General features: G+C 40.1%; 1 protein-coding gene, 1 non-coding gene and 1 pseudogene across 7 annotated transcripts; 2 read left to right on the forward strand and 1 right to left on the reverse strand.

Moving 5' to 3' along the window:
- Window positions 1-52533: 52533 nt before the first annotated feature.
- Tpd52 (tumor protein D52) lies at window positions 52534-240906 on the reverse strand. 6 transcript variants are annotated; one of them, XM_069990966.1, is made up of 8 exons: window positions 188266-188603; window positions 177306-177421; window positions 171789-171937; window positions 168598-168699; window positions 167232-167258; window positions 162513-162554; window positions 160070-160118; window positions 154970-157680 (listed from the first exon to the last, which is right to left on the reverse strand). In XM_069990966.1, exons 1-8 carry the CDS (start codon window positions 188399-188401, stop codon window positions 157561-157563), a joined length of 741 nt encoding a protein of 246 aa, XP_069847067.1. In that variant the 5' UTR covers window positions 188402-188603; the 3' UTR covers window positions 154970-157560. The 6 variants fall into 6 exon arrangements, with proteins under 6 accessions (XP_069847073.1, XP_069847071.1, XP_069847067.1 ...); XM_069990968.1 differs by lacking the exon at window positions 188266-188603 and adding an exon at window positions 240824-240906 and having other exon boundaries at window positions 154971-157680; XM_069990972.1 differs by lacking the exons at window positions 154970-157680; window positions 162513-162554; window positions 167232-167258 and adding exons at window positions 52534-52793; window positions 130990-131171 and having other exon boundaries at window positions 188266-188600.
- A 7694-nt stretch (window positions 240907-248600) lies between these two features.
- Window positions 248601-248732, forward strand: LOC138806382 (small nucleolar RNA SNORA63). Its single transcript, XR_011365831.1, has one exon. It is a non-coding gene; the product is annotated as a small nucleolar RNA SNORA63 (small nucleolar RNA).
- Window positions 248733-262536: 13804 nt separating this feature from the next.
- On the forward strand, window positions 262537-263849 carry LOC138806270 (tubulin alpha-1B chain pseudogene; annotated as a pseudogene).
- The last annotated feature ends 16985 nt before the right edge of the window (window positions 263850-280834 follow it).

Raw genomic sequence — 280834 nt, forward strand, 5'->3', positions numbered from 1 at the left:
GACAAACGTTGTAGGTACATGTTCTCTCTTCTTTGCTGCTAGAAAGCTGCAGCAGGAAAATTTGGAAAACACTACCATATCCCACAGATGACTATGGAGCATCTTTTCCTATTCTTGCTAAGAGGAATTCCTGAATTAATTTTTAAAGAGATATTCGAGATTTCTTACCGTGGCCTGACATTTTACAAATGAGGAAACAGGCTAGCATCTCTACATTGTGTTCACCAACCCAAGCACAAACACCTAATCACAGGTGCATCTCACCTCCCCTGCTCTGGGGGACTCAAGTTACTGAGAGAAAGCAGAGGGACCCTGAATTCTCCAACTCGCATGCAGAAAATGAGGTTTTGTTTTCTCCTGCCTTTGATTTGATTTGGCACCATTGGCTAGGAAATAAGAAAGCAGGAATGAAATCACTGTCTGACTTCCAGCTAGTGCAATGCATTTGAGCAGGCCCTGGAAATGATGCCCGGTTCCCTTCATGATACTTCTCCTCCCTCTGTTGTTACTGGGTTTTTTTGTTTTTTGGTTTTTTTCCCCAGAAGGGTGACTGGGTGCGGGGAGGGGCCCAGCGACCTTGGGTGGCTTGTGCCTCAGCCCTGAGACTGGCCTGCTGTTGTCTGGACCAGCTGCAGAGCGGCTGCTCGGGACCCACCTGGGAATCGTTGGCTCTGGCACTTCCTGGGCACTAAGCTGGTGTCTGTCGCGACATCCGCAGCCACCATGGCAGCGGCCCTCCCTGCACTCCAGGCCTCCCCTTGGCTTTTCTTGGCACTGACGGGGCTATTTCGGTCCCAGCCTCGTCTGGTCTCCCAGCCTTACACAGTCCTTGCTGTTGAGCAGCTACCATGGGCCCTTGGTCAGTCAGGGACTCGGAACATGCATGTCATGAGTAAGTCAAGGGCAGCTCCAAGATGCTCCGTCCCCCCCCCCATATAAAACCTCCTAAATCCACTCCCCACTCCCCTGCCTGAACTAATGACCATGTTGAGCCCCGTAGCTAAGTAATTCCCAGAGGAGGAGCAAGAGAAGGGACCAAGCTCTTGATAGTCCCCAATTTTATCTAGCCCATTTGTCTTTCCCTGGACTGAAATGTACAGAGGAGAGATAGGAATTATTAGCCTCTCTATTTCCTCCCCCTCCCCTTGTCCTCTCCAAATTCACTGTCTCAACAGAAACAACCAGTAGGACAAAGGCTGGGTCAAGTGGTAGAGCACCTGCATAGCAGGGGTAAAGCCTTGGGGTCAAACCTCATTACTGCAAATCCAAAGAGAGAGGGACAGACAGACAGACAGGGAGAGAGAGAGACAGAGAGACAGAGACAGACAGAGAGACAGAGAGACACAGAGAGAGAGACAGGAGAGAGAGATGCCAGGCACCTCCTACGACTGAGCACCTGACAGAACAGAGGGAGAGGACAGTTTTGCAATGTGATCAAAGCTGAGAGCGCCCGCAGGACAGGACATCAGCTCAGAAGAGCAGCCCTTAGCGCAGCCATCCAACTCTGGTTTATAAAGTGTTCTGCCAATAAAACAATGGAATAAATTGGGTGAATGTTCCGAAGGTGGAATGTAAATTAATGAAGCACATTACAGAACGGGTGTATCTCAATTTACATGAGATTTCCATGCTGAAAGTGAGGCAGAATGATTTGACAGTAGCCCTTAAAAGACAATTACTATAGACGTATTTTCAATCATGAATCTCATTGGAGATTCAAGATTCCATAGAAGCCAACCAACACATTGCACAGAGATTTTAGTCGCAGATCTCCATTTTTAGAAGGATTAAACGTGGTCACAGGTGTAGTTTTAAGTTACCCCTTCCAGCCCCTTTGCTCAGAACAGGTGGGAAGGGCCCTGGTCTGAAGCTACCTCCTATTCTCCCATCTCCAGCTTTCCTTTGGGCTCAGGTAGAGGACTGCTAGTGACAAGGAAAAGGGAAGTTCTCTCCCAGTAACTCTTCACTGACAAGGGAAGTTATGGCTGGGTGGATCTCAGACTTTGCTCAATCCTACTGTTATAAGACCTTTCTATAAGACCTTTTAGGTCAGCCAGGCGCTGGTGGCTTATGCCTGTAATCCTAGCTACTCAGGAGGCTGAGATCTGAGGATCGCGGTTCAAAGCCAGCCCGGGCAGGAGAGACCGTGAGACTCCTATCTCCAATAAACTACCACAAAACCGGAAGTGGCGCTGTAGCTCAAGTGGTAGAGTGCTCACTTTGAGCTGAAGAGCTGAGGGACAGCGCCTAGGCCCAGAGTTCAAGCCCCACGACCGACAAAAAAAAAAAAACAAAGACCTTTTAGGTCAGTATCTGAAAAGTTTTACTCAAAGATATGGACCTATTTTACTACAATACCCCACTTTTTACTCTATTTACTCATTTATTTATTTAGAGACACTGGGGTTGGAAATCAGGGCCTTGTGTGCTTGCTAGGTAAGCACTCTACTAATTGAGCCATGCCTTCTACCCCCTTTCCTCTTTAGCTTTAGTTATATTTGAGGTACCTCCTGCTTTTTGCCCAGGCCAATCTCTGTTTCCTGCATAACTAGGATTATGTGTACCATGATTTCCAATTTGTTTGTTGATAAAATGATCTCACAAACTTTTTTTTTTTTTTTTTTTTGCCCAGGCTAACCTTAATCTTCAATCCTCCCAATTTCCGCCTCTATCATAGTTGGTAATATAGGCCTGAACTACTATGCCCTGGTCTCTACTTTCTTACATTCCAGACTTATGTTTATTTGCCTATTTGATTTATAGAGCTGAACATTTATAATCCCAGAATATTTCAATTATAAAGCTAAACTCCCGGGCTGGGAAGGTAGCTCAGGGGTAGAGTGCTTGTTTTGCACGCATGAGTCCCTGGGTTTGATTCCTCAGCACCACATAAGCAGAAAAAGCCAGAAGTGGCTCTGTGGCTCAAGTGGTAGAACGCTAGCCTTGAGCTGATGAGCTGAGGGACAGCGCCCAGGCCCAGAGTTCAGGCCCCATGACCAACCAAAAAAAAAAAAAAAAAAAAGCTAAACTCCCTCAAAGATCCATAGAAATTTTATATACAATAAAAGAAAAGAATCAAGGTGGCTCTTGCTTGTAATACTATCTACTCAGGAGGCTGAGATTCTGAGGATCACAAGTCAATGGCAGCGAGAGCAGAAAAGTTCATGAGAGTCCAAAATAAAGAGCAAAAAGCTCTTTGGAGGCATGGTTCAAATAATAGAGTACGATTCTTGAATAAGCAAGTGAGGCAAACTTAAGACCTTGAGTTCAAATCCTGTTTCTGGAAGAGGGGGAAGGAAGGGTATAGTGGAGAGAAAAGAGAAAGAGAGAAGAGAAAGGGAGAGATCAGCTTTAATGTTAGTCTCCTAAAAGAAAAAAAAAAGTGAGAGAAAGACTAAGAAGTTTTTAAGAATATATTTTCCTACATAAATATTTTAACTTTTTATAACGTGCAATAGTCTTTATATTACTTTCTCAATATACCTGTTGTGGTTTAATACCTTCATAATGAACAGCTGAATAGCTACATACAGCATTGGAATATTAAAATGTCTCAGAAGTGCTTATTCATTGGTGAATGGATTTTGATACATTATATAATATGAACTCTTTGCTTTTTTTTTTTTTTCCTTTTTTTTTTCCAGGGCTGAGTACCGAACCCAGGGCCTTGCGCACACCGGGTGGGCGCCCTTCCGCTGGGCTAAAGCCCCAGCCCTGAACTCTTTTAATTAAGCTTGTGATAGTGTTAAGACAATGTGGAGTTATTTGTTTGTATTAATCTAAATGGTAATTTAAAAAGCAAAGGCAAAGGAAAAATGGCAAAATATAGTTTGCTTTCATTTCAATTGTTATTCCTGCTCAAAATATCAGCTAAAGGCACCATGGTGAATAAGTAGCACAAACCTTCCTTATGGAGATTTTCTTATTACTGCTAAGCTGAACACTTGAGTGTAGGGCTTTCCAAATGCAGCCAACCACAAATGAATCCTACATTGCCCAACACCGGAAATGTTTTGCAATTTGGAAATGACCCTAAACTCTTGATGGCACCAGCGTAAGTCTATCGTGAATTACCTGTGGTGTGACCTCAGCGGGGCCAAAATGACACAAAGCACAACCTTACTCGTGAATACATAAATGCATTAAAAATAGAAAAACTGTGCAAATAGCTTATTTCCTAACATTTCTGTTAGCCCGTGGTGATCTGATGATGCTTTCTCTCTGTTTCCTCCTGAATCAACCCATCAACAAGCTGCACTTGGACTTCTGCCTCCTTTTCTTTAGTTAGTAGGATGCTGGGATAAAGCACAGGCGTCACAGGCATGAAACCCTGAGAGCAGAGGAGAAGCACTTGCCAGACCCTGTCAATAATGGATGGCCATCCGCGGTCTAATGCAAAGCCCACTCTCCCTGCCCCAGGCTCTCTTCCCAGTGGACAGTCAGACCAGCTGTCTGGGCAGCAGGAGTAGCCCTCCTTCCCCCAGCCTAGACCTGTGGGAAAGTCTTCACTGGCCAGTAATTGATTCCACCCTGCCACCTCCATTACTTTAGGCTGCAGTGAAACCAGCAGCAGGCTGGGGCTGGGAGGTGAAATTCTGGGATAACACACTAAGGGCAAGCAATGGGCTGGGGTGAGCAGCAGGCTGGAGAGGGCAGCAGACTAGGGAAGGTAGCAGGCTGGGGGGGCAGCAGGGCTAGGAAGGAGGGGCAACAGAGCTGGGGTGGGTAGTAGGGCTGGGTAGGGCAGCAGTCTAGAAGGGCAGCCTACAGAAGGAGCTTGGGAGGGCTGGGAGCAGCGGCCTTTAGGGGGCCCCTGCAATTAACACTAATCTGAAAATTGGCCTCTGACAGCAAAGCCCAGCACCTGACAGCTAATTACTTGTGTCAGACTGATGTGCACTTCATATGGAAAGGTTATTTATCAGAGACCAGGGTTTTCTCCCCATCTCTGCTTTTTTCTTCCTTTCTTTCTTTCTTTTTTTTTCTTTTGGTTTGTCTTGGTTGAAAACAGTGGAGAATTGTTCCTGGTTGCTTAGCTCCCAGAACTGTTAAAAGTTCTCATACTTCACTTAGCTGAAAGGTTCCCAAATAACTTTTCTAGGGCCTTGAGTATGGGAGCTGTGCCATTCACCTGTGCTGGGACCAGAGAAAAAAGCCAGATACCCTGGCCTGTGGCCTCAGTTCCCTCTCATAAATAGAGCTAAACTGAAGCAATCTTGAACCCCAAAATAATCAATGTAGAATCCATAGGGGCTTCGGTGGAGTAGAAACAAATTCAGTCATCTCATTTACAAAAAGTCAATCACAATGGGGAAGATGAGTGACTTCTTTTGCAAACATGATAAAAGTCTGCTGTATAATTCCACAATATTTCTGCTAGCTATGTAGTTAGTCCTGTGAGTGATTTGACCTGCCCTGTTAGTAAAAAAAAAAAGTATTTTCCTTCCTTCCTTCCTTCCTTCCTTCCTTCCTTCCTTCCTTCCTTCCTTCTTTCCCTTTCTTTTGTCAGTCATAGGGCTTGAACTCAGGGCCTGGGTGACCTTCCTGAGTTTTTCACTCTACAGTTTTGAGCTCAGTACTACTTCTGGTTTTCTGATGCTTAATTGGAGAGAAGAATCTCATGGACTTTTCTGCCTGGGCTGGCTTTGAACTGTCATCCTCAGATCTCAGCCTCCTGAGTAGAGAGGATTTCAGGCATGAGCCACACCAGTCCCCACCATAAAACTGGTATTCACAAAGGAGTTTCTATCTTAAACTTCCAGGCACTGTACTAGTTCTGGGTATCATATGAGATGAACATATGTTTTGTTCTTTAGAAACTTCAAGTTTGGAGGGAGATACAGCCCATAAAGAAGTTACAGTGTAGTATGATATCCTTTATGAATGGGCAAAAGGCGGTTCAAAAGCACCTATACTTACAAGGAACAGAAAGTGGCCTCTAGGTTGAAATCTGAAGAATAAACCTGAGTTGTGCAGCAAAGAGAGAATGTAACAGTACAAGACAGGAAAGATAAAGGAAATGTCACGGACATAAACCTGACATGATAGAGAATTTTCCCAGTGAAAGCCTAGTAGATAGTGACCCAGAACAGGCTGATAATAAAGGGACAGAGTTCAATTGTCCGAAGGTTTTCCAAGTTTTTCAAGTTACTAGTGTCTTGAACTCTTTAATTCATTCACTCTACCTCAGGAATCACAGTTCTGCCCAAGGCCATGCCAGGAGAAAGCCGGCTCCACTGAGCAGCAGCAAGGCTGAGTGTCCCAGTAAAAAGCATGAGATCTGGGATAGTGGGTAGCTCAGGTTCTGGTCCATAAAGCATCTGTCTTTCCATTGGGATTTCCTCTCCTTCATCCCATATGAGTCAGATTGACTTATTTATCCAATACATGTTTTTCAGAATGAAAAGAATGCTGAGTGAAAGTATCACCAGAAACACTGAAATAAGCAAGATAGATGCACCTCCTGCCAGCGCCCTCCCCCCCAGATTTATTATATTAAGGAGAAGACAGACAAAAAAAACAGATCATTAGACAAAACATGAATTTGGTGGAATTTATGGTGTTAGAAAAATAAAAGTACATTTCAAAACGCATCATCCATATGAACTATTAAGAATGATGCATATAATAACTAAAAGAAGAGATGTCTTCGTGACATCATGACACCCACCGTGTAAAGTCACAGGAACAAGACGGGCACCTGAAATGAGTTCTAACCACATACCCGGGGCTGTGGATAGTACTGTTGCTTTCTCATAACAAGCCTGTGTTGTTGCTTCACCTGCTTTGCAAACCAAGTTACTAAGATGCTGAAGACCTAAGCAACTTGCTCAAGATCACTCATCTTGTAAAGAAAGGATTAGCAAGGTTAGGACCAAGCTTAACAGCTTTCTTCCATCCTGCCCTATTATAAAGGCCACTGGTCAACCAGTGAACAAGGAAACTAGTCTATCCCCACTTTAAGTGGTCCTTAAGGGGGACCTTACTGGACTGATCTGCAGCTTCAGTTAGTAAACATGATTGGTTTGTGTCATCACGAGATGGATGATATAAACTAACATAAGTTATATCACCTTTCCTAGGTGCTGTGTTTCATGAGACCTGGTGAACACTCCCACACAAATGTAATTTCTATCCCAGTCATGCACTCGAGCCCTTGCAGAAGTGTGATGTCAAATGCAGAAGAGGTCATCAATATGATGGTTCTGAAAGGGAGAGAAGTTGCTAACAGAGCAGAAGGATGGGGCTCGTTACTGTTTATGAAGACAGAATGCCAGAATAAACTCAAAGGAAAGCTCACTCTACAAATCTATGTGCCATTGTAAGAGTATTCCCCTCATGCCACATGCTATCGGCTTCAGATGGCCCCAAAGAACCCTGATGCAGTCATTACACCTGCTTGTTATTGAGAAAGTCTTGCTGTTTCAACAGTCACAGGTGCTGTGTGCTCCAGGAAGAAAATAAACTACTGTAAGTGATAAGTAAGAACATTGTAATCCAGCTCAGTCACCAAACTCTCATGAAAGAAAGCAGCCTCACCCTCTGTGCCATGCCCATAGTCCCCAATCCTAAAGTTTTCTCAGGACAACAAGCCCACAGTACACTTGAGTGATCTCTGAGCTGGAGCTCTTGTCAAGACAATGTCAGCAGCAGCTTCTGGAAACCACAGACACTGTGATCTCTGTCCGTAACAGATCATTATACTTTGGATTCCTAATCACCCACTTGGAGGACAGAAAGAGAACACTAACCAGACTGACCAGGCTGAGGCCTGCACTTGGCCTCCTGCTCCTGCCCAGAGGCCAATACCCTATACAAGCTTTTTTTAGGCACTCTGATGGAAACAGTCAGATAGTCTGTTGGCCCTGATTGAGGGCTCCGTGTCATAGTTCCGGCTGTGTGTTTAGCACAAAACCAGCTCTTTGACATATTTACATCCACTTGTAGTTCTCAAATTCTTCTTCCAGCATGATCAGAAATGTTTAAATCTCACCAAAGTCCTATTTTTCCTTCATCTATCTATTATTCAGCATTTTGTATCAAATTATACTGATATTAAGAGTGAATATCATTTTATTAAAATATTTCATGTATTTTATGAGGTCATTTCATTACAATTCTCTATATATGGTGAGATGGTATGACTTACATAAGAGTCCATACAGCCTGTTTCATAAATAAAGATTTCCTATTCTGGTCTTCTCATAAGTGCTTAGTTTTCTTGAAGGCCTAATACAAGCTGCTTGCTAAGTGTGAAGGTTTTGTGTGTGTGTGTGTGTGTATGTGTGTGTGTGTTTGTTTTGTTGTTGTTTTTCTTAACAAGACAGCCCATGCAATGGCCAAGAATATGCAATGCCAATATGCCAACCTGGCTCCCACCAGTTTCCACACCCCTTCATTCTGCATGTATCACAAAGCCATATGTATGCCCACAACCCCAAAATATTTCTGCATGAAGGCTTCCCCACACAGCCCTCTGGATTGCTGGAAACCGGCCACCAAGCTCAGAGCTTCTGCAATCCCTGGACACCATCAGAAAGTACCTCTGAGCCGCATGACACCTGCTCCCTGCCTTTCTGCATGCGTAGAACCCTGCTGTGACATCATTGGCATGGCCCAAGACCCCTGGAGACTCCCTTAACCAAATGCTAAGCAGGTGGGCCCCGTGGCTACAGTTCCTGACACCTGTTTGGAGAACTAGACTCCAAATTAGGATCATCTATCCCCACCAAAAAAGCATTTTGGCAACGCTAAACATAGCCTCTCATCAAGTTGAATAGAGAAGTATTGTTGAGACAGGTCTAATTTTTATTCTTTTATTTTTATTTTTTGGTCACTTGTGGGTCTTGAACTCTGGACCTGGACACTGCCCCTCAGCTCTTCAGCCAAGGCTAGCGCTCTACCACTTGAGCTACAGCGCCACTTCCGGTTTTCTGGTTTTCTGGTAGTTTATTGGAGATAAGAGAGTAGCTAGGATTACAGGTGTGAGCCACCGGCACCCGGCTCCCAATTTTTATTTTTATTCAACCAAACTCTGATCTCTCTGTGGCTGATTTAGTTCCCATTAACAACACGCATATTTTTTCACCTGGAATCATCTTCCATAAGCTAGTGTTGTGGGCTTAGTGGTAGAGTGCTTGCCTAGCATGCTTGAAGCCCTAGGTTCAATTCCTCAGTACCACATGAACAGAAAAAGCACGAAGTGGTGCTGTGGCTCAAGTGGTATGTGCTAGCCTTGAGTAAAAAGAAGCTCAAGGACAGTTCCCAGGCCCAGGACAGGCAAAAAAAAAAAAAAAAAGCTGGAGTTGTGGCATCAAGAAGCTAATTTGCAGACCAACATTTTTCCTTTCTTCCTCCCCTCCTTTCTTTTTTTTTTTTTGTCGGTTGTGGGGCTTGAACTCTGCGCCTGGGCACTGTCCCTCAGCTCTTCAGCTCAAGGTGAGCGCTCTACCACTTGAGCTACAGCATCACTTCCGGTTTTCTGGTGGTTTATTGGAGATAGGAGTCTCACGGTCTCTCCTGCCCGGGCTGGCTTTGAATCGTGATCCTCAGATCTCAGCCTCCTGAGTAGCTAGGATTAGGTGTGAGCCACCAGCGCCCGGCTTCCTTCCCTCCTTCTTCCTTTCCTTTATTTGTTCTTTCTTTCTTTATGTTCTGGTAGTAGAGCTTGAACTCAGGGCCTGGGCATTGTCCCTTAGCTCAAGCTCAAGGTTCTAGCTCAAGGCTAGAACTCTTACCACTCTGGCTTTTTGCTGATTAATTGGAAATAAGAGTCTCATGAACCTCACATCTTAGCCTCCTAGGTAGCTAGGATTAAAGGCATGAGCCACTGGTGCCTGGCTCAGATCATATTAAGCATGAGGATGAGCTTATAGGGTGCTTATTCCAACAAAGAGAAATACACATCTTTCATAATCTCTCCGGGCACTATCTGGTATGCAAATCCCCCCTCCCACCCAGAAGAGTACATAAATAAAGTTGTAGGCTGCACAGCTGGGAGTCATCAGACATTAATGTAGATTTAATTTGAACTGGTGCTGAAGATAGTGAATAACACTCAAATTAGACATGTGGTGAGCGTTTAAGCACCATATTACCAATTCCCATTCTGACATCTGACCACCTTTAATAATTAACTTCATGTAAATGGTCAAGACTTTGCTCCCTGTTGGACCAGTCTCCAGCTATACCAGTCTCTGTGTTATAATTGCTGGTTGGGGCTGTCAATCGCACTGGAGACAAATCATAGGCAAAAGATCAGACAGCTTCAGGAGCTTGCATCCTCTGATCTATCTGCCTTTAATTGGACTGGAAAGCCTTAGCAGCAGCTTCCATATGCTACCTCCTCAAGAAGACAGACTATTCTCTTGGATAAGAGGGAAATTGGTTGTGCTTTGTGGCTTAATTGGAGGCTTTGTGATGGGACAGGCAGTGTTCTGCAGAACACACCAGCAGCCATGTTGCCCTAAATCCATGCTTTACTTCCTTCCCCTCTTCTGAACCCTCCTCCCATATGCCTTCTCTTTCTTCTTATTCAGACTTGAGCTCCAGAGGCCTGGGCTGACTCTCATTTGAGTTCTTCATTGAATAATGATCACAGTGCTATGAAAATTAAAGGGAAAGGTCACATGACAGAAGTGACCAAATCCAGAACTGTAAACCTATTATTTCTTAAGGGGGAAAAATGGTACCATTTTCAAACTTGGAAGCTTACGAGCAAAGCACTCATCTGTTTCTGCTCAACTAAGCTATAAAGTCCTAGAGCTGATTTTTATCCAAAAGGCAGATTTAATTGGTTATTCAGGAGAGTGTGATTGTCCAAGAAAATAATTATACCTATGAATAAAGGAAAACAGAAGTGGGGGTGATGTAGACCATACACAACAGCTCATATCCCACACCAGGATGAGTGGCCCAGTTATATTGGAAATAAAATGTCATATGATGTGGATACAAATAAAAATAGCATTTACTTTTGTATTGTGGATGCCCCAAAAGCATTTTCTGAGCAAATAACCATTGTCAAACTGATTGTGGAAGTTGTAAAATAATTAGAAGCATCAAATTTTCAATGTGAAGCTCTCATATGTACTATATAAGTACAGTTCATATGAATTACAAATATTGTTTTTTTAAGTAAACTGAATCCCCTAAAATGCATATGAAACAGTATTTTATTACTCTTCAAAACATTTAAATTATTACTTTTTTTTTCAGATTCTAAAATCCAAGCTGGATTTATCTAAGTCAGGCTGCAGTTTTCAAGTTTGCAGCTGCTAGGAAGCATGGTAATGGGCCTGATGCTACTTGTTAAGGAGGAAGTAAGTAAACAATTAAAGAGGGCTGTCTGGCTAAGCCTGTGTGCTTGGTCCTGCATGCATGTATTTCTCCCCCCTCCCCTGCCCAGCAACCACCATGGATGTCTCAGGCTAGCTCTAATAGCATAAAAATGAGCCAAGAGGAGTAAGAAACAAAAATGCATTAGACTGATAGAATAAAAGAAATGGTCTGTAAACATTACTGTGTATTTTTGTACACAGAATTCATGAACAGACAGATGTAAGGGCTCTTGGAACTTAAAATATGGCTGTGTCCTGGTCATTTTTCTGTCACAGAAAAAGAATAAGCCCTTTTCAAAGCCCGAGTCTGAAGGAAGAGCTAACATCAAACAGCCTCCGAATAACCAGGAGATTAAAGCCCCAAGCCATTCAACTTCCTGCCTTGTAACTCACTAATCTCCTTAGAATTGGGGAAGATGAGGGGCCACTGTTGTACCAGAAAAGCTTTCCAGATGAGAAACAGCAGTCATCTGACACAGGGAAAGGCAGAAGTGAGAGGACTTGCGCTGCTGCCATTGGCCCTTGACATGCAGCAGGTCTACACATGTCTTCTCCCCACTGTCTAAGCAACTCTCCACCGGGAGCACCAGGCCAGCACACCTAAGAGCAGCCTTGGCCACAAAGTAAAGCCTAGAAAAGGCTTCCCAGCAGAGAAATACAAACTCTATCTCCAAGCTTCTTGTAGCCACCTCCTGACTGACCATTCTGACCACTGGCATGGCCCAGACATGCGCAGTTCTCTGACTCTTATTCTCTGGCTCCGTCTTTAACTGCTAGTTTCTAAGCACTCTTAGGGCCTGCCAGCTTCTGGGTCTGGCCCTCTCTTTGTTCCTTTCCCAGCTAGCTTTGGCAGTCTCTGCTCCTGGCTTCAGATATTTGCCATAATTCAGGGCCCTGGCATGACAACAGTTCTTTAGCTGGAAACCTAAAAGTATTTTGGAAAATGTCTGTGAGGCGATAGAAATGAAGCAATTTCCACAAACCAGTGACCCTGACCATCAGACCCACCGTGCTGTTATTTGATGAAACTTAGGAAAAGCTGGCAAAACACTTTAATACTACTTTTGCCACTCCACCCTTCCCCCCAAAAGCTAAGTACGTTTATCAGTTAGTCTTACTTTCATATACATAATCAACTGGCTTATGAAACTGGAAATATTATTAATATTAAACTAACACATGAAGTGTCTACAAATACTTTCCAGTACCCTCAAATATTCATCCTATCTCAAAAATTAAATTATCGCAATGTCCTAAAATTCACCTAAGATCAAGCAGGAATATTGGCATGCACACACACAGAGTAAATATACTACCAGAATTTAAATAACGCTATTCTAAGATATCTTAATGTTGAAGCAGAACCTTAAGAATAATAATTCTGCTTTCTCCATATATTTTACAGTTATTCTTACCTCTCTGCATCTCCTCTTTCCCATCTGAGCTCCATCAAGTTCATAATAATTTCTATCTCATACTTCTTTAAGAGCAGGGAATAAATAACTTGGACAAAGATACAGAGAATACAAATGTCAATCAAGCAGCATTTAGCATAGGACTAACTGCCTGTTGAATGATTAATGGATGGATGAATAGACAAATGGATGAGTGGACAAAAAAATGAATGAAAATTCAACTCATGGTTTCTTCTAAAAAGTTTCTAGCCTAGAACCTGGTATATTTTTTTCACATGTAGTAACTCAGAGGACTTTCCATGGTCTAAGGTAGCATTTAAGTGACAGTCCAGAAATAGTCTCAAAATGAAACAACAACAACAACAACATGATTCTGCTCTTTTTAAAAGTCAGAGCAGTTTGATCAGGTTGCATTCTTTTCCCTTTGTGCACTTGACTCCTGTGCACCGTGGCTGTTGGAACTGATTAAGAGGTGTGAGACCCAAGTCCCAGAGAACTGTGGTATGGTCACAGCTAGGCGACCAGACTCAGAGAACTCAAGAAGGCAAATTCTTGATTATACAGGTTTGAGCATCTTTAACTTGAGCATCTGAAATCTAAAATGTTGAGCACTGACAGGATAGCACAAGAAGAAAATTCTGACCTTGACCTCTTGTGACAGGTCACAGTCAAAAGGCAGCCACACTATGGCCTACATATAGAAGTCTATATAAAACATAAATAGGTTCCCACTCTTCACTCATCTCCATTTGATATTCTGTTCATTCCTTCTATGTGATAAGTAGTTCTCTGTAATACTTTTGCCAGCCAAGCCAAAGATGTACTAGTAGAACATAATAGCACAAACATTGGCTGAGTAAGTAAATACAGGGTCAGGATGTTACCTTAAGACAATACACTTTCTAAGTGATCTGTAAGGAGCACATTTTGGTTTAAATAGATTACATTACCTCACTATTCTGCTATAAGAGGGAAAAATGAACCATCAGATTGGTTTGGAATCTCAGCTCTAGCATTGACTAATTGTGTGGTCTTACAGAAGTAATTTAGCAACTCTATGCCTTAATCTCTTCCTCAATAAAATGAAGACAGTATATATGTAAGAATTTACAAAGATTATAGGAAAACCATATACCAATATCAACTCAAAGTAGATTAAAGGCCTCACAATCAAACCTGAAACCCTATAACTACTGCAAGGGGGAGTAGGAGAAACCTTAGAACTTATAGGCATCATCAGGAACTTTTTGAAAGGAGTCTCAGGGGCACAGAAACTAGGAAAGAGACTTGACAAATGGGATTACATCAAAATACAAAGCTTCTGCCCAGCAAAAGACAATTACAAAACTCAAAAGACAGCCAACAGACTGGGAGAAGCTCTTTACCAGCTATATATCTGATAGGCCTAATACCCAAAATATATAAGGAGCTCAAGACACTAATCCTACCAAAATGAATAAAACAATCAATGAATGGACAAAGGAACTAAATAGAGCCTTCTCAGAAGAAGAAGTAAGAATGGCCAATAAACACATGAGGAATGCTCAGCATCCCTGGCTATAAAGGAAATGCAAATCAAAACAATGTTGAGATTCCATCTCACTCCAGTAAGATTGGCCACTATCAAGAATGCAGGAATGGGGGGAAAAGGAAACCATCACACTGTTGGTGGGAAGGCAAATTAGTACAACCACTCTGGATAATGGTTTGAAGATTCCTATAGAACCTACCCTATGAGCCGGGCGCTGGTGGCTCACGCCTGTAATCCTAGCTACTCAGGAGGCTGAGATCTGAGGATCACGGTTCAAAGCCAGCCCGGGCAGGAGAGACCGTGAGACTCCTATCTCCAATAAACCACCAGAAAACCGGAAGTGGCGCTGTAGCTCAAGTGGTAGAGCGCTCGCCTTGAGCTGAAGAGCTGAGGGACAGCACTCAGGCCCAGAGTTCAAGCCCCATGACCGACAAAAAAAAAAAAAAAAAGAACCTACCCTATGAAGCAGCCATACCACTCTTAGGCATCTACCCAGAATGTAACACATTAGGATATGCTAAAGACACTTGCACATCCAGGCTCACTGCTGCACTATTCACAAAGGACAAGTTATGGAAACAACTCAGGTGCCCTACAATAGATGAATGGATCAAGAAAATGGGTACTTACATACAACAGGATTTTACTCATCTATTAGGAAGAAAAATATTATGCCATATACAGGAAAATGGATGGACCCAGAACCAATTATGTTAAGTGAAGTAAGCCAAGCTCAGAGAAACAAACAGCACATGTTCTCTCATATGTGGAAGCTAGATGTAAAATACAGTAAGACATGATAACTTATACAGGGCTTTATGTATTTGCACACAAACTGACTAAATATGAAAGGGAGGAATCCAAATGTGTAACTCCTCTATCAAAACTCCTCTTTGTTTTAATTTATTTGTTTTTTCTTCCTCTGGGGGGAGATGGGCAAGGTGGGGGGCACTGGAATGGAAGATAGAAGGGGAAGTGAATGAAGTCATTGTACGCTATATACGCTATGGTAAAAAATGTACTATGTAACTTGTGGGTAGGGATTGGAGGGGAAAATATGGTAGTGAATGAAGAGGTAGAAATACCCAAGAAGCATTGTACTCATAATCTGAGTTATAAAACCTGTAACCTCTTTGTACAACTCCTTAAAATAACAATTAAAATCCAGGTGCTAGTGGCTCAAGCCTGTAATCCTAGCTACTCAGGAGGCTGAGATCTGAGGATCACTGTTCAAAGCCAGCTTGGGCAGGAACCTCCATGAGACTCTTTTTTTTTTTTTTCTATGAGACTCTTATCTCCAATAAGCGACCAGGAAACTGGAAGTGGCGCTGTGGCTCAAGTAATAGAGCGCTAGCCTTCCGCTTAAGAGCTGAGGGACAGTGCCCAGGCCCAGAGTTCATGCCCTACGACCGACCAAAAAAAAAAAAAAGCCAGAAATGGTGTTGTGACTCAAGTGTCCCTGAGCACTTGAGGGGCTCAGGGACAGAGACCAGACCCTGAGTTCAAGCCTCAGGACCGGTAAAATAATTAATTATATAAATAAATAAAGTTTAAAAATTCAAAAAAAATATTAAAAAAGATTACAGGAGCAGAGAGAACACTGGAACGTAGTAGGCAATTAATTAGGACTATTAACATACTAATATAATAACATACTACAGATTTGATGAGTATTAAGTCCTAAATAGATGGACAATACTACTGGTGACCATATGCTTGAGTTTGTAGGGCAGCATGTGTGCATGGATTGAAGGTTTGAATTCAAACACAAACACATAGTAGTAAAACAGGTATAGACAAACATCAATGAAAAAGAAACCTCTGGAAATAGAGTCACACATATATAGAAAATTGATTTCCAAAACAAGGTACCAGGTCAGTTCAAGTACAGAAAAGTATGTTTAATAAATGTTTGGACCAACTAAAAATCAATGTGGAGAAAAATGTATGCTTTGATCCATATTTCATTTCATACATAAAATTAATTTGAGATGGATCATACTCCTAAACATAAAACTAAGAACCATAAAGCATCTAGACAGGACTTTTCTTTTTTGTACAGAATATCTTTACCATCTTGAAGAAGGCAAGTGTTTCTTGGACTAGGTGCAAAAATCACCACCACCAAATATTACAAATTAGACTACTTCTGTTTGCTAAAAGTCACTATTAAGGAAATGAACAAGCAAGTCACAGAATGGGAAAAGTAATTGCAAATATACAGCTGATAAAAGGATTATTGTACAATATATAGTGAACTACAGATTACAAATAAAAAGGCAAATATTACTTTTAACATATATGAAAGACTTGAATAAGCAATTTACAAAATAAACATAAGCACATCTAAAAATGGAAGGTATTAGCCAGGCATGGTGGCATACGTCTATAATTCCAGCACAGAGGAAGCTAAAGACAGGGAATTACAAGTTGGAGGCCAGCCTGAACTACATAGCGAAAACCCTGTCTCACAAAAAGCAAAACCCAAACAAAACCAAAAGTGGTAAACATAAAGAGCTACTAGAGAAACACAAGTTCAAACCACAGTAAGATAACATTTCACATGTCTAGAATGGCTAGAATACTCCCATGTATATTACATGTTGTTGAGGATGTAAAAATACATAGAACTCACATACATTTCAGGCAAGAAAACAATGTCACAACTACTTTGAAGATCTGTTTGGAAGTTCCTCCTGATGTTAAATTTACGTATACCCTATGAACTAGAGATTTCATTGTAGGTACTAGACCAAGAGAAATGAAAACATATGTTCACAGAAAGAGCCTTATGCATAGTTGGCAAATGTCAATGAACCCCAATGTCTATTAGCAGAGAACCAACAGGAAAATTGACAAGTGTATACAATCGTTAAGCTCCATCATTCTGAGATCTATATACATTAATTTATATAATTATTCTAACATACAATCTAGTTTCTGACCTTACAAATGGAGAGCAAAATGTATTGGGTGCTTCGGTTATTAGAGAGACTAAGTTAGAGTTATAGAGTATTTGTGAAATCTAATTCATTCAGATATCATGGGGTATGACACATGCCAAAATGCTAACTTCCCTTGAAGCCAGAAAACTGAACGCTCTAGGCCAGGCATTGATGCATAAAGAGCCTCTTTGACCTTCCTTCAGTCGTCCTTCAGTGGCCGAGCCGAAGTTGGCAGGTGGCTGTGAAGGGGGTTATTCTCCACTGGCAAAAGAGCCCTGGATTATTAAATTCTTCCTCCTGTGGCCTTGTTCACCTTCACTGTTTATTGTTTTGTCGTGTTTATCTGCGCCTGCCTGCCGGCCTAAGGCAGGCCCTTGTCCTCTTTGTACTCCCCGCAGGGATTAGGCCTCCCTCAGCACTGTGTAATGTTTTCATTACTGATCCCAGAGCCAGGGCAGCCACAATATGACTAATAAAAATAGCATTCACATGCCTGATTCTAGAAGCAGAAAAACAAAAGTGCAAATGATTTCTCCCCTCTCTGCTTTATTCTGATGTGTGCTTTCATTTTTCCTATCCTAGGGCAATCCCGCTTACTAATTTATGATGTCCTGATTGATGGTAGCATTGGCTGAAACTGAAAAATGAACCACTCAACAGAAGCCAGTCCTGTCTTCCTAGACAATGGTGTGGTCAGAGTGTCCTGAGAGTTCAGAACAACTTAGTGGGGGAGCTGAGAATTTTCAGCCAATTATAAGTCCTTTTTTGCGGGGGGAGGGAGCTATTGTTTCTGTTTCTAAACCTTTCTATCTGTGCCCTTTCATTCACAAATGAAATATTGTCCCCTTTTCCTCTGCCAACAGAACCGAGTAGGAAGGTTAAGAATTGGGGCAGGGAAAAGGTCTACAATATCATTCATCGTCAGAGCTGAATACCTAGAAACCAGAGAGAGGCAAAGACGTCTCTACAGTTTCATGATCCTCTCTCCTTGAGGGCAAGTTAGGGTGCCTAGAGCAGATGAAGAGCTCATACTCATGTGGTGCCCCCAACCCTGTATATACCCCATTTCACTAAGAATATTTTGTACTTGTGATTAAAGGAAGGAAATACCATTCGGTATCTGCACAGGTATGGTTCCAATTCCTTGAAAATACTTAAAACTCAGGGGGCTTCCCCCCCTACTCTCCTTCCCTCTCCCCGCCCCCTCCGCCCAGCCGATGAAATTTTCTTCTGCCTTCCATGTTGTAGTGTTTTAGAAATGAAAGCCTTTGAGCTTTTTAGCCATCTGACTTCCAAAACATCCACATCCAGCCCGTGTCTCAGGGTCCAGATTAAGCACCATCTTGTTCCAGAATCCCATAAACACTCACTTGTCCACAATCCTAGGAAGTCTGCTCTCCTCAGTCATTGTACCTGTGCACTCTGTTCTCTGTAGTACAGAGTTCTAACCCTGTCCATCTCCGCTTCTTCCTGCAACTCTCGGCTGAATGACTGGCATTCTGCTCAAGTGCTAGTCACTTCCTCTAGGTAGCTCCCGTGTGATATCACTTCCATACAGCACTTACTTCATGTACCTTACTCACTTATGAGCTTCTCTTACCCTGAGCTCTAGGCGAGAAGGAATGATGCTTCTGTTTCATTGCATCCCCAATAGAATCCTTCATGCATGGCATAAAACTCACATGCTCATTGAACTTAGCTGTTCGGTGGTCACTCTGGATTTTCTGTTTACATCATTAGTAAAGTGTAGAGGTCACAAATAATACTGCCATGAGAGCAAGTGTGAGAAGTTGTTTTTTTTTAAAAAGCTAAGAGTGGGAATTAACTATTACTAACAGCACTAGTTACTACTAACAGTAGTAAACGTAAATTAATTTTTCAAGCAATTAGATAATAATAAAAAGAGAAATAGAAGCCAAGGGCCAGTGGCTCATGCCTGTAATCCTAGCTACTCAGGAGGCTGAGATCTGAGGATCCCAATTCAAAGCCAGTCCAGGGAGAAAAGTCCCCCTGAAACTCTTCAGTTAACCACTCAAAAACCGGAATTGGCACTGTGGTTCAAGTGGATCAAGGCACTAGCCTTGATCACAAAGAGGCTCAAGGATAGTGCCTAGGCCCTGAGTTCAAGCCCCACAACCAACAGACAGACAGACAGAAATGAAGGATAAATGGAAAGCCAGGCACTGGTGGCTAATGCCAGTAATTCTAGCTACTCAGGAGGCTAAGATATGGGAACCACACCTGGAAGCCAACCCAGGCAGGAAAGTCTGTGAGACTCTTATCTCCAATGAACTACTCAAAAAGTCAGAAGTGGTGCTGTGGAGCACAAAGAGGTTCAGGGAAGTGTCTAGGCCCTGAGTTCAAGCTCTAGGACCAGCAAAATACAAAAATAAATGGAGGTGAGAAAAGAAATTTGGGGGAAAAAATTGTGAATTTTTCAAGACTGAATACTTGCATGAGCAGTGTGGAGAATCCCATCCGGGAGAGAAACTAAAGCTGAAAGAGAAAAGTCACAATGGAAAGACCAAAGATATGAGGAAGATAGGAATTGAGAGTATGGAAGGAAAAAGGAAAAAGATGCGGATTCTGAAATACTAGGATGAAGAAGAGAAGGAAGAGGAAGAAAGAAGAGAGCATTAATGAAAATACATCTGGGTAGAAGGAAGAAAGAGTTCCACCTTGATGTACCTTTCTAATAGGTTGTTTCTGTTAAGAACAAGGTCAGAGGAAGTCTTGGAGGACTTGAAGGGGACAGAAGGGATGGACGAGACCATGAGCAGGAGAATTATATGGGAACTAGCACAGTGGATCCCAGCTACTTAGAAAGCTGAGGCAGGAACATTGTTAAAACCCAGGAGTTCAACCCCACCTGGGCAAGATCCTGTCTCAAAGCAAAATACATACATACATACATACATACATACATACATACATACATACATACTTGTGAAAAAAACTAGATTTTTTTTATAAAGCTTTGCCTCTGTCCCCTGCTAAACTATCCTCACCTGAAATCTTCCCTCAGATCATTATAAGTTGATATAAACTCAAAGAGCCCAACTAGAAAAACAGACAAATAAGCCCTCAACAAATAGTTCTTATAAACTGATCTCAATAGGTGTGAGTTAAGCCAATAATTGAGTAAAATTCACTGTGAAGTCTTGCTTATATGGATGTTATAAGAGATAACAGCTTTCTGGGATAAGCCCTTAGAAATTGTTACTTCCAAATTGGTTACCAGGTGATTTGAACTCAACTGAAGAAATTTTATTTAGCCCTTCTGCTACATTAGGACCTATACCAGCGCTGGGATGCTGGGGTAGGTGACGGCTCCCTAACAAAGGGAACAGCAAAACAAGTTGAAGAAGGAGACTGGAAGAATGAACCACAGGAAGCTTTCAGTAAATTCAAGTGAAGGAGTTTCGGTTTTGTTCTAAGAGAAACAAAAAGCCACTGATTGTTTAAATAGATTAGATTGCCCTTTGAAAAGATATCCTGCTTGCTGAGTGGAGAAAGGACTGGGGCGGGGTATCAAGATCGGCTGCAGAGAGACTAGTTAGGATACTACTGAAGGCCTGCAGGAGGAGACCTGGATGTGGCTTGGACCCAGGGCATGCCACTAGGGATGAAGAGAAGCAGGTGGATATGGGAGGGTTAGGAGGGAGCACCGAGGGACACAGATGATGGGCAAGAGGAAGAGGAGAAGAAGCAGAGCCGCCAATAGACAAATGAGCAGACAAGATGCCATTGACTGAAGCAGAAACATAGAGGAAGGGTCCTCATTTTCCAGGACCAGGACCAATGTGGAAGTCCCATGCCAAGTCTCACCTCCAGCCCTGCTCAGCCCGGTGGGCCCTGACCCCCTTACACACACACACACACACACACACACACACACACACACACACACACACACACACACACACATGCTCTCAGAAGCTTATTCTGTGGTCATTAGAAGATCAAACAGTTTGGCTTGTACATGAGCATCCGTGTGCTACCTGACAGGTCTTTAAATCTTTTCCTTCCTTCTTCCCTGCTTCATATCTCACTGTGACAACAGAAACAAACGGAACTGTGTGATTTTGATGGTTTATCAGTTCCCAATGAGCCAAGTTACATAACCTTCAACAATAACTGGCCTTTGAGTATCTGGGCCCAGGCTGTGCGTCAGGCTTATAGACACTTATCTTCCGTGCTTAGAGGAAAAGATAAACGTATTCAATCTACAGAAAGGGCATTGGATGAGGGATACATCATTGGCAGCATGCTGTTCCTTCTGCTGTTCTCTTGGCCAGCAAATGTGCTGGGCCTGCAGGTTAGCCTGGGCTGTCTTAATCCCACTCACTTACTGTAGCTGTTTACTCTGCCAGGAGGGGGGTGGGTACAGCCATACCTAACAGTACGGAACAGGCACACAGCTGGCTTCTGCTCTCTTCATGTCTAAGAAGAAAAGGCAGGCAGGGATTCAACAGCCAAAAGAAGCAGCAGGCCAGATTCTAGTTTTAGGAGGAAATCCTCCTGCTGCATGAAGAAGTCAGAACAATGGCAGACCTTTAGCCAGCTACAAATAAGCACAACCTCAACCTCAGGCCCAGGACTGCTGGATGGAGGTTAGTTTTGGACTATTCTGGTGCCCTAAGCCAACATTTGGTCATAGAACTCCAAAAGGAGATTTGCCAAAACAGAGTCTAACACCAAGACTCTAGTCCTAGTTCTTTTTATTATTATTTTATTTTATTTTTTGCTGGTTGTGGGGTCTGAACTCTGGGCCTGGGCGCTGTCCCTCAGCTCTTCAGCTCAAGGCTAGCACTCTACCACTTGAGCCACAGCACCACTTCTGGCTTTTTCTGCTTATGTGGTGCTGAGGAATCGAACCCAGGGCCTCATGCATGCAAGGCAAGCACTCTACCACTGAGCCACCTTCCCAGCTCCTAGTTCTTTACTAATTAGCCAAGAGGCTTTGAGCGAGATATCATCTATCCAAAAATGGGACATAAGTATAAAATATCTTCCGGGTGCTGGTGGCTCATGCCTGTAATCCTAGCTACTCAGGAGGCTGAGATCTGAGGATCACGGTTCAAAGCCAGCCTAGGCAGCAAAGTCCACTAAACTTATCTAATTCATTATTAGAAAACTGGAAATGATGCCGTGGCTCAAAGTGGTAGAGTGTTAACCATGAGCAAAATTGCTCAGGGACATTGCCTGGGCACAGAGTTCAAGCCCTACAACCAATCATAGGCAGACATACAGACAGACATACATACATACATACAGACAGACAGACAGATAGATACGATTTTAAAAAGTATCTCTCACCTCAAAGTTAAACCCAGTTTTCACTGTCTTGATAGGGTCAAGACTATCCAGATCAGATCAGTCTGTTGCTTTTTATGAATCATCTCTTTGTTTCTCTTTTTATTGTTATTATAAAGTTGCTGTACAGAGGAGTTATAGTTGCATAACTCAGGTAAAGAGTACATTTGTTTTTGGACAAAGAAAACAGGAGAGCAATTGAATTATTTAGAGGATGACAATCTTTCCTCAGCTGTCACTAAACTAGCTATCCCTAGTAGTCTAAGGTATAAATAGAAACCACCCATTAGAATAATACATAAAACTAAGGACTATTAGCTTTTTCTATTAAAATGCTTCATTAAGCTAATATCCTTTATTTGGTTGTTTCTTTTGCCAGTCCTGGGGTTTGAACTTGGGGCCTGGGTGCTGTCTCTGAGCTTCTTTACATTCAAGGCTAGTGCTCTACTACTTGGGCCACAGCACTACTTCTGGCTTTTTCTGAATAGTTTATTGGAGATAAGAGTCTCAGATCTTTGAGACTGGCTTTGAACCTCGAGTCTCAGATCTCAGCCTCTTGAGTAGCTAAGATTACAGGCATGAGCCACCAGGGCCTGGCTTATGCTAACATTCTTGAGCAAGGAGGAATTTTACTTTCATATTTCACAATCAACAAAAGCCTGCTTCCGTTCATTTCTATCTTAGGTAGAAATCTGTATTGAAATTATTCTATCAATGCCTCTCTAAATGGTGTGCAATGACCAAAATAGTTACATTGTCTTAGTGATTAAAGTTTGTAATTGTCATTTATACTGTGATATATTGATGGCCTCCACTTCTTTCGTGCTTCAAGGAAAGTTGACTCAGGTAAAATCTTCCTATGATGATTATTGTTTAAATTTCTTATCACTTCTATTTTGAATTCTTAAACATTTTTTTTAAAATTCTTTTGCCACTGTCCCTTAGCTTTCTTTTGCACACCGCTAGCACTCTACCACAGTACCACTTCTGGCTTTTTCTGTTTATGTGGTACTGAGGAATCAAACACAGGACTTCATGCATGCTAGGGAAGCATTCTACCACTTAGCCACATTCCCAGCCCTCTTAAACTTTCTTTCACATGATCAGTTGTAGTCTGTCTTATTGCAATTGTTTAGTGAAGAATGAAATAGTAGTGAATCTTCTGTCTAGGCAATTTAGCTGGAAAGCAAGAGAGATTTATGAAAAGCAACACACTGGTCTGGATGTAGTCTTGATGGTCAAAGCTAAGCTTAACTTTAAGATGAGATATTTTATTCTTACATCCCATTTTTGGAAAAATGAAACTCAATACTGTATGATTTGTTCCTAAAAAAATGACCTTCAATACACAGCTAAGGCTTTTAAGTTTGGGTTGGTGGTTTTTTGTTTTGTTTTGTTTTGAAATGCTTTTTTACTTGATAGCTGTATGTGGGCAGTAAGGTTAGAGCCATTGTTGGAGTAGGTGTTACTTCACCAGGCAATTTCCTTACAAGAGAATTAAGAACATAAAGTATTTAGCCCTCTTACCTCACAGGCAGTTTTATGGCAGTCCTGCCTTCCTGCATTTATTAACTTTTTCCTGCACTTATTACTTGGAAGGACAAATGAAATGACTTAGCTATGGTCAGTACAAAAGGTAGAGTGAGACTGAGAAATTTAATCTTTTAACTTGTCTGTTAGTCAGCTTTCCATTACTGTAACAAAATACCTGAGATAATCAACTTATAATGAAGGAATGTTTGTTTTGGCTTACAGTTTTGGAGGTTTTAGTCCACAATCAATTGGTTCTGTTGCTTTGAGTTTATGGTAGTACAGTTCATCATGGCAGAAGCCCTTGGTGGAGGAATCTTATTCATTACACAGTTGAGAAGCAAAAAGAGGAAAAAGTGGGGCCAATCCTCAGTGCCCATAAGACCTGCCACTAGGTTTTACATCTTAACATTTCTACCACCTCCCCATAGAGCCAAGCTGAAGACTAAGACTTTATTTTATATTTGTTTATTTATTTTTGGTTGATCATGGGGCTTGAACTCTGGGCCCGGCGCTGTCCCTGAGCATTTCAGCTCAAGGCTAGCCCTCTACCACTTGAGCCACAGCTCCACTTCCAGGACTAAGACTTTAATACATGGGCCTCTGGAAAATAGTTAAGATCCAAACTGGTTCAGTGAGTTCATAATGGCATATAAGGGCCTATAGGCTATTATTTCATTTTTTACTTATTTTTTATTACTGGAGAGTAAGCTCAGGGCCTTGTACTTGCTAGGTAAGTGCTCTACCACTTAAGCCATGTCTAAACTACGGTCATGCTTTAGTGAGTCTTTCAAATATGTCTTTTTCTTTAAACTTCAATCTTTTCACTTTGCCCTTCCAAGTATCTAGGATCATATATGTGTGTCATCACACTCAACTTGTTTTAGAGATAGCATACTGCTAACTTTTCCTTTGCCCACTTAAAATCTCATCCTCCTTGTCTCTATCTCTTACATAGTTGGCATTATAAATGTATGCCACCATCCTTGGCCTTTGTTGTTTTTTTTTTTAGTAAATCATATGCTATCGAAAATGTGATACCTGCTTGTAACAATACTTAATGATTCCTCTAAATATTTAGTTTCTGGAAATTGAAAAACTAATGAGCATCTTAAAGAAAGATGGCTACCACTTGATCATTTCTCTTAGTGCACTGGGTGCCTCATGGTGGCTTTCTCCATCCCCTGGGATTTGATGTTGCTGCCAATCTTGTGGCCCTTGAAGCACATGTGACAAAGAGCAAGGAGATGGATGCTTTGCACATTGTCTGTAATTCCACCTGCTATAAAGGACTAGGCTGATTTATTTGATTTTAAAAATTTTTTATTATAATATTGCAAAGGGTCACAATTTCCTAAGTCAGATAATGAATACATTTCTTTTCTTTTCTTCCTTTTTTTTGCCAGTCCTGGGGCTTAAACTCAGGGCCTGGGCACTATCCCTGAGCGTCTTTTGCTCAAGGATAGTACCCTACTACTTGAACCACAGCTTCTGGCCTTTTCTGTTTATGTGGTACTAAGGAATCAAACCCAGAGCTTTGTGCATACTAGGCAAGCCTTCTACCACTAAGCCACATTCCCAGCCCATAAGTACATTTCTTTGGGGGCAATGTCACCTCTTCCTTCCTTTTCCTTCTCTTCCAGTTGATTTTCTAAAATTTAATTTGATTTTTAAGAGAGTAACATTTTGCCTACAAATCAACTGCCCTTTTAGAACACATTTTGTTTTGTTTTGTTTTAAATTGGAAGAGGTGTCTGTGATGATCAGAATTCTCAGGAGGCTAGTTTTCAAATGTAAGCAGGAACCACAAAAGCCACTGTCGAGGATATACATTACTGACATTAGATATATGCCCAGAAGTTTCTATCTGGCCCCACGGTACCCTGGTAGGGGAGCTTGGACTGTGGGTGACAGGACACCAGGCCACCGCAGAGCTGGGTCCCCGGCTCCACTCATCCATCATTGGACAGAGAGCACTGCCTAGGCCACCTCTTGTCCACAGGAATATGGCAGTGTCCTGGAAAATACTAGAAGCTGTGTGCTATTAGTTATCTCTTGCTCAAATTACTTAATTTTTTTTTAAGATAAACGTTTGTGTATTGGCAGGCAAGGCAAATAAGAGAACACTTTAAATTTATTTTTGGCCCTGACCCATTGAGTGCCATCTGAAAGTTAACATAGCAGTCAGAGGAGAGAAGGGGAAGTTGAGCAAAAATGAAGATATGGCTTTATGTGTCAAGCTTAGGGGGTCTGCTGTTTGCAGTTCTCCAGTAGTTTAAGTGGTTGACTTTTATTCAGAATTCAAATCACACACATACACACACACACACACACACACACACACACACACACACACATCTGTACACATTAGGTTATATAACAATGCCAAAGGCTTGGAAGCGAAGGCCGGATTAATCGCACGGAGAAGTGATTTCAGCCCGTCGTATTTGCTCTGCATTTCCCTCCCAGCTCGCTGATGCTATCTCGCTAATCCTCAATGGGGCTTTCTCAAAGCGCCTTTCTCGCGGCTCTCAATGGAGAAAGTGGGGCTGGGCCCGCCGAGGTGGTTAAGACCTCCTTAGAGGTGGAAACATAACCCCAGGCTCCTGACGCACAGGCCATTGTCCTTTCCACTCAACCGAGCCACCTTCCTGTCAGGTGCCGGGTAAACAGGTTAAGTGATCTGCCGATTAGGGGAGTCTCCTGCCTACGTGCGGGGCCCGGCGAAGTGGAGCTCTGGGAGGTTGTGCTTCACTGTGTGTGTGAGTGCGTGTGCGCGCGCGCGTGTGTGTGTGTGTGTGTGCGCGGGACCCCGGTGAAGAGCCGCAGGCCGTGTCCAGGCCCCGCGGGCTCGTGTGAGGCGGGGGCTGGGGTGGAGGGGTAGGGGCCAGCCCGCAGAGAAAACAAGGTCGTCGGTTCCGTTTTCGAATTCTCAAACGCCACTGGCCCATTCCCAAAGAAACAAGAGAGAGAGGAAGAGGGAGGGGAGAGGGAGGAGAGAGGGAGGGAGAGAAGATAGAAGAGGGGAGGGAAAAAAGAAGAGGAGAGAGGGGAAAGACGGAGGAAGAGGAGAGAGGAGAGGGGCAGAGGAAGAGAGGGAGGGAGGGGGAAGAGGAGAGGGGGAGGAGAGAAAAAGTGGAAGGGAGAAGAAGGGAGAGGGGAAGAGAGGAGGGAAAGGAGAAGGGGAAAAGAGAGAGGAGAGAGGGAGGGAGGGAGGTGGGGGGAACTGGGAGGAAGGGGGCGAGGCCGCCGCGGCAGGAAAAGGTCCTGGGAAATCCGGGGCTCTTGAACTTGGGGCCCGGGGAGGACACGGGCCGTGCGCCGCGGGGCGAGGAGGGCGCCCCGCTTTCCCACGGCGTCAGGGGTGACGGGTGACGCCTCGGGCCACGGTGACGGCGGTTCGGTTCCGAGTCCCAGCGGCCGCCTTGAAAGCGTCCGGGGCCCCGGGCGGCGCGCGCGGTAATGGGCGCAGGGCGGTTTTCCGCGTCGCTCGGTGCGTTAGTGAAGCGCGGGCTCCCGGGGACCCCGCGGCGGGGCGGGCGGCCGCGGCGCTTTCCCAGCCGGGGCCCGCGCCCTCCTCCATCTTCCCTCCCTCCCTCTCCTCTCCTCCTCCTCCTCCCCCCTCCCTGCCTCCCCCCTCCTTCCCTCCTCCTCCCCCCTCCCCCCGCAGTGCCATCCCGCGCCCTCACCGCAGTCCCTGGCGCAACTCGTCCAAACCCAGGGGTCACCAGGAAATCACGAAGGCTTCCACATCCCATCTCAAGAGACAGCTGCTCCCAATGCATCTTCCTGGCTCGGTTCTACTTGGTGTGTGCAACTTAGAAGAACCTTCGCCCAATTCGGTTGCACGCGAACCCCTCCGGGGCCATTTCCTCGGAGTCAGAGCACCCAGGTCCACCCGGCCTGCTGTGGGCCTAGCCTGCCTCTCCCGCTCAGGGCTGTGGCCTCCAGCCACTTCCCTGTAGATCCCTGCGGGAGTGATTCCTCTGTCTTCAGAGAGGGAGCTGAGTTTTGCGGGGAGTGGGGTGGGACACCCAGGTCCTTTTGTCCCTCTCAGCATCACTCATTCTTCTGGCTAATGCTGGACTTGCCCCCTGGGTTGACCTCAGGGAAAGGGCTGCTGGCACGCCTGGGTGATTTGCAGCTGAGCACTCAAGTTGACCTTTGCAGACCCCCTGTACCAGGACCAAGTTGGGGTGCTAGCGTTTGTTAGGTACTTACTCTGTGCCTTTGCAATTACTCGGTTTCCTCCTCACAGAAGTCTGCTTTTCAGGTGATCAAACAAGTTTACCAAGTTTGCAATTGTAATGGCAGGCCCCGGGCTCCCTGCTCTCCCATTCCTCACTCCTGGGCTAGAGGATCAAAACAGCACCAGACAGGGGGCATGGGGCCATCCAGAAGACATTTTTCCTTTTATTAGAAGCTACTTTAGACACCCAGTGAACAGAAGCAGCAGCGCGGCTCTCCCTCCAGGAGCCCTGCCTTGACTTTTGCCTCTGAGGAATTCTCTCCTGGGCTCAAGATTTCAAATGCTCACCAAGGCCAGATCCCAACTTTCACTCCTCACCTCTAGATTCAGGCTACTGGAACTCAGGACCTGTGGACTATCCCTGAGCTTTTTGGCTCAAAGCTAACACTCTACAGTGGAGCTACAGTTCCACTTCCAACTTTTTAGTGGCTAATTGGTGAGAAGAGTCTCGTGTATTTTCCTGCCTGGGCTGGCTTTGAACCATGATTCTCAGGACTCAGAGTAGCTAGGATTACAGGCGTGAGCCACTGGTACCTGGCAGAAGTTTACACTTCGAATTCTTGATTTGATAGTCTCCAGTGTCATGAGACCACCGTTAAGTACTGAATTGATTGAAATGCCTTCCAACGTTGAAAAACATCAAAAAGCCCAGTATTTTACTTCTTTTTCTGAAGAATTACTTTATAATTTTATTTGAGTCTCTTGTAACTAGAAGCAACGTACACAAATATTTTCACAAGATCACAATCATTCACTTAATAAAGTAACCTTCGTTCAAGCTACTATGTCAAATGTAATGCTATTTTGGTATAGCTTTTCATTTATTTCAAAAACAAGTCCAGGGAAGCCAGGCAAAACAGGAGCCTGATTGTGTGTCTCCCTATTTGAAAGAATGCTACTACTGAGAATGCTTATCTTGGTCAAGCAGATGGCTAACAAAAGCAATGTCATTTTCTAGTGGCATTTGTGCAGGGTCGGTTGTTTGTGGAAAAGAGCTAGGCACAGGGGCCTGCCAGGTTCTAATACAACTCCTCTCTGACCTTGATCTTGCAGAAGAAAAATTATGACTTGGGCCCAGAGTAACCAAATTCAGTAAGAAGTGAGAGGTAAACTATTAGACTAAGGAATGACCTCCCTCTGCTAGTCACTATTTTAGCCATTTATATTGTATGAATTTATTTTTTTGTTTGATGATTGGCAGTACTAGGGTTTGAACTAAGGGCCTCATGCTTGCAGGGAAGGCATTGTGCTGCTGAGCCATGGTTCTAGCCTTTTTTTTTTTTTTTTTTTTTTCCTGAGGGTTGAACTTTCAGCTTGGGCACTGTCCCTGAGTTCTTTTTGCTCAAGGGTAGCACTCTTCCACTGGAGCCCCAACACCACTTCAGCTTTTTCTGTGATTTAATTGGAGATAAGAGTCTCACAGACTTTCTTGCCCAGGCTGGCTTCAAACCACAATCCTCAGATCTCAGCCTCCTTAGTATCTAGGATTACAGGTGTGAGCCACTGGTGGTGGCTTCCAGTCATGTATGTGTGTATGTATGTATGTATGTATGTATGTATGTATGTATGTATGTATTTAACGTTTTAGAAGTGGTCCTGCTTCCTGCCCAGACTTCAACCTCAACCAAGATCTTTCTAGTTTTTGCTTCTCTTTGTAGCTAGGATGAGAGGAAGAGTCACTACTGTTCCCTTGCCCCTGGCCTAGCTTCTTCCATTGAGATAGAATAGAACATCAGAGACTTTTCTGCCTAGGCTGGCCTAGAACCTTTAGCCACCTGACCTCAGTCTTCTATAGAGCTAGAATGATATATGCTGCTTTGCCCAGCTATGAGCTGAGAAAGGTTGTGAACTTTTTGCTGGGGCTGGCTTCAAACCAGTGTTTCTGAGCTCTACATCTCAGGTAGCTAGGATTACAGACATGAATCACCAGTGCCTGGCCAAATTTGTTTTCTTAAATAATAAGCAAAATCAAAACATGTTTTCTCAACTTATTCTTTTATAAATCCTATGTTTTACAATAGACAGTGGTTCTTTCCATGACGTACAGTACTCTGAAGGCTTGATAGGTAGCATGGAGCACAAGTGCAAGTAGGGACAGCTCTGGTTATTTGTGTCAGGTCTGGATTGGGATGGAGAACTAAAGGCAAGAGGATTAGGGCCTCAAAATGTCAGCTCTGAAATCTCTTGGTGCACTGTGGGAAGAGGAAACAAGATTGCAACTGATGGAGAAGGAGACAAGAAGGGAATCGAGAACCAGACTTAATTTGCTTTATGATTTAATTAGATTTGGTCCTGGGCAGGGACCGAGTGCTGGACAGAGAATTTGCTGACCCCAGCCCACACTTCGTTAGAAAGGCCACTGTGGACCATAACAGCATTATTGAGGCTGCTGAACTGGAAAGAATTAAGGCATTGCATCCTAAATTTAACTATTCAACCTCCATTCTGTCCTGAGTTCTCTATACATCTGGGTTTATACACGTGTCTTTTATTTCAATAGGCAGGCTGTATTAAACCATATGTACTGGAAAACTTAGATTATTCCTTTCTAACAATGTCTTACTGTATAGACAAGTTTGGTCTCCACTTACCTGAGCCTCCCAAGTGCTAGGATTGCAGGTAGAAGAGAAGCTACTGTTCCTACCTGGCTGGGTGGCTTCCTTCCTTTCTTCCTTTTCTTCCTTCCTTCCTTCCCTCCTTCCTTCCTTCCTTTCTTCCTTCCTTCCTTTCCTTCATTCCAACTTTTCTTTCTCCCTTCCTTCTTTCCTTCCTTCCATCTTTTCTTTCTCCCTTCCTTCCTTTCTCCTTTCCTTCTTTTCTTCCTTCCTTCCATCTTTTCTTTCTCCCTTCCTTTTCTCCTTCCCTTCTTTTTTTCCTTTCTTTCTCCCTTCTTTTCTTTCTGTCTCTTCACTCTCTTTCTTTCTTGGCTTTTTTCCCCACTCAAGGCTAATGCTGTACTTCTTGGGCGACATCTCCACTTCTGGCATTTTGCTTGTTAACTGGAGATGAGAATCTCACGGACTTTCTTGCTTGAGCTAGCTTTGAATTATGGTCCTCCTGTGTAATTAGGATTAAAAGTGTGAGCCACTGGCTCTTGGCATGGCTTCTATTTCTTGACCAGTCACTATGTATAACACTTAAGAATTTCAAAGTTAGGGTTGAATATACATAAATAACATTTACAGTTTTAAAAGCACTTAAGAGTATAATTCAGTGGCATGAAATATTTACACTGTTTTGCAAGCGCCATTGCTATCCATCATCAGAACTTCCTTGTCCTTCCATATAGAAAGCATCATTATTTTAACTCCCCACTTTTCCTCCCTATGCCTCTGATATCCACTATTCTGCTTTCTTTCTGTATGCACTTGACTATTCCATGTACTTTACCGCAGTGGGACAAGGCTTCTTTCACTTGGCATTATGTCCTCTAGGTTCAGCCACATAGTAGTATGTATCCAAATTTCAATTCTTTTAAAGGCTGAATCATATTCCATTGCATGTAGATACCACATTTTGTTTATTCATTTATCCACTGATGGAAATAATTACTTTTTAATGAACACATCAGTATTTGCAAGGGAAAATGACATCAGCCCTCAGAAGGGAACACATAGGAAATTCAGTGAATATGGTACCCTGAGGTGACTTGTGTTTCTCCAAAATTCCTATTTGAATTCTTAACTCCTGTAGCTGGAGATTTGTGCCTGCAAAGAGGTGGTTATAACAAAACAAGGCCAATCTGACTGATGTCTGTCTATATGAAAAGGTTTGGACACACAGAGGGGCTCAGGAGTACACAGAGCAAAGGCGGTAGGAGGACATGAGAAGCCTCAGGAGAAAGAAACCTGGCGGCCCTTGAGAAAATAGATTTCTGAAGTTTGAGCACAGATCGTCTATGCTATTTTGTTATGGCAGCTATAGCAAACTAATGCTACTTGTCACAAAAATACTTTTAGTGCTTTTATGAAATTTCCTTAGAAAGTTTGAGCTCATGTATCTATAATCTCATTACTTTACATCTTCATTATGTTACAATCACAATTCAGGTTGGTCATTAGCCTTCTCTCAACTTATTTGGCTCTGAATGCCTTTTGACTCTAACCAAAATAAGTAAATAATTTCTTAAAGGATAAATGCCTTTTACTGTGGATACTCAAAAGAAAACACTGCCAACTTTGTTTTGAGCAATAGAGACAGAGTTGAAAGAATTTTGTCTATGTGATAATTCACACTGAAGGAGACAACATTCATTAAGAAAAATATTGCTCTATTTTATTTGTTAAAAAAAAAATCTGTCCCTTACTTCATCCCTTGGACTCTGCTTTATAGATACTATCTGTGTGCATTTGGAACTTGCTTCCCTTTTTTTTTTCTTTCCAGAGCTCAAGTCCTTCAAAGATTTCTATGACCTGAGTCTTAAACCAAAGCTGCAGAGCCCTCTGTTTCTCGAATCCACAGCTGGCTTGCTTTGATACTTTGCTCAAAAGATCAGCTCTCAATGGAGCTCAGTTCACAGACAAGCTCCAGGGCAGTGCCCTCTCCTCTGCCCCAGATGGAGCAAGGAAAGGTGGGGGTTGTAATGAAAAGGCGGGTACTAGGAAAGTCAGCTTTTTGTCTTAAGAGCATAAGGCCACAAGTTGGAATTTAGGGTCTTGAGCTTGGTAAAGACATCCCTAAAAGTTTTCAATTATCTTGTAAAGTTACTTTAGAAGAAGAGGCTAGATCACTGACATGGTTTGCATCATCTTTGTCTCCAAATTTCTCTTGGAAAAGTTTCAAAAAATGACACCAAGAGTCTTAACTCACTGGGATGAACTCATTTTGGAAAGGGTTGGTGCCTTCAGCCTCATTACAAGTGCAGCCACACTACTGAGCACCTCTTGCTACTCTGCTGAATGAGAGACCTTGGCCTTCCACTTGCTCTGTTTCTGTGATCTAAGTGTCCACTGTACTGATGTAGTCCTTATTTTTCCCTATTCCCACTTGATCCCCTCTCCTTTGATAATGCTCATGTTGAACACCAGATTTAGAGGATAACTCTGTACAGATTAAAGTCACTTTTATCTTCACAGCAACTCTGAATTTGAACTTGTAAGGTAGACTGGAGGCTACAACAGTAAGTGTATGCTGTTATAGGCCTGGATTTGAGTCTGTTACAGATGGATTTTGGACTCTCTCTCTCTCTCTCTCTCTCTCTCTCTCTCTCTCTCTCTCAGTTCTTCGGTTGTGGGGCTTAAACTCTGAGCCTGGGCACTGTCCCTGAGCTCTTTAGCTCTACCACTTTGAACCACAGCACCACTTCTGGTTTTCTGATGTTTTATTGGAGATAAGAGTCTCACAAATTTTCCCGCCTGGGCTGGCTTTGAACCACAATCCTCAGATCTCAGCCTCCTGAGTAGCTAGGATTACAGACATTAGCCACCAGTGCCCAGCTGACTTTGTCTCTTTATCTGCCTCATAGGAAGGTAAAGAATAGTGTTGTAACCAAAGGTACTCTGCAACTTTAGTTGCCTTAATTTCTGCCTTTAAAGTATCCCTCCAGACTTCAGATGATTAATGCGTGAAAACTCTGTGTTAAGACAAAAAAGCCAGCCGGGCGCTGGTGGCTCACGCCTGTAATCCTAGCTACTCAGGAGGCTGAGATCTGAGGATCGCGGTTCAAAGCCAGCCCGGGCAGGAGAGACCGTGAGACTCCTATCTCCAATAAAACCACCAGAAAACCGGAAGTGGCGCAGTAGCTCAAGTGGTAGAGCGCTCGCCTTGAGCTGAAGAGCTAAGGGACAACGCCCAGGCCCAGAGTTCAAGCCCCACGACCGACAAAAAAAAAAAAAAAAAAAAAAAAAAAAAAGACAAAAAAGCCAGACACTGGTTGCTTATATCTGGAATCGTAGCTACTCAGGAGGCTGATATCTGAGGACTGCAGTTCAAAGCTAGCTTGGGCAGAAACATCTGGGAGACTCTTATCTATGTAAACCAACAAAAGACTGGAAGTGAAGCTGTGGCTCAAATGGTAGGGCACTAACCTTGAGCAAAAAAGCCTGGGGTAGCACCCGCGCACTAACCTTGAGCAAAAAAGCCTGGGGTAGCACCCGGGCACTAAATTCAAGCACCAGTATGGACACCCAAAGGAGAAAAAAAAAAAGACAAAACCTAGTGCCACAGTGACAATTGCTTAATTAAAAAAAAGACAAATGAGCTAAATACCTGTTGAAAGACCTGCTTTTGTCTCCCAGTGTCCTGGAGCTCCTGGCTGTTATGAATCCAAACAGCATATTCCATTGTTTCCCACAAAACATACTATATACAAAACCATTGTTTGTGGGCAAAGACAGCCACAAAGTAAAAGAAGTTTGAATTCCTCATCCTTAGGAAAATACTTTCCCAATGAGCCCTGGCTAATCTAGTGGGCCACAGTGCCAGCAGGCAGGTCGGAGTGCCCCCTCTGCGCCCACCAAAGCCCTTAGGAAGTTCTTAACTATGCCCGCACTTGGCAATGAGACCTATTGAGAATTAACTTTCTCCTTTTCTTAGGATGGAGGAATGCAATATGCAGAATTTACCTTTTGTGTCTCCTTCTGGAGCTATTTTATTCTTGATTAATGCCAAGAGAAAAGGCTTACAAGTGCCCTTCACGTATAAATGCCTGATTAGGAAACTTTCAAAGCTAATACCATGGATAAATGCACACATTTTCCCTAAAAGAATAGAAAAAGAAAATGGAATTGATCATTATACTGCTAAAGAAGTTCTCCAATAAAATAAACTTCCTATTTGTACATTCCACGTAAGCCAGGCTAAGCCTCTGCTCTCATTCAGCAAATGAATCGCTGGAATTCTCATTTAAAAACAAAAGATACCCCCAGCTTACCTGCCGCTGCTGGCACAGGCCTTTGCTAACTCCTCCAATTTAACCAAGTGACCCCACTCTATGCCTTGCCCCCACCAAACACAGGCTGGTACATTTCAGTGTTGGAGGTGGAGTATAGTGGGAGGTGTTTGGGTCACAGAACAGAGCTCTTGGTTGATTAATGCCCTCCCTCAGCTCTCCTAGAACTAATGATTTGCTCGTAAGAGCCAGTTATTGGAAAGCAGGGCTGTGTTTTGTCTCTTTCACACATGCCCACTCACTGCTTTTCACACCCTCCTGCAAGTGCAGGGTATTACTTTGTTAGCTTGGGTTTCCCTGATGGAAGAGCCTGGCAGCTGGCTAACTGGCAAGGAGATTATTTAGGAGGTGATCCAAGGAAGAAAGAGAGAGATCAGGAGAGTAAGGTAGTTAAGGGGAAAACAGCCACTGTAAGAAACAGAAGGACCACCTGAGAAGCCCACTTAACAAGTATCCATCAGCCTCTTCCCATTAATCAAAAGGCTTCCCTCATTAGAGTTCACTTCTTGATTTCTGCAGAGGCTTGGGTCCACCCAACTCTCCTATTATTCCTTATCTGTGACTGTAAAATAAGCTGCCCCAAAACTTCATGCCTTATACTCACAAACAAATCGTTCCCATAGTTTTGGTGGGTCAGAAATGTAAGTGCAGCTGGGACACTGGCTCAGGATTATCTACAATATTGCTGCCACGCTGTTGTCCCCAACTTCTAATATCTAGTGCTTAGCTTGTGCTTGAGACTCTGTTCTCAAGGTGGTGCACATACGTAGCTGATGGTAGGTAACCTTGGTTCCTCACTGGCCGTAGGCAGTGGGACTTATTTGTTATCATATTGTCACTTCCATACTAAAGATGCTTGATGTCTTTACTTCACTTTTTAGAAGCTAGCTTTTGGGAAGGACCAGAGGGAAGGAGAGAGAGAGAGACATGGGGGGGGGGAGGAAGACACAGACACAAAGAGACAGAGAGACACAGACACAGAAAGACAGAGATAGACCAACCAACAGCTAGAGAGAGAGAGAGAGAGAGAGAGAGAGAGAGAGAGAGAGAGAGAGAGAGAGAGAGAGAGAGAGAGAGGTACAGAAACTAGTCTTTTATGACCTACTCATTAGTATTTGTGCTATTGGTCACACAAGCCCATCCAAAGCTTTGTAGAAACTATACACGATTAAGATTGGTAGAAATGGAAAGAAATGGGGAATGCTATGTAGTTGGACTACTATATAGGTAAACGTGTACTTAGGGAGCAGAGACAGCACAAAGTGAACCATAAAACCACACAGAACCATGTGTACCACCAGGCTGAAATAACACACGAGGCCACGAGGGTCATGGAACCCCAGACGCTTACTCAGGCAAGGCTTCCTTCATGCCTTCTAACACCAACACCAATTGTTCCTTTGGTTCTTCAAGCTGAATCCAGAAAGATGTCCAATTAAACAAAGACCTCAGAACATACCAACGTGCAAGGCTGATCTAGAATTTTGTAATTACAGGTACCATAGATAATCTGAAAGTGACACACGTCTTGGGTAGATTACATAATTTAGAAAGCTTATTTCTTGGTTTTCTTTCACCCCCAAGGTACAACACAGAGAAGCCAGCTACTAGAAGCCAGCAACAGTAGTTGCTATTATGTAAACCATAATGTTTTTGAAACTCATGTAACCAAGTCATTTGGGTGGGTATAGATTTTTTTAAAAAAAGGCATTTCTACTCATGGAATGTGTTAAAGAATCCTCAATCTTAAAGGCACTTAACTGCTGGATGCCATTGGCTCAAACCTGTGATCACCCCCCCGACCCCCGGCAACTAACACCTGTTCTCATTCTTTTCCTTATTAACAAAAAATTGGATATATAGCAAAAACCACTTAGAATGACAATGTAATACATTTCTGACCAAGGAATTTTATGTGAAGCCTGCAGGACAGCTCAGGGTTTCAGTGTTTCTGATACACCCACAGAGCCTACCTTTTGTTTCCTACCCTTGCTAGAAAGGCATGAGAGTGATTGGAGCTGGAGCCAAAGAAACCACCATGTTATCCTGGAAGAAAGGCCAAGAGAAATCAAAGCGCTTTTGAATCACCAAAACCCAGGCACTGGTTAGCTCTATATTTGTGTAGATGTGGTTTCTCTCACTGCTGCTCAGTTTTCTGTTATATATAGTTGAACTGAGTTCTTAATAAACACAGACCACAAAGATATTTTTAGATAAACCATAATAATGTGATTAATTTGGATACATCAATTGTTAAATACGCTTTATTATCTTCAAAGAAGCAGTTTCAAAGTTTCAAATTTGCATAAGCCATCATTTTTGATCGTCTAAAAAACAATTCAGTCTAATGATGATCCTGATACTTCTGCACATGGGTTTTTGTGGTGTTTTTTTCCAGTCCTTTCAACAAACAAACCCTCCCACCCAGCTACAGGACTGGTTCTTATCGAAAGAATGGGCCTTCACAGATGACCAGTACTCTGTCGATGTCATTCCCTCCCTACCCATCACCTACCTTGTCTAAACCAGATAACCTGGTGCTACGGTTTGGATACAGTTTGTCTTCTCCAAAATGTACACTGAGACATCAGTGCTCAATGTAGCCCTGTTGAAAGCTCTCTAAGTCACAAAGCAGAGCCCTCACAAATACATTAATGTCCTCTTCTCAGGGTAGAGTGACTTCTTGCGCTCACAGGTCTGGGTTATTTAGAGCGGATTGCTACAAAATAGAATTACTTCCATTTTTTTCCTCTTTCACACATGCCACCCCTGCTATTCTCTAACATTCTCCTACTATGGCATGCCATCTGGCTCTTGCTAGATATGCCCTCCCAATTTTGAACTTTCCTACCTCCAGAACCATAGTTTAGTTTAAGCCATAGTTTAGTTTAAAAATGACTCATTTTAGGTAGTCTGTTATAGTCACAGAAAAAGGATTAGGACATTCATTTATACTCCCTTTAAACAGAACTTTTTCTTCTGGAACCTACATATATATATATATATATATATATATATATCTTTTTCAGAGTATGTACATAATATGTGTTTCCTCGTGTGAACTACAAGCTCTGTGGGAGTCAGTTGTATTTGTGGGTATTTGTGTCTGTGTCTTGGTCCTCATAGAAAAAACAATGTAAGGGAAAATGTTATGTCCACGCTGTCTTTCAGGGAAGCCCCTGAGAAGCTCAAGTGAGAGCTCTTGGTCCAAGGACTTACAGAATTTAGAGACCATTAGAGATGGAGCCCATATAGTACCCAGGCCCAAACTGAAGCCCTGGTACTAGTGTGCCCCCCTGTACACACACGCATTAACATGCTAAATTTCAGAGATAAAGGGCTGGGAAGGTGGCTCAGTGGTAGAGTGCTTGCCTTGCATGCATGAGGCCCTGGGTTCAATTCCTCAGCACCACATATGCTGAAAAAAGCTGGGAGTAGCGCTGAGGGACAGCATCCAGCCTGGAGTTCAGGCCTGGACCAAAAAAAAAAAAAATCAGAGATAAAGTGAAAATTCAAGATTTGTTGAGAAGGAGCATGTCTTTAGTGAAAGTTGAGCAATGTTATGGAAAAAAATGAATCAAGCTCCTGCCGTGTATCCAGGGCTTGAGTCAGTCTTCCTCATCAGTGGGCTCCTTAGAACAATGTACCCAAAGACACCAAGGGTTTACTATATTTGCTTTTTTTGTTGGTCATGAGGCTTGAATTCAGGGCCTAGGTGCTGTCCCCGAGCTTTATCTGTTCAAGGCTCTACCACTTTGAGCCATACCTCCACTTCTGAGGGCTCTTTTAGGTGGTTAATTGGAGATAAGAGTCTCATGGCTTTTCCTGCCTGGGTAGCTTCGAACCGCAATCCCTAGGGTTCAGCTTCCTGAGTAGCTAAGATTGATTACAGCCATGAGTCACCAGTGCCTGGCTTGCTTGTTACTTATCACTTACTTTCTCATCGCAAGTCTCTGGGAAGAAGGGTATGTCCAGAGATGGCATCATCCCCACTGGAGTCTGAGCCACTTAAGATAATGTTTAGGGGCAACAGGCTAGTTTCAATATCTTTTAGTTACCTTAAGCAGGAGAAAAATACTGTCATACATAGTTAAAAGTGAGCCTCTTCAAATGCTTTCCTTGTAACTTTTTTCGTGCCAGTCCTGTGGCTTTAACTCAGGACCTGGGCATGGTCCCTGGGCTTTTGTGCTCAAAGTTTGAAATCTATCACTTGAGCCACAGCTCTACTTTTTTTTGTTTGTTTTCTGGTAGTTAACTGGAGTTAAGAGTCCCATAGACTTTTCTGCCTGGGCTGGCTTCAAACTTTAATCCTTAGATCTCAGTCTCCTGAGTAGCTAGAATTACAGGCATGAACTATTGGCACTGGGCTCAAGGCCCATATTTTGAAGAAGTAAATACACTGGCAACCAAGTATACACTTGGAGAACATTTAGCTGTGGTGATACATCACTTCCAGATAAAGGTTCTGTTTGTTGGAATATAATACAGAACCATTTGGCTTTTCCAAGAAGTGCTATTCCCCTTCTAAGTTCTATACAAATATGAAGGTGATAATTCAAAATAAATCATTTTTGGGACATTAAAACCCAATTAAGAAGATGAAGAAGACTGGAAAGAAATTTTATAATTCTTATGGAAAACCTAAAATTAAGCTAGATGTGGTAGTACATGCTTGTAATCCTACCACTTGGAAGGCTGAGCAGGAGGATTCCAAGTTCAAGCCAGCTGATACTTCACAGTGAGACTCTGCCTCAACAAACAAAACAAGAAAACTTGAAAATGCAATACCTGATGGAAAATATATTGCCATTTGCTGCTTATTCTACCCCATTCCTCTAAGCACCTACTATAATGAGAACAGCAGTGAAAAACTGCTGTCTATCTGCAAGTCTTGTTAACCCCCACCTCTGAACTTGAGAGGTGTAAAGGTAGGAAGTGGGGTAAGACAGAAGTGGAGTCAGGAATCAGCTGGAAGCTGCCCCTCCAGAGGCTACATACTGTGGACAGTGGAGCCGAATGGTCTTGGTAATCATAGGTCATCTAAGGACGAAGATTCTGGAATATTTGGATGCTTATATATCCTGCTTATTTGGCTTTCTAGTGGATAAATAAAAGTCTTACTCAAGAGACTTAATTCTAAGGAGTAATTTTATAAGTTGCTTCATTTCCTACTGGAATTAGGATGTTCATAATAAATAAATTAATAGTATTTTAAATTATTCAATAAAATTAATTGAAAGGAGCCAGGCGCTGGTGGTTCATACCTTTAATCCTAGCTACTCTGGGTGCTAAGATCTGAGGATTGAGGTTCCAAACCAGCCCAGGCAGAAAAGTCTGTGAGACTCCTATCTCCAATGAACTGCTCAGAAAAAGCCAGAAGTGACACTGTGGTTCAAGTGGTAGAGCACTACTGGCCTTGAGCAGAAAGAGGATCAGGGTCAGCACCAGGCCCTGAATTCAAGCCCCAGGACTGGCTAATATTAATTGAAAGGATATGAAAGATAAAATTATCCATCACTTGATATCTATTTTTTAAATGCATAGATATAGGCATATCTTAATTTTTAAAATGATTTTAGTGTATTTAAGAATACCCTAAAACTATGAAGAAAAATACTATTTTCTTCATAGTACTTCTCAGTGCTTTTAGAGACTTACTTTTTTTGTACCAGGTTTTGAACTTAGGGTCTGGCCCTCTGTCACTTCTGCCATTCCTCCTGCTTGGTTTTTTGCAGTTTATGTTGGAAATAGACTCTCATAGACTTTTCTGGCTAGGCTGACTTTAAACTATGATCTTCTGGCTCTCATCCTCCTGAGGAGTGAGGATTTGTAGATGTGAGATTCCAGCATCCATCTAGAGAAAAGACTTTGAAAAGCTACTGATAACGTTATCCACCACGGAAATTGCCCATCGTGAATATTGATCAGAAAATTTTAAGACACAGAATTAACAAATCTGAAGTAGAGAATTGTACACTCTTAGATTTTTCAGAATCACTTACAACAAAGGCAATAAATGTAGATCCAGAAGGATCTACATTTTTTGCCAGAGACAAAATTACTTTAAAATATTACTTGAAAAAAATTAAAAACCTGATAGGCTAGTATACTTGTCAAGAACTTGTGACCTTATAGTTATTTACTTCTGTGTGTGGGTGGGGGGAGCTCTCATGCTTGAACTACACTCCAACCCTTTTTTGCTCTGGCTTTGAGATAAGAGTGTCCCTGTTGTATTGTATATCACTTATAATGATATACACTCGAGTAACACTTTTGTCTATAGATGCAGAAAAGTTTAACAAGCAATCATTCATTTACTAGGACAGTTGGGGCACAGCTTTCAAAGCAAGAAGCAGAGATTATGTCTTTGTGAGCACACATTTGATTAAGAGGCACTCCAGGTGCACATTGGCGGGACTGAGCAGGGAGCCAAATGCTTAACTTCACTATAACCATTTTTGCAGCACCCTTGAGGAAATAGCAGCCTGCCGCCACTTGGGTAAACAATATCTGAGAGTGATGGAGAGTAAAGTGCTAAGAGCAGGAAAGCAACGGGCCCTAGACGTGTGTAAGACATGCATGCAATTCATGGAAGGATCAGATGTGAAAAAAATGAACAGAATTATGTACCTGCTCAGACCCAGGAAACTTCTCACAGCCTTAGACTCAAGGAATTCACAATGAATACAGTGGATAATGTTTGTGTTAACTTAGAAGTGAAAGAGGGATTGGGAAGGTGGCTCAGTGGTAGAGCGCTTGCCTTGCATGCATGAGGCCCTCATTCCTCAGCACCACATAAGCAAAAAGAAAAAGCCAGAAGTGGTGCTGTGGCTCAAGTGGTGGAGCGCTAGCCTTGAGCTGAAGAGCTGAGGGACAGTGCCCAGGCCCAGAGTTCAGGCCCCACAATGGGACACACACACACGCACACACACACAAAAGAAGAAGTAAAAGAATATGAGCTGGGTGCCAGTGGCTCATGCCTTCGTTATTCAGGAGGCTAAGATCTGAGGATCATGGTTCAAAGCCAGGCCAGGCAGGAAAGTCTGTGAGAGTCTTATTGTCAATAAACTACAAAAAAGCCGTAAGTAGAACTGTGGCTCAAGTGGTAGAACACTAGTCTTTAGCAAAAAAGCCCAGGGACCATGCCTAGGCCCTGAGTTCAAGCCCCAGAACTAGTACAAAGGAAAAAAAAAAGTAACACAAAATAAGCCATCCTTTACAATTATACATGCTCATCTGTCCCAGGGCCAGCAAAATGCTAGTCATGAAGACATAGGCTCAGCAACCAGCAAGAACATTACCACAACATATAAGCCAGATTCAGATCAATACTTGAACTCTGGATCCATAAAATCTGTTCTAAAATAATATGTAATGAGACATCATTTATTGAGAGAGCATGGGGTGTGTGGCAGACACAAAGACAAGGTGGTAGTGGCTGTGGAAGAGAAGAGAGACATGAAGGTAATTCAGATTATTTGGCCCCACTTAATTGCTACAAATAACTACTTCCTGCACTGGAATTATATTTGACAGAGTATTTTGTCTTTTTCTGTTGGCAGAGAATCTTATAGCATGATGGCCACCTAGACAGTAAAATCACACTCAACAAATATTGATGAGAATTCTGTTTTTTCACACTGTGCTGGCACAATAGAAGATATAAAAATAGCTAAGCCCAAAGCCAGGTGCCAATGGCTCCCACCTGTAATCCTAGCTACTCAGAAGGCTGAGATCTGAGGATCCCGGTTCAAAGCTAGCCCAGGCAAGAAAGTCTGTGAGACTCTTGTCTCCAAAAGACCAATAGAAAACTGGAAGTGGTACTGTGGCTCAAGTGGCAGAGCACTAGCCTTGAGCTGAAGAGCTGAGGGACAGCACCCAGGCCCAGAGTTCAAGCCCCATGACCGACAAAAACCCCTAAAAATTAAAAAAAAAAGAAATAGCTAAGCCTAGTTGAGCACAAATGGCACAGGACTGTATTTCCAGGAAATCAGAGGGCTGAGATCTGAGAATCTTGGTTAAAAGCTTTTCCTGGCAGAAAAATCTGAGACTCTTACTCCAATTAACCAGCAAAAAGCTTGAGGCATGACTCAAGAGGTGGAGATAGAGAGAAAAAAACAGAGTTAGAATGAGACTCTGAGTTCAGATAGAGAGAAAAAACAGTTAGAATGAGACTCTGAGTTCAACTCTGGTACAAAAAGATTAAACCCAATCTTCATTTTTGATGGTTCTAAGTACTGTTGGTTTAAAGCAGAGGAAATCTTTAAAAAATACTCAACTAACCATCCACTCATTTATTTAGAAACTTAAAATCTGGGCCCTTCTATCAGAACATTGTCATGAGAACAAGATTTTTAGATTTTTAATTATCTTTAAGTAGTTTAACAAAGGAGTTGTTGTTTAACGACGCAGTGTATGAATATAATGCATTTTGAGCAGTGTCACCCTTTTCAACATTCTCACCCACCCCTCCCAACCCACCTCTTGCCTTTTCTTAATTTTGTAGCATATACATTGAATTCTGACTGCATTCTTCCCCTCCTTCTCCTCTTCATTTGTCTACTTCTCTCCCCTTTGCCCCACCCTACCTCTTGCAAGAAGCCATTTCCTGGCACTTATTTTCTTGGGCTTTGACTCTGCCTTTGTAAGGAATTATACTATTTTAGTTCTTCCTTGAATCTGCCATGTTTCAGTTAATACATTTGTATACACTTGCATACCACCCACTGTGTTTATTTATAAGTTTATAGGCTAATTCCAACTTCCACATATGAGGGAAACCATGCAACCTTTGTTTCTCTGAGCCTGGCTTTACTTCACTTAATCTAACTTTTTCTAAGTCTTCCCATTTCTTTACAAATGGCACAACAATACCATTCTTTTTTTAATGGATGAGTAAAATTATATCAGAACATTCTTAAGGTTGCTACTTAAAATATTAAAATTGTTTTCTTTTAAATTTACTCCTTCCTAAGCCTAACATCAAAACATGTTCTATAACCAGTCTATCATTGAAATGAAATAAACAACTTTTAACATTTGAAACACAACCTGTTGTCCTGCAAATTAGAGACAAAGGACTTTCACGCAGAAAATACAGATCTTAACATTCATGCACAGCTTTACAATTCTACAAAATGACCTCAGACGCTCTTCTGGATTACCATAAAACATGTTTATAAATTAGAAACAGAAAAGCACGTTAATATCAACAAAAGCAACAGGCAACAGCAGAATTTAGAGATACTACGAGTCATTTGGTACTCTGCGTATAGGTGAAAGACCTTCCAATCAGACTGACAGGGCAACCAGTTAGCCATGCATAGCAGCAGGCATGTTGATGTAAGTGTAAGGCTGGGCTGACAGAGAGGGAGGTTAGTGGTAACAAGGAAAGCTTCAAAGACTACAATGGCCTGGACACTCGGTAGGAGCCAGTGCTGTGCCTACCTTAATAATCCCCCGGAAATCACATCATTATGAAATTGTTTTCTATAATGGTGGCCTGAGTCATCAAGGAAGACTTTAAATCCTGTTTAGTATTCTCTATTTTCAAAAGCAGGAAATGTGTTGGGGTCAGGAGACTGAATAATGCATTTTAGAGTTTTATAGACAAGATTCAGTTGTATACACATTTTATATATTCCTATGTACTAAAATCTAAGTAACCGGTGGCTTAATCTTGGCCAATAAAATGCTTTTCTAATAATTATCAAATGTTAATGCCATTAATAATGGCTAAAAAAAGAAAAAGCTGGTGCTGGTGGCTCATGCCTATAATCTTAGCTGCTCAGGAGCTGAGGTCTGAGGACTGAAGTTGGAAGCTAGCCATGGCAGGAAAGTCTGTGAGACTCTTATCTTCAATAACTACTCAGAAAAAAGCCTGAAGTGCAGGTGTGGCTCAAGTGGTAGAGTGCCAGCCTTAAGCAAAAGAAGCTCAGGGACAGTGCCCAGGCTGAGCTCAAGCCCCAGGACCAGCACACGCACATGCACGCACATGCACGCACACACACACACACACACACACACACGGCAGATTTTTCAGTTACCCTCACAACTATTTTAAAACATTGGGAGGAAAGCATTCTGAGTGGCATCAATACAGATGGCGAGAAGATGACAAGGACAAAGCCATCAGTAGAATGTAGCATGATATATGGTACGTGGTAACCAGAGATTTTATTGTGGCAGGAAGAGGCAGACCCAGTAGACAAGGTCATGGGGCTGAGAGAATATGAGAAAATGGAAATGACTCCATGTCCTTTCACAACTGATGTATTACAGGTCCATAAGCATATTCAGGATCCAGGGAGGGGTTGTACTTCTAGCTTTGGTCCCTATGTCTTTCACAAAGATGACATTGGAATAACCTCCAATAGGTGCAAGAGGTATTATCTAATAATCTTTGGGTCTTAATTGGGCTTTGGCCTGATATGTTGAGGGTGATGTTTAAAGGGTAACTTGATGAAACACAATCTGGTTTTATGTTAAGCAGGAGGGAAGGAACAGTGAAAACACACCCTATATCCTCTGGGAAGTATGACAGGTAGGGTGGGCAAGCTCATCAGCTAGATGTCTTAGCTGCAGGTAAGTTCTGTGGTAACTATGGGATGAACCTCTGCAGAGTCCTCTTGCACATTACACACATCTCTCTAAGGCCATTCAGTCCACATGATTTGCTTTCCTATTTTCCCCATAGTCTTAAGAGTATTATTTAGAAATTAATCACAGAGGGGCACTGGTGGCAGATACTTATAGCTATGAAGCAGGCTGAGATGTGAGAATCAAGATTAAAGTAGCCCAGACAGACAAATCTAAGAGATAAGCCAGCAAAAAGCCAGAAAAAGATAACCATAGTAAAGTTAATTTACCTCACATAAACTAAGTCTTCAAATCCTCATGTTTCCAGTGGGCCCACCATTATAGCTCCTTTCTTTTTGTTGTTATGAAATAATGTCTTCTTCTCTGTTTTTTCTGGTTCATATTCCTAATGATAATATCCACTGTGTAGGTTTTGCAGGATTTTTTCTGGTCCATTAACCATTTCAATTTCTGGTAACACCTGCACCAGAAGATGAGTGAAAAAATGAGATGTATTAACAAGGACTGAAATGACTGATGGAGAAGAAAAAAAATATTTTAACAAAATTATAGACATGGACTGACCTTAAATTCTATCCATTTTCTGGTCCTCTTTTGGAAGTGTACTAGAATACTGTGCATCACTAAATATATCTAAAAAACATAACTCAGACATTCCATTATTTCTGACCAATAGAATTTATAGCATTTTCCTACTACCCTTGTCCCAGATGCCTGCCTGAATGGAATTCTCACCCTTTGGTATGGTTTTGGGAGAAAAGACATCATCTTTATCTATTGGCTTCTGTGGTATTTACTGTGTCTAAAATGAAAGATTCTGCCTTTAAGTGTTGCTTGGAAAAAAACACAGTATCTTGCTTTCTTTTATTCATTCATTTGAACTAATTATTGCTATCATGGTCTCATGTGTATTTTTCCCAAACCATAATGATGTGAGACTTATAGAGTATGGTAAAAACAGTTGGGAGTTTTTTTAGGCAGGCAATTTTGTGAAGCAAATGCTAGTAATCTGAGCCTTTTTTTTTCTTTTTTTGGTTTCTAAAGATTTCATCTCTTCACAGGATGATTTCAGGCCTCATACAATTTTCTACCTGGAGCCTAACATCCTACCATTCTAAAATCCTATTTTCCATCTCCCATGTGCAGAATATGGGTTGCAGAAATTTAAAAAAAAGACACTTTTTAAAGTTTACTTTTCCTACCTTCGTTGAGTCAGAGAATCTTTACTTTCTTTATAATTATTTTAAAGAAACATAGAGAAAAGTCATTTCAAGTAAACTACATGTTTCCCTTAGGAATTTATACTAAGATGTGTATTTATTTTCAAAAACCCAATAATATGAATATATGAAATGCAATACTTGCTCAACCCAATGGCCTAACCAGTCTGTGGTTTCCAAGTTTCACAGTCCTCCATTACTGTTGGCCTCAGACGTTTGGGGATGCATTTCAAGCTCCCCGGTTTCCTTTAATACTCAAATCTGGATTTACCATTCACAGATTCATCTTAATCTTTTCTGAATGTAATTATGTTATTAGCTTATATCAAGTACAGAAACAAGAAGACCCACAGTAGCAAGGTTACTCTACCATGAAACTAGCAAGGGGAATGAACAATTGGGACAATTTCATCTACTGTAGTTGTTTTCTTGGTCACAAGTATTATCATTCCTCCCATACATACAACTTACTTAACCTCTACCCTGTGACTTGCTGACCCAAAGCTTCATCCAACCAGGATCATGCAATTTACATTAGATCCACAGCAAGATTTATGAACTGAACAGGAAGTCGTCTGCTTCCTACATACCTGTGGTCTTCAGTTCTAAGATGCCCGTCTCCCGCCCCAGGGGTTTTGCCTCCTGGTACTGGTGGCTTTATGTTATCTTTTCCCCTTGAATAATTTGCTTTGACCATCAGAACATGGCAACACCAAAAGGAGTCATTTCAGTGACTAGGTAACATAAGAAAGACTTTGTTCTTTCTGTCTCTCTCTTAATCTGATTTTGATGAAGTTCCCACATTGAGGAGGATCGCATGGCAAGGAACTGAGTTGACTTCCAGCTAACCACCAGTGGGAACTGAAGCCTACAGCTTCATAGTCCTTAAGGAATAGAATCCCGAGGATTCTAGACATTTGCACAAAATAATACACCTTTAAATATAAAGAACTATATGAATTATATGCAATTAATAAATAGAAATACTTGCCTTTAAATATTTTTCAGAAATAGCTCTTCCCTTTATTAATATGCTGATTATATGATGAATGTTATATTAAAGGCCAACAAGCAATAAATATAAATAAAATTTTACACATACATCATCAAAGAGGATTCACTCTCATAATCACATGACACTATTTCCTTCCTTTGTAAATAGTTAATGATGCTTCATGTGTATTGATACACTAACAGTATCTTTACTTTTTTTTTTAAAGTCAGTCATGGGGCTTGAACTCTGGGCCTGGGTGCTGTCTCTCAGCTCTTCAGCTCAAGGCTAGCACTCTACCACTTGAGCCACAGTGCCACTTCTGGTTTTCTGGTAGTTTATTGGAGATAAGAGTCTCATGGGCTTTCCTGCCCTGGCTGGCTCTGAACCGTGATCTTCAGATTTCAGCCTCCTGAGTGGTGGGCCACCAACACCCAGCTATCTTTACATTTTTAAAGGCTGTTAAGGTAACCTCTAATAGAAAATAGCCCTATCGCCAAAAAAAAAAGGGGGGGGGCTCATGTACAAAAGACTTGATCCCCAGTGTACTAGTGTTCAGAGCTGGGTCTTCAGGAACCAATTGCCTCATGAGGCTTCTGACTTTATCAATAGACCAATCCACTGAGGGCTTCATAAGATCATAGCCTTAGTAGAAAGTGGGGAAAACATTAGACAGTGGGCCTCAGTGAAGAAAGGAAAAATAAATAAACAACCCAAAAGCCTTATTGAGGCAGCTTCAGAAATGCCATGAAAAAATTCTACTGTTTAAATGCTAATACTGAGGTCTATGAGTGATGGTAGCTGGCCAGGGGCTGCTGTACTTAAAAAAAAAAATCCTGCCAACCACAAAGGTGAGCTTAGGTGCCCATCTTTCCATAGCCAAACATTCAGACATCTAAGTCTGGGCTCACAACTTTGATAAATCCTTGGGGCAAATCTTTCAGAACGATGGGACAACGTATTTAGAACTATGCTCAATCCATCATGACTTCCCTTAACTTGAATATATCAGCAAAAACACAGCCATTCTAAAGAGGATCATATTCAGATTCCACTGGATTAGATTGCAGAAGAGACTATTCAGAACTTGAGTTAAGATTAATAACTAACTGACCTTTGTTGATTTGTGTCCTAGGAGGTTAGAAAGAGTATTCTGGTGGTGAGTCTTTGAAAATAGGAATGAGATCTTGTTACAGGATCTGAAACTTCAGAGAGCACAGATTCTGTCTTCCTTCCTGATCATACTCCTTTACAATTACTTAATTCATACCCTGAAAAATGACATGTCTCCTTTAGTGCATTTGTGTATATGCAACTGTTCTTCCTTTATTTTTACTGTTTTTCTCACGGAAGAATGCAGACAGCCCAAGACCAGCAACCAAATACTGAATTGTTAAATTTAGCTTAGGGTCAGAAAGAACAGACACTATAGGTTGATGAGAACAATCAGACAGACTCTTGAAGTAGAGTGAGTGAGCTTTGATACGATTGTTTTTGTGTGTGTGTATGCCAATCCTAGGGCTTGAATTTAGGACCTGGGAGCTGTCCCTGAGCTTTTGTGAGAAAGACTAGCACTCTACTACTTGAGCTACAACTCTCCTTCTGGCTTTTTTGGTAGTTAATTGAAGCCTCATGGTCTTTCCTGCCGGGGCTGGCTTCAAATCCTCAGATCTTAGCTTCCTAGTTAACTTACAAGCACAAGCTACTGCCCCAATCTTCATTTTGAACTCTCTTACCCTCATTTCACTCCAAGGTGCAAGAGAGTGTAGTATTGCTATTCCTGAGAATTCTGTAATAAAACAGGTTGGTTCTGTTTTCTCCAAAGCATGTTTTGTTTTGTTTTGTTTTGTTTTTTGGGTCTGGTCGTGGGGCCTGAACTCTGGGCCTGAGCGCTGTCCCTCAGCTCTTCAGCTCAAGGCTAGCGCTCTACCACTTGAGCCACAGCACCACTTCTGGCTTTTTTTCCTGCTTATATGGTGCTGAGGAATCGAACCCAGGGCCTCATGCATACAAGGCAAGTACTCTACCACTGAGCCACCTTCCCAGCCCCCCTAAAGCAAGTTTTGACTGACTCTACCTCTGTTCTGCTATGTCAAGTTCTGTTCACCTATCTACATTCTACACTGCTAAATTGTTTTTTCTTTTGCTGATTTTTTTCTCCCCTAATACTTGATTTCTGTTGATGTGGGTATTCATCATGCATCTCCATTTACTGTGGTTTCAGAGAAGCATTAGAGTGATGTTAGGTGAATATATTAATTTGATGTCTCAACCTGGAGCTCCAAGTTTAGAATGAAAGCAATAAATAGGACTGTGAGGATTGTTTTTTCTTTTCCCTGTAATGAGCTGCTGAGGTATAGGCATGAAATAGGCAGATAGATTAAAATGGGGTTTACATTATGCCAAGTCAGAAACAGAAGGGGTGAAAGGGGAGGGTATTTTATTTGCAAGCTAGTTTTTTTTGTTTTTGGTAATGCTAGAGTTCAAACTCAGGGCCTTGTGCTTGTCAGGCAGGTGTTCTACTGCTTGAGCCATGCTGCTAGCCCTTTTTACTTCAACTATTATTGAGGCAGAGACTCAAAATTATGGACAGGCAGGCTGGTTTGGACTGTGATCTTTCTATTCATGCTTCCTGTATAACTGGGTTGATAGATGCATGTCATGCTCAGCATTTTATTGGTTGAGATGGGGCTCAACATTTTCCTAATCATGAACAATCTTCCTGATCTTTTCCTTTGAGTAGCTAGAATTATAAGTGTGAGCCTCTGAGCTGGCTGTAACAAAGTAATTAAACGATGCATCTGACTCAAGCTGGGTGAGGAGGGCAGTGAGAACAGGAATAAGATAAACTAAACCAAAGGCAATCAGTGGATTAGAGATTAAAAAACTGTTATAATAGAGTTCAGTTGGGTCCATGAAATTAAGGTTATAGGAATAATAGTGACTGAAAGACTAGGAATTTAGGTATGAGATGCTATATAGATGAGTAGCTATAGTGTGACCTAGGGAAGGGGTGGTATAGCCGCCTAGTTTCCAAAGATGGTCATAGTATCTCTCATCCCATTCAGCTCTGGACAATATGCCACACCTCCATGAAGAGTTGGAATATTATTCCCCTTCCCTGACATTGAAAGGTCTGGCCTTTCAATTTGTTTACTACCAGCTAATCAAAGTGAAGCTTTGTGATTCCTAGCCTAGGTTTCCCCTGGGACTATTGGAAGAAGCTAGCCATAATATAGGCTTTTAGTTGTTCTACGACTACCATGCTACAGAGATGTGATGTACTCTGGCTGATAGGAAGTCCACATTAGAATCCCTGCCAAGATGCTGGGCGTGTGAAACTCTCTTGGACATGATTAACCAAACAGATAGCTTCTTCCGTTGATACCATGAGAAACAAAATTACCAAGTTGAACCATGCCTCAATTCTTGACCTAAATAATTTGTAACATATGATAAAATGTCTGTGATTTACAAGTTTCTATCATTCAGTTGGATCTCTCCCATGAACTCCCAGCCTATACTACCTACTTTCAAAACAGGTCCATCTAGAACTTAACATGTCCGAATTGGAGTTCTAGAAAGTCCTCTCAAACATGTTGTTTCCTAGATCAATTAAAGGCAATTCGATTCTTCCAATTACTTTGGTGTTGCTGGTTTTTCTTCTCTTCTCTTCTACCTAGTATGTAGCATTTGGGAAATCCCACTGGCATTATCTTCAAAACAGATTTAGCTTTCCATCATTTCTTTCCATCTTCACTGCTATAAACTGGGTCCAAATTATTGCCTTCTCTCACTTGGATTAAGTGATAGTCTCCTTTCAGGTCTCACTCAGCTGCTTTAGTTTGTCGTCAGTCTACTCAGCCAAGCTGCTCAAGATATCCTGTTAAAATGCAAATCAAACGGTGTCCCTCCTCTGCTCAGATTCCTCCAGCGACATTCCATCTCAGTTACAGTAACCAAATGTCAAAGGGTCTCCGTGGCCCTCTCCCTCACTGTTTGTCTCCTATTCCTCTTTCACTAAGCCATGGTGGCTCTTCCTGCTCCTTAAAGTCTACAGAGCACAGACTCTGTCTGCTAGCCACTGCCTCTGTTGAAATGATCTTTCCCAAGGATCTCTCTGGCTAGCTTCTCTCTCAGATATTATTCCAACATGATTTTCTCTAAAAGATGACACTACACTAAATTTCAACCATCCAGATACCTTGTAACCTATCCCTGGCTTTATTTTCCTTCTTGGCACGTATCACTGTCTAAATACACTCCATTTACTTATTTATTGTCCAGTATTGTCCAGTTTCTTTGGTTGAATGTTAAGTACTACAAGACAAGCCCTTTTGTTTAATTTGTTCATTGATGGTTAGACGAGTGTTGTGTACCCAGAGATCCTCAAGCTGTACTTACTGATTACACAGGATCTCAGTACTCGATCCCAATCAAAGAAAAAATATGGCAAGAAAAGGGGAGGAGCAGCTAAAGCAAATTCAAACAAATAAGAGGCCTGATTAGTTTTCATGTAGTTTATCTTTCAATCATTTATTCACAATTTTCTCCTTGCATTAATGATGATTAAGGAGTGAATTCACTACTTAAAGTTCATCTACTTCTTAGGATGTTCTTCCTTTGATTTCAAGTCTCTATTGTCCTGGAGTCCTAAGAGAATGGCATCAGCCTCCAGGATAGTTGTATCTGTGGTTGCTCCCAGGAACCTAGATGTGAGCTCAAGATCTAAGAGCCGTAGCCGGACCTTGGTGTCCTTCTGGTATTTCCTAAATAATAAGAAAAAAAAATCCATTAATTCTTTATATCATAACATGAACAAGTATTTAAATTAACAGTGTATCTGAGAAATTCATATTTCAACATTCATATTTTAAGCCTTTGACTTAAAAGCAAATTAGCTATATCAGAATTCTTGCCTTAAAGTTGCCTTTAAATATTTATAATGGTTAAATCTTTTTTTTTTTTGGTCAGTTGTGGGGCTTGAACTTTGGGCCTGGGTGCTGTCCTTGAGTTCTTTAGCTCTTCAAGAGCTTTCTTGAAGAGCTCCCTAGCTTTTCAAGGCTAGCGTTCTACCACTTGAGCTACAGCACCACTTCCGATTTTCTGGTGGTTTATTGGAGATAAGAGTTTCATGGACCTTCCTGGCTTTGAACCACGATCCTCAGATCTCAACCTCCTGAGTAGCTAGGATTACAGGTGTGAGCCACCAGCTCCTGGCTTGTTTAAATCTTTTAATTCTTTGTGTTTCAAACAGGTTAGTTCTGAAAATTGCCTTTTTGTTTGTGTGTGGTAATAATGAGGTTTGAATCCAGGCCTCATGATTGTTAGACAGGTGCTTTACCACTTGAGCCAAACCCACTGCTTTTTTGGCTTAATTTTCTTCATAGGATCTCATATTGTTACTCAGGCTAACCTGGACCACATATTACCTATGCCTTCTGTGTAGAAGGGATTACAGAAGGATACCACTAACTCTGGTCCTCCATTTTAAAAATGTCATTCATGTATAAAAGAAAAAAAATTCAGGTACATATTTTCTCTTACAACTAAAACTGCCTTTTGAAGTAAAGTAAAATATTATAAAAACAACATAAATCAAAGACTTGACTGAAGACATGGCTCAAATGGTAGAGCTCCAGCTATGAACAAAAATGCTAAGCAAGAACATAAGGCTCTGGGTTCAAATCCCAGCATAAACATATAGCTAAAAGATTTAAAGCATTCTCACCACAAAAAGATAAATATATGAGGTACTGTACATGCTAATTAGTCCACAAAAATAATTTTTCAAATTACTATGTTGTATACAGTAAACATATATAATTCAGATGTCAATTAAAATACATACATAAATTGTGGGGGGGAATGTAATATCAGCCTAACATATATATGATTACTCAATTTAGGCAATAAAAGATTCAAGTATTTTATGCTACTAAGTAAAAAACTGATATTCACTTTCTTTTTTGCCTTGATTATTTTAAAAGTTTAATATCAACAACATAGAAATTCAAGAGAATGAAAATATTACTTCTGGTCAAAAACTACAAATCTTTAAAGAACTAAATATATACCTAAAATACTGTAAGTTGGTCTACTTGTTTATGCACACATGCTTACCTATGGTTCAAGATATCCAACTCCAAACCTCAAGAACACCAGACAAGCTCTCTGACTGTCCATTAATTAATTTTAAAGTTAAAATAATTTTACATATATAGAAAACAAAAAAGTAAAGTTTTGAGTAAAGTCACTAGAAAATAATCATAGGAGACAATATAAATTGTCTATAGAATTTTGGAAGAATTAGTAAATAGTCCTTCAAAAAAAAAACCTACGCTTGACTGGGAAGGTGGCTTAGTGGTAGAGTACTTGCCTAGCATGCATGAAGCCCTAGGTTCAATTCCTCAGCACCACATAAACAGAAAAAGCCAGAAGTGGTGCTGTGGCTCAAGTGGTACAGGGCTAGCCTTGAGCAAAAAGAAGCTCAGTGACAGTGCTCAGGCCTTGAGTTCAAGCCCAGGACTGGCCAAAACAACAACAACAAAAAAATCTAGGCTACCTAAACCTTTAAAAACTTATTTCTCTCTCTAAAAGTAAATGTCCTTCGATAACAATCTGGAAAATAATGACGTTAGCCACATCTTCTACATGTGATTCTGTGTTTGACAAAATAAATCCTATTTTCTGTCATTGTTTTACATTAAAGAGATATTCAGAATAATGAGGCATCGGTTCATATTATCAGAAAGTACTTATAGGACATATTCTATATGAATTAGTCCTGCAAAAAATAAGGTGAGTTCACAGGCAAGGAAAAGCTGAACACTGCTTATCTACATTGCATGGAATTGTAACCTGTATTCTAATGAACTTTTTTATTTGTCCTCACAGCATGACCCAGTGATTTGTTCAACCAATTCTCCTTCCCTCTCCCTGCAGCATCCAATCAGTTTCCCAATTTTGTTCATTTTAAAGACAGATATTTCTTGAATTCAGTCCTTCAGGGTCTTATCACCTCTAGCTAAAGCTTGAGTGCATGACATCTTCTTGGAGCACATGTGTCATGGTGGGTTACAAACTTTTCATGCCCTAGCAGAAGTTACTCCATCTCCACTTGTCTTTCTCTGTACCTTTGCATCTATTGTCAGTATGTATGGACTTGTGTCTTTCTAAATTCTATTGATTCTTATGTATCTATGCAGAACGTATTGGATTTCTATGAACAAGACAGTTTATAAAACTTATTATCAGACCTACGTACAGTGGCTGTAATCCCAGTAATTCCTGAGGTGAAGATTGGAATTAAGGTTTACCTTGGGGACAAAAAGTTAGTAAGACCCCATTTCAACAAGTACCAGGGAGTGGTAGTGCATATTTATTATCCCAGCTATGCAGAAAATATAACTAGGAGGATTGTGGTTTAGAATGGCCCAGGCAAAAATGTGAGATTCCACCCCACAAATAACTAAAAAGTAAAAAGGGGCATTGCTCAAGTGGTAGAGCACTTGCCTAGCAAGCACAAGACTGTGAGTTTAACAAACAGTACCACCTAAAAAGAAAAAAAAATATTATTATTGTTTCCTTTATATTACACAGTTATTTCTAAGAAAATGTTATTGTCCATGTTAGACAATCCTTAAGAGCAAGGATGTAATCCTGCCTGTGCCTTGATGACTGCATTTCATTCAAGGAGGTTTCATCAACTGTGTTTTCACACTTTCCAGTATATTAGAAGTACATAAGGGTGCTTGTTAAACACACAAATAGACAGAAGCAGGTAAGCAGGCAAATTTGAGATGGGACTTGTGAATATACCTTTTCAAAAAACTTCTATAATGAATTTGATGCAGTCTCCCCAGGCCTAATCTCTGGGCCTGGGCGCTGTCCCTAAACTCTTCAGTTCAAGGCTAGCGTTCTACCACTTGAGCCACAGCACAACTTCTGGTTTTTACTGCGCTGAGGAATTGAATCCAGGGCCTCATGCATGCAAGGCAAGTACTCTACCACCAAGCCACCTTCCCATCCCTGAATAGTTTTTTCTGATGACCACTTGAGAAAACCTAGCCTAGAGTTGCTTTAATTGTACATAATCAGGTGCAGGAAGGTAGGATATTCTACAGGAACCTAAAGGGCCACAACATTGTAGCCACCAGTAACAACATTCAAGAGTGATGGTGCCTCCCACAAGTGATTCCACAAGTGAATAAAGCCCACTCTCAGTGAGGTGGCCTCTTCCTCTGCACACAGTCCATTCTAGAACACAGGCACATGGAAACATCTGCATGCTCCAACAAGAACCAAAGCCATAAGCTGGGTGCTGTGGGCTAATCCTAGCTGCTCAGGAGGCTGAGACCTGAGGATTGCAGTTCAAAGGTGGCCCTGGCAGAAAAGTTCATGTGGGACTCTTATCTCCATTTAACTACTCAAAAACAGGAAGTAGAATTGTGGCTCAAAGTGGTAGAGCACCTCTAGCATTGAGCAAAAGAGCTTAAGGACAGCGCCCAGGCCCTAAGTTCAAGCCCCAAGACTGACAGAAAAAAAAAGGAATAAGGAAGTTCATTCTTGTTTCAACTTTGGAACACTTTACTAAAGGGAAAGAAAAAAGTCAACCAATAATGTATTTCTCAGAACTCCACTTGTGCCAACGTTAATCTGAGGTGACCTTTAGTGTTGTGGTTTTTGATAGTCACTTATACTACTTACTCTTTATATTTGGCCCTCCATCGTTCTATGTAACAAGATTTAAAATGAATATGCCCGTAAACTTCTCCCCAGATTGTTTGTGCATACTGTAAATGATCACTTTAGTCAATGATTTTGGCCAACGAATCAAATCCACTAGAGGCAATGGAGTCAGTCACTGGCCTTTCAGGCCAGCTGACTAGACATGGGGTCCAGCTCTATTGCTTCTTATTATGCAACTCTGATCAGATGCTTTATCTAGTGCAATTTCCTCATTTGTAAAATGAGAATAACTGTATCTACATGCTAAGATCTTGTGAGCATAATATGAACCAACATATGCTAACCCCTCATACAGGTTCAATAAATGTTGGACTCATCAACCATCATCATCAAAAAGAAAGTTGGAGATATTTAGTTCCTTGTTGTAGGACTGACAGAGCTTTCCTAATTTGTAAGTAAACCAATATAGACTTTGTACAGGTCCTTTGGTTGAGTTTTAATTGAATATTGGTGTGACTCAAATCCTATTCATTTTAATGTTATAAACTTTTCTCTCTTAAAACATGTAACACGAATGATGTACAAAAATAAAAATTTCAGAGATTAGTGTGTTATACCAACTTATTTATTTAGGAAATTACATCATTATAGAGAGGAAAACAACTAGTATCATTAACAAAGTTTGAAAGTTTGTGTATCTTAAAATTCTTAATTCTCTTTCCTGTGAGTGGTAAATATGGAAATAACAATGTTCTCTGAAATAAAATCAGGAAAAGAATAAAGAAAGAAAATTTCCTTTAAAATGTTTGCTGCATTTCTTTTGAGGGTGTGAGGCAAAGTAAATGTGAACAAAAACAAGTATGCATCAGAGGACTACAAATTTAGCAGTCACAATTCCCAGCATCATATACTGTCAGCCACCAATGGGACAGAGTGATTAATCTACTCAGAGCTCTTTTCAACAGTGGCCCAAAGATGAAAGGGCTGTTTGGGCACATTTACCTTCCTCACATAATTTCTGGGAAGGGTAGGATAATAATTCCTACAGGTTTCTTACTGATTTTCCAATAAACTTTTTTTTTTTTTTTTTACTAGTTCAATAGTAGATTTAACCTCTGATAATCAACTATATTCTTTATGATTTTTCAGACTAAAATCTCTTTTGTCTTCTTTCTAGAAGTGTTTTGTTATTCTTTTATTTAGCCATTTTCCTATCCCTTTGATTATCTAGTAGGCTACTATTCTGTAAAATATGCCCACAAATGCTGGGCGCTGGTGGCTCACGCCTGTAATCCTAGCTACTCAGGAGGCTGAGATCTGAGGATCTCGGTTCAAAGCCAGCCCGGGCAGGAGAGACCGTGAGACTCCTATCTCCAATAAACCACCAGAAAACCGGAAGTGGCGCTGTAGCTCAAGTGGTAGAGCGCTCGCCTTGAGCTGAAGAGCTGAGGGACAGTGCCCAGACCCAGAGTTCAAGCCCCACGACCGACCAAAAAAAAAAAAAATGCCCACAAATATAATTTAGCTACAATTTCAGGGATCCACAGATTATAAAAAATTTACCCATGGACCTCAAAAATTATTAAGTTCCTTTCTAGACTTTCAGTGAGTTTGTTTTTCTTAAGAGAAATGGGTTCTCATTTCATCTACAGAACAACATGGCCTTGTGTTTTTAATGATTTATATGAATGTGCTTCTTAAGGTACTAATGACTATGGCTATGGCTCAGTAATAGAGCCCTTGCCTAGCATGCACAAAACCTTAGGTTTGATCTCCTGCTTTTGGGTTGCAGGAGGAGGGAGACTCTAAGGAAATGTAGATTTTCACTGAAGAATTTTATTGGACCAATTAACAATGTTAGTACATGGCAGCCTCTATTTACAATGTTGGTACATAGCAGTCCTATTTACTAATGGAAACAAGACAAAAGTATTTATATGTTCATATATACAAGAAATTTTTCTTACCCTGAGTATTTAAAAAAGCCTAACCTAGTTAAAAGTGGATAAAGAAGTGCTAAAAAAAATTAGGCACCATTTGCCAGCGGCTCACATTGTAATTGTAGCTACTTATAAGGCTGAGGTCTGAGGATCACAAATCAAAGCCAGAAGAAAAATTTATGAGACTGTTTTTATTTATTTTGGGGGGTTGGTTGTGGGGCTTGAATTCAGGGCATGGGCATTGTCCCTGAGCAAAGTTTTTGCTCAAGGTTAGCACTTTAGTACTTGGAGCCACAGTACCACTTCTGCTGGTTTTCTGGTGGTTAATTAGAGATAAGAGTCTTACAGACTTTCCTGCCAGAGCTGGATTTGAACTGAGATCCTCAGATCTCAGTCTCCCAAGTAGCTAGGATTACTGGCATAAGCCACCAGTGACCAGCTGTGTAAGACTTTTATCTTCAATGAACTTCCAAGAAGTCAGAAGTGGAGCTGTAGCTTAAGTGGTAGAGCGCTAGCCTTGAGAAAAAATGCTCAAGGCTCCTGTCCCAGGCTTTGAGTTCAAGTCTCAGGGCCAACTCCCCAAAATTTAAAAACAAAGTCTCATAAACTTTTTCTTCTGGATTTGATTTGTGATCCTCAGATCTCAGCCTCGTAAGTAGCTATGATTTTACACACACACATACACAGACAAACAGCTCTATAGCAGCATTGTGTTTTAAAATTATATACATATGATAAATTAATCAATAAAATGAATAAAAATAGGTTTTCAATATCTTATTTTTGGATCTGTGGTTTTAAGTATTTATGGCATGGAGCTCAGATCTTCTTTTTTTTCATTGAATAGTTTATTGGAGGTAAATCTCACGGGCTTTTCTGCCTGGACTGGCTTTGATCTCAGCCTCCTAGGTAGCGAGGATTACAGGTGTGTGGAGCTCAGATCTTCTTTAAATTGGTTGGAAATTTTTTAGAATTTTGTTGTTGCTTTTTGGTGGGCTGAATGATAGGGTTAACATTAACTGGGTCTGGTGGTGCATAGAGCCCATATGGTAGAGAGAACTGCTCTCCGGTGTGCTATGCATTGATGTAGGTGAAGAACCCACTTTTAACAACCAATGTCCAGAACCTAGATTTGGCAATAAAAATATATAATAAGTATAAGCTGCCAGGACTTTTGTGATTACTATGCAAAATGGAAAAATTATCTGTTTAGAATGTTGTCAAAAACTGTTTGCTACTTCAGAAAAAAAAATCACAGCATTATAAGCAGCACCACCACTTCCTTTTTATTTTTTGTGACCTGTGTCAAATGTACTTGTGTGTGTGTTTTATATTGTGTGTGTGTGTGTATAGGCTGGCACTGGGGCTTGAATTCAAGGCCTGAGTTCTTTCTGCCCCCCACCCCCCGCCCCCACACAAACCCTGCTCAAGGCTGGTGTTCTACACTTGAACCACGTCTCCACTTCCAACTTTTTTATTTTTGAGACAGTGTCTTGCTATGTAGTCCAGCCTGATCTGGAACCCATGATCCTCCTGCCTCTGCTTTCCAAGTACTGAGATTACAGGCTTGACCTGACATACTCAGTTTACATATACCTTCTTTACAGTGTGGCATCTGTCTTAATCTTTCTATCACTAGATTAATCTCCTTTAGCACTTGCCATCCCAAATCCAGGAGTTGTTTTTTTTTTCCTTTCAATGAAATACACTGCTAAAAACTTAACTACAACATTAACATTCAAACACCACTGCCTCAGAAAACCCCTTAATATAACTATTTAAAGATGATAAAAATTAACTTTATAAGAGAATGGAAACATTCCATATAATTTGATCACTGAGCACTTTAAAATATGGTTAATGTAACCAAAGAAGTAACATTTAAAATTGTATTTAAAAGCACAATGTAGACAGCCACATCACAGCTCCAGAAAATTTCAAACTGAAGGCCAAGAATGGTGTTTCAAGGCTGTAATCCCAGCACCTGGAGGATGAAGCTGGTAGACTGTGAGTTTAGATAGATCGTGAGTTCATCTATGCCAGCTTGGGTTAAGCAGTATCTCAAAAACAAATTAACAACAACAAACCTACACATTCACACACGTGCACGCACATACACAATTTCAAATTTACAATAAAGTAAAATATACTTTATGCCACAATACTTATAAATACAGTAGAAAGAATTGCTTTACAGGCAAAAAATAGCATTATGAAATAATTTATAAAAAATGTTTGCTAGTTACTTATATCTAGCAAGAAGAAACTAAAACACTCTGAAGCTATTATTGGCACCTCTATTCTTCCTTTTCTGTTATGCATTCTGGACACCTCTTTGCTATACTAGTCATAAAGCAACTGAACAGTCACATATATCAGGGTTAAATTTAAATTGTTCATATAGAGTGGTTCTTCCATGTTACAGATGTAAAATTATGTATATATAAATAAAGCTACTGGCCTAATCCTACACAGTAGAACAAGAGAATTCACAAGATTTTGGAGCTGTTTTTTTTTTTTAAGTTCTTAGTTACCTGTGACCTCTTGCAAGAAAAGTAAACTTAATTCCTCTAGAAGTAGCAAGAACTTACTACTTCATATAGACGTATAATTCATTGTATAATGTCTTTCCTTAGGAATAAACTGTAAGCTATGTGACTGCTATCCTAGTTATCATTTCAATTATTTTCCATGAAAAACAATTATTTTCAAGGCTAATAAGTTATGACTTAGAAAAAAGTCTATATAAGCTTCATGCAATGCTGTGTTTTTACAGTTTTTTAAAGAGGGGGGATAGTACTAAGGATTCAACCCAGTGTCTCCTGCACTTGAGCCACACCTCCAGCCTACATATTTTTACATTTTCTTTTAAATTAGAAAAATGTGATACAGATACAATTTTTTTGAAATTCTTATATTTCATTCTCAATATATAGAACACCACTGTCTTGAAAGATAAACAGGCTGGCTTTAATGAACACATTCACAATAAAAATGGGCTGTGTTTTTCCTGCTTGGGGTTTCTTTTAACTTCAGATGCTTCTTCTGTCTGATCTTGGTGAACTCCAGCCTAAATGGATCTGATCTCAGCTTTTACCATAACGACTGCTCTCTTGCATTGTGCATTTTTCTTAAACTATATGCTGCTGAACACGAGCCTGCATGTCTAAGCCATGTAGGAAAAAGGCAATTAAAACTGGTTTTGCATTTCTGCATTAAGGACCAGTTTGGTTTAAACAACTGCCTTTGGAGAGGTTTTTTGACATTCTTGCTGCAGATATTCTTTAACATCTGTCAGTGCCTACTGCTGATGGTTTTCATAGCCTTAAAATAGAGAGAATCTTTCTGACTAGATCTTTGATATAAGTATGTTAAATAATACAAAGCTGACAAACAGTAGGCTTGGATTGAACCTCAGAAATTAAAGGGAGTATTGTGAAGAATTCTGACTGCTAGTGAAATTTGCTGTGTCTGTAATCATAATTCTCAGAGGTTTTTAAAAATAGTTCTTTTGAAATCATTAACCATGTAAGCTTTCAGCTCAGTAAGTCAAATTTGTTCAGAATTTTCTGACTTTCTCATATTTCTTTAAAGTCTTTAGGCGATGTAAGTATTTTTACCTACTTACAGAGGTATTTTTCAGGAGAAAAAAATTAAAAACTTTCTATTAGCCCAATTAACACTAATCTGTTTTTATTCTTCTAATTTTCAGTCAGGCTGATCTATATGTAAAGCCAGCAGCCAGGCCTGCATGTGTATGTGTGTGGACATGTGAGAATAGGCATGCTTTGTTCTTTAATTTCTGGTCCTCAATTTCTTCATCATTATAAAGCAGTTTGCAATGACCCATGGGTACGCAGCTTATGATTATATTCTAAGATCCATGCAGCTGTTATTCTACTTTTACACACACACACACACACAATTTTTTTTTGTGCCAGTCCTGGGGCTTTAATTTAGGGCTTGGGCAATGTCCCTGTGCTTCTTTTGCTCAAGGCTAGCACTCTATCACTAGAGCCACAGCGCCACTTCTGGCTATTTCTGTGTATGTGGTGCTGAGGAATCCAACCCAGGGATTCATGCATGCTAGGCAAGTACTCTACCACTGAGCCACATTCCCACCCTGTTATAAAATTTTAAGTGTTTGAAACAGATATAATATAAAGTGACATTAAGTGCAAAACTGATAAAATAGAGACACAAGATGCAAGTATTTCAGCCTTTCTCTTGGCTATATGAAATACTGTTGACTATACAATTATCAAGTACATCTTTATTGCAGACTACTTGTATTTCTGATTTGTCCTACTTTTTGAAAGCACTATACTTTGCTCTACTCTATTGCTTTTATTGGTTCAAACTGTAAGATTCCTATAAAGACTGTTATTTATTTTTATTTTCTTCCGTAGTCATGGCATACAACATATACCTTAACTAGTTTCTGTATAGTTTGACTATACATCTTTGTTTGTTTGTTTGTGCTAGTCCTGGGGTGTAAACTTAGGGCCTGGGCATTATCCCTGAGCTTTATTTGCTCAAGGCTAATAATGCTCTATTACTTGAGACACAGCTCTACTTCCAACTTTTTGGTAATTAATTATAGATAAGAGTCCCATAAACTTTCCACCTGGGCTGGCTTTGAAGTACAATCCTCAGATTTCAGCCTCCCTAGCAGCTAGGATTACAGGCATTAGCTGCTGGCTTCTAACTATAGATTTTTTTTTTTTGTATTCCTCATCAGTGCTATCTATATTGTACTCTCAAGCACATGGTTTACAAAACAAAGGTAAGAGTGTTCATTACATTTTCCTTTTTACTAATATTTCCATCCATCATTAAACTTCAATATATATATATATATATATATATATATACACATCTTAAGCCTTAGTTTATTATTTCAGGTGATTAAAAAGATGTAACTAGAAAATAAAAATTACTATGCTAATAATTTCTACTACATGAATTATTACCAAAGTGCACTAAAAAAAAAAAACCTTACAAATATCCCTTCAAAAATACTGTATAGGAGAGGTACTCAAGGTTCATGCTTATAATCTGACTAAGGGACAGACATTGGGAAGATGGTTTGCAGCCAGCCCAGGCAAAAAAGTTTGTGAAACCCTCATTTTACAAAAAAAGCTGGGTGTGGTAGCATGTACCTGTTATCATAGCCACAGTGGGAAGTATAAATAGGAAGATCACAATCCAGGCCAGCCAGGGCAAAAAGCAATACTTAATCTCAAACCAACAAACCAACCACAAAAGCAAAAAGAGCTGAGGGCATAGCTAAAGTGGCAGAGTGCCTGCCTACTAAATGTGAAGCCTTGAGTTCAAATCATTGTACTGCCAAAGAAACAAACAAAAAATATGCATGGTGTGTCCATTGATTAGGTCAAAATAAACCAAATGACCCTATGCATCCTTAAGATAATGAACAAAGGATATTGTTCATGAAAGCAAAATATATTTCCTCTAACTGTAATCATCTTATATTCTTTAGAATATCTTTTTGTTTTTCCCTAAAATCAAGTTCTTTTTAATCTTTGCGGCTAATATTTTGGGCCATCACAGTTTTATCTCTTATTCAAGCACTTGAACAAGATGAAATGTGACCAGTTTTATGAAATGTGAGAATGGAACATTTAAAAATATCCAGTTGGGCTGGGATGGTGGCTCAGTAGTAGAGTACTTGCCTTGCATGTCTGAGGCCCTGGATTCAATTCCTCAGCACCACATAAGCAGAAAAAATGGGAAGTGGCGCTGTGGCTCAAGTGGTAGGGCACCATCCTTGAGCTGAAGAGCTGAGGGACAGCACCCTGGCCCAGAGTTCAAGCCCCACAACCAATAATAATAATAATAATAATAATAATAATAATAATAATAATCGAGTAAATAACTTCACATTTTTTAAGCAATGTATCATATACATTTACATGAAATAATAAATACACATATATGTTGAATTGAAGCCTCATTGTAAATGTACTTAAGATAATAAATAAAAACCAAGTAAAAAATATATGTATATATCAGCAAAGGCATCAATCATCATAGAATCTTTTGTACAGTTATGAAACATGTCAAGAAATAAGGGAAGGACATTTCAACAATGAGATGTACAAGTCATTATGTTGAAAACGAACTTTACAATTTTGGTGCCGGGGGGGAGGGGGAGGATTCGGTGGGTGGAGGGTGAGGATGGGAAGGGATGGGAAGGGGAAACAAAGGAGGAGGCAACAACGCTTGATAAGAAATGTACTCATTACCTTGCTCATGTAATTGTAACCCCTCTGTACAGTATTTTCACAATAAAAAAAAAAAAAGAATGACTTGGCCAGTTGGTACAAACAAAAAAAAGAAATAAGGGAAGGAAATTCCTTTAAACCAAAAACAACATCAGGCCTATCTTTATTAAAACAAACAAACCCCTACAACATTGTTGCTGGGCAGAATATGAATATACACCTATGAAGAGGGAAAAATGAATATGAAAGTAATAGAGAGCAGTCATGGTTTCTGAAATATGCAGATAACTAAAACTGGGATCAAATCTGACTTCTAAGCAAATAGGATTTTTTCTTTTGGGGAGAAGTCCTGGGGCATGAAGTCAGGATCTGGGTATTCCTTGAGCTATTTTGCTCAAGACTAGCTCCTCTTCTGGCTTTTTAGTGATTAAGAGTCTCATAGACTTTCCTGCCTGGGCTGGCTTCAAACAGCAGTCCTCAGATCCCAGCCTTATGAATAGCTATGATTACAGGTGTGAGCCACCAGTACCTGAAAATAGGACATCTTTTAGCATACAATTTCAGGAGAAGGAAATAAAGGAGAAGGAAAGACAATACAGGAGAAGGAAAGACATAACACTTTTAAAGGTTGATATGAGGTTTAAAACTCTATGAAGTATGAAAAGTGTATGCTACATAGTAAATAATAGAGTTAACTTTTATTAAATTCATTGAATTCATGAGTGTATAAATACAAGACAACTGAGAAAACAACTTCAAATGTAGTTTTACAAAGATACTAGAATATTCTTCCAGTGGTTGGTACTAATCTTTAACATATAAAAAGAAAATGACAGGCAAGACTGTTTGGGAAAAGGGGAACATGCCTAACTACTTGGGAGGTGGATATTAGGTAGATCAAGGTCTGAGGCCAATCTTCACAGTCAGGTGTGATAACATATACTCAGCTACTAGAGATGACAGGACGACCAGACTCATGAAAGGCCACTCTTTGATTTTGAAATCTGGAGCTGGGGGACTGGGGGTTTAGCCCAGCAGAAGGGCGCCTGCCTGGCGTGCACAAGGCCCTGGGTTCGGTCCTTAGCCCTGGGGGAAAAAAAAGCTACAAAAGAAATCTGGAGCTGAGTTAAAAGATTATCAATTAATTATAATTTTCAGGGACTTAGTGACTCTATAGGAAGTAAGACCTAGGAGGTAAAATGAATAAAGAACAGCTTGTAGAAGCTTTAAAAGTTTTGTCATATTAAAAAACACTACCTGGGTGTGGTTAGTAGTGTACATCTGTAATCCCAGCATTTGGGAGGCAGAGGCAGGAGGACTACCAGTTTGAGGCCAGTGTAGGCTACACAGTAATACTCTCAAAACAAAACAAAACAAAAATTACAGACACCTCCAAAGGAAACCAGAAACATAAATACCTGGGGTCCAACCCAGATCTGCTCTCTTAAAATAAACACGTCAGAACTGCAATTCAAGCTTGGGCTCAAAGCTCCCCAAATGATGTTTTAAAAAAAAAAAATCATTAGTTTATCTTCTCTAAGTGTTTGTTGCAATTAAATTTCTAGTGCTTTGTGGGAGTTTGGCATATCAAGTTGAATCTTGCTCAGTTCAGGCTTTAATTTCCCCAATAAGTATATGCAGTCTAAATATTTGTAGAAAGGTCAAAGTTTGAACTACATGTTTTAGATATAAAGTATGAAAAGGAGCAAAATTATTTTCAATTATAATAACTGAAGACATTAATGTTTATGTTAATCTACACCAAAGGATGAATCAGTTTAGCTGAGATTTACTGCACATAATTGTATTTTTATGACCATAAGATGTGTTTTTTTTAAACTTTGAAAACCAAATACTTGCTAGTAGACACAAGCAGTGAATTTTAGCTGGACAACTGTTTTCTGGACACATTATTCCCTGTCCATAGTGACATCTTTGTCTCCACATTTCTAAGTTTCTGCATGTTACATTAAAAATAAGTTCTTGTTGTATTAACCTACTGTTAGTTACTTTTCTTCTAATCTTGTTCCTGTCTCTCTAAATTAGTTACTTATTAAACAGGTATTGCCAAATTTTACCTATATGAGGTGAGGAGATGTTGACAAGAAACAGAAGGTTGGAAAAGTCCGAAAGGGAAAAAGAGGCATGGGTTCCTCTTCCATGTTGACCAGGCCTATATTTAGGTTTAGTTTAAGAAAGACTGTTGAGCTTGGAAGGAAGCTTGTTTTTTGACTCTCCTCACCTTATCTGACATTTGCCCCTGTGCCCAACTCTAGGGACATTAAACATTCCAACTCATGCTTTTTATTAAAAACAGAGGGCATAAGGCTGGAGGTGTGGCTCAGTGGTAAAATGATTGTGTCAGGTATGTGAGAGCCTGGGTCTGATCCCAGTACAACATACAAACAAACAGCAGAGGGCACTGAATCAAGTTGCATGAAATTAAAAGTAAAACGAAGTCAGTCACACAAGTACAGAAAGCAAGAAGTTTAAAAATACATTATGTGAGAGGAAGTGGAGTTGTAGTTCAAGTGGTAGAGTGCTAGCCTTGAACAAAAGAGCTCACTGATTGCATCCCGTCTTTGCCCAGGCACCAGTGGCTGATATCTGTAATTCTAGCTACTAAGGAGGCTGATATCTGAGGATCACCCTTTGAAGCCAGACTGTGCAGTAAAGTGCATGAGAGTCCACTCTTGTCTCCAATTAACCACCAAAAAAGCTGGAAGTGGAGCTGTGGCTCAAGTGGCAGAAGGCTAGCCTTGAGAAAAAAGCTCAGGGACAATGTCCAGGCCCAGGTTCTGGGACTTGAACACATACACACACAGACACACACACACCCCTCACACACCACACACGACATATCACATGTTTTTAATATCATTGAAAACCAGTAAGAATTATGGTGGCTTTGTTCTCAGAGAAAGGCTAATAGCACATATTCCATGTTACAATGTACATTCCACAACACAGTCCCAATTTATTTTCATTTTCCAAGCCATAACTATAATACTGTGTTCTGTTCTAGACAATTACAGTCACTGATAATTGGAATCCATCCAGAGTGGACAATGAAATAATTTTGTATTACACTCAATGAATAACTCCAGGGGGAAAAAGGTATTTATTTGGTTGGCATCATATTGAGTGAGCTAAACTAGGCCCAGAAAAACAAGTACTGCATGATCTTACTCTTATCTGGTATATAAAACAGTTGATCTATTGCCAGGTGCCAGTGGCTCACATATATAATCCTTGCTACTCAAGAGACCCAAATCTAAAGATCTGTGTTCGAAGCCAGCCTAGGCAGAGAAGTCCATGAAACTCTTATCTCTAATTAACTACTACCAAAAAGCTGGTAGTAAAGAAACCTAGCCTTGAGCTAGGGACAGTGCCCAAGTCCTGAGTTCAAGCCCCATGGTTGGCACACACATGCGCGTGCGCGTGTGCGCACGCGCGCACACACACACACACACACACACACACACAAGAAAAGAAAAGAAAGGAAGGAAAGGAAAGGAAAGGAAAGGAAAGGAAAGGAAAGGAAAAAGAAGAGTTGATCTCATATAAGTTCAGAGTAGACTGATAGTTACCAGTAGCTAGGAAGAGGGAGGAATGAGGAAAGATTGGTCTATGGGGACTAAGTTACAATTTTAAAGCGTAAGGAGTTTTAATGTTGTATTGCACAGTAGGATAACTATAAATAATGATAAGCACCATTTTTTCAGTGAAGCAGGATAGAGAGAGACCTTTGAAAGTTTTATTGTACGGAACTGGATATGGTGGCTCAAGCTTGTAAGGTAGGGATAGAAAGACTGAAATCCAAAGCAAACCTGGTTTTAAAATAAATCCATTGTGAACCCAATCAATGCCTGACAAGAGATGTGAGATGGGCAAATATATCTACCTTTCCTGTTACCTATGCTACTCCGGTGCAATACCTTCAAACTTCCACTTCTACATGGCACTAGACTTCAGTTGGTATTAATGTTTGCAGACAACTTCAGTAAACAATATATACTCTCAAATGCTACTCAAAACATCTATAATTAGTTCTACAAAGTGGAGGTCTGAGGTCTTTGGGCAAGTCTGCATTCCATCACCTATCTTACGAGCTCTTCAACCTGGTTTCAAAGCTGCATTCACTGCTGAAATTCTGAGAAGCAGCTGTTAACCATGTGAGGCTCAGCATTGTGCCAGCTCTCCCTGATCTCTGGGTTTCTCCTGTCAAGACAGGTATGACTACACAGTGACCAGGTGCTTACACTCAACAACTAGAAGATATTCTTGCTCCTGATCTAAAAAAAGAAATCATTTCTGAGCAGACTTGTATCTCTAGCATGCAAAATAGTGTTAAAGCAACTATTTGTGAAACAAAATTCTGCAAAGAAAACATGTATCTCAGAATCTCTGATTAAAAAAAAAATCACAGCATGTATTTATGATTTAAAATCATACACAAAAGCTTTTTGATTATGTTTTTATTTTGATGGAAGTAAAAGGCTGTGGCAACTGTTTTAGAACTAGATTTTATCACCCAGAAAACATTCAAATAAAATCCAAAGTGAATGGTGTCAGAATATACTTATTCTGACTATTATCTCTGAGTAAATTCTTAGGTTCTTTAAGTAAAGTCAAAACAAAACTTAAAATTTTTTCTTTACTACCAAGAAGGAATCGGTACTTCCTAGTGACAAATTCTAATTTTAGGGGCACTCATTTGCCCTTATCATATTCTCTTTTATAGAGGCTTTCGTTTTTCCCCTTGCAAATATACTTTTTACTTCAGTGCCTACAAAGTGGAATAATATTTTGAGATTTTTGAGCATTCTAATTTCTAAGCAAATATAAATGAGAGAATAGCACAATTCTGTCCAGAAAGCATATATTATATAATATTAATAGGCCAAGAAAGCCAGTGAACTGGTTTACTGGTCAGAAACAACGAATACAGATTGCTCACAATAAAAATGTCAATAATGATGTTCTTCAATCATTATCATAAAGTGGGAAACTTGGAATTCTTACCTCATAGGATTGCTGGGATGACTATGAGGGACAGCCTGTACCATGAAAGTCCAGTTGGGATGGGAATGCATTTAACAAAGAACTATTACAGGGATAACACTATCTATTTCCTGTCAGATTTAAAGTCAGCCTGGCTGTTAGGTTTCCTGGGGGGTGGCAAATTAACTTCTACTGGGAATAGAAAATAGTTGAAAAAGAAGTTTTCATATTCCAAGACATTGAACTTTCCTTTTGCTCTTCCTTTCCTTTGAGATGAGCTCTTGCTACCTTGCACACACTGGCCTGAAATCCTTGGGCAAGCTTAAGTTTTGATAGCTACCAATCAGCTAAAGGCTTCTAATCTGGTGGATAAGCAATAGCAGCTGGACTTTTGATAGGCCTTAAGGACCTTTGTTGACAGCAGGATCCAGGTGGCTAAGATATGGGAATAATATGAGCCCTGAAGCAGAGAGCTCTTTCATGTCTCCACTTCCTTTTATAAAGAAACAAATACCATGAAATTAGGGTCCCACCCTTATGACCTCACTTAACCTTTATATCCTCCTTGAAGGTTGTACCTCCAAATGCAGTCACATTGGGGGTTAGGAATTCAACATATGAACATATAGGGAGAGGGGAAGACAGCTCAGTCCACACAAAATATTATTGTTATATGAAATCTTGTTAGTGTGAGTACATACCAATCAACTTATTTGAAATGCATGATTTGAAATACTGATTAAGTGCCAAGCAAGTATTCAGGGCATAGGGGATAACTACATTCCTTAAGGAGTTCAGGGTGTAGCAGGGGAGAAAAGTAACTGTAATGGTTTGTGGTATATTATAGAGGTGGATGAAGTGTCATGAATTCTATTAGGAAAAAAATTTCAGGGAATTCTAGGAAGATGAGCTGAAATATGTTCAAGTATTTTCTATAAACTTTATAGGAATTCACCAGTACAACAGATAAGAAAACCTAGACTTATAATCAAACCTCTATGAAAATTTCCTTCCACTGACAATCCCTGCTCTAAGACAGTGGTCCTACTAATGTCTTAAACTATTACTTAAATCTCTTGACAATAACTTTTAAGAAGTGTTTTCCTTGGTCAATAACTACAATGTAGGTTGCTCCAAAGTAATTATCAGTGAATTCTTTTTTTCCTCTCTCTCCTTTGTGGGGGTTCTGAGGCTTGAACTCAGGGCCTGAGGGCTGTCCGTGAGCTTTTTTGCTCAAGGCTAATGCTCTACCACTTTGCTCACTGTGCTGGCTTCCAACAGTGATCTTCAGATTTCAGCCTCCAGAGTAATAGGATTACAGGCATGAGCCCAATCACAATATACAGCTTGCTTGCTTGCTTTCTTCCTCTCTTTCCGTCTCTCTGTCTCTGTCTCTCTGTCTCTCTCTTTCTTTCTTTCTTGTCTGGTCATGGGGCCTGAACTCTGAGCCTGGGCGCTGTCCCTCAACTCTTCAGGCTCAAGACTAGTGCTCTACCACTTGAGCCACAGCACCACTGCTGGCTTTTTTTCTTTTTGCTTATGTGGTGCTGAGGAATCGAACTCAGGGCCTCATGCATGCAAGGCAAGCGCTCCACCACTGAGCTACCTTCCCAGCCCACTGTTTCTATTTAAACCTAAAACACTTCACATAAACAAAAGAAACTGTCAAATATAAAACACGTAAATCATGCATTTTCTACTCTGTAAAAAACTTAATTTTCATGAACATGTTAGTGTAAAATTTAATCTAACTATGGATAATTTGGAACTTTATAGTCCCTACTATTTTTTATACTATTCATGTTTAAAAGCAATTTAAAGGCCATAAAATTAATTCAATATTATGTACATATATTCTTTTATATAAATATTACATGAAAAATCAAGAAAGATAAAGAGACAATTAAAAACTATCAATTATCAGTTCTTAAAGTTAAATACAGCTAACAAGCAGGTTAACATCAGATAAGTGCCCTACTTCAAGTAAAAAATATGAAAGATCAATTAATACACATATGTTTAAAACATTTCACAATATACTATGGGTTTTGTTGTTTTGTTTTGTGTGTGTGTGTGTGTGTGTGTGTGTGTGTATGTTTCATTTTGTGCCAATGTTGGGGCTTGAATTTAAGGGTCTGGGTGCTATCCCTTAGCTTTTTTATTCAAGGCAGTGCTTTACCACTTGAGCCACAGCTCCACTTCTGGATTTTGGCGATTAAATTTGAAATAATAGTCTCATAGATTTTCCTGGTTAGGCTGGCTTTGAACCATGATCCTCAAATCTCAGCCTCCCAAGTAGCTAGGATTACAGGCATGAGCTCAGATACAATATACTGTTAGGTTTAAACCTAAAACATTCCACCTATACACAAACTGCCAGAATGTAAAACATATAAATTATGAATTTTCTACTTTGTAACTAAATCTTACCTTCAAACAAGTGGGTTAAAAACAACTAGAAAAGATAAAAACAACTCTGAAAAACTCTAGAAATTATCAAAAAAGCAATAGTTCAATTTAAAAAGTAGTTACAGTTCTAACTTTATAGTCACAAACTCTTCTGTTGAATTACATGAAATAAATTGGTTGTTAAAAAAACTCATGCTATTTATAACAGTAATTCTGATGTCCAAGTATGGGATAGGTTCCATGACTATCAAGCTGTGCCAGCTCCACCTTTTAAAGAGAGTTCACCAAGATGAGTGTATTAGCCAAGCTTGGCTGAGACAATCCTTGGGCCACAAAGCTACTTTAATGTACTGTCTCTATTAAGAATCACAGCAATCCAACAATACATTACGATACTTTCCCATCCCTGCAGCAATTCCCACCACAGGCAACACTTTGTCTCCAACAAAGAAGCCTCACATACTATGTAGGCAAAACCCCCAGTCCTGACTAGTACTGTGTGGCTGCCAAGAGGAACATCTGTGTGCTCGACAGCACACAAACTGCCTCTTTTCTTTTTCTTTCTTTCTTCCTTTCTTTCTTATTTCCTAGGCAATAAACTGTGTGACTCCTTGGTAAGAAAATAATCTTTCATTCCCTTCTTCTGCCCTTTCGTTTGTTTGTTCAATACCACGGTCAAACAATTACATGTGCTGTCCTCTATTTCTTTCAGTCCAAATCCTGAAAACAACAAAGCATATTTTCTGATTTCATATGAACTTAAACTTGTGATCAGCTAAAGACTGGAAAATGAAGACCTTAAAGGTGTAGTAACAGAAGAGAAGCTATCAAAATTCTAACAATTGCTAGAACTTTATCTCTATCTGTTGAGTCATAAATCTACACAAAACACTACAATACAGTAATATACTCTTCAAGAGTAAAGACATTCCCTGTACAATATCTACAACGAAACCCAGTAAAATATCCAATTTTTGGTATTTATACCAAGACAGTCTTTCCTCTTATGTTTACTTAAACCTTGAGTAATAATATGGTTTATAGAAGCAAAAGAAAAATTGAGACATACAAAAAAAAAAAAAAAGGACAGATGTGACCAGAGGAATTCATCAGAGAAAAAAAAAAATCACACATTACAAGTCTAAAACTTTGATCTGTTCCCGTCAGTGAGAAAAAGTGTCTGTTCTATCAAACTATATTGTTTAAGTTTCTGTTTTGGCCTGGTGGCTAGATTCTTGTTAAAGGCAAGAGAAACTGCTTTGGGATAAGGAACGATTTTTGAATGTAAGGTTTTTTTCCCCCCAAGATAGAATTAAGACTCACCTCAGACGATTCAAAAATAGCACTGGATGTGAACATGTTTTGAGATTACTTGTGTACAGTTAATCTTATGTCAGTCTTTTAATGGTCGCCTTATAAATACATTTTACCTTATAAAAAACTAGCCAATTGTGAGCAGATTGTCAACCTGAGCTCAACCAATCTGAGCAGAGGGGTGTGGCCTGCTATGTTAGGCATAAATAGGGGTGCAGCCTGCCTGTCTATATACTTGCTTGTGAACCCTTCTGCAGAAATCAATTTTGCCTTGCTGAGACAATTCCTTATTTTATGTCTATTGTTGTGACTCTAGTGGTTATGAAGAGCATATTTTTTACACGCAGAAAAAAAACTTCTTCAAGTTGTGATTAAGTAAATACAAGTTAAATCTAAATACTTCTGCTTGATACACTGAGTATTTTCTTGAAAAATACACATCTGCAAAGGAATGGACTAGGAGAACTAGGAAATATGAATGCTTACACTAATTACTCTAGTAATTCTACTCATCAACAAAAGTGAGAAGAACTTAGGGATGACCTCAATAGGGAGGGAGGGTTGGCTATCATAGAAGGAATATTGAGCTAACAAAACTACTCTAAGGTAAGGTTTAAGAGAATGGGGAATACTGGCACCGGCACAAGGGTCTCTTCACTAAAGCATCAGTTGACAATTTCTGCAGGGGTGGTTTCAGACCCATAGATGCCTCCAGTCCAAGTTAAAGAAGTAAAACAGTATCTGCCTAGCAAGAACAAAGCTCTGAGTTCAAACCCCAGTACTGACATAAAAAAAGGAGTGAGTAATAAAAAGAAAATGTTTGCAGCTGGATGCCAGTGGCTCGTACCTGTAGTCCTAGCTACTCAGGAGGCTGAGATCTGTTCAAAGCCAGACTGGGCAGGAAAGTCTGTGAGACTCTAATATCCAATTAACCACCACAAAACCAAGAATAAACCCAATAGATCTCCAATTAACCACTGGAAAAACTGGAAGTGGCACTGTGGCTCAAGTGGTAGAGCGCTCGCCTTGAGCTGAAGAGCTGAGGGACACAGCGCCCAAGCCGAGAGTTCAAGCCCCACGATGAGAGAGAGAGAGAGAGAGAGAGAGAGAGAGAGAGAGAGAGAGAGAGAGAGAGAGAGAGAGAGGAAGAAAATGTTTGCTAGAGCAATACATGATGATAACTCATTTTAAAAAAATAATCTGTACTTACTCTGAAAACAAGAAATAAGGCACTAGTATTATCACATGGTAGCATGACAATATATATTTTTTTATAATAAATGTGCTTTTAGTTTTATAACGAAGAAGAAAATAGTCCCTGCATTATTTATTGCCTGTTAGAATAGAGGGCAAAATTTAATCAATTATTGTTAAAGAAATAAAGATAGGGGCTGGGAAGGTGGCTCAGTGGTAGAGCACTTGCCTTGCATGCCTGAGGCCCTGGGTTCGATTCCTCAGCACCACATAAGCAAAAAGAAAAAAGCTGGAAGTGGTGCTGTGGCTCAAGTGGTAGAGCGCTAGCCTTGAGCTGAAGAGCTGAGGGACAGTGCCCAGGCCCAGAGTTCAGGCCCCATGACCAGACCCCCCCCTCACCCCCCAAAAAAATAAATAAAGATAACTCATTTCTTCTCAAATACATTAAAATTTTCCTGGATTTTTGAAAATTGTTCCCTTGAAAATCATGTGAAATTTCACTTGAAAGCTATAATGAAACAAAGGGAAGAGGGAGTCAGTATAATAATTTAAGGGACTGGAGTAAAAAAAAAAAAAAAACCCTTAACTTTACCTCTTTAAGCAGTAGAAGATGTGTGAGTTACCTATAATATAGGCAATTATAGCTTAAAAAGTACAATGAAAGTGTAGTTATAGCTGACTGTTGCTAATTTCCATAGTCTAAAAAAAAACATACAATGTGAAATGTATTTCTAATTTTTAGTAGACTGAAAGAATATTAACAAGTAACTATAATTTCTATAATTGTGTTTTTGTATGAAACAAATGGGAAATGAATAAAAGTTCAATTCCTCTAAGATAGTGTAGGTTATTTATTTTTACTTTTCATTAACATTCCCTTCTATCACTGACAATTACAAAGAAGCAACGGAAAAGTGCTAACAAGGATATTAGTTTGTCACTGGGATTCCTCAAAGTACGGAGTTCGTGTTGTTTTTAAATAAGTTCCTTTCTAGAAATCAACTCCTCTGGGGTGTGTGTGTGTTCTCTGATTTATAACCAAATAATGCTCACAAATAAAATTAAAAAGTGCAAGAATAAACTCAATAGATGAAGATCTAAGGATGAAATCCTGTCATGTATGACAAACAAATGAACCTGGAGGCCATAATGTTAAATGAAAGAAGCCAGACACAGACTAACAGTATCACATGATCTCATGCATATATATAATATACAAACACTGATGGCATACAAATTAAGAACAGAATAGCAGCTCAGAGATTGAGGAGATAGATGGGAAAGGATAGGGGAGAGTTTGGTCAATAAGCATAAGGTTATTGATAGATGGGAGGAATGCATTCTGATGTTCTATTAAAAAGTAGAGTGATAGTTGGGCGCTGGTAGCTCATGCCTGTAATCTTAGCTACTCAGGAGGCTGAGATATGAGAATTGTGGTTCAAAGCCTACCCAGGCAGAAAAGTCCCCATGAGACTCCTACCTTCAAATAACCACTCAAAAAAAACAGGAAGTAGCTCAACTGGTAGAATGCTAGCCTTGAGCACAAAAAGGCTCAGGACAGTGCCCAGACCCTGAGTTCAAGCTCCACAACCGACCCCCCCCCCCAAACAAACAAACAAACAAAAAACACCAAAAAAGTAGAGCAATTATACTTAGCAACAACTCATTCTACATTTCAAAATATCTAAAAGAAGATTTTGAATGTCCTCACCAAAATTAAATAGTAAAGTTAGCCTAAGTTGCTCATTATACATGTATACAAGAATTGAAGCATTATGTTACATACCATAAATGTGTGCAAATATTATGTGTCAATTAAAGCAAAAGAAAATCTATTATTCCAATATGGAAGTTTTACTAAAGAGCTTACTGTTTAGTTTTCTGTGTCTCATTCCACATGTTACTATTCTTCTGGTACTCACAGCAACTTCTTATATGGTTTTTAGAAGTAAAGCACCTCTAATCTCTCTTCTGAGAAACCAGACAGACTTACTAGGAAATTTCTATCAGTGAGAATTAATGAAGCTCTTTATGTTGGTTAAAACCAAGCTTCTTCATTTTTAGTGAGCATTTGAACTACTGTTGAAGGGTGAATTGTGGGCCTCATGCCCAGCAATTCTGATTCTTTGGGCAAGATGATTATTAAGCAAAACTCTGTGGTAAGAAAATCTCCTTTGTCCTGGAGAGCTGTCAAGTGTTAAGAGTTTAATTCTAGGTAACTGAAGCATTATTTCAGCTATCTGGTTTGAAATTTTGGTTTAAAATTCATTGAATCCTTTTATCATGCATTAGCTAACAAAATGTTTACTCCAGGAAATAAAAATACAGTGATGACTGGTAAGAAATTATTTTTTAATTTCCTTTTCTAAATCTTCCTCTTGACATCTATCTTACAGGATGGATATACATTTAGAAAGAATGAGAGACAAGTTATTAAGAAGACCTGCCTATATGGTTCAGGCAAAGAAGTTCAGCAGCAGACTTATTCTTTTTCACCAATTTCAACAGTGCTGTGGCTTTCCCACAGTATCCGGTTGCTGGTTTAGGTACACACACAACCTAGGTGATAATTCACTTAGATTTAAACTACATTTTTTCAAAGCCAACTTTTCCAAACAATGCATGGTTTCCATTTTAAATGGTGGGTGAAATTCTACCATCACTCTCAAAAAAAAGGGACAAGGAGGTGTATTGTACTAAACAAAAGAAATAGAGAAAGTATTGACAGTAGGAGCAATCTATAGTACCCTTGGGGTAGAAAGAATTGTTGAGAGAGTTTTCTCACACATGAAAAAGCAATGAAGCGTACAACATTGATTTTCATTTCATTATTTTTTGGACCTTGGTATTGAAATACCTAAAAGGAAGCTATAATTTTTAATATATATAATTCCCTTTTCTCACCAATAGACAAGTCAGTAATCTCATCCTATGCTGAAAATAAAATTGAAATTTCAAATCAGATTAGAGGGACCCAAGTCTTAACTCTAGAAAGGATTTGTCTTTATGAAAAAATTAGACATATAATCTTTGGTAAATACTTTATACATTTAATTATTTGGAAAAATAAATGAAAATCCTCAAATCCTTCAGTTCTTCACTGATTCTAAATGTTGCATAATGTCTTCATCTACTCACTGGTCAGTCTCCCTCCATTCTTCCACATTAGCAACTGAAGATGTTCCAAATAATACAAAGATCTAACAATTGTTCTCCATATCCTCTATTATTCTTGAATGTAACATTTTGTTTGTGCAGTCTCAAAACCAGATGGAGATCTTTAGCTCATTTCCCCTGCTTAAGCAATTATTGATAACAAAGGCATTTGCAGAACAAAAGACAGAATAAAAACTTACTGAGGGGTCTCTTAGAAGCTATCTATACAAATCTGCCCCTATTGCTTCTAAACCACTATGATGCTTATACAAAAACAGTTCTTTCAATATTTCAGACTTAATAATAATTATTAGTTTATTCAAATTACCTGGCATGAATTAATGAGTTGCAAATGAACTCAAGTTAGGTTTTAAATGTTCAAAAACACCCTGCCAGTTTTTATGAAGTGGAAAATGGTTTCAATAACTTATTCATATCTAATGAGAAGGTAGGTATGTATGTATATCTTCCATTATAGAGGTGTGGTTGAAAACTTGTAAATAAGGGAGAAAAAGATAAAGATAAAACGTATTTTTCATCTTTATGCTACCAATGTGACCAGCTGCTGTGAGAGAAAGTAAATCATAACACATGCATTTAAGTTATCTCAGGTAGCAAAGATTATGTCCAGGAAGTTAAAGAAGCTAAATCAAATACTGCACCTGAAGATCTGGGCCTCAATTCAGACCTCCCTGTGGCAATGCAAAACCTACTAAGAGAAAAAGACATCTGAACATAGTGAACTTAAGAGTGCAATGAGAAATAAGAACACTATTGATTTGCTCAAGGAGATTCCTGGACAGTATTTTGGCCAGGAGAAAAGTGGATTAAAAGATAGTATCAGAGATTGTACAGACTTTACTGTGGACCAGGGCTGTATTCAAAGGAGTTGTCAGTAAAAATAAAGTCACAATTTTGGGAGATTCACAACTTGTCACCAGTGCTGCTTTATAGCTAATTACCTTACAACAACTCAGTTTCTTTTCTTTTTGATATTGGTATTGGTATTTGAACTCAGGGACTAGCTTACTAGGCAGTCTCTCTAGGACTCCAAACTATGGCCTCTAGCCTTTTTGTTTTGTTTTGTTCTTTTAAACACCACTTGTTTTTGAGACAGTTTTGTTTCTTACCTGGACTACAATTTGCCTATTTTAAGCTTCCCATGGTAGCTAGGATAGCAAGCATGTGCCACTGTGTCCAGCTGTTGATTGAGACAGAGTCTCAAACCTTCCAATCTCAGCCAACCAATTAGTGAGGATTATAGGCATGTGGTAGGGATGCCCAGTGAGGTAACTCAGTTTCATAAGTGATTGCTCAAAATAAACGGGTAGAATCTCTGGGACTTAAAAATCTTAGAATTATCCCCAAATTTCTAGTTAAACAAACTAAATTAAGGCAATGTTTGTATCTACCTGGTTCCATAACACTAGTTTCTTTCCATAAGTAAAGCTGAGACCAGTTTGAGAATCTGGAGTCACTTGTTATGAGGTCAATGGGAACCAAGAAGTCTTAGGAATGTGAGTGTTTTCTGTGACTTGTTCAAAATTGGTATCTGGGGGAACACTAGACTAATATTTTTTAACTTTTAGCATTTAAAGTTAATTAAGCTAGTCTATAGATTGCTTTAAAAAATCCCATTCCCCTAAGAAAAATAATCTATCAGCCCATTTGAAATTTGGTGAATTCAATAAATAAAAGCCTCACACTCTCTAGAGATAACATGAAATTTGAAAACGTGGTTCACTTTTGAATAAATCAAACTATCCAGTTGTATGTCCTTCTAAATCTGTCAGAAAGGGAAGATACTAAAGGATTCTTTAAAAATCAAGAAGAAAAAAAAACAACAGAAAAGCCAGCAGCAAGTTTAAAAGTATCTGAATGTTCTTCTATGAATTATCTATATTCAAGTGGCCCAAATTAAGGAGCCCTTGTTGTCTGTTTCATTTGAAATTTCATTGATACCAGTGCAATTCTCCCAGCTGTGAAGTCAGTCTAGCAGCTGCCCTAGCAATCCATGCCAACCCTACACCAATACACAACAGCTGCCTTTGCCTGTCCTAACAGATGAAAGAAAAGTGCTAAAAGGCTAAAAAATCTTCAGTACCAGCAACGGCTGTGAAGGCAGCTGCTTGTCTTCATACTGCTATGGAGTGTACTATGTAACTATAGCTATAAAAGTTGAAGCAAAGAATAAATATAGTGGATTTCTACTAACAACACATGAAACTTCTAAATTGCTTTTATCACAGGATACTGAATTGTTTTTGATACATTCAATGTATGGAAGTAACATCTTATCATTATATAAGTAGTTCTTTTTTATTTAAGAACTAATAAGGAATCCTGAAAATATGTGTATAAGAATTAAAGATTTTGTCCATCTTTTTATAATAGAAACTTACTAGAAGGAAACATGGCTGCTTTTCCCTTGCTCTTAAGTTTTCCCTTAATATGAATATTACCACATCCAGCTATGAAATGTGGAAAATTCTCTCTGCCTGTTCTTGGCTATGAAGGAAGCAGGTTGTTCTTAAGTGAGTCCTTTTCTAACAGGTGTGATCTGAGCATCTAAGGAATGGTAAGATGTGGTTTCTCAGGTTCCAAGAACAGCCTTGCCTGCCTGTTAATATTTAACTAGTAAACTGTATGTGCAACACAAAATGTATTGTCTGAGATTTGCTTTCATTAGAATTTAATAAAGAGATTATAAGAAGTAGTCTTCACCTACTTCAAATTTTAGAATACTCTGAACAGAACACACAACTTTATACCAAAACAAATGGAACATAGAATGTTTCAATACAGCCAGTATATAATTTTGTAAAGTCTCAGCAATGTAGTCACATAGAAGGCCACTCATATCTGTTACAGTTTACTATAGAAAAAACCCATACATATATAACTTTGGACAGACTAACTTAAGAGATGCCTAAATATATATGAATATAAATTTACTTTATAAACCTGAGGATAAAAACATTGAGAAAGTATACTACCCTGAAACAAACCTAAGTATATAGCTGGAGAATTTGGTAAGTAGCATTGTAAATTTGTGGAAATAAAAAAATAACAATAAATCATAGTTTTTAAAAACTTTTTTTTCTGGGGAAGAAAGGATATTAGATCATTGTTACCAAAGAGTAATTAAAAATAAGATGTAAAATGGACAAAAGATTTCCTTGACTGCACAGTGGTGATGGTTGTGAAATATTGGGACTGTATTAAATGACACTTAGATGTATACTTGTAAACACTGAAAATGTTAAATCTTATACTTCATGTATTTTACCAAAATAAAAACAATAAGTATAGCAAATATATTACAGAAACTTAAAAAAAAACCAACCTCTGAGTAGATTATGCATAGTGAAAAATTCTTTTGCCCCTATCACTATTCCAGCTATATAATAAGCCATTTAACCAACCAAAATCATTAATTTTTCTCACAAATTTGAAGTTTGGACAGGTCTTGGGAAAATCTCTATTCATCTTTTGTCTGCTGGAGTGGGTTAATGTCTCTCCCAAACACAGTGGACCAGTCCACACTTGCTGTTGGTTGCTGCTCACATGGAGAACTTTTTGTAAAGGCATGGAACCCTGGGCTTCCTCTCAGAAAGATTCCAACAGAGGGAAAGAGGTGGTTGCCTGTTTTTAAAAGCCTGGGTCTTAAAACAAATTTTATTTTTCTGAATTTATAAAAAAAATGACACACAAAAATATTTTTGGGTTTTAATGATTTCTTACATATAATGACAGTTTTATATTGTAACAATGTATTATATAAGTTCAAAACATGTATATACTTCAAATATTTAGAATTTGTTATAAAAGCCTTAAAATCCTTTTTTCTACTATTTTGAAAATATAGTACATAACTGCCTTCTGTAGTCATACACTGTGCAACATTACCCTAACCTTCTTTCTCCTATCTAACTGTATCTTAGAAACAGTTGATTAATCCTATCTAACGCTCTCCTTCCCCCTACCATTCCTAGCCACTCTTAACTCCTGCTCTACTCAACTTTGTAGATCCCATGTACAGGATTGTTTAGTACTTAGTTTTCTATGCCTGACTTATTTTAGTTAACATAATGATCTCTAACTTGTGCTGTAAATATCAGTATTTCATTTTTTTTTCTTTTTCTTTTCAGCTGAATTGGCCAATAGATCAGTAAAAAGATGTTTGACATCACTGATAGTAACTTGAAAAAGGGAAATTGTAATATCTTTTTAGACTATCAAAATAAGGCAAACTCTATAAAAAAAAAAAAACCCAAAGTTTTAGGAGTTCCAAGACTGGAACTGCCATTAAAATTTAGTGTAAAATAGAATAACTTAGAAGAGTAATTTGGTAGAGTCTAATAAAATAGAAACGGTGTCTATGTATATGGTCAAAGACTAATCAGGAGTTAAAAGTAAATTAAATAGATTTTAGTGTAGATACAATTTAAAAAATAATGTTGAGTTAAAATGTTACAAAATAATATAAAATGAAATGTTTAAAAGTAAATGCTTTAAACAAAACATGTGGGAAGTTCCTATTTTATAGATATATACATAATAATAAAAATAAATTCTTAAAGTAACTACACAGAAAGAACTTGTTCACCAAAATTCTATATATCTTCTTTAGAGATGTTGTGGGGAGTCTGAGTAATTTACTTCCCCCATGGGGTGGTCATGTGACATTATTATTATTATTTTTAATCAATGAAATACAGGTAGAAATAAGGCATGGCTCAAGAAAACCAAAGTAATTAACCTATAGAGTGCTTCCTGTAACTTCTTTTTCCTTTTCCATCAACTTGGTACAGGTAAGTACAGTGACCCTGGCATAAAACAGGAGTCTGAGTCACTGTATTGTCATATTGCACAGCATAGGATAATTTTAGCTAGTTTATCCAGCTATATGAGAATGTTTTGATTAAAAAGAAAACTGTTCATTTCTATTCCTTTAGCTTTAAAAATGTGAAATTAAAGTTTATTGATTTTAGGTGATGGACACCTCAGTAGTGTTATTCTACTTCCTGTAGTTTTTACAGTTCAAAGGGAATTTTATTAAGAGAAACACTTAACAAATCTGACCAGTCACTTAACATTTTACAGGAACACTACCTTTTCTACTGCACTTTATACTTCCTTTGTGGCATGTTCCTAGAAGTTGTTTTCTACTACTGTGCTCTCCAGATGTTGCTTTCATGTTAAAGATTCAACTCAGGATACAATGGCAGCTTCAGACCATTTCTCTTACTTCCATGTTTGTTTTGATAAATTTAAAAATCTTACTAATTGTTAAAGCTGTAAGTGATTTCAAAAATTTTAAAACCATATAGAAAGAGACTGACAGATTACTGTAATCCCAGCATTCAGGAGGCTAAAGCAGGAAGATCATTAGTTCCAGGACAGGCTGGGCTATGAGATTCTCTCCCATGCAAAACAAAAAAGTGAAAAAAAATGACAATGACAACACAAACAACTACACAGGAAGAAAATGCATAGTCTAAAAAGATGTGAAAAATAAAAGGGTGAATCCATACAAGTAATCCTATGCAAATCAGAAAACATTTACTGAGCACTGACTATAAATATTAAAAGCCAATATTCTAAATTTCAAGTCATTTAGACCTAATGAAAACCATATAAAATACATGTTTATAAGGATACATTCCACATACAATCACTGCTGAGAAATCAAAACTACCAAATTTGTACTAGAGCCTAATTTAAAAAAAAAAAACTAACACAATTTCAAGACCAAAGTTTGCTTGTGCAAAGTTCCTAAGATGAAAACCATCCTTGATCCTAATGTTCCATTTAAAACAGCAATTCACCTGGGCACCAGTGGCTCACACTTGTAATCCTAGTTTATCCAGGAGATTGATATCTGGAGGATAGCAATTCAAAGCTAACCAAGAAAAGTCTACAAGATTCCACCTCCAACTAACCAGCAAAGATCAAACTGGACACCTCGTTCAAGTGGTACAGTGTCAGCTGTGGAGAGGAAAGATGAGTAGTGTGCCAGACACTAAGTTCAAGCTCAGGTGCTAGTCAACTCCATTGTTCATTGTTTTCTAAGTATAGAATAAGCCTACATTTTCCTTTACATTCCTAAGGCCACTGCCCAAAGTACCATAATCAAAACATAACACCTCACCTATGGCAATAGTCTATTACATTGCCACTGTGTTTTTCCACCCCTTTCCAAAAACGATCCACCAAAAGTCATCAACAGAAAAGCAATGTGCATAAATGTTCATTACTTCTCAATTAAATCTATATAAAGCATGTAGCAGAGTACCTAGCATAGTGCATAAACAGAAATTATCTTTGAAAAGCAAGATTTATCAAGCCCATTTTATAGTAGAGCTAAGAAGCAATCTCAAAAAAGTCAAATCATTTAATTAAAACAATTACATTTTCTTTTTTTTTTTTTTTTTTTTTTTGGGTCTGGTCGTGGGGCCTGAACTCTGGGCATGAGCGCTGTCCCTCAGCTCTTCAGCTCAAGGCTAATGCTCTACCACTTGAGCCACAGCGCCACTTCCGGCTTTTTTCTTTTTGCTTATGTGGTGCTGAGAAATCGAACCCAGGGCCTCAGGCATGCAAGGCAAGTGCTCTACCACTGAGCCAACTTCCCAGCCCAACAATTACATTTTCACTGGGTGCCAGTGGCTGCTATGGCTCAAAATGGCAGAGCACTAGCTTTGAGCTTAAGGGCTCAGGGTCAGTGTCCAGGCCCAGAATTCAAGCCCTACAACCAACCCAAACCAACAACAAAACATATTTTTCCAAATATAATGCCAAAAATAATTTTCACTATGATAAAAGTTAACATAATGGAAAACACACTATTGTATTTTTAAATTTAGTGATAGTATGGGTCTTTTGAATAGTAAACTCTAATAAAAGGTAAATGGCTTAAAAATACATGGTAATACAGTTCTGAGGTGTTAGCTCTGTAAACTGAAGAATGTTTTCCAAAAGCCAGGGGCTGGTGGGTCATTCCTATAATCCTAGCTACTCAGGAGGCTGAGATTTGAGGATTATGCTACAAAGCCAGTTCAGGGAGAAAAGTCTGTGACATTCGTATTGCCAATTAACCAGTAAATAGCTGGAAAATGAGCTGTGGCTCAAGTGGTAGAAAACAAACCTTGAGTGAAAATGCTAAGGGACAGCACCCTGGTCTTGAGTTCAAGTCCTAGTATTGGTACCCCCAGAAGGGAATATTTTTCATTATGAGTTAATTCCTTTAACATATGTTTCACCACAGGTGAAAACTTAAGATAGTAATACAAGGTAAAAAAGGGAAACACCAGTAATGTTAAAAAAAATCCCATTAATGACAGCTTATAATTTATATGCTACATTGTAGCATTCTTGAACCACTACTTTAATATTTGTATGTATTAAGTAGATATTGCAATATAAGCTATTTCCTTGTTTGTACTAATTTATTGTACTGGTAAAAATATTGTCATATTTAACTGAAATCTAACTTAATGTTCACAAAATCTTACACAAAGGAATCAATTTGCCAAAATTAGAGGTAGCTTCTAAAAAAAGGTCACCTAGCCAGTAATGCTGGCATGTATTTGTAATTCCAGCACTTGGGAGGATGAAGCAAATTCAAAGCTAGCCAGTGCTACATAGTGCAACCCTGTCCAAAAAAAAACCAACCCACCCATTATGAACTGAAAAATTAATCTTGTCAAGATACACTATTTAGAAAATATATCTACAATGTAACATTCCCACTTACCTACCATGCAACTGAGTGGCAGGATTTTCTATTTACCTTGTGTAATTTAAATATTTTTCTACAAAGGTCTTTTAAGCAAAGGTAGGGATCTTTTGTCTGCCAAGAGCCATGTGGATATTTATAACATCATTCTCAGGCCATACAATGGACAGCTGTGGGCAGTGGATGAGAAACACACAAGAAAAATGTGTGTTTGTCCATTCATGTATCAAATGATTTCTTTTTTCTATCCATTAAAGTTTCAATTTTTTTATTGTAAAGATGATGTTCAGAGGGGTTACAGTTACATAAGTATGGAAATGAGTACAATTCTTGTCAAACATTGTTACCCCCTCCTTTGTAACGTTGTTACCCCCTCCTTTGTTTTCTCCTGCTCTCCCCTCCCCCTTCAATCTCCCCCAAGTTGTAAAGCTCATAGTGTCTTAAGGGCCTGACAGGGTCTGAAGGCTGGATGTTCTCCACCTCTGCTTGAGGAAAGCAAAAATACTTATCTGCCAATCACTGACTATAGCTCTGCAAAATGATTATTTTTCTAATTAAAATAACAAGCTTCTTTTTTTCTCTCTCTCTCTCTCCATCGGTCATGGGGCTTGAACTCTGGGCCTGGGCGCTGTCCCTCCGCTCTTCAGCTCAAGGCTAGCGCTCTACCACTTGAGCCACAGCGCCACTTCAAGTTTTTTGATGCTTTATTGGAGATAAGAGTCTCACAGACTGCTGGCTTTTTGAACCGCGATCCTCAGATCTCAGCCTCCTGAGCAGCTAGGATTACAGGTATGAGCCACGGGCGCCTGGAGCTTTTTTTTTTTTTTTTTTTTTTAAACGGGTGTGTGTGTGTGTGGGGGGGGGTAATGCTGAGAACTGAGCACAGGGCCTTCCATATGTGAAGCACATAGTTCTGTCACCAAGCAACACCACCAGCCACAAGTTGTTTTTATAAAGGCATTATTTTACTTAAAAAATAATCATTAAGCATTTTTCAAAATCAGCTTAAATAAATAAAAAAGAAAAGCTCCTTTTGTATTTTAATAAATGCCGCTGTAATCAATATATTTAGAAAACTTAAGAAGGATAAACAGGGACTGGGAAGGTGGCTCAGTGGTAGAGTGCTTGCCTTGGATGCATGAGGCTTTGGGTTCAATTCCTAAGCACCATATAAGCAGAAAAAGCCAGAAGTGGTGTTGTGGCTTAAATGGTAGCACTAGCCTTGAGCTGAAGAGCTGAGGGACAGTGCCCAGGCCCAAAAGCTCAGGCCCCCAAGACTGGCCAAAAAAAAAAAAAAAAAAGAAAAGAAAAGAAAAGAAAGATAAACATTAGACAGGTATGTTTTCCTCTGTTTACAGACGATGATTGCTTCCTTACAAAATCCCAAATAATAAAGATGGACAATATAACAACCCATAAGTTTAATAAGGTAACTGATATAAAATTAATACACAATCCAGCAGTGCACATATACAGACAACAAGTTAGTTTGAAGACACAGAAGAAAATATATTATTGCAATAGCAACAATAACAAAATGATAAAACACCTTGGAATAAACATAAAATGTTAGATCTTCATGAAAATCAATGCATGCACACACATGTATATGATGTCTCAGATACATAACTGGAAATAAAAATGATCACACAAAAATCTTAAAACATCTCACCAGTATAACAGTACTCATTAAGATAATGATGAATAAATGCCAATTGTTATTGAAAGTAAAATTTTGAATTTAGGGGCTTCATTTTGTATTTGAGGCTCAGTACTCAGGTTAACTAAGCAATATCAAATGCATGAATCTCTTTTCCTTGTTATCCCAGAGTAAGTAATGTGAAGCCACTGCACACCCCTTGTGACTCATATTCCAAATCACTGTTATCTCCGGTCAGTGTCTATAACATACATTGTTGATTCTCCTCTTCTCTCCCACTTCCATCTCTTCCCTTTACATTTTATGACCTAGTTTGATCAAGAAGCCACTCACATTTTTCAGGGGAAGTTATTTGTAGTCCTATTTTAATGGATTAACAGGGAACACTAGAAATAATTTGTTTCTATAAAGCCTACTTTCTCCTGGTATTCTAAACTTCCAAAATTACATTATCATTGATCTATTTATCATAACAAATAGAGGGCAAGGAAGAATATATTTATACTGGAAAGAAAATATCAACACACTTGGAGAAGAATGACAATATATATTTCTCATGTAATAGTAAAAATGTTCTTCCTATGAGAATATTTATGTCACCCAAATGAGCTAGAATGCACTCTAATGGCAAATATCCATCACACCAAAAAGCCCAAAATACCTCAAAGCCCACCAGCAAATGTATCCTTCCCACCTCTTCGCATCAGGGTCCTTCCTTACCACATAGGAGTCTTACATCTTTTACAGAGCTCCTCCTTTTTCCCATGGATAAGTTCTCTGCTACAGCGTACTAGCTGTTCAATATACCAACTAGGCCTCTCTTGAGAGCTACTTAGTTCTACAGAGAAAATTATCTATTGTTGGATAATAATAATGAAAAAAACTGGACAGTAACATTCACAATTAGCAAATTTAAAATTTTATCTTGGATAAAAACATCCAAGAACTGGTTAGACACAAGAATTTCATCTGATTTGGGGGAAAATCATATTCTCTTGCAAACAAAACAAAACCCACCAAAAATCAGAACCAGTTAAAAGCATGTGATTATAGCTTTTTTTTTTTTCCAGATAATGTTTGGTAGTGAGAAAATAATTAAACATTCCTTAGAGGCCAGGCAGCTGAAGTCAGTGCACTGACTAACAGAGCAGCTGTCAGTGCGAAGTGGGTTCCTGTCCTAATCCTGTTCTGACCTCAGCATCGAGCCTGAGAACCTGTCAGAAAGGTGCTGTCACAGCGGAAGACATCAAGCAGCAGCTGCTGGAGATCAGTGAGCTGCAGCCGTTTCTCTTTTAAAAACTACAATGCCACTCTGGTGGTGTATTTCATGATATGAAGCATGCATAGTTCTCATCAGTGCTGCAACAGACAGTGAGTGTTTTCAGTTCCAATAGAACATGGCTATCAAAACCAGAATCCCCTAGGGATGCAGAGACAAATCTGTACTTACAGGTGCATACCATCACAGTCACAGTTAAAGAACAAATTCATAGGAATGTAACAGCGCCCTTTTCCCAAGCAGTTAAAAAGTCATTTACATATACTAAAATGAAAGTGACTTTGAAAAGTTCTTTTAGAATACTTAAAGAAATAAATGAAATACAAAGCTGAGGGAGCTCGCTGTGATGATGGGATTCCAAAATCATTTGTAGTTTCCACCAGAAATACTGTGTTAGCCTGGCTAGTTCCTTCCTTGGATGTCTGAGCAAATGAAAAAAAGAAAAAAAGAAAAAAGAAAACAAAGCTGAGGGAGGAAAAAAAGCGAATCATCTTAGATATTATGAGAAATTGATAGAAATAAAGATCATTTATACATGTATCAATTCATAAACTAATACATTTGTACATGTATTGATTTATCACACTTTATTCTATAAGTTGGTATAATGAAAATAATAGAGAATAAAAGTTAAGATCAATGATTAAGAGAAGCATTAACAGGGATATGCTAATACTTTTACTTTTAAATGGTCATTTGTATACTAGTACTATCCTGTGTAAAGACCCCAGTGGCAAAATTTCTAACTTTCTCCCTGGACCTTCCCTTGTATGTTCTAGGGAATATATGGGAAATTCAAAGAGAAGAATGAAGGAATTAAGTGTCACAAATTCTTCCTGTGAAGGCTACACAAGCCTCAACAATGCCTGGCCTGGAATGGCTGCTTCCTGAGCCTCTTTCAGCACCAGAAGCAGGTTTTTCTATTACTCACAGGTAGTACTGCTATTAGAAAACAGCTCTCTGTGGCTTTGCTGCTGTCTCTACTTTATGCTATGATGGTGGAATGGTTAGTTTCAGTATTAAGTTGGTTAGGCTACTATACCCAGTTATTTAGTAAGGTACCAATCTAAATGTTGCTGTAAAATTACTTTCCAAATAGTTGTAACATCTATAGTCTACTTCACCACCCACAATAACATAAAAGAAACTAAAGTGTCCTGGAAAAGGAGAAATTCTGCCCCCAAACTTCAGAATCAAATCTGCTTGAGTTTCCAGCCTGCCCTACATATTTTAGACTTGCCAGTCCCAACAATTGCATGAGCCAATTCCTTAAAATAAACTATCTATAGCTATAGTTATAGTTTTTATGGGTTCTTTTTCTCTGGAGCAAACATACAGATGGTAACACCAACTCTTCTGTTTTGTAAGTAAAAACCTTAACTTCTCCAGGCTGTGCTGGTATCTATCAGGGCTGAATATTGATTTCAGGTGTTATAAGAAATGAGAAGCACATAGCCACCCCAATCTCACTGGACAAAGATTATTACTTACATACATCAATCATAGTTTGATCCTTCTGTGATGGCACTTAGCTGTTCTTACTGTCCCCACCTCAGCGAGCTTTCCCAAGGCTGAAAATGCATACAGAAGGCCATTTCATTTTCCTTCAGATCCTGTCCTATATTAGATTTCAGTTACAGTAAATTTTGTGTCTGTTCATTTTCCTTTTCTTGAAAATATAAAAAGAAGACACATATAGCAAAACCATGAGTATACCAAAACTTTGGAAGAAGGGGCCCTTTGGTTAAATGAATGTCCTAGATTGCAGGAAATTTGTCTCTCTCTCTCTCTCTCTCTTTTTCTAAAGCTAGATTAGACTGATTAGATGTTGCTGGCAAGTCACACTTTAAATAAATATAACACAGAGAAATCTATCATATAAAAATGAAGCTAAAGTTAGTGTGGCCTCATTAGTAAAATATGCCCTTTCTAAGACATGAAACAGTAGAAGAGCGTTTCATGATGACAAATGGGTCAATTCCACCAGGGAATAAAATTATTCTAAGTTGTTAACACCTAAAATAGTTCTCTACATGAACAGCTACAAATGAATTAGTATATGTGTATGTCAAATGTGTGTGTGTGTGTGTGTGTGTGTGTGTGTGTGTGTGCGTGTGTGTGTGTGTGTGTGTGTTACTGGGGCTTGAACTCAGGCCTTTGGTGCTGTCCCTTAGCTTTCTCACTCAGGGTTGGTGTTCTCTATTACTTAAGCCACAGCTCCACTTCTGGCTGGGCTGATTTTGAACCATGATGCTCATATCTCACCCTCCAGTGAAAAACTAGGATTACAGGAATGAGTCACCGTGTCTGGCTAAACTAATTTTAAAACATCTCTCTGTGGCTTTGCTGCTGTCTCTACATTATTTTATGCTATGATGGGAGAATGGTTAGTTTCATGTGTCAAGTTGGTTAGGCTATTATACCCAGTTATTTAATATATCTTTTATGTACAAAGTTGATATTCTGTTGGTTAGGATGACTAGATTAGGATGACTATTTTTGATATTTCTAGTTATTGGATAGTATTAGAAATGTTTCAAAAAACTAGGAATAACTAACACTTATTAAGTGCTATTAAGCCCTGCAGCTTCTCACTTTCCAAAGCTAAGCAATAGAAGACAAACATGCCGGGCACTGGTGGCTCATGCCTGTAATCCTAGCTACTCAGGAGGCTGAGATCTGAGGATCACAGTTTAAAGCCAGCCCAGGCAGGAAAGTCCATGAGATTCTTATCTCCAATAAACCACTAGAAAAGTGGAAGTAGTGCTGTGGCTCAAGCAGTAGAGTGCTCAGCTTGAGCTGAAGAGCTGAGGGACAGCGCCCAAGCCCAGAGTTCAAGCCCCACAACTGACAAAAAAAAAACAAAAAAAAAGACAAACGTGACTGGGATGGTGCTCAAGAGTTCAAGGCTTCTGAATGGACAAGTTTTCTGTGTGTTGTTTCCTCACCTAAGAAAATGGAAGGTTGGACACTTTCCTAATTCCTTTTCTGCACTTACTTGGGGTGATTATAAATAATTAACATTCAATAATAAGTGGGTAGTTCTCTCAGAGCTATTCACGAATGAATGTGGCAAAGTCTACACAGCCCTTCCTGGCTTCTTCCTGGTCCCTGCTTTCCAGCATCATCTCCTGCTGTTACACTCAATACATGAACCCTGAGTTCAGATGTGACCCAAGCCACTTGCAGCTCCTGAGCACTTTAGGCTTGTTTGCTTTGTTTACCTCTTGCTCCTGGCTCTGGTGTAACCTATTCATGCTCTCTTCCTGGGAGGCCCTTGTCTCCCTGGTACATTCTCCTTTCCCTCCTCAAACTTAGACCATAGTCCTATTCCTGAAGTTTTCCTAACCTCTTGGGGTGGAATACAGTGCTTTCTTTCTCCACCCCATGTATAGTCTCCTATACAACATCATCCTTTTAGAATATCAGGTTACCTTGCTAACACATTATTTTTGTCAATCAAATAATGTGTCAATCATAAAGCTTGGACTCAGGGTCTGGGCACTGTCCCTGAGCTTTTTCACTCAAGGCTAGTGCTCTACAACTTTGAGCCACAGCTCCACTTCCATTTTTCTGGTGGTTAAGGGAGATAAAGAGAGGCTCATGGACTTTCCTGCCCAGCTAGCTTTGAACCACAATCCTCAGATCTCAGCCTCTTGAGTAACTAGGATTACAGGCATGAGCCACCGGCACCTAACTGCTATTACCTTTTGGGGGGACATGCTTTTGCTTTGCCTGACCATCTAAATGATGGTGGTACACTGAAGGATAGTAGCCATAATCTGGTCACATCTGTATGCTTAATATACAGTGCAGTACTGGATATATATACTGTAAAACTGGTACACTATCTACTTTGCTAGTAAAGCACCTGTGCATGATATGTACTAGCAATCAACAAATACATAGATATATCTCATTTCTGGTAATAATGTGGACCAAGGAGATATAAATATCTTTGAAGGACAGTCATGTTTTAGGTTTGTGCAGATTACTATGTTATACTGTGAGAATTATTACAAGCTATGAACACAATGGTAGGTTAATGATTTATTCCACATAAAACATATTTACTACCCCAAAGTGGGGATACTTTAAAAGGAGTTAACTATAAGCATAAAATTGTAATAATATTTTTAAATCTAAAATACTTCCTATTACTAAAACTTCAAGAGCTTTATTGATAAATAATTCACATAGGTAAAAATGTGCTTAAAGGGAGTGATTTGGTCATTTTTAGTATATTCTTGGAATTGGGCCTGTTTTATCCCGATCTAATTTTAGAATATTTTCATCACTTCTAAGAAGAAATCCTATACTCATCAGTAGACATCCTCTGTAGCTCCTCTTAAGCCCTTGACAATGACTAATCTAGTTTCAGTCTCTGAATTTGTCTGTTCTGGACATTTCATATGAAGTGAATCATGCAATACATGGCACTTTATGACTGGCTTTTAAATTTGGCATATCTTCATAGTTCATCTATAGTGTATAATAAGCTCTTTATCTTTTATATTTTCAAAAGTAAGAGCTAAGCTAGTTGCAGTGGCTCAAGCCTGTAATTCCAGAGAGAGTAGGAGATTGCAGTTCAAGGCCGAGAAACAGTTTAAAAAGTTCAGGATGACTTCATTTCAACCAATGGCTGTTATGATAGCACACAAGTCATCCTTAGTAACATGGAGAATCATAGCTCAGACAAAAGAAGGATTAGAGGTATGGATGAATTGGTAGAGTATCTGCCTAGCAAGTACGAGACCATGAATTTAATCCCCAGATTAAACCACCCCCCAAAAGATGTAAGAACTAGAAGAAAACATGTCACTATTTCTTTTCTGTAATACCTTGTTTATTGTAAAAATAGTGTACAGAGGGGTTACAGTTAACATGTCACTACTTCTTAAGGGATCTCTCATTGAAGGGAAAAATGTCAGGGTTCAGAGGAAACCAGGAGTACATAAATAATTTTACTGCTAACTAATTCTACGTGGACCACTAGCAATTTTTTAGACAGACATTTACCATGACACCAGTTGATTTTGTTGAGTTTCTTAATGCAAAGGGAAGGTCCAAGACTTTGCTCAAGAGCATGTCAACCAGTGATTTAGCGGCTAAGTTGTCTTGTTACTTTATTCTGTGTATACAGCTAAAAAATAAACAAATATGATATGTTCACAGGATTATAAACATTGGACTTTTGTGATATGCAAATAAAAGTGAAGATTTCTCTTTTAAGAAACTTTCATTTATCTTTTATTATAACTCTCAAAACTAATATCAAAACTAATTTTTATCAAAACTAATTTGAGTTTCCTCTACTCACTTGAATAAGCAAATTATACAACTGAAATTAGTAAGGGTTCACTTTAAGTCTTTGTACCAACACTGCCTTAAACATAGGCATGAGGATATAACCATGCCTTGGAAACTATGAGTTGTACAATTCAAGATTGTTATCTGTGAATGAATGCCAAAATAAATGAGTGGTACAAATGATAATATAAACTATATCTATACAGATAAAGTTATGTATATAAAATTCTCCCCTCTTTCATATATGAACTTTTATAACATTAGAGTACATAGGAATTCTCTTATTTTAACTGCAGCAAAGATGACCAACTAAGGGCATTCTACTGTTATGACTTTAATTATAGCAAAAAAAAAAAAAAAAAAACCAGAATAGGGATACAGGTGGATTCATTGCAACAATGAAATGTACAAGTCGTTATGGAGAAAAACGAACTTTACAACTTTGGTGGGGGGGGGAGGATTGCGTGGGGGAGTGGGGGGAGGATGGGAAGGGATAGGAAGGGGAAACAAAGGAGGAGGCTACAATGCTTGATAAGAAATGTATTCATTATCTTGCCCATGTAATTGTAACCCCTCTGTACAGTATTTTCACAATAAAAAAAATAAAAAAAGCTCCAAAATATTGTTATTAATTTCTACATTAAGTAATGCTTCAAACAACAAGTTGATGAGTTGAGGACTGGAGATCTTTGTTATACAAAATCTATAAAATATGAAAAAATTCAAATTGTTATTGGATCAGAGGAAGGTTCTATCTGTTTTTAACCATTTCAGGAAAAAATAAGTTTTCTAAATAAAAATGCTGCAATGATGCTTTTTTCTATGAACTGCAAGATTTTATGTTATGCTTTTCTTTACATATAGTATTTAAAGCTGGGTTTCATTCTAAAAGATTAACCAGTACGATTTTAAATAGGACAGAAGGTTTCCAATGCAAATGGTTTCCTCTGTCTGAAATAATTTCAAACAGAAAAACTTTTCAGCACATAGAAACGCAGGCAGACTTACAATCTAGATGTTTAGTATGAAAGATTACCTTTGAAGTTTCAGTCATATAAACCTGAGTCATAGCAATCCAAAGAGCAAATCTGTTTATTTTAAGCTAATGATAGTAGAAAATATTAGATTGCACCCATTACCTTTCAAATGTTACACTTCACAAAAGCAGTTAGGTATGTTTTTGAAAATAGTATATTTGCAACAGTGTTTTATTTCAAGAGGCTCATAATCTTTCAAGCCACCCTGACTTTTTCAATAAAGCAACAATAAATAACTACTTTCCTTTTTTTAACAAAAGCACTGATGCTAAACATTGACAGAGTGAACCTTGTCAACACTGCCAAATATCCCCTCGATCATTCTGAAACCTTAAATCCTGACAACATCCTGTTTTACAAGGAAGATTCTATTTTTGCAAACTCAGTGAGACCACCAGGTCTTTACCAGTGGGCTTGCACTGGCCCTTCTGGGATGGTTCAAAGTCCTATACAGTGAATCATTTCAGGAGTCAAGCTCTGTGAAGGTATTCTTGCCTCCTTTTTAAAAATGAATACAACCATAATCCTGGATGGGAAAATCCTGGCTGCTTTGTCCCTTGTCTGGACAGCCTCTCACTTTCCCACAACAGGTAGACACAAGCACAGACTGCTGCTGAAGGCAGCCAAGAGGCTGAAACCCACCAGTATCGGTGGTTGTCCTAGGCAAACCCATTTTCTATGGATCCTGGCAGTGTGCCAGAGCCTAATTAAGCCACAAAGAATGCCAGATGGTTAACCCTCTCTGTACCCACCTACAGTTATTAGTTAAACCCTCCAATATGCTTTCACTTTTCCTCAAAATAAAAATATGTATCACTCTTCACATGTACAGCAGAGTCAATATAGTGTGTGTGTGTGTGTAGTGTGTGTGTTCTGGTCCAAGGAGACAAGTACTCAATGTACTTGCCAGTACTCAATGTAAAGAGCAAACTTCAATTGCCAAGACTAGTGTTCAGGAAACTCTCTGACATACATATGTGAGTGGTTATATTAAGGTTTAGAGAAAGATGCAAAAGAACTCTAAATTTAATCATTCTTAATCTTCAGGAAAATATTTTCTATTAAAAGAAAGAAAATAGAATTTGGATCACATGTGTGCTATGAATTCTTTTTTATCTTATGAACAAAACATTATAGAGCTTTTGAAATTCTCAAAGCCATTACTGTTCAATTAAAAAAAAAAAGGAAAAGAAAGCACTCTTTTAAAAGATCTAGGTGCTTTATCTTTTACCAAATGAAAAGATCAAACATAAGCTGTTATTTGTAAGCGAGGCAATGGTGTCTCTGGGACCTAGCTCAGATCAACAGCAATGAGGATGAATGAGGGGAAGCAGCGACAATGGTCAAAATGGGTGAAAGGAAGCTCTCTGTTGAGGCCAGTCTTCCCTGATTGCAATCTTAGTCCCAGGGCCTAGACCTATGTTTAAGTACTATATCCTGAAGAAAAAGTTAATTCTACTCTAATGAGAAGCATGTGAAGTTGCACGAGGAAAAGAACACAAGGAACCTAATTGAGCACATCTAATCTGATATCAGAGATTTATGTTTGAAGATAATTTAAGAATATCTAAGTTGGAATTCAGGAGAAATGCAGGAAATCGATTAGTCAGGCTAATGATTTTCTCTTTTTGACGATAGGACATCCCACTCCACCTAGCACGTAATTAAGAAATCTTTTCTCATTCTATATTCTCTAGCAACAGACACCTACTACAGAAGTTCAATTTCCAACTTCCTGTTAACATTGATGTGATTTTCAATGGACCAATTTGCTAAGAAGCATTTCTGGCTAACCAAGAGCCCAATTCATACTCTCATTTTATCTTAAGAATTTTCTCCATTCTTTGTATGTATCTATTACTAGCCCTTGTAACTTCTATTTCATTGTAGGAAAATAGAACCTAAGCGGACAGCTTTTTCTAAAACTATCCTGGATACACAAGAATATTCGTCTAGTAATAACAGAAAATTTCACACCTATACAACATGCAATATGGCCCAAACAAAAGGGTGACTTAATTAATTGCTGGCCAAGAGCCACATTCTTTCCAAATCAGGGCTTCTGCAAGATGGCATATGGTTTGTTATTTCTTACAAATATGAAAAGCCTTTTGAAGGGATTATACTTGGTATCTGTCAAAATAATTCGATATATGAAACAGCAGCACTAAAAAGTGAAAGTATTATTTTTTAATGAAGAAAAAATTTCACTATAAGGATTTGAAGACAGCTTTCATTTCTAATGATTAAGAGTGCTGACATGCCATCTGCATAGATATTACCTTCATTCCACCTAGTGTTCCATGTTCAAGATGCCAACTTTACATTAATATGGAGTATTATTTTTAAAGTGGAAGGCATAGTTCTTCATTATTGGCCACATTTGCAAAGCTAGACTACATTTAACATTTAAATGTATCATATTTACTGTATTAAAGTCAATTACTATGCCATTTCTTCAAAGTTGTGCTTGGAGGAAGGATGGTATTAAAACAAAAATATTTGACCTGAGCTCCCTAACAGTTATGTTTTATGTACTTCATCATCACATCTCCAGGACCTGGAATGTTGAATAGTCATTCTTTAAGTGACCACCACAACCTCTAAGAGCCCAGTAAAATCAGCCCTTGCTCACTCAAAAGGAAAAGAAAAAAAGAAAAGGGAGGAATCCTACTCACAGGACTCTAGTTTAAAGAACAGGTGGCCTGTCCTCAGTATTTTCTAATCAAGGCCCAACAGTAATTACATACTAAGACATTAAGGGGCAGAAAGGGTCAAAATATTAGAAAACCTTGAGATTAACAAGGTTTTAAAGCTGATTGCCTCTTGGTGTTGCCTGAGTTTCACTCCTGATGCACTTCATAATGAGTAACAGTGTAAGTCAGCAAAGGGATGACAATAAATTTTCATTTAAAAATTGAACCAAAATGCCTAGCACAGAATCTATCACCAATTAGGTTTTTACTAAATATTGTTAACTAATGAGATGCAGGGATGAATGGAAATATAAATGTAGAATATTTATGAGAGGCAAGTGAATTGTCATGTAAGCTGGAATAAATTTCTAAACATTTTTTCTTTTACTTTTATGAAAGTGGTTCTGTTCTATAGAACAGAGCGAAAATTTTGCTCCTTAGAATTCTACATGTATAGTAGCAAGAATTAACCTTATTAATGTAAGTGATAGCCATAAGCCTCAAGTCATTTTTGTATTTGCTGTGACTGGGAAACACACATCTCTCTCCCAGACCATCCTGCACAGGAAGAGGGTAGCAATGAGAAAACAATGGATAGTACAGGTAGGCAATCAGTCCTTTCAAAACCACTTAGCATAATAACATAATAATACAGGATGGGCATGTTAAAATGATCGTCATATTATAACTACCCTAACATACAATCTCAAAATTATTCTCACCAGAACCATGGAAAGGCAATGTGTTATTAATGGAAAGCATGCAAACATCTGTGGCAGAAGCCATTTTTAAACTATCTTGTTAATCTTTTAGTCTTCCTAAATCCAGCATATATGAACCTAGAGAAAGAACAAAAAATAATGTATTTTTTCCCATAGAGGTAGTAACCAGATGTCAATAGCTGCAGCTGTGACTACATAATTACCTGTTTGCATTAACATAGACCACAGTTTAGATTTAATAGGTCAGATGACAATACAGCAAAATGCATTTAGTCTATGATTACCCCTTTCCAAACATTCTCTCACTCGCAACTTCGACCCTGGGAACATAGCAGGCACAGACTCAGGTCAATAAGAAACACTGGCCAGTACAATGGGCCTTGCCTCAAACAGCGCTGTTGACAGACACCAGCACAAAGGAAATGAATAGAGTCCCCCTCAGTTCTCACACAGAGCGAAGAATGACTCAGTGTACTGCTGCTTTGGTGCTCTGTTTGTACAGTGTATACAGCTTTTGTCCTCAGCCACTGTTCACAGCTCAATGGGGGCTAAAGAGCTTAGGAAGTGAAGGCGGAAGAATGCTCCACACTTGTCCCCGTGGCCAGCAGTTGTATCCATGTACACAAGACAGGTCAAGTGAGAACTGAAAAGTCACTACATAAAACTTATCCTACCCTAGCTTATATAATTCAAGTGATTTCTGAATTAAAACACAAATAAGATAAAATTGAAAATCACTATTAGTTTAACATTGACACAGTTGCTGGCTGATTACTGGTTTTTTTCTTCTTTTTTTGTTATAGTTCTCATGGTCATTTATATATTTCAGAAGTGAGTGTTAAATGCAAGAGAAATCAGGCCATGACTCAACAGATATGGTTGGAATAAGGACAGAAAGTAGACAAGGAGACAAGATCCAGGCATGAAGTCTGAAGCATCAGCAAGGGCATTTTTTTCTTGCATGTATATTTTCCCAAAAGGCTTTCTCTTTATGCCAATTTCCTGTTGTATTGGGGCATAACAATAGAGACCAAGCCAGCCATAAAACAGAATTCTAAGATAACACATGAACACCATGGATAGGCAGCTTTCTTTGGATTAAAATGATGTACTTGACACTGGTCAAGAAAACCTAGATAGGGCAAAGTACAAATTCAGGTGCTGAGTGAAATGTCATTTCCTTAATACATCTTGCCAGAATCACATATATATTTAAGTGCCATATGTTTGAATTTGGTTCTACTAATTATGAACTATGTGATCTTGGATAATCTCATAGTGCTTTCCTTTCTCATCTTTTCCTTTCTTGTGCCCACATACTATTTCCTCACTCAAAAGATAATTATTTATTAATTTTTACTTACTAACACATATTTGTACTTATTCAATATGTATATACAATTATAATGTTCAACTCCAGATAATTAGCATTTTTTTCCTCCAAAGATAATCATTTCTATGTGTCTGGAACTTCAAGCTCATGTTCTCTAGTTATTTTGAAATGTGTAATTAATGACTGTAGATTTTAGCTATGCTATAAAACAGTGCTATAAAACATTTGTAGCCACTACCCACTTTCTCCTACCTACCTGTTCCAGCCTCTATTAACCTCTGTTCTCCTTCAAAAAATAATAGCTCCTTCCTTGGTTGGCACAAGAATAAAATAACACTAATACAAGGGAGGAGGGCCTGGCATTCTGTAAGCATAAAATAAACGTTATATGAAACTTTTAGCCTCTATTGCTTCTATGACCACTATCAATTTCTACAACTAGTATCACCATTATCACCACTACTTCTAGTGAGTGGATTCTCACATTCACACCTTGACAGCAGCACTCTTCCAGATAGTGGGGATCACGAATCTTGAATCCATGAGATAATGCTCTTTTCAGTAGTCTCCAGTACACAGATAAATTTAAGTGTTACAAATGCTCTATATATGATGGAGCTATATACAACAAATGCAAACCTATTACAAGTAAAAATATGTATAATTTTTGACATTTTTCCTCCAAATCTAAACCAATAATTGTTCTGAAGAAGGAAAAACAGTAACAATCATTAGATACTTACATTTTAGGAAACATACTTCTAAAAATGATTTATCTAAAGTACAGTAAAGAAGCTGAGGGACAGAACATTAAGTAACTTGCTTAAGATTACATTTTTCAACAAGCAAAGTCAGACAATCTGAGTTGAGATCTTGTCATAAATATTATACAGTACTGTCTCATTGATATTCCTGTAGAATCATCTGTAACAACTTGTTAAATGGCACTTGTCCTTATGCCTGGCAAAGAAAAGAAGGCACTGCTGAGGAAAGGCTAGCACAGACTCATACCATGACTCTACAATAGCCTGAATGACAATATCCTATGAATTAAATTATGCTTAAGCTTTATCCTTTTATCCTTTTGGAAGAACAGGCAGTTGCTGACCACAGGCAGTGTTTAGGAGTCAAATGATTTGTTTAATTGCTTTCCTAAATCCACATCACTACAAAGCCATAATTCGTTTCATGCTTATGAATTTTATCTCACATGTCAATTATATCTACAATGATCCTGAGAATGCAAAAAGTTAACTAATAAAAAATAACTGCCTGGAGGATAAATGCTTTAAGCCCATAAGTGATTATAAGAAGGAAAAAAAGTCCACTATTTCAACTATTTTCAGAATGTCTCCCTATGATTAAATCTCCATAGTACTGGTCAATAGACCAATGTTAGAAGTTTAAGTAAAAATTTTCCCTTATTTTTGAAAAGTTCCCTCGTATGCTTTGATTTAATTTAGTCTTCAAAGTCTGAACTTGTAAATACACATATATGTTTACAAATGATCATTATCATGATTGTAAGGAAATTTCAAAATAAAGTTAATAGACTCCACATCTAGTAGTATGTTAAAACAAGTAAGCTGACTAAAGGTTCTGTTAAGAAAAAAAACATACTGGTTAAAAGATTTAAAACTTTTTTTTTTTTTTAATTGTATCACTGAGCCAGTACTTTAAAATTGACCATAGAGAGGCAGGAAAGGAAAAGAGAATAGAAAAACAGAACTAAAGCAGTGTTTTGCAAAACCTGAATTTTTTTTTTTTTAATTGTGAAAATACTGTACAGAGGGGTTACAATTACATGGGCAAGATAATGAGTACATTTCTTATCAAGCATTGTAGCCTCCCCTTTGTTTCCCCTTCCCATCCCATCCTCTTCCTGCCCCCCCCTACCCAACCCTCCTCCCCCCCTGAACTTTTTTTTTTTCTTAACTTCTGTTTTGTTTTGTTAGAGAGGGTCTGGCTATGTAGTCCAGGCTAGCCACAAATTTGTGACCCTCCTGACTCAGCCTTCTGGATGCTAGCATGTACCACTATGTCCAGTTTCTTTTAAGATCCACCATATATTGGAAGTGGCGCTGTGGCTCAAGTGGTAGAGCGCTAGCTTTGAGCTGAAGAGCTGAGGGACAGCACCCAGGCCCAGAGTTCAAGCCCCATGACCGGCAAAAAAAAAAAAAAAAAAAAAAAGAAAGAAAGATCCACCATATAATGAAAAAGAGATAGCTAGAAAATTCTAAATTTCTATGGAAGAACTAAAACAAAATAAATAAAAGCCAGCCAAGGCAGAAAAGGCTATGGGACTCTTTCTCCAAAATAGCCAGCAAAAAATGGGCTGGAGGTGTGGCTTAAGTTAGGGCAGTGGAGCAAGCAAGCCTAGTAGGCAAGACACTCTTGAGTTTAACCCCTGGAGTTAGAGAGAAGATGAAGAGGAGAGGAAAGGAAAGGCTAAAATGATTACTAGCATGAATGATTTTATAAATGAAACATTTACATGAATTGTCTTGATATTGAATAAGAAGAGAAGCTTTAACAAATTTCACATACTGATCCTAATAAAATCATGCCATGTATCAATCATAAAATATCTCCGTTTGTTCAGGAATTTAACATTTTCTATAGACTCACGAGTCAAAGAAAAAAAATCATGGAGTTTAGAAAACAGAGTAAAAAATACATGAAAAATCAGCAAACCTGTTCAAATGATCTAGTGAAATAATAGCTATAAATGGGAAAAAAAAGTATGTAGTTCTTTCGAATTAGTTTACTTTATAGCCTGCAGTTTAATAGCTTGGCTTTAGTATTTTTATCATTCATAAAAAAATGTTGGTAATTATGCATGGTATGTATAAAATGTGACTAATACATTTTCATTATAATAAATTATGTGGTATTTCACATTATACTTATTAGAAATCTTCCTAGGCTGGGCTATCCCAAATGATAATTTGTTCACATTGGTATGTGAACAAATTGGTATTCTGAAAATATACATTTATCCTCCTTTCACTTCAATGTTCATATTCCTTTCAAAATGAAATGCTGAGTGATTACGTGCATATATTTAAAAGCAATCTTGAGCTGGGTGCTGATGGCTCACACCAGAATCTTAGCTATTCAGGAGGCTGAGCTCTCAGGATTGCAGTTCAAAGACAACCCAGGTAGGAAAGTTCAAGAAACTCATCTCCAATTAACTACCAGAAAACTGTAAGAGGAGCTATGGCTCTAAGTGGTGGAGCACTAACCTTGAGCAAAAGAGCTCAGGAACAGTGCCCAGGCAATGAGTTCAAGACCCATCACTGACAAAAAAAAAAAAAAAATCTTGAAAGCTGAAGCAGAAGCACTAGAAACTCCAGCACAACCTGGGCTATTGCAACACTGCCTCAAAATAATAAAAACACTTTAAGTAAAAAAATTTTTAAAGCAATCTTGCAGTCTTGCCTCTCAAGAGGGCAAGACTTGAGAATATGGGTTCAAAGCCAGACACAAGAGGAAAGCCCGTGAGACTCTTATCTCTGATTACCACCAAAAAGCCAGAAGTTAAGTTAGAATGCTAGTTGTGTGAGCAAAAAAACACTGAGGGACGGACTCTGGCTCTCAGTTCAAGCCTTCTGAATCAGCTTGGGGAAAAAAGCCATCTTGATCCCTGAATACATTCCTTATTCTCTTTAATTACTAATCTGGCTATAAAATGCAGAGTCATTTTAAAAGTATAGGAAAAGAATAAACACAAGAACCTTGAAATAAATGCTTAAGATTACTGAATTTAAAATTCGGGGTTATAATGCATGCTCTAAAATGTGAATTCAATCCAAATGTTAGATTGGACTGAAATATAAAGGCATGACCTACAACTTTTCAACTCACTAAATCAGAGTATGTTGTGTACATGTCAAAAGACCTCTCAAAAATGGTAGGCCTAATATTCCTAACAGCATATCCTTATTAAATTTTTAAAAATTATTATCATTATTTAAGCAGTTGTACAAAGAAGTTTCCATTTAACAAAACAGTTTATGAATACAATGTAACTTGATTAATGTCACCCCTTTCAACATTGTCACCGGTCCTGCCTCTACCCACTCCTTCCCTCACTTGTCTTAATTTTGTCAGCTATCCCTTGGTTTCTTAACTATATTCTCCCCCTCTTCATTCATCTACCTCTTTCCCTTTGACCCTACCCCACCCCTTTCAAGTACCTACTTCCTTGTGTTTTATTTTGCTGAATGTATGACTTTGTCTTTCTAAGGAATTACACTAGTTGAGATCTCCCTTGAATCTACCATATTTCAGTTAACGCATTTGTATACACTTACATCTAGCTTCCACATGTAAGGGAAAGCATGCATATCTTTTGATAAAAGACAAGAAAAGGAATGAGAGCACAAAATAATTGTGTGTGGATCTGGCTCCCAGAGACTAACAAGCCATAAAGGACAGAGGCCAGCGGTGTCTCTCTCTATCTCTGTCTCTCTTCTATGTATGTCTGTGTGATCTCTTCCCTCAGATTAGCTTTCTCTGTATAATGTACAAATGACTATGCTGAACTCTTGAATTTAAAAGTTAAAGCATCAGTCATGGGAAGAGACAAATTTTGTGCTTGCTGGTCCCAATACCCAATTCCAAAGGATGGAAGTTGGATTAGTTCCAGCTTGGTTAAGGTGTCTACTCTGGTCTACACCTTTACTGGCAGTCAGGTATCAATTTGGACAGACAAGGCACAGGACATTGCCAGGCGCTTTAGGTGGAGGATGTGATGTCAGTTGGTCTTTGAGGAAAGAGAAGGGTTTTCTTAGGAAGATTGTACAGCAGAGTTATATAGCCAGTACTGGCTCAAGAAGGTGTCAAATCACATTTAAACAGAAACAGCAAATTCTTACTCGCAAGTGATTGTAAACATACTGTATATACTATCATGACCACAAAGATTTAAGAAAGTTAGTATAGCAAAATAATTTTTCTCCTCTCTAAGTATGATTAGCCACTCCTTTGCTTAGCCTATAAACAGCAACATATCCCTTTAAATCTTCCCCATTTCCTTCCTGCCTATCTTTGGATTCCCACTGTGAAACACCTTTACTGAATCACATTGTGTGAGTTAACTTGTGCGCCACTCGGGGAGTCTGAGCTTTACATTATAGAGCTAGTGATGTCAGATGCTTAATGAAAAGGGAGTCTGAGCTTTACATTATAGAGCTAGTGATGTCAGATGCTTAATAAAAGGTATTTCAGTGGTGCCCTCCATTCCATTAGCAATGCCACATCTAAGACTTTATTATCTCTTTTCTAAATCTTTTTCTAAATTTTTTCAGTTTTCTAATCAATCTATCTCCAAATCACCATATATTTGTATCAGTTTCAATTACAATGATCTAAAACAAAATCTTGTCCTTGTCACATACCTCTAAGTCTCTATTAGTTTTTCATACCTTTTAACAGATTTTTCAAACATGCTTATATCAGAACCACCTATCACGCCTTACCCCAGAACTCGTGAATCAGAATCTTCTAAAGTCAGGCTTAGGATCTACCTTTATAACAAGCTCTCCATTTGATTCTGAGAGTTCAACTGTCACCCCCTCTTTGAAATCTCCCTTGATTTCTCTAGCATTAATTCATTTTTGGTTAGAGAGTTTAAGAGACAATTTAATTGATTACATAGCTGGTGCTCTGTAATCTTTGCCAGATGTTTGAACTCAGATTGCAAATTACTAATGAGTGAGTAATACATGGCCTTGCACAAGTTACTCATACTCTCTTTGCCCTTAGCTGCTTTCAGAATGTAAAATGGGAATATTAGCAGTGTGTGCTCAATATAATTCTAAAGGTTAATGAGTTTAAAGCATGCTATACATTTGTCTGGGACTGAGCAAATTATCCTTAAATACTAGCTTCTCCTTTAACAGTTCTGAGATTCCATGGTATAACCCCTTTGAACAATTATCAGTCAGGTCAACAACATGAATACCAGGAAGCTGAAACATGTCTTGACTAAGGTGGGAGTAGGAAGTTAAAAGAAAGTGGTAGACGAATGAAAAGAATAATGGTGGGTGAATATAGCTATCATACTTCTTGTATATACATCAAAACTGAACCAGGAAATGTGAGGAGATGGGTAGGGACAGGATGTGTGTGTGTGTTTGTGTGTGTGTGTGTGTGTGTGTGTGTGCGCGCGCGCACGTGCACATGCGTGCATGCACATATGTGTAACACTGGAAAGGTTAATTCTGAGATGCACTATATACATAAAAAGACATGTTAAAATGAAACTTCTTTCTTTGTACAACTATTTGAAGAAAACCATTTTAAGAAGTTACTCTTTCACCGGACACTATGTTGAAAATGAGCTATGTAACTGTGGCTGGAGATGGGAGGAAAAAACTGGGAGAGAGTTAAGGGAAGGGGTGGGTGACAATGTCCAAAATGAAAGGTACTCTCCGTACCTGACTTATGTAACTATAACCCCTGTGTACATCACTTTATAATAATAAAAGTTTTTTAAAGTTATTCTTCTTCCTTACAATGATAAATCTTAATTCTATTCTATAGGTAGTCAATTTAAGAATTCCACTTTTTAGTTGTGGTACCAAAAAGAAAAGATAGTAAAACAAAATCACTTTTCTCATTTCCTTCTTAAAAAAGGACAGAGGGGCTAGAGCTGTGCCCCAGTGGTAGACCACTTGTCTCAACCTGTGAGGCCCTGGGCGCCATCTTCAGATGTGGGTGAGGGAAGGTAAATTAGGATGATATACTGAAACTACTTAAGGAAAAAAGGCATGTATGTAAGAAGGAACTTTGTGTGTGTATGTGTGCATGCACACTAGCACAGTTCTGAGACTTGAAATCAAGACCTATTCTCTCACTTGGCTTTTTCACTCAAGACTGGTCCTCTACAACATGAGCACTACCTCCACTCCGAGTTTTTAGCTCAGAAATAAGATAAGAGTAGATAAGAGTTCCACAAGCTGCCTTACAACCTTGATTCTCAGATCTCAGACTCCTGATTACAGGCATGAGCCATTAATATAGAGAACATTGAAGCCTGGGGATACAGCTTAGTAGTAAAGTACTTGCCTACTGTCTCTATAGAAGAATCCTGGGTTTGGTCCCTAGGACAAAAAAGACCCTGACAGTATAACCCCTGCTTTCACTGTATTTAATGTCAGTATAATTTGTGGAGGGGAAGGGGAAAAACAAGTCGTTTAAATAAGGATACAGGTGGACCTGTTGCAACAATGAGAAGTACAAGTTGTCATGTCAAAAACTAACTTTACAACTTGGGGGGAATTGGGGAGGGGAGGAAGGATGGGAAGGGGAAACAAAGGAGGAGGCTACAATGCTTGATAAGAAATGTACTCACTATCTTGCCCATGTAATTGTAACCCCTCTGTACAGTATTTTCACAATAAAAAAAAAAAAGACCAAAAAAAAAGTCTAGAAAGAAATCTCGCACAATAAAAATTTCCATTATTTATAGGATTACAATTCTAGGCAAAAATGTCAAGAAATCCTTCAGGCTTTCAACCGTTTGGGTAGTAAAATGTTAGTCTAACAAGCATTAGGCCCTGGTTTCACAAAAAAGTCAAAATATTAACTAGAAACAGTACAAAAACTTTTTATGCATCCTGCATTTGGTCTAACTATTAAAGTAATATCTGAAATGACAAGATAGATTAAAGAAAAAATATGCTTACCTGCAACAAAAGGAAAACAAACATGGCTATGCAAGGTTAAAGAAAACAAGAGCTGGCCTAGTAGCTCATGTCTGTAATCCCTGAAAGGGAGAAGTTGAAACAGGAGGATTGAGTCTGAAGCTAGCCTGGGCTATTTAGATAGACTGTGGAAGGAGGGATGGGGAGAGAAAACATGAAAGGAAAAGGGAAGGGAGAGAGGGAAGAAGGAAAAAATAGGAAAAACTTGTAATGTTAAGTCACTACCAGACACATTTTTCCCTTTCTTACTTTGGCTCCTGGCTTATCAGCTATTAAGAATGGATTAAAACAAAATATAGTGAAATCTGACAACATGAATCAGCTCTTCTGCAAGACACATTTCTCCCCTGGACCCATTCATTCATTGTTTCAACAAATATTTACTAAGTACCAATTATTATACATGCTTGAATAAAGCAGTGAACAAAAGCGGCAGTAAGGTATGGTGCCATTCCTATGGAATTCACCATGTAGAACACCTTTGTATTCCAACAAGTTCAGCAACACTCTCCTACCTTATATACTGGAACATATGACTACTCTGGTTTGACCTGCAATGACAGAGGTAACACCCATTTTGCTTCTGAGACTTCCAGATCTGGGTTTTAGCCTAGGATCATGTGTTGAGAGAAACCTGAGAGCTCCTAATGCAGCATGCAAAATGTGTATAGTTCATATGTGTGGGAATTTCCCTAGACAATGCTCATGTGTTTGTCAAGTGACCTGGGAAGTATAAATGATCAGTGCTCTAGGTATGGGAAATTTCCCTCCCAATTCTGTCCTACTGAAAAGGCTGTTGCCATACATCAACCCAGAGGGCACTTGGTAAATTCCTTACCTGACACTTCATGGTACAATGTCCAACAAGTTAAACATAACTGACAAGCTATGTTTTGCTCATCTAAATTCTAGCCTCAAATGTTTTGAGTAGCAACAATCTGGACAGTCTGTTTGACAAAGACTTCTTCCAAAACAACTGTTTATAGAACTTGGGCTCCAGCAACTTTTGCAATATAATCCTTGTGTATTACTGAACCACAGAAAAATAACTCCTTAATTTGTGGTTAGGATAACCACTGCGGAGCAACCTACAGTGGGTGGCATGAAACTATCCCAATTATAAAGTAACCAAGCAAATAATATACTATGCCTCTCAGAGATAAAATGTTATAAATTGAAAACATACATTACTATAAATAGTCTGTGGTTATTTGCTAAGATATTCTAACACTGCAGTGACAAGGGCTGCTCTTAGCATGTTTTATAAAGAGCTATTTGACAGTAGACTTGACGGCACCACATGTATTGTTTGGGCTGAGAAATGAGGTAAACTGTACTGTACAGTAACTTTGGTAAAATATGGCCTTTAATATAAACAAACAATGGATTGTCCTTTAGAAGCCATGAGAAGGGACAGGAGGGGAGCAGCTCGCCTGCAATTTGGGCAACCATTGAATCAGAGCAATCAGTGTGTCTACATCTATACTTGTTGACAGCTATAATCAGATCATTTCCCCTAAAATTAAAATCATAGATTCTAGAGTTGGGAAAACTAAAGACCAACTAGGCATCAGGGATTGAAAAACAAAGAGGATGTATGACTTGTACAAGCTCACAAAACAGAGGAAAGAAAGTTTTTCACTCTATCATACTGCATATTTTACTTGAAAAAGTTGTTTTTGATTGAAATATAAAGCACATGCCATAAAATTCACGAACTTAACTCAACAGACTTCAGTATTACTGCTCACAAAAGATAACTGTATATCAATCAACAAAAGACATTTATTATCTTTCATCCATCATTCCCTTCAGGCTTACTCTCCGAACTCCTGCATCACTAGGCCACAGCTAGTCTACTTCCTGCCCCTGTGTATATGCCTACTCTAGGCATTTTATATAAATGGAATCATGTAATCCATAGTCCCTTGTGATGAGCTTCTTTCACCTAAAAATAATGTTTTCAGGATTCAGTCATGTTATTTAATGCCTCAGTAACTTCATTATGTATTAATGGCTAAGTAATATTACACTGTATGGATATAGCATATTTTCTTTACCCATTCATCAGCTGATGAAACACATGGATTATTTTTCTACCTTTTGGCTATCATGAATAGTCATGTCACTATGAACATTTGTACAAAACTTTCTAAGTAGACATGTAATATCTCTCTTGAATATGTACAAACCCAGTTGAACTGTTGGGTCATATGCCAATTCTAACCACTTAAGGAACTGCCAAAATGATTTTAAAGTGGCAGTACCATTTTACACTCCCAGCTATCAGAAAGTTCCTTTTTTTTTTTTTTGCCAGTCGTGGGGCCTGAACTCTGGGCCTGGGCACTGTCCCTCAGCTCTTCAGCTCTAGGCAAGTACTCTACCACTTGAGCCACAGCACCACTTCTGGCCTTTTCTGCTTATATGGTGCTAAGGAATCTAACCCAGGGCCTCATGCATGCAAGGCAAGCACTCTACCACTGAGCCACTTTCCGAGCCCCAGAAAGTTCTTGCTTTTAGGTTTATAACGATTAAACCTACTATGAATATCTTCCTTAATTTCTGGTAAAGGGTAAAAGAAAAAAAAAAAACCAAGTGTTGATAAATATACACACATACTATTAGTACATGAATCTCAGACTCAGTTCAGAACAAAAAGAGCTTTAAAGTAATATTTTGAAGTGTTTTATTAGAGTATAATAAATTTATTTTATTAGAGTATAGTAAATATTTCCCTTAAGTATTTAAATCATGTCAAAATTTTAAATACTAGAAAATCTAAAAATATAAAGACACTGCAATTTCTCAAATTAAAACCTACCACCAAGTAAGAAGATAGAGTTTCAGCCATTAGAAGACAAGTTATTTTAAAAATAGAAACTGATATTCAATAGGGCACATCAAATTGATAAACTATGTAGAAAACTGTATTTTGGATGGCAAGGAACCCACTTCTATTTACTCTATATACGTCCAAAATAATAAAGCCCATAAAGTCAGTGTTTGTATCTAGTAAGTGCAAAGGGAGAATAAAGGAGAATTTGGTCAAGAATCATTAACTTCCATAGTTGTTTCTTCCAAGAAGAGTTTAGAAGTCTAAAAACACCAACAAGTAGCCAAGGAGGAAGGAGGAACTAGAATCAGAAATAGAAAGCAAAAATCCTGCAGATGCTAAAATCTGTAGAAGCTCAACTCATATATAAAAATACACAGTGATTGCATATAATCCATGCACACCATCCTTATACATTAAATCCTCTCTAGATGCCTTATAATACCAAATATCATGTAAACGACTCCCATACTATAATGCTTAGGGAAAAAGGATAACAAAGGATTGTACATGTTCAGTACACATATACTTTTTTCTGAAAATAAAGTCTAATTAATATGTATGTATATATAGAAAGATGTACATATTTTCTAGTTCTGCCACTTCAAAGGTCTTATCAAAGAAAATAACCATGTAACAGCACAATTTATGCACAGAAATGTCATGGAAGTTGTTGGTAAAGAACAGTGAACTCTGTAATTCATGAGTTTGGAAACAACATCATTTGGGAACTTGTAAAGAATGGAAAGCTATATAGTATTTAAAATTTATTGACTGAAAACCTAGCTAACAAATTAAAAAATTTGACTATTTGCTAATATTTTTGCACATATATAAGTGTATTCAGTAGGTAGTCTTTTGCTTATTTCAGTTTATCTGAATTGGTAGTTTGCAATTAGTTTGAAATTATTTTTATAAACTACCTATTTTTGTTGTTGTTTTTTGGGTCCAGTCATGGGGCCTAACCACTGGGCCTGGACGCTTTCCCTCAGCTCTTCAGCTCAAGGCTAGCACTCTACCACTTGAGCCACAGCGCCACTTCTGGCTTCTGCTTATGTGGTGCTGAGGAATCGAACCCAGGGCCTCTAGCATGCAAGGCAAGCACTCTACCACTGAACCACCTTCCCAGCCCCATAACTACCTATTTTTTTTAATGAAACGGTGAGCAATCTTAACAATATCAAATTCTTACATCAGGAGGATATCCTAATCCCAATATATAAATAAGTTAAACAAAGGAATAGACAATTTATAAAAGGTCACTACTATTAATAGAAGCAATGTTTAATCTGTTTACATAGCTTGAAAAATACTAGCCAGCTCGCACCAGTGGCTCACAGCAGTAATCCTAACTACTCAGAAGATCTGAGGACTGTGGTTCAAGCCAGCCTAGGCGGGAGAATCCATGTGACTCTTATCTCCAATTAACCACCACAAAACCAGAAATGGTGCTATGGCTCAACCCTGAGCTGAAGAGCTCAGAGACAGTGCCCAGGCCCAGAATTCAAGCCCCAAGACTAACAACAACAACAAAGAAAAATATTAGTCACTTCTAAGCCTTGTTACTTCACTTAGTTTGTGGCACTTATAAGACCGAAAAAGCAGGAACAACCTAACAAACAAGAATGCCTAAAGAAATTACTACATAAGCCAGGTGCCAGTGGTTTATGCCTGTAATCCTAGCTACTCAGGAGGCTGAGGTCTGAGGATCATGGCTCAAAGCCAGCCCAGACAAGACAGTCCATGAGACTATTATCTCCAATTCACAAAGAAGCCAGAACAAGAGCTGTGGCTCAAGTGGTAGAGTATGCTAGCCTTGAGCAAAATAGTACAAGGACAGTACTCAGGCCCTGAATTCAAGTCCCAAGACCAACACATACATACACAAAAATTATGACATAACCAATAATATACAGTACACTATTCATAGTGAAAAATTGCTATGCTATATAGTCTAGTGAGAAATTCAAGATTCAAAATTATAGAGAGTACAACTTAAAACCACACATAAAACCCAAAACCATGTCTGGCCGAAAAGTTTGGAAGGAAATACATAAGATGACTTAGAAGTCTGAAGGTTTTTTTTTTTTTTTTGAAGTTTTAAGTTTTAAGGAATCCTTTATCATTTTATTATGACAATACAATTAAAAACGGAAAAATTAGTAACAAAAGTACTGACATAAATATAACCTTACTAGCTGAGCTTAATCGCTGAAGAATTTTAGCTTTGATATCTTAGTGATCATATTTAAAATAAATGACTTAAAATTTTAATCTAAAGTAAAAAGACCAAGAGAATTGATTTGTTTGCCCTATAAAACATCATGTTTTTATAAATAATATGTACAAAAACAGAAAAAATCATAAAAAGAATAAACTGCAAAAATTAAAATTTATCTATTTAATAACCCATATTTTTTAATGTAAAAGAAAATTTTTAGCACTTGAAACATAAACATGCATAGTTTTCCTACTTTTCCTTTTCTTACAAAAATGCAACAAAATTGTTTGCTTGATTAATTATCCAATGAAAAAAGAAACAACCTGAAAACAGAGTTACATACACAGAAAAACAGAGCATCACATTGCAATGTAACTAGATAAGACATAAATATAATACTTCGAAATCTAGACTAGAGAAGACAAGGCGAAATCTATGTATTTACTGGTCACTGATAGTTTATGACTAACAATATTCCAGCTGAATTTAGTCAAATTTAGTGAAATAGTACTTAGTAACATATCTAGTAAAGTGATTTTGTAAAACAAAAATGGGAAACTGTACACTAATGTAAACTTAGCTATATTCTATTTAAGATAAATGTAATCAAGAAGTGATAAAACTTTTGAAGTGATTTACAGATATTTCAAGTTTTAATCTTCCTCTTCTCAGCCTATAAACATGTAATTTAAATATCTTAAAAGAATTATATACCGATCTGTCTTAACTGGAAAGAATGCTCAGGATTTTATCCTTGTACTGTGAACTGGGGCATGTTTTAATATAAATTCTACTGAAAATATAGTTTATTGAATATGTATATATTTAACAATTTTTCTAATCTGCCTACATACCTAAAACTATGGTTGATATGGCCTCAGAACCTGACCATAATATACTATCCCTTTTCTGCTACAAAATTCATTATAGTTTACATCAAATACAAAAACAGAATAAAAGAGTAAACTAGCATTATATAATTATAGACTGAGACAACCTGAATTATGACTTTAATTTCAACCACCTACTTTTCTCATCACTGTAAAAACAAGATAAAAAATACTCAGTTTCCAAGAATTATGACATTTCAATTTTTCCAGAAAATGAAATTAGTAGATACTACTCCTTAGGAAATAAACATAGAACAAACTTGCTTAATATGAATTAACACATAATTAGAACAGAAAAAGATAGCACTTTAATTATGTATTATATTTTTCAATAAGAAAGTTAAAAATTGTTACCAGAAATCAGTGAAACAAACTCAATATAGCAGTCATTTCTAAATATGAAACATATTCAGTCACTGTTTTCTTTTTAAATATGCTTTATACTTCTACTTAGAGATAAGGCCTAATACAACCTATACCTTCAAAACTCAGCCAACCTAAAATGATAATTTTTATTGTGAAAAACAAAAAAAATTCAAGGAGAAAAATTATACCTATATGTATGTCAGATGTTTATTTAAAATGTGGATAACAACAATACTGCAAAATTCAGGAAATTATGTAATCACTTAATCACACACAAAAAAAAGAACCTTGGGGAAAGTAGGGAGGGAAGGGATGGTAGGGGGAAAACAATGGAGGGGGTAACAATGTTCAATAGGAAGTGTACTCATTACCTCACTCATGTAACTGTAACCCTCTGTATAGTATCTTTATAATAAAAAAAAATTGGGATACAGGTTTACCCATTGTTACAAAAAATAAATAAATAAATAAAATAAAAAATAAAATGTGGATAACATTGGAAAAGAAGGCCTTTGGAGGGAAAGACTCCAGTTGGATCTCAGCATGGTCATTTATTTTGAGGCAAATAGCTAGGTAACTATTCCCAATCACACTTTTTCCTTTCTATAACAAAGAAAAATTCAATTTAAAAATCTTTTTTGGGGGATTGGGAAGTTGGCTCAGTGGTAGAGTGCTTGCCTTGCATGCCTGAGGCCCTGGGTTTGATTCCTCAGCACCACATAAGCAGAAAAGGCCGGAAGTGGTGCTTTGGCTCAAGTGGTAGAGCGTTAGCCATGAGCTGAAGAACTGAGGGATAGCGCCTAGGCCCAGAGTTCAGGCTCCACAACTGACCAAAAAAAAAATAATAATAATATTTTTTTTTAAAGTTGGGCACTGATGGCTCACTTGTGTAATCCTAGCTATTCAAGAGGTTGAGATGTGGATCTAAAGCTTGTAGTCCCAAGCCACCCAAAGAAGGAAATGTCCATGAGACTCATATCCAATTAACTACTAAAAAGCCAAAGTGGAACTGTAGCTCAAGTGGCAGAGCACTGGCCTTGGGCACAAAAGCACAGGCACAATGTCCAGGCCGAGTTCAAGTGCTAGGCCTCCCCAAACAAGAGCAAGATGGTGTTTTTTTGTGTTTGTTTTTTAAAGGGGAAAAAAGGATTAAATGTTGCTGTTCAGAGCCATCCTTATATCTAAGCGAGGGACCATGTCATACAGAGCTGATCAATAAAATAGAAAGTGCAATCTGCAGAGTTCTAACAGTTTTAGCTTCCAAATAAAAAGGCCAAAGCAGCTGACCCTACTCTCCCTACTCTCTTCCTCCCTTCAACAAATATGCTGCCAGAACAATCAACAGGCTACTGCACAAAGCACAATACTGGTGTTGAAGCATGAGGCACCAATGTCAAGCTGAGGCAACCCCAGAGAGCCACCAACATCAAGGATTCATGTGCAAGAAAAGTAAGTCTGTATATTTAAGTCATACATAGTCAAGATTTCCATGATTTGTAACTAACACTATTCTAAATGATTTGGAAAGTCACTTCACTTTGCTGAAGCTCACTTCAACTAGGTTGGCATGATGATTACATGGTATATGCAAATGTAATGTGTCACACTCAGGAAGTAAGGGAAAATAAGTACTATCATTCCATTTGCAATCAGGATTTAAATCCAGAAATGCTTATTCTGGGAGCAATGCTAAGAAAAATGACAGAACAGAATAAGAGTTGACAACGAAATATTGTAGGCTTTCACAATCATGAAGAAAAGAATTGGTAGAAAATTTCCTATAATAAATACTCACTTAATTCACTATTAGTTTTATTTTCCTTCTTAAAAATCAAGAAGGTTGGGGCTGGGAAGGTGGCTCAGTGGTAGAGGGCTTGCCTTGCATGCATGACGCCCTGGGTTCGATTCCTCAGCACCACATAAGCAAAAAGAAAAAAGCCGGAAGTGCCGCTGTGGCTCAAGTGGTAGAGTGCTAGCCTTGAGCTGAAGAGCTGAGGGACAGCACCCAGGCCCAGAGTTCAGGCCCCACGACCGGACCCCCCCCCAAAAAAGAAAAAAAAAAAAAAAAAGAAGGTTCTCATGTCTTCAACATAATGGGAGTACTGAAGCCTCTTCACCAAAAGTAATTTTGTTCCTAACAGTATATATCTCAACCAACAATTGAAATTCCCTACTGTTGACTATACTGTGTATCTCAATTATCAAAAAAGGTAAGTAATGTATCTAGGATTTAATCCTCTTGTGGAGTGCAAACTTAGCAGGTACAAACTCTGGGTTTACTCTCAAGCACCAAATAAAGGAGAAAAAATAAAAGAAGTAATGAATATTTACAGTAACTTTGTACTCTATAAGGCACCATCCCAGAAATCTAAAATTTATTTTTCCCGGAAGAAGTAGCATATGTTTGTTTTCTTAAAGTGATTTAAGAGTCCTTTAGAGGGAGTTCTAAAATTAGGAAGTGACTGCCATTGTTATCAGTCATCCACACCGTCATATCTTCGTCATCATGACCACTACCATTAACAACAAATATCAAACTTGTATCACAAACCAGCAGGTGCTAAGGTTTACTTTTTCAACACTTTTCTTCAAACTTCAGGTGTTTCCTTCAGTGAAATTAATGAAGATAAAAAAAAACAAAACTCATGCTGAAGACAAACTGCTCCTAAAACGAGCTAACCTCAGAAATAAAGTTTCTAAATAAGTTACATTCAGGAAACAGTCAGTCTAACTTATCTGCCATTGGAATCAAGAAATGCCATTTTGTTTTTGGAACAGATTTTGAGATTTCAAATGTTTATGTTTAGTTGTTAACTTTCAAAATAGTTTGGCATATTATTTTTCTAGTATATTTTAGAAAGTCATGTAAAGGCCAAAACAAAATGGATTTTGTGAAAAATATGAGGCCAGGTTAAGCCAAGCAAAAATACTGGGTCCCCAAATATGTGTATTTATATCAATATGCTTTGGAAGACAACCTATCTGCAGTCAGAGGTTCCACACTGAAAGAGGTCAAGCTTCTCCATCACTTATCACAACAGAGTCAATACTATCACTTTCATAGGAGCACAATATATAAAATAAAATGCTTTCAAGGAAAATTTATCAAGGAAAGATTCATTTGCTTAATAAATTCAAAATTGAGAGGCAATAACACAAAATCCCTGTGAATATTATAATATGCTCAATCAGTACTAATTAAGAATCTAATTATACCTATTTAATATCTAATTTGCATTTTAAAAGGAACACAAAGTATTCTATTTTAGGTCCAAAATTAAGGTTCTGATTTAAAACTTTAATAGAAACCTAACTGCAATCTATTTGATGAAAAATACTTTAAAAAAAAATTCTAAGTTCAAAATTTTAAAAATTCTATAAAAAAAACTGAAACACAAAACCTATTTTCAAATATTGGACCACATTGTGCCTATGTGATTCTTTACTTACCAAATAGGAGAAAAACTGAGCGGGGTGCAGGTAATCCTAGTTACTCAGGAGGCTGAGATCTGAGGATTGCAGTTGTAAGCCATCCCAGGCAAGAAAGTCCACAAGATTCTTATCTCCAATAAAATCCATGAGACTCTTATCTCTCTCCAATAAACTACAAATGATATTTATAGACCTATAAAGTACAGCTCAATTAAGAAGTACTGTGGTTTTTAAAATAGAAGGACACCAAAACAATTCTCTGAGAACAATTCCTTTTTATGTGGCTACATCAAGAACCTATCTCAAACAGCAACAACAGCAAAGCCCAACTAAACCTCAAATGAATGAATGAATGAAAATTCAAAGTAGCAAATAAAAAAATCTAATGTATGTTGAATCATGTGAAATTTCAGGTATTCACTTTTTTTTTAATTTAGAAAAATCAATGGTTTTATATGGTTTAAACTTGATTTCAAGAAAGAAGAAAAATTTTTCTGCAAAGGAGGTAGAAGAAAAGAACAAAGACCCTAAAACGTAAAATGAGAAGGAATACTAGAAACCAATGAAAGAATCTGGAGAGTACTGGTTGAAGAGGGGTAAAGGAAAGTACAGTGATTCTACAGGATCTTGCTAGGTAGCTCAGGCTGGACTCGTAAGTGGGATCTTGACATTACCTATTTTCTCCAAAACAGTCTTGTTTTTATACTTGTATTTTAGAAACACAATTTCTCTGCTCCAACAGGAAGGCTGTGCAATAAGAGCTCAATCACTCTTACACAAATTTGCACTGATGTTACTAGTTCTGTGTGTTTATTTTCCTTTGCTTTTGCTGACAAAGGTAGACAGCATAAACAGATTTACAGTATAATATAAAATAAATTCCAGGTCTATTACTATCCTACAGCATAATTTCTCATTTTTCTAATCCCATACCTAGAGAATGATCACAATATGTCTGAGTGCCAGCCTCTGGAAAAAAGAGCTTTTACCATCTCAGGATTTCATTGGGGGTAGGGAGGAAGAGAAGGTGGGGGTAGAGTAAGGTGGATGTATGGGCGGGGAGGTGGCAGACAAGCAAGTATGCAGTAAAGGTCAAATTGAGCCTAACCAATTTGATAAATGTTTCCTGAACTACACCAAAACTATCATTGGCTTACTCAGTGCACACATAAGTAAGGTTTGGGATTTCCAAAATCACAGCAGAAAAGAGTAAAACAAATATATATCTTGGAAGTATACAGAAAAGGAATTAGGTAGAATCTAATAAATACTTGTATTAGTACTTAAACATTAAAAATGGAGTAGAGAAAGATGTTTGTATTTTCTTCAATCTTGTTCTGTATTTCATTGTATTCCCTCTTTTTGTTTCCTGTCCACAAGGAGGTGAATAACTATGACACATACTTTTGCCACCATGATACTCTTCCCAAGCACATGGAGCCAAGTAACCACAATGGGTAACCATGAGCAAAAAAATAATAATTCTTCCCTTCAAGTTCTATCAGGTGTTTTGATCACAGAGTCACTAGAGTAGCTAATTAACAACTTATATCAAAGAGAATACAACATAAGTGACATTGTGGAACACCATCATGCGAGATCCCGTGACATTCCTATTCTTCTCTATTATTCATGAGGACATTTCATTCAGCCCAATGAATTCCATATGACAAGGAACTAAGGGCTCTTGCCAAGTGTTAGTATGCTATAGTTTGCATCCAGAAGTCCTTCTAATTTCTATGTATTGAAGGCTTGGCTCTTACCCTGTGGCATTATTGGGAGGTGTCAGAACCTTTAGTATGTGAAGCCTCGTAGAAGGAAGTTATTTCTTTGAGGGTATGCCTGAGTGGTGCTACCAGGTTTGGCTTCATTACCCAAAATGAGTCTCCTTAAAAGATAAAAATGTAGATAAATTCTAAAAGATAAGGGAGTTGTTGCAAGATAGATAAAGAAATACCTCTAGGGGAAAATAGCAGGAGCAATGGCAAAAAATTAAGAATGAATTTGGTGTGATCATATTAGTTATCTATGTATAACAAATTGCCCACAAATGTAATAGCTTAAAAACAACAGACCTTTATTGCCTTATGTAATTGCTTTTGACCAGGAATCCACAGTGCCTTAACTGGATTGTTTGGGCTCTGAATCTTTCATTTTAGTCCATTTAAGGTATTGACAAAGGGCACAGCCTTCTGAAGGCTGGCCTGGGTTTGAAAGATTTGCTTTGCAATTATATACCTGACAAATTAGCACTGTTTGTTAGCAAGCTTTTTGTCACAGTGATATAAAAAAAATCAGAAATATTCAACTTACATAGAGGAAAGATTTACGTTAGCTCATCGTTTCTAAGGTTTCAACCATGGTCTGCTGTGTTGGCTTTGTTGTTTTCAAACCTTTGGTGAGGCAGAACATCAGTGACAGGGGAGTATGTGGTAAAGTAGAAAACCATCTTCTGGTACTGTGTGTTCTCTCTCTCAATGTATATGATATATATGATATATGATATATACATCACACACAGATACATAGTATATTTTTTCTTCCTAAAGATGTTATACAGATTTTTATTGTTGTTGCTGTTGTTTTTGCCAGTCATAGGCTTGAACTCAAGACCTGGGCTCTGTCCCTGAGCCTCTCTCTGTGCTCAAGGCTAGTGCTCTACCACTTGAGCCACAGCACCATTTCTGGCTTTTTCTGAGTTGTTTATTGGAGATAAGAGTCTCATGGACTTTCCTACCTAGTCTGGCTTTGAACAATGATCCTAAGATCTCAGCCTCCTAAGATCTCAGCTAGGATTACAGGTGTGAGCTACCAGTGCCCAGACATAAAGATTGTTTTTAATTGCATTCAGCACATTGCAATTAAGGTACTCAATAAACATTTTTCTGGAAAATTATCAAATTTACACACACACACACACACACACACACTCACCCCGGAAGTGTATCTGAATAGCATAAAGTAGGTTTTGTTTTGCTGGTTCTGGGCTTGAACTCAGAGCCTGGGCATGTCCCTGAACTTTCTCAGCTCAAGGTTAGTGTTCTACCACTTGAACCAAAACTCTACTTCCAGCTTTTTGGTGATTAAATGGAGATAAGAGTCTCATGGACTTTCCTACCTGGACTGACTTTGAACCATGATCTTCAGATCTCAACCTCCCAAGTAGCTAGAATTATAGGTGTGAGCCATTGGCACCCAGCATAAAGTAGTTTTCAACAAAGAGAAATTTGAGAAGCTGTATTGCCTCAGGTCTACTCACTTACTAATTGCCATCCTTGAGTAGATTTTTCTTTCTTCCTTCTTTCTTTTTGCCCTCCCTCTTTCTTTTTTCTTTTCCTTCCTTTTCTTTCCCTCCTTCCTTCCTTCCTTCCTTCCTTCCTTCCTTCCTTCCTTCCTTCCTTCCTTCCTTCCTTTCTTTCTTTCCTTTTCTTTCTTTTGTGTCAGCCTGGGAACTGTCCTTTAGCTTTTTCACTCAAAGCTGTACTTTTCACCACTTGAACCACAGCTCCACTTTGTTTTTTTGGTTAGTTAATTGGAGATTAAGAGTCTCACAGACTTTCCTACCCAGGCTGGCTTTCAACCACAATCTCAGCCTCCTCAGTAGGTAGGATTATAGGTGTGAGCCACTAACACCTGGCTATTTGATATTTTCTATCAGTATAAGGTAATTGTACAAAGTAGTATGTTTGATCACATTTTCATATATGTATATGTCATACTTTGATGATATTCACCCCTTCTATTACCTAACTCTTTTGATTCTCTTCCCTCTTCCACATCTCTGACAGTCCATCTTTAATTACTTAAAATCTCTGTAAGCTTTAGGTTCCTCAGTGTTTTCTAATAAGGATCTTAACCGTACCTACCCTAGAGTAATAAAAAGGTTGAAGAAAATAATGCATACAAATATCTTAACAAAGTGCTTAGCATAGAAAGTGCTCAGCAAATGTTAGCTATTATTGTACTTATGAGTAATTGAAGCACATAATAGAAAATATATGCTGAATTCTGGGTATGTAACATTCTGTAGGCATTATAAAGTATCAATCTAAAATATACAAATTTTTACATACCGAAAATAGAACACCTTCTATTAGTTTTACAATTTTCAAGTACCTAAAGTACCTATTCCTAGGTCAATAGAAGTACAGCCTGAACAAATTATAAGAATGCAGCCTTGAATTTTTCTCCTCTTAGTCCTATTAAGATAACAACTTCAAAGCTTTTGTGGGAACACTTAATTGCCTGCATTCCTTAACAAGCAGCCACCAAAGTAGTTTCTAAATTCACATTTAACCTTTACAGTTTTGAGGAAGTATACGAGGCAAACTTACTAGACACAAAAATTGAGACAATATCTGGCCTGACAGAGAAATATATGACTATTACATGAAGCAATCAATTTTGCTTGTCCAAATAGAATCCAATAGTACAACAAAACAGAATCCAACAGTATAATATAAGAACTTTCCTATGAAATACATCCAAATAAGAAGAGGTTAAAACACTTTATTGTTGGGGCTCAGTGGTAGAGTGCTTGCCTTGCACTCATGAGGCCCTGGGTTCGATTCCTCAGCACCACATGAGCAGAAAAAGCTGGAAGTGGCACTGTGGCTCAAGTGATAGACCACTACCCTTGAGTTGAAGAACTGAGCGACAGAGTTCAGCCCCCACAGCAGACCAAAAAAAAAAAACCCACAAAACAACCTTACTGTTGTTTAGTCTCAATTATATTTATATAAATCCAGACTATTTCTAAAATTTTATTTTATAACTTGGTATTTGCACAGGCAATTCATATTTGAAATACTCAAGGTTTCTTATTAAGAATTAAAATATAAGAATTAAATATAAGAATTAAAATATAAGAATTAAATATAAGAATTAAAATATAACAGAATTAAAATACAAAATATGCTTGCTCTTTTAGACTAAGGAATCAGATGTCTATTTTAAAAAAACTAATAAGGTGGGTTTAAATTATTTATTTATTAAAATGTAGGGATAGATAGGGGAGAGATGGATGAGAATATTGAAAGGGTTGACACTGATCAAGATATACTGTATCCATAAACTGCTTTGTTTAATGGTAACTCTTTTTTTGGGGAGGGTCCAGTCGTGGGGCTTGAACTCTGGGCTTGGGCACTGTCCCTCAGCTCTTCAGCTCAGGGCTAGCGCTCTACCACTTGAGCCACAGCACCACTTCTGGCTTTTTTCTTTTTGCTTATGTGGTGCTGAGGAATTGAACCCAGGGCATCATGCATGCAAGGCAAGCACTCTACCACTGAGCCACCTTCCCAGCCCAATGGCAACTCTTTTGTACAACTATTTACACATAATAAAAAGTTAAAAAATGTGAAAAAATAAAAGTAACAAATAGGGATATTTTAACATGGTGTTCCATGTCCTTTAGAATAAAGAGAGGCATTTAATTTGAATTCTTATGTTCTCTTTCTTCTACCAATGTCTTTAACACTTCAGTTTTTGAAACATTCAATATACATTCCACCATCTATTTGACCCTATGTATCATACAACCTGAAATAGAAACAAAGACTGGGAAATTAGCTTGTTTATTCCACCTTAGTGTCAAACAAAAGTACAAATAACATTCAATGCACGCGCTAGTTACTTTAGAACTGTCAATCATGCTTGTTTTGAAACTCTATGATTTTCAGAGCTGTCAATCGTGTGTGTTGTGATACAGATGCCAGTACAGAGATAATGCTTTAAAAGATAATCCTCATTTACACACTAATAAATAGACTTTACTTATAAAACTGGACTTAAAAGATTTTGCAGAAAACCTTACAACTCTTTAGAAATTAAAATATAATGAAATGGAAAGATTTGGAAAATGTGGTTCTTTAACAAAAGCAATAAGCATAAATTAACCACATGGGTTTTATATTTCAGTAAAAAGAGAAATAAAAAGTCCCTGATTAATAACTAATCAGAAGTACTATGGTCAATAATGAGAATGAGACAAACTGATCTGAAGCTGGACAAACAGGCAAAATTGAAAAATATGCCCCTGCTTGGCACTAGAAGAGTAGAACTATGTTCAAAAGCCTCACTGACAAGTTTGAGGCGCTAAGTTCAAATCTCACTACTGATAAACAAATATCCTGTTCCACTTCCCTAATTCAATCCAACTCTATCTACCCAGTAACTACCATTTAAAATGTTATTTTAAAAACATCTTCGTCTGCAACTACTAAGTCAACAAGACAGGTCTCATGTCACCCAAATTTCTGGGCAAAGTTTTTCTTTTTTCTACCATTAGGCTTATTTCACATTCTCATCAATTCTAGTATACTTGATACCTCTAACAGAATTATCTAACCAAAAGGCAGATTTGATCACATTACCTGTTCCAATATTTTAATGGCTATTTGCCACCTCATAATACAGTTCGTTCCTTCCTTCCTTCCTTCCTTTTTTGTGGGTTGTTTTGGCAGTTCTTGGGTTTGAACTGAGGGCAACATGCTTGCTAGGCTGATGATTCAGCCATGTCTCCAGCCATATTTTTCATTGGTTATTTATAGGACAGGGTCTTGCTCCCTGAGCTAAACTTAGGCTAACTAGGCCATGTAGGTTTCCAGATGATCCAGGCTATCTCTCATTTGCAAAGCACTGCTTTCTCATAGCGCTTTGTAGTTCCTACTCATCCTTTATAACGTAGTTAACTGTTAGTATTTCTGGGAAAGCTTCCAGAGAAAAATAGGAAGCAAGCACTAAACTATCAGTCTCCTCTTCTCCATACCTGTAGAACACAGGAGAAAGAGATTGTGTGCCGGTGTATGCATTATTTTATTCTATAGGCCTTGGACTAGATCAACTCTCAGAAAGCAAGGACTATCTTAGCATTAATAACACAGAAGTAAGAAGAATTGGGATACATTTAAAGTTTGCTGGCTCAATAAAAAATTGCACCATGACCAGTACATTTAAAAATAAAATTAATAGGAAATGTGGCTTAACAGTAGAGTGCTTGCCTAGCATGCATGAAGTCCTGGGTTCGATTCCTAAGTACCACATACACAGAAAAAGCCAGAAGTGGTGCTGTGGCTCAAGTGGTAGGGAGCTAGCCTTGAGCACAGACAGACTCAAGAACAGAGCCCAGGCCCTGAGTTCAAGCTCCAGGACTGGCCAAAAAATAAATAAAAATAAAATTAATAAAATTAGTGGTTTAATTATAAATAAATAAAACTTTACCTCGAGACTGATAAAATATTTTACTTGCATGTTCCAAAATAACCAAACTAATCACTATCATAAAGCTCTGGGCTTAACCAAAGTTTTAAGGAATTTAGTAATTTACTTAAATTCACTGTAAGAACTGACACCCACATAAACAGGATTTGGGGTTCAATAACCCCATCTTACTTTCCCTACTGTTCCTACTGGAGGTGTTAAAAGTTTCAACCATAACAAATGCTCATGTTCAAGACACTCAGTACCTTGATTTGTTCAACAAACACTGTTGTGATGTGACAATTCCTATCAAGGGCATAAGTGAACAGGCACTGAACACAGGCCAATCCACACCAGTTACACTTTACTTATCAGGAAGTTAGTTATCTGGTGACATCAAATATTTACAATACAGTAAGAGTTAAACAGAAGTTGAGGAGCAGTCAAAACATGCACTACATGTATTTATTAAACAGGAGGCTACTTACACATGTGCTCTTATTTTAAGTATATTATAACAAACAATGACCCATTTCTTGGTTATCAGCACACTAGAAAAACATTAAGAGATCTGAGAAAGCATTAAAAAGCAGAAATGGACGAGGTATGGACGAGGTGCCAGTGGCATATGCCTATAATTCTAGCTACTCAAGAGTTTAAGAACTGAGGATTGTGGTTCAAAGCCAGCCTGGACAGCAAAGTCCAAGAGATTCTTACCTCCAATTAACTACCAAAAGCCAGAAATGGATCTGTGGCTCAAAGTGGCAGAGTGCTAGCATTGAGAATAAAAGCTCAGGGACAGTGCCCAAGCACCAAGTTAAAGCCCCAGGATTGGCGCATGCATGCATGCACACACATGCGCAGAAATAAGAATAATAACAGCAGAAAAGGTGCATGGAAGAAAAAACTATAGAAACTGGGGTTACATGGCTATTGACATAGTATTTGTATGATTTGTATTTGTATTTATTATGACTCTAAATTATAAAAAAAAAACAAAGTTAAATGACTTTAGACATAACAAAGTAGATGGTAAAAGGATCAAGGCAGTCTCCCAAGCCCTCTTTAAAAAGGGCACTAATCTTATTCATGTAGGTGAAGCTCTCATGACCTAATCACCTCCTAGTAGCTTCACCTAAAAGCATCACACTGGTGATGATTATGTTTCAACATTTGAATCCCAGGCAGGGGAGGAGGGGGAATATAAACCTTCAGATCGTAATAACCATGTACATCATAAGGAGGGATATTACAATTGATTACCCACCATTCTTTATCGTATCTACAAAGAGTTCCCTATCTTATTACCACACTGCCTTGAGGGTCCCTGGTATGAGATTATTTTAGGAGATTCTTGTGACTCCTGAGTAACTATATATTGTATAACTTAGAAAACAACATGGTAGGGTAAATAGCATTCATGGATTTTATGTTAACACACAGCCCAAAGTTTGAATTCCTGCTTTGTTAATTACTAATGTCTTGTTGTACCACATTATTTATGCTCAGAGATTCACTTTCCTCAACAACAACAAACCCCTCAAACCCTGTATTTTAGAGTTCAAGTCATTCATTAAGTCTTACCCATTCCCCCAAATCTCTCAGTCTACTAACATTTCTGTTTTGCAACTCAATGTAGATCACAATACTATTGTGCATGTATAAGTAGTACAACTTAGAATCTGAATGTTACTATTTACATAATGATTGTCTAGAATAAGCTTCTTTTAAAGGTGTTTTTCAAAACTTTTTTTTGCAGTAGAAATACTCATCACTCCCCCTAAACACACACACTTTAAAAAAAATGTGTAATACATAAAACAGATATCATATATAGTATATAAATATAAAACAAATAAATGGGAAGAAGAAAAAACAGACTATTTGGGAATAAAGTCAGTGGGAAGGAGATGGGAAACAAATGAATAAACAGTCTGCTCTAATGGTAGGGTCTAAAAACCTCTCTATCCTTACTCTGCACAATCTCTGGAGTTTTCCTGAAAAATTCTCTACCTTTTTGATGCAAAAGTTGAAAAATACTCCATTATATTGTAACTAACAGTGATTATTAAAACAAAAAACTGCCAAGCAATGGTGGTGGTTCACACTTGTAATCCCAGCTATTCAGGAGGCTGAGATCCAGAGGTCTCAGTTTGGAGCCAGCCTGGGCAGAAAGTCTGTGAGGCTCTATGTCCAAAATAAAAAACAAAAATCTAGGCTAGAGGCATGGCTCAAATGGTAGACTGCCAACTAAGCAAGCCGAGCAAATGAAAAGCCCTGTGTTCAAACCCCAGTACTACAAAAAAAAAAAAAAAAAACTTCTATAGAGCTCATTTAAACCTGTATTGAGCTAACTAGAGTATTCAATTAAGCAAATAATTTCTATTCTTTATCAAGTTGCTATAAAATCTGAAATGCCATCAAACTTATTAAAATATTAAGAAAATAAAAATATTTGGCTAAATTAAATGTCATCAAATTTTTAGTTTTAGTGGTGTGTGTGTGTGTGTGTGTGTGTGTGTGTGTGTGTGTGTGTGTGTGTGTGTGTGTGTATGTCTATGTGTGTGTAAGGTGCATGTATGTGTGCTGGGTGCTGGCACATAGGCCTGAGCACTGTCTCTTAGCTTTTTCGCTAGACTGATGCTCTACCTCCTGAGCTAAAGCTCAACTTCCAGCTGTTTGGTGTCTAACTGAAGAATCTCAAGGACATTTGTGCCTGGGCTTCCTTTGAACTGTGATCCTTAGATCTAACTAAGCCTCCCAAGTAGCTAGACTTATAGGCATATGCTACTGGCTCCCAGATATATTTTAGTTATTTTTCAATCTATTAATCCTTACGTTGTACCTAAGTAGGATATATTCAACCACATAAAACTTTGAATGAGAAGAAAAAATAATTCTCTAAAAGAATTTTTCAAAAAGAGATCGGGCTGATGAATGATCAATTATGTAAATACCCATATTTTAACATCAATTTATAGTGGCTTAAAATGTAACAGGAAAATCTGCCATAATTGAGATTTAGGCTACTAGAATATGCAGTCAAAAGATGGCATTGTGGAGCAGGCAGAATGCAAACTTGTTTCTAGCTTGATAAGCTGTTTATCTAATCTATCAATATTCATTCATTTTAAAGACAATATGACGGCATTTCAGACTACCACAAGAGAAGTAGAGGTCAATGGACTTTTCTACACATTTGCTAATGATGTTGCTATATTACTCCTTTCTGTTTGTGTAATTACCAATATTTTTCAATTGATCTGTGTATTTGTTTAGTACCTATTCCTCTTCCTCCTGTTAGAATAGTCACTTCATGAGGATGGAGAGCTACTTTGTTTACCAATACTACCAGTAGTGCCTGGCAAACGGAAGAGGTCTGTTAAGCATGAGATGGGAAAAGACAAGGTGAGAAGAAGGAAAAGAGGAGAAGAAAGGTAGGAAGGAAGGAAGGAAGGAAGGAAGGAAGGAAGGAAGGAAGGAAGGAAGGAAGGAAGGAAGGAAGGAAGAAGGGAGGGAGGGAAGGAGGGAGGGAGGGAGGGAGGGAGGGAGGGAGGGAGGGAGGGAGGGAGGGAAGGAGAGAGAGGGAAAAATTAACAAACCAACTTCTGCATCACCATGGTTCCTTTTTCCTCTTTCTTCATGATCCTCATTAATGAATATATTGATTTTCTGAGTGCTTGGAAGTAATGATGGCAATCGGATACCAGCTAGGTTCCATGAAAGCAGGCACTGAGCAATAAGTACTACAGGTAAATACAGAACAAAGAGATACATTTGACACTCCTACATACATAATAGTATTTCCCAAGAAATAGCTTAGAAGAGTTCTCTACAAAATACAACTTCTATAAAATTATGCAACTTTTATAAAATTAATACCCCATTCTCTTGTAAGTCTAAAATAGCTACTATAACAAGATGAAAAGTTTGTAGATATAACTGGAGACCAAGCCAAGCGCCGGTGGCTCATGCCTGTAATCCTAGCTACTCAGTAGGCTGAGATATGAGGATCATGGTTCAAAGACAGCCTGGGCAGGAAAGTCAGTGAGACTCTTATTGCCAGTTAACTACTAGAAAACTGGAAGTGGTGCTGTGGATCTAGTGGTAGAGTGTTCTCCTTGTGCTGAAGAGCGAAGGGAGAGCACCCAGGCCCAGAGTTCAAGCCCATGACTGGAGACTAGATGAATTCTTTGTGTAAAATAAAACAGTACTTCATTTCAAAATTACTGATAGATGATCTGTTATAGCTTCTGCTAACAGCTTATGCTGTCTCTCTTGATGGATAACTGTAAGACCACATATATTCATATCGGTATCTTTCAAAAATACTTGTCATTAGGAATGTAATTATTTTATTTATTTATTTATTTATTTTGGTCTGTCATGGGGCCTGAACTCTGGGCCTGAGTGCTGTCCCTGAGCTATTCAGCTCAAGGCTAGCACTTTACCACTTGAGCCACAGCGCTACTTCCAGCTTTTTCTGCTTATGTGGTGCTGAGGAATTGAACTCAGGGCCTCATGCATGCAAGGCAAGCACTCTACCACTGAGCCACCTTCCTAGCCCCAGGAATGTCATTATTAAGTCACGAATATTTCAATAGCAATGAAACAAAAGTAACCATAGTTACTTTTGTTTATCATATGCTGTCATGGTTTAAATTTTGACATATAATAACTAATCCTCCCAATAACTGTACAAATATATATATATATAACTTTTATGTAGAAATATCTTTAAATCTTACTACTTTTGACTGATCTTATATGCTATTTGATGAAGCAACTCAAGCCATGCCTTACTAAGACACTAGCTGGCTTCTATTATCTGATGTAGATAGAGGTGTGCCCAAGTCAACTTATGCTAGCCTGTGAGAGCTATACATATAGCTTCACAGCTCTGTATTCAATGACATCATGTTGTTAACTTGATACTGGCTGTGATGAGTGTGTTTTGTACCACAGAAACTTGAAAATTTGTGGCCTTCTCCAAAAATATGACAAATCTGCTTGTTAAATATCCACTCATGTTATCATTGATCTAAGGAAATGTATAATCTGCTAATTTTGTCTTGCCCTTTTCGGGCTCTCATAGTCATGTTTGTGTCCCTTACTTGGATAAGCCCAGTCATCATCTGCACCTTTGGAAACCTGGAAAAGGCAACCTAGTCTCCCAATTGTTTTATTAGGTCTAGAGTAGATTCTGTCCTTATTCATTTCTATAATAGTAAACATCATCACTTTTTAATCACTTCAATTTATCCAAAGACATCATTGACTACTAGATTCATCATTACTCCACATATTATTAAGAAGGAAAAATACTGTCAACTAAATTGATATACTAAGGACTGGAAGATGCCTCATGATACGAAAAAATACCTAAAGCTAAAAAAATGCACATTAAAAATTTATGGGAAAAGCAACCTTGCTTACTATTGTTTTCTCATCTCATCTCAGATTTTTAGTTCAGCATTTCCTTTAGTCTTAATATGCAACTCCTAGATCTCTCACCTTGATACTTTCTCCAATTAATATTTATATTCATAAATATCTTTACCTGTAAAGACTATAAATAAAATGGATTATATATATGTAATAGGAAAAATAATCCTGAAAAAGATATGTAAAGCAATAAAGAAAATGATAAAGCATCAGAATTCAGTGGTGTAAGAGGAAGAAGCAAAAGTAGGTTTCCCTGATGAGCACAAAGACCTGTGGATAGAGAAAGGGAAAAAAGGCTTAGAGGCAAATGGGCTGAAGCAGCACTTATTACTACAAAATCTATTTTAATTTAATAGTGTAGATTGGTAATCAGGATAAATACTCATATCTTCCCTAGAACCTTTTCACATTCTTTGAAAAGACACGAATGTGGCCTAACATGAATAGCAAGTATCTTTCAACAATTCACTTTTTTTTTACTAATAGCATTACCATAAGACATAAATATACTGTCTGTCTTTAAAAACCACTATATTCAAAAATACTTTTGAGATGTGTCAACTTTTGTTTTAAATACGTTTTTATTATAAAAATACTGTACAGAGGGGTAATAGTTACATGAGCAAGGTAATGAATACATTTCCTATCAAGCATTGTTACCTCCTCCTTTGTTTTTCCCCTACCCTCCCTTCCCTCCCATCTCCACAACTATACTACCGCGTCCCTCCTCCCTGCATACTACCTCGTCCCTCCTCCCCGCCTAAATTGTTTTTTCAACATAGTATCTTATTGTTTTTTCAACACAGTATCTTGTACATCTCATTGTTACAATGGGTCAACCTGTATCCCTATCTAAGCATTTTGTTTTTTCCCTTCCCTTCCCCTCCTCAAGCTAGAGAAGTGTATATACAAGATGCAGAGCACCGACATCAAATACAGTAAAAACAGGGGTTATGCTGTGGGGAAGGAACATACAAAGAAACAAACAAAAAAAAAAACCACATGGTACATTATAATACTTTAGAAACAATAGCAAAAAAGAAAAAAAACCACTTGTGTCCCTACCTTGGGGTTCATTTCACGAGATGTGTGAACTTTTATAACTACTCTTAAAACATTTAAAAATGATTCTACTTACTCTCCATCCACTTCTGGTCTTTTACACACACAATGGAACTTTCCACCAAAATCTATGTAAAGATCATCCTCCACAATATGAAAGATTCGTCCAATGACTACTTTATCCTTGACAGGTCCCATCTGTGTGAGCGGAGAACGTCTCAACATGGATGCAAAGGATTCCCCATTTTTAGAAGACTCCTAAATATGAAGAGATATTTATATACATAAAATTCAACAAAAAGACATAATGTGGTAAGTTTAGTAAAGTACAATAAAGATGAAAAAATTTTAAATCAGTTCTCTGTGCATTTATATTTTCTATCAATACTAAAAGAATGTAAACATGTGGATCAGTTATGAGCCCAAATAAGCAGTTCATACCTGTAATCCTAGTTATTTGATTGGGAGGATTGCAGTTCTAATTCAATCAAGCAGAAAAATCTATGAGAACTATCTCAACAGAGATGTGACATATACCTGTCATTCCAGCTACAGTGGGAAGCAATGAAATAAGAGTATCTCAGCTTAGGTATCACCAGGCAGAAAGTGAGACTCTATCTCAAATATAACCAGGACAAAAAAGGCCTGGTGCTGGGTGCCAATGGCTCACACCTGTAATCCTAGCTACTCAGGAGGCTGAGATCTGAGGATCACAGTTCAAAGACAGCCTGGGCAGCAAAGTCCGTGAGACTCTTATCTCTAATAAACCACTAGAAAACCAGAAGTGACGCTGTAGCTCAAGCAGTAGAATGCTGGCCTTGAGCTGAAGAGTGCAGGGACAGTACCCAAGCCCAGAGTTGAAGCCCATGTGACTGACAAAAAAAAAAAAAAAAAAAAAGCCTGGAAATATAGTTCAGTAGTAGACTTCCACCTAGCAAGTATGAGGCTCTGATTTCAAATCCTATTACCACACACACAAAAATGTTTCCTAACATAAAATTCCAAAGGAAAAAATAGCTTCTTTAACCATTTTGAGCTGCTTGATTTCTAAGTCTTTTTGCAGCTGAATATGCATTAGGTATAGCTAGACATATAATATCATTTGATTACTCCTTTCTTGTATTTTTTCTAAATATGATTTTTTAAAACACAAGTATGCATTTGTCCTTCTACTCATCTATAATGTGTATATTGTGCTGTATGTGCACAATTTGGCACAAACTATAGGAAGTACTAAGTTTTTACTTAGAGAGCTAACTACAAGAATATTAACAATTTAATCTCACTATCTTCACTCTGTGTTTAGAGTGAATTTTCCAGTTATTACTTAATGTAGATGGTTACAAATTCAATAATGTATTTACTTTTTAAACTAAACAACTATATTTATGACTTAATTTCATAGCATGTATTACTCCGAAGATTACAAAAGCCAGGCATATGGGAGCTTGATACACATAAGAATGTGTTTTCAGTCTAACAGGTGCAGTTACTACTTAGCTCGAGCTGTAACTTAAGTCAAGTAGCTGCCACTGGTTGCAATCCTCCCAGATGTAAAAGTGTGTGTGTGTGTGTGTGTGTGTGTGTGTGTGTGTGTGTGTGTGTGTGTGTGTGTGTGTGTGTGTGTGTGTGTGTGTGTGTGTGTGAGAGTATACACACACATAAATAAAATTACATAAATATAATATTTGTGTAATTCATAGTTATCCTTATTTATGTTTATATATAAATATATACTATCACATATAATAAATTTGTATTATATTTTAAATATTATGCATATTTACATACATTTATAGATATACATTTCCAGTTTTTAAACTAAAATTGGATCCATACCAGACAAGTTTATGACTTCTGCTTTAGGAAAAAGCAATTCAGGACATCTAGTTGATGGCAAGTCCTTCAAGTGCTGGAGTGAGGGTATGCTGGAACTGATTACAGTGGTTGAAACACTGAGAAGGAACTTAGCACAGAAGGGTCCATTTAAGCCAGAGAAGGAACTTAGCACAGAAGGGTCCATTTAAGCCAAAGACAAGTCAGTTGATGTAGATGCTAACTAGAGCTGAAAGGATAGGCAGGAATATAGGCCATGAGCTATAGCACTAGTTTATAACTCCACCAAGTATAGTTTTATAGCTCCTTGAATAAATATTTTTAAAATAGTTTTTTCTCGCAAGGACCAAGAAAAAAAAAACGCATTCTACAAGGTCAACCCAGTCACAACTATAACTGACCTCAGAAGTAGCGTAGAGAGCAATACTAAATAAAACTAATCCAGGAAGGACAGAGTATCTACTGTGCCCCTCAGCTGGGAGCTACTGGGACCATCTTACAGTAACTGCCACAAAAGCACTGAAGAGCAGCACTCAAGAGAAAAGGAAAGCATCAACATGAAGGCCTTGTCTTGCTTGCAGCAGGGACAACCTTGCCCAGCTTTCCTCACTTTCATAATATTCCACTTCCGTAGTTGACAACTACCAGGTTTCTTCTCCTGTTTCTTTTTGTGAACAGCTTCACTTGAAGCTCAAAGTTCCATTAAAATAACCTCAGATGACAGGAAGATCTAGTAGTTAACATTCTTGAAGATAATTCACCAAAACTACACTTATTCCTAAAATACCATAGTATCCTTTAGAACAGTGAAGGGATAATTGGGTTAGGATTAGTGTGATAGAGGTACTTCCCCTTTTGTTTTAGGTAATTAAGTAGTTTTGACTATTTAAAAAGGATTCTCTTGAGAATTTTAGTAAATCTACTGTGCAATGTTGGATATCATAAACTTTGTAAAACTAATTAGCTAAACATTGGCAGTTCATACTTAGCTACTTGGGAAGCTGACATCTGAAGGATCACGGTTTAAGGCTGGCTTGAATATCCATGAGATTTCTACTCAATCAAGAAATGGTTAAGATGATATATGTGCCATCCCAGCAATACAGGAGGATAAGAACAAGATCTTATCTCAAGGCAAAAACTTCACAAGACTCCATCTCAAAGGAAGATGATCATGGTGGTATGCACTTAATATTTCAGCTACAACAGGAAGTCAAATTACACATCACAATCCAAATGTATACCAGTGCAAAAGTCAAGATACTAAACTCAAATAACCAGTGCTAAAAGGTGCTGGAAGCATGGCTCAGATGAGCCTGCTTTGCAAGTGGGAGCCCTAAGCTCACACCCCCTAGTACCTTCAAATAAAATAAATTTTAAAGCAACTTTCAATCAAGTGGCAAGAAACACTGCTTTCACTCACTTCACATGCAATAGAAGTGCATTTTCAGTAAGTAAAATGACTATCACAAACATCAGACCTGACCCCTGGGTAGATTCTAAATTTGCTCTTAAATTTTATCTTCATTAATGTAAGAATGATTTTTGGACTATATCAAACAATCAAAGTCCTCTCTCAAAAATCATACTCTAGCTGGGTGCCGGTGGCTCACGCCTGTAATCCTAGCTACTCAGGAGGCTGAGATCTGAGGATAGCGGTTCAAAGCCAGCCCGGGCAGGAAAGTCCGTGAAACTCTTATCTCCAATAAGCCACCAGAAAACTGGAAGTGGTGCTGTAGCTCAAGTGGTAGAGCACTAGCCTTGAGCTGAAGAGCTGAGGGACAGGGCTCAGGCCCAGAGTTCAAGCCCCACAATTGACAAACAAACAAACAAACAAAAAAATCATACTCTAGAACCACCTCTGAATTCACAGAGTGTAAGTCAAGCTGAACTTATTTACTTATTCCGTGACTTCTTAAAATAATAAGTGCAGAAACTCCTACAGCACGTGTTGTCAACAGGGATCCTTGTTTATGAAGTGTCTCAACCAAAGCTTGTAAGCACTTCGCATGCTGATGCAGTCTGCAAAGATTACAGGCACACTGTCACCTGCTGGGTCTGCATCCAGAGCTCAGTGCCTATTCCTGACTTTGGAAAGTAGGACCATAAAGCTCATAGACAGAGGTGCTATAGGCAAGCAAGTAATCTGGAGTTGACTTTCTCTTAAGAGTTGGTTGTAGAGCTCAGAATTCCTGTTTTTGTAATATACTATTTCCAACATTTAAGGAGCAAAAGATGGACAGGAATGGTGAAGGTAAGAAGATTAAAGATACAGAGAACAGTACAACTTTCAGTCATTCATTCATCAAGCATATAGTTGTGCTCATAATGTATCAGTAAAATACATTAATCAGAGGGGAACAGGGAGTTAACCAACATAACAACAGAGCCTAGAATCCAAAATCTGCTGAAAGTAATTGCTACTCACACAGGTTCTGAAGGGTCTTGTGTTCTAGGCTAAGTTGGTTAAAACTCTTATAAGCAATGGACAGTCAAAGTATTGGTTTCTTATCAAGAGGGTGAAAGTATTTGTTCTTTGGAAAAGAAAGCCTTGGTAACAGTATACAAGATGTGAACCAGAGGGAAATAAAGAAAAAATAGGAAAAGGGTCAACTATTTAAATGTTCCTCCAATCAGCTAGGACGAGATTATAAAGGTCTACACTCAAGCTGTGCCCATGGGAAAACTTAAGAAAGGATATAGTGATGTTCACCACACAGTACAATAAGAACCTGATGCCCAGCTGGCTATAGAACTGAGGGAAACTTTCAGGATAAGAGGGAAGACCAGTGCAGTACAGGTAAGGGAGTAAATCTAATATTGTAAATCTAATATTAGATTTATTATACAAACCTAAATAAAATTTCAGGGAACACTGGCAATTTAGTAGCTTAAGAAAACACTATTTTTCTGTATGTTTACATATATATTTAGTGATATTGTAAAGACATAAATCACTAAACAAATGCACTAAATATTGACTGTAGTAATTTCCATATAAAATTATTTTCTTCTTTATATCTCATGACTGAGAAACTATAATAAAAAGAATATATATTACTTTTAAATTTGACATACACATTAAGCAAATACGCCTATTAAAATTATTGTTCATATGAGAACACTTAATATAGAGATTGAAATCAGTGGTTATTTGAGTTAAAACAAAAATAAGTCTGGGTGCAAGGGCCAGTGGGCTCTAATCTTAGCTACTTTGGAATGGAGTTTGCGAGCATCACAATCCAAGACCAGCCCTAACAAAAAGTTAGTGAGATTCCATTTCAACAAATAAGCTGGGCGAAGCGGGGATGGTGTGGTGATTCACTCTGAATCTAAGCTACACAAGAAATGATAAGTAAGAAGATTGTTGTCTGAGGCCCACCCTTGAAGAATTCATAAAATCCTAAGGAAGGGGTTAGAGATTTAGCTCAGTGAAAGAGCACATGCCTGGCAAGTGCAAGGCCCTGAGTTCAGTCCTTAACTCTGAAGAAAAAAAAAAAGAAGAAGGAAAAAAGCCTCTGGGGAAAAAATAACCTAGATGCAAAAAGAGCTGGAAGCATCACTCAAGTAAGTGGTAGAGTGCTTAGCAAGTACAAGACTCCAATTGTTCCAATAAAGAACAACAATCACAAAGGAATATTGCAAAATTCTCAGAGAATAAATTACTAGATCAATAATAAATACCTGGATAATAAACTATATTTGGAGAATTATGAAATTATAAATATATTAAATTACAACTTAAATAAATTATAACTTAATAAATAAAATTATACTTGGAGGATAAATTAGTAGATCCAATGATTTTCTCTAAGATCTTATGTAAGCCAATTGGTACTACAGTTTCTTTACTGACATTTAAAGTTAATTATTAAATTTTTATACTTGCTATATTTTAAGATGAAAGCTGGGCACTGGTGGCTCTGGCCTATAATTCTAACTACTCAGGAGGCTGAGATTTGAGGATCACAGTTCGAAGCCATCTAGGACAGGAAAGTCCTTGAGACTCTTCTCTCCTGGAAACTACTCAGAAAAAGCTAGAAGTGGTGCTGTGGCCCTAGTGGTACAGCACCAGCCTTGAGTACAAAGGGACAGTGCCCAGGCCATGAGTTCAAGCCCCAGGAACAGCATTAAAAAAAGATGAAAGAGAAGATGTCTCTCTTGTTCACTACAGAAAAAAAAAGCTGCATAATTATACAATCTTTGTTCAAAACAAAATACAATTAGTATATTTATTAAATATTCTACAAAGAACATTTTAGAAATCAACTTCTGTTCTATCTCTGATATCATCCACTTGAACACTACTGATATTCCAAGGCTTAAAAAATGTATCAGTCAAAAATTCTTTCTGAGGGTAGCCTATCTACACAGAAGATCCGAGCCAAAACAATAGTAACAACAAAATTTATTGAGATGTGTTATATAAAAAAAAGTCTATTGTAAAAAGTGCATTCAGAGATCTGATATAAATATGCTATTCTTTATTCTAAACCTATACAATAAAAATACAGGGACAATACAAATAAATAATGTCTGAAAAAGATGTCCAGCACAGAAACTGCTTACAAATAGACAGCCCTGTAGCAAGGCTGTGAACACAAAAAGAAACAGTTTGAGAAGAAAAGAAAGTTAAGATAGGTGGTCAGAACTAATTCTGGATTACTTGAGGTTGTTTTCTGAAGTGATATAATTTAAAGGTATTAATTGATCCCATTTCCAGTAACCCAGGATCCACCGTAACAAAGCAGTTTTTAAATTCCTGGAGACATGTACAACCAAGTGCCTACGGAAGCCAATGACAGTATAGCAATCAAGTATTTTCTTCTCTATATCAATTGGTCATTTATTATTAAAAAGTCCCAGCTAGCCAAGTGCTGGTGACTCATGTCTGTAATCCTAGCTACTCAGGAGGCTGATTGCTGAGGATCACAGTTTGAAGCTAGCCTGAGCAGAAAAGCCCTTGAGACTCTTTAACTCCAATTATCCACCTAAAAGCTAGAAGTGAATCTGTGGCTCAAGTGGTACAATGCCAGCCTTGAGTGAAAAAGTTAAGGCAGGGGCTGGGAAGGTGGCTCAGTGGTAGAGCGCTTACCTTGCATGCATGATGCCCTGGGTTCATAAGCAAAAAGAAAAAAGCTGGAAGTGGCGCTGTAGCTCAAGTGGTAGAGCGCTAGCCTTGAGCTGAAGAGCTGAGGGACAGTGTCCAGCCCAGAGTTCAGGCCCCACGACCGGACCCCCCCAAAAAAAGAAAAAAAAAGTTAAGGCACAGCTAAGAGATAGGCCCTGAGTTTATGGCCCAGTACTCTCTCTGCCCCGCCCCCCCCCCTCAAAATAGCCCCAGATATCAGTCAATGTAAAGGAATCTAAAAGTTCTACAACACTCCTAAAAGAAACCTTTACTTCCTTTAGTCACATAATAGAGTTCTAAAAAACAAGCCCAATGTCTAACCTTATAGATAGCTGAATGACAATGAAAATCAAATTCCTAATTTTCTAAGTTTCTAGTATTAATTAAGACACTGTGTAGAAAGGCAGTGGATTATGGAAACTAGAATGGGTTATATAAACAGATGCTAATGAAGCTAAAGAACCTGGAACCTCTAACTTCTGCCCAGAGTTCAGCAATAAAGAAGATCCTTGCTTCCCAGTGTGAAAAAACTAATCTCACCTTTCCTAAAGGACCTGCAGTGGTCCCCACTGAGATAGATGATAACAAAGACCATTCATCCTCCTTCCTCCATCTCTGCCACTCCTTACTGCTTCTAGACCTACACTATGGTATCTACCAGACTTATTATACGATTAACTCTTAATTCTAAAAAATTAAATTAAAAGCCCATTTCTTCAATTGTTCTATCCATATTTAGATGCTCAATAGCTAGATGTGGGTAGCATATTATAGGATATTTCAATTATCACAAAAAGTTCTATTAAGGAGAGCATTGTTCTAGATCTTCAAACGAACTCAAATCTCAGCAGACCCCCCCAAGGGTAAGATACAAACTGTGGCTTATAGAGAGATGCAATGCATACAAGAAGAATTGCATGATGTTGTGAATTTATAACCTTAGAATCTAGGAATACATATGGACACTGTTCCTAAGAGTACTGGAGCATAGGAGAGGAAAACAGTGAAGCCTGAGATCAAATTTGTTAACAAGAGCTTGCTAAACTGAGAGTTTAGATACAGTGTGCTTCTTAAAGTGACTGGGAGTGGCTTTCAGTAGCTTGCTAGCTTGGTTCAGTGAAACTGGACCCAAAGATAAAGACCATGCCAAATGAAATTGAAACACCAGAACTTCCTTAGTATAATAGAGGAGTATATTAAAGAGCTTTGAGGGACTGGAATGTTTGAGTGGTTTTATTATTTATGACCTGTTCACCTACTTGTGGGGTGCCTTTAAGATTATCCCTTCACCAAGGCCAAAAGATGTTTTTGGGCAGAACAAGAGCATTTAAAATACTGTGTGATGGTTATTCTCAGAAAGCCAGGAACTAGTACGAACTGTTGCCACATATAGCTCCCCAAATCCAATGTAGATATGAGAGCCTGAGGCACAGGAATCAGGTCAGTAATATCTAGAGAGTAATCACAACAGTCTGACCTTGAGCTCTTTGGTTGGTTATTTATAGTCTTTCTAGAAATAAAGTAGATGGGGGAACTAGTTTGAGTGACTTGAGTCACTATAAATGAATATTGTGGACTATCAATCAATTCCCAAACTAACCAATTTCCAAACTTTCATTCTCTTAAATGTTCTCCTAAGGCCTTAGGTTGGGTGCAATAGCTCAGGTCTATAATCCCAACTACTACTGGTTCCAGACCAGCCCATAAAAAAAATTAGTGAGACCACATCTCACCCAAGAAGCTGATATATACTTGTTATCCCAGCTGTGAGGGAGACAGAAATAGGGAGATCACCATCTAGGGCCAGCAAGGGTGTGGATGGAGCATATCCATACTATCAGAAAAACAAAGGAAAAGAAGAAAAGGAAGTGTGGCTCATAAATAGTACAGTGCCTGACTAGCAAGCATGCAATGCTGAGTTCAACCCCTAATCTGTTTCTCTCTCTTGTCTCTCTGTCTGTCTGTCTCTTTGTCTGTCTGTCTCTCTCTCACACACATACACACACAAACACAAGTCCTGTTAAAATCTATACTATTAATCATCCTCATAGGTTTCCAAAAGCAGCACTGGTAATTTGCCTAGAAGAGGAAGTAATCATTCTTGATAGAGAGTATCTGAAGTGACACTAATTCTTGGAGCTCCAATTCACCACCAGTCAGTACAGAGTTATGGAGGTCACGTACTCAATGGTGTTTTGGCTCAAGTCCTTCCTACCCACTGCAAGCTTATAATTCCAGAATCCATATACAGAATGCATAACTGTAGTAGATATGCAGCCACTGGCAGAATCCTCACTCTAGCAGTTTCCTTCATTTGAGAAATGAGGGCTACTAAGGTAGGGAAGGAAGAGTGAAGACACTAGAACTTTCACTACCTACAAACAAGTAAACTAAGGTAATGCTATGTTCTGGGAAGTAGTATAGAGACAGACCCCTGTTACCATCAAGCACTTGGGAAATGCAAGGGCACAAAGATGCCTACCACCGACTTTAGTCAAAGTATAGAAAATAACAAATCTTAAAGAATGAAAATTTATTATCAAAAGCTTAATCATGTGGCAAATCCAGTTGTAGCTGCTGTTCTAGATAAAGCAGAAACAAATCAAATATCCCTCAGTATCTGGTGCACAATTACTGATTTGGCAAATGTTTTCTTTTACTAAACCTGCAAGTAAACACCATGGACTTCAAATCCTCTAGTTCTTTAGTAGTACATACTTTGTAGGATTTTTATGGCAATCCATCACACTGGACATCCTGCTAGTCCATTACATTTGCTGGCAGAACCTGAGCAAGAAGTCTCAGCTACTCTAGATACATAGCAAGACATATATATCAGAAGGGATAGATAAATCTCACCTTAATAAAATTTCTAAGACTGAGGGCCTGGAACATGTAATGAGACTCTTACAAACAGGAAAGAAGCACTATGCCTAGAAGTTATTTTTGAAATTTGGACACAAAAATGCATTACTTGGACCTATTTCTCCAATCCTTTTACTAAGCAACCCCAAAGCTATCAGTTTTGAGTGGTTCCCAGAAGAAGATAAGCCTCTGTAACAGGCCAATGATCTCAGGTAAGCTACTCTACCTTTTGACTTGGCAGATGCAACAGTCTACTCACAGTCTACTAGAGACAAAACTCTGGGCAGTACACCTAAATGACCACATTATTTTTTTTTTTTTTCTGGAGAGATCACTTACATGGTAACTTTGTGGGATGGGCAGGATAGTCAGATTTTATTATTACAAAAATGCTGCTATTAGCATAAGTATAGCACACTTTATGAGAACATATGTTTTCATGTCTTTGGGATATTCTCTGCCCTAGTACCACCCAACTCCCAGAATTCCCTTATTTCTGTCATGAGAACCCAACCATATCATCTTGGGTAGCTGATCAGAGACCAGGCATCTTGCTGAATTGCCAACTCCTCAACTGACAGGACTGACTCACTGCCTAACAGCTGCCAATAGTGGAGCCCACAAAACTTAAAAAGGAAGTCAAACCCCAGTCTGAGTCAAGACTGTTTAATTTAATCCCTATATCCCCCCAAATCAAGCTCTGCTCAAATATGATTAGTTTCTTTTATTTCTTCTGTTACCTAATGACAATAGATAGATAAATAGAAATGAGAGGGAGAGAGAGAGGAAGGAAGGAAGAAAGGAAGGAAGGAAGGAAGGAAGGAAGGAAGGAAGGAAGGAAGGAAGGAAAAGGAAAGGAAGGAAGGAAGGAAAAGGAAAGGAAGGAAAGCAAAGAAAGGAAAAGAAAAGAAGAAAAAGGAGAGGAAAGGAAAGGAAAGGAAAGAGGGAGAGCTGGGGATGTGGTTCAGTGATAAGAGTGCTTGCCTGGCATGCATAAAGCCCTGGGTTCGAATCCTCAGTACCACTAAACAGAAAAAGCTGGAACTGGCACTGTGGCTCAAGTGGTAGAGTACTAGCCTTGAGCAAAAGAAGCTCAGGGACCAGCACCCAGGCCTTGAGCTCAAGCCCCAGGACTGGCAGAAAACAGAAAGAAAGAAAGAAAGAAAGAAAGAAAGAAAGAAAGAAAGAAAGAAAGAAAGAAAGAAAGAAAGAAAGAAAGAAAGAAAGAAAGAAAGAAAGAAAGAAAGAAAGAAAGAAAGAAAGAAAGAAAGAAAGAAAGAAGAAAGAAAGAAAGAAAGAAAGAAAGAAAGAAAGAAAGAAAGAAGGAAAGAAGAAAGAAAGAAAGGAAGGAAGGAAGGAAGGAAGGAAGGAAAGAAAAGAAAGAAAGAAAGAAAAAGAGAGAAAGAAAGGGGGACAGGGGAGGAAGGAAGGAAGGAAGGAAGGAAGGAACGAAGGAAGGAAGGAACGAAGGAAGGAAACCAACCTTAAGGACTGTAATCATGATACAAAACTAATGCAATCAAAAAATATCAAGTAACTTTTGGTAGGGGGAAAAAAAAACCCTGAACATTTAAAAAGAAGGTAGCAAGGCTTCTGAGCAAACAACTGAAAATGTTTAAAAATCTATAAGCCAGGCACAGGTGGGCCCATACCATAATCTCAGCTACTTAGAAGTCAAACACAGGAAGATCAAGAAGATCACAGTTTGAGGCCTGCCCAGGGCAAAAGTTAGTAAAACTATATCTCAACAGCAATTTATAAAATATGGACCTGCTTGAGGGTGTGACTTAATTGGTAGAATACTTGTTAAACATGAGGTCCTTATAATAAAAGCAAACCATAAAAGTATCTTAAATGATCTGAAGATCGTGGTTCAAAGCCAGCCCACCTCTACTAAACTACTCAGAAAAAGCTGAAAAGGTCGATGTCGCTCAAGTAGTAGAGTGCTAGCCTTGAGCACAGAGAGGCTCAGGGATAGAGCCCAGGCCCTGAGTTCAAGACCCATGACCGGCAAAAAAAAGTGCCTTAAATGGTCAGATCCAGTGACAACCCCCAAAACAAAATATAAACAGAACATAGCCCTTTTCCCTTCTAGAAAAATGTATAATACTGCATATAAGATATTATTTGGGGCTGGGAAGGTGGCTCAGTGATAAGAGTGCTTGCCTTGCATGCATAAGGCCCTGGGTTGGGTTCCTCAGCACCACATAAGCAGAAAAAGCCGAAGTGGTGCTATGGCTCAAGTGGTAAAGTGCTAGCCTTGAGCTGAAGAGCTGCGGGACAGCACTCAGGCCCAGAGTTCAGGCCCCACGACTGACAAAAAAAAAAAAAAGATATTATTTATGTTGATATAATTTCTCTTGAGAATTCTCTCTACTTCAATTTATCTTTTGCTGTCTGTATTTTCTCTAAACTTGCTTTAAAAATGTTAGTTTCAGCCAGGCACTAGTAGCTCACATCTATACATCTAGCTTCTCAGGAGGCTGAGATCTGAGGTTTGCAGTTCAAAGCCAACTGGGGCAGGAAAGTCTATGAGACTCTCACCTCCAATAAATTACCAAAAAGCTGAGCTATGGCTCAAGTGGTAGAGTGCTAACCTGGAGCAAAAGAAGTTCAAGGACAGTACTCCCAGGGCCTTAATTCAAGCCTCAGAACACACACACACACACACACACACACACACACACACACAATGGAATGAAGACAGAGTTAACTAAAGCTACGTATTTTGCTAATATATGAATTAGTATACAAAAATATTCATAAAAATAAAAAATGTTTCCTTTGGGGCTGGGAAGGTGGCTCAGTGGTAGAGCGCTTGCCTTGCATGCATGAAGCTCTGGGTTGGATTCCTCAGCACCATATAAGCAAAAAGAAAAAAGCCAGAAGTGGCACTGTGGCTCAAGTGGTAGAGCACTAGCCTGGAGCCAAAGAGCTGAGGGACAGCACCCTGGCCCAGAGTTCAGGCCCCACGACTGGATTCCCCCCAAAAAATGTTTCCTTTATATTAAAATAATTCTTTTAATCAAGGTACATTTTAATTTTTTTCAGTATTCAGAAAAGACTAGCTATCAACGTTCAATATTCTGCCTCCTGAAGAATTCAAGTATTTAAAAACATTAAGAAATATTTGCAAAAAGTAAACATTACAAAATATTAAATCCATCTAATATATTTTTGAAATAGGGTAAAACTACAAAGCTGTCTTATAACATCCGTATTCTAAATAATTAAGCTGAAGTAAAAGGATGCTGTACCGTGTGGCTCCAAATGCTCTGAAGACCCATTGCTGAAGTGATATGCTACCCCCTACTGCTGAGAAGTAGTAGTAGTAGCTATAAAGCAGAAACACCAATTCTTTGCTCAACTATTGCCACCTTGTGGTTATGAGATGGGTTATATGTTACAATTCCCAATGCTACAAGCGACCAAAGAAAAATTACAGTTCTAAGCTCAAGAGGATCATGCAGGAAATTTTTGAAAATTTATATTCCAGTAAGTTGGAAAATTTAGAAGAAATGTTTAAGTTCTTAGACACATATGATCTACAAAAATTCATCCAGGAAGATATAATAAAACAAAACAGATCAATAACAAAATATTGAAACAGTACTAAAAAGTCTCCCAACAAAGAAAAGTTTAGAACAAGAAACACCAACAACCTTCCTCAGACAAAATTAGTCCATAAAACAAAGGAAAAGAGCATTTCCAAACTCATGATACAAAGTCACTATCATCCTGATACCAAAACAGATAAGAACACAACATAAAGAAAACTATAATTTCCTTGAACATATTGACAAAAATCTCAATAAAATACTTGCAAATCAAATTAAACAACATACATGTAGCAGATCATACACCATGATCAAATTAGTTTCATTCCAAGGATACAAGGATGGTTCTACACAAATAATTACATGTAATATATCACATAGTGTAAACGACAAAATCCACATAAGCATCTCAATAAATGTTGAAAGTCTTTGAAAACACTCAACACCCTTCATGATAAAAGCACGGAAGAAACTAGAAATAGAAGGAATGTGTCTCAATATAATAAAACTATATATGACAAATTTATAGCCAACATTAAACTGAATAGAAGAAAATGAGACCATTTGCTGCAAAATCAGGAACAGGACAAAAGTATCCGTACTCTTATTCAATATAGTACATAATTCCTAGCCAAAACAATAAGGCAAGAGAAAAGTTAGAGGGGATGCAAATAGTAAATGGAAAAAATAAAAATTATTTATAATCTGAAAATGTATATAAAATGCCCTAAAGACTTCACCAAAACACTCTTAGATGTGATAAACATTTTCAGAAAAGTAGATTATCTACATTCCAATAAAGAACAAGCTAAGGAAGAAATCAGAAAAATAATCTGAAGAGAGAAACTGAAGAAAATGCTAGATGGTAGAAACACTTCCCACGTTCATGGTGGGTAGAATATTGGTAGAATAGCCATATTACCAAGAGCAATTGAAAGATTAAATACAATCCCTACCAATATTCCAATGACATTCTACACACAACTTGACAAAGGAATCCTAAAATTTATTTGGAAGGATAAAGACCCTCAAATAGCCAAAGCAATCTTAAGTAAATTCTGGAAGTATTATAATATCCATTCAAATTACATTACAGAGCCACAGTGAAAAAAATAGCATAGCATTGGTTGAAAACAAACATGTAGAGCAATTGAACAGAAGACATAGAAACAAACAGCTATAGCCATCTGATTTTTGACAAAATGCCCAAAACATACATTGAGGAACAGACAGTGCCTTTAACAAATGGAAAAACTGGATGTCCACATGCAGAAGACTAAAATATAGATCCCTATCTCTCACCATTTACAAAAATCAATTCAAAATAGATCAAAGACAAAACTACTTAAGGATCAAACTACTAGAGGAAAATAGAGAAAACATTTCAAGATATAGGTAGAATCAAGGACTTTTATCAACAGGACTCAAAGCATAGAAAATAAGACTAAGAACTGACATTTAGGACAGTGTCAAATGCAAAAGCTTCTGTACATAAAAAGAAAATCATCAGGGCTGGGAAGGTGGCTCAGTGGTAGAGTGCTTGCCTTGCATGCCTGAGGCCCTGGGTTCAATTCCTCAGCACCACATAAGCAAAAATAAAAAAGCCGGAAGTGGCACTATGGCTCAAGTGGTAGAGCGCTAGCTTTGAGCTGAAGAACTGAGGGACAGCGCCCAGGCCCAGAGTTCAGGCCCCATGACCGGACCCAAAAAAAAAAAAAAGAAAATCATCAGATTGAAGAGACAGCCTATAAAATGAGAGAAAATATGACAGGAGATTTAAAATCTAAAATACATAAAGAAGTAAAAATTTTAAACATCAAAAAACAAGTTAATCTGGGCACCAGTGGCTCATGCCTGTAATCCTAGCTGAGGATCAAGGTTTGAAGCCAATCCGGCAGGAAACTCTGTGACACAATTACCTCCAATAAACTACTCAAAATAAGTAAATAAGTAAATAAAAGCTGGAAGTGGCGCTGTGGCTCAATTGGTAGAGTGCTTGCCTTGAGCAAGGACAGGGATAGTACCCAGGCCTAGAGTTCAAGCCCCAACAAGTCATCCAATGAACAAGTGAACTGAACAGATACTTTTCAAGTGAAGAAATACAAATTGCTTATAAATACTTGAAAAAAAATGTTGAGTATCTTTGACCATCAGGGAATAAGGATCAAAATGATACTGAAATTCTCATCAAAATTACTCCAGTCAGAATTGCTATTATCAAGAAAATTTAAAACAAGCCGGGTGCCAGTGGCGCAAGCCTGTAATCTTAGCTACTCAGGAACTTAGGATCTGGAGGAGCATAGTTCAAAGGTCAGCCCTGGGAGCAAAGTCCATGAGAGTCTATCTCCAAAATAACCAGCAAAAAGCTGGGCTGTAGCATAGCTCAAGTGGTAGCATGCCAGCTAAGCAAACAAACTCAAGATCCTAAGTTTGAACTCAGGTATCAAAACAAAAAAATTAACATACTTGTAGTAGTCATATATGTACATTTAGCACTCTCAAGTGGCTAAGGCAGGAGGATCTTGAGTTGAAGGCTAGCCTGAATTATATAGTTAGTTCCTAGACACTTTGGGCTACAAGGCTACAAAGTGAGATCCTGTCTTAAAACAAAAAGAGAGAGAGAGAGAGAAAGAAAGAGAGAAGAGAGGAGGAGAGGTGAAGAAGAAAGAAGAGAGACAGGAAGGGATGATCATTAGTTCAGGATTAACTAGGGCTATATTTTATATAAAACAACAACAAAACCCACAACACTGATAATGGGAATGTATATGTAAATTAATGCAACCATTATGGAGAATAGTATGGAGATATCTCTAAAAACTAAACATAGAACTACCTTGTATTCCAATGATAGTACTCTTGGGCATTTATCCAAAAGATTACAAAACAGATAAAGACATTTGCACACCCATGTTTCAATGCTGCACTATTTACCATAGTCAAGTTATGCAAGTAGTCCAGATGCCCTAAAATAGATGAGTGGGATAAGAAAATGTGATACATACACATCAATTTTATTCATCCATTAATGTTATTGTGTTATTTGCAGGTTAATGGATGGACCTGGGGGAAAAAAAATCTGTTAAGTGAAGTAAGTCAGGCTGAGAGACAAAGGATGCATGTTTTCTCTCATATGTGGAAGTTTTGTATAGGGCCACATTCATATTATACACACTGACTAAAGTATGATATAGGTTCTAATAGTGTAACTAATTTGACAACTTAATCAAATGAATACCATGAAGCTGAAACATGTTTTGTCTTATAGGAGCTGGGGAGGAGTACAGATAGTTATGGAAGACCCTTTAAGGAAAAGGAGGCAGATGAATGGAGAGAAATGGTGGGTGAATATGTAAAAAAGAGGATGGGTGGGGCTGGGACAGATATAGGGGAAGAATGATGAAAGGAGTGACATTGATCAAGATGTTTGTACTCAAATTTGACAGATTGAATTGAAGATTTACTACTTGAAGATTTAGAAAGAAAAAACATGGGATGTAGCTCAGTGGAAGAGTATTTGCTTAGCAAATGCAAGAAATCCAAGATTTCAAGGCTGATCCTCAGAACACACATACAACACACACACACACACACACACACATTTTTTTTTTTAAATGTCATTCCTAGAGCTTGAACTCAGAGCCTGGACCCTGTCACCAAGCTTTTTCACTCAAAGCAAGCACTCTACCACCTGAGCCATAGTTCCACTTCTGGCTTTTTTTTTTTTTTTTTTTTTGTGATTAATTGGAGATTAGTCTTTCCTGCCTGAACTGGCTTCGAAGCACTATTCTCAGATGTCAGCCTCCTGAGTTGCTAGGATGACAGGTGTGAGCCACAGGTGCCCAGCTTAGATACACTTTTAAGTAGTTTTAGGCTTATAGCAAAATGCACAAGATAGTAGAAGGGTATATCTCATGCACTCTGACGACTCTCATGTATAGCCTCACCTGTAGCAACAACCATCTCTAGCAGGGCATATACTTGTTATAAGGGATGAAGTTACAATGGAATTCTAGCAGCATCACTGTGAAACTGTTCTCTAAAAAGCAGGGGAGAAAAGAAATGAACTGAACTACCCAAAAGTTAAAATGTATTGAGTGAAATTTACTCTGCAGTCAGTATTGATAGCATCTGAACTGTACTATTTCAAATGGACTTTTGCTCTGACAGAAAACAGATAGGCTAGGTAGCTTGACCAACTCACTCATGGAGGCAGCAGAATGAGTATGAAACTGAGTCTAAGCTTTTAATTTCTGTATCAAGCAGGATAAGAATGGAGAGAGGTGTCCAATGCAGTGGTGAGATGTATATTTAATCTGCAGGCAAGGTGAATGGAGGCTTACAAATTCCCAAAAAAAGTCAAAACACCATCTCTTTAAGTCTCTGCAGTCATATAATTCTATTGCAGTGTGTATAATGCCCTGGAGTGGTGAGTAACTGGAGTCTGCGGTATTAAGAATCTTAAAGGGATCACAATTCAAAATGCTATAAAACTAAGAACCTACAAGACCAAGACTACATACAGCTCAGCCTCCTGAAACCTTCCTCCCCAGAAAATTCTCTTTTCATTAAGCCAAAGTGTCCAAAAATTATGAATAGGTGAACTATGTGTCACAACCAAACACATCTTGCCCCCATTTCACAAAGTAAAATTTTCTGAACTGTAAGAGGTAAGGAAAAGTGCTCAAGGACACTCCCCTCAGTTTAAGCTTGAATGAGCAATCTAATGCACACTGGGGCTAGCAGGAAACACCCTAGCCACCCCCTGCCAAAACTGAGCAACCCAATTAGAACTGCCTTAGAAAGGAAAGAAAGGGGAATCCTGGTCATTTAGTCTAGGTTCTTTCCTTTATTAAACAAGCTTTATAGCTTACCATGTGTCAATGCTCAAGTATAAGACATTTTGAGCTCCAAATACTTGTTATACATGCAATACCAAAATTTCCATTCTTGTCACAATTAACTCAGTTGCTGTGAATTACTTTCTGGCATTTATAAAGGTGACTGAAATGTAGGGCATATGGTGGGAGAAGGGAGAGAAAGAAAAGTGGGAAAATAAGAACCAGGGAAATTTCTTTTCCTATATAAATATTTGGAGAAGTATTTAATCCTTAAATTCTAAAATTTGCTCTTTAGCGGCTTCAGATCAGTCGTAGTTCTTCTATTGCAATTTGAAATTGTTCAGATTATGTTCCCTCCAAACAGGTCCACATCCTTAGTTACCTGCCTCAGTACTGGGGAATTAAGTTTCAGATAAATTTAAGATTATCAAATGACCTTAAAATAGGGGCATTATTCTGGATTATCTAGATGGTCCCAATAAGGGACCTCAAATGGAAGTAAGGCAGCAGAGATAATCATAAGGAAGTTATGAGAACTTCACCTGGTTTTGTTGGCTGACACTAAGGTTTGAACTCAGGGTCTTGAATTTGCTTGGCTTGAGTTCTACCAGTTAAGTCATGCCTCCAGAGAGAATTTCATTTATTGTTGCTATTGAAGATGGTAGAAGGGCACAGTGAGCTAATGAATGTCAGTAGCCCCAACAACAGGGATCAGGCAAGACAACATCCCAGAACCTAAATCACAGTTTGATTAGAGTCCAGAGACCTGGAGTATTTTAATCTTTTAAAAACTGCTCAAATGGGAGCTGAGAAGGTGGCTTCAGTGGCAGAGTGCTTGCCTTGCATGCATTAGGCCCTGAGTGCGATTTCTCAGCACCACATAAGCAGAAAAAGCTGGAAGTGGCACTGTGGAGCACTAGCCTTGAGCTGAGGAGCTCAGGCCCAGAGTTTAGGCCCACGACCGACCAAAAACAAAAACAAAAACACACAATTGCTCAAGTGGTAAAGCCCATGTCTTTGGGTTCAGTCCTCAGTACTACAATCAATTAAAAGATTAAAATACTCCAGGTTTCTTCTAATCCTTGAATTTCAGGGAAAAAAAAAACAGAACAAAAAAAACTTACATTACCTACTAAAATGACCCTGTAATCCAGACGGCTGTAAACTACTTGGTGCTATTCCCCAAAGAGATACATACAGAAATTTAGAATATTCTTTATCACCCAATTTCATGTCTGCTGAATCTAATAATTAATAATAATTGTCCGAATGTCTACTTCTATCTCTAATATGTTTTATATTAGTGTTGGCCAAGAAGAGATAGTAATTTTAAAAAACACACACACAGAAAACAGGACACAGGTAATTTCTGACAGAGTAAGCTATTCACCCAAGTTCAGAAAAAAGAACTCAAACAAAAAGTAATTCTACCATTCGCCTATCCATGTAATTAACAAACGTCTACAGGGAGGCTGGTGCGCCGGCTCCGAGCGCCACGCCGCATCCATGGTCGGCCGAGGCCGGCGGAGCCATCTCTTCTGGGCGCGTCCACTTTCCGGGAGCGGCCCTGGCCAAGCCTCGGGGGCAGCCGCACCCCGCCAGTCGCCAACACTGGGCACCAGAACACTCTCGCCACGACATGTGGACAGCCACCGCGGCGACCTAGAAACGCCGCACGACGAATACAGAGAGAGCACCCGCCAAGCAATAACAGCACGACCAGCCCGGAGGCAAGCTTGCCCTGGCAGCTCCCAGGATCCCGTCCAGTCCGGAGGTCCCACCTCCGTCCGGAGCATCCTCCTAGGGGCCTAGCCCCGCCCAACCCAACGTCATGAGCACAGCTCCACCCCCACCGCGTCCTGGGTGTGGCTCCACTCCCCCAACACCGCCCGCCCCGCCCATCGCGTTGTGGGCGTGGCTCCGGCGACTGGCTCTCACCGGCTGGGAGGCTGCTGCCTTCCGCTGCAGCTCCGAGTGCCGCTCTAGCGCCTCCGCGAAGCCGCGCGGGCGTGCCTCACGTTCTGAGGAATGGGAACTCCCGCTCTCTGAGCTACTCTCCGTGCCTACTCCTCGAAAGGACCTGGAGGATAGAAACACTCGTAGGAAGTAGGTCTCAGGAGTCACGACACGAGCCCGACACAGCGCCGCCATGACGCCTTCACGGCCTCTGACCTATGGCCTACGTTCCGCAAGCGCGCAGGTCAAGGGGCGGGGCAACGGGAGACCCGCCCATTCTACTGGAATTCGATTGGTTGGTGGGCGTGTCTTGTCCTGTGCGCGGGAGCAGTGTGTTGTAGAGATTTCCGACCGAGCGGGTGAAACCAATCGTCAGTAGATTCTCCACCGCAGTGCGTAGGAATGCATGGCAACGCGACACGTGCTGTTCTCCACGTCGGGGTGAACTGGCTGGTTCTAAAGACCAGGTGGTCTTTGATTACAAGCAATCACTGGAATTATTCCCTCTTGATGCGCGCGTGCACACACACACACACACACACACACACACACACACACGAGGTCCAGCTTCTTTTCCTAACATATATACTGCCAACTTTGTAGACTCCATAAAAGGACACATAGTTGGGCCTAATAGACCATTGTGAAACCCAGGGTCCCAGTTTGTCCTTGACCACTTCTGTGGCCAGTCAGCTTGCGTTACGAACATAGTAATCTTGGAGACACGTTTTTTCACTGCTCGAATATTCCAATCCCATCTCAGGACGTAGGGATTTCATAATGTGGCAGGAGCCTGAGGCCCTGAGTTCAAACCCTGACACCTCCAAAAACAGAAGAGCGGATATTTGTAATGTGCCCATATATGGCACCACCAGCAGCCCCATCTACATGTTAAACTCAATGTGGGTGCTTAGTTTGCCCACCATCCTTAAAGCCAAACCTAACACCAGACTTCTTAAAGTGTTTATGGATTAAGCAGTTCACCCGTTGTTTAGCAGTTTGCTGCTAACCCACAAGTAGTTATTCTGGGGGCAGGTGACACAATTTCCCATGTCATTGAAAGAACTTGAGGGAAGGAATTTTGAGGACCACACATTTTAGAAATGCCTTTGACAATGATTTAAATCCAATGCTCTCAACCTATGTACAGAGAACACTAGCAAGCACACTGACGTAGGAAAAATGCATAATTCTATGTATCACATAAGATTTATTATCACTAAGAAAATTACAACTTCCATAGATAAAATTCTACTCCAGGTGAGTTTCCCTGTGGTTATTTAAACTATTTCCCTTGGTCATTTATAGACTTTGGCCTAAAACAATGTTGCATGATTTTTGTATGGCTATTGCTACTTCCACTTTTCAGGGAAAAAACTTGGCAAAATGTAAGAGTATCAGCAATGACCTTTAAGAACCCTCCATAGTCCTTATCTCAGATTCCCCAATTTCATGTTGCTGATGTGTTTCCTTTCTCATTTGCAGAACCAGGCCACAGTGCCAAATTTCACTAAGTGCTTTATACACTTACAGTAGTACTTCATATGGGAGCTGGTGGATGTAGCTTAATAGTACAGTGTTTGCCTATCATACTCAAGGTGCTGGCTTCAGTACCAGCACCAAATACTACATCAGTATGGATAGAACAAGTGAGGTTACTAAGATGCTGACTCTAAAGTTCAGCAATGTCTTATAATGACTTGCCTCAGCCAAGTGTCAAGCTTCTGAAGAACTGTGTCCAGGGGCATTCTGGGAATGTCTTGTACCTTTCTAATGTTTATGATGGGCTCTATATAATCTCAGAATATAATCTCAGGCAATAGTTGTGGCTTTGAGTTTTATTTGAAGATTGAAAATTACTGCCACATTAAACACATTTTGTGAAAACCATGCAAAACTCGCCAGAGTTTAAAAACTTGAGTTTTTATCAGTTAAGTTCAAGTTATGCCTTGGTTCTCTGCTTGCTTTGTTATAGCAATGGAAGCATCAAATGAAATGAGAGAACAAAGCAGTAAGCAAACAAGAGGGAACACCCCAGGCTTTTCTGCCTACACATGCACCAGAAGGAATATATAGTGGCAATGTTCTCATATCCTTGAGGCATCTTAAGGATTCTCATCTGGCTCTACCTGCACTTTTTGTCTTGCTTTATTAAAACTTTAGGCCCCTTTTCTCCACTTACAAGTTATTCATACGTCATGTTAATATATATTGCTAAATGTATTAGTAATGGCGGATGGCTAGGAAAGTGAACAGAAAATAAATCATGTCTAAACTGGAGATAGTTTCATCTACAAATTATGATGCTGCCACATCCCTGAGTGAAAAACTATTGTAAAATGCCAGAGTCATTCCTGAAAGCTCAGTAAGTGGCTAGTGGTGGCTAAGAGGTGATTAGAAATTCCAAGCTTCACCGTAGCTACTCAGAAGGCTAAGACCTGAGGATCATGGTTCAAAGCCAGCCCAGGCAAGAAAGTCTGTGAGCCTCATCTCCAATAAACCACCAGAAAAGCGGAAGTGGCACTGTGGTTCAAGTGGTAGAGAGCTAGCCTTGAGCTGAAGAGCTCAGGAACAGTGCTCAGGCCCAGAATTCACACCCCACAACTGACCAAAAAAGAAAAGAATTCCAAGCCTCTTGGGCCGGGGATGTGGCTCAGTGGTAAGAGCATTTGCCATCATGCTTGAAGCCCTGTTTGATTGTCATTATTAAAAGAGAAAAGGAAAAATAGAAGTATCTTAACCACAGGTTTATGTCTGGAAAAAACGTTTTTTAAGTCTTGAACCAACAGAGGCTATGTTAATAATAGTGCCGCTGGAGCCACAGAAATGGAGATCATTAAAGACCATGTAGAAGACAATTAGGGGTCCACAAAAGCATGAAAGGAGTTGGAGGAATACTAAGTCATAACACTGGAAAATAAGAACAGAGAATCTATCCTACAAATCAAAGGAAACTTTTAGCATATTGTGTTCAAGTCAAAGATTAAAACCACTTAGAAATGTATTTAAACTGTAAAACTGTGACTTTTTCTGTGATAGAAATCTACATTAAAACAACCTTACTACTGATGAACTTCAATACGTAATATTAAAATTATGTATGGGGAAGGCAAGGATTTGATTCACCATAAAGGTAATAAAATTTGCAATTAAAGAAATTTGAGTCATCAAATAGTAGTTATTGAAGTGTGAAAGCCATCTGGTGACAGGCACATGGCGGGGTGGGGGGATGTCCTGAGGACCTACAAATTAAGAGGGCTTTGTTTCAGGGTCAAAACAATATGAAAATTACTAAATCACAGTTTTCTGGACTACTTTAAAGTGATAATGTTTACCATTAACTGTAGCCTACACATAGTGTCTTGTAATTAACTCAATGTCACTAAAAGTTGAAATTTCATTTGGTTTTAAGAACTACAAAGAAAACACCAGACCCTGGCAAATTGTCTCACATAACACCTTTTCTAGCGTGTATGAGCAAACAGTTGCTTAATAAATACCTTCTGGGGCTTGGAAGGTGGCTCAGTGGTAGAGCGCTTACCTTGCATGCATGAGGCCTGGGTTCGATTCCTCAGTACCACATAAGCAAAAAGAAAAAAAGCCGGAAGTGGTGCTGTGGCTCAAGTGGTAGAGCGCTAGCCTTGAGCTGAAGAGCTGAGGGACAGTGCCCAGGCCTAGAGTTCAGGCCCCACGACTGTACCCAAAAAGATAAATACCTTCTGGTAGTCAGCATGTAGCCTTTTCATTTGTGCCTGATAAACTGATTCGATATAGCTGCTCACTCTTCTCTACAAACCCAGGACTTAAAGAGTTTGGGCCTTAAGCTGCACAGTGGACTTACCCCTCTCCTCAACACATACAAAAGAATCCATGCCCAAATTATAGATTTTTTTATTGTTTTTAAACAGTATACAAAAAAAATACAGTGTGTATCTTAATATCCAGAAACAGTTCAAAAGAAATGTGTATTTTCTGTAGTGCAGTAATTACTTTGAGTTGCTAAGATGATAATCCAATTAATAAATTCTCTTCCATGTTTACTTTGACTCTTAACCCTAAGAACTCTTGTTATATTACCCACATACTCCATAAAGATTTTTAAAAATCTTTTTTTTTGTGAAAAGGTTTTTTTCTATTACACTTATGTCCTTAAATTTCTGAGATTTTTATAAGTATCTGAGATTTCAGTTGTTTTCTTATAGTGTCAAAGACAAAACTCAATCATGTAGCCAAGGTCTATTCCGAGTATTCTAATTATTATATTTTCAACTGCTTACTTATCAGAGAATTCATAATATGGAAATGTGCCACAAAGATCATTTTAAGTAATATTTCTAAATCCATGTTTATTTTTCTAAATTGATCCAGACTGATCCACACTTTTTATTACTTCCCTTAGGAAATATTTTACAACAGATTAAATTTTTTATATTAAGTATAGGAAGATATCTAGAAAATTGATTTTCAACTTCTTTCCCAACCATCTCCAAGATTCACTTACAATACCATCCCACTCCCCACTACCATTTCTATCACTGTTATGTGGGCAGTAAAGAAGTTTCTAGATAATTTAAAGAAATTTCCATCTTACTTTGTTTTGCTTGTTGAAAACAAGCACAGGACAGGACACTGTAGATTAATGTAATGAAGATACTGGAACAACAACAACAAAGAAAATTGAAGACTGGCTGATAGAAAAAAAATCTTAAGTTACACTGAATAACTGCAAAATTCGACACATCTACTCTGGAACAATGCTACCACAACCATGGCCTTAAAACTTGTAGGAATAAATTATTTTAAAATATGTTAGTCTGAGACCCTGCAGAAATTTAAAGTAGATGATGACGGGCAAAAAAAAAAAAAAAAAAAAAGCCTTTTTTCTAAAGCATAGACACCAGCTGATTCTTTAATACAACAATGGTTCCCAGACCATTGGTCTCATAATAAATGTTGAGACCTATACTGCTGATAAACAGAATTTATTAAGCTTTTCACATGTAATAGAGCATAGTTTCAATTGCATCCAAAGTTCTAACAAAAGCTCTAGCAACTGAGAAAGGCAGCATGTCACTTTAGAAAAACACTGTGCTTTTCAAATTTGGTTTTCATGAGGATTTATCCCCAAGTATAGTCATGCTTTCAAAAAAAATGCTTTGGGTCACTCCAAGCTTGGCAAATAACATTTGGCATAATCTACAATAAAATAATCACAACTTGATAAATAACAGATACAACATTGTAGGCCATAAACATTTACAACGTAAGGAAATGGTGGTGGTGTCAGTAGTTTATTAGAATGCATAGCATACTTTGCCTCTACGTAGATTCACCCAGAGGCTTTGACTCATTAGCCCCAACACTCAATTTTCAAAATAGGGCCAATGTCAACAGTACTAATTCACAATTGCAAACATGCTGATATTTTGAGAATGTGACCTGATTTTTATTAATGCATTACAACCTTAGGAGTTACCACCAACACCTCAGTATAAAAAATGTTCAAGTTCTATTACTCATATCACTTTGTGTGCTTCTGAAAGGATTGCTAAATGGATGAAATGGAGACTGCAATGTTTCTCTTGGTGTGATGGGTTTTTGCTACTCAGATCTACAAAGCCTTCAAAGCTTTGAAACATGAGTATTATGTGCGAGCTCATATTTCAACCTACTAATAAATAATCTTCTTGATTTAGGATGTTCTTTTGTCAATTTATTCTGAAATTAAAATTTTAAGCTTGAAAAAAGAAAAAGATTATATAAGTGGCATAATAGCTAATATGCTGAACAGGTTGTCACAAATAATAAGTAACAAGGATATGGCAGGAATTTCCACTCTGAAGTCACCTTGTAGTTTGAGTTACTACTGTACATATTGTTACAGAACTTTAACAAAATGGATGTACAGTTGTTTGCTTTAGTTTGGTGTCAGACACCTAGATATGTACCTTATATGAAAACAATGTTTATTCAGAAGTGTTTTTATTTTTGTAGTTCTTCCTTTAAAGCTAAAGAAAACAACACTGAAACTTTTATTATTCAGGACTGGGAAGATTTAAAAGAACAATTTTAGTGAGGAATCAAATATACAGATTCAAATAGGAAAAAAAATCATACAGAAGACAACGATCAAACTGGAATCCACTTTGTCAGGCAGGAAAGCAACTAAGTTCACCTGCAGCAGCTACTCAATTCAGGAGCATCCCTAGGTACAACATATAGTCTTTGTAATGCTGATTCCTAAATAAAGGGCCTTAAGTGGATATGACAGGGTTATTATCTGGAAACAGAGGTGAAGGTATTTTCATTTTGTTTAACACACAAATTATTGGGTCAAAGAAATAATGTAAAGCTAAATAACAGCACATCTGGTAGAAATCCATGGCAATGCATGTTGACAGGATGTGCTTGGATCTTGCCTGCAGCATCTGGCAGTGGGGAGCAGAACAAAGGTAGGAATCTCAAGGGCTCTCCTGCGTAGGTTCTGAAGGTGGCTCCGTGGCAGTGGCACTGGCACTAGCAGTTGAATTCAAGACTTCTCCAAAATCACCACCAGCAGGCTTGGTTCCCCCTACTTTAGACTTAAAAAAAGTTCAAAGAACAAAACAAAACAAAACAAAAAAAGAAATAAAGTTAGCTGACTCTGCCTCCCACAAAAAGGAACTCTAATTTTACTTTCAAGAGCAAATAAGTTGGGAACCTAATTGTATCACTACACGTATGAAACTTAGTACTGCTACAGCAAAGATTGATGGTTTAATAACAAAATGTATATTCTCTTTCCTTGCTGAAATATTTAGATTGGTAAATTCTACCCTTTTGCCAATTGTCCTTCATGGAGTAGTTTAAAAAAACCAAAAACTTTGTAAAGCCTACTACTCTAAAATACCTACTCAACTCCTGTGACACTTGGACAAACACTTTGTATTGCATCAAACATCATTCAAGAAATGCTACTGAAGCCAGGCACTGGTGGGTCACACTTGAAATCCTATCTACTTAGGAGGCTGAGATCTGAGAATTGAATTTCGAAGCCAGCTAGGGAAGGAAACCAGTTAACCAAAAAGACAGAAGTTGAGTATTAGCCCTGAGCAAAAAGAGCTCAGGGACACTGCCAAGGCCCTGCTGGTACCAAAAAAGGAAAAAGAAGAAAGAGATATGCTACTGCACAAAATGAATCAAAGAAATAACGTGGTTGTTTTCTTTCTCCCAGTTTTGATGTTTTTTTTTTTGTTGTTGTTGTTGATCTCCCTTTTTGCATTGTTTGTCTTTGGGTGGATAATGGGAGGAGCAGAAATGGGGGACAAAGAGTGAACAAATGCAGCAGTAGTGCTCACTAGACACCAAGTTGAAAAGGAACTATGCAACTTTTGGGGGGATAGGAGGGAAAAACAGAGAGAGCGAGGGAAGGGATGATCTTGTCCAAAGGACTGACTTATATAAAAGTTTACCTGACTTATGTAAAGTTTAAAATAGAAAAGTGCTACTGAGTAAAATGAATGAAAGAAATAGATGGTTTGTTTTCTTTCTCCAGTTTTGATGTTTTTTATTTTGTTTTGTTTTCAGCCTGGGCACTGTCCCTTTGCATTCTCACTCAAGGCTGTAGCTCTACCACTTCAGCTACAGCTTCACTTCTGGCTTTCAGGTGGTTAACTGGAGATTAGAGTCTCACAAACTTCCTGCCCAGGGTGGCTTCAAACTATGATCCTCAGATCTTAGCCTCCTGAGTAGGATTACTAGGTATGAGCCACAGATACCTGGCAGATAGGCAGACTCAAGATATTCACTGCCTCCTCAAACTATAGAACTTAAACCTACACCTCAACAGAACCGCACATTCATACATACATGAAATTTCTGAAGATTTACCCCCAATCTACTAAGCCTGAAATTCTATCAGTGTATTTGTTTGCTAGGTACTGGTGGTTCACACCTATAGTTCTAGCTACTCAGGAAGCTGATAATTGAGGGTCAAGGTTTGCATCTAGCCTGGGAAGACGAACTGGACAGACATATCAACAATTAATCAGCAAAAAACTGTAACTGGAAGTGTGACTCAAGAGGCAGAGCACCAGTGTGACTGAAAAAGCCCATGAAAATGTAAGGTCCTGAGTTCAAGCCCCAGTGCCAGCACAAATAAATATCTGAGTAAATGTATCAGCCTTTCATTTGTATTATATTTCATGCTTTTCAAAACCTTACATATCACATCACTCCATACCAGGCAGTGACCAAGGATGGGCCTCCTTTCCTCTGAGCTCAGTCTTAACTGACTTGCTCTAACAATCTTTTTGATCACCCATCAGAATCTTTTGAGAAATTTGCATAACTCATCCCCATTGTTTCCCCACATTTATTAAGACACATCCCTTAATTATAAGAAATTGCTATGAGTCCATGTAATTCAACACATCCCTTCTTCAATTCTTTTTTGAAGACATGATATGGCTGTAGCACCTACCTACTTGATGAGAACTGGACACATGGAATAGTCTGTAAGCCTGCTCGCAATCTAGTTCCACAACCAATCCCTTTTATTCTGGCCCAACTTCCAGAAATCTCTGGCTTTTTTTCCCCTCTGAACCACTATCTTTGGCCTGAGTTACAAGTCTTATCACCTGATGAATTTACCCATGTACAACCATCATCTTCCCCTCCCCTCCTCCAGCCATCATGTATACTGATGCCAGGGATTTTCTTTACTTCTTTACTTCTTTTACTGATGCCAGGGATTTTCTTTACTTCAAAAGCATAATAGCATAGTACATACAGGATAGGCTGAGGTGCTAGCACCAAATTTTAAAAATAGTGCTTTCTATATTGTTACAGTAAATGTTGTCGAATTAGGAAAATATTTGAAATGGAGTAATATTCTTACTCTCCTTTAATTTAAAAAAATCCTTATGTGAATAGACCCAAAGAAAAAGTGCCAAGCAGTATGTCACAAAGATAGTTCATCTCTCTACTTGCCTTTAAGTTTTCAACCTTTTCTTCAAATGATTTGAAAGTCGGAGAGTTTCTATGGAGAGAAATAAATATATAATAAAGTTACAAACACTGAACAACATCAACAATTCTGGAAAAAAAAGCAGTAGTTAGCTACATTCCTCTTAACCATTATCCTTAGTCAGGAAAAGCATATATATTTATCTGTGTGATCAGTGCCCAAACATACATGGAGATATTTATTACATAAAGTGATCAGTTTCTAAGTTAGTATTTCTATAAGTCTGCTTTTGAATCTGAAGACAACCACATCTACATATAAGTGACAGAGTCAAGTACATGTCTGAGGAAAGGGAATCCAAGATCAGCTGAACATCAATTCTGTCATTCCCCCAACCTTTCATGATACAAGGTGATACTGTTAGATGGGTTTAATTCTAATTAAGGTACTATTTCTAGAACTCCTATTTAAATTCTCATCTTGCACGCTTCCTACATGAAAGCACATCCTATCAGGACAGGACCACATGAGGTTCCATTACAGGGCTCCTAATTCCCAAGAGGCAGCACATGAGATGGACGAAAGACCAAATAGGGAGTAGCCCTCAGAACCCACAGGAAACATCCTAAAATGGTTCAGATTAATTCGCCCCAATCATTGACAGAAGGGAATAGTGTTTTTGCCTCTCATACAAATCTGATCTCCTTGATATATCATCTCCTTGAGTATCCATCCTGCTGATGAGATCAAAAGGACACAAAAGGATACAAGTTTCTTCCTTCCACACTCTTGGGGATACCTCATGCCCCATCCCCCACCCCCCAGCATGGTAATGGCAGAATACTGGAAGCCAATGTTCCTCAAATGTGGCTTCCACACCAACTGCATCAGCAGTAGAAGATGAATTCTCAACTTGCACCCCAGCTTGCGGAATGGGCCCAGCACAGGGTTAAACAGGCCTCTGGTTAATGCCAACATACACCAAAGTCTAAGCAAGGCACATACTGTTAAGAACCCCTGCTTCTCTGGAGAGATGAGGTGAAGTAATGACATATACCACTTGTAAGTGCTCTCTGATGAAATTGGACAGTAGCATTAAATTGGGCAGAATTAAGCCACAGTTGGTTCCAAATATCACTCTTGGATGAGAGAAGCAAAAATGAGAAGATTGGGCCAAGTGTAGGAGCTCATGCTTATAATCTCACTTAATGGGAAGGCAAAGATTGGAGGATTGAGGTTTGAGGTCAGCCAGGGGAAAAATAATAATTGATGAGACCCCTAGCTCAACAAATAACTTGATCGTGATGGTCTTGCCTATAATCTCAGTTACATGGGAGGCCATAGCTTAGAGGATGACAATCTAAGACCGGCCCAGGGAAGAATAATCTAAAGCCAATTAAGAAAAAGAAGGTGGGCCATATATATATATATATATATATATATATATATATATATATAAAATGTCTGAAAAGCGATGGCTCATTAGAAAGTAGTATTCACTTTCTAATTAAACCAATATCAGATATGAAACAAAATATGGTTTTTAGAAGATAAGTGGAAATTTTAAAAATCTTTTTAAAAGAGTTCACAAATATCTAACAATTCTCTTGCTCATATGCAAACACTATATATGCCAACACTATAAAGAGAGGAGGTGAAACTTGACACAGTGTCAAGCCTGAAGCTTATTCAGGATAGAATTCAAGTTCTCTACTTCACAACAATTGGGATTCAGCATTTTTTTGAAATTGTGATTAAGTGATTACATAAATTTCACATATTTCACAGTACTGTAGAATAGTGATTACTTAAAGTCACAAACACATTTTAACCTTCACAAGGCAAATTGCCATTATCATGGACTATAAAGTTTGTGAATTCTATGACAATACAATTATTTCTTCCACATCAGATGATGTTTACAATTCTTTCCTTTTGCTTAGTGTAGGCTGTTCCCTCTTTCCCTCTCATTCCTCCCTTCCCATCTCTGTCTTTGGGTTGCTTAGTTCATTTTCATCTATGTCCATTGCAGCTGATGGGCCCCTCTGTTGTATTTTTCCTGTTTCCCGTTGATTCTGTGTCCTCCTCCTAGCTTCCCTCCGCATATATATACAAATATATATGGTCAAGAACATGAAGTCATTTAGAAATTATATGACAAAATGAGTAGCAGTCCTTTGTTTCTCAAGTCCTATTTACTTTGTCATATCTCCTTGCATTTTGGCTTTAGCATACACATATCAGGGAGACCATGTGCCATTTGTCTCTCTGCTCTTGACTTACATTGCTTAAAATGATTAGCTCTAGTTCCATCAATTTCTCTTCAAATGTCATTATTTTGTCCTTTCTAATGGCTACATAATATTCCATTGTATATAAGTACCACAATTTCTGGGAGATTCAGCATTTAAATAAAAGCACAGGAAAGCATCAGACCAATCCCATTCTGGAAAAAATATACTTTACCTCATAGCAGGCATGCTAATTGAATGTTGAATGGAGCGTATACTAAGAGGCAGCATTAAAAGAGACAGAAATGAAGTTAGTATATAGAGGTAATTTGACATAGAAAAAGCCAACAAAACTTGATTCCTCTCTAGGAGCTTTATTCTTTCAGACCCACAAAGAATTCTGCTTTTTGAGGTGGAGGGGATCAAAGTTATTCTAACATAATTCATTTGGGTTCGTGGGTGAATGTAATCCCACTTTTTATTAGAGCTAATAATGCAAGCTTGAATTTTTTCAAAGCATGCTGAAACTAAAGTGCTTTTCTCTAGATCTGTGAGGCCTTATATCAAGGCTTAGAAATTCAAAGGTTTACCCAAAACCAAGGCAGAATCAAGAATGGAACTTGGGTCTTCAGAACCCTGATTGAGTGTTCACCACCTCCCCTCAAAAACAAAGCACACACGCAAACATGAATACATGGACAAGCAAAGCCAGTGAAAGGCAGGGGTCTTCTTTCTCTCAGCATTTGTTCCCAGGTCAGAACTGGTAGGAATTCAAAACAAATCACTGATTTGACACCTTTGTATGATTATATATTACATACCACTCTGTAGAAATAATAATACCACTCTGTAGAAATAAGACAATTTACACTGTCTCCAATTATACTAAATGCTCTTCAAAGATTATTCCAATAACACTTGACCTTCTCTCTTAGGAGGTCCACCTTCTACTACAGGTCAATGTAGCTTATTGTCATTCAGGATCGAGTATCCACTCTTAGCCATCTCCCCGAGGAACCAGCTCAGAAGTTCAAAGGATCTTCATCTTTTGGTCTGTAAGATCCCTGCATTCTGTTAAAGTGCACCATATATTTTTGCCAATATGCACAAAATATTGTACTCACTGGCACTATATGTTTTTGGTAAATAATCTTTCATTTGGACAAAGTGGGTAGTTCAAGGTACTAATTGTTGACTAAATATTGTTCTATGACTTTTTGTTCTCAAAGACTCAGTTATTACAAATGACAGTGTTTTAAATGAAGCTCCTCACATTGTTTTAATAGCTAAGAAGATATGTATGATCTTGATATGTATAAACAGTCCAGTATGAGCAGAGCACCGGTGGCTCATGCCTATAATCCTAGCTACTCAGGAGGCTGAGATCTAAGGATCACTGTTTGAAGCCGGCCAGGCGAAAAGTTCCCCTGAGACTCTTTTTCTCTCCAATTAACCACTAAAAAAACAGAAGTAATGCCGGCTCAAGTGGTAGAGCAGCAGCCTTCAGCACAAGGAAGCTCAGTGGTAGCACCCAGCCCCATGAGTTCAAGTCCCACAACTGACCAAAGACAAAACAAGCACTCTAGCAGTTTGTAAAATCAAAATAACCAGTATAGTGTTTGGACATCTCTATCGTTGATGACTGATGTATCACAGAACAAGACTTCTCACTTTCCTACAGTAGTGGCCAACTGCCCTGGGGGGAATTTGCTAGTTCTTTTCCTGCTTCATCTTTTGAAGTATATTGGCCCTATATTTGAAGGACAGCTTAATGAGTAAGATCTTTTCTACACTACCAGAGATCCAATCTTCAGATCCTTTTAAAGCACTACCTGTTTAATGCAGTAACCTCTTTGCCACAAAGCATTTATATGACACTTGGAAACTCACATGATACTTGCATCAATGGGACACCATCCATCACATCTAATCTCCTGTGTTTGGACCGAATGAAGGGAAGGTGTCAAGATTCTTTCTCAGCACATATTGTAATTAGGACACTACACTACTGATCCAGCTAATGGTAAATACTTGAGTTAAAAAGTCTCATACACTCAAATATTGGCAGAATACAGGTGTAAGAATGAAGAGGAAATCAGTTTCCTGTGAATAAAAATAATAAGCAGAGAGAGAAGTAGGAAAAACAGGGAGAAAGGATGATGTAGGGAACAAGGCAGAGTGGAAAAGAACTTTACTTTCTGTTTGGAGTGGCTTCTAGAAGCTATATCAGATTGTAACATATTTCCTGTCAGCCTGGTTTGAGTTTCCTTTCTCCCTAGATCACAAAATAACCTTGTATCTGTGAAACACACTCGCCATTTTGAGTTGGACAAGCATAACATGGTTTTCTTTATGATCCAAATATTCTCCTACAACATTCAATTTGGCAGATATCATCAAATTCTGGGCACAGAATGTGAATAATGGCCAAACATATGACAAATGGCTTGTCTATGGGACTAACACATCACATCTATCTGATAGTCATCAACAAAATGAGTCAACACACAGCTAATTCTAATCATTGCTCCCACACACCTATGGAAAACCAAATTCTCATTCCCAGTCTCTGTCTCCATCCATCTCATTCTTTCTATCTTTCCAACTCCTCTACCCCTAAAGCTGGTAGGTCACAATTAGGACCTCAATCTCAAGGGCTAATTTACTGGTTAGGTAAAACATAAACTATTTCTAAAACCAAGAGTCTAAAACCTTCTCCTTCTATGCTTTTCTATGCTCATAATGATATGAGAGAGTGAAATCACTGGACTAAATTTGCAGACTTGGATTAATTAACAGGATTAACCCAAGTACTTCCTGGCAGCAGCCTCCCACCTCTATCCCTGGGGAGAAGAGCCTCCTTTAGGAGTAGAGGGAGCTACATTTAGATAGTTCTTCAGGGAACTATGTGGCCAGTATTTACCTCTGACCCACATTAACTTGAAAGGTACATTATTCTTTATACATTCAAACACATGAAGTCAAATTATTTCAGCCAACCTTTGATCTGTAAGAATTAGACTTTGAGAATCTTATTTCTCCCATTTCCAAACATTCATCAAAAGGTTTACTTAACTTCTACATACTGGTATAGGATATCAAGCCATTACAAATAAGACTGAAAACAGCATAGTTGTTTTCAATCCTATTTTTAAACGGGACCAAATAAACTTTAAAAAGAGCATCAAAACTCAATTTGTTTCTGATAGATTAATGACTGCACACATTAAGGAACACCTACCTACATGCACCTGCTGACTTTTAAAAGGTGGAAAAAATAGTGATATGTACAAGGAGTAAAAACAAATCATTTCTCAATAGCTCTTATATATTGTTATATTTCATATTTATACTTATATTGGCCTTTGACAATGTTTTATAATCCCGTACTTACAGGACTTCCCATTCTCAATACATCCTAAGTGGCCTCCCATGGTTCTGCTCTATCCACAGAACAGATCTGCTTTAGGGCCCATCTGCAGCAGGCACTCTCCTGCTAGCTGAATGCATGTGACAGTAAGCTTAGTCAATTGCCTATAGCACTCAGGCTATGTTAATTGAACTTCAAAGAAACACTGACACCTCACATGAGAAAAGGAGAAAGAGCATTCCATTGTTGTTTAGCACAGTGTGTATATGTATATATGTGTGTGTGTGTGCGCGCGCACACGTGCACACACGCGTGCGTGCACAAACCCGGGGCTTGAGCCTGGGCACAGTCCATGAACTTTTTTTTACTCAAGGCTAGCACTTCTACCACTTGAGCTACACTTCCCTGTTTGGTTTTTTGATGGCTAATTGGCAATCAGAGTCTCAAACTTTTCTGCATGGGCTGACTCCCAACCTTGATCCTCACCTTGCAGCCTTCTGAGTAGCTACGATTACAAAAGTGTGAGCCACCAGCGTCCAGCTTGATTTAAAAAAAATTTCTTTGGCTTTAAGCAATGTGACATCTGGAATAGACACATCCTTGTGATTTACTCTATAATTTTCAGGGCTAGAATTGCAAGATCAGAGATGTAAGTAACCTGTTTTTCTACTTAAGAAGGAAAAACACTAACTAGCTCAGTGAGCAATGACTTGAGAAGATTTGTCAACTAGGAACAGAAATGGAGACACTGGTATTGTCCTGCCTGCTTTACACTTCAAAGATCTTCCTGCAGCTTCCTCTGACACCCAATTAGGCAGCAGAGACTGACTGGGAGAAAGGAGGGGTTTGTTCAACATCTTTCACAGCCCTTTAAAGCATGGCTTACAAGGACACCTTTTCAATGCACTTTCTCCTTTTGCAAACCATAAAACTGCCTTGACTGTGTAGTTTGAAAAGATAACTAGTATGAAGAACTACTCAAATAAAAAACCTATAAGCTAATAAAGTGTATTAAAAAGTATATGACAATGGTAAATTTCCTTATGTTTACTTTACCACACAACAACAAGAAAGGCGAATTACCATAGAAGATGGAATAGTTAACAAGGCAAGGCAGCACATATGCAGTCTATTATCGCTGCATAATGGGACCCAGGTGAAGGAGAATTCCAACATCCTTACAAAAGCACCAACGTAACAAAAGCATCAAAAACAAACAAACAAAGTCAAGACATTAAAAGGGAGGAATTCTGCATGCCATGGTCAAGCTGCTTCTTTTTACAAAGATTAAAAAAAGAAAGAAAGAAAGAAAAAAGAAAAAAGAAATTTTAAAAGTTAAAAAAAATCATTTCCATATCCCTTGAACCAGAGGGTCAAATTCTTCTTTTAATTTATCCATTAGCCATGGTATACAAGAAACCCTCCCTTGAAATTAGCAATGCACTAGAGAAAAAAAGGTACTTTGAATGCAAGAAGGGGATGGCAGTAGACAGACACAGCATCCGCAGGAGCGGAGACACCTAATCTTGGCACACATGTCTCACACAACTGCCAGGCCACAGGGCTGGTTCCAGCTGTCCTTACCTAAAGGGATGTGAAAAGGCTTGCAATCTGTAAGAAGCCAAAGTAAGCATTAAAAAAAAGAAGAAAGAGGAAAAGTTCTGACCGGTTGAAAACAACAGGATAACCTACTTTAAGAGTTGCATGTTTTACCTGAGATCTAAAGCACTATACCATCCAGCTAGCAGAAAAAGTGAGAGCTTTCTAACAGATCTATTTAAAACATCAGCAAAGGGTTCAAGAAAGCCACACTCACTAAGCTTATCATGATGACACGCTAAACAGAATAAATAAGGAAGTGATTTGGGTACAAAGTATCATACACTCGTTAAATCTATTCAACCAACAAAATTCCGCTTGTAAAGACCATGTTTCCCTTAAATAAAAACCACAGACTCATGCACTGTGAACTTTAAAAGAAAACAAAAAATACACACACAAATTGGGCATGCCAATGAAAGTACAGCTGATTGAAACCACATTTGTCATTTTGAGCACTGTCCTAATCCTTGGGGGCTGAGGGAAACACAAAAGCACTATGAAGTGATTATATATTATGAAAAGAAAAAAAGAAATTTAAAGGAAAAGTCAAAAAAATCATATATGTATATATATATATATATATATATATATATATATATATAAACAAAGAATATGTGGCAAACTAATCTAAAAAATAGAAAAACAACACTAAGCACCCCTCCCCACATCAAGGTTCGGACCAAAGCATGAGTGGAGTACAAGCCAGCACACAAATGAGCATGTGGTAATCACATCATGGTATTAAAATGTCACACAAATAAGTGAAAACTAGGTCTCGGCCCCAAAATGCACTTTCCTGCCCTTGTACTCATCTTTCTAGAAAGACACAGGGCTCTGAACACAATCACAAATGTTCAGCCACCGGAAACACACTTACCTGAATGATTGAGAAGGACTGAAAGGACAAAAAAGTTTGTAACCGGAATTTTTCAATAACCTTTAATGGATTCATAAGACGACTATTTCAATGTTAGAACATTACAACTAGAAGAATTTAGATTCTGGTACCTTCACCTGAACATAAAAGGATCCAGGAGGGCTGGGAAGGTGGCTCAGTGGTAGAGTGCTTGCCTTGCATGCATGAGGCCCTGGGTTCGATTCCTCAGCACCACATAAGCAAAAAGAAAAAAGCCGGAAGTGGCACTGTGGCTCAAATGGTAGAGTGCTAGCCTTGAGCTGAAGAGCTGAGGGACAGCGCCCAGGCCCAGAGTTCAGGCCCACGACTGGACCCAAAAAAAAAAAAAAAGGATCCAGGATCATCCTGAGCTGAAGCTAGGAAGTCAGGCAACCACATTAACATTTGAATTTGTCCCAGCTATTTAGTGATCAAGGAGAAATGCACACATACTTTACGTCTTCCAGCTTTTTGGTGATGACTGAGCCAACAGATGAAAAGGCAGCTGATGCCCTCTGTCCAGCCTGTGATAGCGTTTCAGATGTCTTCTTATATCTACAGGAAAAAGAAAAGTCAGCCTTTTCTCTATTTTATTTATTTATTTATTTATTGCCCGTCATGGGGCTTGAACTCTGGGCCTGGGTGCTGTTCCTGAGCTCTTCAGCTCAAGGTGAGTGCTCTACCACTTGAGCCACAGCGCCACATCTGGTTTTCTGGTGGTTAATTGGAGATAGAGTCTCACAAACATTCCTGCCTGGGCTGGTTTTAAACATGACCCTCAAATCTCAGCCTCCTGAGTAGTTAGAATTACAGATGTGAGCCTCCAGCACCCAGCTAAAAATTTTTTTTAATTATCTTTAAGTAGGTATATAAAGGGGTTTCAGTTTAACCTATCAATTTATAAGCACAAAACATCTTGATCGATATCACTCCTTCCATCATTGTCCCTTATCTCTCCCTACCCTATACATGCCCTCAAGTTACCTGGTCCTATTTCTGCATAAGTATATTGAGTATTATGACTTTATTTGCCCACTGTCTTTCTCCATTCATCTGCCTCACTCTTCTTGAGGCCTAGAGAGGAAAACCCTTGCCTAGTTTGTGGGTCTTTCCTTCATAGGCCTCTGCCTTTCCATTAGGTCCAAAGCACTGCAGAAGACTCTGCCCAAAACGACAATCATTTAGTCTTAGATGTGACTGCTACTGCCCCAGAGGTTTTGAAGAATTTTAGAAATTCTTAAAATGGAGTAAATAAAGGACCTTTACACACTGGCTCTAAGAGCCGCTGAAAAGTAATGGCACTCTGCAGAAAAGTAATAGCGCCTCAAGAGGAATCCAGGAAGGAGGAGGCACGGACTTTGACCACAGAAGCCTAATCTTTTCTACTTACAGCTAAGCTCTCACATCACCACTCTCCATAACAGCCATCTCTGTACCTATACCAAATAGTCTCCACAAACCCTGAACCCATATGCGTAAATCCCAGTGAAAGATCACAAAATTCATGAATAAATAACATGCCACCATCAAAAAACAGTAGTAACAGAGCAGAAGACTTCAGTGGGAGTGAAGACGATGAAAGGCCAAAGGACTCACTAAAGCAATGATGAGAGAAATGGCTGATAAAATAACAGAGCAGATCGATCCTCAAGAAACTAGAAGTTCTCAAAACAATCTTACTTCGAGGAGTTTTTCTACTATTGGTCATTTCAAGTGCAGTGATCATTGCCTGCTGGAAAATTCCTCCAAATAACAACTGACTAGAGAATGTCTAAAGTCCTTCAGAGCCCTTCTGTAGCAGCAATCATATAATCAAAGACTGAACCATTTTTCATGCACAGTCTTTGGTAGTTTTAGACATCATACAAAGGCAGAGGCCTATAAAGAAGGGCAAAGAACCAAAAAAGGAAGTCAGACTCCTGGTTTTACAATGTTATCACACATAAAGGCACCAGAGGCAAAAAATAGATTAGTATGGCTAATGCTTGTGTTTATTTTCTTATCCAAATAAATTTTATGGACAAGAAACAAAGTATACCAAAATAAAATTTGCCTGTTATGCTGCCAAATAATGACTTGCTGACCTGCCAAATGTGTAAAAGATTATTCTAATGTGATATCTGCTATAACACAAAAGTGGAAATTACCCTCTTCCTCTTCCTAGCTACCTGTAGGCTAGAGAAAAGCAAACAAATAAAAATCAAAACAACAACAAAAAGAACTTGGTACCTACCAAAAAGATTAAGATTGCCATTGTGTAAATAAATGCCCTGGCCAGGCACCAGTGGCTCACACCTGTAATCCTAGCTACTCAGGAGGCTGAGATCTGAGGATCATGGTTCAAAGCCAGCCTGGACAGGAAAGTCTATGAGACTCTTATCTCCAATAAAACACTAAAAAACCAGAAGTGGCACTGTTGCTCAAGCAGTAGAGCGCTCGCCTTGAGCTGAAGAGCATAGAGATAGCATCCAGGCCCAGAGTTGAAGCCCCACAACCTACCAAAAAAAAAAAAAGCCCTGGCATTTATATGTACCCAGTCAAGATCAAATACCTAGAATCCAGTTTATGGTTAACATAGGCAAAGGCTAATTTCCTGCATGCTTTCCCACTACCAGGTACTATGGGAGGAAAAATGACTGAAAGACGGTGCAGTCACAAGTGGACTGTAGATGGCTTCTCTGCTAATGTCAGCAACTGAGCTCACCAGTTGGACAGGAACACCAAAGACAGGGAACAGCTCAAATCTGTTGCTAGAAGCTTGCGCCCCCTTGTGTTGGGAAAGAAAACTGCACTGTACAATACTGCATTGTACCTGGTGTAATCAGAAAGATGTCTTCCAGCTCGCCTCTGCCAAAAGCACATGCAACAGACTGTGATCTAAGAATCTTACATACAAAGAAGACCTGCTCCTTAGTTGCCAGATCTGAGGTCAGATCTAGATTCCATATTTTGAGAGGTTTATGACTTGAAAACTTTACTTACATATGAGCCTACTCTTGGGTTATCTTATCACCCATCTACTGGGTTATTCTGAGGACTGAGTGGCACAGTGTACACAATTGGAAATCCTCTTATCTATGGGCATATGTTCTAAGACCACCAGTATATACCTAAAGCTGGGTCATACTCAACCCTATATATCTTATGTTTTCTTAGCATGCTGAGAAGGGACTCTGGATGATTAACATATACAGCATGGATATAATGGATAAGGGTTTTCAGATACCACCCTGTACAAAGCAAGAAGGCAAGGAATTTAACCATGATGCTCAGAAGATCATGTAATTTAGAGCTTATGAATTAGTTATTTGTAGAATATTCCATTTAATATTCTCAGATCTTAGTTGAAACTTAGAAGAAATTTAAATCAGAGGTAGAAAAACCCCAGTAAGGAAGGACTACTATGTAACATTTGTGGAATCTGAATGAGGCTAATTTTCTTTCTATCCCCTAGAATACCCTGGAAAACTGAAGTTAGAAGAGAGTCAGGTACAGTGGAAGAACTGTAAAGAAAGAGTTCTGTGTTATCAAAGAGACACCATGGACACATTCTTATCCCCTTTCTCTCTCCCTCTCCTGAGACAAGGGATGAAAGTGTCTTTTCCATTGCCCAGAACAATAAATGTATGATCAAGGACACATACGCAGATGTTGCTGTCACATCCTGCCACCCTTTGGCGATGTTCTGCTTCAGTTCCTGTAGTGAATTGATTCCCAATTTCCGCTTGATCTCTGCTAGATGCTTCTCTTTTGCTGCCAATACCTGAGACAGAGTCTGAATTTCTTCTTCTACCTATGAGGAAGTGGGTTGGGCAGGAAAACAGCAAGTCATTAAAAATTCTATTCAGGATCTCATAGTCATCTAAAAAACATCTGATTCATTTCTCCACACCCCCACCACCCCTCCTGCTTTAAAATCATAATGAGCCAAGCATGGTGGTGCACACCTGTAATCCCAGCACTGACAAGGCTGAAGCATAAAGATTCAGAGTTCCAAACCAGACTAGGCAACAGAGTAAGTTCCAGGCCCGCGTACTTACATAGTGAGTTCTTATTTCTCTCACAGTGGCTCTTTATATCCTTAGCAGTTGTCTCTCTCTCTTTCCCTGTGCTTCCCTATTTTTCTCATAGAAGTTTAGGCCTTAAAATCATTACACAGGGCTGGGAAGGTGGCTCAGTGGTAGAGTGCTTGCCTCGAATACATGAGGCCCTGGGTTTGATTCCTCAGCATCGCATAAGCAGAAAAAGCCAGAAATGGTGCTATGGCTCAAGTGGTGAGCGCTAGACTTGAGCTGAAGAGCTAAGGGAAAGCACCCAGGCCCAGAGTTCAACTCCCACATTGATTAAAAAAAAAAAATCATTACACAAATAACACTCAATTCACTCTAACACACATCTACAAAATCTCCGATCCAACTTTCTAGCCGGACATCTCAACCTTACTTGAGTACCACAAAAATTCCTTCTAGTATACTGAATATAATCTCTATCCCCCATCCCCACACACCTCTTAAAAAACACCAAAGAAATAAGTACAACCAATGTAAGCCCTACACCTTGTATGTATATTTCATGAGTTTATATTGGGCCTCAGTCTTAGGCTTGCTATAGCCACAGCTACCCTCAGAGAGATCTGCAGAGCTTCTCAGGGGGCACCTGGGCACCTGACAGCCCACCCAATAAGGACTAGTGATGTGCCTGGCATGGAATTAATCAGTCTTTGCCATCCAGAAGCTTTGTTGTGAGAAACTGAGATACCAGGAGGAGAAGAAGAGAGTTGGTGAAAGAAGCCTTAAAGAATAGCAAAAGCACAGAAAGATTATAAACTATGTGAGGTCCAAACTAGGAGCAGAGCTCTAAAGAAAAGAAAAAGATAGGGAATAGAAGACTAACCCCCAAACAGAGGAGAAAAGACAAGCTCACAAACAGAAAGAGATACCATGTGAGAACATTCTGGTCCCAGCGTAGAAAAATTGAGTCCTAAAGTCTAGTCATGATATATAATATCCTTACAAAATACTTCCACTCACTCACTGCAAAGCCATATTCTCAGCACTGATAGGCACTTGACTTCGGTAATCTCAAAGACAGTATGACCTTTAACAACAACATTCAGAATTGTTATGGTAATGGTGTCCACTGCTAATTATTTCTTTAGAGGACACAGAATGAACACACTAGTACACAAAGGAGAGAAGATCAAGCACCATGTGGCAATAATAAATAAGAGTTGTCGTCGTAGTAGTAGTTATAAACAATAATTATAATGGAACTTTTACCTGGCATAACTGGAAGGTAGGTGCAGCACAAGCTGTGCTTGTCAGAATAGTAAATTTGATCAAAGTACATTCTATGCACATATGGAAATATCACAACACCTCCATACAATTAATACACAATAGTTAAAAAAAATAGAGAACTGAAACCACTAACCTATATGACACAGAATTAGAAAAGACAAAAAAGAGTAAAAAATAATGATTAGAATGAAGATAAACAAAATGGACAACAGGAAACAAAAAAATGAATTTTTTTAATGCCAGTTCTTCAGAAATATCAACAAAACTGAAAACCTTCTAGCTAGTCTGACAAGAGAAAAAGATGCAAAATATTTAAAATCAGAGTAAATAATACTAATAAATAACAAATTAACACTAACAATATAATTACATATTATATATCATTATATATTTGTTTATAATATATTAATAATTATATATGACAAATTAATACTAACCCAACAGAAGCAAGATTATATTAAAAAACAACACTCTGAATGTCTATATACCAACAAACTATTACCATGTTTAAATGGACAAATTCTTCAAGACATAAAAATTATCAAAACCAACCCAAGAAGAAAGAAAATATGAACTAACTTATAACATGAAAATGAGACTGGATGAATCGAAAGTCAAAACTTCCCCAAGTCTAAAGCCAGATGGCTGCCATGGTTAATACTACCAAATATTTTTAAAAATCCACAACATCAGTCCTTCTCAAACTCTTCTAAAAGTAAGAGGATGGAACATTCTCTAACTCATTACAAGTTGTCAGCATTCTCATATCTCAAGTATACTTAGAGCTAAAAAGATTAAACCCTGCAAAAAACAAATCCTCAAAGAAACAACAATCCAATAATAAGCGGGCTAAAGACTTAAAAAAAATAAGAATAGCCAATAGACACATGAAGAAATGTTCAACATCTCTGGCCAAAAAAGAAATGCAAATCTAAACAATATTTAGATTCCACTTCACCCCAGTTAGAATGGCCATTATGAAGAAAACTGATAATAACAGATACTGGTGGGGATATGGCCAATAGGGAACAATACTACACTGTTGGGAGAATGTAAATTTGTTCAACCACTCTGGAAAGTAGTATGGAGGTTCCTCAAAAGACTAAACATAGAGCTTCCCTATGACCCAGCAAGCCTACTCCTGGGCATTTACCCAAATGACCACAAACCAGCCTGCACTAAAGCCAACCATGTTCACTGTAGCCTTATTTACTATAACTAAAATATGGAATCAGCCAAGATGCCCCCCAGTGGATGAATGGATCAAGAAAATACGGTAAATACACAATGGGATTCTATGCTTCTGTCACAAAGAATACTACTGCCCCATTCGTAAGGAAATGCAAAGACTTAAAAAAAAATTATATTAAATGAAGTAAGCCAGATCCAAAGAAACAAGGCTGCACAGTTTCCCTCATTTTCAATAACTAGAATATATCTAGGATATTCCTAGGAGAGGACCACAATACCTCAATACCTATATGCAAATTACCATATAAAAAGATGCTTATTGAAATGAACTGTTTGCAGTTATAACTTTTTTCTTTTCTTTTTCTCCCCTTTGGCTTATTTCCTGATGACACTGTTTTTCATTTTTGTACCTTGTATATGCTTATCTGATTTGGGAAAGGGAAGGGAAATCACAGAAACGGTGGGACAAAAGGTGAACCAATTGAATAGTGATATTCACTAGACACTATGTTGGAAATGAACTTTACAAACTTGTAGAGAAGGAGGGACAGGAGGAGAAAAAGTGAGAGAAAATGAGGGAGGGAGTAAAACTGTTCAAAAAGAAATGTACTCACTACCTGACTTATAACTGTAACTCTTCTGTAAATCACCTTTATAATAAAATTTAAATTGAAAAAAAAAAGATGTCAGCATTACCCTGATACCAAAGACAGCCAAAGATATTCTGAGGAAAGTAAACAATAGCTCATATTTCTTAGGAATATTAATTTAAGAAAGCTCAACAAGGGGCTGGGAAGGTGGCTCAGTGGTAGAGTGCTTGCCTTGCATGCCTGAGGCCCTGAGTTCAATTCCTCAGCACCACATAAGCAAAAAGAAAAAAGCTGGAAGTGGCACTGTGGCTCAAGTGGTAGAGCGGTAGCCTTGAGCTGGAGAGCTGAGGGACAGCGCCCAGGCCCAGAGTTCAGGCCCACGACTGGACCCAAAAAAAAAAAGAAAAAAAAGAAAAAAGAAAGAAAGTGCAACAAAAAATTATCAAACTGAAACAAGCATTGTATTAAAAGGACTATGTAACATGAGCAAATGAAATTTGTCCTAGGAATGCAAGGATAGTTCAGCAAATGAAAATCAATGTAATAAGCCACATTAAGGCTAAGAAAGAAAAAAATACAGGATCCCCTCATTTGGTGCAGAAACAGTACTTTCATGATAAACCAAGTAGGAACAGAAAGGAACTTCCTTAATATGAAAGTGCATCCTGAAAAACTGAGTTCCTATATTCAACTGATGAAAGGCTGAAAGCTTTCTTAAGATGATAAATTGGGTTTGGGTGCTCATGTCACCACTGCTACTGGACATTCTACTAGCAGTTTAGCCAGAACAATTATGCAAGAATAGTAAATAAAAGGCATAAGGGTCCAAAATCCAAAATATGTATTGTAACTCTTACAGTTCAACAATAAATCCTATTTTTTCAATGGACAAAGGACTCAAACATTTCTCCAAAGATCCAAAAATGCCTAATAAGTGCATGAAAAGATGCTCAACAAACAAAAACACAAAGAGGTAACACTTCCCACCTACTAGGATGTCTAGAATTAAAAACAAACAAATGCTGGCAAGGATGGGAAGAAACTGCTTATGATCATGTAAAATCACCATCACTGCTAAAGAAAAGAGGTTGGTAGTTCCTTTAAAATGTTAAATATGAAATTACCATATGATGAAGCAATTCTACTTTTAGGTACTGAAACTGAAAAAAAAACAAAAATTGAATTAACACATAAATTATGCTAACTTTCTATAAGAGTCAAGAGTTCAAATAACCCACGTCCCATCAATGAATGAACTCTAAAATAAAACATGCTAAACACATAACGATGGAGTATTATCCAGCTATAAAAAGGAATGAATAACTCATAGCTTTATATAATGGATGGCCATTAAATATGTCACAATAAATGAATGACAACAGATTTAGAAGGCCACATATTATATGATCCCATTTATATAAAATATCCAGAAATCAGTTAAAGCCACAGAGACAGAAAGATGGTTAGCTGCTGTCAGGAACTAAGTGATGGAAGTCTAAGGGGAGACTGCCAAGTGAGTATAAAAGGAGCTCTGTCAGAGGTGAAGAAAATGATTGGAACTTGAAAAAGATGATTTTCACAATGTTGTATGAATATACTAAAGGATGTAGTTGAAAATGACTAATGTTTATGAGATGTGAGTTAGGAAAGTTGGAAGTTGGCAGTCAGGCACAAGTTGGAAGGAAGGAAAGAAGACAGGGAAGGGAGGCACTGGAAGGCACAGGCTTGCAAAGGACTTGTATCCATACACAACACAGATAAGGCTGGAGCAGTCATTGATGAGACTGCAGAGCAAGCATCCTAGCTGTCAGCCAATGGGATTCCTCCAGAGACTCAGTAGTCTGCTGGGACACTTCCTGCTTCCCACCCTACCTCAGAGATCCACTTTACCTCCAGATGCTTTGTCATATAAAAACAAACAACATGCTCCCTCCTCACTCTCCTCTTCCCTAATCAAGACCCCATGGGACAAATAAGATCCTGCTGCTTCCTCTTCCCTGGAACTGACCATATGCTATTACAACAGGCTTTGGAAACACAAAGGTTACTGCCATGAAGCTGCAAAGGCAATGGCCCTTACCTTTGCAAGTTCTCGTCTCAGCTCATCCTGCTCCTCCTCCGACAGGGTCTCAGTGGCTCCCAGGGTGGCAGCAGCATCCTCCCCTTCCTCAGGTACTGGATCTGTCCTCAGCAGACCTGGAGGATTAAAATAAAAGGTCTGGAAAGCTTGAACAGCTAGGTGAAATTCTCCTTTAGGGTGCTCCCTTGGACCGGCCAGAATAAGGTTAATTAAGTTAAATCCACCTATCACCCTTTTGTACCAACAAATGACCTAGCTCTCTCAGTATGGTTACAAAAGTCTGGGCCAACTAATAACCATCACCAACTTAGACCTGGCTCAAATACAAATTTAGAAAGTACAGCCTTCCCATGGTATCTGCGCACATTCTCAATCACAACACAGTCATGACAAAGAGAGGCTGGGATTGGAAGATTGTCAAGGTACATCTTTGAATGGCTGCACAAGGTAGGCACTAGTAGCTCATGCGTGTAATCCCAGCTATTCATGAAGCTGAGATCTGGGAGACCTAGGTTCAAAAATCAGCCTGGGCAGGAAAATCTGTAAGATTCCACAGCAAACAGGATGGAGATGTGGCTCACGTGGGCAAGCAAGCTGTACTGAATTCAACATGGGGGGGGGGGCAGGAAGCTGCATGTGTCAATCAGCATAAATTAACAAAAGGTTTTAGACCCTTCACACTTGCACACAGGTTGGGGGAGCTATACATCATCAGCTTCCTGTGTTGACCAAATCAACTTGTAATAATAGCTCATGAAACAAACTAAAAACGACATGTTATCCCATTTCCTTCCACTAGTTAGTGTAGAAGCTTAAAACTGTATCTCATTCAGATATCCTTTAAAAAAAAAAAAAAAAAGAACTCAAAAGCAGGCACTGGTGGCTCACACCTATAATCAATCCTAGCTACTCAGGAGGCTGAGGTGTGAAGATCACAGTTCAAAGGCAGCCCAGGCAGAAAAGTCGGTGAGACTCTTATCTCCAATAAACCGGGAGTGGCGCTGAGGCTCAAGTGGTAGAGCACTCACCTTGAGGCCCAGAGTTCAAACCGCACAACCGACAAAATTAAATAAACAAAAATAAAAAAGAATTTACTATAGCTGTGGTGGTGCACAGCTGTATTATAACATTCAGGAGGCTGAGACAAGAAGAGTTTAAGGCCAGACATGGAATGGAGGAGAGAACAGAACCCACTGGGAATGAGCAAAATAAAAAATGAGGTAGGGTCAGCTTACAGCAAATACAGAAGACATTCATTCATTTACTTTCCTTAAGAATAAGGGACTAGGGGGCTGGGAAGGTGGCTCAGTGGTAGAGCGCTTGCCTTGCATGCCTGAGGTCCTGGGTTCGATTCCCCAGCACCACATAAGCAAAATAAAGAAAAAGCCAGAAGTGGCACTGTGGCTCAAGTGGTAGAGCGCTAGCCTTGAGATGAAGAGCTGAGGGACAGCGCCCAGGCCCAGAGTTCAGGCCCCACGACCGGACCCCCTCCCCAAAAAAGAATAAGGGACTAAAGTCCTGGAGGGCAAAATAAGGCAGGATAAATAGAGGAAAATAAGGCCTCGTTAAAGTAACCCAGAAGTATAAGTATTTAGAACATAGAAGCACCATTTATGTTCCAAAGAAAAGCAAGAGATTCATCCCTTCCTGAGAGATGCATTTCTCACCCCCCAAATTTACATTTGTTTGGCAGGATATATGCCTTCCTGAGAGAAATGCTTCCCTCAAATATAAGAAATCTCCTACCTAAAACATGGGAAATAGGATACTTTCCTTATCTCAAGGATAAGCATCTGTTTTATGGCAGGATGCACTCTTACCTGGAAGAAATGCCCAAAACATCCAGCAACTCAGAAATGTAACAACAGGCCCCCTGCCTTTACCCCCCCCACACACACACCCCTACCTACCTACCTACCTAACAGCCAAGAAGCTGTGTGTCTCTGTCTCTCCTTTAGAACACCCACACTCTATTAGTGTGTCACTGCCTTTCTGTTTGCATTTGTCTGCATGCATGCTTGCTTGCTTATTCAATAAAGCTCTGTCAAGTTTTCTTACCATCATGACTTGTCCAGAAGTTCTTACTATGTATTGAAGTCAAGGACCCTAAGTGAAGAGTCCCTGCTTTTAGAGGGAAATGTCACAGATGTTCACCCTGTATCTGGTGACAGGAAAACCTTTACATTTCTGGAGAGTGACCAGAAAGGCAGCTACCCCTCAGCTTTCCCCATTTTACCTGTGCCTACCCCTCCCCCACCAATAAAGCTCAAACTTTGGGTGCAAAATAGAAAGAGGCACCAAAACATTTTAATTTTTAAATCAAAATTAATTCAAAGAACTCATAATGTATTTTAAAAAAACTTAATTTAAACAAAGCTCATTATTGCTCTCTCCTTTGCTTCAGGTTCTAACATGACAGGGACAACTCTATCTGCAGGGACTACTCAATCGCTAATCTTATCTTTACCCAAACTCCTGATGTTTTCTTTGTCACAGAGTTTGTGTGCATTAATTTTATCTGATTGCTGAGCTTTGGGGACCCCTATTAAGCTTCAGATCCAAGACAAGTGCATACGGTGATACTTGGTGATACTAGTCTGCTCATCTGCTCCCAGGCCACACATATGGGATTTCAAGGTGTCCTGGCTACAGATTTTGTTGCACACGCAGTGACAATTTCCTCCCCCTTTGTCAAGTCATAGCATTCCCTATCCAATTCTAGTCATTTCTTCTTCTTTGTGTGTGCATGTGTGTACTTGGCCTAGGGCTTAAGTTGAGGGCCAAGGGACTGTCCTGAGCTTTTCTGCTCTGCCATGCCCAGCTCACAGTCAAGAGCTTTCTCAGTCTTATCTGCACCCCTCCAAAAGCCAGTGCCAGGCAGCAGTTGAAGCATTGGCAGGAAAGGAGGAAGACAGAAAAAGAGCCACACTGCGAACGGGTTGCCACCCCATAGCAAACAGAAGAGAAGGAGACAATAGTGAACGTGCATGGCGTGCACTTAAACATCATTTGGTACAGGGTCTATTGTTCACTCACTGCTTAGTGACAGTTAATAATTACATCAATAATCACCTGCATAACTATACCGGAATGCTGTCTTCCTGAGTAGCTAGGATTACAAGCATGAGCCACCAGTATCCAGTGACTCATCTCATCCGCTGCTAGCTTCAGGACCACCACAATTTTATATTTGGTATCTGCAAAAGTTAATAACATGTTCTGCCTTTTTCACTATCGCCTGTAGGTGGCAGTAAATTGTCACCATTACATTTTAAAGGCTGAAGGCATGGCTCAAATGTGCCCATCAAGAAGCAGCTAAGACACTTAACAGGGGCAAAGGTGAGGCTGGGGGACGAAGGGGGTAGGCGGCGGTGGGGAGGACATAAAGGAAGAACAAAATCATAGATACCAAAGTCACCAGCTAAACATGAAAGCAATGCCTTGCTGGCCTGGTGGGAATGTGTAGGAGCAAGCAGGCCAGAGAAAGAGGAGGGGAGCGTTCAGTCCTGAGCACATCTCTAGTTCTAAGTCTTGATGTCACTTCCTTATCTGTCCATCTCAGAACTCACAGTGCCTAGGACAGAACAAATGTTAATGTTTTATTTGAACGGATTTACTGGCTGACTAAAGATTTAATCATCAAAAGAAGTTTCTTTTCCCACAGATAAACCACTATTCATAAACTTCAACAAATTTCAACCAAGGAATGGACCAGTCTTTTTTTCTTTTCAGATAGATAGATGGAGGAGGAGAGAGAAAGAGAAAGAGGGGAGGAGAAAGAAAGAGAGAGAGAGAGAGAGAAGGAGGGAGGGTGGGGGTTCTCATTATACAGCCTCCGCTGGTCTCAAGCTCACCATCCTATTTCTCCCTGGGAAGACAGGTTTAAATCACTATATTTGGCTTGTGAATTCTTGTTGTATACAAAATTAGATCCTATAATCAAGCCACAGATGAGTCAGGTGAACATTACTTCATTACTTTCCTAGGCGTTGTCTATGCAACCCTAAGCTCTCCATACCAGAGGGACAGGGAGCGGGAGGTGCCCCCACCCTTCACACCCAACTGCTGTCTCTCCAATGAAGATGACTTGCCTTGGAGACTTACTACAATGATTATAACTTTAGCCCTCTCCACACAATTGCAAATCAGGAAGGACATTGGGAACCTCTAGTTCAAACACTTCAATGTATAAGGATGAGGTCCAAGTATGAGATTATTTTGTTTAAAAATGAAAAGAAACACAAACATAACCTCTGAAATTTGATGGTGGTGTGGACTGAATTTTGTCTCCTTGAAGACGCGTTCAACTTCCTAACTTTTGCTGCCTGTGAATGTGACTATTTCGAACCAAGTGAAGGTGAGACAAGATCATATTTGACTTAAGTGGAGGCAAGAGGATCCCAAGCTTGAAGCCAACCCAGGAAAAGTTAGACCTATCTCAAAATTAAAGGCTCAGGAGGCAGGGCTGCCAAAGATGGTAAGTAGCCTGTGAGCAATGTTTCCAGTAGACATTCAACACTCCTGAATAAATGAATTACAGGAAAGTACACAGCTGAGTCAGAGGAAACCGTAAGAGCCTAGCGTGACCTCATTGTCTACCTTCTATCTTCAGCCCCTTTATCTGATATACTGCATTCTCTCTCTTCACTGCTTTTACCTACAAAGGTTTTCCTACTCAAAATAGACAAACGAGTTAGGCAATGGTGGCTCACACCTGTAATCGTAGCTACTCAGCAGACTAAGATCTGAGGGTCGTGGTCCAAAGTCAACCCAGGCAGGAAAGTTCATGATACTCTTCCCTCCAATTAACCACCAGAAAACTGGAAGTGGCATGTGGTTCAAAGTGATACAGCACTAGCTTTGAGCAAAAGAGCTCAGAGACAGTGCCCAGGCCCTGAATTCAACCCCCCAGGACCACCACTACCACCACCAGCAACAAAGTCATAAAACCTCTCATGTCATTAAAAAGGTAATCCCATGTCATTTTTCTGAAGATCTGGAGCAAGTGCCTACATTCATGCTGCAGGAAAACTGAGCACACAAATGTGTGATGGATACACAGGAAGGGGCATGAATGCTATTATAGGAGAAAGAACATGAAGTCAGGAGCCCCCAAGAAAGTTCCACTAGCAGAGAAGATGATGCTGGGCAGCAGACTGTGGTACTTAGAACACTTGTCTATCCATGAAAGGACTTGTTGACGTACAACAGAGTATTCAAGGTTTCTCAGGAAAATAAAACTATATAGGCTTCCACACAATCTTCAAGAAAGTAAAACGAGTTTTAAGACTAGTATATGAACAAGCAACTTCAGTTTCCAGCATGGTTTCATTTAAGCACAATGAGAAGAAATACGCAACCCCTTTTCTAACCTTAGAGACATAAAAAGAGGTAGGATACATAGTTCAAAGTATTTTTTAAGTCTGTCCTCGGACTTCCTGCTTGCTGCCTTGTTCTTTGTTTCTGGATGTGACAAACTCCAGGAAGAGTAGAGGAATATTTGGAGGTTCCCAGAGGACCCTGGTGGTCCTCTGACCTGAGGTTGAGATTTCTTAAACACGGCATGCTGGATGATTTGAGCAGGTAACTCTCTGCGGTGGGGGCTCCAGCCTGGGAAATAGCATCCAGGCCTCTCAGACACGAGAGGTCACTGCAGTCCCAACCTGTACTAAGGGTGACATCCAAAACCCAAATGCCAGCAGGAAGCAAAGCTGCTCCAGACTAAAAGCCATTGACTTAAACTGGGCCAACACAGCATCTGAAGACACAAACAGGCCACCTGCTCTGTGACACGGATCACCTCAACAAGATGGTGGTGGAGAAATAAGGATACCCTGGATAGACTGGATTCTTGAAGCTGTTATTTACTCATGATGAATAGAGTAAAGCCAGCCTTGGGGTATTGAACAGAAGAGGAAAACTTCAGCAAGTCCTTGAAAACTTCAGCAAGTCCTTCCCTTTGTAGTGAAAGCTACAAAAACAAGATGAAAAAAAAGATTTGATATGCTCCATTTGGGGCAAGATCCAGAAACCCAAGAGCTTAACTGAACAATGTCAGGACTACTAAAGAAAGAGATGGGGGGAGGAGGGATGCGCAAAGGCAGAAAGGGAAAGGTAGGCATGAAGTCAGAGCAGTGAAGTGCCCCAGGAGGGCACTCAGCAAGGACATGGGGTCCTAACTGTGGTCATTGTGCCACCCAGGACACTGGTGGCTCATGCCTATAATCCTCAAGAGGCTGAGAGCTTATGATGATGACTTGAAGCCAAACCAGACAAGAACATCTATAAGAGTCGATACCAATTAATCATCAAAAAGCCTGTAGTAAAGCCATGGCTCAAGTGGTAGAACTCTAGCCTTGAGTGAAAAAGCTAAAAGTCCAGACCCTGAGTTCAAGCTCCAGTACTGGTTTGCACTGGCATATGTGCGCACACATGCGCACACGCGCACACAGAGTCACAGACACAGTCACCTTCCCACACTTCACAGAAACCATTGGGAAGGAGTAAAGTTCACCAACACAGCACACAATCATATATTCAAATGCTTCACTCATTCCTTCCAGGTATTCCTAATCTGACCTTCACTATATCTTTCATCCTTAAAAGTTGGGAAGAGGGGTCTTCAGATCGTTGCCCCCCTTCCTCACCACTCTAACCTCTGAAAATCAAATGTAAAATTAGTAACCAGGACCCTCCACAAAAAAGGGATAAAGGTCAGCCACAGAGAAATAAGGCAATCTCCAGAAAGGAAGTCTCTCCCACACTTAAATTTCCTCAGTAAGGCTCAATTTCCTGTCTACTATTTTGTCTCAGGATTTTTCTTGAAAACTATAGATATGTTTGTTCTCTACCATCATAAAAAATGTGTAAGACGTAATAACTACTTCCCTAAAAGTGGAAATGACACAGAGCACAAATCAAAAAGCGTGAGACAGAATGAAAAGAAGAGCTGGAAATCTTGTTTAATTTTTCAATCTTTTCTGTTTCAAAGATGACATTAAACTGTCAAGATTATTTTTAATGACTCAGTTTCTGACGTCACTAGAAATAACCAAGGATGCTGAAAGTTGTCTGTGACTTGTTGACTTGTTCTAGAGCATTCTTCAGAGGAAGAGATACTCTACAAAAATACCATCTGGGAAAGTATCCTTATAGGTATTCACAAGACAGAAAAGGAAAGAAAGGAGAGAAAGAGAGAGAGAAAGGGAGGGAGAGAGAGAGAGAGAAAGGGGAGCGGAGGGACAGGGAGGGACGGGGAGGGGAGGGGAGGGGAGGGGAGGGGAGGGGAGGGGAGGGGAGGGGAGGGGAGGGGAGGGGAGGGAAAGGAAGGGAGAAAGGAGATGTCAGCTATAAGATACCCAGTACCTTCCAGTGGATCAAAGATGGACTGGAACACAGTAAAGAACCAGCCAACTACCTTCAAAACAAAACTCTTGACAGAGAAGTTAGACCTTGAATAACTAAACTATTCTGCAGTATTCATTACCAGAGAAGTTAACTGTCTTGCGAAAAAGCAGACTGGTGTACACTCAGTGGTAGAAACCATGTCCAGGGTTTGATCCCCAGCACTACCAAGAAAAAAATAATAATTCACTGATAATTTTTAAAAAAATAAGAAAAATATAATAAGAAACTGGCTTTAAAACTGAGCATAAAGTCCCAGCTCAGGCTGGCTAGCTTGATGATTAGAGTGTACCACAATCTCTCCCATCTATCAAATGAACCTGAATGCGAACTAGCCCTTACCAGTTTCATTTAGTCATTAATCCAAAAGGAACTTGGTGAGCCTTACCTGCCACATTCTGTTCCTGGAGCTAGAGGAAACAACAGTCAACCAATAAGGCAAATATTGCTCTAGGATCTTATATCCAGATTCTCAAAGTCACTATAATTCAGTGTTTTTTATAAGAGTCACTAAGCAGAAGTACCAGATAAGTATTAAAAAGAGAGAGAGAGGCTGGGTGCCAGTGGCTCATGCCTGTAATCCTATAATATTAGCTACTCAGGAGGTGGAGATCTGAGGATCACAGTTCAAAACCAGGCCAGGCAGAAAGTCTATGAGATACTTATCTCCAATAAACCACCAAAAAACTGGAAGTGGCGCTGTGGCTCAAGTGGTAGAGTGCTAGCCTTGAGCTGAAGAGCTGAGGGACAATGCCCAGGCCCAGAATTCAAGCCCCACGACCAACAGAGAGAGAGGGAGAAAGACAGAGAGAGAGAAAGAGAGAGACAGAGAGAATAATATAAAATATCAGAGTACAATCACACACAGGAAGTTCTACTTCATAAAATCTGCTTCAAGCCCAGGTACTGATGGCTCACACTTAATTCTAGCTACTCCAGAGGCTGAGATATGAGGATGAGGATCAAGTTTTGAAGCCATCTGGGGCAGGAAAAACCATAAGACTTTATCTCTAATTAAACACTTGTGGCTCAAGTGGTAGCACACTAGCTTTAAGCCAAAAAGCTCAAGGATATTTTCCAGGCCTTTGAGTTCAAGTTCTAGGACAGCAACTAAAAAAGAAAGAAAACAAAAACCCTCTGCTTGAGCAGTACTGAAAGATATTTGTGATCCGTGTGTGTGCGTGTGTGTGCGTGTGCGTGTGCGTGTGCGTGTGCGTGTGTGTGTGTGTGTGTGTGTGTGTGTGTGTGTGTGTGTACTGGAAGTTAGAAGGGATAAAATATTTTAGACTGTGGGTCGGTCATGCCAAGAGTTCAGAAGTCCCTGATAACAAAGGAAATCTTTCGTTTCAGCCCCTGGCTGGAGCCCCTGGCTCTCCTCCTACCTGAGAACACTGCCCATAACTGAATCTCATTACTCTCTCTTCTCCCCTATGATGGCATTTTGGATATAAATCAAAGCATAAGTTCTTTTCAGATAGTGTTCCCAATCTTTTTGTGTGGGATGCCTTATTCAGTCATCCTCTGTTGGCATGACTTACTTGCTGATTAAGAAAATACAGAGGCCAAAAAGCACTTTTAAGTAAGCATTGGTCTGAAGAGCTTACCCCTGCCACCTACACAGTGTTCACAGCACACAGGGTTGGTAGACTCTTGAAAGTGCCTGGTTTAGTGGTTTCTGTTTGCTTTCCCGCTCATTCCATCTCCCTTGTTCCAATTAATGCAAACTACTGGTTCTGAGCTTTGTGTTATGAGTTGGGATTTAGATGTTCATTTGTGTGTGTGTGTGTGTGTGTGTGTGTGTGTGTGTGTGTGTGTGTGTGTGTGTGTGTGTGTGTGTGTGTGTGTGTGTGTGTGTGTTGTTACTGAGGCTTGAAGTCAGGGCTCATGCTCTTGTTTGGCTTTTTCGGCTCAAGCTTGGTGCTCCACCACTTGAGCCACAGCCCGTCTTGTTGTGTTTTGTTTTGTGCCAACCTGGAGCCTGAACTCAGGGCCTGGGCTCTGTCCCTGAGCTTTGTTGTTGTATGTTGTTGTTGTTCAAGGCTGGTGCTCTACTACCTGAGCCACAGCTCTACTTTTGGCTTGCTGGTACTTCACTGAAGAGTCTACTATCTAACAGACTTTTCTTCCAGGGTTGGCTATGAACCTTGATCTCAGACTTCAGCATCCTGGGTAGCTAGGATTACATGTGTGGCACCTGTACCCAGATGCTTTATTATAACTCTATTAAACCCCATGATCCCAGGCTCCTTCAGACTGCTACTAAGAATTCTGAAGATAAGTGTGCAAAATTTGCATAGAAGCACCCCCCCCCACCCTGCCTGGGTTTTGACAGAAAAGGTCCCACCCAGGCTAGTCAGGACTGTAACCAGAAGTGAAAGGACTTGAAGCAGAACTAAAACTTCCCTGGGACTCCCGAAACCCTGAAGTCGCATGAACCCCAAGGTTTTGAAACCTTCCCCAAGGTTTTCAAGTCCCTCAGGAGGGGCTGCTCACATTAAGAAATCAGTACATCGTTGTCTTTTGGAAAGCTGGGCAAAAGGGAAGCCCAATGCTCTTTGCTATAAGAGAGATCTGTTGGGGGCCACACAGATAGGAAAATTTTCAGCAAAGGACAAAGTTCCCAGCAATCCAAGGACTGCCTGAAGACACCAAGTCCTGCCACCTCAGCTTCTAGAGGACAGTTGTAACTGTTGGCCAACATTTTCTCTTCCCAATCTAGAATTAGAATAGTGCGTTAGCTAGCACACAGCCTGTCAGCAAGTACACGGACCTCGAGTACTTCGAACTAGGTTTCATGCTGCATCCTGTAGCACCTGTTTTCTAAATTGCCCATGTATTATGCTTACAAGGAACAAACTGTAACGTATTCTTCACTAATAGGAAAATAATTAACTTCTAGGAAAGCCTGTTGCTTCCTCGACACGTTTCAGAGGAGGTCATTTAGCTGCCTCCCTCCCAGCGCTGGCCGTGAAGGAGAAGCTGGCCTGGACTCTGTGGATGGCAGCGGCTCCAGCTTCCAGCTGTGCTAACAAACTCAGCTTCCATGCCCCTAGTCTCACCACACAACACATGGAAGGAACACCTGCTTCCAAAGGTACAGCAATCCCAGGTTCTCCTTTAAATCATCTCTTGCATAGTCATTTCTGTTAAGTCTTCCTTAACAAAACCTAGAACGTCTGATCAGTGATTCAGGTGCTCAGTTATTAGCAAGACAAAACTCAAGGCAATCTTCACACATAACATAGGCAACTGGAAGTCCAGGCTTTCAGATTTCCCCTACTCTTGTCCAATATCTATCAGCTTAGTGCACTCAGACTGATCAGGAACAGTATTAGTCTAACTTCCAGTCTATAAACATTCTCAATACTGAAACAAGCCATCTCTCTCTCCAAATCCTCTTTCTCCCCCCTCCCCTCCTTCCCTTCTGCATCCCCTTCTCTGCTTCACATCTGTAAAAGCCTTAACTAGTTACAACACAAATCATTTTAAAATCAGGAAAACCCCCAAGTGGCATCTAGGTTTTATTCCAGCAAGTCGTACACTATTTAATAGTTACCAGGTTTCTGGGTAGGTGATCCAGGCGGAGACGCATTGCCACTAGGAGACAAGTAGAGGTAGTTTTTGTTCACTCCCGTATCAAAGTCAAATGGGGACTGGTAGTCCTCGCTGAAGTCCAAGTCTCCACAGTCCATGCCAGGCAAAGGCAGGGCGCATGGCTTTGCCACCGCCCACAAGGACTCTTCAGTCACCTGCCCCTGGGACCACGTTCTCTTTGCAACCTGTACCCTCACTAAGAAATCACCCCAGGTTAGGAGGCCCCGCCCCAGCTTCCGGGTGGAGGGGGGCGCAGGTGCAGTTTCCTCCAAGAGCTTCACATCCTATGGCAAGCAAGTCTTTCAATAAATGACAACCCAGAGCCCTCAGTTCACCACCTGTTGTTAATTTCAGTCAACAAGGAACAACCTTGGGCAGGGAGTGGCCCGTTCTTCAGTAAACAAAGGAGGGCCCAGCTCAGATGGACAAATAGCTCAAGCTATCTGGCAAAATTACAGAAAAAAACAAACAAAAAACTACCTGGTGTTTTTTTTCTTTAAACCAGTCAGCTGATCACAGCTACAGCAGCGGGGCAGACATAATCTTCTAGGACAAGGCAGGATTTGGGAGCAGTAATCTCCAGCAAATGCCATCTGGGTAATACTTTTTTCCACCCTGGATTACCATAGCTTGCTGAAACCTGAACTTCCTAGGTTAGCAACCAACTTTCTAAGCATAAATTGGTGGAAAAGAAAGCCACATTTTTCATCCATACTCTGGAGAGGAGTCTATATTACTGTCATACAGTTTTCAATTCCATTTCTTTTCTCTTGTTTCTTTTTCTTTTTTGTGGGAGGATGCTGTCACAATTACATGAGACAAGGAAAGAATCAGCTTTGAAGGCACATCTCCCATGTGTTCCAGCACCTTCTCTGTTTAACCAAGGCCAGGGCCCTGCAGGTTCCATTATAGCCCTGATTCTGCTGGCCTGGCTCACCTTCTCACCTAGGTCCACGGCAGGCTTGCCAAACACCCAGTTCTCTTCTTTGGCACAAGTCTCTCCCCACACAAACTTCCCACACTCACAATGGCTCATGTCAGCACTTAAGGCCCCTGCTGGTTCAATATTGGGGGGTCATTCCTCTCCCACCCATACCATTGGTGGCCTATAACAAATACAAAGACAATGGCCCAGTTTTCAAATCCCTGGAGGGAAAAATTGATGGACTCTCCTGAAGTGGAGAGTCAAATGAAGAAATGTGAAATCATTATTAGAAAAGATCAGTGAACACCTACTGTATAAAATGTATGGGAATCAAGGTTGTATTCAAGTGAATACAAAATAAGTGAATCAACTTAAGATTCACTGTGTGTGTGCGCGTGCGCGCGAGAGCGCACTTGCATGCGCACATGCACGCGCACCAGAACTAGGGCTTAAACTCAGGATCAGGGTTTGAGCACTTTCCCATGGCTTTTACACTCAAGGCTAATACTCTACCACTTGTGCCTTTTGCTGGCTAACTGGAAATAAGAGTCTCTCAGACTTTCCTGCCCTGGCTGGCTTTCGACTATGGTCCTCAGATCTGTCTCCTGTAGCTAGGATTACAGGCACTGAGTCATCAGGCAGGCCTGGATTACTTTTTTAACTAGTTTCATGCTGTACTTTATTTATGGCATAATCTTCATCTTGTTTAAGGTTTTTTTTTCTTCAGGCTAGGAAGGTGGCTCAGTGGTAGAGCACTTGCCTTGCATGCCTGAGGCCCTGGGTTTGATTCCTCAGCACCACATGAGCAAAAAGAAAATTGGCAGAAATGGCGCTGTGGCTCAAGTGGTAGAGCACTAGCCTTAAGCTGAAGAGCTGAGGGACAGCGCCCAGGCCCAGAGTTCAGTCCCCACGACCGGACCCCCCCCCCAAAAAAAAAAAAAGATTTTTTTTTTCTTCTTGTTCATTTTGTGGTGTTTGAGATGGAACTCGGGGGGCTTCTGGCATGCTAAGCAGGTAGGTGCTCTACCACTTACAACAGCTCTTTGGTGTTTGTTTTGTTTTGTGGTACTGGTCCTAAGGCTTGAACTAAGGACTTGGGCACTATCCCTGAGCTTCTTTTGCTCAAAGCTAATTCTCTGCTATTTGAGCCATAGCACCACTTCTGGCATTATTATTATTATTATTATTATTATTGTAGTTTTGTTGGAAATTAAAGGCTCACAGACTTTCTTGCCTGGGCAGACTTCGAACTTCAATCCTCAGATCTCAGCCTCCTGAATACCTAGGATTGCAGGTGTGAGCCACCAGCACCTGGCAAGCTCTTTTGTTTTGTGAGACAAAGTCTCCCTGACTTAGCTGGCCTCAAACTCTCAAATCTCTTGACTCTATCTCCCAAATGGCAGGGTCTAAGTGTGTTCCATCATACCCAGCAACTTTACAAACTTATGTACATTTTAGAAGTGTTTATTTTTTAATAATGACAAAAAAATCAACCTGTATTTTTCCTCTATTTGGGTAACCATAAAGGTTCATTTTTTTAAGTTTAGAAATAAATGGTTTCGGGATGTGAAGGGTAAACAAAGGAGGAGGCTGCAATGCTTGGTAAGAAATGTACTCATTATCTTGCCCATGTAATTGTAACCCCTCTGTACAGTATGTTCACAAAAAATTAAAATTAAAAAATTTTTTAAAAAATTTAAAAAAATTTAAAAAAAGAAATAAATGGTTTCTTTTTGTTGTTGCTATTATTTGAAAAAAATGAATGGTTGGGTTCCTGAAATCCATGATATCGACTGCTTGGGGGGAGAGGGGATTTCATGGTTCATGGGGTCGCTAGCTTTGGCTACATCCCATATTTGGCCACTCAGTACTAGAAGAACAACCATTTCTCTACCACCTTACTGGTTCTTCTAAAGCCACAGGTATTAGAAGGTCATTAATCCTGACAGATACGCCGCAAGCCACAAACCACCTCAAAGTCACCAGCTCAACCCCACACCCTCTCCACCGCCAGCAGCAGCTCACAGATGTGAGGTGTCACCTGCCTGTACCCCTGCTCTCACTCTGTTATCTCTATCCTGCAGAAGACTGGCTTAGAAGCCCACGTAGAATGAAAAAGCCAAAAGTCCTATCTAACAGTTTAATGTTCTACCTGCTTAGATCCAGGACTGTCAACTCAAATCCCAGCTTTGGAGCCAGTTCTTGTCTGCATACCCAGTCAGACCGGAGGCTAGACAGTGGGAAAAGTGAAAACAGACAACCAGGTGTGGGAAAAGCATGGGTGGGTTCATGCAGGAAGGAAAAAGAGGATGAAGACGGGAGAGGGGAGAGTCAGGAGAAGCAATATAAAAGTAAATTGAGGGGCTGGGAAGGTGGCTCAGTGGTAGAGAGCTTGCCTTGCATGCATGAGGCTCTGGGTTCAGCACCACATAAACAGAAAAAGCCAGAGGTGGCGCTGTGTCTCAAGTGGTAGAGCACTAGCCTTTAGCTGAAGAGCTGAGGGACAAGCACCCAGGCCCAGAGTTCAGGCCCCACGACCAACCAAAAAAAAAAAAAAAGTAAGTTGAGCCCAGCACCAGTGGTTCATGTCTATAATTCTAGATGCTCCTAGAAACTGAGATCTAAGGATCCCAATTGGAAGCAAGCCTGAGCAGAAAACTTATCTCTGATTAACTGCCCAAAAAGACAAAAGTGAGCTGTGGCTCAAGTGGTAAAGTGCTAGCCTTGAGCAAAAATGCTCAGGGAAAGCCGGGCGCTGGTGGCTCACGCCTGTAATCCTAGCTACTCAGGAGGCTGAGATCTGAGGATCGCGGTTCAAAGCCAGCCCGGGCAGGAGAGACTGTGAGACTCCTATCTCTAATAAACCACCAGAAAACCGGAAGTGGCGCTGTAGCTCAAGTGGTAGAGCGCTTGCCTTGAGCTAGAGAGCTGAGGGACAGCGCCCAGGCCCAGAGTTCAAGCCCCACGACCGACAAAAAAAAAAATGCTCAGGGACAGCACCCAGACCCTGAGTTTGAGCCCCAGGACCAACACATACACACACACACACACACACACACACACACACACATTGAGCTAGACACTGCTGGTTCATACACACACACACACACACACACTGAGCTAGACACTGCTGGCTCATACACACACACACACACACACACACACACACACACACACACATTGAGCTAGACACTGCTGGCTCATACCTGTAATCCTAGCTACTAGGGAGCCTAAGATCTGAGGATCCAGCCAGCCTGGGCAGAAAACTCCGAAGGACTTTAATATCCAATTAACCACCAAAAAGCTAGAAATGGAGCTATAGCTCAAATGGTAGAATGCCAGCCTTGAATGAAAAAGCTAAAGGAAAATGCCTTAGCCTTTAGTTCAAGCCCCAGTACCATCATATATATACATATATATGTATATAAATTGTTGAGGTTGAGGGGAAGAGTACTTGCCTAGCATTCAAGTTAGGCCTCACGTTCCAAGGCCAATATATACATACAAGCATACAGACATGCATATATACATACATACATACATACATTACAGTTAAGGATTTGTTTAAATAGTAAACAAAGCTGCCTGTAATCCTAGCTACTCAGGAGGCTGAGATCTAAGGATCACAGTTCAAAGCCAGCCTGGACAGGACATTCCCTGAAACTCTAATCTCCAATAAACCACCAAAAAACCAGAAGTGATACTGTAGCTCAAGTGATAGAGCGCTAGCCTTGAGCTGAAGAGCTAAGGGACAGTGCTCAGGCCCAAATTTCAAGCCCCAGGACCGACAATAAAACAAAACAAAACAAAACAAAAATACAAAGCTGGCTCCAGAACTAGTGCTCAGATGCATTGTAGATGGACAGTGGCTAAAGGAGAGGGTGCTCAGAATGAGGATCCTAGATGATCCAGGAAGGAAGAAAGGGAGCCTCTACACCTATTTCCTGGTTGTTAGTTGGCCCTAGGAAACCCCAGTAAAGAGTTGGTTCTGTGCTACTTGATGCTTAACACAAGGCCATGTTGAAAGGGGTGGATTGATCAAGATACATTGTATTCATAAACTACTTTGTTAAATAAGACAAGTATTTAAAGATAATTTTTAAATTGTCCAAAAAAACAACACTTCCAGTAAACAACCTAATGCTTCTATCTCTTTAAGTCTTACATCCTGAGTTTTACAGTCCTGATGTCACAAGATCATACCCAAGAGCTATGCAAAGAGAACTGTTCACCCACAGACATCCACCCAACTGTCCCTGACCACATCTACTCAGTCCTGCCTGCAGTGTTTCCCTAGAGACCTGGCTGACAGTGAGCATCAGTTGTCTTGTATGTTTAATAACTTTCCCTTGAGGAACTCCAGACCCCTTGCCCCATGGGTAGGGACAATTTTTGTCCCCACCCCATTGCCCTGTTTCCTGGTCTTAGGTGTGGGCCTGTGCTTCCAATATTACCCATAAAGACCTCTATCCCCTTGTTCAGAGAGTCTGGCCTCAGGCTAGACATCTGGCAGAACCAGCCCCAGTCAGTGGCCTTCCCTGATATTTACTGTATGAGTAATGGAAGAAAGTGGCCTGTCCATAGCCTGAGCTGTCAGGTGCTGGCTACCCATGCCAACAGGCAAGAGAACAGGTCAGGACTGGAAAAGGACCGGGAGAACCAGTGGGGGACAGAGGAGTGGCATCGAGGCCCTGCACCCAGCTGCCCTAGAGGGCCTTACCATAACTAAGGAAGGTCTGTTCCTCTTGGTCAATTCAATAGAAAGAATCCTCAAGTATCTATTTCCCAACTTCATTTTCTGCTATTACCCAACCGTGTTCTAGCCAAACTTGACTTTCCTGATTCTGTTTTCAGTTTAATTATTGTTTGTTTAGCAGTAATGGTGATCAAACTCAAGGCTTCACGCATATTTGGCAAGCACTCTACCACTGAGCTACATCGTTAGTCCTTGGGGTTTTGTTGTTGTTGTTAGTTTTCTGTTTGGTTTGTTGCTCTTTGGGAGTATAGGGGTTTGAACTCATAGTCTTGCATTGTCTATGCAGAAGCTCTACTGCTTGAGCTTTAGTTATGTTCCAGGTAGTGTCTTGAGGTTTTCGTTGTTTTTGTTTCATTTTGGCCTAGGGTCAGCCTCAGCTCTAGATCCCCTATCTCTGACTTCCCATATAGCTGGGACCATGAATGCCACCATACATGGTTTACTGATTGAGAAGAGATCTCAATAACCTTTGGTTCAGCTAGCTTCAAAACCACTATCCTCCTGATTTCTGCCTCCTGAGTAACTAGGATTATAAGCGTAAAGCACTATGTCAAGTAGCCCTTGGTTGAGACAAGGTCTGGCTGTTTCTCAAGCTGGCTCCAACACTTGCTTCTCTTGCTTCTGCTTTTAAATACTAGGACTTTAGATATGAATCACTTTGCCTTGAAAATGTTCTGTTTCTTGAGCTTATCCTAGAATTTTTTTCTAGACTAGAGTCTCTCTCTCTCTCTCTCTCTCTCTCTCTCTCTCTCTCTCTCTCTCTCTCTCTCTCTGTATTATTGTTATTATTTTATTTTGCCAATCCTGGGGCTTGAATTCTAGACTTGGGCATTGTCCTTGAACTTTTTTTTTTTTTTGGCTTAAGGCTAATGTTCTACCACTTAAGCCACAGTGCCACTTGTGGCTTTTTCTGAGTAGTTTACTGGAAATAAGAGTTTCATGGACTTTCCTGCCAGGCTGGATTCGAACAGGGATCCTCAAACCTCAGCCTCCTGAGGATTACAGGTGTGAGCCACTGATGCCCAGTCTCCTTGTGTGCGTGTGCGCTGTCTTTCTCTCTTTCTCTCTCTCTCTCTCCATATATATATATATATGCTTTTATGGGTTTTTTTATGTCGGTTGTGGTGCTTGAACTCTGGGCCTGGGCACTATCCCTAAGCTCTTCAGCTCAATGCTAACGCTCTACCACTTGAGCCACAGAGCCACTTCCAGTTTCTGGTGGTTACTGGAGATTAGTCTCATGGACTTTCCTGCCTGGACTGGCTTTGAACCTCGATCCTCAGATCTCAGCCTCCTGAGTAGCTAGGATTACAGGCATGAATCACTGGTGCCTGGCTTCATCTATATTTTTAATTGTGAAATTACTATTAATGAGTTACATATGAATAGTTTATGTGCAAGAAATGTTCACTTCAGAGGCTACTTGAAGTGAAAAAAGAAAACAATACAAATACATATTCAGTGAACAATTTAAATGCTGACAAGTGTTCATATATAGAAAAATATGTAGTTATTAATATGACAATATGGAAATATATAGTTCATGTGAAGAGATATTCTTGGCATATTCAGTAATAAAGAGAGATCAACCAAAGGAAAACAAAGAGAAATTTGTTCCACAACTCCAACCAACTGCTCATGCACTGAAGAGCCAGCAGGGGGCACTCAAAGGTAGTGCAGAGGTTGGCAGGTACAGGCAGGAAAGTGGACAGTACTGAGCATATAACTGGTTATGGAGTGGGTACAAATAACTATAAAACAAATTAAGTTTCTGTCTGTATATGAATAGAAAGCTCACATAATATCACAATAGATGTTCTCCAAATATGAAAGCTAGTAGGGGAGAGTCTTATTGAAAGCTGTATGATACACAACTTACACGCCAGGCCCTTGAAAAGCATCTCAGAGTCGAGCAGCTTGCCCATCAGGAAAGTCAGGCCTCAGGTGTGCAGTTAATTCAGCTCTTAAAAGGGGGAGAAAGGGACTGCAATCTTCAAATAGCACTGGCTTCTACAAAAGCGAAAGGCCGTGAAAATGTAAAGATGACTAAAACTATGTGCCAACGAAATATCGCATTTGATCTCTCGAACAGGTCCTATAATGAGTGGAACAAAATTAATTTTACAAAGGACATTATTGAAAAGGTGTAAAAACTGGGAATAGAGCATGGCCATAGTGGCACATGCCTGAAATCCCTTCATTTAGGAGACAGAAGGAACACAAGGCTAGCGTCAGCTATATAGCAAGGCCCTATCTCATAAAACCAAGGGCTGGGGAAATAACGCAGTGGTGACAGGAAGTTCTTGCCCTTACACACAGGGCTGGATTCAGTACTCAGCCCCCAAAGGAAAAAAAATTAAAGTAGAACTACAAATGAGATAAGATATTCATTTCAAATTTACTGATGTTGACAACTATACTGTAGCTGTATAACTAACTATATTGTCACTTAGGGGCAAAGGACTCTAGTGCATGCAGCCCATCTTCAGAAAACAACTGCGTGCATGTATGCACAAAGAAAGTGCTGAGGAGACAAGCAGCATTTCCAGGGGGTCCGTATCAATAGAGAATGCAGGTATGCTCTGCTATATAAGAATGGCATCAAGGGGCTGGGAAGGTAGCTCAGTGGTAGAGTGGCTTGCCTTGTATGCATGAGGCCCTGGGTTCGATTTCTCGTACTACAAAAGCAGAAAAAGCCCAAAGTGGAGCTATGGCTCAAGTGGTAGAGCACTAGCCTTGAGCTGAAGAGCTGAGGGACAGAGCCCAGGCCCAGAGTTCAGGCGGGGGGAGAGGGGGCAGTGATATACAGAAGGGTGGAGTTCAGGCAGCACAGTAGAAGCAGCTCTCAAGAAGACTCAGCTCGGGCTGGCTTTCAACTCCCACACTGAATATAGCTAGAGTAAATCATGTTGACTTTTGTTTAAAAATGTATGGCAGGGCTGAGAATGTAGCTTAGTGGTAGAGTGCTTGCCTAGCATGCATGAAGCCCTGGTTGGATTCCTCAGTACCACATAAACAGAAAAAGCTGGAAGTGGCACTGTGGCTCAAGTGGATGCTAGCCTTGAGCAAAAGAAGCTCAGGGACAGTGGCCAGGCCCTGAGTTCAAGCCCCAGGACTGGGAAAAAAAAAAGTATGGCAAAGCTGGGCACAAGTGGCTCATGGTTTTAATCCTAGCTACTCAGGAGGCTGAGATCTGAGGATCCCAGTGCAGAAAAGTCTATGAGATACTTATCTCCAATTAACCAGCAAATAGCCAAAGGTAGAGCTGTAGCTCAAGTGGTAGAGTGCTAGCTTTGAGCAAAAAAGCACAGGAACAATACCTAGGCTCTGAGTTTAAGCCACAAGACTGGCAGTACCCCTACCCCCACAAAAAGAAGAAGGAGGAGGAGGAGGAGGAGGAGACGGAGGAAGAGGAGGAGGAAGAGGAGGAAGAGGAAGAGGAGGAGGAGGAGGAGGAGGAAGAGGAGGAGGAGGAGGAGGGGGAGGAGGAGAAGGAGGAGAAGCAGCAGCAGAAGCAGCAGAAGCAGCAGCAGAAGCAGCAGCAGAAGAAGCCGCCACCGCATGCTGGTAGCCCATGCCTGTAATCCAAGCTACTCAGGAGGCTGAGATCTGAGGATCATGAATCAAAGCTAGCCCAGGCAGGAAAGTCTGTGAGACTCTTATCTCCAATAAAGTACTCAGAAAAGGCTGGAAGTAGCACTGTGGCTGAAGTGGTAGAGTGTTAGCCAAAGAAGCTTAGGGACAGAGCCCAGGCTCAGAGTTCAAGCCCTAGGACAGGCAAAAAAAAAAAAAAAAAAAGGTATGGCAGCCTTAAGACTTGAAACTTTACATTAGAAATTTAGGAAATACTCCCTAATAAGAATTTCATTATTCTACCACCCCCCTCTTTATTTTCCCATGATGAAGAAAGTCCTTTGGTAGTACAGTATTATAAGAAAGCTGTCTTCTCTAGAGAGCCCAGAGGATAAAAAATGTGCAAACTAGCAGAGTCCAATCATTGAAAGCCAATACTCTAAGTAATAAAGGAGCTCTGAAAAGAACAAATTCACTTCCTTGGTAGGAATCCTAATATTCTAAGTAAATGTCTCCTACCTTCTCTTTCCTCCTGGAGACGTGTGTGTGTGTGTGTGTGTGTGTGTGTGTGTGTGTGTGTGTGTGTGTGTGTGTGTGTGTGTGTGTGTGTGTGTGTGTGTGTGTGTGTGTTCTAAATAAATGTCTCCTACCTTCTCTTTCCTCCTGGAGACGTGTGTGTGTGTGTGTGTGTGTGTGTGTGTGTGTGTGTGTGTGTGTGTGTGCATTAAAAAGTGAGTGCGCTGGGCGCTGATGGCTCACACCTGTAATCCTAGCTATGCAGAAGGCAGAGATCTGGGGAATCATGGTTCAAAGCCAACTAGGGCAGGAAAGTCGGTGAGACTCATCTTCAATTAACCACCAGAAAACCAGAAGTGGAGCTGTGGCTCAAAGTGATAGAGTGCTAGCCTTGAACAAAAAAACCTAGGGACAGTACCCAGGCCCTGAGTTCAAACCCCACAAGTGATTTTTTTTTAATTTTTTTAAATGAACGTGCCAGGCACTGGTGGCTTATGCCTGTAATCCTAGCTACTCAGAAGGCTGAGATCCAAGGAGCATGGTTCAAAGATAGCCCAGGGAGGAAAGCTGGTAAGACTCATCTCCGATTAACCACCAGAAAATCAGAAGTGGAGCTGTGGCTCAAAGAGTGTTAGGCAGCCTTGTGTGAAAAAAAACTCTGGCACAATACCCAGGCCCTGAGTTCAGGCTCCATGATGCCTCCTCCCTGCCCCCCCCCCCCCCCAAGAAGAAAGTGAACATGACCCAGCAGGTGTGATTCCCTCCCTCAACTCATCTCCAAACACATTTTCTGATTACGCTCTGGCTGGGGAAGCCAAGGCCTGTCAAGAAGTGTTGGAATGCCTGTGTTCTTTGTCATGGGGAGTCAGAGTGGCTCCAAGATGCACAAGGTGTCACTGCTAATTCTGTCATTTTAGCATGTGATCACTACCCGATCAAAACGGTCTCATGATCTCAACAGAAGATCATAGAAAGACAAAATGTTTGTTATATGCCTGGTTAAGTGTAATACTGGAAAGTAAAAAAAAAAAAAAAAAAAAAACAACTATGTTTTTTATTTTATGAATAATCTAATTTCACATTTGCTGGTCACTCTTCATGCTGATGAGTAGACTGATTACTGACTCAGGTGCAAGTTCTTCAATCAGGGTGTGTCCAGCTCTAAGGTGGCCAGGGACCACCAGGACGTCAACTGTACTGAGAAAGTGGGGGTCAGGGCCTCAGATCAGATTCTGCCTCTCACACCAGTTGGCTGACTTGTGATACTGCAGACCCAGCTTTTAGCTAACCCTGCGAAATTTGGCTGAAGATGAGCACTTGAGCCAACTCCACAGTCGTGTCACGTGACCATGAGGCCACACTGAGCAAGGTGTCACTTGGTGGTTTTTCTCCGTGTGAACACTAGAGGGTGTTCACACAAACTAAGGAGGCGATGACCTCACTAGCTGATAAGAGCTTTGTGGAATCACTATCTTGGATGAAGGTCTATTGCTGTGTCAGGCTTCTGTGGCTGTGACAAGATCTCAGACACTCCACTTTAAAGGAAGAAGGCTCATGATTTTAGAGGTCTCAGGGCCTGCTAACTCGGCCTGGGACAATGCTGAACATCATGCAGGAGCATAGGGTGGGTCAACAGGGCTTCCTCACAGCAGCCCAGGAAACAGGAAGAAGGGATAGGGTCCTATTATCTTCCTCAAAGGTATAACCCCAATGGCCTAATTTCCTTGCAAAAAACCCTGCCTCTTAAAGGTTCCACCATTCCCTGAGTGTGCTTGCCACCTGGTGGCAAAGGATCATAGGTAAGTGCTTAAGGAACATGCCAGAGCCAACCCTAGCAACAGTGAACTGAAATGTTATCGAGTACATGACTACATTTACTGCTCTTCATGGCCCCCACACTTCTTAGTATATGTTTTTGAAAATAAAAAATTTTACAGCCAAAGGAGTTTTGTTTTGCTTTGTTTTATTGTTTGCCTCTTGTCAATTTATCCTAATAGTTGACACAACAAGCAATCTTAGGATAAAATACTGTCATGACAGGGGGCCAACCTCCCTGGCCTTTTCTATTGGATAATTATTTGGGTGGGCAAAGATATAATAAATAAGACACAGGGACTGAATTTCAAAAGGGGCCATTCTGTCTAGGAGGATTAATGATGTGTTTGCCAGCACAGGGGTCTCCATGGTGGGATTATTGGAAGATAGAGAAGGTCTGTCCAAGCTGATGGTCTCAAGTTTGCAGACTGAGTTTAACAAGCACTCTGCAGGGCCATCACAACCACCAACTGTCAGAGCCCTAAGAGGAATAAATGATCTGGTGGCTCTCATTTTAATTTGAAGAAACTTCCACAGGGCTTATAGCTAGCTGGCAAATGGAAACTCAGCTCAAAGGCTTTTCCTTGTGCAAAACTAATACTGACCACAAACGAGTCCCACCAGAGTGGACCAGCTTCTAAACAGTAACAATCTAATTAGCTGAAGTCAGGGAGTCTGCTTGTAGAATAATCCACAGCACAAACAGTGCCCATTTATTCACCAATTTTATTAAGAAATAACCTCATCCCAAATTTAGTAGCATCTCTCTCTGGTTATAACATGTTTCTCCAGCTCCAAAGTAAACCTCCCCGACCCCTCCGACTTTCCTCCTCTTCGATTCGTTTTGTGGCTTAAGTGGTAGATCACTAGCCAGGAGCAAAAGAGCTCAGGGACAGCACCCAGGCCCTGAGTTCAAGACTCAAAACTGGTGGTGCATGTGTGTGTACACACAACACACACACACACACACACACACACACACACACACACACACACACACACAATTGTAAGAAAAAGATTGCAAATTTTATGTTTCCTTAGTCCTCCACAATTTAAATAACAAACAATACTTGAAAATCACTCAGGCTTGAACTCAGGGCCTTGTGCTCTTGCTTGACTCACAGCTGTTGCTATACCATCTGAACTACACCTCCAGCTCTAGCTTTTGGGAGATTATTTGGAGAAGAGTCTCAAAGATTTTTATGCCTCAGCTGGCTCTGAAGTAAGGTTATCAGAGCTCAGCTTCCTGAATAGCTAGGACTACAGGCGTGAGCCACCAGTATCTGGCAAAGATCCTTTACTTCTTGCAGATAAGCAGAACACCAACAGGAAAAGCAAATTCAAGAGTGGACAGTTCTTTTGAGCCAAAGCCATGGCTGGGAAGCATTGAGTCTAACATTTTTTAAATGTTTGACTAAAACAACTGCGTTTATTAGTGTGAAGGTTCTTTATGGCCTTTCTTAAGAGTCTTATAAAATGGCCTTATCCAAAAAGTATAAGAATAACACCATATAATTTTATTCATGCTAGGAAGCTCTGTGTTAAAAAGGCTAGGATGACTAGAGATGTAGGAGTAGGAAAGGAGTAGGAGGTGGAAAGGCCTGAAGTCTTTCCAGAGCTGAGAAACCACGCAATGACTGTCACTCCATCCCCAACAGGACAGCTATATGTACCTACAGAATCTTACTTAATATGGTTAAGATTGCTGCCAATTCACCAACCCAAGTTCCTCTAACTCCTATGCACATAGCTGCACATTACCAGCCTGCCTGCAGCTAGTCATGGCAATGTAACCATGAGGGAGACAGAAAGACTTTTGTCCAAGCCACAGAGGTTTTCAGGTGGCACTACAGAAAAATTTACCACAAGCTAACTGATGAGACTATATTGCCAAAAAGAGCTTCAGATGGATCTTTAATTCTTTTCTCTTGGGGGGGAGGGGGGTGGGAGTGTTGGTCTGAGGGCTTTCAACTGAAGCCCTAAGTTTTTTTGCCCATGGCTAATGTTCTACCATTTGAGCCACAACTCCAGTTCTGGCTTTATGGTTGTTACTTGGAGATCAGAGTCCCATAGAACTTACCTGCCATTGGCTTTGAACTGCAATCCTCAGATCTCAGCCTCCTGAGTAGGTAGGCTTATATGTATAAGCCACTGGTGCCCAGGAATTCCTCTTTTAAAAAGGATCATAGCTCCAGATAAAAGTTTTAGAGGACTAGAGGTGTGGTTCAAGTGTCAAATAGTAGAGCACTTGCAAATAAGGCCCTGAGTTCAAGGTCCTGAGTATAAGGAAGGGAGGGAGAGAAAGAAAAACCTAAGACAAGAGAACCATAAATTCAAGGCTTGGGCTACACAGTGAGACCTTGTCTCAAAAATTTCAAGAGAGAGTTAAGTTTGGGATACAGATGATGGTAACTGCCTAATGATGAAGTATCATGAATGAAGAACCCACACTTAAAATGCTTACAGCCAGGTGGTGGTGGCTCACACTTGCAATCCTAGCTACTCACAAGGCTGAGATCTAAGGATCATGGTTCAAAGCCATCCCAAGAAGCAAAGTCCATGAGACTCTTATCTACATTTATGCACCAAAACAGCCAGAAGTGAAACTGTGGCTTAAGTGGCAGATCACTGGCCAGGAGCAAAAAAGCTCAGGGACAGCACCTAGACCCTGAGTTCAAGGCTCAAGACTGGCTCACATGTACACACACACATACACACACACGATTGCAAGAAAAAGGGTGTACATTTTGTTCCCTTATTCCTCCACAATTAAAAAAAACACTCAAAAATCATTATATAAGAGTTGACATAAACATTCACACTTTGGAGTAAAATACTATACCCAACAGACCAAAATATGAACCAATGGGTGCATAATAACCAAGATCAAGGGATATCTGTTACATATTTTAAAATATGCTTTCCAGAGGAAACAATCAGGCCTCTACGTCCTGATTTTCTCAATGTTTCCTGTGAAGCAGTGGAAGGGGCAGAGGCAGGTCTGCTTAGGTTGCCACAGGTATGAAGGGCAATTATCAGCACAAGGACAGACACTAGGTCAACACGTGCAAACATGCATATTTTATTCATTGTATTCCAAATCTCCAAGCAGCCAAGCTGTCCCTCATTAGGTACACGGAGGATAAACTGACACATTTGGACAATGCAGTATTATTCAATGCTAAAAAGAAATGAGCTATAAAATCATAAAAAGACACAAAGGGCCTTAATTGTGCAAGATTAGCCAGCCTGAAAAGGCTGCATACCTTGACATTCCCAACTCCAAGACTTTCAGAAGGGGCAAAGCAATGGAGCCCATCAAAGATCAGTGGTGGGCAGAATTACATAGGGGAGTATGGGATTTTTTTCAGAGCAGTGAAACTTTTTGATTTTCTGTCCCTTAGCTTTTCCACTCAAGGTTGGTACTCTACCACTTGAGCCACAGTTATACTTCTGGATTTTTGGTGGTTAACCAAAGATATGATGTTCAAGGACTTTTCTGCACAGGCTAGTTTCAAACCTTGATCCTCAGATCTCAGCTTCCTGAGTAGCTAGGATTACAAGTAAGAGCCACCAGTATCCAACTTGGGAAACTATTTTATAGGACACTGCGATGGTAGGTATGTCACTATGCATTTGTCAAACTTCACTGAACAGCGAACTGGGTGAACCCTAATGTAAATTACAGACCTTAACTAAGAACAATGCAGGATACTGAATCCACGATACTGACTGAAGTATTTTATGTGCATGTATGAAAGTAGAAAATAAAACTTGCTTGAACAAGCAGGCTAGGCCACATTGGTGGCTCACACCTCTAACCCTAGCTACTCAGGAGGCTGAGATCTGAGCATCACTGTTCAAAGCCAGCCCCGGCAGGAAAATCCATGAGACTCATCCCCAATTAACCGCCAGAACACCAGAAGTAGAGCTATGTCTCTCAAAACAGTAGTGCTAGCATTGACTAACAAAGCTCAGGGACAGTGCCTGGGCCCTGAGTTCAAGCCCACGATCAACAACAATAGAAAAGCAATTGTTTAAACAAGGTGATAAAAAAAATACAGAGGTGAATTTAATCAAAACCTATTATAACCATATATGGAAATATCAATCATACCACTTGGTACAGTTAATATATGCTAATATGCTAATAAGTAACACTATATCATATTAGCCAATTGTAACTAATGTACCATACAAATACAAGATATTAATAAGTATGGATAGCTCATGCCTATAATCCTTACTATTCAAGAGGCTAAGATCTCAGGATGGCAACTAGAAGCAATCCCAGGCAGAAAGTCCGTGAGATTCTTACCTCCAATTAACCAGTAAAAAGCCAGTAGTAAAGGTGTGGCTCAAATGGCAGAGTGCCAGTCTTGAGAGAAAAAGCCCAGCCAAGGCTCAAGACCCTGAGTTCAAGCCTAGTAGTAGTATCAAAAATGAAACAAAACAAAAAGTCTATCATATTCAGTTTGCAAATCATACAGTACACGATCCATGTTCTAGAATGAGTTTGTGAAAATTACGATAGCTATTATTTGTGAAGAAGGATCCTATGGGAAAAGTATATGCAAACCAACCCTACATCCTACATCTACATCAAAATGGTCTTGGCTATGGAGAGCAGTCCTCCTTGGATTCACAATAAACCACATGAGGGCTGTGGAGCTGCCAAGATGAAAGAAGAGCTGCAGGAAACTGAAGGTTTCCTTCTGCCAATCTCTGCCACCCCCTGTTGATTCAGAGAAAGAAACACAAGTTTCTCTGCCCTAAATATCAAGGCATCGTGGCCTTTGGAAAATACACACACGCACGCACACACACACACACACACACACACACACACGCACACACACGTGCACGCGCACGCACACACACACACACACACACACACACACACACACACACACACACACACAAAATGCAAGTCTGTTACCTAAGTGGAATATAGGAGTAGAGGAGACAGACAGCTAAACTTCACAAGGGGAAAATGTTTCAGCAAAAGCAATGTGCTCGTGTGTTGTCTTCAATCACCACTGAATGCTCACCATTTCATGGAGCCACACACTAATCCTAAGAGGTAAGTAACACAGCAATGTTACTGCAGTCTCAGAACTAAGGAAAACATCCTGAATGTCAGTGCAAGGGCCTCTCTTCTTGACTTTCAACATCTGCATTTCATTTCTTTCCTTGTATCCACATAGCAGGTAACACTGCTAATGTCTCCTCTGTGCTCCTGTCCTCCACTAATACCCCGAACTCTTCCCCAGGAATAAAGATCCCCTGTATAGCTAGAACCATAGTCCTGCAACAACACGGAAGCTTCTTTAAACTCTCTTGTTTACAGAAATGCAGAGAATTCTAGAAATAAGAATAGAAGCCAAGCCAGATGATGGTGGCTCACTCCTGTAATCCTAACTACTCAGGAGGCTCAGCTCTAATGACAGTGGTTAAAAGCCAGCCTGGGAAGAAAAAGTCTGTGAGACTCTTAATCTCCAATTAACCACCAAAAAGGCAGAAGAGGACACATGGCTCAAGACTTGTAGAACATCAGCCATGAGTGAAAAGGGTTAAGGGACAGTGCCTAGGGCCTGAATTCAAGCCCTAGTACCAGCACAAAACAAAACAATAACAACAACAAAAAACAAAAAGCAATTGGCCCAGATCACTGGTAGAAGATGTCATAGGTAGAGAGTAGTCTCTTTTACATTGTCACAGGCTTCAACAGTTCTCCCTAAATATTCAAGCTAGTTAGCAGAATTACCTGCGTACCCAGCAGCAATTCTGACTCAGTGTGTATGCTCACAAGAACATGAATCGCTCAAATGAGCTCCCAAGTGATGCCAATGGTCTGGGGAGTGGAAGAAGCCTTGGAAGAATGTCTGCTGTGTCTTATAACACAGCTATTTATACAAGCTGTTTGCTCCCTGGGTTAAAAGTATTCTATTTACACAGCCAACACACACACACACACACACACACACACACACACACACACACACATACATGCACACATACATGCACACGCACGCACGCAAGCACGCTGAACTTTCAGAGAACAAAACTTACCTTGAGAACATGCAAGCCATTTTAAGATTCTGTTATTCTAGTTTGTGTTTTAAAAAAGGGTCACAATTCACAACCCAGTAACAGAGCCCAATACGTAGTTTGAAAAATCTATCCTAAGACAGATCCCTGAACACTGCGAAGTTTCTGAATCCCCCTAATTAGAGACAAAAGCACAAACTGAAAAACAATCAATTCTTCTCAGCTCTAATCATGCATAAATACTCAGATCCAATCAACCACATTCGTAAAATACACATTCAATGCTCAGGTTGCTTCTTCATTCAGAGAATACATCAGGCAGTTTCTACTCAATTACAGATAATAATCACCCAGGCCCTAAAATTCCTCTCCAGTCCTGTAGCTAATGAGTAGAAAAAGAATCATAACATTCCAGCTGAAACTCCATTATCAGTCTTACCAAGTATAGCTTAAAACACAATTTCAATCTTCTCTATTTAATAAAAAAAAAAAAAGGGGGAAGTAGGAAGGCAGCAAAATAAAACATCAGCAAAAGCTAAATTTGCTTGGCAAGAGTCCAATATATCTTTGTACTTCCACAAAATAGACCACTGGCCACTTTTTTAAAAAAAAGAGTAAAATCAATCTCTAGAGACAAGTAGATTAGTGGTTGCCTGGGGGTAAGAATTAGGAGGGACTGTAAATAATCTAACGGTTCTAAATCTGGATAGGGCGCTAGACAGCTGCACCACCTCTCCATTTACTAAAGATCAATGGGTGCACTTAAAACAACTTCCAAATAAACTGTTTAGTAATTATTTACAGTAAATCCATACTTCAACTGAGCTATCAAAAAACAACAACAAAAAACATCAACACTGCATGTACTAGATAAGGAAAAATATTCATGACACTTATTTATTAAAACAAGCCAGGCACCCAGCACTGGGTTTGACCAGTGGAATTCTGGAAATTTCATATGGTTGCATATATTATCTGCCTGGACCTTTCTGGAAAGAATACCAAGAACCTGATCAGTGACAGATGTCTCCAGGAAATGGGTCCAAGGAAGGACAATCTATGACTTTAAATCTATGACTTTAAATCTAAAAACAGGTATTGTTTCAATTCCTGTGCCCTGAACATGTGTTATTTTTTCATAAACACAAAAATAAGTTATGTGGAAACCTCAGAATCAGGACTCTTACAGCTACCTCAAGCTTTTGTAAAGGTGCAGGTCCGTATTTTGTCCTTCAAGTGAAGAGGTGGCTTGGTCATTGAGAATTAAAATATTTGTCAGAAGACAACATTTATAACGTGTGTGTGTGTGTTTGACAGGAAAATGCCAAGTGACAGAATCTCGCACCTGAAACCTTACTGCAGAAAGCCCAAAAAAAAGAGAATTTGTAGTTTTGTTTGTTTTTTCTTTTTGGGTCCGGCCATGGGGCCTGAACTCTGGGCCTGGGCGCTGTCCCTCAGCTCTTCAGCTCAAGGCTAGCGCTCTAAAAAAGAGAATTTGAATGGCCTCTCAGGAGGAAAACGTGGCTTTAGATCATATATTTCTGTTTCTGCAGGTGCTCACACAAAACTCAATTTGTGCTTTGTTATTGTAAGCCTAAAAAGGTATTTGATATATTAGATGTCAATAAAGGATTACCTGCATCTAGGGAATTGAGCATGTACTACTCCATGTAGAGATTTATCAAAAATGAAAAGAACACACAAATACCCTGCTCTCAAAGCTAACAATTAGACCTTGGACAGCTGCCCAGGTCCAGACCTGGTCTGCCTTCCGGCCTTGCCTCAGTTCTTGGCTGGCATCTTGCTGTCCAGTGACAGATGCTCTGAATATTCAGAACTTGTAGCTCACCACATCCTTCCCTCCCTGACTTCCCCCAAAATGTTGTCATCTTCTAGCCTTACATGCCCCTAACATTACAAAGCTTCTTGATAACACAGTGACCATAAAATACTATCCAGCCCAATTTTCAAACACTAGACATGTATGACCCGCATCCAGACTCATTTGCAGCCCCTCCCATCTACCTGTTGGTGTCCCAGATATGGGGCCACCATCATCCCATGTGACCTCTTTCCCCTGCTACTGCCCCACCTGTTTGTACCACTAGAATTATTTCAACTGCATTATCTGCTGCAATATAAATGTACCCCATCCTCCCTCCCCCACACTAAAAAGTCTTATGTTGGAAACTTAATCCCAAATGCAACAGCATTGGAAAGTGAGGCCTAATAAGAGGTGCGTAGGTCCCAAGGGACCTATCTCCAGAAATGGATGAATGTCTTTATCACAAGAATGTATTATTACAAAGAGTAGATCTGTTATAAGAGCGAGTTCAGCCCTCTCTTGCCCATCTGCCTTCCACTATGGGATGATGCAGCAAAAAGGCCCTTAAAAGATGCTGGCACCATGTTCTTAGGACTTTTCCACCTTCAAAACCATAAGCCAAATAAATTTCTGTTCATTACAAGTTACCTAGGCTCCGGTATTTTGTTACAGCAGCAGAAAGTAGATGAAAGTAATATTTTGACAGTCAATATTATCTGTATGTACTAAAAGTGAGCTAAGGTATTTGTAGAAGAAATAAAAAGGATAGTTGTAACCTGTAGGATAGTGGGGGAGGGAGTTGTTTGTTTATTCATGCCAGTACTGGAGATTAAGCTTAGGGCCTTATATTCTTGCTTAGCTTCTTTGCTCTACCATTTGAGCCACACCTCCAGTTCTGGCTTTTTTGCTGGTTAGATGGACCTAAAAGTGTCTGGATTTATTGATCAGAGCTGGTTTCAGTCCTCAATCCTCAGATCTCAGCCTCTTGAGTAGCTAGGATCATAGATGTGAGCCACCAGATCCAGATTAATAGCAGCTTTACTGAGGAAATTCAATGCCATAAAATTCACGCTTTAGAAAGAGTATAATTCAGTGGTTCCTAGTGTATTCAGAGTTACATAACCATCTCCATGCTTTAAACATGATAATGTCATTTCAGAAATATTTTCATTACCTCCCAAAGGAAACCTGTATTCATCAGCAGTCTAAGGTAATGTTTTTATAAAAATAAATATTTCTCTAAGCTTTAGATGAGCAAACTTTTGCAGCATTTATAATTATAAGCTACCTATGTTATAAAAATCTATATAGAGTGCAATCTGGATTAATATTGTTAGTAATTACCCATTTGAGGATATACACAATTAAAAGGTTTTCCCTTGGGAAAAAAATTCATTACAACTATGAAAATAACAAGCAACCATAAACAGGGCTTTGTACCTGGATGGCCGCTCACGGCTTACAAAATGCACTAAAAAACTAGCTAACAACACTGCGTGGAACACTTAAAACACTGGGTTGGGAGGGTAGATCTCATGGCATGTGGTCATATCACAAAATAAAATTTTTTTAAAGATTACAAGTCAGAGAAAGCAAGGGAACAGAAGACACTGTACAAAGGGAAATATATTCATTACCTGATTCATATCATTGTAATCCCTCTGTATGTCACCTTTACAATAACAATAAAGTGCTGGGTATCAGTGGCTCATGCCTATAATCCTAGCTACTCAGGAGGCTGAGATCTGACAATCACAGTGCAAAGCCAGCGCGGGCAGGAAAGTCTGTGAGACTCTTATCTCCAATTAACCACCAGAAAACTGGATGTGGTGTTGTGGTTCAAGTGGTAGAGTGCTCGCCTCAAGCTGAAAAGCTGAGGGATAGTGCCCAGGCCCAGAGTTCAAGACACATGACCAACAAAAAAGAAAGAAAAAGAAAAAAATTTAATAACAAAACAAGATTACAAGTCAGGATACAGTAAAGACACTTGCATACCCATGTTCACTGCTGCGCTATTCACCATAACGAAGATTGGAAACAGTTCTTCAATAGATGAAAGGATCAAGAAAATGCTATACATGTATACACATATGCATATAGATACATATATATGCATATATGACCAAATATATATATACACTGGAATTTTATTCAATTATCAAGAATAATAATATTACATCATTTGCTGTGAAATGAATGGAGACAGAAAAATTAAGTGAAGTAAGTCAGGCTCAGAGAGCCAAAGGGTCATGTTTTCTCTCCTATCTGGAAGTTATAATTACAAATATACATGAAAACATATACAGGGTTATGGCAATATATATACATAATCATATTATCTAAAGTATGGTATACATAGAGGAGGTTTGCAATGGTATAACTCCCTTTAACAACTAACTTAGAGTACCAGGAAGCTGAAATAAGAGTTATCAAGAGGGAGGGTTGAGGTCAAGAAAAGAGGAGACATGGGGCTGGGAAGGTGGCTCAGTGGCAGAGCGCTTACCTTGCATGCATGATGTCCTGGGTTCAATTCCTCAGCACCACATAAGCAGAAAAAGCTAGAAGTGGTGCTGTGACTCAAGTGGTAGAGCGCTAGCCTTGAGCTGAAGAGCTGAGGGACATTGCCCAGGCCCAGAGTTCAGGCCCATGACTGACAAAAAAAACAAAAAAACAAGAAAAGGGGAGACAGATGAATGCAGAGAGGAAGAGTAGATGAATTCAGCCAAGATATTCAATGTACATATGTGAAAGTGTAACAAGGTAATGAAGGAATGGGCAGAACTGAAAGGGATGGGGGAGGATGATGGAAGAGGTGACACTAATCAAGATGCACCATACTCATACGCTGATATGCGGAAATGAAACCCTTGTACAACTATTTAATGACCATTTTAAAATATATTAAAAATAAATAAGTTGCTTAAAACAAAAATACATGAAAAAAATTTAAATGCAGAGGTATTTTTAATCCTCCCTACCAACTCAATAAGATACACAGGAGAGCCTGCCTTCAGTCACCCGGGCAGGACCCCCATCCCAGCCTAGCTGTTGGGCCTAAGAGAAGTGATCAAGCTGGCCCAATGAACAGGCCCTGTGTTCCAAGTAAGCAATTCCAATTTCATATCTGCTCTCTATTAACAAAGCTCGCCTTTGTCTTGTGCGAGCTTCTCAGCCCTGGCAGGGCTGTGACATGCAGATACTGGTGCCATGTCTGTACAAATACTTCCCCTTTGTTTGGGAGTGAGAATATGAGTCTTTCCCTTGAGTACAAGTCCTGAGTTCTCCTGGTCACCCCAAAATTTAGGAGCACAGCCTCCAGTACCTGTGCATCGCCCGATGGGCAGATGAGCTAGAGTTAAGAATCTTTTAATTAAGATGAGGCAAAATTCTAATTACAATTAGCTCTAGAATAACACCATTTCTGACTCATCAAGTCTTATTATAACCTGACCTACTGGGAACACCTTGTTAACTAGAGAAAACAACTCCTTTTTTCCAGGAACACTGACTTTTTTTTTCAGGCATGAAATACTTAGTGTGTATTAGTCTCTAAGCTGTTAATGGCCTAATGGGGATTAACCAACTTCTGAAAGTAATCCATCCTAAGTAACAATGTGAAGGACTGCTCCAGCACAAAACACTCTCACTTACAATTACACACGTGGGTGTATACTATATACAAACACAACTCCTCCAGGTAATCTATGATTTTACATGAATCAGTTGAATTACACACGTGGGTATATACTATACACAAACACAACTCCTCCAGGTAATCTATGATTTTGCATGAATCCGTTGTGGTTACAGATTCTAAGCAACACAACAAAAACAAAAGGCTCAGCCACACTACAGTCTAGGAAATTACACATTCCTAGCAGCCCTGGCACTCCAAAACAGAATAAAGTTAAAGGGTCAACAGTATAAACAACTAGTGAGGTCACCTCTGATTTAACCCTAAACCTGGCAAGAACAGGCCAGCCAAGGGCATTTTCAGGGAAAGGAAGAGGGAGGGGAGAGGGAAGAGAAGAAAGAAACAGGGGGAGATAGGAGAGAGAAGGAGAGGGAAGGGCAAAAGGGAGAGAAAGGGAAAAGTGAGGGAAAGAAGGGAAGGGTAAAAGAGGGAGGGAGGAGAGAGGAAGGACGGGAGGAGGGAGCAGAGAGAGAGAGAGAGAGACTGACTTATCACAGTAGTCCATGGTGTTCTAAAGTATGGATGAGACATTCAACCTTTTTATTTTTTGTCGGCCGTGGGGTTTGAACTCTGGGCCTAGAGCTGGACCTGGGCCTGGGCCTGGGCGCTGTCTGTCCCTCAGCTCTTCAGCTCAAGGCTAGCGCTCTTCAGCCATGGCATCACATCTGGTTTTCTGAGTGGTTAATTGGAGATAAGAGTCTCACGGCCTTTCCTGCCTGGGCTGGCTTTGAACCACGATCCTCAGATCTCAGCCTCCTGAGTAGCTAAGATTACAGGCGTGAGCCACCAGCACCCAGTGCCATTCAACCTTCATGTGGGCAACACATGGAAGCCACATCCCATCCCTACACCCTACCCCTGCCCCAAACTCTGCTCTGCTCCGCCAGGTCACAGTGATCTCTGAATTCTCAGACTTAGAATCATCCTCACCTGTGTGAATATAGCATCCACCTCCCATCAGAGTTTTAAAAGCAGAAGATTTCTACAATGTGAAGAGAAACCAGAGGACTGGGTCACAGTTAAATTGAACAGGCAGCTCCTGAAAAGCCATCTTTTTTTAGTATGGAATTCTGTGGGGTTTTTACAAACGTAACTGGATTCTTGAATTGGCATATTCCTCTCTCCTAAAGCTCTCACTGATCTTCTATTGTTCTTCCCCACACTACTGAGAATATCTGAAATGAAGAACAGGTATGCCTAAATATATAAGGAACACACACACTATTATACTAAGCTACTTGAAGGTTAATTCCACAACACAGAACTCATGACATATCATCAGGAGCTTCATCTCTGAGACACCACCCTGAAGCCCCTATATTCCAGCCTAAGAGTGTGCCTTTTCCATACACACTTACATGCCTGGTCAGCTCTATGGCTCAGAGTGGTGGCTAGGATGCTCAGCCTGTGAGACCCCTCCCACATGGCACCAGAATACCACAGTTGATCTGTGTAACTAAGAGAATAAGACAGCTCCTGAGTTTTCTCTCTTGGATCACTGGCCCTAAAAGAGGCCATGTTGGGAGCAGCCTTATGAAGAGACCCACAGAGAAAGGAACTGGTAACCCTCTCAACAACTAACCACCCTGGAGCTTAGATCCTCCAGCTCAGTGAGCGCTGGGACAATAAAGCCAAGAGCATTGCTGAAACCCCCTGGGAGACACTGAGCCACACTACAGAGCTGGCCAGCCCCTAGCTCCTGAGCCACAACATAATGAATATTTGTGTTTTGTTGTTTGTTGTTTGGGTTGCTAAGTTTGGGAATAATGTGTGTGTAACAATAGACATTAAGCCATTCTCCATACCATCTTTATCTGGAATGTTCGTCCCTAAGCCTGACCATCAAAATTCTCTGGAAGTGCAGATATGACTCAAGGGATAAAGCTCCAGTCTTGAGTGAAAATGCCAACTGAGAGTACATGCTCTGAGTTGAAGCCCCAACACCAGCCTACGCACACACAAAATTTAGTCATGTTCAAAATTCTCGATGTTCAGATCCAAGGTAAGTGGCTCATCTTTTAGGAAAATACTGTCTCCAACTACCTCCTCCTTCTCTTAACTCAAATTGCATGAATCAGTTCAAACTACAGACCAAACCAAACTACTATCAAGGAGAAGAGAAAGAGAGACTCTATCTAGACTTCTGGCCATAGAAGTCCTGGTACAAGCCAGGACAAACACGAGATGCTTCTCGTTGGCTGCTACAGCTCGTCTGACCTTGATAATTTTGAATGGCCTATAATGTTATAAATGTCCAAATGGCCCTTGTCAGAGAGAAGACTCCCCATACCTGCTTGTGTATGCATGGCTAGTATGAGAAGCAGGCCTATTAGCCTCAACTGTAGCACCAAACAGAAGAGCATTGCTGTTGAGGAAGTGTAAGGAAGGAGAAATAACTTGTAGTAGCAGCTTCTTGATGACTATGTTAATGGTTGTGCCCAGAATCCTGCACAAGTTAGGGGCTCTGCACACATATTCTGTATGTGCTCACCTGCTCACAGGGGCAAATGAGGACAGAGGGAGTGAGGGCTTGTCAAATCATCTCCTCTTCTTAACTCTGGAATCAGTCTCTCGGAAACTGTGCCCAGGATGGGAAGCTCTCAGCCCTAATGTGAGAACTCACAGGTAAGTTAAGTCATCTCTATTTGCCTTTGTTACTACAAATCCCAGGAGGCTCCAAGGCTAGGAAGACCACCTTCAAATTCACCTAGAGACTTCCATTAAGCTCTGTAACACAGCTGGAGACTGCTGGTAAGTAGGCTTTTTACCTACAGTATCACTCTGTAAAACTATTCATAGCTAACTCGTAGGTTAACACTCCCACCCAGTACACCATCCTTAGCTACAGGAGCCATAGGGCCCATTCTATTTCTCCTCTCCTTCTCTCCCCTCCTCTCCCTCGCTCCTTTCTCTCCTCATTTTCTTGCTCTCTCTTCAACTTTCTCTCACATGAACCTAGAAGCAATGAAAAACCCACTAAGGATTAGACAATTCTATTTTCAACATGAAGTCCATTTGTTAAATTTTAATTAAGATTCTAGTGCATACTACTATATTGGCAACAACACAGCAAAAAGCTTTCAGGGGGGAAAAAAAAAAGTTATTTATGCCAGGCTCAGTAGAGCATGCCTATAGTCCTATTTACTCAACAGGCCTGGGAAAGAAGGATCATTTGAACTCAGACTGTTAGGGGCCAGCATGGGCAACATAGTAAGGCCATAGTCTACCCTCCCCCCAGCCCCCCCCACACACAAGAGAAAAGATGTTTATAATACATTCCTGTAGTATTTGCAAAGTCTGAAGAGTAACATTTTAAACAACCACAAGTCACATTAGTTCATCTATAAAGTGAAATGCATGTAAAAGATTTCAAAATTTAAATTATGTAGGACAAATTATATAATCTGTTTTGACAATATCCAAGGAATAGTCAGAATTATGCAGAGAATTCATAATTCTTCAAATAAAAGTGATCTTTGTCAGGTAAGGGCTTTAAAATATCCTTTAATATTATATGTACTGTAACATTTTTGTTCTATTACCACCTATGAGGAATTTCACAAAAGACTACAAATCATTCTTCAATTGCACCTTATCAACATACAAGGCTGGGATTTTGCAACTGGAACTAAAATTAAATTTCAATTAAAATAAAAGAGCCTATCAAAAAATTTCGAACCATTATAAATGTTAGCTATATTACAACATGGGAAGCCATAAAGAAACTGTTCGATTTTCACCAGGGCCAAGAGGACACTTGAAGCTGAGGTCAAATGACCTTGTGCTCTTCCTCCCTTTGCTGCAAGGCCTGCTTTTGTCTCACAGCTGAGACCAGCACCACCGCTCCATAGCAACAGCAGCCTCCTCGTCCATTAGCTGGTTAGAGAATGGAGGCTGGGGATGAGTGGGTAGGAGGCACACACTCAGCCCACCCTTCCTTCAAAGACACCAACACAGAAGTAGCATCCACAGCTGCTTTGAAGGGGCGTCCATCTACAGGGACTTTAAAGAGGTCTCTATTGTTCACAAGGCATTAAGTTTTGACCAAACTTTAGACTTTTCAAACTTTTTACAGTAGCACCTCACTCAATAAATTATCACCAAAAACAAACAAAAATACTAATAAAACAAGCAGGTACTAGTAGCCCGTACCTGTAGTCCTACCTACTCAGAAAGCTAAAGTATGAGGATCACAGTTTGAAGCCATCCCAGGCAGGAAAGTCCAAGAGTCCCTGAACTCCAAATAACCAGCAAAAGACCAGAAGTAGGGCTGGCCGTGGCTCAAGTGGTAGAAAGCCAGCCCTGGCAGAAAACCTAAGAGCACCCAGACCCTGAGTTCAAGCCCAAGTACTAGTGTGCACATGTATGCATACAGGCACACAGGCACACAGGCATACACACACACACACAAATCTAATAAGGCCAAACGGGTATTTAAAACATAGCCTTGCACATTTCCATTGTTTGGAAAGAATTAAAATTGTAATGAGCTACCCTGTGGGTAATTTTTAAATTTGTTTCCTCTCCCCACATGAGGCTCCAAATAAAGCAAGTATCTAGGGCTCAGCTAAAGCACCCCTGCAGGGTCATTCTGTCTTTGGGAAACTAGGTGGTAAATTAGTGCAAATTCTCTTGTTGGGTATTAAGAGTTATTTTCATATCCCAGGGCAAACACACAAATCAGTGACAGACAGCAAGATTTTCTTGCAGTGAAAAGGATTTGGTGGCTTTACTATGCTGTCCTAAGCAGTGAAGGAAATAGCAGGCTTGGAGGGCCAAAATCTAAGTGACAAATGTAGGTGATGAGATTCTTAAGGCAGGTGATCTTTGAGCAGGTGTGGCAAAAGGCTGAGCCCATTTTCTGGGGAAAGAGTTTGTGAGCCATAGGACAGAGAGGCTGGGCTTTGGGGAGCTCAAATGGAAAAATGGAAGGGCACCTCCCCACTGCTCCTTCAATCCCAGCAGCCCCAGGCACTTAGCAAGTGCTCAAAGTCACTGCAGGGTGGAGAGAGGGGATTGATTATTTGCTAAGGCTTTTTCTTTAACAAAGGGCTTTGTACTTGCTAGGCAGCACAACTCCAGGTAGGGGGGTGTGTGTGTGTGTGTGTGTGTGTGTGTGTGTGTGTGTGTGTGTGTGTGTGTGTGTGTGTGTGTGTGTGTGTGTGTGTGTGTGTGTGTGTGTGTGTGTGTGTGTGTGTGTGTGTGTGTGTGTGTGTGTGTGTGTGTGTGTGTGTGTGTGTGTGTGTGTGTGTGTGTGTGTTTCTTTAACTAAGGGCTTTGTACTTGCTAGGCAGCACAACTCCAGGTGTGTGTGTGTGTGTGTGTGTGTGTGTGTGTGTGTGTGTGTTTCTTTAACTAAGGGCTTTGTACTTGCTAGGCAGCACAACTCCAGGTGTGTGTGTGTGTGTGTGTGTGTGTGTGTGTGTGTGTTTCTTTAACTAAGGGCTTTGTACTTGCTAGGCAGCACAACTCCAGGTGTGTGTGTGTGTGTGTGTTTGTGTGTGTGTGTGTGTGTGTGTGTGTGTGTGTGTGTCTTCCTGGGGCTTTGTACTTGCTAGGCAGCACAACTCCAGGTGTGTGTGTGTGTGTGTGTGTGTGTGTGTGTGTGTGTGTGTGTGTGTGTGTGTGTGTGTGCGCGCGCGCACGCACCTTCCTGGTACTTGAACTCAGGGCCTGGATGCTGTCACTAACCTTTCTGCTCAAGGCTAGCACTCTACCACTTCAGCCACAGCTCTACTTCCAGCTTTTTTCACTGTTAATTAAAGATAAGAATCTCACAGACTTTCCTGCCTGGGATGGCTTTGAACTATGATCCTCAGATCTCAGCCTCCAGATTAGCTAGGATTACAGGCGTGAGCTACTGACACCTGGAAACTACCCCTTTTTTGTGTGTTGGCTATGTTCAAGATGGGGCCTCACTTTATGCTTGGCCGGCTTGTACTATGTACAGGCTTCTCCACACTACAGTGACAGGCATGTGACACTCCAGCCACTGTGCTTCCTTCCATAGCTGGGTTGACAGGCCTATGTCACTGCACCCAGATATATTGATAAAGAGTCTGAATCTTTTTTTTTCTTTTGTGTCTGTCCTGGGGTTTGAACTCTGGGCCTGGTTGCTGTCCCTGAGATTTTTTGCTCAAGGTTACCACTCTACCACTTGAGACACAGCTCTACTTCTGGCTTCTTTCCTAGTTAATTGAAGATCAGTCTCTCACAATGTTTCCTGGCCAGATTGACTTTGACCATGATTCTCAGGTCTCACCCTCCTGAATAGCTAGGATTATAGTCAGTAGCCACTGGCACCAGGCTTGAATTTTTTTTATTTTTCTTATTTTTGGTAACCCCAGACTGGCTTCAAACCAAAATCCTTAGATGCCTGCCTCCTAAGTAGCTAGGATTATAGGCATGTACCACCATGCCCATTTTAAACAAGAGTTTAAAAAATAAAAAAGCTGGAGGTGTTAGAGTGACTCAAGTGGTAGAGTGCTGTCTGCAAGAGCAAGGCCCTTAGTTTAAAAAAAAAAAAAAGTCTTAGCAACAAGAGAGTGTTTTTATGTGTTGCTCCTAGAAGTCCAAAGTAACTTTCTTGAGATACTGCAGATGCCAGAAGTTGTTAGTGAAATGGCTAAACAAGTGACTATTGTCCGCAGAAGCTCCTGCATGGGAAAATGAGGCTCGCTGGGAGCAACTGAACACTAGAAATCAGGACTACCACATCCAGTAGAAATTTCATTCCTAATGCTCAAGAATTCATCTGGTCTTCCTGGTGTTTTTTCGTATGACAAATGGCCAACTATAATAGGAAGGACCGACAGTAACAGAGGCCTGAACAATGAAGACCTTGTTTGGGGAAAACTAGACTTTCATAATGTCTTTTGTTGTCCTGTTTTGTTGATTCTTTGGTTCCCACCCCCACTGGCATCCTTACATTTGCTCGGGCTGTTGAGCAAGGCAGCAAAGCAAAGGCCACAAGAATGAGGTCCTTGAGAACTGAGTAATAATCTCAAGGGTACTAGCCACCAGCCCTCTAAACCCAGATCAAGCCTTTCACCAGTAGGGCCTAGAAACAACACATAAGCACATTTGTACACACATATACCTATACATACACCCACACGTGTGCTTTTTTCCTATTAGGTTCATAGTCAAGAGTGAAATATACCATAATTGCTAATATTTACTTATTTAGTTAGTGCCAGAATGAAGGTTTGAACTCAGGGTCTCCACTCACACGTTGTTTTCTTGCTCATGGCTAGTAGTCTACCACTTCAGCCATACTTCCAGTCTAGCTGCTAGCTGCTTAATTGAAGATGGAGTATCTGAGACTTTTCTCCCCTGGCTGGCTTCAAACCTCGACCCCAGATCTCAGCCTCCTGGGTGGCTAGGATGACAGGCCTGAGACACTGGTACCCAGCACTACCAATGATTCTAAAGATAATATAAAAGCCCACATGGAGCAAGAAATCTTCAACATAAGACCTACCAAAACCTATATAAATATACAATTAACTATACTTAATGTTTGGTTGAGAGATTTCTAAAAGGTAACCTAGTAATCTCTCTCCTACTGCCAGAAATCATATTCCAAATTAAGGACTTGCAAAAGTGGTGTTTTATAAAGAATTACGAACTCTCAATTCCAAAATATCAGCAAATGAGTTAACTGGCTCTCAGAAGCCCAGGACCTTACTTACCCTTGACACTGTGTGCTCCGGTTTTAAACGCCAATCTCTATAGACAACCTAGGTAATCGTTCTTAACCTTGAGATAACAGATCAAATCAAAGTTCAGCTCTCAGTAAGAAATATTCTTCAAACGTCACTGAGGAGAAAATGTTAATCAAAGTTTCGGGACCATCAGCTACTCAGATTTCAAGCTCTCTTCTCTTGGCTATGCAAAGGTCATCACCACCCACTTGTACTTTGATACAAGTAAACCTCAATGCTTGAAGTTCTTGCAGGACTACAAAGAACCACTGTATGCCATTCAATTTTCTGGGCCATGTTTCTCCACTGTATAGAAAAAATAATTTCTTTTTTTAACCTGAAAGCAAACACAGCTCTTATCTCCTATAATTCAGCCAACTTTTGGCTTCCTTTAACTAGGCCAAATTTTTATCTGTATCCATTTAAGAAGGCTTTGTTCTTTTCCCAGAGAAAATGAAGCAAAAAATAAATACAGACAGATAGATAGTTATAGCCTCAATAGAAATATCTAATTAAAAAAAAAAAAAGAGCCAAGGACTCAGGCCAGCAATCCCAACTCAGAAAGTTGAGACCTAGAGGATTGTGGTTTGTAGCCAGCCTGGGAAGAAAAGTCAAAGAGACTCTATCTCCAAGATAACCAGTAAAAAGTCAGGCTGGTGCCATGGCTCAAGTGGTCAACCATCAGCTGAGAGCCAAAAAGTCAAGTAAGAGCAAAAGGCCCTTAGTTCAAATTCCAGCACTGGACAAGGGAAAAAGAAAATGCCACTATGTAGGAAAGAAGTGGTAAAGAAAATATACTTTGCCAGGTGCTTGTGGCTCACGCCTGTAATCCTAGAGGATCTGAGTATCTGAGGATCTGGTTCAAAATCAAAAGTTCATGAGACTTTTATCTCCAATAAACCACTCAGAAAACCAGAAGTGGCTATGGCTCAAGTGGTAGAGCACTAGCCTTGAGCTGAAGAGCTGAGGGACAGCGCCTAGGCCCAGACTTCAAGCTCCATGACCAACAACAACAACAAAATAAAGTATACTTTGTCTTTAAAGAAGAGATTTAAAAATGGTTTTAAAAAAAATCACAGGTGATTTTTCTTTTTGTTTGGTTTTTGCATCTATCCTGGAGCTTAAACTTAGGGTCTAGATACTGTTCTTGAGCTGTTTCACTCAAGGTTAGCACTCTACCCTCTTGAGCCACAATTTCACTTCTGGCTTTTTGGTAATTAGAGAAAAGAGTCTCACAGATTTTCCTGCCTGAGCTGAGCTGGATTCCATCCTTGATCTTTATATCTCAGCATCCTGAGGAGCTAGGATTACAGGCATGAGGCTCCGGCACTTGGCTCACAGGTGATTTTAAAGGTATGTTAAACAAAAATTCTAAGAAGCCATTTTATTTATTTATTTATTTTGAACGGAGGGTCTCACTTATTTGTTTCACTCAAGGATGGCACTATCACTTAAGGCATACCCCCATTTTGATGTTTTGCTGGTGAATTGGAGATAATATTCGCTTGGATTCATCTGCATAGGCTGGCTTCAAACACTGATCCTCAGATCTCAGCCTCCTGAGTAGCTAGGGTGAACAGGTAAGAGCCCCCAGTGACTTGTGAGAACATAAGTTTGGACTGATTTCCCATTCTAGGGGCCCCAACAAACCAAAGCAAACCAAAATGCAGTCATCACACTAAGAACCACATAATCCAGCTGAAACCCCACACAGGCCCTTCCTTACAAGTCCTTCTACCTGAATGGGACTAACAAGGAGGTCCCCTCTACCTAAACTCTTAGGAAGGAATAACCTGAAATAACCTGATACCAGCCAGTCAAGGTGGATTTCTATTTTTATTTCCACTTCTTGGCTCAGCCCTTATAAAATCCACCTATACTTCTGCCATTTCCCACCAGGAGTCCTCACTTCTGTTTTACAGAAAGAAAACTATGCCCTTTCAGGAATCTCCAACAGAAGACAACAGGATGTGTTGTGATTTTATCTTGACAGGTCATTTGGTAACACATCCATTCCCCCAAGAGTGAGGCAGCCAGGTAAAAGCCAGACACTGGATGTAATGATCCTTGCATCAGTATTTGTCAGAGGAGGCCTAAGCATTTCCTGGTAGGCAGCATTCAACATAAGCAAGAGCCCCGCACATCTCTGTTACTTCAAAAGCAGAATCCTGCAACTCTGAGCAACCAACACTTTCCTGGGGTTTAGGCTTAGACACTCCCTGAAACATATTTCTCCATACCTGTAGTGAGAAAACAGATCAGATCTGTCTTTACTTCCCCCCACCTATCTCCACAGTGGGTAAATCCTGAATATCTTTCCCCACTCAGAGGTGGAAAGCTGAGTGGAGAGGTATGTAGCCAGCAATGGGGAAGGCAGAAGGCAGGCTCCGCCCACAACAGTAATTGACAGTCATGTGGGCAACTGCAAACTCCATTGCAGCACCAACACGGATATGAAATGCTACTGTAGAAATATCCTTCCTCCTCCACCTCCCCCCCCCAGGAAAAAAAATAATAACCCACTATATTTAATATACAAAACCGAGGCTGGAAGACCCAGCTCTAAGGATCTCTTATATGAAGGAGAGCAGAAGGAGGTGTCAGGTTCTCTTTGAACAGAGGAAACCTGATACTTTGCAAGCTGCCAAAAAATAAGCAACCTGTATTTCAAATTCAAGCCCAGTGATTCAGTTCCTGTAGACTGACTTGACAGGGTGTGTGCAGAGGAAGGAGGCAGAGAAATGCCTGAAAATGAGGGCCACCTCAGGTCCAGCTTTAATTAGAAGATACTCGTGGCTTCCCATAGCAGAATTTATCCCTTACTTTAAATGTGTGTATTCCAACAATCTTAGACACTGAAAATTAAATATAGGAGACTGTTTTTAAGTCTGCTAAAGTCCCAATAATTTAAGCATCAACAACAAAAAAGCTAGTTTGTAATTAAAATGTTTTATTGTGATACATTAATATATTTCCACTAAGATCATGTATCACTCAGGCAAAGGTGAGAAAGAGGCCAGGCACAGATGGCTCAAGCCTATAACCCTAACAACTCAGGAGGCCGAGATCAAAATATCTTTATTCAAAGCTAGCCCAGACAGAAAAGTGTGTAAGATCCTTACCTGCAATTAACCACTAAAAAGCAGGAAGCAGAGTTGTGATGGCTCAAGCAGGATAAGCAGACTGCCTCCTTTCTAGCACTTTCCACATCTCATTTCTCCCTTCCCCCAGACCATCACAGGACTTTTATCTCCAAAATGGCAATAGCAAGGCTTACAGATTTTATTACAGTGGCATCATAACCCCTCACCAGTGGTAAACTTAGTAATTTCAAAGCAAACCTCTTTTGAAATTTACCACAATTTAATAATCAGCTCCATTTTGGCAAAGTTATATCTGTAACAAATTCATTTAAAATAGGGTCTCTCAGGCTGGGAATGTGGCTTAGTGGTAGAGTGCTTGCCTAGCATGCATGAAGCCCTAGATTCGATTCCTCAATACCACATAAGCAGAAAAAGCCAGAAGCAGAGCTGTGGCTTAAGTGGTGGAGTGCTAGCCTTGAGCAAAAGAAGCTCTGGTACAGTGCCCAGGCCCTCAGTACACTAACAAAAATAAAATAGGGTCTCTCAAGCCAGGCATGGAGGGGCACACCTGTAATCCCAGACTTCTGAAGGCTGAGTCAGGAAGACAACTCAAAGCCAGCCTAGGGTAAACAGCAAAACTTTGTCTCAAAAAAAGAAAGAAAAAAAGAATAAAATTTGTCTTTCAACATTATGACAGGTGGTAAAATACTGCAGATAAACCCTATGGTCTTGTGTAGTTTCTTAATCCCTAAAACCTTAGACTCCCTCCCAAATCAGCAGGAAAGGCAAAGTACATCTGCCCAGGACTAAAATAAGAATCAACTGTGGCACTTGCTGTCCATAAACTCTAGGCAGGGGTCAGAAGCTAAGAAGCACCTGGTAACAGTTAATATCATTAAGAAATAAAATGCCTTCTCAGTACTGGGTGAAGAGCTGGAAGGCCCAGACCATCCCCAGATCATTCTCTGTGGGCTCCCATTCACACAAACTAAATTAACTTTGACATGCAATAACAATAATAAATGAAGAAACTAAATGAAATATATTTTTCCATGGGCTTTTTTCCTAATATTCCTACAGAAATAAAGAGAGAGAATGAGGAAGAAGAAAAAGAGGACAATGTGAACAGAGAAAACATACTGAGACAAGTCATGAAATCCCTAATATAGAAGCAAAATAAACACTTGGGTTTCATTTAGTGGCTATAAACAAGGAAGAATTAAAAGAGAATGAAAAGAGAAACTGGTGGAGATAAAGGAGAAACTCTGTCAGAGACAGAGGAAGCCAGGATAGAGACAGTGGTTTGAGAGATGCTCATCCACCAGGAAAACAAGGAATTGATGCTTCTCCCTGCTCCACTTAGCACTGAACAGAATCCACACAGTTATGTATCTAGAGCACTTTGAGAAGCTGGCTGTCTGTTTCTAAAATCTACTATCTACAGTTATGAATGGAACTATATCCCCTGCAGTGACCACAGCCCAATACCAGGGATGACAGAGATTCTAAGTACTATAGTTCCTTCTTAGGGGATTTTAAGGAGAAAGACAGACAGACAGACAGAGAATAAGTAAATAGATATATAGATACACAGAGATAGATAGCAGATGGATGGATAGATGATAGAGATAGATAGATAGATAGATAGATAGATAGATAGATAGATAGATAGATAGATAGATAAGATAGCAGATGGATGGATGGATGGACAGATAGATGGGTGGATGGATGGACATTTTGGAAAGAATTATAACACTGGGAAAAATAAAAGTGACTAACCCAAGAGAAAGAAATCTGTTACATTGTCTTTACTATTAGCCCAGCTTTTCACTGATTCCCTGGCTCAATCAGCAGTAACAATCCACCTAAAATGATGAGGAGAGGCAGGAGTGGCTGACAAGTCTCTTCTTTCAAGGATGACCAGAAGAAAAGAGCTGTTGGAGTACAGGTTAGGGAACTGTCACTACTCTGATATAAAAATCATTTCTCAAAAGAAGCTGCGTGAAACTATTTTACAAACCCAGAGGCTACACAAATCAATCCCACCACCAAGACACTGGTGATGAAGCACCTGCCCACAACTTCAGGGCTGCCCTTAGAAACCACTGTTAAAATTTAAAAAATCACAGTATTACTACAATTTGGCTCAAATGTCACCTCTAAGCTAAATTACTTCTCTGGCAATCAGATCACCCAGGGCAAATATAATACTTTGATTGGGCAAATATTTAATAAATGCTACTGCTCCGCAGGGTTCTTACACATTGGAGTGAATTATTGCTTATCATCTTGAGTTTTTAAAGGTCAAATGCTATAGAATCATGATTAAAATACTTTTGCATTAAAAGCATCTTAACTAAAACCAGTGGCATCCATAGCAACAGCATATCCATCCATTTTCCTCACCCTCTAGTTTCTCCTTTCATTTTATAAACATGTACAAAAGTTAAAATTCTTGCCCTTTCTATTTCCATTAAAAAAAAAAAAAAAAAACAGGACCAGTGTGGCTCATGCCTGTAATCCTAGCTACTCAGGAGGCTGAGACCTGAGAACATAGTTCAAAGCCAGCCCAGGAAAGTCCTTGAGATTTGGTTATCTCTGATAACCAGCAAAATGTCAGAAATGGAGTTAGGTCTCAAATGGTAGAGCACCAGCTTCAAGCAAAAAACGGATACAGGACAGCACCTAGGTCCTTAGTTCAAGCACCGGCATAATAAAAACAAACCCACAAGCAAGTGAATCAACAGGACTTACTCCAAACTTCCTTGCAAAACATTCCAGACTTCAAAGAGCAGTGTCTCCTTTCCAGCTGCCTCCTTTCACCGTTCTCAAAGGCCTTGCAGAATCTACCACACCTGCAGCCCTTGTTCTCATCCCCATCCCAGAGCAGAGCATTATTCTCTCTGTATTCCCCATGCAAGGTCCTCTCCGCAAAGCTGAAATACCATCTACCTCCTCCAGCCTTCACCATGTCTGCAACCTCCAAAAGCCTCTCTTAATTCTCACTGCTCCCTCCCTTACCTGAAGGTTCTCATCCATTGCTTGCTTCTCTCTTTTGCCCTTTTGTTTTTCTTTTCTTTTCTTTGTTGGTGCCAGCCATGGGGTTTGAACTCAGGGCCTGGGACTCCCTATTCTTGAGCTCTTTTGCTCCAGGGATGCATTCTCCACTTGAACCACATCTCCACTTCAAGGCTTTCTGGTAGTTAATTGGAGAAAAGAGCCTCATGGACTTTCCTGCTCAACTTGGCTTCCGATCTCCATCTCCTGAGGAGCTAGGACTCTAGGCATAAGCCACCAGTACCCAGCTTTGCTCTCCTTTTATTGCTGGGTCATCTCAACAACTTAATATCTTCAACTATCACCTATACTTTGATATGCATTCCTGCTCGTTTTCTTGGAGATCCACCTTTCACTCCATCCACATGACACTGCACAAAGTCCTCATCACCTTACACGTGGACACATGCACGTACTCACACATCCTCTACGGGCTAGTCTGGATGACACATTTCTGACTACTCCAAAAAGGAAGTGACACATGGAATTTCAAGAGCAGGTCACAAAAGGCCATATAGTTGGCACCTGTCTCCCCCAGGGCCTCCCTCCTAGGAAGCCTAAGCTAATCTGGAGTAAATCTGGGTACTCGGAGACCACATGTGGCAGACCACATCAATAGGTATCAGAGGAAACCAACTGTTCTGCTGCTCCCAGTATCAGCCACCCGTCACATGAGTGAGAGAGGCATGGATGGTCCTTTCACATGAGGCTAGATTCTGTCCCCCAAATCACAGGGTTGTGGCCCTAACAAATACTATGGTTTTAACTGAAGTTTAGAATGAGTTGGTTGAGGGGCTTTGGCAATTGGAACAGACCTCAAATATGAAGTGTCCCCCCAAAACAAATTCATTGTCTGCTTTCAATCATAGTCTCTGTTCCATTCAACCTAACCGCTTTCCTCTGCTCTTCCTTTTCCTCAGATCCCCACCTACTCCCTCAGACTAATTCTCTCCCAGAGCAATCCAGCCCCTGCTCGCCACAAGCCTCCTCACCTGTGATGTGGAGTACAAGAGCACACTCTTGTTTACTAGTATGTTCTGCTGAGGTATTCAATTTAGATATTTCTCTGTTTTTAGTTCAAGACCAGGACTCGAACTTGGTATCTAATGCTTTCACTTACTGGTTAGCACTCTACCAATTAAACCATGCCCTAACCCCTAGATTTAGATATTTCTAAAGAAAGACTCTCACATGCCTATTGCCTGTTATTGTCTGGAAAATCCAGCCCTAATTCCCAATCCTCATCCACAGGACCCTCCAGCTTCCTCAAGGATCACCTGCAATTCTGACTTTGGGTAATTCTGGAGGATTTATTAACACCTGGTTTTCCATTTTTACACCTCTGAACCTTTGCATATATTGAATCTCTCTTGAAACAAAATCTCTTTCTCACCCTTCCTCTCACCACTTAGAAGACTCTTACTTTGTCTTTTTCAGGTCAGGCTGTAACAAAATACCATCATGGTCTGAGTATCTTAAACAATACACTTTTCCTTCTCACAGTCGTGGCAGATTCCATTTATGGTGAAAGATCTTTCTGGTTTGTGATATGGTCACATGGTAAACAGATGCTATTTCTCTCATATCTCTCCTTTGAAAAGGATCTAACTCCACTCCTATAGGGCAGGCCACTGTGACTTAAGGCATCCAAAGAACACCACTATGGGGATTATAGTTTCAACATATGAATTGAAGAGAGTAGAATACAAACACTCAGGTCTCTGCAGTCTTCAAGCTCAAGTTCAAAGGCTGGAGCAGCAGGAGTTGCTCACCTCCTCCTTGGCAGGGTTCTGCAGTGTTCACAGCCAGCACTTTCCTGCAGTGGCCTAGATGTGTACCTGTCTCTCTTCACCGTGAACCTAAGGGTGATCCATTTTTTCACATTTGTCTCTAAATAAATGAAATGTTTAATTCCTACTGGGAACCACTGACTTAGATATTTCTCCATAAATATCTTGCATTCAGTTTCAGAATCAGTAACTTCTGAGCACCAGAGCCACTCACAGAGTTTTACTCAGAGAAGTACACTTACTTAATTCAATATCTTATAACAAGAAAATGATAAGCCAGTGCTGGGAGTATGGCTTAGTGGTAGAGTGCTTGCCTAGCTAGCATGCATGAAGCCCTGGGTTCAATTCCTCAGTACCACATAAACAGAAAAAGCTGGAAGTGGTGCTGTAGTACAAGTGGTAGAGTGCTAGCCTTGAGCAAAAGATGCTCAGGAACAGTACCCAGGGCCTGAGTACAAGCCCCAGGACTGGCAAAAAAGAAAGGGAGGAGGGAGGGGAAGGAGAGAGAAAGAGAGAAAAAAATGAAGGAAGGAAGGAAGGAGGGAAGAAAGGAAGGAGGGAAGGAAGGAAGGAAGGAAGGAAGGAAGGAAGGAAGGAAGGAAGGAAGGAAAGAAGGAAGGAAGGAAGGAAGGAAAATGGTAAGCCAGATTTTGGGACTTCACATCTAGTATTCTCTGCCCTTGAGATCTCTAGTTATTTAGTCACATGCAGATAGAACCAACAGTTATACATTTCTCAGAGCTGCCTGCTGTGGTTTTTCCACAGCTCTGCTACCTTCTGACAATACCTTTGAAAGGAAAAGGGAGACTAACTGTAACTTACAGGTGGTACAGTATATTGGGTAAGAACTGGGCAGGTGGCACACAGCTGTAACCCCAGCACTTGGGAGGTGGAGGCAGGGGGACTGTCCATTCAAGACTAACCTGAGCTATATAGCAAGATCATGCCCCCACCCCCCAAAAAAGAAAGAAAGAAAAGAAACCAGCCAGATACTGGTGGCTCATGCCTCTACTCTACCTACTCATGAGGCTGACAGATTTGAGGATCCTAGTTTAAAGCCAGGCCAGAAAGTCTCTTATCTCCAACTTACCAGCAGAAAGCTGGAAATGGAGTTCAAGTAGTTGGAGAATCAGCCTTTCGAAAAAGGTAAGCAAGGATACAAGGCTTTGAGTTCAATTCCCTGTACCTGTATGCACACACACATGCACACATATACACAGAGACACAGATTAGAAGCCTAGACCTGTGTGTGCCAAGTTTATATGCCCCTGAAGACGTTCTTATTCCATCCCTCCAGCCCTGCTGCTTCACTTGTGTATCAGCGCAGGCTCCAAGAGCTTTCTGTCAAGATCTTGGAAAATGGGAGTGTGTAGAGTAGAATGCAGCATAGAAAAAACACTCAGTGAATGTTATTGCTCTGGTAGGAGTAGCAGCATTACTAGAAGAAACCCAGTCAAACCCCAGCCAGAAAACCTAACAGACCTAATGAAGGCCCAGAGCCCTGTCCCTCTCAATCCCAACTTTGTCTTAATTAGTTGGAAGGCAAATGTTTCTAAAAATTATAAGGTGTTCCTCGCCCTCTAAACTGATCAGCAAAGGTAAATTGAATTTCTCTTGGGCCCCAAATTATCTTCCTAGAGGCAATCGGTTTAGTACAGGTTTTACACAGCTGTCAGCACAGAGCAAAAGAAAAAAGACTGGCTTGTCTCCCAGGCTTAGATGAAATGGAATAATAGCAGCTCTGGTGCCAGCAGACCTCCAGGATGCAGTGGAGGGAACAGGAGGGAAAGTTAGAAAGAGCTCAGCAATAACATGTGGCATCATCTGCTGGTGTCTAAGAGAGACCCCCATCATTCACAGTTCGACTTTCTGTGGTTTTAGTCACCCAGGGCCAACCACAGCCTGAAATTATTACATGGGAAATTCCAGAAATAAATACTAAGTTTTAAATAACTTTTGATACAGTACATTGTTAGAATTTATTACAGGGAGGTATGTATAGAATAAAGCATGGTATATATCCCAGGGTCCCAGGTATCTACTGGGGTGGGGGTGGGAGGATGGTCTGTCTTAGTGCATATCGGTGAGGGTAAGGCTTCAAGTAAGGTAACCTATCTGTAACAGGGGAAGGAGAGTTGGTCACCTCTTTGCTAACTGTTACAGATAGGCAAAATATTTGCATTCTACTTTCTAGTTTGGGTAGTGGTTGTTGTTTTTATAGAGATGGGGATGGTACTGGAGGTTCAAACTTGGGCCTTGTACTTGCTGGGTAGATGTTCAACCACTTGAGTAAGGCTGCCAACCTTTTTTTTCTGATAAATTCTTTATGATTTTACCCAGGGCTAGTTGGACTTTGATCCTCATACTTATAATATCCCCCTTGGATGACAGGTGCACAACACTAGGCCCAGATTATTAAGACAGGGTCTCATTAACTTTGTTTTATTTTGGCCTAGGCTGGCCTGGAATCTAATATCTACTCAATCCCTATCTCCTAAGAATCTCTATCTCCCAAGGAGCTGGGATTACAGACATGAAACACTGCACGTGGCTGCATTTTACCTCCTTTACGGAGTTTTGTCATCTTAGAAGCAAGCCCTTTCCACTACTGTCAACATACTTCTTGTCATTTTCGACTGCATTCAACTATTTCTAAAATGCACTGAGGCCACACACACGTATCCTAAACTCAGAACACATTAATAGCCAACAATTAGCTTCAATAGAAGAGCATAGAAAATGCATTTATAAAAGTATTGACAGAGCCCTATGTCTAACATCCTTTAGGGAATAAATTTAGCCAACACTGTCTCTGCTATTTATATATACATGTACAATTCTCTTCTATTTACCAGATTTTCAGTGGTTATGTAAAACTAAAAGCACATTTGGAAATATATTCCCATCTCACTGCCAAACCATTTTCTTTCCCTAATTCTTAGCCTTTTCTGTCTACTCCTATCTGATTCAGTTTGAGCTACAAGTCTTTCCAAATTATTGCATGTGTGGTATGGCACATATTCATGAGTACCTACTACATACATCTGAACATGTATGCACCACATACATTTGAACAAGTGCTAGGGAAATGTTTGGGTGACTCTTTCTAGGCAAGTAATGGTCTTCTTAGTGGACTGGATAAAATTTTTTTCCCCATTTTTCATACCATAATGCCTCCAACCAACCTAACAAAATAATGAGTGAAGCTTGAGCTTACTAAATTTTCAATGTAAAACTTCAAAGATCACATCTTGTATCATTTTTTGGGGGGGGGGGTCCAGTCGTGGGGCCTGAACTCTGGGCTTGGGCACTGTCCCTCAGCTCTTCAGCTCAAGGCTAGCGCTCTACCACTTGAGCCACAGCGCCACTTCCGGCTTTTTTCTTTTTGCTTATGTGGTGCTGAGGAATCGAACCCAGGGCCTCAGGCATGCAAGGCAAGCGCTCTACCACTGAGCCATCTTCCCAGCCCCTTATATCATTTTTGAAAGTAAAATTTCCATTTGTACAGTTGTAACACAAAATATACCCCCATGTAAGGTAATGTAAATTAGTAGCTTATCTGAAACCATTATTTTTAGTACTGACTGCAAAGTCCTAAAAAGAGAATGCAGAAACTCAGAGAAGGAAGTACTGAGTATCACTCAGCCATGACATGGTCCAAAAATGTCACTTAGAAAACATTTATTCTTAATACTGTATTAAGAACCAAGTCAAACCAACAAAACCAAAACAAAAAGAACAATATAGACAACAAAGGGCTAACAATCAATAAGAAAAATAAAAAGCTAAGAAATAGGGGAAGAAAATGGCTTGGCAGGGAGACAGGAATATTGATGCCAAATGACCCTTTGCCCACAAAACACAAAGGTTTAATATGGGGTGTGAGGAAGGAATAATGAGATAGCAAAGACATAGTACTTCCTAACAAAGTACGGAAGTAACAAATGGTCTCAAGAGAATATGAATGACTGACTATATCTAAACCTTTCTAGGAAGTACAAATTTAAAATCCAGAGAGATGCAGTTTTCAACAGGAAAATTCATCATTCTTTTTTGTAAAGGTAGTAACACTGCAAAGCAAAAGAAACAAAAGAGTAAAAAAGCAAATTACAGGGCTGGAGGTATGGCTCAGCAGTACAGCACCTGCCTGAGACCCTGAATTCAAACCCAAGACCACACACACACACACAAAAAAAAAAAAAAACATGAGAAAATACTTCCCCACAACTCAACAACCACAAATCACAGGATCAAAAATGGACCAAAGACTTAAGAGACATTCCCCCAAAGAAGATACACAAATCTCAACAAAAAAAAAAAGCAAAGATGGCTCAATAATACTTACTATTAGGAAAATGCAAATCAAAGAAAAGAATAGAGCAAAAATAGAAATGTTGACAAAAATGTAAAGAAACTGCAAGCCTGCACACTATGAATGGTGATACATAACGATAAAGCCATTCAAGAAAACAAAATGGAGATTCCTCCCAAAAGTAAAAACAGAATTGTTATATCATCCCACACAATCATGTACATAAACATATATATTACACAATTTCACATGTGTGTGCTATGTTACATGTATGTGATATTTATACTACATGTGTGTGGACTGAGAACAGTGTTTCAAAAGGTATCTTTCTGTTCGTATTCTCCATAATATCATTCACATCAGCCAGGTAACAGTAGCAACATAAATGTCCACTGACAGATCAATGGTAAACATGGGACCTACATAAAATAGAATACCATACCCTCACAAAGCAGAAAACCTGCCATATGCTGCACGGTGGATGAATGTTAGGGATATTGTGCTAAATGAAATGTCAATCACAAAAGGACAACTACATCATCACTTTTTCCTCTTATGATGTAAGTCTAACACTAACACTCAGAAATGGTAGTTATGGAGGACAGACAATATGGAGACAACTTGTTCAATGGCTGACTTTCATTTCTACATGATGAAAACATTCCAGAGACCTGTTATACAAGGAACACCACTATCTTGTACATCTAAAAATTTACATGATAAACCTTCTGTTTTTTTTTACCATGAGAAGAAAAAAGGGCCATGTTTTCCAGAAAGTGATTCAGCACAATTAAAACCACACACACACACTCACACACACACACACACACACACACACACACACACACACACACACATATACACACAATATTGTCCTTGACAAGTTTCAGAAAATCTACCTCACAAAATTTCTCTTATATTAGTTACAGTGTAACAGCCCACATTGTAATAGGGAAACAGCTAAATGAACAACCAAAAATTACAGTTTGAGAAACTGTTTTAATGATACGATGAAGCTCTTTTTATCAACAGTGCCCAAATAAGAGTATACAAATGCATACTGTAAGGCCCAGTGATGTGTACCTGCAATCTCAGCTCTAAGCAGAGGCAGGAAAATCATGAGTTCCAGGCCAGTCTGGGCTACATAGTGAGAACTTGTCTTAAAAACAAACAAAACTTATATGCATAATCTGACCCTGATGAACACATACTACTGAGATACTCAATAAAGAAACAAACCAATTTATTCAAATTAAAGAGAGAAAAGAGGGAAAGGGAAAAAGAAAAGGAAGATATGAGCATTTCTCTTTTCACTTAAGACAAGTTGATTGTAAAATGGATTTGATAATAAAATGTGGTAAGAAGAGCAAGGAAAAAAGCCCTTCCAAACATGTTTGCATGAAGCTATAATAATTATACAGCCTACTTGCTGGCAATGAGTGTGTGTGTGTGTGTGTGTGTGTGTGTGTGTGTGTGTGTGTGTGTGTGTGTGTGTGTGTGTGTGTGTGTGTGTGTGTGTGTGAAAAAACATAGGAATTCGGTAATAACAACAGTGGTATTTCAGATTGGTAGAGGAAAAATCCATTAGGCAATGAATAGTGCTGAGCATCCAGGAAGCTAATTAGGGGGTGAAGGTGTGAAGATTCATACTTCACACTTCATATCAAAATAAACTCCAGATGGATGAGAGATTTAAATGTAAAACATAAAGCCAGAAAAAAGAAACACAAAGTCAAAATGAGGAAGGCATTTCTAGGAACGATTCAAAAGCAAAAAGCTGTAAATAAAAAGGGCACTTGTTAATATCTCTGCTTAGGGAAATAAAATGACCATAAAGTCAAGTTAGGCAAAGAAATATATTGACATTTCCTATCACAGATAGAGGACTACATTTCATAAAACACAGAAAAAAGTAACATAACAGAAAAAAAAGTGGTACCAGAAAACTGGTAAGGAAAAGAGAAAAAGAAGTATAGATCTCACACATATCAAAAGAAGTAAGTGCACACACATATTCCTGTTAAGAAACACACATATGCTTGTCTCCTAGAAGGTTTGCAAGGCAGGAAAACCCAGGCTGTCGGCCTGGGGAGGACACCACACGCTTCCAAGCCACAGAATTTGGTGTGAGCAACACTAAATAGTCACATTCTTCTAAGAATTCTTCATAGAGCCATATCAGCCTTTGTAGAAAATGACACATTTACTGCAACTTGGTTTTTTGGTTTTTAGTTTGGTTTTTGCTGGTACCAAGGTTTGAACTCTAGGCCTCACACCTGCCAGCCTGTGTGCTTAGTTGGTACTCTACCCCTAGAGCCACACCTCCAGTCCAGCATTTTGCTGAGTCACTGACAATGGGGTCTCCAAACTACTCTGCCCAGGCTGGCCTCAAATATTGATTCTCCAGGTCTCAGGCTCCAGATTAGCTTATAGTAGATTATAGACATTAAACCACTGGCACCTAGTTTGCAGAGTAAAGGAGAGACACACCACCCAGAATATTCCACTTTGGCTTACTGATTCTTGTGAACTAATGACCTAATAGCTAAGAACAGCAGGCACAAGCAGGCAATCTGACATAGCTTTTCTTCCTGAAATCAGATGAGACTCCCATATAATAGATGCCCTTCCTATGCCAGGAGGCTGGGGCTTCAACTCTGGGTTTGGGGACCATCCCTGAGCTACTTTTTGCTCAAGGATAGTGCTCTACTACTTGAGCCACACAGACTTTCCTGCCTGAGCTGGCTTTGGCTTTGAACCACAATCCTTCAGATCTTGACCTCTTAAGTAGCTAGATTACAGGCTAGAGCCACTGGCACTCAGCTGAAAGAAGCATTCTTGCAAACAGCCTTATTAAACTAGCTGCCCTGTCTTAGCAACCTTTCTACAACTGCCAGTCTTTACTCAAACAACTACCCAAAACCTTAGGCATAGCCAATCTTTGGGTGTTCAATTTTCTTTGGAGGCTCCCAAATACAAGTCAACTAGAAAAACTCTGTGTTCTGTTCTCCTCTTGGGCTGTGTGTGTAGATTTGATCCTGTGCTCAGAAGACCCTGAGAAGAGAATTGTCTCCTCCCCACAAGAAGACACTTAAGTGTTAATCACTGAGGAGCAAGGTACATGCTGCCTATCACAGTCATAAAATAGCCTGTGTATAAACAAGTAAACAAATGGCCATGAAAATGACATTCTGGACTACAGATGTAGCTCAGTGGTAGTACATTTGCACAGCATGCACAAAGTCCTAGGTTCTATCCCTAGCATCACAAAAAAGAAGAAAAGGAAAAGGAAGCCTGTTAAGCATTGTTATATATCTCAGTTTACATAATACACCTACACATACATGTTTTAGGTATGTATATGGACACAAACATACCTGTTAAGAATCTCTCTGGATGGTCCAGGCAGGAGCTGTAACCACCGTCACTCAAGGGAAATAGCCCAGGAGATAGAGACCAACCACAGATCAATATTTTGCAGCCTTTTAACCATTTTGAATTTTGTATCATGTGCACTGATTGCCAGATAATGCTAGTCAAAATACATTAAAATTTATTTTTAAAGACACTGAGTTTGGTATCATTTACTTATTTTTTTTACTTATGCAGTTCAGAGATTTTTAAATGCAGGGCTTTACCTCACCCTTTTTTGGCAGATCTGACACTTGAGCCAAGCCCCTAAACCATTTTTGTTTACAGATGTAAGCCACCACTCCCAGACTCTGATTGAGTTCATGAGAAAAGGCTAGTTATAAAATGGGTGGATGTTCAATACGATTTTTTTTTAGTGTTTTGTTTGTTCAAAAGGATAGTTGTAAGAATGGTTACGAACCAATATGTTAACTATAATTTTTCAAAGTAGGATTACATACCTGTAATCTTTCCTTATCTCACATCTCTATTTCTGACTTTTCAAAAATGAACAACTATTATTTGTATAAAACAAAGATTCTTACAATCTTCCACTGACTTCCACTAAAAATTTAAGTTCTTTAATCCCTTTTGTTTTTCAATTTAAATAAAACCATGCTATAATTATGGTTTTAGTATAGCTGATATCTATCCATGATTAAATAAAATTTGAGAAAGTCTCTGAAGAGGAATTTTACAACAAGCAGCAATGAAGCAATAAGCTCACTCTCCAAAGGAAAGTTAAATAAGCTCATGTTCAGTAGCAGGGGAACTGGGTGCTCCTTTGTTTTGAATTGTGCGAGGAGGATGGTATTTGTTTTTACTGCATGCACTGATGATTCTGTTTTGAGATCTTGCTAGCAGATCACAACCCCTCCCACCACTCAGCTTCTTCCCAGAGGACCAAGCAGGCAGCTTTATGAAAATAAATGCAGGAAGTGGAGAGGGGCTAACAAAGACTTTAGCACCATATGGAAGCGCACAGTGTTGCCCAAAGAAATTAATAGCCAGCAAAGATCAGCCCAAAGCCTGTGAGTAAAACCATCCAGCTGGGCACCATTGGCTCAAGCCTGTAATCCTAGCTACTCAGGAAGCCCAGATCTGAGGATGACAGTTCCAAGCCAGCTGGGGCAGGAAAGTCTGTGAGACTCTTATCTCCAATGGCCCACCAAAAGGAAAGTAGAACTATAACTCAAGGGGTAGAATGCTAGCCTGGGTGCTAAGGAATAGCACCCTAGCCCGAGTTCAAGCCCACCACGGGGAAGGGAGGGGGGTGTCAAAAGCCTGTCATCCATTCTTTCTCCATACCTGCTTTACTTTTAAATAAACAGCATCCCACGGCCTCCTGCTAAGGCATAATTACAATGTTGAAATGCTAATGTGACCAACATTGTTGGGTTATCCCCCTCTCTGTAGGCTCTTGGCTCCAGCAACCTTTCCCCCACCTCCCCCCCCACCCCCGCCCGCTCTAGACCCCATAAAATAATAAAGATTTTTTAAAATTTAAACTAATAAAATGCTTAGTGGCTAGGTGACTGTAGCTTCAATTTAACAGCACTAAACTAATGGTTATTACTTACATAACAGAGTACTTGCATTTAAATATTTGTTTAGCCCATAAAGGAGGCAGGAGGCTTTTTACACAATGTAAGCTCTACTTAGCAAGTCATGCTGCTCTTTCAAAGTAGGAAATGCCACACACATTAAATGTGCTAGGCTCTGCTTAATGCTTAGAAACCCTTAATGCTTAGAAAGGCCATGTGAGGTTTAAGGTATTGAATATTTATTGAACGCTCAGTGTATAAGCAGAATACTGTATACAATATTGTATATGGGTATAGGAGAACGTACTATAATCTGAATCTCCTACTACAGAACATACTCCTGAATATATATGGTTAAAAATACGAACAAAAAGCTGGGTGCTAGTGGCTCATACCTATAATCCTAACAACTCAGGAAGCTGAGATCTAAAAGCCTGAGACTCTTATCTCCAATAAACTACTCAGAAAAAAGCCAGAAATGGGGCTGTGGCTCAAGTGGTAGACTATTAACCTTGAGCACAAAAAGGCTTATGAACAGTTCTTAGACCCTGAGGTCAAGCCCCAGAACCAGAAAAAGAAAGACAGAAAGAAAGAGAGAGAGAGAAAGAGAGAGAGTGGGAGGGAGGGAGGGAGGAAGGAAGAGAGGGAAGGAGGGAGGGAGGGAAGGAGAAAGGGAGGGAGAAAGGGAAGAAGGGAGGGTGCTAGTTTTTAAGCTCTATAGCTAGTTGACTCCTTTATGTAAGCTGAAGAAAACATCATTTTCTTTCTCACTTTTTTGTGTTTCTTTTGCAAAACTGGGGATTGATCTCTAGGCTTTATGCTTGCTAGGTGCTCTACCATTGAGCCATGTACCAAGCTCCTTTTCTCATTGGTTCTTTCAGGGTAGAGTCTCTATGTCTAAGTCAGCTTGGACTGTGATCTTCCTAGTTGTGATTCCCTGAGTCACTGGGGATGACAAGTACAAATAGCCAAGCCCAGCCATTGATTGAGATAAGAGTTTCAAAAACTTTTTACCAAAAGAAAATTATTGTTGACTTTTATGCAAAAAATTAAAAATTTTAAACTTTAAGAAAGCTTTTATGAATAGGTAACATTGCTCAAAAAAAAGAAATGTCCTCATAATCTGACTTATGAAATGGTAAGCCCATTTGAACAACACCTTAATAATAACAATAAAATTATTTTTTAAAATAAAAACTCTTTAATGCCCAGGCTAGTCTTGAATCACCATCTTCCTATCTATGCTTACCAAGTAGCAAGGGTTACAGGCTTGAGCCATTGCATCCAGAGAAGACATTTCCAATACAGAGACAAAAGATAGGGACCATTTAGTTTTACAGCAAGATTTACTGCATTGGTGTTTATGAGAAAAATGAAAGAAAACTCCATGAATAAAAAATTGAAGTTAATGGGCTGAGAAGGTGGCTCAGTGGTAGAGCGCTTGCCTTGCATGCATGAGGCCCTGGGTTCAATTCCTCAGCACCACATAAGCAGAAGAAAAAGAAAGCCGGAAGTGGCACTGTGGCTCAAGTGGTAGAGCGCTAGCCTTGAGCTGAAGAGCTGAGGGACAGAGCCCAGGCCCAGAGTTCAGGCCCCACGACCAGACCCAAAAAAAAAAATAAATAAATAAATTGAAGTTAAACCCCCAAACTCCTAATTTTGCAAAAAGTTACAACTCCAGAGACAATCATAGTTATCTGTACCTTATTTCAGCTTTCCTAGTTTGCTGGCAAACATCAGATTTTAAAATGACAGGTCCTGTCCACCTCATCAACTTTAAGTCAGGAGTTTCTTGCCATAGATTTAGGACAGAGACAACCCCACTGTCATTACAAAGGTACATGAAAACTTCTCCAAGCCCAACAAAGCCTTATCAGCAACTTTCTTTGCCTAACCACAAAGTTCTGCTTCTTGAGAATAGAGAGAAGAAAAATAAAGAAATAAATAAACAAGAGGAAGTGGGAAGCAAGAGATTGCCTTGGAGTGACACAGCACCTGCCACAGGAACAGACTAGTGCAATGGCAGACAAGCAGAAGAACTGGCAGATGGCAGCAAAAGTGTAAAGAAGGCACACGGGCTGAGAATGTGGCTTAGGGGTAGAGTGCTTGCCTAGCATTCATGAAGTCCTGGGTTTGATCCTCAGTACTACATAAACAGAAAAAGCCAGAAGTGGCACTGTGGATCAAGGGGTAGTGTTAGCCTTGAGCAAAAGAAGCTCAGGGACAGTGCCCAGGTCCTGAGTTCAAGCCCCAGGACTGGCACACACACACACACACACACACACACACACACACACACACACACACACACACACACACACACACACACACACACACACACACACACACACACACACACACAAATGCACATGGCTCTACCCCAGAAACTTTCCCAAAACAGGCTGGTTAAACACAGGGACTGAAGATAAATGAGTATACTCACCAAAGAAAGAACACATTTGAAAATTACAGAGAAAGACTCATCTTCCAAGCAAAGAACTAATTCAAATATATCTTAGAATTAGACACTTTAGAACTTGTCATAGGGGCAGGGAAGGTGGCTCAGTGGTAGAGTGCTTGCTTGCCTTGCATTCATGAGGCTCTGGGTTCCATTCCTCAGCACCACATAGGCAGAAAAAGCCAGAAGTGGTGCTGTGGCTCAAGTGGTGGGGCACTAGCCTTGAGCTGAAGAGCTGAAGGACAGCACCCAGGCCCAGAGTTCAGGCCCCACAACCGACCCAAAAAAAAAAAAAAAAAACTTGTCATAAAACCACACAGAAGCAGTACCAATGATCATGACTATTACCACCCAAACCCCAACACACAATCTAGTAAGCATGGGCACCAGTAGCTCAGGCCTGTACTCCTAACAACTCAGGCTGAGATCTGAGAATCATGGTTTGAAGCCAGCCAGGGCAGGAAAATTCCATGAGACTCATCTCCAATTAATCACCAAAAGTCAGAAATGGAACTGTGGCTCAAGTGGTAGAGCACTAACCTTGAGCAAAAAAGCGCTCTCTCTCTCTCTCTCTCTCTCTCTCTCTCTCTCTCTCTCTCTCTCTCTCTCTCTCTCTCTCTCTCTCTCTCTCTCTTTCACACACACACACACACACACACACACACACAGAGTCTCTCCAATCATCTACATCAACAGCTTTTTAAATCTACATTGACAAGTACCAAGCAGGATTCCAAAAACATCATGCTAAATATGACAATGTAAAAACAGACTAGTATACAAACATGCATTCACAAGTTTGTTTCCCATCACCCCAACTAAAACAAAGAAAATAATGCTGGCTCACATGGTGGGCCCCTTAGACCGCCTACCAGTGCATACAAGACCAGTAAAGAGTTTTCTAATTCATTTGAGGGCCAGCTATGAGCAAGTTACTGTGTTACCCAACCCATCACAGCTGATCAAAAGCAGATATATGTCCCATGCTCAAGGAGCCTTAACTCTACAGACAGTAATTGTGTATGTGTATAGATACAACAAATAACAAATGTATAAACATAACTATATACTATATATATAAGGTTTATAAGCACTCTTGTAATTTAAGAGGAGAGGAAAGGAGGAAGGAGTGGAAAATTCCACAGATTCTATCTTACAAGTTATCAAAAATAAAAACAAACCAGTCTATCTATATATGGTGTATGGTTTTATTTAAACACACGTGAAAGCAAATACTGCAGACACATAAATTAAAAGCGTTATGTTAGGGCTCGAACTTTCCACTTGGCAATTGTGACTTCATTATCAGTGCAAAGCCTTCCAACGCATATCAGTGTTACAACCCTGGCTTATTATCAAGAGATCTCCAGGACGAAGCAATATTTAAATCGCGGGGGGGGGGGGGGGAACCATGCCCTAGCATTGCTGTATCTCATACAATAATTTTATTCTGAGCAATTTCACCTGCTTTTTTAAAGAGGGGGGGAGGAGCAGCCGTGGTAAATAGCTTTCACCCTGAAGGGCCAAAGAAGACCCTGACTGTGAAAAGCTCCCTTCCCCCAATTACACCCACCAACTGGGGACAGCGCGCCGGCGACGCGTCGACTTCCTCAACCACAGCCAGGGGATCACACGCCACAAAACCAGCCTAACCAACCACCCAAACTAGAAGAGGGCAGCAAGTCTTCACAAGTCCGGTCCCATGCGGAGAGGCAGGCGCCACCCCGTGTGCGAGGCCATCACAAGACCGGGCTGCACGGGGCTCCCCGCGCGCCGCGTGCTCCGCAGCCCCTCCGCCGCACCCCAGAGCCCTCTCTCCCTCCCCTTCTCCACCCCCTTCACTCGGTTCCCCCCAGCTCTGCCCGCCCCAGGATGCACGCTGGATCCAGGATCTCGGAGGGAGAGAGGCTGGGGCACCTGCAGGGCTCCGGGGCCCTTCCCTCACCGCGTCCACCCCAGGACCCCCAGGGCGCGGGGCCACGTCACCTCGCCGGGCACCCTCACCTTGCTCGCTGCGCTCCATGTCCGCGCCCGGCCGCCGGCAGACCCGATCGCCCAGATCCCCCAGATCTACCCGGATCGCCGGATCTCCAGATCTCCCGCGAGCTCCTCCTCGCCTGCGCCCGCCCGTGAGTCCCCACCCCCAGAGGCGTCGGGCGCGGCGGCGCCGCCCGCCCCCGGCAGGAGCGAGCGCCTTACCCGGGCGTCACCCAACCACCTGACCCGGAGACCGGTGCGCGCCGCCACGTCGGCGCGGGCGGGCAGGGAGGGCGCGGAGGGCGCGGACACCGCAGGAAATGCGGCCCGGGAAGGGGGAAGACCCGGCCCGCGAGCCCGGGAATCGCCATGCAAGCCGGGTGGAGGCTGCTGGCGCGCCGGTGGGCGCCCGCGATCCACCCGCAAGTTCTGGACAATGTCAAAAGTTTCCTCCGAGGTTTCGGAGCTGTCTCTTTTTCTTTCCGGCCGTGGGGCACCTGGCCTCGTGTCCTGATCCAGTAAAAACAAGAAAAAAGCCCTGGGAGCTGATTATGCCAAAGGTTGATGGCGTCTTCTCACCTCTGTACATCACCGACGAGGTCAAAACATGGCCCAGGCCAACGCCACCGAGAATCTTGGAAAAAAAATAGTGACGGGTCATAGAAAGTACAGATTTCATTTAAGGTGGCAACTGAACGTGACTATTCCGAGTGCAGGAGTGGGAATCACACGGAAGTGAAATAAATCACGTGAAGTGGCGAAGAGATTTCAACTTGCCACGGGGAACAGACTATCAACAGATCTCCGGGAGATGCCTTTTGAGGCCCCATGATCCTTGGTCAGAGGAACGCGTGTGAAGTCTCTGTAATTCTGCCTTTAGGTGTTCTGCGTTATACTGTTTGAAGCTAGTTTGATCAAATGCGTCCTAAGATGGTAACTCAATTTCATTAGCCATCTGAGATTCTTAAGATTCTGTCTGGAGACTGATTACAGTTCCACATTCACTAGGCTTTTTTGTTTGTGTGTGGAATGCTGTTTGATTTTATTTGGTTTAATTCCGTTTGGTTTTTTAGACAGGCTGGCCTTGAATTCACTATGAAGCCCATGTTGGCCTTCAATTCTGGATCTACTTGTCTCTGCCTTCCAAATGCTGAAACCTTACAGATAAACACCATTGTGTTCTGATTATTAGTGTTGAGGAAGAACACAAGTTAGCCACTTAAGTGACAAACAGTTGTTGGAAAAACCAGTTTTTGGAAAAGTTCTCAGAAAACAATTGAAACTGCAATTATACCCCTAGCAACTGCCAGTTAGACAAAGGGTTGAGAAACACAACCCCAGTTACTGGAAAATGGTCAAGTTCCTGGAAAAAGCAGCTGTTGGGTCATTAACAGTTAAAAAAAATATATTGTTGCCTGCATTCCTATAGTCTTATGTAGCCCAACCAATGATCTGCTTGCTATGTATGACTTAACCAATCCTGTAATCACTAAGCTGGAAAGCCTCTACCCTTACTGGAAATGATTATGCCCCTAACCAATGAGCCTACCCCGAAATTTGCCCGTGAAATGCTGACCAATTATATGGAAGCCCAAGAACCTTAAGCCAATCATGTAACTGCTAGGATGGAAACCCCCTCCTCTTGCTGGAAACCCTATAAAAACCCTGCTGAACATGTGGCTGGGACTCACAACTCTGACCAGCTGCTTTGGTGAAGGTTGTGAGTCCAGGCTCAAGCTTGCAATAAATGGCTCTCATGTACTTGCATCGAATTTGGCTCCTTGGTGGCCTTTGGGGTCTGCGGCCTGGCACAACAATTAGTATATTTTATTTGTAGTTACCAGAAGTGGCTTCACGTTTCCCATCTCTGTCCTATTTATTATATATTATGCTTTTTCCCACTGGCATCTCCAGTATCTTCCTCTGTGAAACTCCTTCTGCTTTTCCCAACTGGATATCATCTTGACTCCTCTCACGGTCCCTGTTTATTCATTCACCCCTGGTAGTCCAGGCTGGCTATTTTCACAACCAACTAGCTTATAAGCTCTAGGAGGGAAAGGTACATTTTGGTCATCTTAACATCTGTTTAAGTATACCATGTATGTTACAATTTGAATTTTTTTTTTTTTTTTTTTTTTTTGTCGGTTATGGGCTTGAACTCTGGGCCTGGGCACTGTCCCTGCGCTCTTCAGCTCAAGGCGAGTGCTCTACCGCTTGACAAGCCACAGTGCCACTTCCAGTTTTTCTAGTGGTTTATTGGAGATCAGAGTCTCACGGACTTTTCTGCCTGGGCTGGTTTCGAACCTCGATCCTCAGATCTCAGCCTCCTGAGTAGCTAGGATTACAGGCATGAGCCACCAGGGCCCGGCTACAATTTGAATCTTGACTGTCTCTCAAAGGCCCATGTGTTCAAAACGTGATCCTAAGCTGGTGCTATAGGGAGGTGGTGGAGTCTTTGAGGGATGGAGTCCAGGGGAAGTCTGTAAGTCATTGGTGGCCACTCTTGAGGAGGAGGATGAGACTTTAATCCTCCCTCTGTTTTGCTTTCCTGCCATGAAGCAAATGGTTTTTCTTTGCCCTGCCCTATCTGCATGATCATGATGTCTCTCCAGGCCCAAAGCAACCCTACCCACTAATCATGGACCAGAACTTCTAAAACTATAAGCCCAAATCAGCCTTTTCTCTAAGTTAATTATCTCAGATATTTTGGTTATAGTGAGAGAAACCTGGTGAACACACATGAACTTAGTATTGTAAATTTAGCTTTCAGGGTTAAGTTGTAAAATGAGGTTTATTCTAAGTCCTGTTTTTAAAACAATAGCATGCTTTTAAAAATATTTCTTAATGAAACATTAAGATAAATTTTGGCTTGAGAAGGAAATTCTATAATGTGACAAAAAAAAAAGTTTTAACTAGAGGAGGCTGAGGGTATAGTTTAGTGGTAGAGTGCTTGCTTAGCTGGCATGTATATATCCATGGCATAGAGATGAACACCTGGAAGGAATACCTCTCAAATTGTAGACTAATTTGTGGACCAATAAGTAGCACTCAGAACTAAGTTGTAGAATCATTTTATGTAATCTCCCTTGTTTCATACACTGATTAATTTATATGTGTGTGTGTGTTGAAAAGAAAAAAAATGTTGTTTTTGAAGAGTTTGCATATTTTCACATGGGGAAAGTTCTCATTTTCCTTCTAAAGAGAACTCAAGTATTGTTGAGCAACACCATGCCAGGAGGAAACTCTGCCCATTTCCAGCTGCCTTGCCGCTAGGGCTAGCCTCTGACTCATCAACAAGCAATTAGATAAGAGCAAAGTTCAATTGTCAGAATCTAAAAAACAGAAAACCAGAAACCTCAGCATTCAAAAGGCTGAGAGAGGAGGATCACAAGTTAGAGATCAGTCTAACAGCCTGAGCTACATAGTGAGACCTTATCTTAAAAAAAAAAAAAAACAGATGTGGTAATGTTATTTTTCCCTTTACCTTTCTTGACTGGAAGGCCAATGGGCATCCTGCAAGCATGAGAAAGAAAGCCACATGCCAGAGGTAGCAGGTGGAAAACAGTGACCACATAGACCTGCTGCTTATTGGAGAATAAGTGCCTGGCTTTTCGAGTCACTGACCTTATGATTCTGTTACATGTAATCTTCATTGATACCACAGGTCATTTTATAAATCCACTTCTAGCAGATACCCACACAGGTAGATGCTGAGCCTTAGGCAAATAGTAACTTGATTTTCTCCCTAAGATCCAGTAATTCTTTTCTTACTAGTACATGATTTCCATAAAAGCCAGGTTTTCTCTTTTAACTTCCTTCTGTTTCTTTTCTCTTTTTTTTTCCAGAACTTGTACTTATAACTGAACTGTGCTGCTGTTGAATTGAACAGAGCTTATATTTTATCCCTTGTGGGTCTCAGGAGAATGGCTAGCACTTAAGAGTACATGAGTGCATGTAGCTGAACCATACTTAAGAGACTTGAAACAAGATAGAGATGCTGGATTTACTAGGGGGTATTACTGTTACTAATAGTAATTTGGATTTTAAAGTAATCATAATAAGGTCTTACTACGTTTCTCAACCTAGCCCGTAAATCATAATCTTCCTATCTCAGCTTCATAATCTTTCTATCTCAGCTTCCCAATTAGTTGGAGGTGGCAGGTGTGTACCACAGTGTCCTATTATTCTGTATACTCATCAATTGATGACATTTCCATGAGAAACAGTAGACATCTCTCAAAACAGATGAACTGAAGTACAAGTATTAAAGAAGACAGAAATACATTAGAAACAATCGCATGAAAGAAAAAAAATTTGAATACATATCTTAGGGTTCATTTCCCTAACATCACCTTATCTGACCTTTTCTGCTTGTCTCAGACATATACTAGATATTGCAAATAAGGGAAACCATGGGACCTATGTTTCTTTGGGCCTGGCTTAGTTCACTTAATATAATTTTTTCCAAGCCTTTCCATTTCCTAACAAATGGGGCAATATCATTCTTTCTGATGGAGGCATAGAATGCATTTATAAGATTATTTCTTTGTTGCTTGTATGTCCCTCCCCCACAGTATAACCCTTGCTTTCACTGTATTTAATGTCAGTATAATTTGTGGAGGGGAAGGGGAAAAACAAATCGTTTAAATAGGGATACAGGTGGACCCATTGCAACAATGAGATGTACAAGTCGTTATGTCAAAAAATGAACTTTACAACTTTGTTGTGGGGGGGGAGAGGGGAAGATTGGGTGGGGGGGTAGGGAAGGCTGGGAAGGGATGGGAAGGGGAAACAAACGAGGAGGCTACAATGCTTGATAAGAAATGTACTCATTATCTTGCCCATGTAATTGTAACCCCTCGGTACAGTACTTTCACAATAAAAAAAATAAAAATAAAAAAATAAAAAAGAAGACAGAAATAGAAGATATAGGCTGGGATGTATCTCCGCAGAAGAGTGTGTGCTTAACATGCATTAGGCTCCATCCCTGGTACACAGACACAGACACACACACACACACACACACACACACACATATGTGCGCATGCATTATAGATACCTCCCCAAAATGATATCCGGCAGATCAGGATGCTTTCTACAAGCCTACTCGAATATTTAGAGCAAGGGTACAAATAGATGCCCTGGCTTTCTCTTCTGGCTCTTACCTTTCCCTTCTGGCTTTATCCTATAATAGTATAATATCCTATAGACACACCAAGAAGGAATGAGGAATTTAGTAATAGAGTTCATACCTATCCACCCTTTTCTATCAATGCCCCTTATCCATAACCTAGCCTACAGTGGTCCTCAAAGATACTGTTCTAGGGAAAAGGCCAAAAGCCTTGACAACAGATGCAGGCTAGTCAGTCTAGGCTGGAGATTTCCAAGTTGCATGTGTCAGGTGCATGATCCATTAAGGGGGTACAGGTATGAGTGGGGGATATTGTATTTTGTTTGTTTGTTTTTGGTCATTGGTGGGGCTTGAACTTAGGGCCTGGGTGCTGTCCCTGAGCTTTTTCACTCAAGACACTCTACCACTTTGAGCCATCTCCACTTCTGGTTTTCTATGGATATTAATTGGAGATAAGAGTCTCACAGACTTTCCTCCCCAGGCTAGCTTTGAATTGCAGTCCTCAGATCTCAGCTTCCTGAGTAGCTAAGATTACAGGCATGAGCCACTGGGTTCCTAGCTGAACATTTATTTGCTGACAAGAGCACCTCTCTCTTAGGAGAGTCACTAATGAACAGACTATAAAGCCTAGGCCCAGTACAGAGAGCCCAGTAGCCTGGACCAAGAATGCCCAGCTCAATTTGAGTTTCAGATAAATGACAAGTATTTGGTAAGTATACTCCATGCCCTATTTGCAAAGTAAATACTAAAAAATTATTCATCACAAAATTCTTAGGCAGCCCATTGTGTGGGGGTGGGGACAGTTCTTGCACTTGAACTCAGATTTTTCACTCAAGGCTGGCTGGTGCTCTGCCACTTGAGTCACAGCTCCACTTCTGGCTTTTTGCTGATTAAGATAAGAGTGTCTCCTCTTTCCTGCCCTAGACCAGCTTCAAACCTCAGTCCTCAGATCTAACCTCCTAAGTATCTGCGATTATGAGCATGGGCCACTTGGTGTCCAGCTTTTAGCCTGTATTTTTACTTGCCAGGTTGACAGACTAGGACAGTCTGACGTGCTGACTGGTCAAACAATTGAAGACATGTGATAGCACAGTTATGAATGTTATTATCACTCTGAAGAAAGCTAGACTGAGAGTATATGAGGATCTGAGGGTTAGGAAGTTTGAAAAGTCAAGAACAAATTTTGAAGAAAAAAAATGGACTGACAGATAAGTAACATTTAATTGCTTAATAAAATATTCTAACCATCTTCTATTCTCTCTTAGCTATATAGAAACTAACTACAGAGCTGAAATAAACAACTTTAAAACATGGAGAAATGAGTATTGGCAGGAAAGAGTATTCGACTCTAATGGATGTTGGACATGTAAATCCCCAAGCAGTAACAGGAAGCAATCTCATGTTATTGATTTTGGCTATGTTAAGAAAAGCCATAGACACTTCATCTTCTTTGTATGATTTTATGCCACTCTAAATTCTCAGTATTTATCAGGTTACCTTATGAGAGGAGGGAGGTGCTCAGGGACAGACACAGCCTCTCTCCTCCTCCATGGGACCATCCACCATCTCAGTTGTCAAGTGTTCTCATTTTCATCAATCCAAGGGCTGACCTGAGGAAGTAAAGTACATTGACTAGATATAGAGTCAGCAATTAAATGACTAACAGTATTTTTAAGTTTTTATACTGGTATTTAACTCAATGGTATTTAACTCAATAAACTACTTCACTCCTGTAAGGATGAAAGCTAGTTTTCCAAAGCTCTAGTGGTTTTGCTTGCAAAAATGGGGTTTGGCTCGCATGGCAATGCTCATGGCCAGAGCTAAGCAACCCAAGGCTATTTATTGCCAGGGTTACTAAAATTCAACACTCACCACAAGGCGAGATATAACTCTAGCCCTAGAATGGAGTTAGCTGAGTCCTCACTGAGAAATCCTGTTAGATCATCACAGTGCTGGGCTTCTTACAAAAGCTTTCTGCTTACCATCCTCACCTCTAAAATCTAGAGCCATACTTTGGGATAAAGATAGCATATCACACATGTTTATTCATTCTGCATTCTTTTTTACTGAGATATGATTCATATACCATAAAATTCACCCTTTTAAGAGTATACAGTTCAATAGGTTTTAGTATATTCATAACATTGATTCATTGTTATTCTCTCCCAAGGCTACTAAAATTCTAGTAAGGTGATAAATCCACAAGGACAAAAGAGACTGTGGTAAGCAATATCATGGCAATTGATCTTGCAGATCTGAGAAAGCCAAAAGTCTAACGTGGCAGTGGAAAAAGACAAGAAGAACCTACTTTGTGTGTCAGAATTTCCAGAAAGTTCAGGACTTGGAAAAAACTATTGTAGATTTAGAAAGGCTTAAAACAGAAAGATGGGTTAGAAGTTTACTTAGGAAGGAGTTAGAGCCCAATTTCCTTGCCCCTCTGCAGAGGAGAAGGCCAAGTTGGTTTCTGTGGAAAAGGAAATTGGATGGTTGCTTGGTTCAATGACAATAACTACATCTGAGGATGAAGATTTCCTCCTGCAAGCAAAGAAACCCATTAGCAATGACATTCTAGGTGCTAAGATCCCAAGTGTCTCCATCCTTGGCTCCCAGACTATGAACAAGACAGCCCAGCCTACCCGCTGAAGTCAGGAGGTTGAAAGATCCATTTTTCAACAGCAGGATTTAGACTACAATATAGCTGCTAAGTGCTTTGTTGTCGTTCCCCCTGCTTAAATTAAGGTTGTTTCTTAACTATACCTGTCTGCTATACCTCTGTAGCAGTCAGGGACTCTTGGTCTCATACATGTTGTGAAAATAAAAAAAAATTTAAAAAGATCCATTTTTCATGGATTTGACCAACCCAAGATAAAAAAAAAACTAAAATGGTTTCTATTGGGTAAACCAAATCACCTTACCCTCAAACCCATGGGCCATGATTCAGCCAGGTACCAGATACCAGTCAGCTGCTTAATGCCTGTCTCAGGCAGCTATGAGCCAACAGGTAGGTCCTGGATGGAAGATGAGAGGCCAAAATAATCTCAATAAGAAGATATCATATGGGAAATAAGCTGTACACGTAGAAGAAAATAAGCAGACTTTGAAATGTGTCATTATATTCAGAGAGATAAGTATCTCTTGACTGGTGGAAAAGCGCATGCTCAGCATGTCCAAGGTCCTGGGCACCATTCCCATCACCAATAAAAGAAAAAAACATATCCCAAACATGAAACAAAAATTGTGTGTTATACAAAAGTGGGAATATTCAGAGAACAAAGAGTTCTTAGAAGTTCATTAGATTATGTTAAGACTTACCACCTAAACTTTTGTGGTAGGTAGAATAAGAATATCTATATCCTCATCCCCAGAGCCTTCTGCAAAAAAAAAAAATTAAAATTAAAAAGGGGCCAGGAACATGGCTTATTGGTAAAGTGCTTGCCTAGCATGCATGAGGCCCTGGGGTCGATTCCTCAGTACCACATAACAAGAAAATAACAAAAAGAGTATATTTTAAATATATATATATAGGGCTTGGGGCGAAGGTTACAAATAAGGAAATTATGTCTCTAATGGATATGCTGGATCTAATTGCATGAGCTTTTTGTTTTTTAATTTTTGTTGGGTTCTTGTTGTTGTTCAGAAGGCGTCTATGTTACACAGACTAGCATTAACCTACTATATATTTTCTGGCCTCAGTCTCGCCTGTAGCTGGAATTACAGGCATAAAGCATAGTGCCTGCCTCTTTCAGGAGCTCCTAAAAACTGAGAATCTTATAAACTGGAAATGGAAAGATAACACAGCAGAACTAGAAGTGAGACACATTCTAAAACATGAGAAAAACAAAGTGCTAGAAGCTCACACCTATAATCCTAGCTACTCAGGAGGGGGAGATCTGAAGATCACACTTCAAAGACAGCCTGCATAGACAAATCTGAGAGGCTCTGAGTTCAAGTGAAGGCCCTGAGTTCAAGTTTCTCTCTCTCTCTCTCTCTCTCTCTCTCTCTCTCTCTCTCTCTCTCTCTCTCTCTCTCTCTCTCTCTCTCACACACACACACACACACACACACACACACACACAGAATGAGATGGACTAGCCCCCACTATGACTGGCTTTGAAGATGGATAAAAGGAGGCTGTCCACTAAATACCATGCAGAAAACTGCACCTGTCACAGGGAAGAAATCCTCCTCTTACTCCCTCACCAATAAACCATGGAGGTCTCCCCATTCAGTAGTCAAATGACTTAGAAAATCCTACTTGTTGACTTGTGGGTGAACTGTCTGGATTACCTATGGTTCTTAACATTTTAAAGTTTTAAAAATTCTTCAGTAATAAAATGAATTATTATCCCCAATTCACACTTCATTATATTCAGTATTCGAATTTTAATGAAGCCAAAGATAAATGTGACGGTATACATTCTGTGCTAGGAATCTCCATCACCTTGTCACACTGGGGTGACAACATGACATCTTGCAAATGAGGTCGCTGAGACCCAAAAATGTTTTAAAAAACTTAAGTTTTTAAATGTCAGACCTCTGATTCACAGACATCTCCTCTCAAGTCTAGGGGTCTTCACACTTCAACCCTGCAGCAGAACAGCCTAAAAGTGAATTAATGATAATGAAACAACCACATATGAGCATTTCCCATCTAACTCAGCACCTAGAGCCTGGAAACAAGGACAACCACAATGAAAATCATAGAGTAACCATGTAACTTGGGGGGCTAAAACTACTGCAAATCAATAGCAGGTTTGGTCTTTTGTTTTCAGAGCAATGCCTTCTTCATTATAACCATTTTATTGGAATAGCAGTTGGATTTCAAAGATCAATAAGTGCCCAAGGTACTTTATTATTATTAATTAGTAATTATTCATTAATTATTAATGAAGGGATAGCCAGAACTCAGATATCCTCTACTCCCTGAATTGACTTAGACCTGCAGAATGAATCTTCATAAACAGTTGGTGGTACAGGGAACAAAGATTGTTCTAAATTGAGTTTGCTAATATTTCAGGCAGTCATCAAGAGATATTCTCCCAACATGTCTAATTTAAGGGCATCAGATCTTCACTGGGAGATTGACTATACAGATGGAAAGTGGCCAGACCATGGAGGACAAGAAAAAGCCATAGCCATTGGTTATATAGTCCAACCAAAGCACAAGTTCTACAGTAGTCAAGCCAGATTAGCAAGGAATTGGCCCTTTACTGTCAACTTCTCTAGCTTTTGTCTGCTCTTGCCACTCAGAACCAACCAGAAAAAGACCCAAATGCTCTGCAAACCAATCCTATAAGATACTCACTGTTGGCTGGCTGGCCTCCAGCTTCCACATGCCAGCTTCTCCAATGGACACATATTAGAAGCTTTCGCCTTATTTTCCACTGTAAATCTTCCAGTCCCCTAACTGCCAGATAAAAAGGATATGAGGTCACTCCCTACCCAGATACACATGTGTGTGTGTGTGTGTGTGTGTGTGTATATATATATATATATATATATATATATACATATATATTTGGTGCATATTGTCTATTGTTTCAACTGAGTCCAGCTTGTGGCTGGCTCTCTCTACTTGTGGCTTTTGAGTGCATGATGATGTGGTAAACCATGTTGAGCAGGTCTAAATTCTGCTTTCTTTTCTTTTTTTTTGTGTGGGGGGGGGGGTGGTCCGGTTGTGGGGCCTGAACTCTGGGCCTGGGTGCTGTCCCTCAGCTCTTCAGCTCAAGGCTAGCACTCTACTACTTGAGCCACAGCGCCACTTCTGGTTTTTTTCTTTTTCTTATGTGGTGCTGACGAATAGAACCCAGGGCCTCATGCATGCAAGGCAAGCGCTCTACCACTGAGCCAACTTCCCAGCCCCAAAATTCTGCTTTCTTTATGCTGAATTGCTTGGTTATTTATTCTGCTTTATAACCAGCTTATTTACTACTACCACCACTACCACCCTTTTTTAAAACTCGGAGCCTGAGCAGTGTCCCATAGTTTTTAGCTCACAGCTGGTACTCTTCTACTCCAGCCACATCTCTATTTCTGGCTCTGTGTGTGTGTATGTGTGTGTGTGTGTGTGTGTGTGTGTGTGTCTATGTCTGTGTCTGTGTCTGTGGTTCATTGGAGATAAGAGTGTCATGGACTTTCTTGACTGGGCTGACTTCAACCACCAATCCTTAGATCTCAACCTCCTGAGTAGCTAGGATTGCAGGTGTGAACCATGGTGCCTGGCTTGGTTCCCATTTGTTTGGCATGTTTTGTGGAACAGGTCATTTCTTTTCATTGTTTTTGCTCTTGTGCTCTCTTAAAAAATATTTGAGCAGCTCACACCTGTAATCCTAGCTATTCAGGAGGCTGAGATCTAAAGATCGAGGTTCAAAGCCAGCCCAGGCAGGAAAGTCCATGAGACTCTTATCCCCAATTAAACACCAGAAAACCAGAAATGGTGCTGTGGCTCAAGTAGCAGAGTGCTTACCTTCAGCTGAAGAACTCAGGGACAGTGCCCAGGCCCAGAGTTCTAGCCCCATGACCAAAAAAAAAAAAAAAAAAAAGTGTTATTTTCTGTTAAAAGAGGAAAAAAGTAGAACATAGCCATAGTCCTTATTAGATTATTCTTAGATTAAATTTATTTATGGGATGATGTTAATTTACAAAACATCTTTGATAAATAAAGGCAAGATATTTAAAACACTATGGTTTTCTAGGTGGATTTCTTTTTTTCTGCTTGTTTTGTTTTGTTTTTATTACAGATAGAATCCAGAACCTTGTGCATGCTGAGCAATTACTCTACCACTTGAGTTACATCCCCTGTCCTTTTTTGCATTTAATCTGTTTTTCAGATCAAGTTTCATGCTAACTTTGCCTGATCTGGCCTTAAACATCAATCCTCCTACTTCTGCCTTCAAAGTAACTGGGATTACAGGTTTACACACTATGCTCATTGTAAAGTTTCTTCTTCTTGCAGAAGTTTTTGGGTTTTTTTTTTTCTTGCTGCATTTGCTGCTTTTTCAGCTTTGATCTCTAAGCACTTCCTTTGGTTTTTATCTTCTGAACTCAAGATTAGCCAACACTTCTCCAATAATAGTTCTTTTCCTTGCTCCTTTGGAATTTGTGAATGGTAAAAGTCAGCTGGATTGTCAACAATGCTCCCTCCCAAGTAGTACTTATAGAAGCCATCTCTGTTATTTTTCTTCTAAAACTTTTTGGAAGGTTCATTACTAGCCTAGTTTTTGAGTCAGTTTCCCAGGCTGGTGAGCTGATGGTTCTCTAGGTCAGTAACCATTCAGATACCTTGTTGCGCATCACCAATAAATGTAGGTTCTTCTGTCTTATCTGGCTTAATTTGAAGGGGAGGAGGATGTCCTAGAAGCTTGGCTTGCTAGAGAGAAAACATTCTCTGTCTTTCTGCCTACTAGGGAGCACAGATTGTTGAGTCTACATTCCAAAGTGACAGTTATCGGGATGGGGCCCAAGACACAAAGTATACAAACATTACTTTCCACCAATGGCTGCCAGCTCCCTTAAGCTTATCTAGGTCTAAATCCTTTCCTCCTCCAGGAACATCTACTTACTATTCTTTTCATCACAATACTAATTCTTGTAACTCCTTTCTAAATGTATGACTTTACCAAGGATCGTTTGGACAATCAATGGCTACACTGAGGAAGCACTGGCTTGAGCAATATTGGACATTTGAGAGAAATCTTAGTTAGGGAAGGAAAGATATTTTCTCAGGTCCAATGGGCAATCATTTTCATTGGTATGTAGGGGCCTCTAAACAAAATTTGGATTCAGCAATTGCTTCACTAAAACACTATTTGGTCAAAACTAATGCAAAACTTTACAAACTTAAACAGTAATAAAAACTAAGCTTGTCCCTCTAACTGGCCTCCTGCTCCTTGATCTCAATTGCTTGGCCATTATCCAACTCCCCTTCTCATCCCTTGTCCTTTTATCATACTCCTTCTTCGCCAAAAGAGAATCCTCTGTCTTCATCAGACACACCATCAGCCCCCTCCCCCAGAAAGTCTCCTAATACCTAAAGATATCAATTTCTTCTACCAATCAATTTGGTCCCTCATCCATTATGCAGCAAAGTAAATTTTAAACCTTGGATCTGAGCTGAATTAAGGACTTTCCTAAATACCAACAGACTGTTTGTAGAGGAAATCGGAATTATTATGCATATGACCTGGATGCTTATGACCCCAGCATTCCCTGAGCCAGATCAAATTATACACATGTTGGTCAGAAACTCAAATGCAGAATCCTGGGTAGTAAAAGTGATTGGAGGGCTGGGAAGGTGGCTCAGTGGTAGAGCACTTGCCTTGCATGCTCGAGGCTGGGTTCGATTCCTCAGCACCACATAAGAAAAAAGCTGGAAGTGGCGCTGTGGCTCAAGTGGTAGAGCACTAGCCTTGAGCTGAAGAGCTGAGGGACAGCGCCCAGGCCCAGAGTTCAGGCCCCACGACCGGAACCACCCCCCCCAAAAAAGAAAAAAAAAGTGATTGGACTAACCCAGGAAGGTTTCTAGAAAATTCCTCTTTCTATAGTAAACCAAGAATTTAAAAAAAAATGACACCCCTCTGAGCTGAAGAGCTCAGAGACAGCACCCAGGTGCAGAATTCAAGCCCCATGACTGACAAAAAAAAAAAAAAAAAGAATCAATTGGAAAATAAACATGTGGAGAAAGTACGAGCATATAGGATTGTGGAATAAACTAGACTATACCTTCAACAACAACTGCATGCTAAAGAAGGTGACAGTGTAACATCACCATGAATAATCTTGACAAATTCTTGAAGTTTGAATTCAGTTTTATGGTGGCCATTATAAAACCATTAATGCTGGGCATTGGTGGCTCATACCTGTAATCCTAACTTCTCAGGAGGTTGAAATCTGAGGATTGTGGTTCAAAGCCAGTCAGGACAGAAAAGTCTATGAGAATCTTAGCTCCAATTAACCACCAAAAAATCAGAAGTGAAGCTATGGCTCAAGTGGGAGAGTGCTAGCCTTGAGCAAAAAAAGCTCAGGGACAGTGCTGAGGCCCTGAGTACAGGCTTCCCAACATTGGCACCAAAAACAAACAAAAACCACACATACACACACACACACACACACACACACACACACACACACACACACACAAAACATTACATCAGGGCGCTGGTGTCTCATGCCTGAATTTTTAGCTACCCAGGAGTCACATCTGAGAATCTCAGTTTGAAATTAGCCCTGGCAGAAAAGTCCATAAAACTCTTGTCTCCAATTAACTAGCAAAATGCAGGGCTGGTAATATGGCGTAAGTGATAGAGCATCAACTGTGACCACCCCCTTCCCCCCCCTCAAAAAAAAAGAGTGAGAATGAATGCAAGGCCCTGAGTTCAAGCCCCAGTATCTGCACATAACAAACAAACAAACAATCCCATTACTTACTATTGAATCATCCCTGACCAGGCTGCAAAGGTTTATCCTGCTTACTTTAGGGCAATCAATGCTGCTGCCATACTTGTCAATGGCTCTGTTGAAACTGGTCTAGACTCCCTGCTTCCTTCACAACCCTTCCTGCAAGACAGCATTACTACTGAGTAGAAACATGGACAGGTTCATCAGTTAACTTCTGAGATTGTTTCTCTCTCCTACTCTTATGACTCCCTAGTACAGCACCTGGACCCGGAATTAATAAGAGAACCTCGTGATGGTCTTAAGTCAATCAAGGAGCATCCCTTCCTTCACTAAAATGTATTAGCTCCTACAAAGAACCCTGACCTAACAGTATTTGTGTGTGATTTAAGGCTAATACCTGTAATCCAGGCTATTCAGGAAGCTGAGATCTAAGCATCATGGTTTGAAGCCTGTTCAGTCAGGAAAGTCTGTGAGACTCTTATCTTCAATTAACCACCAAAAATCTGGAAGTAGAGTTGTGGCTCAATTAATAGAGCACTAGTCTTGGGAGAAAAAGATCAGAGAGCCAGGCATCAATTGCTCATACCTATAATTCTAGCTACTCAGGAGGCTGAGATATGAAGATTGCAGTTCAAAGCCAGCCCAGGTAGGAAACTCTATAAGACTCTTATCTCCATTTAATTACCAGAAACCCAGAAGCAGAGCCATGAGTCAAGTAGTAAAGTGATGGGACATTGCCCAGACCCTGAGTTCAAACCTCAGGACAGGCACAACAACAAAAAAAGGGTTAGAGACAGCACTCAGACCCTGAGTTCAAGCCCCAGGACTGAAACAAAACTAAACAAAAAAAGAAACCAGAGGCCAAAGTGAAGGGTTTTATGGTGTTCATGCTGAGTCTGCCACTCCAGGGCAGGCTTGTGACTCCTATCAAAGGCCACTCCATCCTGTTGAACCCCGCCCCTACCTCCTGGCTTGGTCATATCTGATGATTAACTACATCAGAACTTGAACCTCCTCTTGGGATTATCAGTTGTGCCTCACTACAGTGACTTTTTTTTTCATTTAAAATGATGCTGATCTAGACCAATCAGTGATTCCAGAGACATTGTTATAGCACTTCAAAGTAAGCACAATTGCTTTTCTAGATCATGTGTGGTCTGGTAATGATGTAGTGCTTATTCCAAAAAGTCACTCAACTGTGGATTGACAGTAATTAAGGAATCTTTCAGACTTGGCTATCATCCACATGTATGTGGAATAATTGAGCACAAGACCAATCTCTACCACCCTTACTTTTTCCTTCACCATATACCTTTGGTCAATGAATATGGCTATTCTTGAAAAAGAGATCATTTCCTCTCAGTCACTTTTTGAGTCATTATCAGAACTAAAGGGGCAGAGGATTCCATAGACCCATTTGGAAAATTCAGGATTCCCTAGTGACTGACCACTCATATGCAGGATGTTTTTATCTGTTCCCAAATGGGAACCCTATGTTAGTCTGGCTTTAACACTTTCTGCATAGAAGCCTATACAGATCTAAAGGATCTAAAGTAGAAGAGCTAAAGTAAATTGTGGGTTGATGTGACCTAGAGCATAAAGATTTGAGTATACTTCTTGTCTACCCTATATTAGACATATAGGCCCAAAGTAGAAGACATTTGGGGTGTCTGAGAATTTTATCAAAGCATGTCTGGCTGGATGCCGTGGTCTTGCTACTCTAATCCTAGCTACTTAGAGTACTGAGTTTTGAGGATAACAGTTGGAAGCCAGCTTAGGTAGGAAAGAACATGAGACTTTTATCTCCAATTAACTACCAGAAAATCAGAAGTGGTGCAGTGGCTCAAAATGGTAAAGCACTAGCCTTGAGCAAAAATAGCTCAAGGATAGTACCCAGGCTCTGAGTTCAAGCCCCATGACAAATTTTTTTTAAAAAAAAAATCACGGATTTTCTTGCCTGGGCCAGCTTTGAACTACAGTCTTCAGAATTCAGCCTCCTGAGTAGCTAGGATTATAGGCATGTGCCACTACTGCCTGATAAATAATACTTTAAATTTGACTTTGAATCTAACATCCTTCCCACTATTTGGAATTGCCCACAATTCTCTTTGAGCCTACCACAACAACTTTTGGAAATAGCAGGGAATGGCCTGTTTCCATATTCCTAGGAAAACCACCTGCTAACATTTCTGGATGTCTTTTCTACTTCCCTTTTTTTTTCTTTTTGGGCCAGTATGGGGCTTGGACTTGGAGTCTGGACACTACTTTAGCTTTAGCTTTTCTGCTCAAGGTTGGTGCTCTACCACTTGAGCCACAGCTCTACTTCCTCTATTCCCAGTTCTATAGTCATCCCTTAGTCGTTCAAAAGATCAGATTTTGGCATATGACTGTAATCTCAGTACCTAGGAGGCTAAAGCAGGTGGATTATGAGTTCAAGGTTAGCATGAGCCACATAGTAAACCTTGGTCTCAAAAAATGGGGAGAGGAAAACTAAGAAACCAATCATTAAATGGGCCAAGGAGCCAAGGAGAAACTTCATGGAAAAAGAGGTAAGAATGTCAAAGAAACACATGAGGAAATGCTCAACATCCTTGGCTATAAAGGAAATGAAAATAAAAACAACTTTGAGATTCAGTCTCATTCCAGTTAGACTTGCCCACATTGTGAACTCAAGCAACAACAAATGCTAGTGAGGTTGTGGGGAGAAAGGAATCCACTGTTGGTGGGAATATAAACTAGTTACAACCACTCTAAACAGCAGTCTGGAGGTACCTCAAAAAACTAAACATAGATCTTCCCTACGACCCAGCCATACCACTCCTGGGCATCTACCCAGAACATCACAAGCCAGAATACCATAAAGACACTTACACATCCATGTTCATTGCCACACTATTCACAATAGGCAAGTTATGGAAACAGCCTAGATGCCCTACTATAGATGAATGGATCAAAAAATATATGGTACCTATACACAACAGAATTTCACACAGCCATTAGAAAGAATAATATTGTCATTTGTAGGGAAATGAAGGGCCTAGAACAAATCATGCTAAGTGAGGTAAGCCAAGCTCAGAGAGACAAACAACATGAGTTTTCTCTCATATGCCAAAGCTATTTCTAACATACACAGGAACATGATAGATTATACAGGTCTCTAGGCATTCACACACATTGAAACCAAAGGAGAATATTCATAGGAGAGGAATACAAAAAGTGCAATACCTCTGTGCCTTTGAGCATATAAAACTATTTATTGAGATGAACTCCAAGAAATGGAAACAAAAGGTTCTTTTCCATTTCTTTTTGTCTTGTTTGCGGGGGGCATGGGTGGCATAGAAATGGAGGGACAAAGGGTGAACAAATGCATCATTGGTACTCACTAGACGCTATGTTGAAAATGAACTTGTGGATGAAGACAGGAGAGAAAGACTGGGAGAGAGCAAGAGAAGAGGTAACATCCCAAAAGAGATGTACTCATTACCTGACTTATGAAAAAGTAACCCCTCTGTACATCACTTTTATAATAACAATAAAAAATGTTAAGTGGAGGGAAGAGAGGTAGAGTAATACTTCTTTTTTTTATTTTTTATTGTGAAAATACTGTACAGAGGGGTTACAATTACATGGGCAAGATAGTAAGTACATTTCTTATCAAGCATTGTAGCCTCCTCCTTTGTTTACCCTTCACATCCCTTCCCAGCCTCCCCCCTGCCCCCCCACCCAATCCTCCCCCCCGACCAAAGTTGTAAAGTTCGTTTTCGACATGACAACTTGTACTTCTCATTGTTGCAACGGGTCCACCTGCATCCTTATTTAAACAACTTGTTTTTCCCCTTCCCCTCCACAAATTAAACCGACATCAAATACAGTGAAAGCAGGGGTTATACTGTGGGGGAGGAGTAATACTTCTTGACTGGTTGTATGGACAAATTTGACAGGTTGGACTGATTGCCCTTATGTGGTCCTTCCAAAAATACTCACTCAGTCCACTGAATTGGGTACCCTAAGGCACACCAGCCCATGGGAGGCCACGTTAGATCTGTTCCGAACCTGTGCTCCCTGGCGGATGTTGGAATCCTGTACTTCCTGGCTAAAAGCTTACCTTACAGGGCTGGAAAAAAATGTGATGTCTGTGCCAGAACAGGACACTCTGTCTTCCAAGAGTGTTCATGATACAATCATCCAAGAAAAGATAGTTTGAAACAAAGATAGTCTGGAACAACACTTAACTTATCTTTCTCCCCAAAACCTGTTGACAGGCCTCCAGGGTGGATGTAAGGGGCCTTTAAGTATTATCACAACACTACCACTGGGGGATGCAGTCCTCAGCTATCAGCACATATCTCTTCAAAAACATTTTGCTGCCAGGTGCTGGTGGCTGATGCCTGTCAGAATCCTACTCGGGAGGCTGAGATGTAAGGATCATAGCTCAAAGCCAGCTGGAGCAGGAAAGTCTGTGAAAGGACTGAATGTCTCTTTCTCCAGTTAGCCACCAGAAAGTGGGAAGTGGAGTTGTGACTCCAGTGATACAGCACTAGCCTTGAACAAAAAAGCTAAGGTACAGCATCCAGACGCTGAGTTCAAGCCCCAGTACTGGCATACGCATACACACAAAATGTACTTCAAAATGTGTTCCTGGGGCTGGGAATATGGCCTTAGTGACAGAGTGCTTACCTAGCATGCCTAAAGCCCTGGGTTCAATTTTTCAGTACCACATAAACAGAAAAAAAAGGAAGTGGTGCTGTGGCTCAAGTGGCAGAGTACCAACCTTGAGTAAAGGAAGCTCAGGGATAGTGCCCACACCCTGAGTTCAAGCCCAGGACTGGAAAAAAATGTTCCTGATCTCAGCTGAAGTGATTAGTGACAGCCTTGGCCTTGGATGGCTTTCAGGATGTCTTCAACTCACTGGCTAAGGTTGTCCTGGAGAACTGAATTGTCTAAAAGTCTTTCTTACAGACCAAGGCAGAGTCGGTGATACATCCTGTGATATTTGGATTCATGCCGTAGGCATGTGGAAAAGCCAATGCAACAGCTAAAGGAGACACTCATCTAAGAGTTTATGTAAGATAAACTCTGATGGTTGTGCACTTTGTTCATCCAGTTAGGTCCAAGGTCTTTGGAGTCCTGATAATTTTAGTCCAACCAAGGCTTTAAGAGACAAATTAAATGGACTTAGGTCAGGCAACTGTGAGTAAGTTTCATCAGAGTGCCCAACAGACTGGCAACCTTGTAGAGAATTCCTTTGTGGATCATTTGTACTTCTGTAAGTCCTGGGAGCAAGATCACTGATTGCCTTTGGTCCAAACTATTTTTTCAATTGTCTGGTAAGTATTTTTTTTTTGGCCAGTCCTGGGGCTTGAACTCAGGGCCTGGGCACTGTCCCCAAGCTTCATTTGCTCAAGGCTAGCACTCTATCTCTTGAGCCACATCACCACTACAGGCTTTTTTGTTGTTGTTTATGTGGTACTGAGGAATGGAACCCAGGGCTTCATGCATGCTAGGCAAGCACTCTACCACTAAGCCACATTCCTGGTGCTTGGTGAGTATTCGTAAAAGACAGAGATAGTCTTCTACATGCTTTCATACAATCTTTTAAGATAGCTATTGTTTCCTTCTAAGGCAAAATTTAAATAAGCTTACTGCTTATTATAAAAAATTCAGGAGTGTAGGTCTCCTTGGCTCAGGTCGAAATTTTCTGAATAGAGACCCGGAAGCACAACAAATCAAAGAAAGGTTGGACAAATGGGATTGCATAAGGTTGCAGAGCTTCTGCAGGGCAAATGACATAGCTGGCAAGATCAATAGAAAGCCCACCGATTGGGAGAAGATCTTTACTAGCCATACAACGGACAAGGGTCTCATATCTAAAATATACTTGGAACTCAAAAAATTAAACCACCCAACAACAAATCCTCAAAGAAACAACTGCCCAATAAATAAGTGGGCGAAAGACTTAAAGAGAAGCTTCTCTGAAGAAGAAAGAAGGATGGCCAATAGACACATGAAGAAATGTTCAACATCCCTAGCCATAAAAGAAATGCAAATCAAAACAACATTGAGATATCACCTCACTCCAGTTAGAACAGCAAAAATCAAGAACTCTAATAACAACAGATGCTGGAGGGGATGTGGACTGAAAGGAACCTTACTTCATTGTTGGTGGGAATGTAAACTTGTTCAACCACTTTGGAAAGCAGTATGGAGGTTCCTCAAAAGACTTCACATAGATCTCCCCTATGATCCAGCAATCCCACTTTTGGGCATTTACCCAAATGTTTACAAACAAGACCACACTAAAGCTACCAGCACAACTATGTTTATTGCAGCATTATTTACCATAGCTAAGATATGGAACCAACCCAGATGCCCCTCAGTAGATGAATGGATCAAGAAAATGTGGTATATATACACAATGGAATTCTATGCCTCCATCAGAAAGAATGACATTTCCCCATTTGTTAGGAAATGGAAAGGTTTGGAAAAAATTATATTAAGTGAAGTAAGCCAGGCCCAAAGAAGCATAGGTCCCATGGTTTCCCTTATTTGCAATATCTAGTATAGGTATGAGTCAAGCGGAAAAGGCCAGATAATGTGATGTTAGGAAAATGAAACCTTAAATATGTATTTTAATGTTTTCGTTTCTTTCATGCATGTGTTTCTAATGCATTTATAAGATTATTTCTTTGTTGCTTTGTATGTCCCTCCCCCACAGTGTAACCCCCGCTTTCACTATATTTGATGTTAGTATAACATGTGGAGGAGATGGGGACAAACAAGTCGTTTAAGGATTCAGGTGGACCTGTTGCAACAATGAGAAGTACAAAATGTCATGTCAAAACCAGCTTTACAATTTCGGTGTGGGGGGGGAGGGGGGTATAATTGGGTGGGGGGAGGGGGGTAAAATTGGGTGGGGGGAGGGGGGAGGCGGGGAAGGGAAGTGAAGGGTAAACAAAGGAGGAGGCTGCAATGCTTGGTAAGAAATGTATGCATTATCCTGCCCATGTAATTGTTGCCCCTCTGTACAGTATGTTCTCAAATAAAATAAAATACAATTAAAAAAAAAAAAAAAAAAAAGAATAGAAAGCTTTAAAAAAAAAAAAAAAATTCAGGAGTGGGTTACTTACCTCAACTCTTAGCTTGTCGGGGACGGTAACTGATTCGGGGTGCTGTTCCTGCTTCTGTCACCTTTGCCACCAAATCCACAGTCACCATGTATGAATGCATCTCCATCCATGTTGGCCAGGTTGCTGTCCAGATTGGCAATGCCTGCTGGGAGCTCTACTGCCTGGAACACGGCAGCCTGATGGCCAGATGCCAAGTGATAAGACCATCGGGGGAGGAGATGACTCCTTCAACACCTTCTTCAGTGAGACAGGCGCTGGCAAGCACCTGCCCAGGGCAGTGTTTGTAGACCTGGAGCCCACAGTCATTGATGAAGTTTGAACCGGCACCTACCATCAACTTTTCCACCCTGAGAAGCTCATCACAGGCAAGGAAGATGCTGCCAATAACTATGCCCGTGGGCACTACACCATTGGCAAAGAGATCATTGACCTCGTCTTGGACCAAATCAGAAAGCTGGCTGCACAGGGCTTCAGGGCTTCCTGGTCTTCCACAGCTTTGGTGGGGGAACTGGCTCTGGCTTCACCTCCCTGCTGATGGAGCGTCTCTCTGTGGACTATGGCAAAAAGTCCAAGCTGGAGTTCTCCATTTACCCTGCCCCCCCAGTGTCCATAGCTGTAGTTGAGCCCTACAACTCTATCCTCACCACCCACACCACCCTGGAGCACTCTGTGCCTTCACAGTGAACAATGAGGCCATCTGTGACATCTGTCATATAAACCTCGATACTGAGCACCCAACCTACACTAACCTGAACCGCCTTATTAGCCAGATTGTGTCTTCCATCACAGCTTCTCTGAGGTTTGATGGGGCCCTGAATGTTGACCTGACAGAATTCCACACCAACCTGGCACCCTATCCCCGCATCCACATCCCCCTGGCCACATATGCCCCTGTCATCTCTGCTGAGAAAGCCTACCATGAACAGCTTTCTGTAGCAGAGATCACCAATGCTTGCTTTGAGCCAGCCAACCAGATGGTGAAATGTGACCCTCGCCATGGTAAATACATGGCCTGCTGCCTGTTGTACCGTGGTGATGTAGTTCCCAAAGATGTCAATGCTGCCATCGCCACCATCAAGACCAAGCGCAGCATCCAGTTTGTGGATTGGTTTCCCACTGGTTTCAATTACCAGCCTCCCACTATGGTCCCTGGTGGAGACCTGGCCAAGGTTCAGCGTGCTGTGTGCATGCTGAGCAACACCACAGCCATTGTTGAGGCCTAGGCTTGCCTGGACCACAAGTTTGACCTGATGTATGCCAAGCGTGCCTTTGTCCACTGGTATGTGGGTTAGGGGATGGAGAAAGGAGAGTTTTCTGAGGCCCGTGAGGAGAAGGATTATGAGGAGGTTGGTGTGGATTCTGTGGAAGGCGAGGTGAGGAAGAAGGAGAGGAGTACTAATCACTCATTCCTTTGGCCCTGCAGCATGTCATGCTCCCAGAACTTCAGCTTCACCATCAGCTGGCAGTCACTAAAATGTTTCTGGCTAGATTCTGTTCAACTGTGATCATGTCTGTCTTTTTCCATGTGTGTAAGGTTTTAATCCATTATGTCTTAAAAGTAAAGGCTTTAAGAAATTAAAAATAAAAGATTCAGGTGCCCTAAACTTGGGTTTCTTCTCCTATAATACCACCCAGTGAATGTTGAACCCTCTTTGTATAATTTAGTAGGTACTAGGTCTCAGAATATTGTTAGAAGGAAAAACAGAAGTTAGAGCACATCAGCATAAAATAGCAAGTGATGACTTTCAAAATAGTTTAAAAATCATTTATAAAAAAACATTTGGGGTCTATAACAATCACATTTAAGTCCTAAGTGCATAATTAGGCTTTCTCTAAACAATTTATCCATGCTTTAGAAAAAATAATAATCAACTTAATCAGAAAATGAGGATGGGGGGCGAGTGGGGAGTGTAGTCGTGGAGATGGAAGGGCAGGGATGGTGGGGGAAAAACAAAGGAGGAGGCAACAATGCTTGATAAGAAATGTACTTATTACCTTGCTCATGTAATTGTAACCCCTCTGTACAGTATTTTCACAATAAAAAACTTATTTAAAAAAAAGAAAATGAGGACAGTATTAAATGCATTATGTATTTCACCAATTATATATATATATATATATATATATATATATATATATATATATGTATAAAAGTCGGGGTGGGGGGGACTCAGGTGATAAAGACAAGAAACTGGGTACCAGTGGTTTATACCTGTAATTCTAGGTATTCAGAAGGCTAGGATTAGAGGATTCCAGTTCAAAGCCAACCCCGAAAGGAAATTCTATGAGATTCCTGTTTCCAGAAAGATAACCACCAAAAGGCTAGAAATAGAGCTGTGGCTCTAGTGGTAGAGCACCAACCTTGGGGGGAAAAGCCAAGCAAGAGTGCAGGTCGCGCGTGCGCGCATGCACACACACACACACACACACACACAAAGAGACAAAGAAGGAAGTTGGCTGAAGTGTAACTATCACAAAGCAGTGGGAATGAATTTATATTGTATAAAGAGAAATTCCTGGAAGCAAATGAATGAAGGCTAGCAAATGTGGGAAGAAAAGGGAAACTGCTATGTTCATACAAAAAGACTTCCAAGAGAAATACGGTTTGTTTTGTTTTTTGCACCATTGCAACTAAAAATAGAAGAGAAGAGCCTACAATAATTTTGCGAAGAGTTTACAACTATTATAAGAACACAGAACCTTAAGCAAGCTATAAAACAAAATGACCTACTGGGAATGTGGCTCAGTGATAGGGTGCTTGCCTAGCATGCAGTACCACATAAACAGAAAAGGCTGGAAGTGGTGCTGTGGTTCAAGTGGTAAATGGCTCAGGGAGAGAGCCCAGGTCCAGAGTTCAAGCCCACGACCCCCACCTCCCACCAAAGTTATTTACTTACTTCATGAATACATGAAAATAAGCTGATATGGTGGCATTTTCATAGGGTCCCAGAACTTCAGAAGAGACTGGGTTGTATAGTGAGATCCTACCTCAAGAAAAAAAATTACCTTCAGAAAAACTTCATACTTCTTAGAAGTTGTCTCAGATTTCCTCGGTAGAAGCCAAAGGCTAAGTATATGAAGATTTGACTTCTGACCTCAGAATAACCAGAGCCCACATACTGCTGCTGGCCTCATTTGCGTGGATGTGAACGTGTCAGCTGACCACAGCTGAGGCACTTTGATGAGAGTAGTTCCAGGCCATAGGAAAATATGTTCCCAAAGTGCAATGAGTAAGGTACGAATTCTGAATCAAGTGTGTTTCTGGTCTGTCTCTTGAGACATGTGCTTTGGGTTTGTTTAAAAAAAAAAAAACAAACACAAAAAACGGTGCACATCCTCAGGGCCTTATATTTGTTAGGCCCATTGTCTACCACTTAGAGCCATGACCCTCCCTGATCAGGGGTTCTTCTCAACAGAAGGGAATACAATATATATTTTCAAAGTACTTTGTTGCTGTTGTTGTTGTTGATGTTGGTTGTGGGGCTTGAACTCTGGGCCTGGGCGCTGTCCCTCAGCTCTTTAGCTCAAGGCAAGCATACTAACACTTGAGCCACAGTGCCTACTTCTGGTTTTCTGGTGGTTTATTGGAGATAAGAGTCTCACAGACTTTTCCTGCCCAGTCTGGCTTTGGACTGTGATCCTCAGATCTCCACCTCCTGAGTAGCTAGGATTACATGGGTAACCCACCAGTGCCTGGCTTCAAAGTACTTTTAAAATTGAAAAGTGTCTTACAAAATAAATTAATTTATTATAATGAAATATTACTCATAATTATGACAAATATATAATAATATATTATCATATATGTGTTATAATGGTGAACTATTATTGACACTACTGCTATCATTACTCCTCTTTTTTTTTTTTTTGTCAGTACCAATGTTTCAACTCAGGGCCAAGCTTTTGTTTATTTGGCTAGTGCTCTACCACTTAACCCATACTCTAGCCCTGGTTTTTGCTGATTATTTAGATATGGAATCTTTCATACTTTTCTGCCCTGGCTGGCTTCAAACCTCAATCCCCTGGCTCTCAGTCTCTTGAGTGGCTTTAATATGCCTCTTACTTGCCTTGAAGAATGGGCAACGTGGCAGTCACAGTATCACTATATGATGAACTTGAGATCTGCAGAAAAGGATAACGGAGATCTATCATGGTGTCTTAAACAAGAGTTTCAAGCCAAAATAATGATTCGTTTTTCTTATAAATTCTACAATAGTACTAAAAGAATTACAGCTTTTAATTCAGACAAATAGTAGTTGTGTGTTAGTAGGCAAGGTATTTTACCACTCTGAGTTTAGAGAACCCCACAACCCAGGCTTGTTGTGAGTATCCCATTCCATCATGTGAAGTGTCTAGGCTCCCCTTGTGCTCTCCAATACTTTATTTTCTTGTAGGGAATATTGGGAGTAGTCAACTGGAGCTCAATGGCTTACTTTTTTATTTTTTATTTTGTCAGCTGTGGGGCTTGAACTCAGGGCCTGGGTGCTGTTCCTTATCTCTTTAGCTCAAGACTATCATTTTACTACTTTGAGCCCCAGAGCCACTTCTGGTTTTCTAGTGGCTAACTGGAGGTAAGGATCTCATGGAATTTCCTGCTGGAAGGGGCTGGCTTTGGACCTCGACCCTCAGATCTCAACCTGCTAAATAGCTATAGATGTGAACCACCCAGCTAATGTCCTGTATTTCTGTTCTCCCACCATTCAGCATGAAGTGCTCATGAGAAACAATGCTACTTTTCCATATTTGTGACAAGCAGGGATAAATTAGAGACAACAGGATAGAAGAATCTGGAGTTGTGTTTTTCTGTTGTATCATTAGGGACAAAAGTAAAGCTTTATCCATTGATAAGGGCATCTAATTCACTCCATGTTAAGGAAGTGTGTTAAGTCTACAAAGCTGTTTTTACTGCTGCATTACTATCTCCATGCAGAATTCTGTATTAGCCTCTTGTTGCTGTAACAAATAGCCACAAATATAGTAGCTGAACTCAACACAAATGTATTCTCTTACAGTTTTGGAGATTACAAGTCTAAAATAGGTAAGTAGGGCTGAATTCCTTCTTGAGGCTCCAGGAGAAAACATACTCCTTTTCCAGCTTCAAAACAATGGTCATCTTTCTCAGTTTTGGGCCCCTGCACCATTCTGACCTCTGCTTCCATCTTGACAGCCCTGCTCATGTTCTTGTTCCCATTCTCTTGTATAATCACCCTTGTGATGAGTTGGACCCACTCAGATAATCCAGGGCAATCTCCCCATCTCTTCCTAATCCTTAATCACAACTGCAAAAGACCTTAATTAAAACTTCAAAGTACCTTGTCATGCAAGGTAAAAATTGCATAAGGTTTGGGAAATTAAGACATGGATGTTGTTAAGGGGATGTTGATTTACCATTCTGTTCCCCAGAGCCTATTCTATACATGAGGGACTTGAAGCGTATTATGACATACTCTCAAGTAGTGCACCTTGAAAATCAGAATCCAGATCCAAGTCTCAAGCCCAGATTAAATCCTCTACCCCTTACCCAGAAGTACACAGTCCACCCTTCACCCACAAGCCCACACCACCACTTGATATGAATACATATGTTGTATTTGAAATACTGAGATTGCCCTGATTATGGTGACAACATTTGATATGAATCAACTGTGGATTTATTTGCTACATTGTCTTAAGTATTTATTATTTACTGTCTTTAAGAAAAACTTAAGCTGGGGCTGGGAAGGTGGCTCAGTGGTAGAGCGCTTGCCTTGCATGCCTGAGACCCTGGGTTCGATTCCTCAGCACCACATAAGCAAAAAAGAAAAAAGCCGGAAGTGGCGTTGTGGCTCAAGTGGTAGAGTGCTAGCCTTGAGCTGAAGAGCTGAGGGACAGCGCCCAGGCCCAGAGTTCAGGCCCCACGACTGGACCCCAAAAAAAAAAGAAAAACTTAGGCTGGTTGCCAGTGCCTCATGCCTGTAATTCTAGCAACTCTGGAGGCTGAGGTCTGAGGATCAAGATTCAAAGCCAGCCTAGGCAGATTACCAAGCAAATTGAGAAGCCAATTAACAAGCAAAAAGCCCAGAAATGGAGGCATGGCTCAAGTGGTAGAGTGCCAGCTGTGAACGAAAAAGCCAAGCAAGAGCACAAGGCCCTGAGTTCAAGCCCTTTCTGTTACCACCACAAAAACAAAGAAAGAAATAAGGAATCGATGAAGATGTTTTACCACCATGGGAATGTGCAGGGCCAAGGAAACAAAAGCCTCAGTGATGGCTGGTTGTCTAACCACTAACTTTTTACCACTTACTTTTCTGTGTATGCTAGTCCTGCCTGGGGTTTGCATTCAGAGCCTGGGCACTGTCCCTGAGTTTTTGTGCTCAAGTTAGTGCTCTACCACTTGAACTGCAGCTCCACTTCTGGCTTTTTGGTAGTTAATTGGAGATAAGAATCTGAGGAACTTTCCTGCCAAAGTTGGCTTCCACCTGCAATCCTTAGATCTCAGTCTCCTGAGTAGTTCAGGTTATAGGCGTGAAGCATTAGGCCCTGGTCTAATTCATATATGTGTGTGTATATATACATATAATACATACATAACATATAAATTCATATATATATGTAATTTTTTGCCAGTCCTGGGGCTTGAACTCAGGGCCTGGGTACTGTCATCCATGCTTGGCAAGCACTCTACTACTAAGCCACATTTCCAGCCTCCATTTTTTTTTAAAAGAAGAAATTTAGGATTACTTATCTAGCTTGTCGAAGTAACACATTATTGTATTTCCTCCATTTGTACTGAGGAAAAGCATATACAATCCTTTTAGATAGGAAGATAGGATATTTAATTAGGGAGAATTATAAATGTGCTCTCTAAGTACCTTAAGATGTTGTAGGAATAGGCTAGATTATAGTATACATTATAAGAAAAATGCTGAATCGAGATACCAATGACTCAGCACCTGTAATCCTAGCTACTTGGGAAGTACGATCTAGAGGACAGCTATTTCAAGCCAGCCTGGGCAGAAAAGCTCCATTTCCAAAAATAATCAGCAAACAGTAGAGCTGGGTACATGACTCAAGGCCTGTGCACGGTCCCTGAGCTTTTGTGCTCAAGGCTAGTGCTCTACCATTTGAGCTACAGATCTATTTCTGGCTTATTGGTGGATAATTGGAGATAAGAGTCTTTTATATTTATCTGCCCAGGCTGGCTTCAAACCATGATCCTCACATCACAGCCTCCTGACTAGCTAGGATTACAGGTATGCTCTGCTGCCCAGAAACTACTTACTTTTACCTTTTCTCTTTTTCTTTTAGTATTCTTTTTCAAATTTTTTCTTTCTTTTATTTTATTCTTTAAGTAGCTGCCTCCTTTCAAAGTAGCTATCTAACCAGGCACCATTATCTCATGCTTGTAGCAGCTGTTCAGGAGGCTAAGATGTGAGGATCATGGTTTGAAGCCAGCCTGGGCAGACAAATTTAAGAAACTCTTATCTCCAATTAACCAGCAAAAAACCAGATGTGAAAATGTAGTTTAAGTACAGTGCCCCAATGTTGAGTGCAAAAGTTAGGCAAGAATTCAAGGCCCTGAGTTCAAAGCCCTAGTACTGATGGGGGGTAGGTGGGGAAAGGGAGGGAGGGAGGGAAGGAGGGGGGAAGAGAGAGAAGCTTTCTGGTAAAAATAGGAGAGTACATGGTACAGGAATTAACTGTAGTGTCTCAGGAAAAGAAAATGGAGAACAGCATGGAGAAAGAAAAAGGAGGGCTGGGAAGGTGGCTCAGTGGTAGAGCGCTTGCCTTGCATGCATGAGGCCCTGAGTTCGATTCCTCAGCACCACATAAGCAAGAAGAAAAAAGCCGGAAGTGGCGCTGTGGCTCAAGTGGAGAGCGTTAGCCTTGAGCTGAAGAGCTGAAGGACAGCGCCCAGGCCCAGAGTTCAGGCCCCACGACCAGCAAAAAAAAAAAAGAAAAAGAAAAAGAAAGAGAAAGGATAAGGGGGTAAGCCTGTGGAGGGAAGGATGTCAAAGAAAGTTCCCCAGAAGAGCTCGCTTCTCAGTGAGAGTAAAGCAAGGACAACTTGAATCCTTTATTTTTTGAGGCCTTCATTGTTGTTTTTTTTTTAATTTAGAAGGAGCTAGGGTGAGATACTTTTAGACAATCTTGTCCTAGGGATTATGTCTCTTATTACTGCTAATGTAAGTAGCTGGCTTCTCTCCTGCTGGTCTCTGACTCCTACGGTTAGACTTGAGAAAGGAAGGGAAAGAGAGAAGGGAGGACAAGAAAGATGATATAAAAGGTGGAGGAGGAAGAGAGAAGGAAAAGAAGGAGGAGGAAAGGAGGGAAAGAAGGAAAGGAAAGGAAGGGAAGGGAGGGAGGGAAGGAGAAGGAAGGAAGGAAGGAAGGAAGGAAGGAAGGAAGGAAGGAAGGAAGGAAGGAAGGAAGGAAAGAAGAAAGGGAGGGAGGGAGGAAGGGAGGGAGGAAGGAAGGAAGGAAGGGAAGGGAAGGGAAGGGAGGAGAGAAGGAGGGAGAGAATGAGGAAGGAAGGAAGGAAGGAAGGAAGGAAGGAAGGAAGGAAGGAAGGAAGGAAGGAAGGAAGGAAGGAAGAAAGGGAGGGAGGGAGGAAGGGAGGGAGGAAGGAAGGAAGGGAGGGAGGAAGGAAGGAAGGGAAGGGAAGGGAAGGGAAGGGAAGGGAGGAGAGAAGGAGGGAGAGAATGAGGAAGGAAGGAAGGAAGGAAGGAAGGAAGGAAGGAAGGAAGGAAGGAAAGAAGGGAAGGGAAAGGAAAGGAAGGGAAGGGAAGGGAAGGGAGGAGAGAAGGAGGGAGAGAATGAGGAAAGAAGGAAGGAAGGAAGGAAAAGAAAAGAAAGGGAAGGAAAGGAAAAGAAAGGAAAGGAAAAGAAGGAAAGAAAGGGGAAAAGAAAATGAAGGAAGGTTCATCTGTTATGCCAGTCAAATAAGAGCATCATTGTTTCCTCATTTGTGTGTGTGTGTATGTGTGTGTGTGTGTGTGTGTGTGTGTGTGTGTGTGTGTCTTTCAATTGTGGGGCCTGAACTCAGCTTGGATGCTGTCCCTCAGCTCTTTACTCTACTACTGAGCCACCATCCCAGCTTCCTCATTTATTTGAATTTGAAGCTTCAGTGTCTCTGTGGCTTTCCTTCTCAATTCTCTCATGCTTATGGCATGGAAAATAATTAATGTCCTGCTTTTAGTGTGAGCATGACATTTCTGTTTATATACATCCCACACAGCAGCTCATGTTCATAACTCAATACGGTATATATGTCTGGTATGGGTTCTGCTTAGCTCTTCATATAATTCAATAGGTGTAATATACTATCCACAGGAAAACAGCAATGGGTTTCACAAGCAGCTTTACTGGGATGATTACCTCTTGTATCTTACCACAGCTTAAATGTCCGCCTTTCAGTCCTTTGTATGATGAGGATAAAGTGCTCCAGAAATACCAGCTAATGGTCCACTGCCTTTACTTGATCTCCTTTGAGAAGACTGATGTTTATTTGTGTCTGTACCAGTAACCGGAAAGCATGCTTACTAGTGTGTAAAGCATCTTCTGTATCATAAACTCAGTGACTGATGATCAAAAATGTTATCTTCTTTGCTACATGCCTCCCTGCTTCAAGCGAAATGGCTGTTAACCAGCTCATGAAGGCTTTAGGGATTCTGCTGACAAAAATAATAAACAATGGGAAAGGTTTTTTTTGTTTTTTGTTTTTTGTTTTTGCCAGTACTGGGTCTTGAATTCAGGGCCTGGATACTGTTCCTGAGCTTCTTTTGCCCAAGGCTAGCACTCTACCACTTGAGCCACAGCACCACCTCTGGCTTTTCTGTTTATGTGGTACTGAGGAATCGAACCCAGGCTTCATGCCTGCTAGGCAAGCACTCTCCCACTAAGCCACATTCCCAACCTTAGCAATGGAAATTGAACAGCAATGGGAATTTTAGGCAACGTTCTTGCTTTTCTATTTGCTACCATACTGTCCAAAAGAAGAACAAGCAAATCTAAACATGGCTGCAGTACTCCAAGTGGATGCAAGAATATGCTGGCCAGTTACAAGAAATTCTCCCAAGGCTATTGGATATCTAGAGAACTTGCCTTCTTCAAATTTAGGAAAATTATTTGGTGTGACATATGACCCTCCTCATGCTTCCAGGAGGTAACCAGGGAGAAGTAACAACCATTTTGAACACGAACCATGTGTTTTTGTCGGTCGTGGGGCCTGAACCCTGGGCCCAGGCTCTGTCCCTCAACTCCTCAACTCAAGGCTAGCACTCTACCACTTAAGCCACAGCACCACTTTCAGCTTTTTCTGCTTATGTGGTGTTGAGGAATCGAACCCAGGGCCTCATGCGTACAAGGCAAGCACTCTACCACTGAGCCACCTTCCCAGCCCCCAAACTTTACTTTTTGATGGAACATCCAGGCCTTGCTAGTCTGTGGTTATAAAGGGAGCCACTGTAAAGAATCATGTTATACACATTTGAACTTGCCCTGAGTAAGAGGAAGAAAACACCCCTCTCTGCCTTGTCCCCAGTATCTAGTGAGGTCTCCATGGATGCCCATCTGCATTCCACCTGAGATTAACTTCTGCTACTCCTCCTTGGACCCTATTACTTCAGCCTGGGTAAAGGAGGAGCCAGAGCAAGGAAGGAGAGGAAAAGAAGATGGATGAAGATAGTCACATACGTGAAGTCACATATCATGTACTCTCCTTGCATTATCCACTTATCTTCTCCACAGTCCTGGGAGCAATGCTGTCATTGTCTCATTTTATGGAACTAAGAAAGATAGGAGCTTAAGAGGGGCTAAGGAGCAGGTACAAGTAGCAATTGGGAAGTATTGACCAAGAACTCAGGCTCATCTCCCTCCCTCCATGTACTTTAAGTGCTCTGCTATATATTTTTTGTATTACTACATTATACTAGAATGAAGTAATAGACTTACTGCCAGTACATGCTCTTAAAACACATGTTTTATTAGTAAATGCCCACACAAATCCTATTCATTATGATTGCTGTCATCACTGTGAGCTGCTAACGCTATAGGCGGAATTACTTAAACAGCAGATGCTTAACTTATCACAGATCTAGATACTGAAAGTTTAAGTCCGACTCACTGACTGACTTGATTCTGACTCACTGGATGACAGACTCAATTCCTAGAGAGAAGTAGAAGGCTGTCTTCTGTCTGTCTGTCTGCCAGATTGAACCCAGGGCCTCCCATGTGTGAGACGAGTGCTCTACCATTAGCTGCATAGCCCTTCTTATAGGCACTAATTCTATCAGGAAGGCTCCACTTGTTCACTTAGTTGCCTCTCAAGTCCAGCTTCCAGATATGTAATACTGAGTAGTAGGTCTTCAGTAAATGAATGTTGCGAGGACACATCCAGTTCATAGGAATGACTACTAAAGAGAACTATTTAATGAGAGATGTTTGTGTCTTTCTTCATGTTGAAATTACTTTGTTGTTTATGTTCTTACCTATGGATTGATTATTAAATATCTTAAATATTACAAATGTGAATTTGTTGTAGGGTGACCACCTGTTCAGGATTCCTCAATACAGACTTGGTTTATGTCTGTTGTCCTAACAAAAATCATTAACAACATAGTCTTACACTCTTAAAGCTTAGGGCTAGGTATGTAGCTCAGAGCCAGAGTGCCTATTAGCAGGTACAGGGCCCTGGGTTTGTCCTCTAGCAACATCAAGAAAAAGCTTTCTCATTTAGATGACTAATCATATATAGTACCCTTTTATGGTTAATATTTTTTAAAATATATTTGTAGACTAGAAGTTTTTTTTTTTTTTTTTTTTTTTTTTTTTTTTTTTTTTTTTTTTGTCGGTCGTGGGGCTTGAACTCTGGGCCTGGGCGCTGTCCCTCAGCTCTTCAGCTCAAGGCGAGCGCTCTACCACTTGAGCTGCAGCGCCACTTCCGGTTTTCTGGTGGTTTATTGGAGATAGGAGTCTCACGGTCTCTCCTGCCCAGGCTGGCTTTGAACCGCGATCCTCAGATCTCAGCCTCCTGAGTAGCTAGGATTACAGGCGTGAGCCACCAGCGCCCGGCTAGACTAGAAGTTTTTGATAATGTGAAAAGCAGGGGACAGGTAAACATCGTTAGTTTAAATTTTTATGAACAAATCTTAAATATGTATGTATAATTAAGTTTTTTTTTTGGGGGGGTCCAGTTTTGGGGCCTGAACTCTGGGCCTGGGCGCTGTCCCTTAGCTCTTCAGCCCAAGGCTAGCACTCTACCACTTGAGCCACAGCGCCACTTCCGGCTTTTTCTTTCTTTTTTGCTTATGTGGTGCTGAGGAATCGAACCTAGGGCCTCATGCATGCAAGGCAAGCGCTCTACCACTGAGCCAACTTCCCAGCCCCATATAATTAAGTTTTTATAGTTAAGAGTTTCTGGTTGAGAGTTGAACCTAAGGCCTCACACATTACCCAAGAGCTCTACCACTGACCTATACCCCCAACCCTAAGGTTATGATTTAAACAAATGAAGGAAAAAGTTGATTTTTTTTTCTGTTCAGTTACCTTTTTTTCACATACAAAATATTATTCACGATTTGCTTCTTCTTTTCTTTTTTCTTTTTGTCGGTCATGGGGCTTGAACTCTGGGCCTGGGTGTTATCCCTCGGCTCTTCTGCTCAAAGTGAGCACTCTACCACTTGAGCCACAGTACCATGTCTGGTTTTCTGAGTGGTTTATTGGAGATAAGAGTCTCTCGGACTTTCCTGCCCAGGCTGGCTTTGAAAGGTGATCCACAGATCTCAGCCTCCTTAGTAGCTGGGATTACAGGCCTTAACCATTGATACCAGGCGATTTGCTTCTTTTTAATGTACACTATTGTATTCTTGAATAGTTGTAAATGAAAAGCAATGCAAATTGAGCGGCTACAACCTAAATGTTTTTAAATACATGAGGAGGATGTGTTACACTAAAGAGCTAGAGAGATGCTGTCACGGACAGCTTCCTTGCAAAGGAGTTGTGAATGTCCTTACTTTCCTTCTGTGTAAAGGCATGTCTTTTATATAGCCTAAAGGAATCTAATTAAATAGTTTTATTATGTATAAAGCAAGGAACATGACAGAACTCCCTAGAAAGTTGTCCTAGGCATGAATTTTAAAATATGTAAAGAATTGCTAGGCGCCAGTGGCTTATATTATAATCCAAGCTATTCAGAAGGTTGAGATCTGAGGATTGCAGTTTGAAGCCAGTCTGGGCAAGAAAATCCATGAGACTCTTATCTCCAATTAAACTACTAAAAGAAAAATCTGTTTTTAAAAGCCAGAAGTGGAGCTATGGCTTAAGTGATAGAGTGCAAAGAAACTCAGGGACAGCACCCAGGCCCTGAGTTCAAGTTCCAGGAGACACACACACACACACACACACACACACACACACACACAGAGTAAAAGTAAAGAGCCCTGAATCCTGATGGAGATTATGGAAGTAGAAGGTATATTGAAGAAACTTAAATGGAGTTTATAGTCTCCCATGAACTCATCTAGCCATGTCATATGAACCTCTATTGAATGTCCCCTGAATACAAGCCAGGATTGGTGGAATTAGGCAGAGCAAACGTTGCAGCCTCAATTTCACAAAAGATAGTAACACAATAACGTGGCCACTGTATACAGGCCAGGTTTTTGTTGGTAAAATTCTGCTTTAACTATAGTAGAACTGTGGCTCAAGTAGTAGAGTGCCAGTCTTGAATGACAGAGCTAAGGGACAGTACCTTAGTTCAAGCCTCAGTAATGGCACAAGAGAAAAAAAAATTCCTGCTTTAATTATACATCTTCTGATTACTCAGAAATATATCTCTCCACTCCAGCCACAGAATTCTTGCCATAAGTTCTTAGCTATGAACAAAGATGTCTTTGATGTGATTTCTCACTTGGACATTTTCTGTGCCTAGAGGCTTGAAACAATGTGGGGAAACCTTGTTTTCCATCTTCAACCTCTCTCCAGGCTTCAGGTCTTTGAAATGAATCTACACAGAATTAATTGATTTAGGCATTCCAACAGAACAAAGAAACACAGGAGGCACAACATGAAAATGTTGGGAATACTGTTTCCCTAGAACGTCCACTGTGTTGTCAACTGAATAGCCACTGTTAGTGTTCTTGCCATAAACTTGCCATAGCTTAGCTTGCAAACAAAGAATCATTGCTATGGTTTGAATGGTCCCCTGAAGAATTCAAATGCTGCTGATTTGACAGTACTAAGACTCTGGGAGGGTCTCTAAGAGGAATTGGGCCTTGGGATCCTCCCTCTTTACAATTTTGGATTAAAGTCCTTTTAAAGGAGGCTTCCGGGCTGGGAATGCAGCTTAGTGGTAGAGTACTACCTACCATGCAGATCGATTCCTCAATACCAGGTAAACAGAAAAAGCCAGAAGTGGTGTTGCAGCTCAAGTGGTAGAGCTCTAGCCTCGAGCAAAAGAAGCTCAGAGACAGTGTCCAAGCCCTGAGTTCAAGCCCTAGGACTGCCAAAGAAAGAAGAAAAAAAAAGGGAGGCTTCATATGGCATTTGGCCAGTTGCCCTTAGTCCTCGTATCATGAGAGAAACATAAGAAGAAGGCTTCAGGAGACCAAATGCTGGTGCCTTGACCTTGGCCTTCCTAGCCTTCATAACTGAGAAATAAATTTCTGATCTTCACAAATAACTAGGCTCAAGTCGGGCATGGTGGCTCACGCCTGTAATCCTAGCTACTTAGGAGGCTGAGATCTGAGGATCACAGTTCAAAGCCAGCCCATGCAGGAAAATCCCTGTAACTCTTATCTCCAATAAACCACTCAGAAAACCGGAAATAGTGCTGTGGCTCAAGTGGTAGAGTGCTGGCCTTGAGCTGAAGAGCTGAGGGACAGGGGCCCCCCCTCCCCAAGAGTTCAAGCCCCATGACCACCAACACCACCAACAACAAAAATTACCAGGCTCAATATTTGTTATGGTAACACAAGCCCATCAATTATCCCCTTCCCTCATTATTGTATAAATAACAAATTACCATTTTACCAATAGCCACTAGCATTTAAGAAAGAAGGTACTGGGCTGGGAATGCAGCTCAGTGGTAGAGGGCTTGCCTACCATGTGTGAAACCCTAGCTTTGATACCCAGCACTATTAAAAAAAAACTAATAAAATGCATAATTTTATATAAACTTTTTTCACATTAAGTTATGAATAGCTTACAAATAACCCATCTTCTCAAGTATATGACAAGTTAAATAATCTTAACAATAAAAATAGGTAATGAGTTTTCCTAAATATGCAAAGCAGTCACTTTCACCTATTTCTGGAATACTTAGCGTGTCTGAAAGCAACATCTGGACAAAGCAAGCCTAATTACTGTGGTATTATATGTTCCAAGCCAACCAGAAGTTGCTAAATATCCTCTTTTGGCTTTTTGATCAACCAACAACAGGAAGCTCTAGCTATTAACATGATTTCGAGTCAGAAATCCTCACTCAAGCTGGCTAACGACAACTTGAGCTGCGAAGTTTAAAGGCAAGGAAGCCTTCCCCATGACGAGCTCTTGATGTCAAAAGATAATCAAAATCCCCCACACTTCCCTACAGTGCTGCTACCATGATGTACACAACCCAAGAATGATATATCCTGTCCAGAACTGAGTCTACCAATAAAGTAATATGATTTCCAACAATCTTAATCTCCAAAAAATCTCTGAACCACATACACTAGTGCACAACTGTAATACCAGAGGCTGGAATGGTAGCTCAGTGGTAGAGCGCTTGTCTTGCATGCATGAGGCCCTGGGTTTGATTCCTCAGCACCCCATAAGCAAAAAGAAAAAAGCCAGAAGTGGTGCTGTGGCTCAAGTGGTAGAGTGCTAGCCTTGAGCTGAAGAGCTGAGGGACAGCGTCCAGGCCCAGAGTTCAGGCCCCACGACTGGACCAAAAAAAAAAAACAAAAAAACAACTGTAATCCCAGTCCTCTGGAGGCAGACCTAGAAATGCTAGGTCAAGTTTAACCTTAGGTAGATAGCAAGATTGTGTCTCAAAAAGAAAAGAAAATCTGCAGCATAGTATGTCTTCACAAAGAATTTCCTGCTGTAATAGTGCGGGAAAGAGGTGAAAGACAGTGGGAAGGCCTTTGGCAGGAATCATCCTGAACATCCGGTAGATCAGTGGTGACAGGAGCCACTTTGGGAGAAATTAGGAGAGATTCCATTTTGAGAGACAGAGAAATGGAGAAAATTAACAGACTTGGGTCTGACCTATTAGAGAAGGCAAGTATGTGGTTGGGTTTTCTTGGGGGAGATGAAAGGATTGACACGGTTGGAGATATAGATTGAGACATCATCAAAATATGGATTTTGTGTAAAGCCATGGAGCTGAATGGGGCTACCTGAAAAGGAATGGAAGCACAGGAGAACAGAGCCATTGTTGAAGCCACAGGGCCTTCCCCATGTAGAAGAAAAGAAAGGGAAAGTGTCCAAGAGGAACTGCAGTGTGTTTCATGAAAGCCTACTCTGTCAATGCTGCTGACAGGGGGAAGACTAGGACTAAGTGTTGCTTCTAGAATTTTCAAAGTGGCAGTCAATAGCAATCTTGGCAAGGTCCAAGACATGGTCCTAGACAAAATCAAAACACGTTATCCAAGCCAGGGGTGGGTGGCTCATGCCTGTAATCCTCATTACTTAGGAAGACAAGATCTGAGGATCCTGGTTCAAAGCCAACCTGGGTAGAAAAGTCTGTGAGACTCTTATCTCCAATTAGTGACCAACAAGCCAAAAGTAAAGCTGTGGTACAAGTGGTAAAGCAACAGTCTTGAGTGAAAAAGCTAAGGGACAGTACCTATGCCCTCAATTAAAGCACTAGTACTAACACACATTGCATACACATATACAAAATAAAGACCTATCCAAAAATGAACTAAAAACAAAAATAGGGGATGGACTGGGAGAGAGTGGGGAACAGAAGACACTGTATGAAAGAAAATGTACTCATTATCTGACTCATGTAACTGTAATTCCTTGGTGCATCACCTTTATAATAACAATAAAGTAAATTAGTTAAATAAAAACAGGGCTGGGAAGGTGGCTCAGTGGTAGAGCACTTGCCTTGCTTGCATGAGGCCCTGGGTTCAATTCCTCAGCATCACATAAGCAGAAAAAGTGGGAAGTGGCACTGTGGCTCAAGTGGTAGAGCGCTAGCCTTGAGCTGAAGAGCTGAGGGACAGCGCCCAGGCCCAGAGTTCAGGCCCACAACTGGACCACCACCACCACCACCACCACCAACAACAACAACAACAAAGGACTGGGAGTATGGTACAATCGGTAGAGCACCTGCTTAGCAAGCACAAGGTCTTGAGTTTAAGACCCTCCCATCCCCCACCACAGTACTGCCAGAAAAAGAGAAAAAATATAATTATCTGCAGGATGAGTGGAGTTCATTTTATTAAATTTCTCTCTTTCTTCCTTTCTTTCTTTTTTCTTTCTCTCTTTCTTTTTTTTTGGGGGGGGGGTCAGTCATTGGGGCTTGAACTTTGGGTCTGGGCGCTGTCCCTCAGCTCTTCAGCTCAAGGCTACTGCTCTACCACTTGAGCCACAGCACCACTTCCAGTTTTCTAGTGGTTTTATTGGAGATAAGAGTCTCACAGATGGGCTGGGAAGGTGGCTCAGTGGTAGAGCGCTTGCCTTGCATGCCTGAGGCCCTGGGTTCCATTCCCCAGTACCACATAAGCAAAAAGAAAAAAGCCGGAAGTGGCGCTGTGGCTCAAGTGGTAAAGCACTAGCCTTGAGCTGAAGAGCTGAGGGACAGCATCCAGGCCCAGAGTTCAGGCCCCACAACCGGACCCAAAAAAAAAAGAGTCTCACAGACTTTCCTGCCCGGGCTGGCTTTGAACCACGATCCTCATAGCTCAGCCTCCTGAGTAGCTAGGATTACAGGCCTGAGCCACTGGTGCCCGGCTTACTTCTTTCCTTTTGTGAGAAAGGATCTACTATGTAGCTAAGGCTGGCCTCAAACCCATGATCCTCTTCAGCCAGCGCCCACAGTGGTGGGGTGACAGGCATGTGCATGTGCTCCACTGTGAGTGAGGTTTGTGAAAAGTTCAAACAAATAATAGGATCTAGCCTTTACTGTCTTTGATCTTAAAAACATGTTTCCCTACAAAAAATTTTATTGAACTCATAAGCAAAGTTTTCTAATTAGTGTGGCCCAGATACATTAGCCTGATCTCAATACTGAATCCCTTAGTCCTTAGACTAATCAAGAGCATCTGCTCCCAAGATGGACATCTCCGGCTCTGAGTACAATCTTCAGTTTAATAGGTGCCAAATGTGAGAACATTTGGGAAATATTTCCTTTGAGAGCCTGGTCTCTACCACCTTGTCTCTTGATGGGCCACGTGGAATGCCCAGAATTGC

The sequence above is a fragment of the Dipodomys merriami genome, unplaced genomic scaffold, assembly GCF_024711535.1.
Source record: "Dipodomys merriami isolate MVZ:Mamm:240054 unplaced genomic scaffold, mDipMer1.0.p SCAF_4, whole genome shotgun sequence".
NCBI classification, from domain to species: Eukaryota; Metazoa; Chordata; class Mammalia; order Rodentia; family Heteromyidae; genus Dipodomys; species Dipodomys merriami.

Coding starts and splice junctions, on each gene's coding strand:
- Tpd52 (XM_069990972.1), bottom strand. CDS start 188,401: ATGGACTGTGGAGACTTGGACTTCAGCGAGGACTACCAGTCCCCATTT. Junction 168,700..171,788: donor GATGTGACAGCAACATCTGC/GTATGTGTCCTT, acceptor TTTTTCCTGTAG/ATATAAGAAGACATCTGAAA. Junction 160,119..168,597: donor AAAAAGCTGGAAGACGTAAA/GTATGTGTGCAT, acceptor TTCTCTCCATAG/AAACTCTCCGACTTTCAAAT.